The 202,500-nt window shown below is 45.8% G+C and overlaps 6 protein-coding genes across 11 annotated transcripts in view; 2 read left to right on the plus strand and 4 right to left on the minus strand.

The window, feature by feature from the left end:
- Nucleotides 1-17,629, minus strand: part of tmprss9 (transmembrane serine protease 9) — a 35,249-nt gene extending 17,620 nt beyond the window's left edge. Inside the window, exons 1-7 of one of the 2 annotated variants that reach the window (XM_055658354.1) lie at nucleotides 17,430-17,629; nucleotides 15,636-15,734; nucleotides 10,142-10,311; nucleotides 8,480-8,536; nucleotides 4,865-4,978; nucleotides 3,376-3,541; nucleotides 1,408-1,682 (exon numbers count right to left, since the gene is read on the minus strand). In XM_055658354.1, coding sequence (XP_055514329.1) covers nucleotides 1,408-1,682; nucleotides 3,376-3,541; nucleotides 4,865-4,978; nucleotides 8,480-8,536; nucleotides 10,142-10,283 — 754 coding nt within the window. In that variant the 5' untranslated portion in view covers nucleotides 10,284-10,311; nucleotides 15,636-15,734; nucleotides 17,430-17,629. The remainder of the gene's footprint in view (nucleotides 1-1,407; nucleotides 1,683-3,375; nucleotides 3,542-4,864; nucleotides 4,979-8,479; nucleotides 8,537-10,141; nucleotides 10,312-15,635; nucleotides 15,735-17,429) is intronic. The other variant, XM_055658355.1, reaches the window with a different exon arrangement.
- Nucleotides 17,630-30,445: 12,816 nt separating this feature from the next.
- sppl2 (signal peptide peptidase-like 2) lies at nucleotides 30,446-74,651 on the minus strand. Of its 2 annotated transcripts, XM_055658356.1 has the most exons (16): nucleotides 74,465-74,651; nucleotides 73,087-73,206; nucleotides 70,906-71,088; nucleotides 59,272-59,361; nucleotides 57,158-57,297; nucleotides 55,184-55,323; nucleotides 53,401-53,497; nucleotides 53,158-53,268; nucleotides 51,344-51,425; nucleotides 46,911-46,985; nucleotides 46,031-46,093; nucleotides 44,821-44,920; nucleotides 43,907-43,984; nucleotides 39,149-39,309; nucleotides 36,656-36,715; nucleotides 30,446-34,750 (listed from the first exon to the last, which is right to left on the minus strand). In XM_055658356.1, the coding sequence occupies exons 1-16, from the start codon at nucleotides 74,555-74,557 to the stop codon at nucleotides 34,577-34,579; spliced, it is 1,767 nt and encodes a 588-aa protein (XP_055514331.1). In that variant the 5' UTR covers nucleotides 74,558-74,651; the 3' UTR covers nucleotides 30,446-34,576. The 2 variants fall into 2 exon arrangements, with proteins under 2 accessions (XP_055514331.1, XP_055514332.1); XM_055658357.1 differs by lacking the exon at nucleotides 30,446-34,750 and having other exon boundaries at nucleotides 39,082-39,309; nucleotides 74,465-74,650.
- Nucleotides 74,652-75,441: 790 nt separating this feature from the next.
- lsm7 (LSM7 homolog, U6 small nuclear RNA and mRNA degradation associated) lies at nucleotides 75,442-81,346 on the plus strand. The gene is made up of 3 exons (XM_055658231.1): nucleotides 75,442-75,634; nucleotides 79,032-79,103; nucleotides 80,253-81,346. Exons 1-3 carry the CDS (start codon nucleotides 75,442-75,444, stop codon nucleotides 80,393-80,395), a joined length of 408 nt encoding a protein of 135 aa, XP_055514206.1. The 3' UTR covers nucleotides 80,396-81,346.
- A 4,622-nt stretch (nucleotides 81,347-85,968) lies between these two features.
- LOC129711016 (CDC42 small effector protein 2-like) lies at nucleotides 85,969-100,159 on the minus strand. 2 transcript variants are annotated; one of them, XM_055658364.1, is made up of 5 exons: nucleotides 100,021-100,159; nucleotides 93,370-93,645; nucleotides 92,166-92,270; nucleotides 89,312-89,455; nucleotides 85,969-86,540 (listed from the first exon to the last, which is right to left on the minus strand). In XM_055658364.1, exons 2-4 carry the CDS (start codon nucleotides 93,421-93,423, stop codon nucleotides 89,354-89,356), a joined length of 261 nt encoding a protein of 86 aa, XP_055514339.1. In that variant the 5' UTR covers nucleotides 93,424-93,645; nucleotides 100,021-100,159; the 3' UTR covers nucleotides 85,969-86,540; nucleotides 89,312-89,353. The 2 variants fall into 2 exon arrangements, with proteins under 2 accessions (XP_055514339.1, XP_055514338.1); XM_055658363.1 differs by having other exon boundaries at nucleotides 100,005-100,159.
- A 3,802-nt stretch (nucleotides 100,160-103,961) lies between these two features.
- On the plus strand, nucleotides 103,962-114,039 carry LOC129711014 (kelch-like protein 23). The gene is made up of 3 exons (XM_055658359.1): nucleotides 103,962-105,126; nucleotides 109,352-109,763; nucleotides 112,423-114,039. Exons 1-3 carry the CDS (start codon nucleotides 104,205-104,207, stop codon nucleotides 112,736-112,738), a joined length of 1,650 nt encoding a protein of 549 aa, XP_055514334.1. The 5' UTR covers nucleotides 103,962-104,204; the 3' UTR covers nucleotides 112,739-114,039.
- Nucleotides 114,040-114,399: 360 nt separating this feature from the next.
- Nucleotides 114,400-157,574, minus strand: cers4a (ceramide synthase 4a). 3 transcript variants are annotated; one of them, XM_055658362.1, is made up of 12 exons: nucleotides 157,402-157,574; nucleotides 134,062-134,235; nucleotides 132,022-132,139; nucleotides 129,863-129,981; nucleotides 127,969-128,026; nucleotides 124,697-124,747; nucleotides 123,689-123,781; nucleotides 122,085-122,213; nucleotides 119,900-120,006; nucleotides 117,534-117,690; nucleotides 114,711-116,473; nucleotides 114,400-114,565 (listed from the first exon to the last, which is right to left on the minus strand). In XM_055658362.1, the coding sequence occupies exons 2-11, from the start codon at nucleotides 134,232-134,234 to the stop codon at nucleotides 116,303-116,305; spliced, it is 1,176 nt and encodes a 391-aa protein (XP_055514337.1). In that variant the 5' UTR covers nucleotide 134,235; nucleotides 157,402-157,574; the 3' UTR covers nucleotides 114,400-114,565; nucleotides 114,711-116,302. The 3 variants fall into 3 exon arrangements, with proteins under 3 accessions (XP_055514337.1, XP_055514336.1, XP_055514335.1); XM_055658361.1 differs by lacking the exon at nucleotides 157,402-157,574 and adding an exon at nucleotides 147,280-147,571; XM_055658360.1 differs by having other exon boundaries at nucleotides 114,401-114,565; nucleotides 157,390-157,573.
- Nucleotides 157,575-202,500: the final 44,926 nt, after the last annotated feature.

The raw sequence follows: 202,500 nt of genomic DNA on the forward strand, positions 1-202,500 counted from the left end.
GTTGGGGGAGTCCAGAAACAGGGGCCACAGTTTAAGAGGGTATCTCAATGAGAGGGTATCTCATTGAAACATATAAGATTGTTAAGGGCTTGGACACACTAGAGGCAAGGAAACATGTTCCCGATGTTGGGGGAGTCCAGAACCAGGGGCCACACAGTTTAAGAATAAGGAGTAAGCCATTTAGAACGGAGACGAGGAAACACTTTTTCTCACAGAGAGTGGTGAGTCTGTGGAATTCTCTGCCTCAGAGGGCGGTGGAGGCGGGTTCTCTGGATGCTTTCAAGAGAGAGCTAGATAGGGCTCTTAAAAAATAGCGGAGTCAGGGGATATGGGGAGAAGGCAGGAACGGGGTACTGATTGTGGGTGATCAGCCATGATGACATTGAATGGCGGTGCTGGCTCGAAGGGCCGAATGGCCTACTCCTGCACCTATTGTCTATTGTCATTTAGAATTTACAGCGTGGAAACAGGCCCTTTCGGCCCACCGAGTCCGCACCGACCAGCGATCACCCAAGTACACTATCACTATCCCACACAATTTACAATTTTAGCCAAAGCCAATTAACCTACAAACCTGTACGTCTTTGGAGTGTCGGTGGAAATCTTGGCGCTCGGAGAAAACCCTCGCGGCCACAGGGAGAACGTACAAACTCCGTACTGACAGCGCCCAAAGTTGGGATCCGACCTCGAATGAGGTAGATGGTCACGCTTCAGATTTAGTGTTACTGAGTGTTTAAGAAGGAACTGCAGATGCTGGAAAATCGAAGGTAGACAAAATTGCTGGAGAAACTCAGTGGGTGAGGCAGCATCTATGGAGCGAAGGAAATAGGCGACGTTTCGGGCCGAAACCCGGAAGAAAATAGGCAACGTTTCGGGACGAAACCCGGAAGGAAATAGGCAACGTTTTGGGACGAAACCTGCAAGGAAATAGGCAACGTTTCGGGACGAAACCCGGAAGAATAGGCTAAATGCATTTCGTTGTCTCTGTACTGTACACTGACAATGACAATTAAAATTGAATCTGAATCTGAATCTGAATCTGAAGAAAATAGGCAACGTTTCGGGAGACGAAACCCGGAAGGAAATAGGCAACGTTTCGGGACGAAACCCTTCCGGGTTTCGGCCCGAAACGTTGCCTATTTCCTTGCAGGTTTCGTCCATAGATGCTGCTGCACCCGCTGAGTTTCTCCAGCATTTTGTCTACCTGCGATTTTCCAGCATCTGCAGTTCCTTCTTAAACACTTACATAATAAACTCTCTTGACTTGACTTGACTTGACCTAGTGACGACCATGCTGCGAGTATGAATCAAGGGCAAACTAGGCAGAGGTCGTGAATTAGGTCGTGAAAGTGGGACAGGCCCTTTAAACAGAAGGGACCACTTGTATAAAGCAAATTAATCTCACACCGTTGCTCTCACTCAGAGATCCCCATCCGGTGATGGCGCATATCTTCCCGACACGGAAGACGTGCGCAGAGGATGGCATACACAGGGGCTGGATATATCTGGAGAAAGCTACGGGGGAAGTCAACTCCAGCAGAGCCACGTCAAAGTCAAGCAAGGCCGGGTTGAACGAGGGGTGGACAATGATTCTCTTGACTTTCCTCCTCACTCCCGTGGCACGTCGGTCATCTCTGTAGATGGTTCCCACAAGCGCCTCCCAACTCTGTGGTGATGCAAACCTGCAGCAAAGTAAAATCGAAAAGGTTATTCAAGTCTTTGAGTGAACGGGCTCAGGACTGTCTTATGAAGAAAGACTGGATAGACTTGGTTTATACTCTCTAGAATTTAGGAGATTGAGAGAGGATCTTATAGAAACTTACAAAATTCTTAAGGGGTTGGACAGGCTAGATGTAGGAAGATTGTTCCCGATGTTGGGGAAGTCCAGGACAAGGGGTCACAGCTTAAGGATAAGGGGGAAATCCTTTAAAACCGAGATGAGAAGAACTTTTTTCACACAGAGAGTGGTGAATCTCTGGAACTCTCTGCCGCAGAGGGTAGTCGAGGCCAGTTCATTGGCGATATTTAAGAGGGAGTTAGATGTGGCCCTTGTGGCTAAGGGGATCAGAGGGTATGGAGAGAAGGCAGGTACGGGATACTGAGTTGGATGATCAGCCATGATCATATTGAATGGCGGTGCAGGCTCAAAGGGCCGAATGGCCTCTACTCCTGCACCTAATTTCTATGTTTCTATGTTTCTTAGCCCTCAACACAATATAGGTTGTTTAACGGTAAACAAATGTGCTGGAGAAACTCAGCGGGTGCATCAGCATCTATGGAGCGAAGGAAATAGGCGACGTTTCGGGCCGAAACCCTTCTTCAGACTGATGGGGGGGTGAAGGAAGGAAAAAGGGAGGGGGAGGAGCCCGAGGGCGGGGGGGATGGGAGGAGACAGCTCGAGGGTTAAGGAAGGGGAGGAGAGAGCGAGGGCTAGCAAAATTGGGAGAATTCAATGTTCATTCCATCCGGACGCAAGCAACCCAGGCGGAATATGATAGTCACTGTTGTCTTCCCAGTGGATTGTCACCTTGTCGTGGCGGAGAAGCTCGTGTGTGGACCTGAGATCCTGAGAGCGATGCCGTCTGGAGCGATGCTCCTGGTTGGGCCACCCATGGCGGTAAGGTCGAGGGGGAAGGTCTCTGACAAAGAGTGAACCAACCAAGACCTCAACGGTGGAAAAGGCGGAGGACGATGGCTGACCTTAGTGGAGGAACATGTCACAACGGCTGGGAAGGCGGATGGATGAAGGCTGCGGCAGAAAAGGGTCTCCGGTCGTCTTGGACTCCACGCCACTGGATCCTGACCCAGATCCGTCAAGGACCGTGTGGTGGCCGTCTGTGCACCAGTCTCCCCACGTTAAACAAAGTCACGCACAGGCGTCCTCCATGAGAGGACAGTCATACTCGTTTCGAGGGACCACCATGATGATGATGAGTCACTGATGTACAATTCCCAGAAGGGAATAGGAACAGAATTAGGCCATTCGGCCCATCGAGTCAACTCTACCATCCAATGATGGCTGATCTATCTTTCCCTCTCAATCCCATTCTCCTGCCTTCTCCCCGTAACCCCTGACACCCGCACTAATCAAGAATCTATCTATCTCTGCCTTAGAAATGCCCAATGACGTGGCCTCCACTGCCACTAAAGAAATTCTTCCTCATCCCCTTCCTAGAGGAAGGTCCTTTAATTCTGAGTCTGTGACCTGTGGACCTAGACTTTCCCCACTAGTGGTCACCTCTGCCTCATCGTACGAAACTCCAGCGAGTAGAGGCCCAGTGCCATCTGGGGATCATTCTGGTGACCCTCCACCGGACCCCTCTCCTGCTCCAGCGTATCCTTCCTCAGATATACGGTGCCCAAAATAGTTCTTACCTTGAGAAGCAATGAGCGGCTGATATCAGCCAGGTATCTGTCAAGACTGAAGCCCCACATTCGTGGCCAATGTCGATTACATGCAGGCTGACTTGCCAGGGCCACTCTCCTTCATTGGCTTCTGTGCCACCCACTATCCTGTTGGTTATCTGGGGAGTGCCACAGCCTGTGGTAGAGAACACACAAGATGCCCACAGTCAAACATCTGAGCTGCCCAGTGTCGTTTAGTCTAAAGATACAGTGCGGGAAGAGTCCCTTCGGCCCACCGAGCCCACCCCGACCGGCGATCCCCGCTCACTAACACTATCCTACACACACAAGGAACATTGAACAATTTTACCGAAGCCAATTGACCTACAAACCTTTTTCCTGTATCTTAAGGGGTTGGACAGGCTAGATGCAGGAAGATTGTTCCCGATGTCAGGACTTTCATATGAAGAAAGACTGGATAGACTCGGCTTGTACTCGCTAGAATTTAGAGGATTGAGGGGGGGATCTTATAGAAACGTACAGTATTCTTAAGGGGTTGGACAGGCTAGATGCAGGAAGATTGTTCCCGATGTTGGGGAAGTCCAGAACAAGGGGTCACAGTTTAAGGATAAGGGGGAAGTCTTTTAGGACCGAGATGAGGAAAACATTTTTCACACAGAGAGTGGCGAATCTGTGGAATTCTCTGCCACAGAAGGTAGTTCAGGCCAGTTCATTGACTATATTTAAGAGGGAGTTAGATGTGGCCCTTGTGGCTAAAGGGATCAGGGCGTATGGAGAGAAGGCAGGTACAGGATACTGAGTTGGATGATCAGCCATGATCATATTGAATGGCGGTGCAGGCTCGAAGGGCCGAATGGCCTACACCTGCACCTATTTTCTATGTTTCTATGTATCTAGCCTGTCCGATCCTTAAGAATGTTATGTGCTTTTATAAGGTCCCATCTCATCCTTATAAATTCCAATGAATATAAGCCCAGTCGATCCATTCTTTCATCATCTGTCAGTCCCGCCATCCCGGGAATTAACCTGGTGAACCTACGCTGCACCCCCTCAATAGCGAGAATGTCCTTCTTCAAACGAGGAGATCTAGACTGCATGCAATACTCCACAGTGACCAGGGAATATTTTGCTGAAGTGGGAGGTAGGCCAATTTGAGCATTAACATCTCTCCCTCGGCAAGGCCACCAGCGTGACCATTGACCAGTCTCACCCCCGGTCACTCCCTCTTCTCCCCTCTCCCCATCAGGCAAGAGGCACAGAAATCTACATCGGCCTCAGTGTTACTATGCAGTAAGATGCTCTCTTTACCACACATACCACCCACGGATTGGTCCCGGCGTTGATCTAATCACCTGGATTGTGGATGTAACTAATCTTACACTGAGTAGAAACAAGGAATTGCAGATGCTGGTTTATACAAAGAGAGATACAAAGTGCTGGAGTAACTCAGCGGGTCTCTGGAGTGCGAAGTCTCCCTGACGTCCAACATGAAACTTACTGCATCCCACCTCATCCGACGTGTCCAAGCAGTCATTGATCTTGTCACACTCCGGGTTGGTCTTTGTAAGACATTGGCCATTGCCGCAGATATAATCATCAGCTGAGCAGCTTGCTTTTATAATAAAGAGAAAGAAGTGCAAAATATTAACAACTTATGATAGTTTCAGTTTAGTTTATTGTCTCGTGTACCGAGGAACGAACGGCGAAAAGCTTTTGTTGCGTGCTAACCAGCCAGCGGAAAGACAACACGTGATTACAATCCAGCCATTTACAGTGTATAGATGGATACATGATAAGGGAATCATGTTTAGCGCAAGGTAAAGCCAGCAAGGTACACAAAATTGCTGGAGAAACTCAGCGGGTGCAGCAGCATCTATGGAGCAAAGGAAATAGGCGACGTTTCGGGCCGAAACCCTTCTTCAGACTTCTGACCAACACATCCACTTCACCACCAACTTCCATCCGGCACTCCAATACACCTGGACCATTTCCGACACTTCCCTACCATTCCTTGACCTCACCATCTCCATCGCAGGGGACAGACTCCTGACCGACACAGCATCTGCAGTTCCTTCTTGAACACAAAGTCTGATCAAGGATAGTCCAAGGGTCACCAAAGTAACTTACAGGTTTGTAAGTTAATTGACTTTGGTAAAACTGTAAATTGTCCCTAGTGTGTATAGGATATTGGGAGTGTGCGGGGATCGCTGGTCGGCACGGACTCGGTGGGCCGAAGGGCCTGTTTCCCACGCTGCATCTCTGAACTAAACCTTAAAACTAAAGGTGGGAGCAGGACAGAGCCTGGTGGACACGTATGTTGGTACAGGCATTAAAAGTATTTTTAGCCCAGCAGCAGAAGCTGGATGTGGAAATGAAAAGCAGTAACGAGAGAATAAAATAAGTACACACGACTGAATAAAATCAATGTATACCCGGCTACACACAGCAGTGGTTACTGACAGTGAACTCCGAGTGGCAAGGTTCCCTGAGGACATCTTGCTAACTTCATAGACATCTATACAAAACAATGCAGTGAATGTCTGTTTAAAAATCAGACAATAATAGTGTCTGTGAAGTGTCTTATGTTCAGCCAAATACATCAAAGACTATAGGACTGTGTGTTGCCACAACAATACCTGTCCAAGAGTGTGCTTGATTGATTCATTAACATGTCACCTCATACCGACATCGTGGGCATTAATACAGCCCATCAAGTCTACTCCGCCATTCAATCGTGGCTGATCTGTTTTTCCCTCCCAACCCTATCCTCTCTGTAACTTTCGACACCCTAACTAATGAAGAACCTGTCGCTCCACAATGATCTTAATTAATTAATTGATGATTAAATAAAAATGTGAATGCCCAATGACGGCACCCACAGCCGTCTGTGGCAATGAGTTCCACCCTGGCACAAAACCTTTGGCAAATTAAATCCCTGTAAATGGTTGAAGGATCAGATTTTTTTTTTTTTTAAATCGAAGACAGACACAAAATGCCGGAGTAACTCAACGGGACAGGCAGTGTCCCTGGAGGGAAGGAATGGGTGACGTTTCGGGTCGAGACCCTTCTTCAGGCTAGTCAGGGGAAAAGGGAAATGGAGAGAAACTGTCAGTGATGTAGAGAGATATGGAACAAATGAATGAAAGATTTGCAAAAAAAGTAATGATGATGAAGGAAACAGACTATTGTTTGCTGTTTGCTAGGTGAGAACGAGAAGCTGGTGCAACTTGGGTGGGGGAGGGATGGAGAGAGGGGGAATGCAGGGGTTACTTGAAGCTAGAGAAATCAAAAATCATAGCACTCCAAGTTACTCTCAGAGGCTATACGTACAATCTATGCCTCATAATATAGTGTTTACAAATTTTACCCCCCTTGATATCAAGCCATTTGTTTGAGGGGCATCTCCACCACTCCCTGCCCCCCATGTCCAGCAGCAGAAGGACCCTAGACTGTGGTCCTCCCCCACCGAGCCTTGGCGTTGGCTGCACCGAGCTTCAGTGCGTTCCTCAGCACGTACTCCTGCAGTCTGCAGCGGGCCAGTCGGCAACATTCCCCGACGGACAACTCGCTCCGCTGGGTGGTCAACAACGCTCGGGCCGACCAACGAGCGCCTTTCACCGAGTTGATGACCTTCCAGCAGCCAGCAATCGATGTCAGTCTCCGAATGTGTCCCTAGGAACTGTCTGTGAATCACAGAGTCCTCTGTGACGGAGCTGCCCGGGATGAACAGTGACGGGGACCCTTGCATCATGATGCAACTGGGCTTGTACACTCTGGAGTTTAGAAGGATGAGAGGGACCTCATTGAAACATATAAGATTATTAAGGGTTTGGACACGCTAGAGGCAGGAAACATGTTCCCGATGTTGGGGGAGTCCAGAACCAGGGGCCACAGTTTAAGAATAAGGGGTAAGCCATTTAGAACAGAGATGAGGAAACACTTTTTCACACAGGGGGTTGTGAGTGTGGAATTCTCTGCCTCAGAGGCCGATTCTCTGGATACTTTCAAGAGAGAGCTAGATAGGGCTCTTAAAGATAGCGGAGTCAGGGGATATGGGGAGAAGGCAGGAGCGGGGTACTGATTGGGGATGATCAGCCATGATCGCAGTGAATGGCGGTGTTGGCTCGAAGGGTCGAATGGCCTACTCCTGCACCTATTGTCTAGTGCCTATTCTCCAGAAATTGCATGTTGCGCCGATGGTGTGTTGCTGCGTGCGGTTTGCCTGCAGTGACTGCACCTGACGAGCGACAAAACCGTCTGTGACATCCGTGGAGATATATGAATGCAGATCCTTTCAGTCACGCTGAAAGCTGCCAGACTTTGAGCAAAAACTGCATTTTGTGCTGAGACCATCAAATGTGTAAATTTGTGATAAACACATAACATTGAAACCCGTATATTTCACAAATAGATTAAATTAATTTGCAAATCAGGTCCATTCGAGCACCTTGCTGAGTTTAATCATTACTGCCTGAAATACATGGAAAAATAATGAGCAATGGTTAAAATGTAACCTTAAAATTGCAAAATGCAAATGGTTAATAATTACCGCTTTGAATGCGGATATTTTTAACGGTTGGGGATTTTTGTTCCAATATTTACATAAACTTTCAGCGGGCATTGAGAGTTTAATGGCCAGGTTCAGCTAACTCGTTGGCATCAGCAGCTGAAATTCTAGACTCATTGACAGGGGACATTATGAGAAAGGGAGAACTTAAGCACTAATTCTCCAGTCGTCAAACATCTTGGGCAGCGGCAGAGTTGCTGCCTGACAGCACTTGCAGCGCCGGAGACCCGGGTTCCATCCCGACTACGGGCGCTGTCTGTACGGAGTTTGCACGTTCTGCGTGGGTTTTCTCCGAGATCTCTTCGGTTTCCTCCCACACTCTAAAGCCGTGCAGATGTGTAGGTTAATTGGCTTGGTATAAGTGTAAATTGTCCCTAGTGTGTGTAGGATGGTGTTAATGTGTGGGGATCGCTGGGCCGTGCAGACTCGGTGGGCCGAAGGGCCTGTTTCCGTGCTGAATATCAAAACTAAACTGAAATTATTGAAGTTATCCGTGACGGGGGGCAATGCAATTTAATTTACACAAAGAAAATAATTTGTACTTACAAACTTTCACGGCCAAATGTTGTAGGGAGGGAACTTCTTTCTGAGATCCACGTATTCCTGTATTAATGAGGAGAAAACGGATGGAGTGACTGCATTGTTAGTGGGACCACAGTTACTGACACTCCAGGTAAGCTGTCTGAAACATCACCAAGAATCACAGGACACAGGTTTACGGTGAGGGGGACAAGATTTAATAGGAGCTTAAGGGGCGGTAGGTGTATGGAATGAGCTGCCGGAGGAGGTAGTTGAGGCAGGGACTATCACACCATTTAAAAAAAAGTTTGGACAGGTACATGGATAGGACAGGTTTAGAGTCCTGTCTGAATCAGTCTGAAGAAGGGTATCGACCCGTAACTTCGCTCCAGAGATGCTGCCCGTCCCGCTGAGTTACTCCACTATTTTGTGTCTATTTTTTAGCATCTGCAGTTCTTTCCTCCAGGTTTAGAGGGGGATGGGGCAAACACAGCGAGTAGATGGGGGATGGACAAAAATGCTGGAGAAACTCAGCGGGTGAGGCAGCATCTATGGAGCGAAGGAATAGGTGACGTTTCACCCGCTGAGTTTCTCCAGCATTTTTGTCTGCCAACTACTGAATGATATCTTGATCCTTGGCCGATGGTATTAACAGTTGACGATAAAAGCGCTCTTGAGTCTGAACACCGATGATATCGTCACAGCCTTAAATTTATCGATGTTGTCTGGGTTTTTTTTGTAGAAATCTCCTCTATCTCCTCTTTTGTAGAAATCTCCTTCTTCAGACTGAGTAGATGGGGGATGTTGGTCGGCGTGGGCAAGTTGGGCCAAAGGGCCTGTTTCCACACTGTATCAGTCTATGACTTTAAGACTTAAAAAAACATTTGGACAGGTACATGGATGGGAATGGTTTAGAAACATAGGAAATAGGTGCAGGAGTAGGCCATTCGTCCCTTCGAGCCTGCACCGCCATTCAATGTGATCATGGCTGATCATCCAACTCAGTAACCTGTACCTGCCTTCTCTCCATACCCCCTGATCCCTTTAGCCACAAGGGCCACATCTAACTCCCTCTTAAATATAGACAATGAACTGTGGCCTCAACTACCTTCTGTGGCAGAGAATTCCACGGATTCACCACTCTCTGTGTGAAAAATGTTTTTCTCATCTCGGTCCTAAAACATTTCCCCCTTATCCTTAAACTGTGCCCCTTGTTCTGGACTTCCCCAACATCGGGAACAATCTTCCTGCATCTAGCCTGTCCAACCCCTTAAGAATTTTGTAAGTTTCTATAAGATTCCCCCCTCAATCTTCTAAATTCTAGCGAGTACAAGCCGAGTCTATCCAGTCTTTCTTCATATCAAAGTCCTGCCATCCCAGGAATCAGTCTGGTGAACCTTCTCTGTACTCCCTCTATGGCAAGAATGTCTTTCCATAGAGGAAGGATATGGGCCAAAAGCTGGCAGGTGGGTCTAGTGTAGATGGTCGGAGTGGGCATGTTGGGCCGAGAATGGGCAAGTGCTCTGTGACTCTATGAGTTAGCCGTGAGAGTGCATCTTCTGGATAAGGGGGAAACCAGGCAACATTGGGGATGGACTTGGAGCATTAAAGCAGTTGGAAGGGGAGAGACTAGTTGATGTGACACTGATGAACTGAGTTCATGGCCATCTTGGTTTTGGTCAGACTCACCGAAATAAACTCCAAGGACGATGGCGACCACAACAAGACAAAGCAACAGCACACCCAGGAGCACTTTGCAGTAACATGTATTCCTGAGATCTGTCTTGGGTCCAGTGGCAGTGGCTTTCTCCAACTCTTTGCCCAATTCCATGTTTGCACTGGTGGTAGCAGCAAAGCTTCTGGAAAAGAGAATGCCTTGTGTTAGTGGCAGCCCACAGTGGCAAATGGAGCATTTTGTGTCTACCTCTGATTGCTCTCCAGAGATGCTGCCTGTCCCGCTGAGTTACTCCAGCATTTTGTGTCTACCTTCGATTTAAACCAGCATCTGCAGTTCTTTCCTACACAAGTGGGTTGACACACCAGACACACCAGTCTTTACACTGACTGGTTAGCACGCAACAAAAGCTTTTCACTGTACCTCAGTCCACGTGACAATAAACTAAACTGAACAAAATAACGCAATGTGGTTATATATTTTTCAATTTTTTTTTTTTCAATTTGACAATGGGCGATGGCCAATGGGACCAGGAAGATCGAAAAGTTAAAAAACGCTGTTGAATAATTACTCAGGATGGTTTTAGCAGAAAGGGCAGCACGGTGGCGCAGCGGTAGAGTTGCTGCCTTAAAGCAAAATGCAGAGCCAGAGACCCGGGTTCGATCCCGACTACGGGTGCTGTCTGTACGGAGTTTGTACGTTCCCCCCGTGACCTGCGTGGGTTTTCTCCAAGAACTTCGGTTTCCTCCCACACTCCAAAGACGTACAGGTTTGTAGGTTAATTGACTTGGTATAAATGTAAAATTGTCCAAGTTGGCGATATGCAGAGTGCTGCCCTGCCGACTACAACATTCAGAAGGTTCAGAAGGCCACATTTAAGAAATTGTTGAGGCCACATTTAGAGAATTGTCTTCAGTTTTGGGCACCCATGTTATAGGTAAGATGATATCAAGCAGGAAGGGGTCCAGAGAATATTTACGAGGATGATGCCAGGAATTGTGATGGACTTGATTTTTACGCAAGAATTACTAAGGGGGGAAAGAAGAGAGGGCTTCTAAGAGTCAGTCAGCAACAGGGAGATCAGAGTAGCTGGTGTGTCGGAAGGAACTGCGGATGCTGGTTTACACTGAGGATAGACACAAAATGCTGGGGTAACTCAGCGGTCCAGGCAGCATCTCTGGAGGGAAGGAATGGGCGACGTTTCGGGTCTCGACCCTCCTTCAGACCCTGTGAGTAGATGTTGGGGGCAGGGCTGCAGACAAAAGAATGACTAAGAATGGAATCATCAAAGGTACAACACAGTGAAAAGATGCAATTCCCCAAACATCACAGGACAGGTGGTGAATATTGGAGGAGTGTTTCCTGCATTCTTTAGGAAAGTAATCTGCCTTTGTTTTCTTATGTTCCACATCAAATCCCACTGACAGTTAATGGCCTTTGGCGGCACAGCAGGTGATTCACCAGGCTGACTCTGGTGTGACAAGAATATTCAATGGAACTTTTAGAAGGTTTAGAAAGTTGAGAGATGAACTCACTGCAATGTACAAGATCCAGAGGGGATAGACACAAAGTGCTGGAGTAACTCAGCGGGCCGGGCAACCTGTTTCCATGCTGTATCTCTGAACTAAAGAGTAACTCATTGGGTCAGGCATCATCTCTGGTGAAAAGGGATAGGTGGTATTCTGGTTCTGGACACCTGCCCTCCTTCTTGTTCCTTCTTCTCGTCTGAAGAAGGATCCCGACCCAAAACGTCACCTGTCCTTTTCGCCCAGAGATGCTGCCTTCCCCACTGAGTTACTCCAGCACTTTGTGTCTCCCTTTGGTATAAACTAGCATCTGCAGTTCCTTATTTCTACACTAAGATCCCAGAGGAGGTTTGACGAGTAAATGCTGAAAGGGTGTTCGTTTTGGTGGGTAAATCGGAATAACGGGCTGCAGGGAACTGCAGGTGCTGGCCTAGACAAAAAAAGACACAAAGTGCTGGAGTAACTCAGCGGGTCAGGCAGCGTCTCTGGAGAACTCGAAATGTCGCCTGTCCCTGTTCACCAGAGATGCTGCCTAACCCGCTGAGTTACTCCAGAACTTTGTTCCTTTCTTTAGATAAGGGGCTAGACATGACATAGACAATAGAGAGCTAGAGGGGGCTCTTAAAAATAGTGGAGTCAGGGGATATGGAGAGAAGGCAGGAACGGGGTACTGATTGGGGATGATCAGCCATGATCACAATGAATGGCGGTGCTGGTTAGAAGGGCCAAATGGCCTACCCCTGCACCTAGTGTCTATTGTCTATTGTTTTGCAAACATTTGCAGATACTGTGCTCCCCGTACAAAAATCTGAAGGTAAGGTTTACCCACAGCAAACAGTTGCCTTGTTATCATTAAACCTACAGGCCTCTGATTTGTTACTAACCACAAAATCTCTTCTCATTATATCCTTCAGTGAACTGAGCGACAGCATTTTCTTTGGCAGCCGACACCACAATAGCCTTACAGTGCGGGATAATTTACCTGCTGTTTCTTCACTGTGCTGTGATTGTAAGGAATGCTGATTTAATTTGAGATGAGGTTGATTTCAAACTGCGGAGGGTGCGAGTGGGAGATGGGAGATGGGGCTGGGATAAGGATCACCGATCCACTCAAGCTTGTTTAAGAAGGGAAACTGCAGATGCTGGAAAAATGGAAGGTAGATAAAAATGCTGGAGAAACTCAGCGGGTGAGGCAGCGTCTATGGAGCGAAGGAATAGGTGACGTTTCGGGTCGAGACCCGGAAGGGTCTCGACCCGAAACGTCGCCTATTCCTTCGCTCCATAGATGTTGCTCACCCTTAAGTGTCTCGACCCGAAACGTCACCTATTCCTTCGCTCCATAGATGCTGCCTCACCCTTAAGTGTCTCGACCCGAAATGTCACCTATTCCTTCGCTCCATAGATGCTGCCTCACCCGCTGAGTTTCTCCAGCATTTTTACCTACTCAAGGCTTGTTCCTCTGTTCACGATCCCTACAGGTTAAATTAAACTGTTAGAAAGGTTCCCAAAGAGTTTGAGCAGGCTGGGTCTCTATTCCTTGGAGCACAGGAGGATGAGGGGTGATCTTGCAGAGGTGTACATGATCATGAGAGGCATCGATCGGGTAGATGCACAGAGTCTCTTGCCCAGAGTAGGGGAATCGAGGACCAGAGGACATAGGTCTAATGTGAAGGGGAAAAGATTTCATTGGATTCTGAGGGGTAACTTTTTCACACAGAGGGTGGTGGGGTGTACGGAACAAGCTGCCAGAGGAGGTAGTTGAGGCTGGGACTATCCCATCGTTTAAAAAACAGTTAGACAAGTACATGGATAGGACAGGTTTGGAGGGATATGGACCAAACGCAGGTAGGTGGGACTAGTTGGCCGGTGTGGGCAAGTTGGGCCAAAGGGCCTGTTTCCACACTGTATCACTCTATGACTCAAAATTCTCGCTTGTAAAGTTCGCAGTAACTATGTCGTTTGTCATCCCAGCCTGCACATAGACATAGAAAATAAGTGCAGGAGTAGGCCATTCGGCCCTTCGAGCCTGCACCGCCATTCAATACGATCATGGCTGATCATCCAACTCAGTATCCCATACCTGCCTTCTCTCCATACCCTCTGATCCCCTTGGCCACAAGGGCCACATCTAACTCCTTCTTAAATATAGCCAATGAACTGGCCTCGACTTCTGCGGCAGAGAGTTCCAGAGATTCACCACTCTCTGTGTGAAAAAAGGTTTCATCTCGGTTTTAAAGGATTTCCCCCTTATCCTTAAGCTGTGACCCCTTGTCCTGGACTTCCCCAACATCGGGAGCAATCTTCCTGCATCTAGCCTGTCCAACCCCTTAAGAATTTTGTAAGTTTCTATAAGATCCCCTCTCAATCTCCTAAATTCTAGAGAGTATAAACCAAGTCTATCCAGTCTTTCTTCATAAGACAGTCCTGACATCCCAGGAATCAGTCTGGTGAACCTTCTCTGCACTCCCTCTATGGCAATAATGTCCTTCCTCAGATTTGGAGACCAAAAACTGTACGCAATACTCCAGGTGTGGTCTCACCAAGACCCTGTACAACTGCAGTGGAACCTCCCTGCTCCTATACTCATGAACGGTTACAATAGCAGATCAGTTTAGTTTATTGTCACATGTACCGAGGTACAGTGAAAAGCTTTTGTTGCGTGTGTAACCAGCCAGCGGGAAAGACAACACACGATTCCAATCGAGCCGTTTGCAATGTACACATACACGATGAGGGGATCGGAAATAGGACAGAAATATAGAAAGGTTATATCAAGTGCCAAATGCCACCGACAATAACCTTTAGCGGTTCAGTTTCAATCACATCAGCATTGAAGTGGATTGTACAAAGAACTGCAGATGCTGGTCTAGACAAACAAGGCACAAAGTGCTGGAGTAACTCAGCGGTTCAGGAAGCATCTCAGGAGAATACGGGTAGGCGACGTTTCGAATCGGGACCCTTAAAGACTTGAAAATTTGGCTACCCTTGTTCTCCAGAGATGCTGCCTGACCTGCTGAGTTTCTCTCGCGCCTATCTTTGTGCCTATCTTTGACTAGTTTCTAAATAGTTTGGTTATCAGACTTTGTTGAGATATTAAATGGGAATGTAGGTGAAAATCTCGTTAAAATCCTGGCTATATTTGTCACTTAGACGCAACGCTCAATGTTGAAGTCATTGTGAAGTTGGTTTTATAAGTCGCTCCTGAACCCAACAATACGTTTGCATTCTCTGTCCCTCTCTCTCTCTCTCCCTCCCTCCCCCACGCACCCAAGCCGTTGTACCATCTTCAACGTCGTCTGGTTTCGTCTCATTGTCTGCAACTCGTTTTCACCTCGCCCACAGCCTTCATCACCGTAACTTTTTTTGCATTTTTTTTCATTAATTTGTTCTATAACTCTCTACATCGCCGTCTATATCTCTCGTTTCGGTGGGGGCAGGTTCTCTGGATGCCTTCAAGAGAGAGCTGGATAGGGCTCTTAAAGATAGTGGAGTCGGGGGATATGGGGAGAAGGCAGGAACGGGGAACTGATTGTGGATGATCAGCCATGAACCCATTGAATGGCGGTGCTGGCTCGAAGGGCCGAATAGCCTACTCCTGCACCTATTGTCTATTGTCTATTGTCTCCCTCTCCTCCTGATTCTCGGTCTGAGAAAGAAGTGTCTGGACCCGAAACGTCACCTATCCCTTCTCCCGGGAGATGCTGCCTGTCCCGCTGAGTTACTCCAGCTGTGTCTGTCTTTCAGTCGGTTTTACAGATAGGACGCACAGACTAGCAGCCACAGACTTTATAACTCGCTGTATAACTAACTCTGCTGCTAGATCCATTTCACTCACTCACGCCAACCCGGCAGAACAAGAAAAAGATCTCCCCATCTAGAGACCCAAACATGAATATCAGAGGCAGTAAGTTTAGCTTCGCGCTGAAAGGGAATACATTTGCTTCTACTCAGCGCTTAAAACGCCACGAAATGAACGACTGACCTGGATGTTCAGTGGATGCTCGCTCACTGAGGTCTCCACTCCACTGAGGACATAATATGTTCCCCGCTTCTAAAGTGACTTGCCAGGCGGTGATTAAATCTGAAGAAGCACAGAAAGGAAAACACGGTGACAGGAGTAGACAAACCGGCTCCCCTCCCGTCTGTCTCCGAGTCTTGGACTTCATTTTCCAACGTTAGACACATTACGCTTACAATTCCGTTTCGTTACCAGAGTAAGTCAACACAAACTGTCCTCACTGCATCACCCTCCATACCCCTCGTCCCCTCCTCCCTCCCCGCTCCCCTCCCCTCCCTTACTGAAGGAGGGTCTCGACCCAGAGATGCTGCCTGTCCCGCTGAGTTCATCCAGCATTTTGTGTCTATCTTCACCTCCCCTGTCACCCCTATACCGCTCCCCTCCCTGACCTCAACCCCCTCCCTCTCTTTCCCCCCCTACCTCCCCTCCACTATGCAGTACCTCATTTCATCACCCCCCCCCTCGCCCCCCCTCCCCCCTCATTCCTCTCTCTCAACTCCTCTCCTCTGCTATCCGTTATCTAGTCCCCATTCACCTCCCTCCTTCATCCTACCTCCCATAATCACAATAGACTATAGACAACAGGTGTAGGAGTAGGCCCGGCCCGCCATTCAATCATCCCCAATCGGTACCCCCGTTCATAGAAACAAGAAAGGTGCAGGAGTAGGCCATTCGGCCCTTCGAGCCTGCACCGCCATTCAATATGATCATGGCTGATCATCCAACTCAGTATCCTGTACCTGCCTTCTCTCCATACCCCCTGATCCCCTTAGCCACAAGGGCCACATCTAACTCCCTCTTAAATATAGCCAATGAACTGGCCTCAACTACCCTCTGTGGCAGAGAGTTCCAGAGATTCACCACTCTCTGTGTGAAAAAAACAGTTCCTGCCTTCTCCCCATATCCCCTGACTCCACTATCTTTAAGAGCCCCATCTAGCTCGCTCTTGAAAGTATCCAGAGAACCTGCCTCCACCGCCCATACCGAGGCAGAGAATCCCACAGACTCACAACTCTCTGTGTGTGAAAAAGTTCCTAGATCTTGATCAAAAAGTCCCCAGATGTCAAACCCATCGCAGCGCAGATGGAGGCAACTGGAAGACAGGCACAACATGCTGGAGTAACTCAGCGGGGGACAGGCAGCATCTCTGGAGAGAATGGAATGGGCGACGTTTCGGGTCGAGACCCTTCTTCAGAAGGCAGCAGGAATCCACCTTCATTCCAAGTCCTTTAGTCCTTTAGTTTCAGTTTGCGGGTGGATGGACACAAGTTAACATTTGACGAACTTACTTGAAGTACAATGATAAACAGTTATGGACATTCCAATTTTGCTTTTTTAGTATTGTTTAAGAAGGAACTGCAGATGCTGGAAAATCGAAGGTAGACAAAAATGCTGGAGAAACTCAGCGGGTGCAGCAGCATCTATGGAGCGAAGGAAATAGGCAACGTTTCGGGCCGAAACCCTTCGGGTTTCGACCCGAAACGTTACCTATTTCCTTTGGGTTTCGGCCCGAAACGTTGCCTATTTCCTTTGGGTTTCGGCCCGAAACGTTGCCTATTTCCTTCGCTCCATAGATGCTGCTGCACCCGCTGAGTTCTCCAGCATTTTTTTGTCTACCTTTTGCTTTTTAATAAGTTGGCCAGCATCCTCTTGGACAGATTAATGGACGGACACCAAACAGTAACAGTATCCTGTTAAATTAAACCACTCATTTAAAAAAAATAAAAAAAATAACAATGAAAATTCTTGCGTTCAAACCTGTTGGGTCAGTAGAGGCTGCAATAGCGTGAGGATGGACAGCATGAAATGTGGGTGGCGGATCTGTACTGTGTCATGCTTACAGCGGCTATATTGATCCACCCAGCGCCAACGGACTGTTGTTGCTCAAGCCGACTGTCCTTCACTCATTCACCTTCATGAATGAACTCAACAGCTTGTGAACAGCGAGCTTTGCAGCCCTGTCCAGCCTCTCCCCCCCCCCACCCCCCCTCTGTACCTAGACTTCTCCCTTAAAAGGCACCGGGAGATGGGTGGGGCTGAGTGATCGCTGACTGCCAGCCAGGTACCACGGAAACAGCTCATCTTTGTTCACATAGAAACATAGAAATTAGGTGCAGGAGTAGAGGCCATTCGGCCCTTCGAGCCTGCACCGCCATTCAATATGATCATGGCTGATCATCCAACTCAGTATCCCGTACCTGCCTTCTCTCCATACCCCCTGATCCCCTTAGCCACAAGGGCCACATCTAACTCCCTCTTAAATATAGCCAATGAACTGTGGCCTCAACTACCCTCTGTGGCAGAGAGTTCCAGAGATTCACCACTCTCTGCGTGAAAAAAGTTCTTCTCATCTCGGTTTTAAAGGATTTCCCCTTTATCCTTAAGCTGTGACCCCTTGTCCTGGACTTCCCTAACATTGGGAACAATCTTCCTACATGTTTCACACAGGCACATGAAAGATTCAACCCCCCCCCCCCCCCCCCCCCCCCCCCCCACCCACCCACCCTCCCCTGAGTCAGGTCAGTGCCCACATCCACAGCTTGAAAAAGTTAGGCACTACAAATTGCCGGAGTAATGAATATTCCAATCTTGCTCAATTTGGAAATTTGCTCAGCGGGTCAGGCAGCATCTCTGGAGAGAATCTCTGGGCGACGTTTCCCAGTCTGTAGAGAAGTGTCCCCGACCCAGAAACGCTGCCTCACCCGCTGAGTGAGTTTCTCCAGCATTTTTTGTCTGCCTTCGATTTTCCAGCATCCCCACGTTTCTTCTTAAGCACCCATCCATTCTCTCCGGAGATGCTGCCTGCCCCGCTGAGTTACTCCAGCACTTTGAGTCTTATCTTCGGTGTAAACCAGCACCTGCAGTTCCTTCCTTCCCATCCGCAGACTAGTTTAGGTTAGTTTATTGTCCTGCCTGCGCACGGATTTGGACAATAGACAATAGGTGCAGGAGTAGAGGCCGTTCGGCCCTTCGAGCCAGCACCACCATTCACTGTGATCATGGCTGATCATCCCCAATCAGTACCCCGTTCCTGCCTTCTCCCCATATCCCCTGACTCCGCTATCTTTAAGAGCCCTATCTAGCTCTCTCTTGAAAGTATCCAGTGAACCTGCCTCCACCGCCCTCTGAGGCAGAGAATTCCACAGACTCACCACTCTCTGTGAGAAAAAGTGTTTCCTCGTCTCCGTTCTAAATGGCTTACTCCTTATTCTTAAACTGTGCGTGGCCGCTGGTTCTGGACTCCCCCAACATCGGGATCATGTTTCCTGCATCTAGCGTGTCCAATCTTATAGCCCTTAACAATCTTATAAGTTTCAATGAGATCCCCTCTCATCCTTCTCTGGAGAACATGGATAGGTAAGTGCAGGAGATGTAACACCTGTCCCTACTACTCCTCCCTCACCTCCATCCAGGGGTCCCCAGCAGTCCTTCCAGGTGAGGCGGAGGTTCACACACACACCTTCACTAACCTCATCTACTGCAGTTGGCGTTCTCGATGTGGCCTCCTGTACATCGGCGAGACAAAGTGTAGATTCGCCGACCTTTTCACCAGACACTTGCGTGCGGTCCGCCAAGGCCTGGCTGCCGCATCTCCCTGTTGCTAACCATTTTAGCCACCCCCCCCCCCTTCCCATTCCCACACTGACCTTTGTGCCCGGGGCCAGCTCAATTGCTCCATTGCCAGGGTGAGGCCACACACAAACTGGAGAATCTGCACCTCATATTCCTCTCGGGCAGTTTGCACCCCAGCGGCATGAATGTTGAATTTTAGGCACCCACTAACAACCCTGCTCTCCCCTTTTCCCAGGACTGAAAGATTTGAGGTCGATTATGAAGTGAATTAATTGGGAATTAATATCATCCCATTATTAGTACTGCTGTTTGTACAACATGGCCAACACCATCAGTTTATTATACAATAATACAACACAATAACACAATACAAATTTATTATCATTTGAACCACAAAGGAAGTTCAAACGAAATTTGGTTTCTGCAGTCATATAACAAGAAAAGCACCAAGACACACAACTAACACAATTTACACAAATATCCATCACATCATCTGGGTTGCTTGCGTCCTGATGGCATGAACGTTGAATTCTCCCAGTTTTGCTAGCCCTTGCTGTCTCCTCCCCTCCTTAACCCTCGAGCTGTCGCCTCCCATCCCACCGCCCTCGGGCTCTTCCTCCTCCTCCCTTTTTTTCTTCGTTCTACCCTCCCACCCCCACCCCCCGTCAGTCTGAAGAAGGGTTTCGGCCCGAAACGTCACCTATTTCCTTCGCTCCATAGATGCTGCTGCACCCGCTGAGTTTCTCCAGCATTTTTGTGTTCCTTCGATCTTCCAGCATCTGCAGTTCCTTCTTGAATACTATTCCAGTGCCTGAAATTCTAGACACTTTGCACCAGTCATCAGCCCAGCACCATAGATCTCTGGTAGACAATAATGCTGGAGAAACTCAGCGGGTGCGGCAGCATCTATGGAGCGAAGGAAATAGGCAACGTTTCGGGCCGAAACCCGGAAGGGTTTCGGCCTGAAACGTTGCCTATTTCCAGAAGGGTTTCGGCCCGAAACGACGCCTATTTCCTTCGCTCCATAGATGCTGCTGCACCCGCTGAGTTTCTCCAGCAATTTTGTGTACCTTCGATCTCTCAGCATCTGCAGCTCCTTCTTGAACACAGTGAATCTCCTTCTCATTGTGATGGAAGGCAAAGTCTTGCCTCTCCCCTGTGTTCCATTCTTCTCCCGATGTTAAAGCCCCCGGCGGGCGATGGCAAGTCCCGCGTCCGTTAAAGCCGCGCCGGGCGATGCAAGGCCCCGCTCCGGGTCACCCTCAAGCCCGCAACTCGGGCGGGAGCAGTCGCCGTTGCAGGAGCTCCGAAAAGTTACTCTGAAGTTAGAGTTAGTAGACCATGTCCGATAAATTTGAGTGACCTATTCATTCTTGCCATTATGTCCCAATAGATTTTTAAGGGAACAATAATACGTATTAAACTTGATTTATAAACTGTAATATATTCAGTAATGAGAGCAATCATATTAAAGTGTAACTCAGTATTAACATGGACTGGGGCCAAGTATCTGTGCACCATGGTTTATTAAATCAAAAATTGCATTGGAACTCTGAAGCAGGGATATGTAGCAGTTTTGAAGGCAGTAAGTGTGGAGGAAAGTTCCAGGAGCAGGATTAGGCCATTCGGCCCATCAAGTCTACTCCACCATTCAATCACGGCTGATCTACCTTTCCCACCCAACTCCATTCTCCTGCCTTCTCCCCATAGCCCCCGACACCGGTACTAATCCAGAATATGTCAATCTGCACCTTAAAAATAACCATTGACTTAACCGTTTGTGGCAATGAATTCCACAGATTCACTTGAATCTGAACATAGGAAACAATGGGGGAACTAAAACCTTATCACTGGAACTGGAACAAAACACAGAGTGCTGGAGTAAGTCAGCGGGTCAGGCAGCATCTGTGGAGGGAATGCTCAGGACCCTTCTTCGGATTGGAACGAGGATATTCGTGGGTTGGGCTGAGACTGATTGTATAAGGTCCGTATCGGGGGCAGCTAAGTCAGAGAACATGGTTGATAATAAAACGTGAGAATGTATGATTGAGGGAAGAGATGATTCTGCTCATGGGGCACGTGGATAGGACAGGTTTAGAGGGATGTGGGCCAAATGCAGGCAGGTGGGACTAGTGTAGATGAGGCATGTTGGTTGGTGTGAATGATTGTCCCTGATTGAATGGCGGAGTGGACTTGTTGGGCCGAGAGGGGAGTGAGAGAGGTGGGAGGGGGAGAGAGAGGGGGGGTAAGAGGAAGCTGGGGAGAGAGATAGGGGGGAAAGAGAGGGGGGGAGATGAAGGAGGAGAGAGAGAGAGAGAGAGAGAGAGAGCGAGGAGAGAGAGGGGGGAGAGAATTCCAATCAAAGAAGTAGATCTAAAATCATGAGAGGAATAGATCGAGTAGATGCACAGAGTCTCTTGCCCAGAGTAGGGGAATCGAGGACCGGAGGACATAGCTTTAAGATGAAGGGGAAAAGATTTAATAGGAATCTGAGAGGTAACATTTTCCACACAAAGGGTGGTGGGTGTATGGAACAAGCTGCCAGAGGAGGTAGTTGAGGCTGGGACTATCCCATCGTTTAAGAAACAGTTAGACAGGTACATGGATAGGACAGGTTTGGAAGGATGTGGACCAAACGCGTGCAGGTGGGACTAGTGTAGCTGGGACATGTTGGCCGGTATGGGCAAGTTGGGCCGAAGGGCCTGTTTCCTCGCTGTATCACTCTATGACTATCTCAAATCATAGAAACATAGAAAATAGATGCAGGAGGCCATTCGGCCCTTCGAGCCTGCACCATTCGCCATTCAATATGATCATGGCTGATCATCCAACTCAGTATCCCATCCCTGCCTCCTCTCCATACCCCCTGATCTCTTTAGCCACAAGGGCCACATCTAACTCACTCTTAAATATAGCCAATGAACTGTGGCCTCAACTACCTTCTGTGGCAGAGAATTCCACAGATTCACCACTCTATGTGTGAAAAATGTTTTTCTCATCTCGGTCCCAAAAGACATCCCCCTTATCCTTAAACTGTGACCCCTTGTTCTGGACTTCCCCAACATTGGGAACAATCTTCCTGCATCTAGCCTGTCCAACCCCTTAAGAATTTTGTAAGTTTCTATAAGATCCGCCCCCCCCTCAATCCTCTAAAATCTAGCGAGTACAAGCCGAGTCTATCCAGTCTTTCTTCATATGAAAGTCCTGACATCCCAGGAATCAGTCTGGTGAACCTTCTCTGTACTCCCTCTATGGCAGGATGGAACTAGTGTACGAGGTGGGATCCCTGATTGGCGGGAACTCGGTAGGCCGAAGGACCTGTTTCCACGCTGTTTGATTGAGTCCAAATCTAAACTAAAACATTGACCAACAAATGAGGAGTGAGAATTGCCGACTTAATCCATTGTCTGGCCATTTCATCGCTTTCACTGTGAGCTTAATAGAATGATAGGGTGCTGGAATCAGATTCACTCAGGGCTTTCAAAAGAGAATCTGATCAGTACAGAGAAGCAAAGGGAAGTAGGCCACCCTAGGCCTTTAAGCCTGCTCTGCCAGTCAATGTGATCATGGCTGATCCTGCACCTAGATATCATATTCCTGCTCCTGCCCAAACTTATTGATGTCTTTGGAGAAATCTACCTACCTCTTCTTTAACTATATATTCAACAGTGAAGCAGACAAAACGTCACCCATTCCTTCTCTCCAGAAACGCTGCCTGACCCTCTGTGTTACTCCAGCATTTTACGTCAATATTAGGTACAAATCAGCATCTGCAGTTCCTTTCTGCCTCAATTACCTCCCCTGGCAGCTTGTTCCATACCCACCCACCCACTGTGTGAAAAAGTTACCCCTCAGAGTCCTGTTAAATCATTTCCCCTTCACCTTAAACCTATGTCCTCTGGTCCTCGATTCCCCTACTCTGGGCAAGAGACTCTGTGCATCTACCCGATCTATTCCTCTCGTGATTTTATACACCTCTATAAGATCACCCCTCATCCTCTTACAATCCAAGGAATAGAGTCACAGTTTACTCAACTTCTCTCTCCCTGTAGCTGAGACCCTGTCATCCTGGCAACATCCTCGTAAATCTGCTCTGTACCCTTCCCAGCTCAAGTGGTCTAAATCACCTCAACGCCCATCTAAGCCTTTGACCAGTTAAATTTAGTTGAAGTGAATCATGTTGATGCATTTGAAGGTAAACACATAGGGAGAACAGCAGGGGTAAAAATGTTGTCAGGCCATCAGGCCCAGACCATCGCACAAACCAACCTCCCTTCCATTGACTCCATTATACCTCATGCTGCCTCGGCAAGGCCAGCAGCATCATCAAGGACAAGTCGCTCCCCGGGCCACTCCCTCTTCTCCCCCTCTCCCATCGGGCAAAAGGTACAGAAGTGTGAAAACGCACACCTCCAGATTCAGGGACAGTTTCTTCCCAGCTGTTATCAGGCAACGGAACCATCCTACCACAACCAGAGAGCAGTGCTGAACTACTATCTACCTCTTTGGTGACCCTCGGACTATCCTTGATCGGACTTTGCTGGCTTTACCTTGCACTAAACGTTATTCCCTTATCATGTATCTGTACACTGTAAATGGCTCGATGGTAATCGTGTATTGTCTTTCCGCTGACTGGTTAGCGTGCAACAGAAGCTTTTCACTGTACCTCGGCACACGTGACAATAAACTGAACCAAAACTGTTTGGACTCTGTGAAGATAGATGGGAGGAAGCTCGCAAAATATAAATGGCAATGTTGACCTGTTGGAATATCTTTTAGTATGAAGAGTACTTTGTAATCTATTTCTGTTTGGTCACTCAATAACCTTCTTTGAGAAACAACCTCTCTCCCCTCTCCCCTCATTCGTCAGTATCCATCATTGATTAACATATTCTAGCTATTTTCACTGTAGAGGGCCAGTCCCACGAGCATGCGCCTGCAAGCGGCGAGCGCGACCAAACCGGAAGGGGGGGGGCCGCGCGGAGGTCGAGTGAGTGACGTGAAGTTTGAGCGAAGTCCACGGGAAGTTCGCGCGTGACGTACGGCGTCGCGACGCTGCGCACGCCCGGCGAGACGGTGCGTACGCCGTCGAGGCCGCTGCGCGCGGAATTTTTGAACGCGGTCAGTTTTTCGGAGACCCGTGCGATGTCGGGACCAGCTCCGCACAACTCCATACGGCTCCGGCGATCGAAGTGGGACCGGCCCCGCGAGGCCGTACGGCTCAAACGACCACGTTAGGTCGCGCTTGCCGCATGCAGGCGCACGCTGGTGGGACCGGCCCTTTACAGGCCACCTCCGGCACCCGTGATAGGTCGCCGAAATATAACGGCAACATGTTGAAAATTCAGCGGCGACCAGAAAGACGCTACGACTCTTTGGAGACCTCTCACGACCATAGGAGACCTCTCAAGACCGTGGTCTTGAGAGGTCTCCTATGGTCGTGAGAGAGGTCTCCAAAGAGTCGTAGCGTCTTTCTGGTCACCGCTGAATTTTCAACATGTTGAAAAATTCGGCCACCTATCACAAGTGCCGGCAGCCGCCTGTAAAGGTCGCGCAAGTGGGACAGGCCCTTAAGCCTCCGAAATTATTTGAGCTTTTACGACTGTTATGATAAGTTTGTGAGAAGATTGGATCTTTGTACAGCAAAGATAAACTTCCATCTACCGTGAATAGGTAACCAATTGTCGATGCAGATAATCAAAATAAAAACTGTACATTGTTCATGGTTTTGCAACATGCTCTTTGATTTAACTTGACCTATTAGGAAAGCAGAATTACAGCCAAGAATGTGCCTGAAACAGTTCGAACTCCCGAGCCCATACAATAGTTTATGCACTATGGTTTTATTTACTCAGAGTACCTGGTGATTTACGGGGGGTTTTTCTGGTGGTGCTTTGTCTAATGTTCCTCTAAATCTGCGGCAAATAAGGATTTCATTGTGGACAGAAATGCTGGAGAAACTCAGCGGGTGAGGCAGCATCAATGGAGCGAAGGAAATAGGCAACGTTTCGGGTCGAGACCCTTCTTCAGAATGTCATTGTGCTGGTTCATATCCAATGTACAGTGTCTGACATATAAACACTCCTGAATCTCTCCAGAATCACATTTACCACCTCTCACCCTTGAGATCTGCACTTCCAGCCCCGGCAGGCACATCCAGTTCTGATCTCACTTAAAGATAGACACAAAATGCTGGAGTAACATAGAAAATAGGTGCAGGAGTAGAGGCCATTTGGCCCTTCGAGCCTGCACAGCCATTCAATATGATCATGGCTGATCATCCAACTCAGTATCCTGTACCTGCCTTCTCTCCATACTCCCTGATCCCTTTAGCCACAAGGGCCACATCTAACTTCCTCTTAAATATAGCCAATGAACTGTGGCCTCAACTACCTTCTGTGGCAGAGAATTCCACAGATTCACCACTCTCTGTGTGAAAAATGTTTTCCTCATCTCGGTCCTAAAAGAGTTCCCCCTTATCTTTAAACTGTGATCCCCCTTGTTCTGGACTTCCCCAACATCGGGAACAATCTTCCTGCATCTAGCCTGTCCAACCCCTTAAGAATTTTGTAAGTTTCTATAAGATTCCCCCTCAATCTTCTAAATTCTAGCGAGTACAAGCCGAGTCTATCCAGACTTTCTTCATATTTCAGGCCGAAACGTTGCCTATTTCCTTCGCTCCATAGATGCTGCCGCACCCGCTGGAGTTACTCCAGCACTTTTGTCTACCTTCGATTTTCCAGCATCTGCAGTTCCTTCTTAAACTCTCAATCGGGAACATCACCCATTCCTTCTCTCCGGAAACGCCGCCTGTCCCGCTGAGTTACTCCAGCATTTTTGTGTCTATCTTTGGCTTGTAGCCTATCTTTTAGACTAAGGTTTTTTGACAACTGGCCTAAAGTGTCCAATGTAAAATGATATGCGATCATGCTCCTTAAGGATGTTTTAAAGAAACTATGTATAGAGGTTAGTGTTGTAGAAATTAGATACATGGTGGGAGTTAGCAAAGGTTTGATACATTGAAAAATGGAATTGAAGGTGAGAATACAGTTCCCACCAACTCATCATACGATTAGTTTCAAGAATACTATCAAAGAACACACTTCAGGTTCCTTGTTGATTGGAACAATGGGTATCTGTGTGCCATGCCATAGATTAATGTCCAGACAATAGCTGCATCAGAATGACTTGTTGATCTAGATGCTTTAGCCTTTTGCTGCACGTTGGATATATTTTTTTGCCCAAACAGGAAATTTCAGCGCCCTTGATTGGATTGGTGATTAACTGCTGTGCAGTCACTCATTAGAGGATAGGATGACAGAGGGCAGAGAAATGCGACTCTGTGCCAGGAAAAGCTACAAAAACGTCAATTGTACCCAAGTCTTTAAACAAAAGCAGAGGCAGGTTCTAAAACATGTGAACTATCACGGACGTTCTAGTGATTGATGTTTGTGGCAAATCTGGATCCAAAACAGGAAACTATGCAGATGTGTAAAGAAAACCCATGTAAGAATCTCAAGGTTGTCGATCATCAGGGTGAAGGTATTTGCTTGTAATAACTACCTCAAGAAACCGAGTCGGGCAAACGGTGGATTGAAGGAAATAATATTTTAAAACTTTTTAATTTAAGTTTGGAACCTATGAAGAGGTTCCCGCTAATATATTGCGGGATACAAATAAGGTTGAAGATGACACAAGGAAACAGTTCAAGATTTTGATCTAAAAGCTCGTCAATGTAGAAAGGACTGAAACTTGGAAAGAATAAGGGGTAAGCCATGTAGAATGGAGATGAGGAAACACTATATCTATAGTGTTCGACATGATATCTATAGTGTTCAAAATGACAGGAGGGGTAATGTCAGCCAGACCTCCAGTCAGCATTCAGGCAATGTCTAAAATAGTAACATGATCTTATTGAAACAGTTACAATTCTTAGGGGGTCAACAAAATAGATGAGAAGATAGTTTTCCCCCCAACTATTGCATCTGGAATCAGTCTCAAATTCACCGATTGGCCATTCAAAGTGGATGAAATATGCTCATGTTGTCGGTAGTTACTGGGTGTAAAGTCTCTCGATCAGTAATCGGCAACAACCCACGGGAAGATGAATAAAAGATGGGAGTGGGGGGGGGAGGAGATATTGCGATGAAACTGTGTGGGAACGAACGAACGGTAACTTATCAGATTTGATTCTACAAATGCATTGTGCTGCAAATTGTGTGTGGTTCTGTTGATGGACTTTGATAAGACGGGCCGAAGTGGCCTTGCTGGCTCTGTACACTTTTTCCATACAGAGATTTGTGAGTCTGTGGAATTCTCTGCCTCGTTGGACGGTGGAGGCCGGTTCTCTGGATACATTCAAGAGAGAGCTTTGATAGGGCTCTTAAAGATAGTGGAGTCAGGGGATATGGGGAGAAGGCAGGAACGGGGTACTGATTGTGGATGATCAGCCATGATGACATTGAATGGTGGTGTTGGCTCGAAGGGCCGAATGGCCTCCTCCTGCACCTATTGTCGATTGTCAACAAGTTTTCCTGATCACAGTCTGACAACCTTCATGGAGAAATGTTCGTGGCCATATGTAAAGACAGGGCGATCTAATATCTAATAATGGATATTAGCATGCTAGCTTTCCAGCAATCAAGCTGGAAATGGTGCAGAGAAGATATACAAGGCCGTTGCCAGGACTATATGGAGAGGTTGAGCAGGTAGGGTCTGTATTCCTTGGAGCGCAGGAGGATGAGGAGTGATTTTATAGAGGTGTACAAGGTCATGAGAGGAATAGATCCAGTAGATGCAGAATTTCTTGCACAGAGTAGGGGAATCGAGGTCCAGAGGAACATGGGTTTAAGATGAAGGGGGAAAGATTCAATAGGAATCTGAGGGGTATCATTTTCCACACAAAGGGCGGTGGGTGTATGGAACAAGCTGCCAGAGGAGGTAGATGAGGCATGTTCTAACATCACAATTAGGAGACATTTGGCCAGATAGATGGATAGGATAGGTTTAGAGGGATATGGGCCAAGCGCAGGTGGATGGGACTAGTTTAGAGGGGGCATGTTGGTCAGTATGGGCAAGTTGAGCCGAAGGGCCTAGTTTCCACGCTATGTGACTCTGGTACAGTAGGAAACTATTCAGCCCGTCATGTCCGTGTCAGTGAATTACAAATATCTAAAATTGACGATAGCTAAAATAAAACTATTCCTCCAGTTTGATGACCTCGAAAAGATCATCCACACATTTATCTCCTCCCGCCTAGATTACTGCAACTCTCTTTACACTGGCATCAGCCAATATTCCCTGTCCCGCCTGCAACTGGTCTAAAACGCCGCAGCGAGACTCCTGACGGGCACCCGAAAAAGGGACCACATCACCCCGATCCTGGCCTCACTCCACTGGCTCCCTGAGCGGTTCAGAATAAATTTCAAGATCCTTCTTTATGTTTACAAAGCTTGCCCCCACCTACATCAAAAGTCTGCTCATCCACCACACCACCTCCAGGTCCCTCAGATCGGCCGACTTAGGGTTACTGAACATCCCGCGGTCTAGGCATAAGCTCAGGGGCGACCGTGCCTTTGCGGTTGCAGCTCCTAGACTGTGGAACAGTATCCCCCTTCCCATCACAACTGCCCCCTCCATCGACTCCTTTAAGTCGAGACTTAAAACTCATCTCTACTCCCAAGCCTTTCTTGACGTCCTCTGAGCGAGGGCTACATGTATATAGTGATGTTTGTATTTAATCTATGAACCACTGTTGTATAACGTTAGTACCTCCACCAATGTAAAGCACTTTGGCCAATGAGAGTTGTTTTTTAAATGTGCTATAGAAATAAAAGTGACTTGACTTGACAAAGTTAGTTTACCTAACTCCAGTTTCCACCGCACATCCTGCAGTCTAGGGACACAACGTGTAAATGTTTGCGATGAGTCTCTTGAATTAATTTAAATATATACCTCATGTTGTTCTCCCATCTGCAAAGGGAAATGGGTTTTCCCTGTTTATCATGTCTAGAGCGGTGCAACGGTAGTCGCTGCCTCACAGCGACAGAGACCGAAGTTCCATCCTGACTGCGGCTGCTGTCTGTACGGAGTTTGCACGTTCTCCCCATGATCGTGTGGGTTTTCTCCAGGTGCTCCAGTTTCCTCCCACATTCCAAAGACATACAGGTTTGTAGGTTATTTGGCTTGGTACAATTGCAAAACGTGTGTGTGTGTGTGTCTGTGTGTGTGTCTGTGTGTCTGTGTGTGTGTGTCTGTGTGTCTGTCTGTGTGTGTGTGTGTGTGTGTGTGTGTGTGTGTCTGTGTGTGTGTGTCTGTCTGTGTGTGTGCGTGTGTGTGTGTATCTGTGTGTGTGTGTGTGTGTGTGTCTGTGTGTGTGTGTGTGTGTGTGTGTGTGTGTGTGTGTGTGTGTGTGTGTGTGTGTGTGTGTCTGTGTGCGTGTGTGTGTGTGTGTGTGTGTGTGTGTGTGTGTGTGTGTCTGTGTGTGTGTGTGTGTCTGTGTGCGTGTGTGTCTGTGTGTGTGTGTGTGTGTCTGTGTGTGTGTGCGTGTGTGTGCGTGTGTGTGCGCATGCGCGCCCGGTGGCTTGTATCTCTAAACTAAATTAAACAATTAAATCTTCAGTCACAAGTGTTCATTTCCTTCCACAGATGCCTGATCCTCCTGCAGCTATTCTTTTGCTGTTCTGGATCCCAGCATCTATGATCTCCTGTGCCACAAATCTTCCCCAGGCTTCCTTTAGTCCAAAGCAGACAGTACTCACCTTGTCAACCGCGATTCAAAGCTATTATTCTCCAGTCCTTATACCATCTCGGAAATATTCACCCACTGTACCCTCTCTCACGCTGTCCCGTTATTCCATAAGAAGACACAATGCAGGAGTAGACACAAAAAGCTGGAGTAACTCAGCCAGACAGGCAGAATCTCTGGAGAGAAGGAATGGGTGACGTTTCAGGTCGAGACCCTTCTTCAGTCTGAAAAAGGGTCTCGACCCAAAACGTCACCCATCCCTTCTCTCCAGAGATGCTGCCTGTCCTGTTGAGTTACTCCAGCTTTTTGTGTCTATCTTCGGTTTAGACCAGCATCTGCAGTTCCTTCCTACACATTTTAAAACCCCTTCTCAATCTCAGCTGCCCCATCCTTGCACAGCAGACATAGAGATGACACAAACCATCAGTGCGCAGTGGAATTAAAGAGAGTCCACTTTAAACTATAAAAACTTTATTTGGAAATCATAATCCACAACTCAACATGATTTTTGTTTTAAAGAATAATGGAAAACAGAATACATCTTATTGGAATCAGTACCATTGGTATGTTAAGCAGATTTATTGAGGGAGAAAATAAATAAAAGCCCTCGGTCCAATCAATCAGCCATTAACCTGTGATAAATGATTAACGCACTTCTACCCAACTCTTGTTTACTCATCAGGGAAGTTCAATGTGGGCTGTTTTTGGCCCTATTTGGTGTTTTTGTTGGAGGGACTGCTATGTTGAGAGATTTGACCTTCATATTGCACAATTTTCAAATAAAGAAATTAAAGCCACATTTTTTAATCTTCAATCCATTTTTTAAGATATTACTTCATATAAAGCACCACATATAGAGAAAAGAAAAAAGATAATACAGAATCTAAAAGGAATATTCCTTGTTTGCTGGCTGGTGGACGACACTGCCACCTTTCACAGTCCGCTGGGCAGAGGTGGCAGGTGTGATTAGTTGCATGTGTTTGTGATAACAGTTGTATTAAATAGATTGGAAAACATGATTCATCTTTTGTGCCCTGCACATGCTTTTCCTTCCTGATATTTTACCCAAAGAAACTGTTGATAACTGCAAGGATTTAGAAATGTCATTCCATCGGTTAAAAAGGTTTAAGAATGTTTCATGATATTCAGAAACCTCTTGGTAGTCTCAGAGATTATTGTGTGACAACGACAAACATATTCAAGTGCAAGTGGACAAGTGAAACATCAGAACTGCCACCAACCCTCAGATAATGAAATACATCCAAACTAATGAAACGTCACCCACTTTACTGCCACATAGACCAGGGTTCAACGGCCCGGAACAGTTTAAAGTTGGAATGAAAGTTGTTCCACTTACTGAAATGAGGCTCGTCAGTCTAACCTGTTGGCTGCAGAGGGATCGATCGATGCGTGGTTCCACGGGAGGTAGGACAGAGCATGTCGGACAAACGATTTGGAAAGCTGGTCTCTACCGACAGACTTTGGAACACGAGAGTAAAGCAGGCTTGCTGGACTGCAAAAGGCGAAGGAGAATGTAGATGCACGAGCTTCAGGTGTGAAGGAACTGCAGATGCTGGTTTACGCCGTAGACACAAAATGCTGGAGTAACTCAGCGGGACGGGCAGCATCTCTGGAGAGAAGGAATGGGCGACGTTTCGGGTCGAGACCCTCTCTCTGACGAGTCTGAAGATGGGTCTGGACCCGAAATGTCCCCCATTCCTTCTCTCCAGAGATGCTGCCTGTCCCGCTGAGTTACTCCAGCATTTTGTGTCCATCTTGCACGAGAATCGCTACAGTCTAGACTATGTCCAATAATGACCCTTTTCTATGAGAACTGAGTAAGCTATGCTTGTACTCACTGGACTTTCATAGAGAGGGGATCTCATTGACAAACCACTAATATGAGTTACTCCAGCACATTTTTTTATACTAATTTGGAAGGTTTGGAGGATACCTGTACAAATAAATCTAATGCCTCTCTCAAAGAGCTAGGGCCAAATTAATTTCATGTTACAAGATTTTGTTGTGACCCTAACTAACATTAGGAAGCAATGTGCCTTAAGTTCATAGTTATAGGAGCAGAATGAGGCCTTTCAGCCCATCGAGTCATGGCTGATCTATCTTTCCCTCTTCAACCCCATTCTCCTGCCTTCTCCCCCTAACCCTTGACACCCGTACATATCAAGCATGTAGGTTCATTTGAATCTGAAATCATCCAACAAAATTTGTGCCATTTTTAACAATAGTTGCAAACATAAAATGTGTAGGAAGGAACTGCAGGTGCTGGTTTACACCGAAGATAGACACAAAATGCTGGAGTAACTCAGCGGGACAGGCAGCATCTCTGGATAGAAGGAATGGGTGCCGTTTCAGGTCGAGACCTTTCTGCCGACTGAGAGTCAGGGGAGAGGGAGACACAGAGATAAGGAAGGGCAAGGTGTGAAAAAGAGACATCAAAGGGGATTTATCATATATCTTATGATAGACCATATATCAAAGGGGATGCTGTTCAAAGAAAATGTAGAAAAGATCATTGTTAGCGAGAAGAATCATACAGAGATATTATTTAATCAGGGGACAGTCAGACTGGTCGGAGAACTAGGAAGGAGGAGGGATGGCGAGAGAGAGAAAGCAAGGGTTACTTGGAGTTAGAGAAGTCAATATTCATACCACTGGGGTCCAAGCTGCCCAAACGAAACATAACATTTCTAGTTTGCATTTCTTGTTAAAAATACGACACACCAGATATGATACCCTTAAAATAAGCAGCAGGCAGGATATAGTGTTCGAAATTAGATCTATAGTGTTTGAAATTATATCTATAGTGTTTGAAATTATATCTATAGTGTTTGAAATTATATCGATAGTGTTCAAAATGACAGGAGGGGTAATGTCAGCCAGACCTCCAGTCAGTATTCAGGCAATGCCTAAAATAGTAACATGATCTTATTGAAACAGTTACAATTCTTAGGGGTCAACAAAATAGATGAGAAGATAGTTTTCCCCCCAACTATTGCATCTGGAATCAGTCTCAAATTAATCGATTGGCCATTCAAAGTGGATGAAATATGCTCATGTTGTCGGTAGTTACTGGGTGTAAAGTCTCTCGATCAGTAATCAGCAAGAACCCACGGGAAGATGAATAAAAGATGGGGGTGGGGGGGGGGAGATATTGCGATGAAACTGTGTGGAAACGAACGGTAATTTATCAGATTTGATTCTACAAATGCATTGTGCTGCAAATTGTGTGTGGTTCTGTTGATGCACTTTGATAAGACGGGCCGAAGTGGCCTTGCTGGTTCTGTACATTCCTACTGTGACTGTGTCATCATGCATAGCCCCAACGCTGATGTCTATTTAATTAAATTAAGCGATCATACCAGCCACTACTATGTTTAAGAAGGAACTGCAACTGCTGGAGAAACTCTGGAGAGAAAATCTAAGGAGCGAAGGAAATAGGCAACGTTTTGGGCCGAAACCCTCCGGGTTTCGACCCGAAACGTTGCCTATTTCCTTTTGGTTTCGGCCCGAAACGTTGCCTATTTCCTTTGGGTTTCGGCCCGAAACGTTGCCTATTTCCTTTGGGTTTCGGCCCGAAACGTTGCCTATTTCCTTCGCTCCATAGATGCTGCTGCACCCGCTGAGTTTCTCCAGCATTCTTGTCTACCCTCAGCCACTACTAAACTCCAGACTCACCATCTACCCAACAAATAGTTCAGTGATTACCACATGCACCTCTTTCTAAATGAGATGCCAGCTAGAAATTCTTAATTCAGGAGGAGACATTGTTACCTGCAGACTTCCCTACCATTATGTGGCTATCTTTAGTAAGCACCCTAATAAAGCTGGAGAGATTCCTCTACCTTGCATTCCTGTTAATGGTTCAGCGGTTCATTGTTTACGTCCAGAAGGACTAAATTTACATGAGGATTTGTTCAATGACTAGCAGGTCTGCACCAAAGATGCTGGAACGGGAGTTTATTCCTTATGCCCCTGTCCCACTTAGGAAACCTGAACGGAAACCTCTAGTGACTTTGCGTCCCACCCAAGATTTCCATGCGGTTCCCGGAGGTTTTTGTCAGTCTCCCTACCTGCTTCCACTACCTGCAACCTCCGGCAACCACCTGCAACCTCCGGGAACCGCACGGAAACCTTGGGTGGGGCGCAAAGTCTCCAGAGGTTTCCGTTCAGGTTTCCTAAGTGGGACAGGGGCATTAGGGGTCAGGAGATCATGGCAATGACAATATTTTTGTTTTCTGACCAGTCAATTTTTTTTAACAATGATCGTTTGGTTAGGTTCAGAATTGGGGAGGTAGGTCGAGGTGTTCTGTACTTGGTAGTGTCGGCTTTGAGAAAGCAAGCAGCTTGAGTAGGGCCACTGTTCAGCCGGCCGTGGGGTCCGTTTGGGGCAGTACAACTGCCCATGATCATTTGGGAGGAGAACGTAACAGTTAAAGGTCCACCCACCAGGCATTCTATCATTCGCTTCAGCTAACATCTGCAATACCGATCTACCTCGTTGTATATAAACCCACTATATTAAGCATGTTTTAAAAATTGCGTTGTAAGTACATTGTCGGCGCTATCATTGACCCGTCCTGTCTTTCAGCAGAAAGTTCTCACTGGGTTCAGCTTCGTTTTCATCAGTGGCTCCTCCAGCTGGAGTGTTCAGGGCTTTCTCTTCATGGTGGCTGGCAGTCGGAGACGAGTTGTCACAGGTCTGTGAACTGTTGTCAGTATCCAATAATCCCGGCTGCCCCTGCAACATACAAATCCAGACCAATATTGGTCAGGGTGGTAGAAGCCTAAATGGATGAGTCATATCCAGAAGATAAGACACAAAATGCTGGAGTAACTCAGCGGGTCTGGAGAAAGGGAATAGGTGACTTATCGGGCCGAGACCCTTCTTCGGACCCAGATTCGCCCAGCTGCAATAACAGTGACGTTCGTAAGTTCTAGGAGCAGAATTAGGCCATTCGGCCCATCAAGTCTACTCCGCCATCCAATCATGGTTGATTTATCTTTCCCTTTCAATATCATTCTCCTGCCTTCTCCCCCATAACACCTGACACCCGTACTAATCAAGAATCTGTCTATCTCTGCCTTAAAAATATCCGCTGACTAGGCCTCCACAGCCTTCTGTGGCTGAAGAGTTATCCACAGAGATAATACTGCATTCACACTACAATGAATCAAGCATCCACTGTAAATGGATTGTTTGTAATCATGTATTGTCTTTCTGCCGACTGGTTAGCACGCAACAAAAAGCTTTTCACTGTACACATGACATAGAAACATAGAAATTAGGTGCAGGAGTAGGCCATTTGGCCCTTCGAGCCTGCACCGCCATTCAATATGATCATGGCTGATCATCCAACTCAGTATCCCGTACCTGCCTTCTCTCCATACCCTCTGATCCCCTTGGCCACAAGGGCCACATCTAACTCCCTCTTAAAAAAAGCCAATGAACTGAGGCCTCAACTACCCTCTGCGGCAGAGAGTTCCAGAGATTCACCACTCTCTGTGTGAAAAAATTCTCCTCATCTCGGTTTTAAAGGATTTCCCCATTATCCTTAAGCTGTGACCCCTTGTCCTGGACTTCCCCAACATCGGGAACAATCTTCCTGCATCTAGCCTGTCCAACCAACCCCTTAAGAATTTTGTAAGTTTCTATAAGATCCCCTCTCAATCTCCTAAATTCTAGAGAGTATAAACCAAGTCTATCCAGTCTTTCTATAAACTATAAACTAAACTAAACATCCATTCATACGTGCAGGAAAGAACTGCAGATGCTGGTTTAAATCGAAGGTAGATACAAAATGCTGGAGCAACTCAGTGGGACAGGCAGCATCTCTGGAGAGAAGGAATGAATGGGTGACGTTTCGGGTCGAGACTCTGAAAAAGGGTCTCAACCCGAAACGTCACCCATTCCTTCTCTCCAGAGATGCTGCCTGTCCCCGTTCATATGTTATCTTTCCAGAACACAGTTAGAAATCCCTGGAGGAATTAAACATGATAAAGTAAGTGTTGGATGATTTGCTATTACAGATAACCTTGTTATAATAGACTATGGGGTGGGTGATGGTGTCCGTTAATGCCAATTGCCTGCTGTAACCGAGTAAGAGGGGTAAATGTATACAGTATTGGAAAAACAGCAATTAAACATCCACTGCACAAGACACAGAATGAACAGGAAAGCTAAACACAGATTGAGCCAGGATAGACACATAATACTTGAGTAACTTAGCGGGACAGGCAGCTGAGTTACTCCAGCATGTTGTGTCTATCTTCGGTGTAAGCCAGCATCTGCAGTTCCTTCCTACACAGACTGAGCCAAGATAGGCTGCAACCACCGAGTGGGCGCTCCATGAAACAGCAAACGTAGACCTTTGTTCCTGATACGAGCGGATGCCTCAATTGCAACAGATTTTGTCCGCTATAACCAAAATCCGTCATAAAGAAGCCCATAATACAAGGGTAGACTGTGCATTCATGCATAGCCGGCTTTTGCAGGGTAACAACAAGGTGAAGCAGCCCCAAATCTAACAAAAGGGACACCACATCAGCAGCTTCACGGGGTGCCGTCAACCAATGTTGATTTTAAACAATATATCTGGGGAAGGGTGTAAAGTTCCTGGGAATGTGAGATTTCAGGAGGACGTACCTGTTTCGGAGCAGTTGGAGGTGGTGAAGCAACATATGTAGCGACGTCTTGTGAACTGGTCTGAAATTTGGTTGAAGGGAAGAAAGGTTTTGATTACACACAAGACACAACAATGGGGCAACAGAGACTTATTATTTTGCTGAAATGTTTAAGAAAGAACTGCAGATGCTGGAAAAATCAAAGGTAGACAAAAATGCTGGAGAAACTCAGCGGGTATGGCAGCATCTATGGAGCGAAGGAATGGGTGACGTTTCGGGTCGAGACCCTTTCTTCAGACCAAAGAAGCTGCAATCTTCCAGCATCTGCAGTTTTTTCTTAAACATTTAGCCCAAGACTATCATGTATCACAAATTATAAATGGCCACTTGAATGAAATGGAGTTCAGTATTTATTTATATAAAGATAAACATGAATGTAATCATGGAGCCTTAAAACAATGAACAAGGGAGCAGAAATCTATGATTGGAGAGGGTAAACTGGATGAAATGCAGCAACAAATGAGACACCAGATTATCACGCAACTGAATCATCCTCCCACAACCTGAGAACAGTGCTGAATCTACCTATTTGAGGACCCTCGGACTATCCTTGACTTTGCCTTGCACTAAACATTATTCCCTTATCATGTATCTGTACACTGTAAATGGCTCAATTGTAATCACACACTGTCTTCCTGCTGACTGATCAGCACGAAACAAAAGCTTTTCACTGCACCTCGGTACATGCGACAATAAACTAAACTGAACTGAGTAACTCAGCAGGTCAGGCAGCATCTCTCTCTCTCTGTCTCTCTGGGAAAGCTAAATCACTTGAAAGTCAGCCCTAAAACATTGGACAAAGTAATCTGGAGAAACTCAGCGGGTGGGGCAGCATCTATGGAGCGAAGGAATAGGCAAAGTTTCGGGTCGAGACCTATTTCCTTCGCTCCATAGATGCTGCCCCACCCGCTGAGTTTCTCCAGCTTTTTTGTCCACCTTCGATTTTTCCAGCATCTGCAGTTCTTTCTTAAACACTGGACAAAGTCATCTAGTTAATTTCCCTCAATAGATGCTAGGCACAGTGAGAAATCAATTACCATGTTCAAAGGATCAACTCACTAATACATTGTTAAAGAAGGAACTGCAGATGCTGGAAAATCGAAGGTAGACAAAAATGCTGGAGAAACCCAGCGGGTGAGGCAGCATCTATGGAGCGAAGGTTTCGGGCCGAAACCCTTCTTCAGTGAGTCTGAACTCCAGCAATCTCCTGCTTGCATATTATGGAGGTACAGCCACGCCCTGCAGGGATATGTTTAAGAAAGAACTGCAGATGCTGGAAGGGTCTCGACCTGAAACGTCTCCTATTACTTTATTCCTTAGATGCTGCCTCGCCCACTGAGTTTCTCCAGCATTTTTGTCTACCCTGCAGGGATATATTGGGTTATGTTTATGACCAAAGTACTCATTTGGCTTACGGAAACAAAGGCTTAAAGGATTACCACGTGTGCGTTACGTATTAATGGGCATTCAATCAGCTAAAACCCATCAAACCACACTTCCCGGCAAAGATCCTATAGCGGAGCAAGATAGACCACTCCTGCTAAATACAATGGGCTGACGTGTAGTACGCAACGGAGCGGAACGTGGGCCTTTTTTTCATCCATTTCCGTAACCGGACCCGACCCGACTCGCAGTGTAATCAACGTTGCGGGGGAACAGTTTGTGTTAATAAATTAAAATTCTGAAAATGAGGAGACTATTTTTACCAAATAAATTTTATTTTTACGAGGATGTTTCCGTAACCGGCTTCCGTCTCCGCACCAGTATCCTACGGGATCTTTGGTGCGGAGACGGAAGCCGGTTACGGAAATGGGGCCGAAAATTACCCATGAATCTGCCCGTGACTGTACGAGTCTTGTTCTTGCTCGCTACAGGATCTTTGCTTCTCGGCACTTCCTCAGGTAGGAGCACAACGAGGGCTTTAGCCTGCAAGATCACCCGAGGATAAGAATCCTCTCGTCGCTGGTACCAGGCGAAACTGGGAGATCTGAATGATTGAGTATTAACAGTATCCTGGGGCTCTTTGAACCAGGTGGTTTGGTCTCACTAGGTTTTGTTTTCTAAGGTAATTACTGCTTTGCACCTTAATCAGCCGGGGTCCTGTTAATTATGGAAGAACTTGCTATCTTCTGGGAAATGCTCTTTTAAATGCAATTCTAGGATAAATAGAGACACTCATGTTATCTCTTACATGGCTTAATGACAATAGGAAACAAAGGTGACAAAGAACCCTCTGTTCTATCATATCTGTGCCTTGCATAAACACTCCTTATCTTTCCTCCTTGTGGGGATAAAACAAAGAATAAACAAAACACTCCGTTTCATTTTAAACTTTGCAGTGGGTCCAAGATATAATTGCAAGTTGATAGAACTGCAAATTTACTCAACTTTATTATTACATTTGGGGAGGGGGCAATATAATTCTTCTAGGCACTCATATCAAACTGGTATTCACCGCAAAACCATTTCCATTCCAGAACTTTGCCACCTCCTTGCGCCAACAGGCCACGCAGATGCTGGTGATCAGAGTGCATGGGACCAGGTAGAGGAGAGCTGGCTGGCCCGTCTGCATTAGTGCCAGAGCAACAAAAGTGATGAGAAGACCAACGCCATATGCTGAGGAACAAAACACAAGAAACAGGTGAATGAGCAGCAGTAAATACTTGCGTAAACCACGGCGCGGTGAGGAGGGCTCACGGCCAGCCGTGGCCATATGCCGAAGATACAAAATGCTGGAGTAACTCAGCGGGGCATGCAGCATCTCCGGAGAGAAGGAATGGGTGATGTTTTGGGTCGAGACCCATCTTGTGACTGAAGGGGAAAGGTCCGGAGATGAAATAACGGCGATTCCAGAACAAGGGGTCACAGTTTAAGGATAAGGGGGAAATCTTTTAGGACTGAGATAAGAAAAACATTTTGCACACAGAGAGTGGTGAGTCTCTGGAATTCTCTGCCACAGAAGGTAGTTGAGGCCACAGTTCATTGGCTATATTTAAGAGGGAGTTAGATGTGGCACTTGTGGCTAAAGGGATCAGGGGGTATGGAGAGAAGGCTGGTACAGGATACTGAGTTGGATGATCAGCCATGATCATATTGAATGGCGGTGCAGGCTCGAGGGGCTGAATGGCCTACTCCTGCACCTAATTTCTATGTTTCTATGAGCTGCGGCCTAGCGGGTCAGACTCGCCCACCGTGCAACTGGGAACCCGCCCGGTGAGGGAGGCCACAGCAGTCTCCACCCAAAACACAAACCACTCTTTTCTTCTTTTCTAATTGCTCTGTGTATTTCAGCATTTTCTACATTCCTGGCTTATTTTACCTCTGCAGATTAGTATGGTTGTTGAGGGGCAAGCTGCTCTTTAAATATTTATTTGCATTTCCTGTGTCTTTTCTCAGCCAAGATTCAAATATTTCTGTGCCAATGCATACTTTGTTTCCATTCATCTAACCATCCAAACATGCCAGAGTAGTTTGAGATCGAGGGAGGACGCTGGTTGCTAACACTAGACAAAAGGCCCCAGTAAGATGAAACATAGAAAACAGGTGTTTAAGAAGGAACTGCAGATGCTGGAAAATCGAAGGTTGACAAAAGGTGCTGGAGAAACTCAGCGGGTGCAGCAGCATCTAAGGAGTGAAGGAAATAGGCAACGTTTCGGGACGAAACGTTGCCTATTTCCTTCGCTCCTTAGATGCTGCTGCACCCGCTGAGTTTCTCCAGCACCTTTGTCTACCAAAGAAAACAGGTGCAGGAGTAGGCCATTCGGCCCTTCAATATGATCATGGCTGATCATCTAAAATCAATACCCCGTTCCTGCTTTTCCCCCCATATCCCTTGATTCCTTTGGCCCTAAGAGCTAAATCGAACTCTCTCTTGGAAAGTGAAAATTGAAGAAACATGGGTGGGGGTGTCTTACCTTCCATGCCCCAAACACGGCTGCAGGAGCCCCCCCCCCCCACCAGGAACAAAGGCTGAAGAGGGCCGTGCAAGGAGAGGGACAATGGTTTGCAGGACGACCGGAATGGTGGTGACAGCTGCAACGGAACTTTGTGTCCAGCTGATACTGGTGGGGCTGTAAAATGGCACCTCTTGCTTACAGATGGACTGTTCTGGCCATTATGTATTAACTGGAGCACTGTGCCTATGTGTGGTGATATTCTGGCTGAGCTGCATTTCACTGTACCTTGGTACATGTGATATTAAATAATCAATTAAACCATAAAACAAGAATATGAACTAATTTTTTTAAAAATGTCACCAGTGTACTGATCAACTCTCTTAGCTGAACACAATTAAACTCTAAAGATAGACACAAAATGCTGGAGTAACTCAGCGGGACAGGCAGCATCTTTGGAGAGAAGGAAGGGGTGACTTTTTGGATCGAGACTTTTCTTCAGGCTGACGTGTATAAAATCATGAGAGGAATAGATCGGGTAGATGCGCAGAATCTCTTGCCCAGAGTAGGGGAATCGAGGACCAGAGGACATAGGTTCAAGGTGAGGGGGAAAAGATTGAATAGGAATCTAAGGGGTAACTCATTCCACACAAAGGGTGGTGGATGAATGGAAAAAGCTGCCAGAGGAGGTAGTTGAGTCTGAGACTATCCCAACGTTTAAGAAACAGTTAGACAGATACATGGATAGGACAGGTTTGGAGGAATATGGTTCAAGCAGGTGGGACTAGTGTAGCTGGGACAGGTTGGCCACTGTGGGCTACTTGGGCCGAAGGGCCTGCTTCCACACTGTATCACTCTATGACTCTATGAATACACCAAATTCAAAAAGACAACAAAACATTTTCATTTCTCTACATTTGGTTAACAACCATCGTTAGTTTTATTAAGTACCTTCTTGAAAGTAATTACTAGGTTTCGACTTGAATACCTGACCTCTATTCTTGGTTTGATAAGATACAAGGGAGTCTTCTCATTCTATAACAACAGTCTCCACCCAACACACAAACTAATCTTTTCTTTTTCATCCCAATTGCTCTGTGTATTTCAGCATTTTCTACATTCCTGTTTTTTTTTTAACCTCTTGCAGATTAGTATAATTGTTGAGGGCAAACTACTCTTTAAAATATTTATTTTCCGTTTCTTATGTCTTTTTCAGCCAAGGTTTAAATATTTCTGTGCCAATACATACTTTGTCTCAATTCATTTAACCATCCAAACATGCTGGAGTAGTTTGAGATCGAGAAGCAGGTGATACTGAGGCTTTTGAAGAACATTAAGGTGGATGCGTCCCCAGGGCCTGATGAGATCTGTCCCAGGTTATTGAGGGAGGCAAGAGAGGAAATTGCATGGGCCTTGACAAGGATCTTTGTTTCTTCTCTAGCCAAAGGCGAGGTTGCGGAGGACTGGAGAGTGGCCAACGCCAAAGATCCTATAGCAAGATAGACCACTCCTGCTAAATGCAATGGGCTGACGTGTAGTACGCAACGGAACGGAACTTGGGCCTTTTTTTCATCCATTTCCGTAACCGGACCGGACCCGACCTGACCCGACCCGACTCGCAGTGTAATCAACGTTGCGGGGGAACAGTTTGTGTTAATAAATTATAATTCTGAAAATGAGGAGAAGATTTCTCCCAAATAAATTTTATTTTTACGAGGATGTTTCAGTAACCGGCTTCCATCTCCGCACTAGTATCTTTGCTCCACTACGGGATCTTTGGTACGGAGACGGAAGCCGGTTACGGAAATGGGGCCGAAAATTACCCATGAATCTGCCCATGACCGTACTGCATCTTTTTTGTTGAGTGGACTATCTTGCTCGCTATAGGATCTTTGGCCAACGCTGTTCCTTTATCTAAGAAAGGAGCGTGGAGAGAATCCAGGGAACCATAGGCCAGTGAACCTCAAGTCAGTGGTCGGGAAACTAGTGGTCGAGAAAGGGCTAATTACGGATTGTCAGCACGGTACACAGCAGGTCATGTCTCCATATTTGAGTTTTTGAGGTGGTGACATTGATGACTGTATGGTGGTGAATGTTGAACACGTGGATTTTAGTAAGGCTTTTGATAAGGTCCCTCATGGTAGGTTGATCCAGAAGATTAAGATGTACGGAATTCACAATGACTTGGTCATATGGATTCAGAACTGACATTCATAGAAACACAGAAAATAGGTGCAGGAGGAGGCTATTTGGCACTTCGAGCCAGCACCGCCATTCATTGTGATCATGGCTGATCATCCCCAATCAATAACCCGTGCCTGCCTTCTCCCCGTATCCCTCGATTCCACTAGCCCCTAGAGCTCTATCTAACTCTCTCTTAAATCCATCCAGTGATTTGGCCTCCACTGCCCTCTGTGGCAGGGAATTCCACAAATTCACAACTCTCTGGTTAAAAACTTTTTTTTTCACCTCAGTCTTAAATGGCCTTCCTTTTATTCTAAGACTGTGGCCCCTGGTTCTGGACTCATCCAACATTGGGAACATTTTTCCTGCATCCAGCTTGTCCAGTCCTTTTATAATTTTATATGTCTCTATAAGATCCCCCCTCATCCTTCTAAACTCCAGTGAATACAAGCCTAATCTTTTCAATCTTTCCTCATATGACAGTCCCACCATCACAGGAATCAATCTCGTGAACCTACGCTGCACTGCCTCAATCACAAGGATGTCCTTCCTCAAATTAGGAGACCAAAACTGTGCACAATACTCCAGATGTGGTCTCACCAGAGCCCTATACAACTGCAGAAGAACCTCTTTATTCCTATACTGAAATCCTCTTGTTATACACGGTGAGTGATGGAATCTTATGTTGGGGAACGGGTTGCGTTGGGGGACCGGGCCTCCCGTGGGGGCTATGGGTGAGTGAGTGGTGGATTATTGCGTTGGGGGACAGGGCGCAACCGGGTCCCACTTGGTCTAGTTATATATAAATATACATGCATACACATATGTATGAAAATATACGCATATTGTCACTGGTTCTCGATTCTAGATCTTGCTGTCTAACTGCACCAGAAGGATTGCAGCAGTTTAGGGCAATTGCATATCGCCATTGTTCCTGGGTAAGTAGAAATGAGGAATAAAGGCTGGCCTGACAGGCAATGTCCAGTCCCCAAAATTGAATATAATAAAGGCGGCAAGGTGCAGCAACGGTGAACTATCTGGTGGCAATAATGAATCTCCTTGAGCTCTCTCTCCATTTTTGTTTAAAGTTTTACCAATTGTTTCATCGTCACATGAAGACAAATAATGGCACCTACCGACTGTGCACGCTACGAAGTAGATTCTTGAGGCCTGCACCTGAATATCAAACCGGTGGCAGTATGCCACCAGCATTCCTGTAAAGAAGACACAACAGATAGTGTCACTTGCAGTTTTGGACAAGGAAAGAGGAGTCAACTTTAATTACAATAAAGAGCAAAAAGAATGTCAGTATAATGCACACCAGGCAAGTCTGACAGTTTTTGTAAAATTGCAACACACTCTCCATGCGAGAACAAAGTCTCAGTGAATCACCGAGTGACTGTGCCAAAGCGAGACGCCACCAAAGTCAGACGCCACATGATACGTGGGCACACAAGAATCCGCACATGCTGGAATCATGAGCAAAGGGCGGAACGATAGCGCAGCGGTAGAGTTGCTGCCTCACAGAGCCAGAGACCCGGGTTCGATCCTGACTATGGGGGCTGTCTGTACGGAGTTTGAACCTTCTCCCCGTGACCCGCATGGGTTTTCTCCAGTGCTCCGGTTTCTTCATACACTCTAAAGACATACAGGTTTGTAGGTTCATTGGCTTTGGTAAAAATTCTAAATTGTCCCTAGCGCGTAGGATAGGGTTAGTGTATGGGGGTTGCTGGTCGGCACGAACTCGGTGGGCTGAAGGGCCCATTTCCGCGCTGTATCTCTAAACTAAACTAAGTGTCGGAGGAACCCAGCGGGTCTGGCAGGGAATGGACAGGCGGTTGAAGGGGCTGGCGATATCCCAGGGTCAAAACGTCGTCTGTCCATTTCCTCCACAGATGCTACCTGACCCGCTAAATTCCACCAATATTTTGTTCCCTGCTCAGCGCTTGAGATCCGACAATCATTTAATCCGAAAAAAACCCTAAACAAACGGTTCTTTGTTTTAAAATCAAACAAATAAGATTCCAGAGTTCAGAAGAAAATGATTTACCTGGTATTAAGACATCACCAAAGCCAAGGAGGGAGAAGGGTCTGTCACACAACGCCAGAGGCGAGGAATTCAACCGAGGCACCTTCAATACCATTGGGAGCTAAGATTAAACAACAATCTCATCAACAATACAAATCATTGCATTCTACTACAGAAGGACATTATTTGCCACTTACTCAGTCTAAAACATTTAATCCTTGTCTGTAACTACCCTAATCAATGCAATTTCCTCCAGCATTGAAAACAAGCAACAAATCATTTGTGCAAATTTGTACCCAATATGGAGCAACAGATGAACTGCGGATGTTACGAAAATAGGTGGAGGGGGGCAGATCATGTAGAGAAAGCAGGGACTCTGCAGAAGGACGGACAGGTTGGAAGAGTGGATAGAGAAGTGGCAGATGGAATATAGTTTAGCAAAGTGTGGAGACATGCATTTTGATAGTAGGAATAAAGGTGTAGACTATTTTCTAAATGGGGAGAGAATCCAGAAATCGGAGGTGCAAAGGGTCTTGGTGCAGGATTCCCAAAAAGTTAATCTGCAGGTCGAATCGGTAGTAAAGAAAGCAAACTCAATGCTAGCATTTATTTCAAGAGGGCTTGTATATAAAAACAGGGATGTAATGCCGAGACTCTATAAGGTCACGCCGCATTTGGAATATTGTGAGCAGTTTTGGGCACCATATCTGAGGAAGGATGTGCTGGCTCAGGAGAGGGTCCAAAGAAGGTTTACAAGCTTGATCCCAGGAATGAGTAGGTTAACCTATGATGAGCGTTTGTCGGCACTGGTACTCGCTGGAGTTTAAAAGAATGAGGGGGAACTCATTGAAACACACAGAATAGTGAAAGGCTTGGATAGAGTGGATGTGGGAGAGTCGAGGACTAGAAGTCACAGCCTCAGAATTAAAGGACATTCTTTTAAGAAGGAGATGGAAACACCATACAGAGTTCAGAACAGGGAATATTTGAAGGTAGACAAAAATGCGGGAGAAACTCAGCAGGTGAGGCAGCATCTATGGAGGGAAGGAATAGGTGACATTTCTGGTCGGGACCCTTCTTCAGTCTCAACCCGAAACGTCACCTATTCCTTTGCTCCATAGATGCTGCCTCACCCGCTGACTTTCTCCAGCATTTTGGTGTATCTTCGATTTTTCCAGCATCTGTAGTTCTTTCTTAAACAGGAGGATATTTGGTCTCTTTTCCACTGTACCTTCTCATGAGTGGAGAAATCAGAAGGTCCAGCAGCCACTTCCACCATGATGCTCTCCCCACTCTGAAACACAGACACTTGCTCTTTAGAAAGACATCGTGACCTCAAAACTTAAACAACTCTTTCAAATGTTTGGAAACGGGTCAGAACAAATATTTTGGATGCAGCAGATTTGCCACCCTGTTCCCATAAACTGGGTACAATGGCCCGGAGATTATATTACCCGACTAGTCTCCGAGAGGTGTGAATATACAGGTGAGGAATTTAAGTTCTTGCAAGTATATCGTTAACCAAGAAACTAAAAGATGGTTGTACAAGATCAAATCAAACAAAATGCTCAGCTTGGCGGGTACAGCAGCATCTATGGAGCGAAGGAAATAGGCAACTTTTCGTGAAACGTTGCCTATTTCCTTCACTCCATAGATGCTGCTGCACCCGCTGAGTTACTCCAGCATTTTTCTCTACCTTCGATTTTCCAGCATCTGCAGTTCCTTCTGAAACAAAATGCTCAGCTTGCCAGGCATCATCTGTTGGGAGGCAGAGTTAGTGTTTCCTGCTGGTTGCCTTTCATCAGAAATTCCCCAGCGGAGGCCAAGTCAGTGGATATTTTTAAGGCAGAGGTAGGCAAATTCTTGATGAGAACGGGTGTCAAGGGATATGGGGAGAAGGCAGGAAAATGGGATTAGGAGGCAGAGATAGATCGACCATATTTGAATGGCGGAGCAGACTCGATGGGCCGAATGGCCTAATTCTATAACTTGTGAATACCGTGACATTAATATTGCCGAGCCATGGGCCTGCACAGAACTCTGAAGAAAACTAAACTAAAATAAACAGTGCCACACTAATTATGGATTACACAGAAAAGCTTTCAACTTACCCGAGTGAGAAACGGAGTTATGAAAACAAAGAAAATATCGTACACAAAGAGAACCACCAGCAGTAATGTGCAAGCCTGGAATAAATAAACAGTGCCATTAGAATCTATGAACAGATAATACAGGAACTAATAATAAACAATAGACACTGAGTCCAATATAAACACATTCCACAGGCATTAAACAATAGGTCAATTACATTCTATTTAGATAGAATTTAAAGCACATCTTAATAGACTTGACGGGCTTGATGGAATAAACATGATGGGCTGATTGACATTCTTAAACTGGAAGATTCAATCAGTCTTTAGCAATTATGTTCCATTGAGGGCGGCGCGGTGCCGCAGCGGCAATGCCGAAGACGCGGGTTCGATCCTGACTACGGGAGCTGACATACGGAGTTTGTACGTTCTCCCCGTGACCTGCGTGGGTTTTCACCAAGACCTTTGGTTTATTCCCACACTCCAAAGACGTACAGGTTTGTAGGTTAATTGGCTTGGTGTTAATGTAAAAATTGTCCCTAGTGTAGGTAGGGTAGTGTCAATGTGCAGGGGCCAATGTGCCGGGGCGGACTCGGTGGGCCAAAGGGCCGGTTACCGCGTTGTTTCTCCAAACTAAACCAAATTTGGTTCAGTAGAATACAATGGTATTCTGTTGGTTCACATGCTTGATCAATGGTGTTTTATCATTAATATCTTATTATTATTATTAATGTTTAGTGTTTTCTGAGTCATTCGTAACTGTCACTGTATGTCATGTTGTTACTTGTGGGAGGAGCACCAAGGCAAATTCCTTGTATGTCAATACTTGGCCAATAAACTTACTTACTTACTTACATTTAATATTTGTCCAAATATTAATATGTATCAAGAGACCGTCAGCAAATTCAAAGCAATGTGAGTTCATCAGGTGAAACAAGTGATTGAACTTTACATAAGATTGATTTAAAAACTAAGTTTCCCCTTTGTATATTGATTATTTTTAACGTTTTGAACTCCAGATTTCCCAACAAGGAACCACTTTCAGATCACCAATGCTCTGCTCTGGCCAGTACAATGCTGGTCAGATTGCCAGTTGTGCAGTGTAATCTCGGATGGCAAGTGTCGCCAGGTACAGTCAAGCATGGTGGGTTCAGCCTCTCCACAGCTAGAGTCCAGTACCACCGAGCAGGAGTCAAGATAAGGAACTCTGGCTGGTCTATGCTAGTCCAGGGACACTTAAACAAATAGAACATAGATACAAAATGCTGGAGTAACTCAGAGTAACATGAGAGCAGGAATGGGTGACAAAGAAGGGTCTTAACCTGAAACGTCACCCATTCTTTCTCTCCAGAGATGCTGCCTGTCCCACTGAGTTACTCCAGTAATTTGTATCCATCTTCGGTTTAAACCAGCATCTGCAGTTCCTTCCTACATAGAACAGTAAAGCAGAGGAACAGGCCCTTTGGCCCACAAAGTCTGTACTGATAACAATGCCTAATTAAACTAATCCTTTATCCTGTACCTTTACACTGTGGACGTCTTGATTGCAATCATGTATTTTAGAGTGATACAGTGTGGAAACAGGCCATTCGGGCCAACTCACCCACACCAGCCAACAATGTCCAAGGTGGGTGTGTGGAACTAGCTGCCAGAGAAAGTAGTTCGTTAAGGCTGGGACTATACCAACGTTTAAGAGACAGTTAGTTTTAAGAAGGAACTGCAGATGCTGGAAAATCGAAGGTAGATAAAAGTGCTGGAGAAACTCAGCGGGTGCAGCAGCATCTATGGAGCGAAGGAAATGGGCAACGTTGCCTATTTCCTTTGCATCGTAGATGCTGCTGCACCCGCTGAGTTTCTCCAGCAATTTTGTCTACCTTTAAGAAACAGTTAGACAGGTACATGGATAGGACAGGTTTGGAGGGATATGGACCAAACGCTGGCAGGTGGGACTAGTGAAGCTGGGACATGATGGCCGGTGTAGGCAAGTTGGGCCGAAGGGCCTGTTTCCACACTGTACCACTCTATGACTCTACAAGTGCAAACTGTAGAGCAGCAAGAGCAAGCCAGCCTGGTGCCCAGCATAACAAGCAGGTAACAGATTTGCACTGTGTCATCATCTCTGGACCTTCCTGCCCAACCAACGAAAATGACTGGAGAGGCATTACGTCAAAAACATAGATCAAAGCTACGGTTATGACTTTACAATGGCTGACCTCCACCCAGTGTAGTCCCAAGGTTGATACATGATCTGCCACTGTTGCCAGTAGAAGGCCAATAACAATGATCACTATAACAGGCTTCCCCTGAAACGCTTGGTTTTATCACCAGCATGTAGTCATTGTCTAATCCTTTTGTATGCATGACAACAATCCAGTACTCTAAACACATATACATAACCTTGTAAGAAGAAAAAAAAGGCATACCATACAAACTAGGCATCCCTGAAAGATGGAAGTTTAGTTTAGAGATACAGCCTGGAAATAGGCCCTTCGGCCCATCGAGTCCATGCCCACCAAAGATCACCTGAACAATAGTTCTATCCTACACTCTGGGAACAATCTACAGAAACCAATTAACCAACAAAACTAGACGCAAAATGCTGGAGTAACTCAGCGGGACAGTCAGCATCTCTGGATAGAAGGAATGGGCGATGTTTCGGGTCGAGGCCCTTCTTCAGACCGCTTCAGGTCTTGACCCGAAACGTCACCCATTCTTTCTATCCAGAGATGCTGCCTGTCCCGCTGAGTTACTCCAGCATTTTGTGTCTATCTTCAGTAAACTAGCATCTGCAGTTCCTTCCTGCACATTAAACCTACAAATCTGTACGTCTTTGGAATGTGGGACGTCAGAGCACTTGGGGGAAATTTCATGTGCTCACAGGGAGAACGTACAAACTCCGTAAGGGCAGCACCCGCAGTCTGGATGGAACCCAGGTCTGTGGTGCTGTAAGCAACAACTCTAGCGCTGCACCACCATCCCGCCCCAAAGTGTAAACGTCGTGCTTGTCAGGGCTGCATGAGCCTATAATCTGTAGTTGGCGCCACCTAGTAGTTTAAAGAGAAATTTCTGTAAACAGGTTGCTAATTAAACTCTCAATATCAGAGATCTGAGAAACTGACTACAGTTTAAATGTGCAAGTTGAAGAAAGATTTCTGAATTGTTTTAATAGTCATAGAGTGATACAGCCGGTAAACAGGCCCTTCGGCCCAACTTGCCCACAAGGGCCAGCATGTCCCAACTAGTCCCACCTGCCCGCGTTTGGTCCATATCGCTCCAAATCTATCCTATCCAGGTACTTGTCTAACTGTTTCGTTAACATTGGGATAGTCCCAGCCTCCACAACCTTCTAGGGCAGCTTGTTCCATACGCCCACCACCCTTTGTGTGGAAAAGGTTACACTCGGATTTCTATTAAATCTTTTCCCTTTCACCTTAAACCTAGCCCTCGATTCATCTACTCTGGGCAGCGACTGGGGAGGGCTCGGGGAGGCCCCGACCACGGGTGAACATTAGAGGAAGAAGATCGACTTTGGTGCCTTCCCTCACAGTGGGAAACTTTGATTCTGCTGTGTGGGGATGTTTTATGTTGAATTCTATCAACTCTATGTTGTGTTATTTATTTTTACTGTCTGGCTGTATGGTGATTGCATTTCACTGTGCCAACCGGCACATGTGACAAATAAATGTATCTTGTATAATCTACCCAATCTATTTCTCTCAAGATTTTATGTACCTCCATAAGATCAAGTAAGGGAAGAGAATAGCTGCTCTTACTCTTACCCATATCACAACCAATACATTTGCTGCAGTACTGATTAGCAAGTCTACCACTAATCCAGGGGCATCCGACTCATGGCAAAGAATGACAGACCACCTCTCTCTCTCTTGCTTCTCCTCATGTTAAATGGAAAAAGTTAAGTTTCCCTGCGCGTTGTAACTGTTCCAAGCGGAGATCAGCCTTGGTCACTTAACACAAGATGTAGTCCTCGTACACAAATAAATTAGGTTCATCACTTGAACCTGCCGTGGCTTGGAGTACAATGCATTACCAGCTTCGTTCACTCCTTCCATCCGGGGAGGTCGAAGCAGCTAACCACCTCAGTACTGAAACAGTTCTTAGTTCACAATCGACAACTTTAATAGTAGCATGGAAGTTGCAGTTGCTGGGAGAGGGGGTATAAAATCAATTGGAAAAAGGGTCTGTTGATGGGACACATGCATTAGATAATGGACAAAGGTTTTTGCAAGGTAAAATATACAAGGATTTTTTTTTTCCCCCCCCAACAGGAATCAACAAGTTCAACCAAGAATCAGTGCAATTTTGGGATGTTCTGTAAACATTGCTGCAAAGTCCAGTCAATGAATAATGTACATATCCGACAGAGGGAGTAATGGGATAGTAGACTAACATTACATCACAATTGGTTAATATTCATGGAACACAGGTCACAGTACCTTGAATGTTGGCAGTCTGATTGTTTTCAACATGTAAAGGCAAAATGCAATTCCTAGAGTGTCTTGTAAAATCCATGCCCACCTGTAAAATAAAGTCTGTTCAGTGCCTCAAAACTCAAGGGCTGGAGAGTGCAGGGCCTGTAGGGCCTGTACCACTTACGTGATTTTCCCGGCGGGGTGACTCCTGTACGGTTGTGAGTGGTCGCCCTAAAGAGTCGTACTTTTCTCTGGCCTCCGCTGGATTTTCAACAGGTTGAAAATTTTCAGCCACCTGCTGCGACTATGACGGGTGCCGCCGGCAAGTCACCGAAAACTTCACATAAGTGGGACAGGCCCTTGATTTATTGCATATCTCAACAACGTAACTAATGATATTATTCAGTACAATAACGCTGTACACTGAGTAACCAACGATATTATTCAGTGCAGTAATGTTGTACATCAGCTCAGACTAACCTTGGTCACTGAAGCATCGAAGATATGCATTTAAGAATATATCGTGAAATGTCTTCAATTAATTTTGAAGGTGGTAAGTTACTCTTTGAACAAAGTAAAACCAGGAAGTATAAACTAACACTCTGTGAGTCTCGACCTGAAACATCACCCATTCCTTCTCTCCAGAGATGCTGCCTGTTCCGCTGAGTTATTCCAGCTCTTTGTGTCTATCTTCTAGCATCTGCAGTTCCTTCTTAAACAATAGATGCATGTTTGTAATAGTCAATTGGTGCAGGAGTAGGCCATTTGGACCTTCGAGCCAGCACCGCCATTCACTGTGCTCATGGCTGATCATGCACAATCAGTACCCCGTTCCTGCCTTCTACCCATATCCCTTGATTTCGCTATCTTTAAGAGCTCTATCTAACTCTCTCCAGAGAATTGGCCTCCACTGCTTTCTATGGCAAAGAATTCCACAGATTCACAACCCTGTGAATCAGAGAATTCCAGATTCACAAAAAAAGTGTTTCCTCATCTCCGTTCTAAATGGCTTACCCCTTATTCTTAAACTGTGGCCCTTGGTTCTGGACTCCCCCATCATCGGGAACATGTTTCCTTCCCTCCAAACCCTTAATAATCTTATATGTTTCAATAAGATCCCCTCTCCTCCTTCTAAATTCCAGAGTATACAAGCCCAGCCGCTCCATTCTATCAACATGACAGTCCCGCCATCCTGGGAATTAACCTCGTGAATCGACACTGCACTCCCTCAATAGCAAGAATGTCCTTCCTCAAATAGAAACAGAAAAGATTGCAGGTGCTGGAATGTAGAGCAAAAAAATTGCTGGGAGGAACTCAGCAGCTCTGGCTACATCAGTTGGGTTATCAATGAGTTGGTTTATCAATTGTTTCAATCTATCAACTGGTTTAGGAATCATCAATGTTTTAGGTGAAGATCTTGCATGAGTGTGGGGAGGGGAGATACCTGGTAGTAAGAGGAGAGGGAGGATGAAACAGGGACATGTGGACTGGGTGATAGGTGGACTGAGGGAGGGTGAGGGATGATGGGCAGACAAAATCATAATTCATAGAACTTTAATGTCAGGGGCTACAGAGCACCAAAGAGAAAAAAATATATCCTTGAACATGCAGGAAATATTACGAGAAATCTGTAAACAAGCAAGTTCAGAGCTTAAGCAGTGAATTAAAATAACAATGGGTTGTTCAAGGTCACTGCAAACAGAAACGTTTTTTGGCAAAGTCACTTAATCTGCAAATCATTTTTCAAGTGTGGAGCAGTGAGAGAGAGAGAGAGAGAGTTCGGATAAATTGCAAGATAAAGAACAAGGTTTAAATTTTTTTTTTTTTTTAAAACGTACTTATCCTCATTTCTGAACACAGCCCACACACAACTCACGCAGGCACAGAACATGCCCAGGAGTAACATCCGCACTTGGGGTCGTTTGTGAGTACACGGCAGCTCTGGAATCCTGAATGGAAGCAGAGAGAAATAAATGCCAGAGTAACATCGGGAGGACAAGGGTGAATACTAAAAAGCAGCATTGTTTCAACACCAGCTTCACCCGTTTCAAAAAGGATCATATTTTAAAATTATATTATACCTGCATTCACAGAAAGGAATTTTCTGAACAAATGGGGCCAGGCAGCTGTAAAGTCCAATGGAGGAAGCAAGGCAGAAAATTCCTATAATTGCGTACACTGGTTTAGAGAAAGGGAAAACATAACGTGAGAAATGCCGCACAGAAATATCAAAGCAGTTTCTACAATTTTGCTCCCTGCACTTAAAAAAATGATGGCAGCTAATTACAACCTGAATATTTCCTCTGTATTTTATTTATTGCTCATTGTCCACCCATTTCTTCTGTTGCAAAAAAAACTTGTATTGTTCCAGAGACCAGTTATTCTCGTCACCTCACATATTTGGCTTTTGAAACTGGGCAATTAATTTTTATAGGATGGGTGTGAATGGATAGAGTGGATGTGGAGAGGACATTTCCACTAGTGGGAGAGTCTAGGACCAGAGGCCATCATCTTGGAATAAAAGGATGTACCTTTAGAAAGGAGATGAGAAGGAATTTCTTCAGTCAGAAGGTGGTGAATTCACTGTACACGTGACAATAAACTAAACTGAACTCAGTCTCCCTTCAGAGAAAGGTTCAGCTGCAGAACACTGAGAACCTGTGGAATTCATTGCCATTGACGTTTGTGGAGTTCAAGTCAATGGATATTTTTAAGGTGGAAATTGACAGATTCTTGATTAGTAAGGGTGTCAGGGGTTATGGGGAGAAGGCAGGAGAATGTGGTTGAGAGGGAAAGATAGATCACCTATGAATGGTGGAGTAGACTTGGTGGGCCGAATGGCCTAATCCTGCTCTTAGAAATGATGAACCGTGAAGGACTCTCACTTCAGCCCAATGTGGATCTTGCTCAAAAATGCACATAATAAGCTGTTTCAGTAGATCATTTTCCTTTTATTATTTATTCAATTGAGATCAGTCAACTCAAGACCGAGTAGGTCAGAGATAGGGAAATGATGAAGGAAGGGAACTGGAAATCTCTTTGTTACAGATGCGAAGCAAAGCTCCGTGTATTCGTCCACTCTCCCCAGCAGTCAATATAGGTTCTATGTTGAGATTGTTCTTGTCAGGACCTCAATGCATTTAACCCACAATAATAGGTTTAGGGCGGCACGGTGGCACAGCAGTAGATTTGCTGCCTCACAGCGCCAGAGACCTGGGTTCGATCTCGACCACGGGTGCTGTCTGAACGGAATTTGTACATTCTCCCCGTGACCTGCGTGGGTTTTCTCCGGGTGCTCCGTCCGGTTTTCCCCCACACTCCAAAGACGTACGGGTTTGTAGGTTAATTGGCTTCAGTACAATTGGTAAATTATCCCTAGTGTGTGTAGGATAGCGTTACTGCGTGAGGATCGCTGGTTGGGGCGGACTCGGACCCTGTTTCTGCTCTGTATCGCTTAACTACCACACCATCCTAGCCACACACTCATCTCCCCGCTACCTTCAGGTAGAAGGTACAGGAGCCTGAAGCCTGCGAAGAAATAGCCTCTTCCCCACAGCCATCAGGCTATTAAACTCAACTGAAACAAGTCTCTGAACACTAATAGACCATTATCTGTTTATTTGCACTTTATCTGCTTATTTATTGATGTTTGTATATATATTGATATAATGGTATATGGACACACTGATCTGTTCTGTATTCGTGCCGTCTATATTCTGTTGTGCTGAAGCAAAGCAAGAATTTCATTGTCCTATCTGGGACACATGCCAGTAAACTCTCTTGACTCTAACTAAACTAAAAATAATATTAAGGTGCAACGTCTAGCCTACTGTGTATTTGCAAATTCAGAAAGCAGCGACATACCTAGCTGATTGTAAAAGTAGTAAAGGAGTACCAGCATTGAGCAGCACATCACCACAAAAATACAGATCATAATTGGCGTCACATCAATAGTCTCATCATCTTGTTTGTCCACTCCATCGTGCTTGTGCTTCATGTATCGCCTTTAAAAAACAAAATGTTAATAATAGGCACGCTTTACGTAAAAGTTTCACATCATTGCAAAGTGGACCCTGAAGATTCAAACATGACACGAGTGTTTTCAAAAGGCAATATGCTGCCCGAAAGCAAATGAAGGCCAAGGAGCTAAGAAACTGTGAAAATTGGAAACCCACCCAAATAAATAGTGTCACAAATTATTTCATCCTTTTAATTCTGTGACAATGACAGTAACAGGTCAATTAAAGGGAGCAAGGTGGTGCATTGAGATTAAATATTACAATTTCCATCTGTGGGGCACAGATTCAAAATCAGATAATTCCGGGCTTTGTAGTTACCCCTCATTGACAAACACAATAACTTTTGCCTCCCAATCCAGTTGCTGAAGCAATGACCAAACACATTGAACCAGGGCATGGTGTTTAAGAAGGAACTGCAGATGCTGGAGAATCGAAGGTTACACAAAAAAGCTGGAGAAACTCAGCGGGTCTGAAGAAGGGTTTCGGCCCGAAACCTATTTTCGTCCATAGATGCTGCCCCCGGCAACTTTAAGCTAGTGAACACTTTAACCAACACATGTTAATAAGTGAAACCCAACAATTTCGTTATTGCCCTTAACTTTATGAACACTTTAACCAACACTTTATGAGTGAAATAACAGTTACCTCCAGTAACTAATGATGAACAGATACCTCCAGTATACCAGAACCAAACACAGTCAGTCAATGAGAAAAAATGTACAAATCCAGAATCAACAAATTTACCCCCAGAGTAATCCCCAGGTTGGGAACCCTTGCCTAAGAAGTAGGGTAAACATCACTGGTACTCCACAAGTTACATCTCAAGGATTAGATCCTACTTTTTGAAGCATAAAGAAGGTACTTCTAAACTGGACTACAACATCAGATATGCAAAAGAGAACAAGAGAAGAGAATTGCAGTTATGCAAATAATAATTCAAAATTATATGTAAATATAATGCAAACATCTGCCTGGCAGATAGGCACAATATGCTGGAGTAACTTGGGTCAGGCAGCATCTCTGGAGAAAAGAAATAGGTGATGTTTCAGGTCGAGACTCTTCATCAGAATGGAGCGGCTGGGCTTGTACACTCTGGAGTTTAGAAGGATGAGAGAGAATCTTATTGAAACATATATGATTATTAAGGTTTTTGGACACGCTAGAAGCAGGACACATATTCCCGAAATTGGGGGAGTCCAGAACCTGGGGTTATTAAGAATAAGGGGTAAGCCATGTAGAACGGAGATGAGGAAACACTTTTTCTCACAGAGTTGTGAGTCTGTGGAATTCTATGCCTCAGAGGATGGTAGAGGCCGGATCTCTGGATACTTTCGAGAGCTAGATAGGGCTCTTAAAGATAGCAGAGTCAGGGAATATGGAGAGAATGCAGGAACGGATTACTGATTGGGGATGATCAGCCATGATCACATTGAATGGCGGTGCTGCCTCGAAGGGCCGAATGGCCTACTCCTGCACCTATTATCTATTGTCTATTGACTGAGAGTCAGGGAGTGAGAGACAGCGTGTCATTGTCACAGATTTAAAGGGATGAAATAATATGTGACACTATTTATTTGAACGGGTTTCCAATTTTCTTAGCTCCTTAGCCTTCATTTATTTTCAGGCAGGATATTGCCTTTTGACAGAATGCTGCCTGACCCACTGAGTTACTCCAGCATGTTGTGTCTATTTTCGGTGTAAACCAGAATCTGCACATCTGTCTGGCAGAGTCAGACAAGCTGATTGGAGCACTATCCACATCTGTCAGTGCCTTGTCTCACTCCAATCTGATTGTCATTTCCTCAGCACCACCACTTACTTCTTCACATCTTTGCTTCCTGCCCAGTAGCCACCAATTGCTACTGTACCGACTGCCATTACAAAGATAACCACCATGTTATAGTCCAGGAACGGTTCATTTGGGGCGTACATCGCCACTTTGATTGCTTTCCCAAACGTCTGTTGGGGAAAGAAAGCAGGATTTAAGTTTTCAGGTCACTAGCTGACATCGTACATCGCTGGCTGTACAGGACAGGTTGTTGGAGCCCCTCCATAAAATTGACATGCTAAACTTTTAAATGGTCAACTTATGATTCTGCTCTGTCTCCTCACCTTCTAACAGCTAATGATAGCATCTGGGCTTTCATGTCTTTTGGGGCCACGTATTTTGGATATCGACGGACAAAGCTAGGTCCCATTTTTAACAATTCCCAAGTACATGATGCTAATTGTTTTGCTATTCTGATTTAATCTGTAACAATACAAGACAGATGAATGGCAACAATAAAACAATCATCAGGTCAACATTGAAGCACAGTATACTAACAAGTAAATGATACAATGCCCTCCATAATGTTTGGGACAAAGTCCCATCGTTTATTTATTTGCCTCTGTACTCCAATCTCTGTACTGTTTTTTTTCTATTACAAATCTCAAATTGCAGAGTACAGAGGCAAATAAATAAATGATGGGCCTTTGTCCCAAACATTATGGAGGGCAATGTACAAGTGCAGGACGGTATTGCAGTGCTTGGAGGGATGAGACTGACAGAATTGCAGTACGGGTGCAGCAGTGGCGAAATAGGCAACGTTTGGGCAATACCCTCTCGTAGTGTTTCGGCCCGAAACGTTGCCTTTTTCGCTTAATGCTTCACCCGCTACGTTCCAGCTTAAATACAGTAACCTGCTTCACAGAATTGCTCAAAGTGGGTAAAATGAGAGAATATCTAGATTGTCTCAGAAGATCACTTCAAATTAAATACAGCATCCTGCTTCAAAGCTCAATAATTGAGAGAACCTAGATTGCTCAGAAGATACTTCAAATTAAATTAGTAAACTAGACTGCAACAATCAATCAAATCTCTAGTGTTTGGCAGGGTCTGCTAGCTTTGAAGTAGTTCCTGACTATTACCAGCAGATACCAACAATCTCTTGATGGCCTTGCTCCAGAAACTAGAAAGGGTGTAGAGAAAATTTACAAGGATGGTACACAAAAAAGCTGGAGAAACTCAGCGGGTGCAGCAGCATCTATGGAGCGAAGGAAATAGGCAACGTTTCGGGCCGAAACCCTTCTTCAGACTGATGGGGGGTGGCGGGGAGAAGAAAGGAAAAAGGAGGAGGAGGAGAACGAGGGCTGAGGGAGAGATAGGAAGGGGAGGAGACAGCAAGGGCTAACAGAATTGGGAGAATTCAATGTTCATGCCACCAGGATGCAGACTCCCCAAGCGGAATATGAGCTGCTGTTCCTCCAATTTCCGGTGGTGCTCACTCTGGCCATGGAGGAGGCCCAAGACAGAGAGGACGGATACGGAATGGGAGGGGGAGTTGAAGTGCTGAGCCACCGGGAGGTCAGGACTTCCTTTGGGTGGGGGTAACAGGCCCTTCGGCCCAACCTACCTATGCCGACCTATCTATCTATGCTAAATGTGTAGGAACGAACTGCAGATGCTGGTTTACACCGAAGATAGACACAAAATACTGGACTAACTCAGCGGGACAGGCAGCATCTCTGGATGGAAGGAATGGGTGACGTTTTGGGTCGAGACCCTTCGTTAGACTGAGTCTGACCCTTCTGCAGACTGAATCTGAAGAATGGCCTTGACCCGAAACGTCACCCATTCCTTCCATCCAGAGATGCTGCCTGTCCCGCTGAGTTACTCCAGCATTTTGTGTCTACATCCATCCACACTAGTCCCACCCACCTGTGTGTGGCTCATATCCCTATAAACCACAGTTAAATTATAACTGCAGATGAACAGTAAGCCACGTTTGCCAATTAATTTCAGTCAGCTTTCAGGTTCCAAAGGTCCTGAGTTTTCTTCCACACACGTCTAACAGCCTATGAGTGAGAGCTGCAGTCACTGACCCACTCCGAACAGCAGTAAATACTTTCAAAACACCACACCCTCTAACATGGACACATGAGAAGCTTTACCTTTGATATATCAAGCATGTCATCGTAACTGAGGAGAGCAACTGGGATATCAATCTCCTCGTACTGACTCCCATTTCCACCCGGGGGCACCTGCAAAGTCGAAGAGACATTTCTACATAAATCAAAAATGATAGTTTACACTGACATATCTATGATCATATTGTTCCATTATGCATTTACTTAACAGTTTTAAGAAATGCAAGACGAGAAAGCAAGAGCCTTGGGCACTGTCAGCACAAACAGTACCGTGCCTTGTCATTTGTGCCAACGTTTCCTATAGATTCACCACGAGGAAACTGATAATTGGCAGAATAACAAACAACACATTTATCCCATTACCAGTGGATTTCCCATGGCACTGCTCATGAAGCTATTAAGAGAAATAGCCCGAGCAATCGCAAAAAAAAAAAAGAAGGCACAATCTGGGGGCTATATAAAAAGATGCAAAGCCATGGAAAACAAAGTCATACCACTGGAACATCAAAAAAAGGAACACAGTTGTACAGTACTGATATAGGCTCTCTGTGTCTGGTAACCATCTTACCCATCTAACTTAATCCCACGCCTGCATCAATTCCATATCCCTCTTCTCAACGCAAAACATCACCCATTGAGTCGAAAGTCGTAAGTTATGGGAGCAGAATTAGGCCATTCAGCTCATCAAGTCTACTCCGCCATTTAAACATGGAGGGCACTGTATGTTATCCCACTTTCTCACCCACCCCCTACACACTACATCTCTCCTTCCTAACCCCATTCTTCTGCCCTCGCCCCATAACCCAACACCCGTACTAATCAAACCAGACCCAGACCGTCACCCATTCCTTCGCTCCTGAGATGCTGCCTGTCCTGCTGAGTTACTCCAGCATTTTGTGTCTGTCCCTCTGTACGTTGTTCATTCAATTATGTGTCAAAATGTTTCTTAAAATGTAGTTACTGCTTGTGTTGTCACCACTTCCTCTGGCAATTCATTCCAGATACCAACTACTCCATGTGAAAAATTTACCCGAAAAACATCCTTTGAAACTTCTTCACACCTTTATCTTATATCCTCTAATTTTAGTCACTCGGCTGCCATTAGACGCACACACTAGTCATCTACCCCAGGTGGACGCAAAATGCTGGAGTAACTCAGCGGGACAGGCAGCATCTCTGGAGAGAAGGAATGGGCGACATTTCGGGTCGAGACCCTTCTTCAGACTGAATCTACCCCATCTACGCATCTTATAATTTTATATGCTTCGATCTTGTCAGCCCTCTTTGCTGTAGGGAAATCTAGAAAAGAAACAGATAAAACATTTATTTTCATCCAAAACTACTTTTTTGAATGAAGTCCCTGCCCCAGAAGGGCCATAAAGAGTGGACCTACAGGGTAGTTAAGAGCAAAGGACGAAGATGTTTCAGACTATTGAACGAGGGACAGTGGGAGGAAGTATTCCAAAACATGTTCCACATGCATTTAGAAGGCCACTGGGAATGGAGCAATTGCACAGTGAGGGTGGCAGTGGCACAGCGGTAGAGTTACTGTCTCACAGTGCCAGAGACCCGGGTTCAATCCTAAGTGTGTGCTCTCTGTACAGAGTTTGTACGTTCTTCCTGTGACCTGCGTGGGTTTCCCCGGATGCTCTGTTTGCCTCCCACACTCCAAAGATGTGCAGATTTGTAGGTAAATTGGCTTCGCTAAAAACTGGATAGCATGCAACAAAAGCTTCTCACTATACCTCGGTACACGTGGCAATAGACTAAACTAAACTTTATCTTTTTTTAAATTTTCGATCGATGTACAGAAACTTAATTATTTCTTCAACGTAAAGCATTTTGGTTTCAACGCGAGTTGATTTAAACGTGCTATATCAATAACATTTACTTACTTACTTACTAAACTAATTGTAAACGTGCCCCTAGTGCGTAGGACTGTACTCGTGTGTAGGGCGATCGCCAGTCGCCGCGGACTCAGTGGGCCGAAGGTCCTGTTACCGCGCTCTCTCTCGCTCTAAAGTCTAAAGGCGGGATGGCTTCAGAACGGAACAACTCGACTTGGCAAGGAACTAAAGAATACACTTGCCCAAGGGTATGGAGGACCACATAAAAAATGTCAGGGTTGGTGGCAAGTTTAACACAATGGTGAATAACCACTGGAGACAAGGAAGCACGTGTGCAAATTATTAGAAACAAGAACACAAGGTGAACCAAAGGCAGAAAAACAACCGTTATCACAAGAGGTTGTGTTTAAGAAAGAACTGCTGATGCTGGAAAAATCAAAGGTAGACAAAAATGCTGGAGAAACTCAGCGGGTGAGGCAGCATCTATGGAGCGATGGAATAGATGACGTTTCGGGTCGAGACCCTTCCGGGTCTCGACCCGAAACGTCACCTATTCCTTCGCTCCATAGATGCTACCGGGTCTCAACCCGAAACGTCACCTATTGCTTCGCTCCATAGATGCTCCCTCACCCGCTGAGTTTCTCCAGCATTTTTGTCTGCTGCTGTCACAAGAGGACCAGGAAAGAATCTGAAATTGCTCTGCAGCGGCACCTGGAGGCCAGAGTCTAGAATTGAAGCCACTGTGGAACCACTCCACCAGAATCTTTAACATGAAATGTCAACACCCTTTCAAACGTCACATGGTTTAGCTTGCTAAAGAGTATCAGCATACATAAAGCATTAATAAAGTCTAATCTAATCTAATCTAATCTAAAATACCTGGTGCAAAGTACATCATTTCCAGAGGGAACGTTGCACGTAACAGCTGGTAAATCGACTGCCTCACAGTGCCAGAGACCCAGGTTCCATCCTGAACTCGGGTGCTGTCGGTGTGGAGTTTGCACATTCTTCCCGTGAGTGCAAGAATTTCCTCCCATTTCATCCCACACCCCAAAGACATGCGAGTTTGGAGGTTAATTCTACTCTGTAAATTGTCCCTAGTGTGTAGGGAGTGGGTGAGAAAGTGGGATAACATACAGTGCCCTCCATAATGTTTGGGACTAACCATATATAACCATATAACAATTACAGCACGGAAACAGGCCATCTCGGCCCTTCTAGTCCGTGCCGAACACTTATTCTCCCCTAGTCCCATCTACCTGCACTCAGACCATCACCCTCCATTCCTTTCCCGTCCATATAACTATCCAATTTATTTTTAAATGATAAAATCGAACCTGCCTTCACCACCTCCACTGGAAGCTCATTCCACACAGCTACCACTCTCCGAGTAAAGAAGTTCGCCCCCATGTTACCTCTAAACTTCTGTCCCTTAATTCTCAAGTCATGTCCTCTTGTTGAATCTTCCCTACTCTCAGTGGGAAAAGCTTATCCACGTCAACTCTGTCTATCCCTCTCATCATTTTAAATCATGATAAAGTCCCCCCTTAGCCTTCTGCGTTCCAAAGAATAAAGACCTAACTTGTTCAACCTTTCTCTGTAACTTAGTTGCTGAAACCCAGGCAACATTCTAGTAAATATCCTCTGTACTCTCTCTATTTTGTTGACATCCTTCTAATAATTAGGCGCCCAAAATTGTACACCATACTCCAGAATTGGCCTCACCAATGCCTTGTACAATTTGTAACATTACATCCCAACTTCTATACTCAATGCTCTGATTTATAAAGGCCAGCACACCAAAAGCTTTCTTTACCACCCTGTCTACATGAGATTCCACCTTCAGGAAACTGTGCAGTTAATCCTAGATCCCTCCGTTCAACTGCATTCCTCAATTCACTACCATTTACCATGTACGTCCTATTTTGATTTGTCCTGCCAAAATGTAGCACCTCACACTTATCAGCATTAAACTCCATCTGCCATCTTTCAGCCCACTCTTCCAAATGGCCTAAATCTCTCTGTAGACTTTGAAAATCGACTTCATTATCCACAACACCACCTATCTTAGTATCATCTGCATACTTACTAATCCAACTTACCACACCATCATCCAGATCATTGACGTACATGACAAACAACAGTGGACCCAACACAGATCCCTGTGGCACCCCACTAGTCACTGGCCTCCAACCTGACAAACAGCCATCCACCATTACTCTCTGGCATCTCCCATTCAGCCACTGTTGAATCCATCTTGCTACTCCACCATTAATACCCAACAATTGAACCTTCTTAACCAATCTTCCATGAGGAACCTTGTCAAAGGCCTTACTGAAGTCCATATATACAACATCCACTGCTTTACCCTCATCAATTTACCGAGTAACCTCTTCAAAAAATTCAAGATTAGTCAAACATGACCTTCCAGGCACAAATCCATGTTGACTGTTCCTAATCAGACCATGTTTGTCCAGATCCATATATATATTATCTCTAAGCATCCTTTCCATTAATTTGCCCACCACTGACGTCAAACTAACAGGTCTATAATTGCTAGGTTTACTCTTAGAACCCTTTTTAAACAATGGAACAACATGCGCAGTACGCCAATCCTCCAGCACTATTCCCGTTTCTAATGACATTTGAAATATTTCTGTCATAGCCCCTGATATTTCTACACTAACAAGGACCCATCATTTATTTATTTGCCTCTGTTCTCCACAATTTGAGATTTGTAATAGAAAAAAAATCACATGTGGTTAAAGTGCACATTGTCAGATTTTATTAAAGGGTATTTTTATACATTTTGGTTTTACCATGTAGAAATGACACCTGTGTTTATACATAGTCCCCCCATTTCAGGGCACCATAATGTTTGGGACACATGGCTTCACGGGTATTTGTAATTGCTCAGGTGTGTTTAATTGCCTCCTTAATGCAGGAAGAAGAGAGCTCTCAGCACCTAGTCTTTCCATCACCTTTGGAAACTTTTATTGCTGTTCAACAACATGAGAACCAAAAGTCAAAGAAGCCATTATGAGACTGAGAAACAAGAATAAAACTGTTAGAGACAGCAGCCAAACCTTAGGCTTACCAAAATCAACTGTTTGGAACATCATTAAGAAGAAAGAAAGCACTGGTGAGCTTACTAATCACAAAGGAACTGGCAGGCCAAGGAAGACCTCCACAGCTGATGACAGAAGAATTCTCTATAATAAAGAAAAATCCCCAAAACACCTGTCCAACAGATCAGAAACACTCTTCAGGAGTCAGGTGTGGATTTGTCAATGACCACTGTCCACAGAGCACTTCATGAACAGAATTACAGAGGCTACACTGCAAGATGCAAACCACTGGTTAGCCACCAAAATAGGATGGCCAGGTTACAGTTTGCCAAGAAGTACTTAAAAGAACAACCACAGTTCTGGAAAAAGGTCTTGTGGACGGATGAGACAAAGATTAACTTATATCAGGGTGATGGCAAGAGCAAAGTATGGAGGAGAGAAGGAACTGCCCAAGTTCCAATGCATACCACCTCATCTGTGAAACACAGTGGTGGGGGTGATATGGCCTGGGCATGTCTGGCTGCTGAAGGTACTGGCTCACTTATCTTCATTGATGATACATCTGCTGATGGTAGTAGCAAAATGAATTCTGAAGTGTATAGACACATCATATCTGCTCAAGTTCAAACAAATGCCTCAAAACTCATTGGCCGGCGGTTCATTCTACAGCCAAACATTGATCCCAAACATACTGCGAAAGCAACAAAGGAGTCTTTCAAAGCTAAAAAATGGTCAATTCATGAGTGGCCAAGTCAATCACCCGATCTGAACCCAATTGAGCATGCCTTTTATACAGACAAGCCCACAAAACAAGCAAAAGCAATTCAAGCCTGGCAGAGCATCACCAGAAAAGACACCCAGCAACTGGTGATGTCCATGAATCGCAGACTTCAAGCAATCATTGCATGCAAAGGATATGCAACAAAATACAAAACATGACTACTTTCATTTACATGACATTGCTGTGACCCAAACATTATGATGCCCTGAAATGGGGGTGGGGGACTATGTATAAACACTGCTGTAATTTCTACATGGTGAAACCAAAATGTATAATAATAGCCTTTATTAAAATCCGACAATGTGCACTTTTAGCCACATGTGATTATTTTCTATTATAAATCTCAAATTGTGGAGTACAGAGGCAAATAAATAAATGATGAGTCTTTGTCCCAAACATTATGGAGGGCACTGTAGAACTGGTGTGAACTGGGTGGATCAAAGGGCCTGTTTCCAGGGTGTATCTTAAAAAAAACCCCTCTTAACACATTTGTCAATCATAGAAATTTCTCCAGCAATACCTGGATTCCAAAGCCTAAAAGTGTAAAGAAAGTTTAACATCCTGTGTACTTTAGAAATAAGTTACACATCCGTGGGTAGCAGCTGGGGTGTACATTGGCACAAAATGTCTGCAAGAAATACAGGGCACTTGCATTCAAATGAAATTAGCATGCATGTTAGTGCATGAATAACTGGTATTCAAAGCGGAATATAACTTCTTGCCCCACAATCATGATTCATTCACCCACGGTTTAAAATTATACAGTTTTTATTTTTAAATATTCACAGTGGCAATTTTGTTTTGGTCTAAATTATATCAAATATTGGGTAAACTCTAAATATCAATGTTATAATGGACCAGAGCTCATCCTCCCAATGGCACCTTGAGACAGGCGTAGTAAGCGCAGGTCATGCATGTTAGGAAGCACACCTCATAGACCCACTGAACCACAATAATATCCTCGATACATTCCACAGCTGAGTACTGTGCACTAGTGTAGTTTAAAACCAGTCACACTGAATTGCTCAACTCACAACTTAATGACACGACAGTGTCGAGGATACTCAAACCTAAAGCCTCTCTACCCTATCATACATAGGATAGGATACATATCATATGAGCGGCACGATGGCGCAGTGGTAGAGTTGCTGCCTTACTGCGCTGGAGGCAGGGGTTTTATCCTGACTATGGGTGCTGTCTATACGAAGTTTATACATTCTCTCCATGACCGTGTGGTCTCTCCATGACCGTGTGGGTTTTCTCCGAGATCTCCGGTTTCCTCCCACACTCCTAATGCCCCTGTCCCACTTAGGAAACCTGAACGGAAACCTCTGGCGACATTGCGCCCCACCCAAGGTTTCCGTGCGGTTCCCGGAGGTTTTTGTCAGTCTCCACTACTACCTGCAACCTCCAGCAACCACCTGCAACCTCCAGGAACTGCACGGAAATCTTGGGTGGGGCGCAAAGTCTCCAGAGGTTTCCGTTCAGGTTTCCTAAGTGGGACAGGGGCTTACGGCATACAAGTTGTAGGCTAATTGGCTTGGTACAAGTGTAAAATGTGCGGGGATCGCTGGTTGGCGCGGGATCAATGCCACAATGGTTGGGAATTATGCTGTGAAGAGGACACAATGAGGCTACAAAGGAACGTAGAGTGGTTAAATGAATAGGCAAAGATCTGCAAATCGTGTATAATGTGAGAAATCCGCAAATTGTCCATTTCGGCAGGAAAATTTAAAAAAGAAACAAAATATAACCTAAATGCAAGAGATTGCAGAGTTCAGGGATTGCAGGGAATTAAAATGACATAGTGCATGATTTTTAGAGACATTGCAAGCAACATAAAGCTACAGGGTAAACAAAAGTGCTGGAGAAACTCAGCAGGTGCAGCAGCATCCATGGAGTGAAGGAAATAGGCAACGTTTCAGCCCGAAACGTTGCCTATTTCCTTCGCTCCAAAGATGCTGCTGCACCCACTGAATTTCTCCAACACTTTTGTCTACCTTCGATTTTCCAGCATCTGCAGTTCCTTCTTAAACATAAAGCTTCAGGGTATTGAGTTTAACACCAGGACGATGTTGTTATTGGTGCACAAAACATGATTCCCTTCTCATATATCTGTACTGTAAATGGCTCGATTGTAATCATATATTGTCTTTCCGCTGAGTGGTTAGCACGCAGCAAACATTTTTCACTGTACCTCAGTACACGTGGCAATAAACTAAACTGAACTGAACTCTTTGCTAGTAGGGGCATTAAGAACAAGAGTAGGGAGGTTATGACTCAGATATTGGAGGAACAGCACCTCATATTTCGCTTGGATAGCTTACAATTCAGCAGTGTGAACATTGATTTCCTTTACGACCACGAGGTTATGAATCGGTTGTGTGAGAGGAAACGACATGTCCATAAAAAGTGGCATGGTCTAACGTTAGACCAGAGGACTGGAAATTCCACAAGAACCCGAAGTAAGAAATGAAAAAGTTAATGAGGAAGAATAGTTGAGGGAAAACTGGCAGATAATATCAAAACAAATAGCAAGTCTTCTGTAGAAAGGAAGAGGATAGCTTGGGTAAGTTTGGGACATTTGGAGAGTGAGGCTGGGGAATTAATAACAGGAAACAATGAAATGGCAGATCAGTTAAATTAACATTGCATTAGTCTTCATGACCCGAAACATCGCCCATTCCTTCTCTCAGTTGCATGTCCCGCTGAGTTGGTTTAGGTTAGAGATAGTGTGGAAACAGGCCCTTTGGCCCACCGAGTCCGCGCCGACTGCAATCCCCGCACACTAACACTATCCTACGCACACTAGGGACAATTTACAATTATTCCAAGCCAATTAACCTGCAAACCTGTATGTCTTTGGAGTGTGGGAGAAAACCAGAGATCCCTAAGAAAACTCACGCAGGTCACAGGGAGAACGTACAAACTCCGTACAGACAGCGCCCGTAGTCAGGATCGAATCCGGGTCTCTGGCGCTGTGAGGCAGTAACTCTACCACTGCGCCACAGTGCCGCCCCACTCCAGCATTTTGTGTCCCGCACCAGTCTTCGTGGTGGAGGGAACTCCTAATATCCCCAAACAATTCTGATCGGCTGGTTTTCAACAGTGTGGAAGAAGCAATACGGATCACTAACACGAGGACCAAGGTATTGAGAAAGACCAATCGGACTAATGGCAGACATGTTGCCTGGTCCTGATGGCCTGCAACAAAGAGTTTCAAGGAAGTGGCTGCTGAGATAATGGAGCCATTGATTAAGATTTTTTCAAAACTCATCACGTCCTGGGAAGGTAATAGCAGATTGAAAAACTGATTCCATTATTCAAGAAGGGAGAAAGATTTAAAAAACTTACAACAGATTTTGGTCTGTTAGCTTAATAGCTGTTGTTGGCAAAATACCAGAATCAATAAATCACTGGAGAAATAGTTATTTAGAAAAGCTTAATGTAATCAAACCAAATCAACATGATTTTGTGAAAGGTAAATCATGTTTAAGAAATCTGTGTACTCCCTTCACATTCCCACATTGACCTTTCTCTCCTGGGCCTCCTCCATCTCACTCCAGAGTGAGGCCAAATGCAAATTGGTGGAACAGCACCTCATATTTCGCTTGGGCAGCTTACAGTCCCGCAGTATGAATATTGTAGACACAAAATGTTGGAGCAACTCAGCGGGACAGGCAGCATCTCTGGAGAGAAGATATGGGTGACGTTTCAGGTCGAGACCCTTCTTCAGTCTGAAGAAGGGTCTCGACCCGAAACGTCACCCATTCCTTCTCTCCAGTGATGCTGCCTGTCCCGCTGAGTTACTCCAGCATTTTGTGTCTATGTTTGGTTTAAACCAGCATCCGTAGTTCCTAGTATGAACATTGATTTCTCTAATTTAAATTAACACTCGCATCCCCTGTCTCTCGCTCCGTCCCTCCCCCGTCCTAGTTGTTGTACTCGTTTGAATATCGTCCTAGTGAGTCTCATTGTCTGTAACTCGTTTTCACCTCACCCATGGCTAACAGTGGCCTGTTCCTTTATCATCGTTACTTTTTTGTATATATTTAATTCATTTGTTCTATATCTTTCTATATCACCATCGATATCTCTCATTTCCCTTTCCCCTGACTCTCAGTCTCAAGAAGAGTTTCGACCCGATACATCATCTATCTATTCCTTTTCTCCAGAGATGCTGTCTGACCCGCTGAGTTACTCCAGCTTTTTGTGTCTATCTTCGGTTTAAGAAATCTGTTACTGACTCTAGGATGTAACAAGCAGAGTTGAAAGAGAGGACCCTGCAGATATAGTGTTTTTTTCTCTTGTTTTCAGAAAATATTTGACAAGATGCTTCAAGTAAGGCACAGGATAGAGTTCAAGATATTAGGGAAAGTACTTTAACGTGAATTTATGGCTCATTAAGACAGAGAACATAAGAGTCAGCATAAATTAGTCTTTTCAGGCTGAAAGGATATCACTATTGGGAGCCAAGAATTAGTTCTTGACTAAATCATTTACAATTTATGTTACTGACCAAGAGGTTGGGACGATGTGCAAGGTATCCAGGCTTGCCAACTTCACGGAAAGAGGTAAAACGTTGTGATGAGTATATTAGGAGTCTGCAGCTGGATGCAGATAGGCTGGGTGAGTGGATCGGTGAGGGAAAGCATGAGGTAATGCACTTTGGCAAGAGGAATCGAAAGGGAGATCATTATCTAAATGGAGAAAGGCAGCAGAACGGGTGGAGTACACTTGGTGCTCACAGTCTGAAGAAGGGTCTCGACCCGAAACATCACCTATTCCTTCGCTCCATAGATGCCACTTCACCCGCTGAGTTTCTCCAGCATTTTTGTCTACCTTCGATATTTCCAGCATCTGCAGTTCTTTAATGATTAAATCCTTTGTACTTTTCTGTAACTTTCAGACATCATATTTCTTTAACTAGATCAACTGAATAAAATTATTCTAATTGGCAAGGAATTGAACACTGCCAATCATCTCATCCAATATATATATTTTTAAATCACATTTCTCAAACATAACAAACGCAAGATAGACATAAAGTGCTGGAGTAACTCAGCAGGTCAAGCAGCATCTCTGGAGACTGTCACACTCAACTTTGATGCTGAGACTCAATGTTGATTCTTTCAGGGGACCCACTGGGTTTAAACCCACATCAAAATGACTGTGCTGCATCATATATGAATGGTGCGGCCAAATCTTCTTCAATCAATGAATGAGGACAATGTGCAACTATAAACACAAGGCATAAACTGCGAAGCACACCAGCTCCGAATGTCCTGAGCAGTAAACAAACTACTGGGGGAACTCAGCAGGTCAGGCAGCATTGGTGGAAATGGACAGGTGACGTTGCAGGTTTGGACCCTTGTTGCTCCAAGTTCCATCAGAAATCTGAAGGACACCCACAGATGATGATTAAGCTTGGACCAACTAAATGTCATTAATTTGCAAAAGCTTTGGCAAGCTACATGAAAATGGCCACCTTGAAACCTGTTATATAGGAGACTCTCGAGGTAGCTAAAACTCTAATTCAATCCGAGTACATAACATAGGCCCTTCATCAGCCTTAGCACTCCATGCGAAATGAAACAGCACCAGACATATCCTTGCTAAAACAAAGGAAGAGTGAGGTGGAGGCAGACTGGGGGACAAGTGGACAGGGTTTCCGTTCATTATTGTTGAGAAACCTTTGCCGTTGACTTCTTACGCACTCAAGATTAACAGGTATCAAGGGTAACATGAAATTCATGACAGCCACTTTCAGCCAAACCAGAACAATTTTACTCTCTGGAGAAACTCAGCGGGTGTGGCAGCATCTATGGAGCTTGTGTTAGTGCAGATGTTGCTCCACAGATGCTACCGCACCCGCTGAGTTTCTCCAGCACTTTTGTCTACCTTTGATTTTCCAGCATCTGCAGTTCCTTCTTGATCAATTTTACTCTCTCACTTGTCTTACCAGGCTCTCTCTGCTGACGATGATCAGACCCTTGGCTCCGTTGATTTGTGCAAGTCGCACTTTATCATAGAATGTACAGTTCCCACGCATCACCATCGCAATTCTGTAGTTAAACCCTTGCAGCGGCACATCTGATGGTGTGCACAGCATGGAAGATGTCAAATCTTGGACCTGCAAGAGAGACTGAAGAAGAACTCCATTTTAGATGCAGGTTAAACAAATTGCAAGATGCTTTCAAGCAACACCTTTTGTCAACGTAAAATGCTCCCTACTTTGTCCATATAATACAATGTCCTTGCGCTGGTGTGAGTGCAGATGTTGCTCAGATTGGATGGCTTAACTTGTGGGGAGAGATTAGATAACTGGACTTATTTTACCTGGAGCGAAACGACTTGTTAGAGGTATATAAAATTGTAGGAGGCATTGATCGGGTACACAGTCAGAATCTTTTCTCTATAATACAGATATCAAGTGGGCATGGGTTTAAGATGAGATGAAGCAGATTTAAAAGGAATTTAAGGAGATTTTTTTTAATTACACTGTTTTTAACTACACTGTTGCTTGTTGCCAGAAGAGGTGGTGCAAGCGGATACAATCGTTACATTTAAGGAACAGTTAGACAGGAACTTGAATAGGCCAGCTAGATATAGACCAAAAGCGTTTAGATTAGATTAGAGTAGATAGGAACAAAGGTTGTCATGAACATGATAGGCTGAATAGCTCTGTGATGAGGGTTGTCCTGATGCAGGGTCTTGACCCAACTCATTGACATTTAGGGAGATATGGGCCAAAGCCGGGGCTAGCTTAGATGGTTGGGCTGAACGGCCTGTTTCCATGCTATATGATTAAGTAATTGGCGTACTTATCATAGTCATACAGCGTAGAAGCAGGCCCTTCAGCCCAACTTGCCCAGCTGACCAAAGTGCCCCATCTATTCTAGTCCCACCTGCCTGCATTTGGCCCATATCCCTCCAAACCTATCTTATCCATGTACTTGTCCAAATGTTTTTTTTTACTAAATGTCGTGATAGTACCTGCCTCAACTACCACCTCTGGCAGCTCGTTCCATACACCCACCACCCTGTGTGTGAAAAGGTTTTTTGAACTCGGGTGAAATTGACATAAAACTAACTGATCATTAAATGATTCAAATCTATTCATTCTTAAAAGTGAAAGATACCGAGAAGAAAGCTAGGCAGGAGCAGCATTCACCTCTTGATTCTTATTCCACCAACATTTTTTAAGCTTCTCGATCCAGACTGAGCATCTGTTAAACTGCCATGTTGAAACCATTCAGAGACATGCAGCGCAGAGAAAATGGTGGCTTATGACTGAAATTCTTTCAGTGAAAAATGTAACAAGAAACCAAAAAGAACTGGTGGCATTATGACAGGCATGTCTAGAACATTACACTTAGATGTGAGAGATTGCCAGCTAAAGCCGCACATTAAAACAAAATCTCCCTCTCTTTGAACATTACTGGATAATACACTTTGCAGCAGCCTTGGGTTTTTGTTTTAAGATCCAAGGTCATTTCTGAAATGTCATGCATTTACATAAACTAGAAGCCTGGAAATGTTATTAACTTATAGCCTTTTAAAGTATCTAACTTTTAACTCTGTCCACATTCAATCTCAGAGGTAAAATCTCTGACTGCACCACTTTTGTGAGCAATACAACAATGTAACGAGGAAGACTAGGGCTGCACGAACAGTGTAGGGAGGAACTACAGATGCTGGTTTACACCGAAGATGGACACAAAATGCTGGAGTAACTCAGCGGGGCAGGCAGCATCTCTGGAGAGAAGGAATGGGTGATGTTTCGGGTCAAGGCCCTTCTTCAGAATCAATGGGTGTCACTTTGAGTCGAGAAGAGGGATATGGAATTAATGCAGGCAAGTGGGATTAAGTTAGATGGGTAAAATGATTGTCATAAGACAGTGGGCCAAAGGGCCTGTATCAGTACTGTAGAACTATGTGACTGTGACCCTTTGTTTTGTTGCTCCAGTGGTATGACTTTATTTCCATAGCTTCCATATCCATGACAAATAGAACTGTCAGGACTCCCGTGTCAGGAGTACAAGATCCATTCATGGAACAAGCAGGCAGGGAAAGTTGTAGATGCACATGATGATCATCTTATCCAGAGTTCTATCGAATCCATCCATACTTCTATACTTACTGCTTTACTGAGATCATGAGGTAAATATGCCCAGGAGGGGTTGAACTGGATACAGTAATCTTTTGCACTTCCATGCTCTTTATCCGACAGCACGTTGACCATCCCATACTCAGCCAGGACCTGCGCATTGCAAAGCAAAATGCATCATATTGTCAGCTCCAAATGTAAAAAGTATAAATGACATCTGCTATGTTTAATTTAAATGCACAGCTGGAACACCAGCTGACAGACACAAGATAACTGTGCACCCTCTTCATTTTTCTCTGTATCATTTGAATATATTGACGGTTTATCTGAAAGGCCCAAAATAAATAGTAATCAGGGAATAAATAGCTGCATCACAGGCTGTGGCAATCAATAGCATTTGGTCAGAGAGAATATAACTACACATAGACACATCACTTGACTGCCATGAAAATTGCCTGGCAAGAAATAGTTAATGTAATGAGAGTTTAGGAGTAAACTCCATCTTGTAGGGCAAGAATTCCCAACCTGAGGTAAATTTACCCCCGGGGGTATGTTTCGCCTACCCAAGGGGGCAAATTTGTTGATTCTGGATTTGTACATATTATTTCCTCATTGACCGACTGTGTTCTGGTACACCAGTATCTGTTCATCATTAGTTGTTCATAAATAAGTGAAATAACATTGTGATGTGCTATTAAAGTTGCCAGGGGGTAAACGGGACGAAAAAGGTTGGGAACCCCTGCTGTAGGGGATGAGGGAGAGTAAGGTGGGGGGCGGGGGGTGAAGACATGGCCCTGGGAGTGGGAGACACACAACACGAGGGTGGGTCACAAGCCCCGGGGGGAAGACATGTGCCCTTCTTCTTCTTGCGTATGGCGTGCACACCCTAAAGTTGTACGGATATGGATGAGGGGGGCTACGGATGAGGGGAGGGGAGATACGGATGGGGGGGGGGGGGGGGGGTACGGATGAGGGGAGATACGGATGAGGGGTGGATACACAGATGAGGGGTGGATACACAGATGAGGGGAGGGGAGATACAGATGAGGGGGGATATGGATGAGAGGGAGATATACAGATGAGGAGGCAGATATAGATGAGGGGGGGAGGGGAGATACAGATGAGGTGGGATATGGATGAGAGGGGGATACAGATGAGGAGGGCGGATACAGATGAGGGGATGGGGATACGGACGAGGGGATGGGGATACGGATGAGGGGGGGGGAGGATACGGATGAGGGGAGTACTCAGGGGTCGTCCATGTCCCTTGTCCCCCGTGTCCGTGTCCGTGTCCGTGTCCCGTGTCCGTGCCCGTGTCCGTGTCCGTGTCCGTGGCCCGTGTCCCGTGCCCGTGTCCGTGTCCCGTGTCCGTGTCCCGTGTCCGTGTCCGTGCCCGTGTCCCGCCGCTGACCTGGGGAAGCTGCAGCGCGATCATCAGCAGCAGCGCCAGCGCCATCTTATTCCCGCTCGGCCCCGGCCTCGGCCGCCGCTCGTCCGCTCCCATGGACGCGGTGAGGTGACTGTCTGTTTGCCGCCGCCGCCGCCGGCCGTCGCTGCTGTTGCTGTCGCTGCTCGCCCACGGCGCGGGCGCGGGCACGGGCACGCACGCGGGAGCGGCGCCGCTGACGCGCTTCACGGGGACGCGCCGCGCCGCGCGGGGTTAAACGTCGGCGGGAGAGGGAAGGAGGGGGAGGGGTGACGGGGGCCGGCGGGCGAGGAGAGGGGCGGTGAGTGAGTGAGGGCGGGAAACACATCCCCCCCACCCCACCCGGGCAGCACCGGGCTCGGTTAGCCCTGCCCGCCCCGGCCTGGCCTTGCCTTGCCGCCGTGTGGAGAGTCGCGGCTCCCGGAGGGCCCGGGCCTGGTCCCCGCCATTACCCGCTCTCCCGGTGGTCGGAGGGTTCAAGCCGCCCCCCCCCCCATAGGGTCGCGGCTTCCGGGAGGGTCTGGTCACGGCTAGAACCAGGCCCCTGTCCGCTCACCCAGAGGCCCGAGGTCCCCCCCCCTCCCCCCCGCCGTCTCCCCCCCCCGCCGTCTCCCCCCCCCCCCCCGCCCTCCCCTCCCCCCCCCCCCCCCGTCTCCCCCCCCCCCCCCCCCCCCCCCGTTGCACCTCACCCCCGGCGCCGCGCTCTCCGCGGCCGCCCGTCTCCCCCCCCCCCCCCCCGTCTCTCCCCCCCCCCCCCCGCCGTCTCCCCCCCCCCCCCCCCGCCGTCCTCCCCCCCCCCCCCCCCGTCTCCCCCCCCCCCCCCGTCCCCCCCCCCCCCCCCCGTCCCGCCCCCCCCCCCCCGCCGTCTCCCCCCCCCCGCCCCGTCTGCCCCCCCCGTCTCCCCCACCCGCTCTCCACTGTGTCTCCCCCACCCCACCCTGTCTCCCCCGTCTCCCCTTGAGATGACCCCCCGCTTGAGGTTCACGGGTCGTCATGAAGCTCGGCATTGTTTCATATTTTTTTTTTGCGCCGCTGACAATAATTCTTCTGCCTCTTCAATTCAGGACAAGGAGAAGAAGAAGAAGGAGAGCATTCTCGACCTCTCCAAGTACATAGATAAGACAATCCGCGTGAAATTTCAAGGTGGACGAGAAGGTAACGTTGAACTTGTAGATATGTGACTATCACCTAAATATTAACCAAGTAATTATCATTTCAATCGTAAGATCATAAGAGATAGGAGTAGAATGAGGACATGCAGCTATTCAATCATTCTCTTAACCCCATTTTCCTGCCTTCTCCCCATAACCCCAGACACCTGTCCTAAACAAGAGTCTATCTCCGCCTTAAATATATCCACTGACTTTGCCTCCACAGCCTTCTGTGGCAAAGTATTCCGCAGATTCACCACCCTCTGACTAAAGAAATTCCTCCATCTCCTTCCTGAAAGAACATCCTTTAATTCTGAGGCTATGGCCTTTAGTCCTAGACTCTCCCACATCCACTCTATCCAAGCCATTCACTATTCTGTATGTTTCAAGGAAGTCCTACACCAGCACTCCCAAGTCCCTTTGCACATCGGATTTCTGAATTCTCTCCCCATTTAGAAAATACGCCTTTCTTCCTACTACCAAAATGCATGACTCCACACTTCGTTACTCTATATTCCATCTGACACTTCTTTGCCCACTTTCCCAACCTATCCCAAGTGTTTCTGCAGAGTCCCAGCTTCCTCAATCTGCACCACCTATTTTCATATCATCCGCAAGCTTAACCACAAAGCCTTCAATCACCTCATCCAAATCATTATTATACAACGTGAAGAGCAGCGGCCCCAGCACCGAGCCCTGTGGGACTCCGCTAGTCATTGGCAGCCAACCAGAAAAAGCCCCCTTTATTGCCACTCTTTGCCTTCTGCCATCCAGCCAACCTGATATCCATGCTAGTATCTGCCCTTTGATACCATGGATCCTCATCTTCCGTAGCAGCCTCCCATGTGGCACTTATCAAAGGCTTTCTGAAAATCTGGGTATACAACATCTACTGACTCTTCTTTGTCTGTCCTGACTAATTGGCCCATATACTTCCCACTATTCTGCTTTGCTCCCTTCTTGTACAGCTGGGTAATATTGGCAATTTTCCAATCATCTGGACCCACGCCTGACTCCAGTGATTCTTGAAATTAGATATTAGATAAGTTACTATTATCTAAATATTACACAAGTAACTGTTATCTGAGATGGGGTCCGAGCCTGAAATGTCACCCATCCTTCTTCTCCAGAGATGCTGGCTGACCCGCTGAGTTACTCCAGCACTTTGTGTCTGTCTTTATTATTTAAAGTACTTGGACGTTGACAAAATACCGTGACATAGGGTGAAATTTGTACCCCCTTCCCCGGTGGTTGGGGGAGGAAGAACGTTGTCTAGCATGAGGTAGACAGGCAGAGTGGGGTCGAGTTGAGCTTAGAAATAGGCCATGGATAGAGTGAAGAGTTTGCATCTTATTCCCGATGGTAGTAACATTGTTCAATTCAATTTGTATTGAAAACCGTTTCTGGTTGGGGTAATTGCACGATATATATATAACATTTGGCACTAATTAATTATAGTCAAACCTGTCATTCCTTGCCTTTCATTGCATCCTGTCATCCTTTTTCCCCATTATGTGACTAACCATCAGGTCCTGTCTTAAATCACCCCTTTCAGCTATAAATTCCAGTTACTCTGAATTTGGATGTAATGACCTGTTTTCCCCCCCCCCCCCCCCCCCCCCCCCCCCCCCCCCCCGAATTGCCTGCTTGATTTCTTGACGCCTTTAATTTTCCACCAGAAGTACTCTATGCTTATTTTGTTAAAGGTTTCAAAATGTAAAACATACTTGGGTTAGTAAGTGATCTGCCTTTTATGAAAAGTAAAAGGGAACCATTCTGCCACAAAAATGCCAGAAGGTGACCATTTCCAACTGACGGGTTTAGAGGGATATAGGCCAAACACTGGTAGAACTGGGGCAGCATGGGCAATTGGGGCCGAAGGGCCCGTTTCCATGCTGTATGACTGACTTTTTCTCCCACCATTAATATCTTGTTGTTACCACTGACCAGAAACCCAACTGTACCAGCCACATAAATACTATGGTTTCAAGAGCCGATAAAGGGATGAATACCCTGTGGCGGGTTACTTGCAACTTGATAACCCAAGGCCTTTTCACCATCGACATGGCTAAACGTTAGGAGTGTAAAGGGCCTGTCCCACTTGGGCGTCATTTATGCAACATCATTTACGGGTCACGACGCGTGCATTACGCGTGGTGACATATGCAGTCGTGCGCGGAGCCCCAGGATTTTGGGATGCACAAAATCTTCACTGCGCCACCTGCGTGACGCGCAAAGGACTCCCAAGTGGGACAGACCCTTAATGTCATGCCGTCTGTATGAATGCCGTGGCAACAATTCTCAAAAAACCCAACGCTATCTAGCACAAAGCAGCTCACTCGATTTCTAATCTCTTTCTTCCCTCCCCCCAAATCAACCATCCTAAAATTCAGTTCCCTCCATTACTGGCTCACAGTGTCTATACCAATGACAGAATGCACTGTAGTTCCTCAATCAGGCTATTCTGATAACATGGCCCAAACCTGCGACCTCTCTTGCTGGGAAGAACAGGGGCAGGAGGCGGATGGGTGCGCCTCAACCTCTTGCATTGGTTTAGTTTATTCATTGTCACGGGAATGAAGATACAGTGAAATGCTTCTTCTGCAAGCTATTCAGTATAATCATACTGTACTAGATCCTCATCTGGAATAGCGCACTGAGTCGCCACATCCCAGCAACGTCCAAGTCTCTGAAAAGTCTGATTTAGGCCCAAGGAGGAATGTCATTTCTTATATTCTCGCAGTAAAGCCTGGTGGTCTGGCAGCAGATGATCGATAAACTAGGGAGGGGTCGGTCTAGTCCAGTTCAATGCCGCCTCATCCTTCCAGCTGCCACAAACTGTACTCGATTTACTCGCTCACCCGGCTGCTGTAGGGCCTCCTGTGGCCGCCTCTGTCAACACGATGATCTGTGATCACCACAAATGCACCGTGCATCACCTCCAGCAGATGCCCCTCAACCTTGTCAGCTGAGGTTGCCATGTCCTGCTACCTGAGTTAAGCACTGGACTTTAGGGGTCTTCCCAAGGGCGTGGGAGGAAGGAGAGTTCACAAGCTGTTCACAGCTGGCAACTTTCCCCCACACCTGATGTACGCCATCTTGATATGAACATATGTTGTATCATGAGAGGAATAGGTCGGGTAAATGCACAGAGTCTCTTGCCGAGAGCAGGTGAATCGAGGACCAGGGGACATAGGTTTAACGCGAAGGAAAAGATTTAATAGGAATTTGAGGGGCACGTTTTTCACACAAATGTCATGGGTGTATGGAACAAGCAACCGGAGGAGGAAGTTGAGGCTAGGACTATCCCAACATTTAAATAGTTCAACAGATACATGGGGGGGGGGAGTCTGATCATAGAAAAATGATTTGATCGCCATAATTATTTTTCGCTTCCACAGCCAGTGGGATTTTGAAAGGCTTTGACCCACTCCTCAATCTTGTGTTGGATGGAACTATAGAGTATGTGAGAGGTAAGATAAAAATGAATGTTTTTTGTAATAAAATGAGCTGCATAGAACCCATGGCATAACATCACTTGAGGGTTCAGTATATTCAGCCGCTGCTTCCTTGTGAATATATAACTTTAGGTAGACCCCAAAGAAGAATCCCGAGGCTCTCTTAACTTAGTTTAGACAATAGGTGCAGCAGTAGGCCATTCGGCCCTTCGAGCCAGCACTGCCATTCAATGTGATCATGGCTGATCATCCCCATTCAGTATCCCATTCCTGCCTTCTCCCCATATCCCCTGACTCTGCTATCTTTAAGAGCCCTATCTAGCTCGCTCTTGAAAGTATCCAGAGAACTGGCCTCCACCGCCCTCTGAGGCAGAGAACTCCACAGACTCACAACTCTGTGGAAAAAGTGTTTCCTCATCTCTGTTCTAAATAGCTTATCCCTTAAACTGGTTCTGGAGTCCCCCAACATTGGGAACATGTTTCCTGCCTCTAGAGTGTCCAAACCCTTAATAATCTTGTATGTTTCAATAAGAATCCCTCTCATCCTTCTAAATTCCAGAGTGTACAAGCCCAGCCACTCCATTACCTCGGTGATATATGACTGTCCCGCCATCCCAGGAATTAACCTTGTAAACCTACGCTGCACTCCCTCAATAACAAGAATGTCCGATTTGCTCTCGGCTACCTTGCTTAATTGTACTGAAAGGTTATGTGATAACATGGACGGCACAATGGCGCAGCGGTAGAGTCACTGCCATACAGCACCAGAGTATGTTGCTGAATCAGTGTGCAGAGAATCCGGTTGGAGTTTTCACTGTCAATGAGGCGTGAGTATTTGGGAGCCCCAAGGATGTCTTGGTGCTGGAATCTAACGCTAATCCATTTGGTATTTCTCTTAGTAGAAAAAAGGCATATTGACACTAATTACTTTGTTCTAATATGCTGGGAGTGAGATAACATTGATGCTTAAGATGGCAGTATAGCAGATTTGGACAAACTAGTATAACTGTGCTGCTTCAACTAAACATTATAAATATTTTTATCTTTTTAAGTTGAGGGGTTTGCATTTCATCTTTAAATTTGCCCAGTGTGTTCTGTGCCATGTGTTGTGTTGTAGAGCTGGATGTTTGGAGCTAAAGTATAAATTGTGCTAATGACTTTCAGATCCAGATGACCAATACAAATTGACTGAAGACACGCGCCAACTTGGCTTGGTTGTGTGCAGGGGGACTTCAGTAGTTCTAATCTGCCCGCAAGATGGCATGGAGGCCATTCCAAACCCCTTCATTCAGCAGCAGGATGGTTAGCCTGGAAACGGCTCGTCACCAGATCTCAGGATTTCAATTTAGTTGGTTTTATCCATTAGCCAAAGCTGATGTGTCAGATGGGACTTCTATTATCACCAGCGCGGGGAGGTTTCTAACTGTGTGTGCTAAACCGGCTAAGTGGTGTGGGTGGCAAGCAAGAGATGTGGACAGATCAATCACAAACTCATTGCCAAGTTATGCATAATGGCATTGGTTCTATTACCTGTAAGCTGAGAAGTGGTGCTTTTTTTTATAGGGCAGTGGTCACAGCATCCAGAAATGAAGCACGGCCAGTGCAAATGGAGAAGTTTAATAAGCAAAAAAAACCGCAATCGTTTCTTGCTATTAACTGAAATAATAGCCAGAAACTCTTGGCTACTTAGCAAATTGGGCAGCTTTGGTAGAGGAAGCAATGTTTCAGATCGGAGACCTTTTTCCAAGGACATTGATCTGAATTGTGAACGCTTTCTCTGTCCTCTGATGCTGCTTGACCTTTAGAGCATGTCCAGCATTTTCCATGCTTATTTTCAGAATGCTGAGCCCCCTCTGGCACTGCAGTCATGTCAACTGCAGCTGGATAGACCCAGCAATAATCACCAGTGAAAGACACTTTTGTTAACAAAACCAGCTGATTTAGAAACCTGCAGTTTTATACTTTTCATTGACATTGTTTATGTAAAATGAACCAACATTTCTGGAGACGTCTTTTATTTTCTCAAAATACTTTTACTCAATTCCTTTTATAATAAAAAAGAAAGAGAAAACTCTAAATAGTTGTTCCAGATGTTTGTGAATAACATTTCAGTAACTTGTGTTGGAGTCTTGCATAGAAACTTTATTTAATGCAAGTCTTTTTTGAGATTTGATTTGTTCCCGTTTACATTTTCAAGCTGGGCCAGGATGGATTGCTAAAAATTGTCCAATGTGTACAATAAACTCTTGTTTTTCCAATATTCGTTGTTGATTCTGTGTTATTTTGCTGCATTGAAAATAATTTGTGCTGCTCCAGTTTAAAAAAAAAACCCCATCTCAGATCAGAAGACGAGATGATGTTTTCCCTTTTGAACTCGTGTTTGGAGGTTGTCACGAGTGGTTATGATCTGTAAAAGTGTCTGAAAATGCGACGTAAATAAAAACAGATCGATGACTTAACATTTGATCCAGTGCAGAAACATGCCCTTGGGACCACGCCGACCTGTGATCCCCGCATATTAACACAATCTCTCTCTCTCTCACACACACACACACACACAATTTTTACATTTACCAAGGCAATTTTACCTACAAACCAGTATGTCTGGAGTGTGGGAGGAAACCAAGATCTCTGAGAAAACCCACGCAGTCATTGGGAGAATGTACAAACTCTGTACAGACAGCACCCGTAGTCAGGGTCGAACCCGGGTCTCTGGCGCTGGAATGGGACTGTCCCAGTTAGGCGTTTTTGCAGGCGACTGTCGGACAGACACAGACACCACTTCCTTCACCAGCCCGTTATGCCGGCGGGGGACAAGGCAAGCGGGGGGAGCGCTGTCTGAGTAAAATTCACAAATTCACATGGTGCAAAGCCAATGTGATACAGACACACACCGCGATGAACAGGTGCTGTAATTAAGACTGTGAACGCAGTGTACGAGAAGGGTCACGTAAATCCTGTAATAGGGGGGAGAAGGAGTGGAGATAACTTTTAAGAAGCCAGAGATACACGGCTGTAAAGCTCAGCAGACATTAACATCGGTTATCCTTGGTTCTGAAAACCACTGCTTACGTGTTTTGTTTTGCCCAATGGGTTAAAAAATGAAATTCACCAGTTTTTGACTGAGATAAAATTGAATCTTTTGCTCAGACAGTGGAAACATTCAAAGCGTTGGGAGGAAAGGAATTGCAGATGCTGGAAATCTCAAATAAAAATGGCATGAATTCTCAAAACAGCCAGCAGGTCAGGCTGCATCCTGGGGGAGAGGGACTGAATTAAGGTTTCGGGTCATTGAGTGAATGGGAGTGCTTAGAGGGCGGGCATATAGAGCAAATACAGTGTCCTGGGTCTCCTCCATTGTCAGAGTGAGGCTAAACGCAAATTGGAGGAACAGCATCTCATATTTCGCTTGTAAAAATATCCACTGACAACCTCCACAGCCGTCTGTGGCAAAGAATTCCATGGATTCACTACCCTCTGACTAAAGAAATTCCTCCTCATCTCCTTCCTAAAAGAACGTCTATTAATTCTGAGGCTGTGACCTTTAGTCCTAGACTCTCCCACTAGTGGAAACATCCTCTCCACAACCAAAAATTACATTTTTACATATTACAGCCCAGTGGTATGAATACTAATTTTGCTAGTAACCCCGACATTCCCTCTCTCTTCAACGCTCCCCCACCCAAGTCGCATCAGCTCCTTGTTTTCACCCAACAAACAGCTAACAATGGTCTATTTCCTTTATCATCGTTACTTTTTTGCATATCTTTCATTCATTGTTCTGTAGCTCTACATCATCATCTATATCTCTCGTTTCCCTTTCCCCAGACTAGTCTGAAGAAAGTTCGCAACCCAAAACGTCGCCCATTCTCACCAGAGATGCTGCCTGTCCCGCTGAGTTACTCCAGCTTTTTGTGCCTATCTTTGGAAATAAGCCCTTTGGCCTTTGGCCGAACTTACCCATGCCAACCAAGATGCCCCAGCTACGCTAGTCCCACCTGCCCACATTTGGCCCATATCTCTAAACCTATCTAAGGTAGACACACAATTCTAGAGTAACTCAGCTGAATTCCACAGATTCACATCTCTCTGGATGAAAGCACCTCTGGAGAGAATGGAATGGGTGACGTTTTGGGTCGAGACCTTTTTTCTCTCTAAACCCATCTCATCCTTGTGCCTGCGCAAATATCTTTAAATCCTATGATAGTACCTGCCTCATCTACCTCATCTGGCAGCTCGTTCCAAATGCCAACCTCCATCTGTTCGTCCCTATGGTTCCTATTTAATCTTTTCCCCCCTCACCTTAAACCTATATCCTCTAGTTCATGATTGCTGTACTCTGGGTAAAAGATTCACCCTATATATTCCCCTCATGATTTTATACATTTCGAAAAATTGCACAATGCAGAGCCAGAAGGCAAAACCACCAGGTTAGGCTGGGCATATCCTCCACTCCCAGAGAGAAATTTAAAGGAAGCTGAACTAATACAGATGGATACATAGATACATAGGTACAGGAGTAGGCCATTCAGCTCTTCCGCCATTCACTGTGATCAATGCTGACCATCCCCAATCAGTACCCCATTCCTGCCTTCTCCCCATATCCCGATTCCACTAGCCCTAAGAGCTCCATCTAGCTCTCTTTTGAATGCATCCAGTGAATTGGCCTCCACTGCCTTCTGAGGCAGAGAATTCCACAGATTCACATCTCTCGTTTTTCCTCATCTCAGTTAGGCCTACCCCTTATTCTTAAACTGTGGCTCCTGGTTCTGGACTCCCCCAACATCGGTAACATTTTTCCTGCATCTAGCGTGTCCTATCCCTTAATAATTTTATGTTTCTATAAGATGCCCTCTCATCCTTCTAAATTCAAGCCCATTCATTCCATTTTTTCATTATATGACAATCCCGCCATCCTGGGAACTAACCTGGTGAACCTACGCTGATGAAATGACTGATGCACACTGAGAGACTAAGCTACCTTTAGTTATAGAATTCAATATGAAATCCAGAAAGCTGCAATGTGCTGGGCCGAAGATGAGGTGTTGTTCCTCAAGCTTGTGTTTGGTCTCATTGTGACAGGGCAGGGGATACCAGACCAATAGGTTGGAGTAGGAATAGGATGTGGTCTTAAAGTGGTGGGAAACGGGAAGCTTGGTAGCCTCTGCAGAATGAATGCAGGTGCTCTACAAAGCGATCAACCAATCGATTTTAGATCTAGCATTTAATCTAATCTATTTTCGCATTTATTTTCAAGTGGGCATGTATACAAAAAAAAACAGGAATGTAATGCTGAGGCTCTATAAGGCGCTGGTCAGGCCGCATTTGGAATATTGTAAGCAATTTTGGGCACCATATCTGAGGAAGGATGTGCTGGCTCTGGAGAGGGTCCAGAGGAGGTTTACGAGAATGATCCCAGGAATGAGTAGGTTAACCTATGATGAGCGTTTGTCGGCACTGGGCCTGTACTCGCTGGAGTTTAGAAGAATGAGGAAGGACCTAATTGAAACGTACAGAATAGTGAATGGCTTCGATAGAGTGGATGTGGAGAGGATGTTTCCACTAGTGGGAAAGTCTAGGACTAAAGGTCACAGCCTCAGAATTAATAGATGTTCTTTTAGGAAGGAGATGAGGAGGAATTTCTTTAGTCAGAGGGTGATGAATCCGTTGAATTCTTTTCCACAGAATGCTGTGGAGGCTGTCAGTGGATATTTTTAAGGCAGAGATAGATAGATTCTTGATTAGTACGGGTGTTAGAGGTTTTGGAGAGAAGGCTGGAGTTTGGAGGGGGTGATAGATCAGTCATGATTGAATGGCTGGGCAGACTTGATGGGCCTAATGACCTAATTCTACTCATCACTTATGACTTTGTGATTCTCCAATACAGAGACCACATTCTTCATCCAACTTCCAATCTGATCTATTGTCCTTGTCATCCTGTTGAGAATTTCTGGCATTTTCAGTGTTTGTGTTAAACATTCAGAATGTTTGTTACCAAAATCTTTCAAGGTCTTTTACTGCAACAAAGACATTTTGACTCAACAAAATCGCTTCCGTGTGATCATGGTTATCACTGGAGCTACTGTATGAGTTTAGTTTATTTTAGTTCAGAGATACAGTGCGGAAACAGGCCCTTCGGCCCACCGAACAGTGATCCCTGCACATTAACACCACCCTACACAGGAGGGACAATTTACACTTATACCCAAGCCAATTAGCCTACAAACTTGAACGTCTTTCGATGAATGAAGCTGGGAAAACCTACCAGTGCAGAAATATTCCGGAGGAAATAATCCCCCAGCAAGGAATGAGCCTGGGGCACTGGATTACAGTAAGGGGTGTATCTGTGGAACTGCACCTGGAGAAATGTGCCCGATGGAAGTGTCAGACCGTGGGTAGAATACTCCAATCAGGGTCGGCACCTTGGGGATTTGTGCGGTTAGTCCGAGCATCGTACTCTTGTCAGTCCAGTCAACCTCGCCATCCAGAGATTTATTCCACAGAACCAGCTCTGGGAAGTTTATTTTGTCAAAGAGTCCCCAAGAGTATCGAGGACCAGAGGACGTAGGTTCAAGGTGAAGGGGAAAAGATTTAATAGGCATCTGAGGGGTAACGTTTTCAGGGTGGTGGCTGTATGGAATAAGCTGCCAGAGGAGGTAGTTGAGGCTGGGACTATCCCAACGTTAAAGAAAAAGTTAGACAGGTGCATGGATAGGACAGGTTTGGAGGGATATGGACCAAGCCCACGAAGGTGGGTCTAGTGTAGTTGGGACATGTTGGCTGGTGTGGGCAAGTTGGGCTGAAGGGCCTGTTTCCACGCTGTATCACTCTCTGACTCTACGAGTCAGCACTTTCATATGTGGAGTTAAGGAATCCTCAACGAGGGAATTCATTATTTTATTAGAAAGCAATATTTACATAAAACAGGCAACAATGTAAACACATGGCTCCCCATTATCAAGTCACTGGATCTCCAATGACCCAATCAATTTGTAATTCTATACAGGTATCCACATCTAAAATGCTGCAAAACGATTTGACATGAATTCCGTACGATAAACCCACAGAACACTGTACTTAAATATCATTCCATATATAATTGTGCTGTCATTTGCTAAGCTTTATTTCTCAACTAAGTATTTGTACCCATGGCTCCAATAATTATTACAAGTCAACTCAAAAAGACTGGTCAACGGATCTTTTAGCAAACTCCTAATTTGACTGAATCAGCCAATATTGGAGAATGTATCATCTACTTCAGAAAACGCAAGTGCAGCTTTAAGCTTACTCATGTGCTTCAAGTATATTATGAGCAACATGTTTAAAAGTGGCTTTAAAAGCCACTTTTAACACAATGTTTTTGTTTCTTCAGTAACCAACTCAAAACGTCTTGACAGAGGAGACACGGGGAATCAAGGAGTCGCAGGCGCAGGTTTTAAAGAAGACAGGAACCTGAAAAGGAGATGAGATGTACTTTAAGATGCAAGTCAAATACAGACAGCTCATGTACCAGTCAGACACAGAAACCCAACATAAATTATCTGCATAGGCACAAAATGCTGGAGGAACTCAGCGGGTGAGGCAGCATCTATGGAAAAAAGTTTTGGGTCTTTCCATAGATTCCTTCTCTCCATAGATGCTGCCTCACCCGCTGAGTTTCTCCAGCATTTTGTGTCTACCTTCGATTTTACCAGCATTTGCAGTTCTTTCTTAAACATAAATTACCTGCATAATTGTAGTCCACTGATATCTACATTATTTCATTCAAATTCTTATTGAAGCATTCTCTGCTCACCAAACAGGCCATGGCAGAGTCTGTCAAAAACAAACTTCCTTCAGTCACAAGTCCCAAATCTGAGGAAGGACACTATTGCCTAGGAGTGCAGAGAACTCTTCACCAGGATTCCTGGGATGTCAGGGTCTTATGAAGAAAGACTGGATGGACTTGGTTTAACCTCTCTAGAATTTAGGAGATTGAGAGGGGATCTTTAGAAACTTACAAAAAAGGGGCAGGACAGGCTAGATGCAGGAAGATTGTTCCCGATGTTGGGGACCATTCTTGCCAAGGGGTCTCAGCTTAAGGATAAGGGGGAAATCCTTTAAAATCGAGATGAGAAGAACTTTTTTTCACACAGAGAGTGGTGAATCTCTGGAACTCTCTGCCACAGAGGGTAGTCGAGGCCACAGTTCATTGGCTATATTTAAGAGGGAGTTAGATGTGGCCCTTGTGGCTAAGGGGATCAGGGGGTATGGAGAGAAGGCAGGTACTGGATACTGAGTTGGATGATCAGCCATGATCATATTGAATGGCGGTGCAGGCTCGAAGGGCCGAATGGCCTCTACTCCTGCACCTAATTTCTATGTTTCTATGTTTCTAAGTGTTTGTGGTGCCAATTTTGGCGTCACTTTGACTTGGACCCTGATAACTCTTCACATGGATTTATGGCAGGGGAGAGGCACATAGCAAATGAAACCATCAATGGGATCAACGAGAGTCGTTGTCTCAAAAAGGGGCAGCTGGCATCATCAGAAACCCTCACCATTCTTGCCATGCTCTCATTTCACTCTTGACATCGGGAAGAAGGTTTAGGAGCCCAAAAACTGTAACATCCAGCTTCAGGAGAAGCTTCCTCCCAACAACTAACTGTCAGGCTATTAACACTTTGCACAGAGATCAGAAAAAAACAGAGAAGTTTAAAATGAGGGCAATGGTAGACTTGTGGTCAATGAACACAGGGATATAGAATCAACAGGGTCGGGTCGAGACCCTTCTTCAGACTGATGTCCGGGGAGTAGGATTATACATAGATAAGGAAGTGTAAGGTGTGAAAACAGGGCAAAGGGAGTGGAGATCGAGGTAAATGTAGAATAGATCATTGTTAGCTGGGAGGTAGACAAAAATGCTGGAGAAACTCAGCGAGTGCGGGCAGCATCTATGGAGCGAAGGAAATAGGCAACGTTTCGGGCCCGAAACGTTGCCTATTTCCTTCGCTCCATAGGTGCTGCTGCACCCGCTGAGTTTCTCCAACATTTTTGTCTACCATCGATTTTCCAGCATCTGCAGTTCCTTCTTGAACACAATAAACTCACTTGAACTTGGGAAATGATATTTATGGGCAGCAGAGGGTGCTCTAAAAGAAAGACTAATGATATACACTAGCCTGAGATGAGATGATACGAACAATAGAACTTTATCCCAGGAGGGATATTGATCAGCCAACAGCCATCAATCACAAAATACATGAAGCACGAAATTAAAGTGACAAGTGGAAGGGATTGGAGATGTGCAAAGGTTGAGGAGGGGAGTCAGTCTACCCCATGACCAAGGGGGAGTTGTTGATGTTTGAGAGCCACAGGGAAGAAGGATCTCCTGTTTTAGTTTAGTTTAGAGATGCAGCATGGAACCGTCTTCAGCCCACCGAGTCGGCCCCGACCACGGATTTCCTGTTGAGACTAGTTCTACGTTATCCCATTTCCACATATTTGAAAATTGAAACTAATTTAAATGACACAAAATAATTGCCCTTTATCTCAAATGAGCACTCGGTTTACCATGACACTGGTTCAACACAAGCCATGGGAAATGTCCACTGACTCAACACAGGAGTGGAAAGTCCAAGGCAGGAGTATGGTGGCGCAGCAGTAGAGCTACGACCTCACAACGCCAGAGACTAGGGTTCGATCCTGATTACGGGTGCTGTCCGTACGGAGTTTGTACGGAGTTCTCCCTCGTGACCTGCGTGGGCTTTCTCCGAGATCTTCGGTTTCCTCCCACACTCCAAAGATGTACAGATTTGTAGGCTAATTGGCTTGGTGTAAATGTTAAATTGTCCCTTGTGTGTGTGTGTGTGTGTGTGTGTGTGTGTGTGTGTGTGTGTGTGTGTGTGTGTGTGGTGTGTGTGTGTGTGTGTGTGTGTGTGTGTGTGTGTGTGTGTGTGTGTGTGTGTGTGTGTGTGTGTGTGTGTGGCGTTAATGTGCAGGGATAGCAGGTCGGTGCGGACTCGGTGGGCCGAAGGGCCCATTTCCGCGCTGTATCTCTAAACTAAAAACTCTTAAGTCTTAGAGTCTAAGTGCGGTGGTGAGCAAAGATCTGACCCATTGCGATTTCAAAATGTATTCATAGGCTGGACTGAATTCTGTAACACAGGATCTTGAAAGCAACGCCAATGACTAAAAGCTTTTCTTAAACCTACAATCAATATCACAGTAATGGTGATACTTACAAATGGATTAACTGGAGCAATGTAACTCCATTGCTGATGACGCTATGCTGCTGTTGTATCGATGAGATGCATTGTCCGAATACTAATTGGCACAGAGTCACTGTAGCCGCCCTTAGACTGCATCTGGTCGTGTACATCATTTACCTGCAACAGAACAAAATGAAATGGCTTGTTAATTGGATAAAAGTGCAATATTTTAATGCTGCACTGTCAAAACGTTCTTATTTTCTAACGAAGAATGTTGCTTGCTTTCAATTTATAGTTTGTTCAATATCCAAACATGTTATGAAAAATCAGTCAGGATATCAGCATACTTGCCAACCACTTCCTCGGGAGTGGCATCCAAGAATCACCACTTCTGCAGCACTCCAGCCAAGATTTGACCCCTCGTTTTTTAACTTAATATGCTTAGCACAAAGTTCACTTAGTACAAAGTGAATTAGCAGAAAACTTTAAGTGTGGAATAGGTCAGGAGGACACATTATTGGCAACAATGCTGAACACAAGATTCAACTGTCAGCTCCTTCTGCCAGTTTACCCACTAAACAAAAATCAGATTCATTTCTGGTTTCTGGAGGGAGAGACAGATTGCATTTTGCAACGATCTTTGGCAAAGATTCTCCTAGAGCATCACCCCCTACATCGAGAGAGTTAGTCGTCAAGTGCAGAGAATATTTTGACCGTACAAAATGTCGTGCCAGTTTCAATCCAAGGCCATTGAGTTAACTTGGGCAGTAAAAGGTAATTCTCAATATATTCAAGCTGAGCGCGACAAGAATGAGTTCCTCCAGGTCATTATGCAGACGTTGTCGTAAAAATGTGCTGACGCAGAGTGGAGGTTTGATCTCGCCAAGTTCACTTCACACCTCATGCTGTTAAGGAGCATATACTCCCTGTGGTTTCTGCTGAGTGCTTTGGTTTGTTCCTGCATCCCAAAGACCCAATTGGAGGGCTTGTGTTAGGAGGGATTTGATAAACCGAGTCTGTTTTCTCTGGCGCAAAGGAGGCTGAGGTGTGACATGACTGAGGTACATTAAATTATGAAAGACATATACATGCTGAATAGCCAGCAGAGACACAAGAGACTGCCGATGCTGGAATCTTGAGCAAAACGCTAAGTGCCGGAGAAACTCAGCGGATCAGGCAGCGTCGGTGGAGGGAATGGACAGACGACGTCTTGGGTCAGGCTCCGCCATCAAACTGAGCACAGGAGTGGAGAGAAAGTTGTAAAAGGGCAGGTTGTGGAGATACTGACAAAGGCTCATGGTGAAAAGGAGACAAGAGGGAGGCACATAAGAAAACAGGAGGAATTAAATGTAAAGCAGGAGGGGGGGGGGATATGGGTGAAGAACGCCTGGAAAAGAGGGGGGGGGGGAGAAAAAAGGCATTGTGGGACTCTGGGCTGGGAGATGAGTGGGTGAAAGGTGGATGTAGGCGGGGGGCAGGTTGTGGGAGATCGCTGACAAAGGCTCATGGTGAAAAGGAGACAAGAGGGAGGCACATAAGAAACAGGAGGAATTAAATGTAAAGCAGGAGGGGGGGGGGATATGGGTGGAAGAGGACGGGGGGAGTAAGGAAAAGAGGGGGGGGGGAGAAAAAGGCATTGTGGGACTCTGGGCTGGGAGATGAGTGGGAGAAAGAAACTGGGTGAACGGGGGAAGGGGGAAATTGTGGGGAAAAGTAATCGCACAAGGTTGGGGGATATTACTTGAAATTGTATAACTCAATGTCCATAACGTTGGGTTGTTGGCTGCCCAAGCGGAACATGTGGCGCTGATCTTCTAGTCTGCGTGTAACCTTGTTCTGGCAATGGAGGCGGTCAGCGCCAGCGTCCTCTCTCCCTTCTGACAGCCATCTTGGACACAAAATCTAAAATCTCTGCCTATTCCACTGACACTTCCACACACAAAAATCATCCCAACTCCTTCCTCAGGAGCCACAAGTGGTCCTGTGCCACTGTGGGGGGGAAGGGGGTAACAATGTCCAGGTCCCCATCCCCAGTTCTCCCAAAGTCAGGCCTATTGAGGCCTCCGCTATTGCCTCTACGGAGGCCCGATGTTCCTGGCCGTTCTGGCCGGGTGCTGTTGCCCCGGCGTCGGGAGAGTCCTCTCAGTGGCTGGGCCACCTAACTGGAGACCGCGGCTTCCGAAGCCGACAAGGCCGCGCTGGTTTGGAGCTCCCAGGCTCCCGATGTTGAAGTCGGCGCCGCCCAGATGGCTGTCGGAAGGGAGAGTCCACTCCGCGCGGTTTTGGCTGCCGCTGCTCTCTCTTCATATTGTGTTTTTTGAGGTGTCTTTGAAATTCTCGGCGGTCACAGCTTTTACCGGATATGTTTTTTTACCAGTAAGTGTCGATCCAGCGCGGCGACCCAGGCAAAATTTATTATTATCGCCCTTAGCTCCGCGACCTAGCCTAGCTCCCCACTAGTGCTGTGCCATCCACACGAAGCAAGCCTTTCACTATGCTGGGCAGAGGTCCCCCACTCCTATGTGACTGATCAACTGATCTCCGTAACATCCACGCCCACAAACATGGCAGGCCACCAGGCCACGGGTTTTCACTCTGCTACCCTCTGGGAGGCGATTACAGGTCTCTGAGAAAAAGCGATAAAAATACCGACTCTAACAGGTAGGGGGGACCAATAATTCGAAATATTTCTTACCCCCTTTTTAATACCATTTATTATTTTCTTTACTGAAAAGTCTATTTTGTGTTGTACAGTTGTTGTGCAATGACAATAAACATATTTCATTTCACATGCTCACATGCTCACTGTAATGAACTGCTAGAAAGCATAGAACATTACAATTGAAAAATAACTTGTAAGCTTTCAGAATAGGTGAGAGACACTTACAGAGTGAATTTGTTCGCCGAACATATCTCCAGCCCCCATGTGAGATGTGTGAACAAAGTTTGTTGGCTCTCCGATCATGGTCCTATCTATCCGTCGCCTCCTTTTCTGCGAAAGTAGTACAGATATTAACGGTGTGACTCTACAGAACTTTAACGCAGGGGTACGCTAGCAGTGAGGAGACAACACAGCTGGAATGATACATGATATCTACAACGGAAAGCAAGCATGAGAAATACACCCTCCAACCTCATCTACTGTATCCGTTATACATCGGCGAGACCGAACAAAGACTGGGCGATCGATTCGCTGAACACCTTTTCTCAGTCCGCCTGATCTCCCGGTTGCGAAACACTTTATTTCCCCTTCCCATTCCCACACTGACCTTTCTGATCTAGGCCTCCTCCATTGTCAGAGTGAAGCTAAACGCAAATGGGAGCAACAGCATCTCATATTTCTCTTGGGCAGCTTACAGCCTAGTGGTATGAATATTGATTTCTCCAACTTCAAGTAACCCTTGCATTCCCTCTCCCACCCAACTCGTACCAGCTTCAAAGTCATCTTGTTGAGTCTCATTGTCTGTACCTGTTCGTTCCCACCTGGGCCACAGCTAACAATTGCCCTCTTTCCTTTATCATCGTTTGTTTTTTGCATATCTTTCATTCATTTGTTCTATATCTCCCCACATCACCGTCTATTTCTCTTGTTTCCCTTTCCCCTGACCCTCAGTCTGAATCTGAAGAAGGGTCTCGACCCGAAACGTCGCCTATTCCTTTTCGCCAGAGATGCTGCCTGACCCGCTGGGTTACTCCAGATTTTTATGTTTGTCTTCGGTTTAAACCAGCATCTGCATTTCCTTCCTACGCAGGAAAAATACATCCTTTATAAAGGTTTTCTCCCATCTAAATATGATTACGTAGCAGCTTAGTCTGAGCGGAAAGGCAATCCAAACCAGTAAATAGGCATCGCAATACTCATGCGTGATAGATGTTAGATATGGTTATTTCTCTCAGCTTGTGCAATCTAAATGTGCCAAACAAGGGCATCCAGGAATACAAAGAGCAGATGGTACTTCTGTTCAAATCACTGTGCCTTCTCTGTTGAATGTTTATAACAAACTACTCTACGCCATTAATAATGTTCTGTACATTATAAAATCAATAAGCAGCTAAACCGTGGGAATCGTGATTGTAAACAGCACACTCACCGGCTGTGGTTGTTCTGCAATGCAGCAGTTGAAACATAACCAGAATTCGCTCATTCTTACAAGCTACTCCGCAATATTTGGCAAATCCAGAATCACTTGGCGATAAGAGAAGTCCCAAAGAAACCAAGTGGTGTGAATGTTACACGGCACTACGAATGTGAATTTGTGGGCCAGAGTCCAACAGTCAGGCAAGCTTATTATTGGTCTTCCGACTTCAAAGTTTCTCCTTCCAACGCTGCAGCAGGTGAGTGTTTCCCCGGTCCTGTTTTATCCAATCTGTAGAAACAAAAGAAATATTTGTTTTTCGTGAAACAAATCTCTTTTTTGGATTTTCTAATTGCCTCTGTGCCCTGCGCGGTTAGACACCAATGAAATGCGGGCTGGCCATCTACACAATGACTTTAAATAGAAAATATTGTTCCCATAGTGACTGAAGGAGCTCATCTGGCAAGGATTCACTGCAAATAATATTGTATGTTCTCAGTTTCAATTCCAAGTCAAGTGCTATATTCGGAGGCACTAACAGTCGATGCAGTTAATGAATTAAAAACATGGCTTCATGATCCTGATCTAAATGAATAGTTTCTGTGATGAATGTTTCGAAAACCACCGCTGTGCAATACCAAGTCAAAGTCTGCAATCTAGTATGTGTAGCAAGGAACTCCAGATGCTTGTTTAAACCGAAGATAGACACGAAGAGCTGTGATAACAGCGGGTCAGATAGCATCTCTGGAGAAAAGGAATGGGTGACATTTCGGGTCGAGACCCTTCTTCAATCTGAGGAAGGCAAGCCCGAAAAATACGTAATTTATAAAGGTTTTCCTCCATCCAAATCTGAAGAAGGGTCTCCACCCGAAACGTCACCTATTCATTTTCTCCAGAGATGCAGTCTGACCCGCTGAGCTACTCCAGCTTTTTGTGTCTATCTGCAACCTAGTATCCTACTTTACAAAGAGTCAGCCGAGTAAACAGTTCCGTGCAAGAGGCACGCTTCAGGGAAAGCAGACACTGGCAAGGACAATCCATCTGGATCCAACAATGCCATTTTGTGCACCATAAATCAAAACCTTAGTAACAACCAATCATAGTGTGTCAATGGAAAATCTGCAAAAGGGAATGCGAAAAGCCACAGACGCCCAAAGCCATAGGTGAATTATGTGTCCTTCAGCCAACAGATTCACAGGACAGGAGGAAGAAAATCTCCATCAGAAAAGTTGCAAACTATTAAAAAAAAGAAAGCATCATTTTCAATTGCTTCAAATGTCTAATTGGCACCACTGTAGGAAAAGCACACGATTTGCTAGCTTTATAATATACAGCTTGCTCTCAAGTCACAGCCAAGCAATAAACTCACCTCAAATCACTGCACAATCAATGTTTTCAAATGGATGGGGCACCTCTGACTGCTGGACAGGACACTAGCGTTGTTAGGCACCAAGATTTGTCTATGGATTTCCCCCTCCCAGTATTTTGGTCGGTTGCCCTATGACTCAGAGACTTACAGCATTTGTCAACGTCTTTATACTGTAGTCATTACCCAGTTAGTCAGACATTGTGGTAATCTTCTGGAGCACTGAAATAAATATCTTCAGTAAAATACTTCAACACAAGAGCCGACTCTCCCACAATCTTTTGCTAACTCATTGCACAGAAGAATCTCAATCCAGTTGAATCCATAATCTTGTTTAAGAAGGAACTGCAGATGCTGGAGAATCGAAGGTTACACAAAAAAGCTGGAGAAACTCAGCGGGTGCAGCAGCATCTATGGAGCGAAGGAAATAGGCAACAAGGAAGAAGGGTTTCGGCCCGAAACGTTGCCTATTTCCTTCGCTCCATAGATGCTGCTGCACCCGCTGAGTTTCTCCAGCTTTTTTGTGTAACCTGAATCCATAATCTGTTGACTGGGAAATTAGAGCACGGAATATTCAGGTCATCTCGGCCCTACAAAAGATTTCAGTTTCTGTGCCGAACAAATTTTTTTCACCAACTTATGGAATAGTAGATGCTTCTGCACTCAACTTTCAATAACCCTACCATAAATTGACTTCTCAGGTCCATATGCCTAAATGCAATTTATTTAAATAAATGATACCACAGAAAGCTGGACTGCCTCCACAGCATCTGTGGAAAGAAGAACTGGAAGCTCATTCCAAAATAGACCAAACTGCAGTAACTCTCGATTGAAGAAGGAGATTAAAGAAGGGTCTCCCCCCCATCATATTTCCCTGCCTAAACTTCTGTCCCTTATTTTGAAGTTTTATGTCCCTCTTAGTGTTATGAATCTTCCCTATTCGTCAAAGGGATAAGCCGTGTCCAAGAATCACATCAACTCGGTCTATCCCTCTCATCATTTTAAAGACCTCTATCAAGTCCCCCCTAACCTCATGGGGTCCAGCATTTTGTGTCTCTCTTTGGTTCAAACCAACATCTGCAGTTCCTTCCTACACATTTCCTTACAAGGGTTTACTCTGAGGGAACAAACTCCTGTTTTGATTAAGACAATTTCCCAGAGTGACAGCACCCATCTTTGCTGGAATAATGCCGCAGAGAAAAGTCATCCTGTTTTAATTGTGATAAAACCCCATGAGGTCAGGTATTTGTTACTTGGGGTTACTGCCCCGTAAACAATGAATTCCTTTACAATGGGTGCCCTCCTGCTGACACAATCACCCTCCTTAACGCAGAAAAACAACTGGTTAGTGATGTGATGCTTGGACCACGGCACCTTGTCCTTTCCTGACGTAAACCAAAACCCACTGAGTCAGGGCTTTCTGCAAAGTTCTGGTTCTGAGCTAATTGAGCAAGTGTGGTGCATTATAATGAAAGGACTGAGTGAAGGCAACAATTTGAACCCCTGTGGATAACAGAAATGTGCATTTTTTCCCCAAACCACAGGTAGGATTCTGCCTCCCCTTTAGCGCTAGTAAGATAAAGAATGTACATTAAAGGAACTTTAATTGTGAGATTAAGGTAACAGGTTACAGCAAATCCAACGGTGAAATAGCATGTAGCAAATTGAAGGTTGTTTGATCAGTTTCTGATTGAAATTGCAGGTTAATATTTTTGCAGGGTCTCCTAGGATCTGTAACTTTCCATCTTACTGTCTACATTCATAGAAAAACGACTTGCACTTGTATTATGGCAGGAATGTTCTGTAATTTTTGAAGCAATCTTTATTTAATAAATTGCGCATGCAACTAGCAGCTTTAATGACTAATTTGGCTAAGACAGTGAGTCATTGAACCATCAGTGCAGAGAAATGGTGAATTACATCGGTGGTGATGTCAAAGAAGTTGATCTCATCTGAGTTAGCACCAGGGACCTTATATAATTTCCCTGTACATGACACCAAGCAGTTGAAGTTTAGAAGGATGAGAGGGAATCTCATTGAAACATATAAGATTGTTAAGGGCTTGGACATGATAGAGGCAGGAAACATGTTCCCGATGTTGGGAGAGTCCAGAACCAGGGGCCGCAGTTTAAGAATAAGGAGTAGGCCATTTAGAACGGAGACGAGGAAACACTTTTTCTCACAGAGAGTGGTGAGTCTGTGGAATTATCTGCCTCAGAGGGTGGTGGAGGCAGGTTCTCTGGATGCTTTCAAGAGAGACCTAGGTAGGGCTCTTAAAAATAGCAGAGTCAGGGGATATGGGGAGAAGGCAGGAGGGGGGTACTGATTGGGGATGATCAGCCATGATCACATTGAATGGTGGTGCTGGCTCGAAGGGCCAAATGGCCTACTCCTGCACCTATTGTCTATTGTCTATAAAAAAAGGGGGGGGGGGGGGAGAATAATTTGGGCAAAGCTCAGCTTTAAAGATACTTCAGTATCTCATACCAACTCAAAATTCTTCAACTAAATTCACAGATATTGGATCAATCATGGGTATGGAGAGAAGGCAGGGATGGGATACTGAGTTGGATGATAAGCCATGATCATATCGAATGGCGGTGCAGGCTCGAAGGGCCGAAGGGCCGAATGGCCTACTCCTGCACCTATTTTTCTATGTCCTATGTCTATCATGAAATTGCCCAGGAAATGTATATCCTGATCGAACATCGTTCACACAGAAAGAATACGATGCAATACCTGGTAATTAAGGAAGAAAACATTGTATTGTCAAAACTATGCACAGATTAGGGATCATTTCTAGAAACATTCATAAAAGACTGAAACTAATACAAGTTTGTCACAGTATGAACATCAATTTTAAGCTGGCCGCAGCTGCATCAAGGATTTAAAACATCTTGTTTCAATGCTGGGTTTTTGCTCGCAAACTGCAATTGCCTTCTATATACCTCGTCCAATTTACAAGCAGTAATGCCCCATGATTGCCAACAGCACAAGCCCAGGGAAAGACATGCAATCAGGGGAGGGGGAGGCCAGGCATGCAGCCAGGGAAGGGAGATGCAACACTGTCATTCCTCTACACAAAATATTGACAACCCAAATTCCCAGGAGTCAATATCACCAACAATTTCTCCTGGACCACCCATTTTGAGGCAATGACCAAGAAAGTACACAAACACCTCTACTTCCTTAGAAGGCTTAGGAAGTTCGGCACATCCTCTACAACTCTCAGTAACTTCTACAGATGCAACATAGAAAGCATTTTATTGGGATGCATCACAGCTCCATCCAAGACCGCAAGAAATTGCAACAAATTGTGGACGCAGCCCAGACCATCACACAAACCAACCTCCCTACCACTGACTCCATTTATACCTCATGCTGCTTCGGCAAGGCCAGCAGCATAATCGAGAACAAGTCGCACACTGTCCACTCCCTCTTCTCCCCAGGCAAAAGGTATGGTAGTGTGAAAACGCACACTTCCAGATACAGGACAGTTTCTACCCGGCTGTTATCAGGCAAATGAATCATCCTACCACAACCAGAGAACAGTGCTGAACTACTATCTACTTCTTTGGTGACCCTCGGACTATCCTTGATCGGACTTTGCTGGCTTTACCTTGCACTAAAAACGTTATTCCCTTATCATGTATCTATACACTGTAAATGGATTGATTGCAATCATGTATTGACTTTCTGCTAACTGGCTAGCATGGAACAAAAGCTTTTTACTGCACCTTTTCGGTATTAAACTGAAACTGTGTAGGAACTGCAGATGCTAGTTTACACCGAAGAGAGACACAAAATGCTGGTGCATCTCGGCAGGACAGGCAGCATCTCTGGAGAAAAGTAATGGGTGACATTCAGTCTGAAGGAGGGTCCCGACCTGACTTCATAATAAATCTCACCCCCTCCATAATACACACTGGTCAACCTGAGGAGCACCTGTAGCAACAGACCGGTTCCGCCAAGAAGCAGGACAGAACACCACAGGAGATCCTTCTTCCCTGTGGCTATCAAACTGTACAACTCCTCTCCTTTCTGCCGTGGGTTAGACCGATGCCCCTGTCCCACTTAGGCAAATTTTTTAGGCGACTACAGGCTAGTAGGCTGTCGCCACATGCTCGCCGGGGTGTTGCCTGTATGGTCGTGAGTAGTCTCGTCAGTCGAGCAAAGAATCGTAGCGTTTTTCTGGATTTTGAAATGCTTAAAACTTTTCGGCGACAGTCGGCTTGACGCCAATGAACGTAGCTTGACTTCTCCAGACGTACGTGGTGTCGTAGGTTGTCGCCATAATGACGTAGGTGCTGTCGTAGGTTGTCGCCGGTGCTGACTTCGGTGAATTCCATTGGCGACTACCAACGTCAACCAGCGACATGTACCTTGTGGGTAGCTTGCGGGTAGCTGGACTTCGACTAGGTGGTAGGTTGTTGTAGACATTGTCGTAGGGGGGGAGACAGTCGCCGAAAAAAATCGCCTAAATGGTACAGGCCCTTCCCTGTGAGACCTCCTCCTCCCACCCATCACCTCCCCCCCCCCCCCCCCCCCCCCCCCCCCCCCCCCCCCCCCCCCCAAACCCCCCCCCCCCCCCCCCAATGTTTGCACAACTCTATTCTTGGACTTATCCACTCGTTACTTTGATTTTCATGTTTCATGCATTTTGTTGTGTTTTATAGACATAGAAAATAGGTGCAGGAGTAGAGGCCATTCGGCCCTTTGAGCCTGCACCGCCATTCAATATGATCATGGCAGATCATCCAACTCAGTATCCTGTACTTGCCTTCTCTCCATACCCCCTGATCCCTTTAGCCACAAGGGCCACATCTAACTCCCTCTTAAATATAGCCAATGAACTGTGGCCTCAACTGTGGCAGAGAATTCCACAGATTTACCACTCTGTGTGAAAAATTATTTCCTCATCTCTGTCCTAAAAGATTTCCCCTTTATCCTTAAACTGTGTGACCCCTTGTCCTGGACTTCCCCAACATCGGGAACAATCTTCCTGCATCTAGCCTGTCCAACCCCTTGAGAATGTTGTAAGTTTCTATAAGATCCCCCCTCAATCTTCTACATTCTAGCGAGTACAAGCATCTGTATCTGTCAAGAACGGGGTGTGGGCCCGAAACGTCGCCCACTCCTTCTCTCCCAGAGATGCCGCCCGTCCCAGCTGGGGGTTACTCCAGCATTAACGTTGCCCAGCAGCAGCACCAGCCCCGACCCCCACCCTCTCTCCCTCCCAGCACAATAACGGGCAATGAACGTCCACATGAAGCGAGATACCCACACACACAAAGCAGCACCTCCGCCCGAGGATGGATCGCCGGCGACTGGGAGAGCCGAGCCGAGCAAGGCCGAGTCTAGCCGAGTAGGGCCGAGCCGATGGTCGCCCGCAGCAACCGCCCCGCCTGGTACCTGAGGCCGCAGCTCCTCCCCGGGTCCTAACGCCCGTCCGCTGCTTGCCCCCCACGGTCCTAACGCCCGCCCGCCCTCCTCACATCAAGCCTCTGTGAGACACCAACCCGCGTCACGGCACCTGCCGCAAGCTGCCAGGGTTGCGCCATAAGAAAACGTTACAGGTCACTCACTGCGTGCCCCTTGCCTTGGCAAAAACCTCCAGCTCAAAGATCCTATAGCAGAGCAGAGCTATAGGATCTTTGCTCCAGCTTACAATAAAACTAGAGACTGAAGAAGGGTCTCGAACCGAAATAGGGTCACCTATTTGGAAATAATTCAAAACTCCAGCACTTTGTGTCTTTTTTTTTCTGTACAAAACAAAAAACAAAGGAAACTGTGTCAGTCAGGGAATTCCACAAATTCACCCAGAGAGTTGTGAATTTGTGGAATTCCCTGCCACAGAGGGCAGGGGAGGCCAAATCACTGGATGGATATTTAGAGAGAGTTAGATGCAGCTTCTAGGGGCCAGTGGAATCAAGGGATATGGGGCGAAGGCAGGCCTGGGTTATTGATTTGGGACGATCAGCCAGGATCACAATGAACGGAGGTGCTGGCTAGAAGGGCCGAATGGCCTCCAGCACCTATTTTCCATGTTCTATATGAAATTGAACTTATGCAAACTCCTCCACATATCTCCTTGTGAAGTCGGTAACAACTGTGGCATATTCCTTTTCTCCAGAGGTGTTGCCTGGCCAGCAATTTGTGATTATTTTCAGCAATACACTAATACAGTACTGAAACTCCACAGTAATAAATCGTGCTGAATTCACCACACTTCACTTTCAGCAACAAAAGAACTACATTCTGCTTTCTGTGCTTTCCCTTTGCTCTATTTATTGGACTTGAGTTTGACCTGATATTTATGTGTAGTATTATCTGATCGGATTGAGTGACATGCAAATCAAAGCTGTTTATCCTCAGTACACGTGACAATAAACTAGACGTAAATGAACTGGTGATATAGAAACAAAGAACTGCAGATGCTGGTTTATGCCAGATAGACACAACGTGCTGGACTCAGTGCGTCAGGCCGTATCTCTGGAGAAAAAGGATTGGTGAGGTTGGATCCCGTCCCAAAACACCACCTATCCCTTTTCCTCCAGAGATGCTGCCTGGCTCACTGAATTACTCCAGCACTTTGTGTCTGCGAGAAACTGCCGATGCTGATTTACCAAAAAAAAACACAAAGTGCTGGAATAATTCAAACTCCAACACTTTGTATCTTTTTTTTTGTACAAAACAAAGTGAACTGAACGTATTCAAACTCCTCCACACATTTCCTTATGAAGTTGGTAACAACTGTGGCATATTGGTTCAGGTCCATTGCTGAGTCCTTGAATATTGCCCAGACTACCGACTCAAAGCAATACCAAAGTCGTTCTTCTCCTCAGTCCTCACCACTGAGGCTGCATTCTATTCCACCATTTCATAAGATCATCTTTCCTCTCACCTCTAGATACTATTTCAGGGTCTTGGCTCAAAATAAAATACATATTTTGTCTCCACAGATGCTGCTCGGCCTGTTGAGTTCCTCTGGCATTCTGCATTTCTTACCAGAATCCAGCATCTGCAGTCTCTTGTGTCGTTGTACCTCTTTCAGTTTACTTTAGTTTATTTTACTATCATCATGTGTATCTAGGTGCAGTGAATAGATTTTGTTTGCATGCTATCCAGTCAAAGAAAAAACTATCCATGATGACAATCAAGCCATCCACAGTGCGCAGATAAAAATAATAGATACAATATTTAGTGCAAGATAAAGTCTGATTAAAGATAGCACAAAGGCATCCAATAAGGTAGATGGCAGGTCAGGACCGCCCTGCTTCTTGCCAAATCATCATATACTTTGAGTCACAAGCACTCATGAAAAGTTAAGATGTCGAGCAATAGGCCATCTGGCCACTGAAACATGCCCCACCATTCAATATAATCATGGCTGATCTATCCGGGCCTTAACCCCTCCTCTGTGCCAGATGCCCTCAATTTTTTGATCTTTCAAAAATATATCTAAGTTCTTTAGTCTCTATACATCTATTAGTCTCAACCATGAGTATACAACAAATGCCCAAACTCAAACAAAACCCCAAAAATATTAATAAATACATTTGTTAATATCTTTCATTATGGAGAGGATTAGTTAATTGAATTGAATTATTGGCCAAGTATTCATATACAAGGAATTTGCCTTGGTGCTCCGCTCACAAGTGACAACAACGTACAGTGACAGTTAGGAATGACACATAAAACATTAAACACTAATAATAAAACATTATTGAATCAACATATGAATTAAATAAAATACCAGGGCAAAAGGAGGCTACAGGTTTTTGGTAAAACTGTTTTTATGTCTGGCTGTGGCAGCTTTGTCAACTGAATGGAAAAAATCTAATGTTGCAAAATTTAAAAAAAATCTGCTCAGTTACTTTGTCAACCACAAAGAGAGTTCACAAAGGCCACACATTGTGAATGATGAGCTGCAGTCTGTGGAAGGAAGATCACCTGCCCAAAAGCGATGCTGGAACAAATGGCTTGGTGTTCAATGGTTGTGTGTAGTTCTGGTCGTCACATTAGAAGGTAGAGGCTTTGAAGGGCATGCATACAAGATTCACCAGGATGGTGCCTGTGTTAGAAAGTATCAGCTATAAGGAAAGTGTACGAAGGAACTGCAGATGCTGGTTTACACTGAAGAGAGACATAAAATGCTGGAGTAACTCAGCGGGACAAGCAGCATGTCTGGGTAGAAGGAATAGGTGATGTTTCAGGTCGAAACCCTTCTTCAGACTGAAAGTCAGGGGAGAGGGAGACATAAGGGAGACATTAGACATAAGGTGTCAAAACGAGACATCAAAAGAGATGATAATCAAGGAAAATGTATAGATCATTGTTAGCTAGGAAAGGTGATTACATTTTATCTCTGTTTGCTTTGTTGTCATTCTCTCATGAAGGACTGTTGGACTATTGGACTGTTTGCTTTGGAGCATCGGAGGCTGAGGAGAAACGTGATCTAAGTATAGAAAATGGTGGCATAGACAGGGTGGATAATCAGTCTTTTTCCCAGATTAGAAAGGTCAAATATTAGAGGGCGTTACTTTAAGGTAAGAGGGGGAAAGTTTAAAGGAGATTTACGTGGTTGCCAGGGAATAGTGGGTGTCTGGAACATGCTGCCAGGGGAAAAGGTGGAAGCAGATATGATAGGAACTTTTAATAAACATTTACACAGATACATAAAGGGGCAGGACGTTGAGGAATTCAGATCACTTTTAGGCAGAAATCTGCTTTAAATTGGCATGATGGCTGGCACAGGCATTGTAGATGAAAGGACCTGTGCTTGCTCTGTACCATTCCATCTTCTATATATCACACCTTTTGAATTCCCTCAGTTCTCTGGATTTTACTCCCGCTTCACTTCTCTCTGACTCTGTCTTTAAGTTTTATCCCTGGCCATTTTATACCTATCATTGTGAAATTCCCTTTCTACTCCAGAATAAACTGCCCTCAGCGGAGACCTCAGTTATATCCCCATGTCGAGTCGAGGGAGGAGGTATAGCGACAGGTGTTGCATCTCCTTTGCATCGGTTTAGTTGTATGATCAGCCATGATCATATTGAATGGCGGTGCAGGCTCGAAGGGCCGAATGGCCTACTCCTGCACCTATTTTCTATGTTTCTAGTTTCATTCAGATAGATTTCTAAACTCTGATTTAGTTGGCAATATTCTATTTACTTGTGTTTGAAGCTGGGGGGAAGGGGTCTAGCTTTCCCTTAGATTGTGCTAGGTTACCTTACAGATGAGATGCCTCTCTGGTCAAACTTGGGTCAAACGAAGTTATTGGTCTATTAAAATAGGCTTGGATGCCAGACCTATTTTTTGCTTTGATCCGCTGTTCTTCCAGCAGTTTATTTTCTGCTCTGGATACCAGATATGTTTGGCTCTGGCCTGTGGGTGTAGTGTTTGTTCCCCTGGCAGAGGGTTTTAATATAGATCTTTGATATAGAGCAGGGTTGGCCTGGGAGGGGAGGGGAGGGGGGAGATGGCGGCGGAGGCCCGGGACGAGATGGCGGTGCCGGCCCCCGACGCCGTGCTGGAGGTGGGCCAGCGGCTATTCCATGTCAACAGGGCCGCGCTGTCGCGGGCCAGCGACTACTTTCGCGCCTTGTTCTTCGGCGGCACCAGGGATCGGTCGGGGCCTGGGCGCCGCGTCGTGCTGCGAGGCCTGGACGCCGAGGTGTTCGAGCGGCTGCTGGCCTTCGCCCAGGGCGGCCACGTCCTGATCGAGCGGCACAACGCGGCGGCGCTGCTGGAGGCCGCCGACTTCTTGCTGTTGGAGCGGCTCAAGCGTCTGTGCGGCGCCTTCCTGCAGCGCCAGCTCCGCGCCGGCAACTGCCTAGGCTTCTGGGCCTACTCGAGGCGCTTCGCCTGCCCGGGCCTGGAGGCCGCCGCCCGCCGGGTGGCCCACACTCACCTGGCCGCCGTGATGGCCGAGCGGGAGGAGCTGGAGCAGCTCCCCGAGGAGGCTCTGGCCGAGCTGCTGGCCAGCGACGAGCTGTACGTGGGCGCCGAGGACGAGGTGGTCGAGGCCTTGGTGGAGTGGGCGAGCCACGGGCGCGGCCGGGATGCGGCCTTGCCGTCGCTGCTCGGCCTGGTCAGGGCCCCCTTCCTCAGCCTCGCCTTCCTCGACCTCCTCATACAACGGACCAAGGGCGGGGGCAGCGGCGAGGACGACACTTGCGGCCGCCTGCTGAAGATGCTCAGCCGGGCCCTACCCCGCCAATGGACGGCGGCCCAGGGCCTCCCCCAGAGAGGCCGCAGCTACCAGACCCTCTACGTCCTCGGGGGAAGACACGAGCTGGAGCAGCAAGAACTCTTCCAATTCCACCCTAAAACCAACTCATGGCAAGCCTGCTCCCCTCTCCGCCGCAGAAACCTCACCCAGTACGCCGTGGCAGCAGTAGGTAACGCAAAAATATGAAATACTGTATACACATCTCAAATATACTGTATATTCATCTCAAGCCCTTTCTACAGTCAACTATTCACTCCCATGCGTTGGAATTATATTTAAGGTCACAAGTGGTAGGAGCAGAATTAGGCCATTCGGCCCATCACTTCTACTCGGCCATTCAATCTTGGCTGATCTATCTCCTTCCTAAGCCCACTCTCTTGCCTTCTCCCCATAACCCCTGACTGTGGCAAATAATTCCACAGATTCACCACCCTCTCATGACTGAAGTCATTTCCCCATAACCCCTGACACCCATACTAATCAAGAATCTTATCACTGCATTAAAAATGTCCATTGACTTGGCCTGCACAGTGTCTGACTAAAGAAATTCCTCTTAATCTCCTTACTCAAAGAACGTCCTTTCATTCCGAGGTAATTACCTAAATTCTCCCACCAGTGGAAACATCCTCTCCACATTCACTCCATCCAAGCCTTTCGCTATTCTGTACATTTTTTTAAAACTCCAGCGACTACAGGCCCAGTGCTGTCAAACACTCATCATATGTTAACTCAGTTTTATTCCCATTCTGGTTAAATGTAACAGTTTTTGAAACAACCAAGTGCCTTACCAGAGCATTTTTGAGGGCAGTTAAAGAGTCAACCATGCCATTTTGGGTCTGGAGTTGTATATGTGCCAGATACAGAAGGATATCAAGTTTATTTCCTTGAGGACATTAATGAACCAGGGCATGATGATTACAATGTTTAAGAAAGAACTGCAGATGCTGGAAAAATCGAAGGTAGACAAAAATGCTGGAGAAATTCAGCGGGTGAGGCAGCATCTATGGAGTGAATGAATAGGTGACGTTCCGGGTCAAGACCCTTCTTTGGACTGAACTAGACCCTTCTTCGAATTGCAATAATCAGTTATTTTATGCCCACCGTTGCTGAGACTAGATGTTTCTACCATGTCACTTAACTCCAGTTTTGATTTATCAAGTGCATTCAAATCTTCCTGATGGGATTTAAATTTATGTTTCCAGATTGTCATTCCTCTGAAGAAGGGTCTCGACACAAAACGTCACCCATTCCTTCTACCCAGACATGATCCAGCATTTTGTGTCTATCTTCGGTGTAATCAAGCATCTGCAGTTCTTTCCTACACATTTTGTCTGTTATTCCACAGCTCTGTGCCACTAGATCTGGATGGTCCTAGCACTATCCAAATTCTATCCACCAGAGGTCTTGCTATCTGACAGGGATTTTGTAAGAGTTTCCATTACCTCATTGATGATTGAATATAAATAATTGGGGGAGGGTCAATTGGTAGAATTGGATTTGTCCTAATTTGGTATCCAGTTTTCCACTTTGTTGGGTAGACCATAACTGCAGCATAGTATAGCTTGGACAGAGGGTCATAGAGTCATACAGCACGGAAACAGGCCCTTTGGTAATATTCATGCTTGAGCTGATAAGTAAATAATATTCATGCTACCAACTTTTCAGGAATGACCAACTACAACCAGAGAGTTTAGTTTAGTTTAGAGATACAGCACGAAACAGGTCCTTTGGCCCACCGAGTCTGCGCCGACCAGCGATCCCGCACATTAACACTATCCTACACACACAAGGGATAATTTACGCTTGTATTAAGTCAATTAACCTACAAACCTGTACGTCTTTGGAGTGTGGGAGGGAACCGAAGATCTCTGAGAAAATCCACGTGATCACGGGGAGAATGTAAAACTCCGTACAAACAGCACCCATCGTCGGGATCGAACCCGGGTCTGGCGCTGCAATCGCTATAAGGCAACAATGATGCTGCACATTCTTGCCATCAACAGTTGCCGTTGACATCTCCCCACCACCAACATCCTGGAGGTCACCATTAACTGGAAACTTTTTATCAAAGACTATATTTAATAGGACAAATGACGCACCTCTTGATACCTCTTTCCAATATCCACAAGGCACGTCAGGAGCATGATGGAATACTCTTTACTTGACTGAAGCTCCAATAATATTCAAACTTAACATCATCCATAACAAAGCTGCTAACTTGATTGGCATCCCATTATTCATCTCAAAACAGTCACGCTTTTCACTGCTGTACACTGCATCATTATGGCAGTGTATGCCAATTACCAGATGTATTGCCCTAACTTCACTTACTCAAAAACATTCACATCCACCGTCAGACACTGTGAGTATCAATACATCACCATCTGAACGTTCCTTTCTAAGTGACACATAACTCTGCCTCGGAAATATTTGATTCCTTCCTAATTAGTGGGTCAAAACCTTACTTAATAGCACAGTTGAAGTAATTTCATCACAGATACATGAGCAGTTCAAGGTAATAAATCACTGTTAACTGCTTGGGGACATTTTGGGATGGATAATAAATTATGTCATTGAGTGTTATCGCACTTCCTTATAGTATACTTGACTTACATGCTAAATTTCAGATTTCCAGATTGTTTCGTGGCTGAGTTGTGCACAGGACACACAGACATTACATGTTTTAACATATCTTGAGACTTTCTGCATTTAATTTTTTTTTAAGTATCCTAACTCCTTTGCTTTTCCTTCGTTAATTGTCAGCAATTTAGTCAATTGGACATTTGTTTCCACGCTGTACAACTCTCTGACGGTAACTTAACAGATAAATGGTTAACTTATCAGATAAGGTAAGATATCTTATGATACAAATCTGGACAGATCTGAAGACAAATATGTCTTTTAATGAGTCTGAAGAAGCGTCCTGACCCGAAACACCCCATCCTTTTTCTCCAGAGATGTAGCCTGACCTGCTGAGTTACTCCAGCACTTTTTGCCTATAGTGCTTACCTTTATTTGATAAGGATTTTTGTGATGTTAGGATTGTGGCTGAACATGAGACTTTTAATTAAAATGAAGCAGATGCATTTGGTATGGAAAATCTCACAACATATCGTTAAACACAGGTAGGGGAAACCTCCTGCCTATTACCATTTGTCATTCTACCTCGCACAATGAAACAGTATGTTTCTATGTTCAATGGCACTAGATAAAGGGCAACGACTGAGGGACTACAGTACAATACCAAATCTGACCAGGCCATTGAAATCCAGAATCTAAAGCTTGGAGAGTGAAGCAACACAAGCGATAAAACAACGTGGCTTTGTCCTCCCTCATTACAATGCAACTGTGTATGGCAATATTGGCACATTGCATGGTCCTGGTAGAGACAAAAATCCAATTTATATTGGGGCCACAGTTCATTGTCCTTTACAGCATTACCATAGTGATAAATGGGATATATATCCGGCAGCCTAAAACTGGCCATCCATGGACTATTGTGGCCCATCAGCAGCAAAGTAAAACCTCACTACGCACCATAACATGGCCTTGGTTATCCTCCACTCTGTCATCACCATCAAGCCAGGTTTCATCTTGCAGTGAAAGGTAACTGCAGATGCTGGTTTATACCAAAGGCAGACACAAAGTCCTGGAGTAGCTCAGCAGGACAGGCAGCGTCTTTGGAGAAAATGGATAAGCGACATTTCGTATCAAGTCTGAAGAAGGGTCCTGACCCGAAAAGTCTCCTATCCATTTTCTCCAGAGATGTTGCCTGACCTCTGAGGTATTCCAGCATCTTGTGTCTATATCTCAGGTTTCACCTTGGTTCATTGAGAATTCAGGCAGGGAGCAACATCTAACAAACCTAAAACTGTCTTGTGTATTAATGTAAAAGAGCCTGTGCTACTATTTGACGTGCAGCAGTGGAATGGAATGCTGTCTCCAGTATTCTGCTTCACATTTAGGCTTTGTCAATTTTGCATTCTTTGCACACTTTTGTTTTAAAGCCGACATAATCCTGATTTTATTTGCAGTTTAACAGATAAATAAAATGTATTGGAAAATGTAAACTTTGTCCCTTGTGGGTGAAGGATAGTGTTAATGTGTGGGCTTCGCTAGTCGGCGCAGACCCAGTGGGCCGAAGGGTCTGTTTCCGTGCTGTATCTCTAAACTAAACTAAATTCTGAAGAAAGGTTTCGGCCCGAAACGTTGCCCATCTCCTTCGCTCCATAGATGCTGCTGCACCCGCTGAGTTTCTCCGGCATTTTTGTGTACCTTTAAACTAAAACATTGATTGGCGGTTTCTGTGAGATTGATTGCCTTGAATGCATAGACTTTTAATTTTAAGTTTCCCTTCGTGTGATTAAGTTGTTCCCTGAATGTCTCTGCACCAGGGAATTCCATCTTTGTCACGGGCGGATACTTCCGAGACGAGGTGGTGTGGTACTGCGTGGACTGGGTGCTGATTTACAACTGCTGGGAGAACAGCTGGTCGGAAGGACCTTCCATGAAGCAATCCCGCAACTGGCACTGTGCCGTCGGCGCCGGCCAGTACCTCTACGTGCTGGGAGGAAGCACCGACGAGGCGGTGATAGGTGATGTGGAGCGTCTGCCCGTGAGCCACACGGAGTGGGTGGGCATGAGCGGCATGGTTCAGCCTGTGGAGAGGGCAGCGGCGGCCAGCGACGGGGCCAGCATCTACGTGCTGTGCGGACTGGATGAGAACGGAGATGTCTACAGTGGGGTTCAGCGGCTACATGTGGACACAGATGTCTGGGACGTCATCTCCTTTTCGCCACATCCCCGGTACATTCTCAACAGGTTTTGAGGGACATTGGCGGGTGGGATTAGTGTAGATGGGGCATACTGGTCCATGTGGACTACTTGGGCCGAACGGCCTGTTTCCATGTTGCATGACTATATCCCTGGTGGAATTCATTGCCACAGAGGACTATGGAGGCCAAGTCAATGGATATTTTTTAAAGCAGAGATAGATAGATTCTTGATTAGTACGGGTTTATGGGGATATGGCAGGAGAATGGGGTTAAGAGGAAGAGATAGCTGGAAAGGTTACAGAGAAGACTTACAAGGATGTTGCCAGGACTAGGGGGTCTGAGCTGTAGGGAGAGGTTGGGACTCTATTCCTTGGAGTGCAGGAGGATGAGGGGTGATCTTATAGAGGTGTATAAAATCATGAGAGGAATAGATCAGTCTCTAGCACAGAGTAAGTGAATCGAGGACCAGATGGCATAAGTTTAAGGTGAAGGGGAAAAGATTTAATAGGAATCAAAGGGGTAACTTTTTCACACAAAGGGTGGTGGGGTTATGGAACAAGCTGCCAGAGGAGATAGCTGAGGCTGGGACTATCCCAAGATTTAAGAAACAGTTAGACAGGTAAATGGATAGGACCGGTTTGGAGAGATAGGGGCCAAACGCGGGAAGGTGGGACTAGAGTAGCTGGAACATGTTGGCCGGTGTGGGCAAGTTGGGCCGAAGGGTCAGTTTCCACGCTGTCTCACTCTATGACTATGAGATTGCTGTCCACCCTTCCTGAAGTCCAAGTTGAGCCATACCCCTCATGTTCTCTGTCTTTAGTGGTTCTGATTCACTCTCCTCCTCGTCTCCACTTCCATTTCATTCTTTGCCTCTCCAAGCTCATTGGCACCTTCACGAGAAAAAACTTTCTTCTCCCTTTCATTTTTCCACAAACGTAGGCTCAACAATGCTTGCCTATCAATAGCTCTTCAGATGTTTTTTTTTTAAATTTATGCTTCCCTTCTTCATAGTCCTCCAATCCATCACTTTTCACATTGTCTCTCTTCAACCTGTGCATGTTTTACCCAGTCCTCTTTAATGACGTGATTAGGCCTCACCAGAGGTCCTCGCTTCAGCTAATTTGACTCGACAGAGTGCGGAGGTTCGTCCTTCACCTCCACCTGTGTGTCAGCTCCTTTGGCTCTCAGCACAACAAAGGCTGTCTCCAGAATCTCTCTTGCTTCTTACCACTCTTCCCTCTCCCCTCCCATCTCCCGCCCGCTCTTTACATTGGGAAATGCCGATCTGACATGGGCATCCCAGTTTTTCAGTTCCCCATCACTCACTGGAACATACAGCCTTTGTGATTTTGAGCAACCTCTACTCTGATTCTCCTCACAACCTCCAAGAGAAAGGAGGTTGTCTGGGTCACGGAAAATTCCTGGTCATAAGTCATAGGAGTAGAATTAGGCCATTCGGCCCATCAAGTCTACTCCACCATTCAATCATGCCTGACCTATCTCTCCTTCCTAACCGCATTCTCCTGCCTTCTCCCCATAACCCCTGACACCCGTACTAATCTAGACCCGTACTGGTCATGTCGCCTGCTGGTGAAACATCTATGAGCCACTCGTATTCACGTGCTCTCCCTCGATATTTTAGTCCGAACACACTGGTGGTTGTAATTCCTAGCAACAGTGAATTCCCTCACCATCACATGAATTGTGTGACCATCACATGTCCTTGTCTGACTCCTCCATCCACTTGGTGATATCATCTGTCTAGAGACATCTGCCATAATTTCACAGATTACTTACTATTATTCCCAGCCTGTTCTGCTCCATCTGAGATAAGGCAGGTGAAGCTGATTGACTCTGCTGAAATGGCTTAGCAGTTTGTGTCTTATCACATTGCCTTGTCCCGTATTGCCCCCTCCCCCTCCTCTCTCCGTCCCACCATAAATTGTTGTGTCATTGTCCCCATCCCCTCCCTCCCCGTGCACCCGTTTGCTCAGATTGCTACATCAGGTTGCTACAGCTGTAACATTTCCCGCGTGACTCATCAATTCTGTTGTCCAGCCCCCAGCTGCCGACTGACCTCCGGAGCGCCCCCAGGCTTATGACAAACAGCACAGTCATTCCATGCAGGTTGACCTAAAGTCGACCCTATCCCATACCCTATTGCAAAGAGAGATACAAAGCAAAGATTATAGAGCAGATAATCTTTGATACAAAGTGCTGGAGCAACTCAGCGGGCCAAGCAGCATCTATGGAGAACATGAATAGGCGACGTTTCGGATCGGGATCCTTCTTCAGAATGATGCTGCCTGACCCACTGATTTACTCCAGCACTTTGTGGCATAAACCACATCCACATTCTTTGTTTCTACATATTAAAGGTCAAACCAAAAGGGCTGCAACTGCGTATAAGGAGGCTGAGTCTTAAGGACGCCATCTCGAGTAACATTGGACAGACACATAATGCTGGAGTAACCCAGCTGGGACAGGCAGCATCTCTGGAGAGAAGGATTGGGATCGAGAGAAAGGGTCTCGACCTGAGACATCACCCATTCCTTCTCTCCAAAGATGCTGCCTGTCCCAGCAGCTGAGTTACTCCAGCATTTTGTGTCTATCTGAAGTGTAAACCAGCCTCTGCTGTTCCTTCCGACACCACTAACACTCACTGGCTTTTTTCTTTTATCCGTTTTAAGGTACGATCTTTGCGCCACTCTGCTGAACGGTGCATTATATGTAGTGGGAGGTCAGACATTCCGCCTGGACATAGACACGGACGAGTGGACCCCGGTGGACGAGGAGTGCTTGAATCAGAAGTTCTTCAATGGTTGCGCTACTGTTAACGGGAGGACGTTTCTTCTTGGCGAGAGGAAGGGGAATACGACGATCCCTATTATGATTCTTTTCGATCCCTACACGGACACCTGTCAGACGGTGGACACAGCAGTGCCCTGCGCCCTCCCTGTGCGGGGCTGCGTGTCCATCCGAAAGTTCAACACCACGCGAGTATGAGGAAGACACGCGGGCATCATTTAATGCAAGCAGCGCTCAGTATCCTCTAGTATCTTTGACGCTCAGTTAGTTCCCTCACAACACAGTCAGTCGGTCGACACTGGGCTCTCACCTTGCAGCCGGGATTACGATGGGTGGTGCCGGTGCAACAGAATCATGGCTAACACTTTTTTCAATTTTCTATCGAAAGGCACGCGAGACCGACCCAGAAAATCCAGGTAGAAGTTATTAAATATTAGCTCCTATTAGACTGTTCTGTCCACAGGTTCTTCAGTAAGCTACCCGTTGTCCTTGTTCATCCTTGTCTATCTCAACACCCTCTTGGTTGCAATATTCCAGCACCCAGACTCTTGATTGCCGCGTTTCGTAAATTCTAGTTCATCTGAATCTCCGTACTTGTTGCCCCTTGATTGGTAACTTACTGGCCAGCTCCCGCCCGAAAGTAAAATCACCCTGTGTCCACATTCGTCCCTAATATCACAACAACGCCCAACTCCTTAAACCATCGCCATCCTTTGTATCTTTGACTTCTATGCTCTTGCTTCTATCCAAAACCACCTCTTCACTACAATTGGCACTGTGACTTTTACCAGTTAGCCTTCTCCTCGGGAAATACTGTTGAACTACAATCAAAAGGTAGTGGGTATATGGAACAAGCTGCCGGAAGATAAGGTATTTATAATACCATTTGAAAGACATTTGGACAGGTACATGGATAAGAAAGGTTTTGAGGGATATGGGCCAAACACGTGCAGATGGGGCATCTTGATCGGTTGGGGCAAGTTGGGCCAAAGGGTCTGTTTCTGTGCCATGTCACTCTACCTTTAAGATCCTCATTAAAAAATAGATCTATTTTTCTGTCATGAAAGAAGCTTTTGTGTGTCTGGCAAATGAAAGATACTGATCAATATTCAGTATGCTGTGGAAATAATTTGATTCCAGTGGCAATAATATCAGATCAGTATGAATGCGTTTTAATGTGGCTCAGTTTATTCTTGCACATATCTTCATCTGCTTACCCATCCTTATGGGTCAAGGATGATTCCGAGATAGCTGAGGGTGGAACAGTTGACTCCATATAGCTCGATCAAGTGGTGGGTCATAATGTCCCAAGGGATATAATTAGGCCATTCGGCCCATCAAGTCTACTCCGCTATTGCATCATGGCTGATCTGTCCCTCCCAACCCCATTCTCCTGCCTCCTGGAGTAGCAAGGGAAGCAATATATTGACTGGGTTGCAATTTTTTTGGATAGAATGATAAGCACAGCCACTTTCCCCAATGTTGGGGCAAAGTAAATAATAGTATATACATGGGAGGAAGTTACATCTTGCAGTTTATAGTTTACAGGTCCTTGTTCTTTAACTTGGTTGCCTCAATTGTTCTCATTGTAATAGTAACTACACTTTTAGGAATTTCACAGGCATGAAAGATGAACAAAATGTCAGTGCTGGTTCTTCTTGAGCTTTAATCCCAGGATAACATTTTCCAAAGATTAGCTTCAATCAGAACATAATACACTGGAAATAATCAGCATGTACATTACAGACTCGCAACCCAGTCAATTAAGGCAATAGCTATTGTACATACTCAGCTGGCAATTTCTACATTGAAATTCAATGAATGTCAGTCACAATGCAAAAATAATTAAAAATAGATTTATTCAGAACTTACATTATTTCAAAACAAAAACCCAAATTAAACTTCACACGGAGCAGAATCAGGCATTCAGTATGTGATCGGTTTGGACACTTAATCAAGGATGTGCATTTACAGAGTTTAAGAGGGAACTGCAGATGCTGGAGAATCGAAGGTTACACAAAAAAGCTGGAGAAACTCAGCGGGTGCAGCAGCATCTATGGAGCGAAGGAAATAGGCAACGTTTCGGGCTTTCGGCCCGAAACGTTGCCTATTTCCTTCGCTCCATAGATGCTGCTGCACCCGCTGAGTTTCTCCAGCTTTTTTGTGTAACCTGTGCATTTACAGAGACGTGTACACTTGGATGGTGCAACTAAGACTATCATCTGTACAACAAAGTCACTCAGTCTTAGTATGTCTAAAAGGTGCATTAGCAACTTAAAACGCAAAGTGAGAAAGTCAATGGGATGACTTCATCTGTTTTTGTGAGGTCCCATACCCTGCAATGTTTACGGTTACAAAAGCAAATTGAAACACTCCTGCAAAAAATAGTTTTCTACCCTTCAGAATTCAGACTACTCAAGAATTATAAAATTGGTCATATAGTTAACATGTCTTGAATGCTTTACAGTGCAAATCCTTTAGGCCAATTGGCTTTCAGCATAACTCGCTTACACACAGATGTGGTCAAAATTTTAAGTATTTTTCCATCTAAAACTCTCAGATTAGACCAAATCTTTATCATAGGAGGTAAATCCAAGGTTAATCTCATTTACTCGGAGGTCTTGTGCGTTTGGATTTTTTCACCAACAGGAATTGTTGCTGCCCCTATTCAATTCTGAGTAATCTAACATCACTTCAGTCTTAAACTAAAAAAAAAAAAAGCGCTGAAAATCTATATTCCAACAATAACCATTTGTTGAGTTAAATCTTGTTAAAAATATAAACTTGGCTCCAAATGGTCCTACCCAGTGTGAACTGGAGAGTGGAGTGCTCCCTGGTGGTAAAGAAATGTTATAGAATGCATACAAACCTTGAAAGAACAGGGTAGAGGTGGATCTACAAAAATAGATGAAGTACATCCCTTTTTCATTCAAATGTTGCAATAAAAGGCTCACTGCAACAAGAACATAAATTGCAGTACTTGGACCATCTTATACATAAGCTGCTTCAAAGCAACTTGTTGAAACATACAGTAAATGCATAAAATCCAAAATTGGACTCAAATCCATTTTGATATTGTGCCCACAATACTCAACAGAATTTGCAATTCATTGTAGACCAAACAACCACACAAAAGCACACAATACTGCCTCCAAATAAAAACATAAAATGTAATATTAATATTACAAAGATTAAGCACTAACTCAGAAATCACAGTTTGCATTGGGATCTGGATTGCTGTCATACTCTTCCACAATACTCCTTGCAACAGCCTCTGGACTTATGGGTCATGTCACTTTGGGCATCGAGGAACCAATTAAGAACAACGATGGGCGCCAACTTGTATTCACCAAGTCCTAGGGAACTGATGGCAAAACATGCAAGCAGAGAAAACTAGACAGCTCCACAGGTAGATCCAAATGCATTTTGTTTAACGTCAGGTTGCATTTCAATATCAAAGACGATTACCCAAATCCAGTCCAGAATTCTTCAATAACATGAAGGCGATATGTAAATCAATAATAATGCATTAAACAATCCACCCATATCCACATCAAAACACTTGAAATTGAAGATGTGAGATTTGACCAAGAACCATAGTCCTTTGGTGTTTAATTATTGTTTCTATAGTTGAGAGAAAGTGTAGTTTCCTTAATGGGTGAGTGTCAGAACAGGTGGTCGATGGTATAATTGGTGAAAGAACGGATTTTTTTTCAGTAATACTTAGCGCTAAATCCGTCCTTAGATGTATATATCCCCCAGCTACCTAGCTTTGGGCAACCTGTTCCTTTCATTCGATTTGCTTTTCATCCCATTTGTTATTTTATTTAGTACACCATTGTGATTGGGAGATGACATAGATTTTGATTCCATCCTTCCATCCTCTTCAGTCCCATCACTTTCATCAACATCACTCCGTTCATCCTTCTCAACCTTCATCAAACCAAGAAAGAGGATTAATATTTCCAACATTGCAGTCACGTAGGCTATTTAGACTCCCAAGTTATCTTCTCTGCCCTCTGAGCATCTACATCACTGAAAACTGGAAGCTTTCTAGTCTCAGGCCTGGAGAAAAATGGAACTGTTAAAAGTAGAACAGAGAACGACCTTCACTTAACTCTCCTTGTTGAGCACCTATCTAATGGCCATCTCTACCATTTCCTCGCTGGGAAATCCAACATGGAAAATGTACTAAACCAACTGGCTCTTGGAGCTCACATAGGCAAGATCTCCAGTCAGAGAGTACAAGTTCCTTTTCGGAGAACTAGTCAATATTTATTTTTAATTAAATCTCATTATTTGGCTCCCCCGCAATGAAACGGGTGTCAGGAATTCCAAATGAACAATGGTTCAGGTTTCTATTCATTGGTTCATTTCATTTTATTATGCTATAAAAAGAGCCTCATTCAGATACAAGATTAGGAGGATCAGAATTTGATAAGTGGACATCAATTCATAAACAAATGGTGGCAAATGCAAGTCGTTTATTGATAGCCATTTGTGAATCTCGCTCAGGGTTATAAATGGAAGATAGCGCACCAAGGGCATAATCTGAAATTGAGATGATTTACAAAGTGATGGAGGTCTGTCTATAGGAGAGAGAGAAGATAACCAAACAGTCACCATGCAACAACAAAAACAACTCAAAATCATTTATGTTTCCTAAATTTAGAATGAGTTAGCATTTGAGGCATCGGGTTCACAACAGATTCTGGCTCCAATTGCCACCATGATCATTCTCATCGAGGCTTTGCATTAATCAACTATAATATAGCAAAGATCCCATGACATTCAACAAGGAGTGGCAGTTTACTGGGTTCTCCCAGAGCATAGGATTGGATTCCTTTGCCAAACATGGCTGGCCTTCATGCTCAGGCTCCTGGGGAGAGTTCAAGAATCTATTAGGAAACAGGTCATAAAGTACCCACTCTGGTTATGTAAATGTCATGTCCACCTCATAAATATGTCTACCTCATGAGGTGTAAGTTCTTACCTTTCCAGCAAACACAAATTTTACTGCCATTCTTAGGATAAGATAGGCCCAAAATATGTGCAGAACTTGCAGAACCACCAAGAGAAGGTTGAACAAGTAATAACCCAAGAAAGGCTGGAAAACCTCCATGGAGTAGTACAATGTGGTGTACATGACCCTGCAAATGAAAAATAAAATTAATGGTAACAAGCAAAATAATATTTTCCCCATTCATCATCAAAATATCACAGTTTCCCCATTCTTAAACCTAGTATTGAAAATCGTCCATTGGTATATAGCTTGCCTCATCTCAATGCCCGTAGGCTTCTAGATGACAGAACAAGGGAATGGTGTGGCACGTGAAGGTTATTTCAAAGAGCATGTTTATTGAATCTGCAGCGCAATCCAGTGGCTAAATCCAGGACAGATTTGGCTAGTGTTCCAATTCTTCTAAAATCTTACTCCCAAAGTCTGGTGTTGGAAAGACTTCAGGTTAAGGACAAAATTAACCAAAAATAATACGATCACTAGACATAGGAGCAGAATTAGGCCATTGGCCCATTGGATCCCATCGATTTTCCCTATATCCATTCTCCTGCCTTCTCCCCGTAACCTTTGACAACCTTACCAATCAAAAGCCTATCAATCTCCATTTTAAATACACGCAATGACTTGGCCCCCATAGCCATGTGTGGCAATGAATTCCACAGATTCACCACTATGTCAAAATAAATTCCTCATCTCCATGCTAAGGGTACATCTTTTATTCTGAGGTTGTGCTTGTGCCTTCTGGTCCAAGATTCTCCCACAACTGCAAACATCCTCTCCACATACATCAGCAATTATCTTTATTCCCACCTCATAATAGCAATACATTAATTATAAACAGTCACTTAGGTTTATTGACCATTTGCTCATCTGACATCAGTATAGTTGGTGCATATGCAAGACACAAGGAGGGAAAAGTCCCAGAGATCCAATGTTCTTAATTTGCAGGGGACAACAGAAAAATATAAACAATAAGGTTCACACCTTGCTCCGACCAACACAAGGCAGCCACCAAGCTTATCCAGTCTGGATAATTACCAGTAACATGGTGTAGGAAGAAGCTGCAGATGCTGCTTTACACCGAAGATAAACACAAAGTGCTGGAGTAAGGAATTGGTGACGTTTCGGGTAGAGACCCTTCTTCAGTCTGAAGAAGGGTCTCACCCATTCCTTCTCTCCAGACTTGCTGCCTGTCCCACCGAGTTACTATAGCATTTTGTGTCTATCTTCTCAACATGGTCCTCTCAATTAAACTAGTGTCAGTAGCTGTTGTACCATAAAGGCCCATAAGGTGGTATTGCAGAGTTTATAGTCCAGGTTGCTCAGCAGCACCATCCGTGGCATCCGTTTCTGCAGTCCCAACTAATGCTTATTACAAATTGAATATGAGACAGCAGTGAACAGGATTTATTTCTGATTGTTTCGTTTCTGCGAATGAGCCTCTATATTGTAGTGCACCCTTTACATTTAACATGTTTTTTTAATCAGTAGTTTGTTCTACACACAGTCATCTTTTCCAACAACTGAGAGAGAAAAGTAGATTTGCCCCAGAAAGGCAAGGTTGATTTTCCACAGTTATGATCATCCAGTCTTGTGTTTCTCGAGTCATTTATCCTAGTCCCAAGTTAACTTGGAGGTTTATATAATTGTATCCTGGGGACTTATTGCATCCCTCCCAAGGTCACCCCCCCCCCACCCATTGCATCTTCAAAACCCTTTCAGATACAACTTCAAACTGAATGACAAAGCACCAATGGAAAACATATGGAAATGCGTTTCCATGATCAGAAAAAAAATCCCTATGCAGGGGATCCAAAATCTCTCACTTTGGGAATTGCAAAGGGGTTCAGGATTTGGGGTATGCAGGGTAAGCTGGTGTGAGTGGCAGTTTAATGAGGCTTAGTTAAGATGAGCCCCAGATTCAGAAATTCAAAAGGTATTTGATTATATACTTAGGGCCAGAGTAACAAAGTATAGAAACAGGCCCCTTGGCCCAAGTCAATTATGCTGACCAAGATGTCTATCCGAGCAAGTTCCATATACTTGCGTTTGGTACAAATCTCTTTAAACATCTCTTTAAATCCACGCACCTTTCTAAAAGTCTTAAACATTGCAATTGCACCCACCTCTACAACTTAAATGCAAAGTAATTACATGTCTGAACTATGGAGAAAGTGATGGAAGTACAAACATATTCATTCAGTAGTGGCACAGGCATGATGGCCAAAAGCCTCTAATTTCACCTATCCATCCAGTGATTATAAACTCCGAACCCTAATGGACAGTCTCCAATTAGCCCAGTCTGGAAAAGCACTTTTAAACAAAATAGCAATACTCACCATACTGGAAAGATGACAAGTCGTGTTATAATAAATACCAACGCAAAGACCACAAACAGCCCGTCACAGGTCCTTCGCCATCCTGCATAGTTGAACATTTTTGCGCACTGCCAATTTAATAGAGAGGTGATTAATGAAGTAAAATCCATTCTGGAAAAAAACATCCAAATGTGGTTCATTTCAGAAACCTCCCAGAGTACAGGACTGCTAAATATACATTCCAATTAAAGCTTGAAGATCAAAGCCATTGGTCCCAGTTCCCAAGGCAATTACTGTATCACCACACACCATCACTAGCCAAGCCCACCTTCCGATCCCAGAATCAAGACTATTCCATTTTCACCTCCATCACTGCTGGCTTCATTTAAAAAAAAACCCCATCTTAGTTCATATATTGAAGCCCTTATGTATTAGATAACCTTCAGATAAAACTATCCCAAAGCTTTCCTAATCATAAATGAAGATAATTCAAAACATTGCTGTCCATGTCTCAAGCTGTACCATTCCATTCACTTTTTGAACTACATTTGTCCCAGATATAGTTACAGCAACTGTGAATCCTCATTGTGTTCAAATTCCTCCCTCCTCCTCAACCTCCAGAGGTTTCTGCACGGTTCCAATTGTGCCCCGATGCAGAACCTTGTGATCCGCCACACTCATCGATGTGGCCACGTGTTCAGTTGCTTGGTGCTCAAGCTCTAGATGTTCCCCACACCTCTCAGACCACCTTGGTGTACTCTCCCTCAAACCAAGCCATCAGATTCAAATATGCCTCATTCTCAAACTTTGCCTAACGTTGAGAAGTTTTAACAAAGTAATGTCATTTAATGTTGTTTCAAGTCCATCGTGTGGTTGCTTTGTGATTAGGTGATGTGACCTACATCAACCTTTTGATTAGAGCTCAAGACCAAATTCATAATGGGCATCACATCATAGGCTTTTGAAACTTCTCAAGCATGGCATAAATTATAGTGGAGTAGGTTTGTCAGTGGCTTCTTCAATATTATAGAATGGGATTGCATCAGGGTGGAGGATATTAGGGGGGGGCAGTGCAAAGTGAAATGGGAAGGCGAGGAGCAAGGAGTAGTACTCCTCACAAAAAGAGGCCGTGCTATCGCCAAATATCTGTTAGAATTGTAAAGCTGTTAATTCCCCAAGGGTTATCAAGCTCTCTGGTAATATAATCATATGTAGTTTTGAATAAAGATAGACTGGATATTATCGGAAATTAGCATCTTGTCAATTTTCCTCCCCCCCCCCCTTCTTAAAAATCTGAAAAATTTTCAGTTATCATAAAAACAATATCTCCAAGGACACCCCCATTTTCCACTTTCATCCCATTTCTTAATAAATGATTAACATCACTACACAAATACAACTCATTCATCTACAGCTCAACCTCTCAAGTTCAAGAATTTGTGTATGAACCATTGATACTCATCACGTCTGTTCTTCCTCCTTCCACCCACCCACAACGTTTTAACCACTGCAGTCAGCTGACCCTAGTTCCAACCGGTGATCACAGCTAATGCCTTTACTATCCAGTGATGTTTGTTGGGACACTGGATGGCACTCCATTGCCATGCACGATACCCTTGTGCCCATCAGTCATTGTTGATCCCTGCAATTGTCTGACCTTAATCAATAACCTTAATATGGCCCATTCTTAGTCACGTGTGTGACACAAAAAAAAATGAAAGATTGTGGAACACATCTCTTCTAATTCTGAAAGCATTGCAGGTACATTGTTTTGGACTGTATACACGATTCATATTTTTTTTCGGTTTATCAAGTGACATTTTTTACATGTTTTGCTGACAATGTTTGTTCAGTGCCAGAGGTCAAGTAGGACTGGTCACGTGTGTGACATCACACGGAAGCATTTTACAAACTCTGTGAATTTTTAAAAAGCCAGAATGTTCATATCTGTAGCAGGCATTCATTATAGTTCTGTAGGTAGGAACATAAGCAATGAATAAGATTAATCTCTCTCACAAGAATTTTTTTTTTTTTTTTTAACGTATTACTTTATGTGGTGACGTCCGGTCACGTGTGTGACACTTTGGTTCGCTTTCCAAAGAACGGGCCCATATACAGATTGAGTGAACATCCAATGTGGGTAAATAGACAACCTTTGTGGCTGCAGGACTATTTCTGCAGCAGCAGCTCTGCATTAACAACTCACCTCCATTATATAATCGGATGCGTCATGGACCAACATGATAATGGTTCCCACCCGGATGTAATTGGCACTGTAGGAAAAGCCAATGAGAAAGATGGTGGCAACGTGGTGGATCATCTGCTCCTTAAAGTCCTGTAACAGAGGGAAGGGGGGGGGGGGGGGGGGGGGGGGAGGGGGAATGAACAAATCAACTAGAACTTCATGCCGTTTAGATGGAATTGTAATCAGGTTGAAAGAAGCCATTATCTCCATAGATTGGCTCAGATTCCATACATACAAGATTCAAAAAAGAAAATGCTCTACATACTTTGTACGGCTAACATCTCTAGACTGGGTGTTAAAGAAGGAACTGCAGATGCTGGAAAATCGAAGGTACACAAAAAAGCTGGAGAAACTCAGCGGGTGCAGCAGCATCTATGGAGCGAAGGAAATAGGTAACGTTTCGGCCCGAAACGTTGCCCATTTCCTTCGATCCATAGATGCTGCTGCACCCGCTGAGTTTCTCCAGCTTTTTTGTGTACCATCTATAGACAGGGGATGTTTCTTCAATAGGAAATTACAACTTTACAAAACGTGCAACTTTATTTCAATGAAATCCTTGTGGAATGGTTTAAATGCGGATAGAAACCAAAAGGAGAGAACTCCTGTACTGTCGACTGCAGAAGGGTTCAAAATATTTAACCTGCATTTGTGGAGCTCCTAGTCATGGATATTTCAGCATAAAACGTTACACTGGAATGTATGAGGAGATGCAGATGCCACAAAGAATAGTTCAAAGGTGAATCTGAGTCATTGCATTGTGTTGCTACTACATTTCTCTTAGAAACAGACACAGTTTCCTTCATCCTTCCACTCTTTCTGCATTGTTTGGATTTTAAAATCCAATCGTTGTGGATTTTAATCTATCCTATCTCAACTACATTTCCAACCTTGTTTGGGCTTGGACTGCCATGCCAGGTTGCTACATGCACTGAACTAATTTCTTAATTGTATGATGCTGAAACATTCATGTGAACATCACACCCTTCTCTTGAGATTCCATGGTTCTCAAGAGGTCTTGATTTATGGAACTCATCAGGTTAAAGTGAGGTTAAATATTCACTTCCAAAATGTGAAAGATTGACATTATGTTTCCAAACCATAGTGATCTTCACCGCAGAAACAATGGAGAGGAGTTTGGTTCAGTCTACCAAAAAAAACCCCCAAGAAAGATCAGATAATGACACATATATCTGTGGATTCAGAGCCAATCTTTCAGTGTCAGAAATCATATCAGATCTGCAACCAGCTTCATTAATCCACTACTCACACAAGAGGAAACGTGCCGCGCGCAAGGCTCGAGCGATTTCAACTTCTACCGCAGCACCCACCCAACTGTGTCCCATATGCGGGCGAGTCTCCTGGGGCTGTATCGGTCTCACCAGTCACCTCCGGATCCACAAACAAAAACACTGAAGTCATGGTCTTCTTCGACTACAAAGGACGAACATCAACACTCACACAAACACTTCATATTTACATCTCAGAACTTAACCACTGGCTAGCCCCAATGCAAGAACTTATCGGACTTTAAGATTGAATATCTGATGGATTAACTGGTCGCGTACCTTCCTCTTTACATCCAACGAGACTCTTAAGAGCAGAGACCAGTAGAAAGCCATTTCTATCATATAGTACCAATACTGGGAGGGCATCATCACCTGAAACAAAACAGTCATTGTCCAGAGAGTGCAAAATGGGACTAAACTTTGAAACTACAGATTAATAGCAAGAAACAGCTGCCATGATATTTTACATAGCATGTTAAAACACAATACATGGCAAACACTACAAACAATCACAGGGAGAATGGAATTAGCCCATTCTACAACTGGACAGCCAACAGGACCTACAAACATCAAGCTGTTTCTGCATACTGATGTACTGCATTTTATCAACACAAGCTTTTGACCACAGATTGAAACAAGTTGAAAGAACCATTCCAACTCGGCTCCAATTCTAAAACTATTCTAAGGTTTTCCATCCATCATTGCTTTTTACATGAATAACTGTAGTTGAGATTTCGCAAACCAGTTTTCAGTTTGAGTTTAGTTTATTGTCACGTGCACCGAGGTACAGTGAAAAGCTTTCATTGCATGCTAACCTGACAGCAGAAAGGCAATGCATGATTACAATTGAGCCATCCACAGTGTACAGATACAGGATAAAGGGAATGATGTTTAGTGCAAGATAAAGGTATAGTTTCGACCTCACCTGCTCTGGCCATCCCATATTATAAAATATATTTCAAATGCCATGCCCATGCAAAGCAAGAATCTCAGAGGTCTAGTCCAGTAATGGTAATCACTACAATCCTTTTTAGAAATCGGCAAAGAACCCCAGTTCCTTCATTTTTTGTTGTTGATGCCCTTTATGTTTTGTGGTAGAGCATATGCCCCCTGGCTCCAATGTGACATTCAGCCAGAGGGACAAAGTGACAAAGATGGTCAGCAGTGAAATCCAAATGTGGCGACCTTCAGCTTGGTGTTGATTTCACATCATTGCATCAAGGCAAGATATAATCTCTAGAATTAATTAATTAATTAATTAATTAATTTGAGGCTGTGAGTACATACTTGCCGAGGATATCCTTTCCAACACTCCTGTTGATTCCAGAACCAGGGTTTCTGAAAAAACAAGTGGCAATGACTGGCAACTAATTTGATTAGGTGGATGAAACGAGTATTAATAAGTGAACATTGTAAATTCATTAGAATTATTCCTTGTATTATGGGTATAAATTGGTACATTAATTGGTAAATAAAAACTGGTAAAGGGGCGGCATGTTGGCGCAGTGATAGAGCTACTGCCTTACAGCGCCGGAGACCCGCGTTTGATCCCGACTACAGGTGCTGTCTGTACGGAGTCTGAACTTTCTCCCCGTGACCTGCGTGGGTTTTCTCAGAGATCTGTGGTTTCGTCCCACACTCCAAAGACGTACTGGGTTGGCTTGGTATAAATGTAAAAAATTGTCCCTAGTGTTAGTGTGCGGGGAATCGTTGGTCGGTGTGGACTCGGTGGGCCGAAGGGCCGGGGTCACTGCTCTCTCCAATTTAAACTAAAGTAATTGGCTAAACTTCATTTCTTTCATGTAACTAACGCGGACATGCTGGGTTTAACCAACTAATGCAGACTTTTCTTGATTTACCCTCGAGCATCTTTACTATGATGTAGCATGCCCTCTACTATGCTCCCAGCAATTGGATAAATCCTGGAACCTTCAATGTTGTATAATGCTGTTACTTACAGGTTAGCATTGTAAAGATTTGCCCAGAATGCTAGAGAAACACTATCCACACAAGTTCTGCCCCCTTCCTTCCATTTTTGGTTATTTCCTTCAGATTGCACAATGGCAGAGACACATTCTGCCACGTTTTTGAGCAGTTTCTGCCAAACAGCAGTTTGGGAGGATGATGCAAAATAGATCTCAGTTCTGATGGGAACTCCAGCTGGGAGATCTACAACTGAAGCTACCCTTTAGCCCTGCAATATGTTATGAGAAACCATTCATTATTTCCACTTGACCTACCTTTTCTCCCTTTTTGGAAAAAGAAATGCACTAGCTATTTAATTAGGCAAGATCTCTGGGCGGCGCGGCTCTGGCCAGCAGCGGCCTCTGCAGTCTGTCCGCGTTTTTATTATTTTCTGCCTGTGTTTTAATGTAGTTTTGTTATTTTTTGTTGGGGTGTGTGTGTGTGGTAGGTGGGGGGGGGGGTGGGAGGGGGGGGGGGGGGAACTTTTTAAATCTCTCCCTGCACTGGAGACCCGACCTTTTCTCGTCGGGTTTCCATTGTCGTTGAGGCCGTAACGAGGAGCGGCCTCCAACAGGAGGAAGCCGGGGACTCTGGTGCTACTCACCGTCGCCGTCGCGGGGCTGGTCGAGTCCGGAGCGGGTTGCTGCTGCTGCTGCTGCTGCTGCGGAGGCTGCTGCTGCGGGGGCTGCTGCTGGGTCGGGGGCTGCTGCTGCGGGTCTACGGACAGCGACGCCGGGAGCCCGCGGCTCCTCTGGAGAGAGACCGCTTTTCGGGGCTCCTGCAACGGCGAATTCTCCCGCCCGAGTTGCGGGGTCGAAGAGCTCCTGGAGCGGGGCCTAACACCATTGCCCCGCGCGGCTGGAACGGCTGCGGGACTTTACGAGCGCACACCGGGGGCTCTAACACCAAGACCCGGTGTGCGGCCTCGCACCACCCGGCGTGGCTTCAATGGCCGCGGGACAATCGCCATCGCCAGCCGGGGGCTTTGACTTTGACATCGGGGGGGGGGGGGAGAGTGCAGTGGGAGAGATAAGTTTTTTTTGGCCTTCCATCACAGCTATGTGATGGATGTTTATGTAAAATTGTAATTATGTTGTGTCTGGGTCTATTTGTGTGTAATGTATGGCTGCAGAAACGGCATTTCGTTTGGACCTCTAGGGGTCCAAATGATAATTAAATTGAATCTTGACTCTTGACCTAGTTGGACATTTTCCACACAGTAGCATTATAATAGACCAAGTCTAGCATTCTGTACGATACCCCAGTGTGGTGGGATGTCGTAGCTTGCTTGATGCAGGAGTGAGAAAGGCTGCATTTTACCAAGTCCTATAAAGCAGAGAGATGTGGCCTTCATCAATAATCTGCAGAACTGGCGACCTCAGCTAGAGTTGTGTTCAAGAAAGAACTGCAGATGCTGGAAAAATCTAAGGTAGACAAAAATGCTGGAGAAACTCAGCGGGTGAGGCAGCATCTAGGGAGCGAAGGAATAGGTGACATTTCGGGTCGACACCGAAGGGTCGCGACCTGAAACGTCACCTATTCCTTCGCTCCCTAGATGCTGCCTCACCCGCTGAGTTTCTTTCAGCTATGGTTGTAGTAGGATGTAGAGGGGGGGGGGGGAGAAGAGATGAAGAGAGAAAGCAAGGGCTATCTGAAGTTAGAGAAGTCAATGTTCATACCGCTGGGGTGTGAACTATCCATGCAAAATGTGAGGTGCTGTTGCTCCAATTTGCGCTGGTCCTCACTCTGACAGTGGAGGAGGCCCAGGACAGAAAGGCCATATTGGGAATGGGAGGGGGTTATAAAGTGCTGAGCCAACAAGAGGTTAAATTGGGAATGGGAGGGGGAGTTGAAGTGCTGAGCCACCGGGAGACCCACTATTGAAAGCAGAGGTTCTACATGGCAGAGAGTGCAATCATACCCAGCAAGTAGCTTCAGAATGCAGGACACTGCTAGTGGCAGTGCTGTTTGGAAAGGAATGTATATTGGCAATAAAATCTGACTAAACCCATTGTTTAAATTAAGTCTTTGACCATGAAAGATTGCTATATCTGCTGCCAAACAACTAGCAAAGCACTAATTGAAATGCTTCATGAAGTCACACAAAAAAGCTGGAGAAACTCAGCGGGTGCAGCAGCATCTATGGAGCGAAGGAAATAGGCGACGTTTCGGGCCGAAACCCTTCTTCAGTCCGAAACGTTGCCCATTCCTTCGCTCCATAGATGCTGCTGCACCCGCTGAGTTTCTCCCGCTTTTTTGTGTACCTTCCATTTTCCAGCATCTGCAGTTCCTTCTTAAATGCTTCATGAAGTCTTTGACTTCAAGAACTATGGTTTGCCATTTTCTTTGCCAATATCCAGCCGTTTGATTTTTTATTAAACTAGGTGTGGCCATATTCAACAAGCAACATTTTTCAATGTAGAAAATAGACACTAAAATGCAATTATCTATCCATAGCAATTCCACAAGAAAGTGAGGGGGTGGGGGAGACAGTTTCTGGAACTGGGTTTGCATGCCAGATATTTAAAAAGCTGGACCACTTTCCAACAGGTACACAGCTAATGATGCAGCCAAAATAAATAATTGATACTTACATCAAGCAGCACACGAAGCCCATAGATAAAAGCAAGCAGGTAAAATGCAAATCTCCAACTGCAACAGAGAAGAGATGTAGGTGATCCCATCTTGTTCACTAGGTGCTAAAGTCAGTCAAAGTAATTTAACAATTCATTAAAGGTCAATTTATTTTTCAAATGAAAGCATAGAGGTCATTTTTGATAGCCTTGTGAAAGGAAATTTCAAAAGTGTCCTTCAGGGAAGATGTCAAATGAAAAATTATGAGTGACAGACCATATTTTTGGTGCAAGCAGCAACATAAGTATTGGATTGTAATCATGGCAAGATTCTGGTGGGGACTTGTGAAGCTCATAATTGGCAAAGCTATTAGGAATTACCATTCTTTTTGTTTAAACAATAAGTAGTCGGAATGTTTTGGTAATTGCTATTGACGAGACCAGTTTGTGTAAAAAGTGGTGAAGTGCTGTGAATATGACCAAGCTTTGCAGACATTCAGTACAGTGGGATAGATTTTGCATGGCACCAGAAAAAAGCTGGAACAGGAAACAAAAAATCTCTCTCTCCTCTCTCCGCCCCCACTAATATTCAGGCTTTGCATTAAAAAAAAAACCCCAGAAGATTGTAAGAGATCATAGAGAGAAGATTTGTTGTGCTGATAGCATATCAAACCTCAAGCAGATTAGATTGGAGTCAGAGCCATCAGTGCAAAGTCGAAAGCTGATATAAAATAAACTGAACAAAGTAATTGACCTTTCAAGTAATTGGCTCGTCACAGCGAGGATTTAGGGAGCAATTCTCATTTCCTTGAAGAGCCCAAATAAACAATCCTATCGGTGAAGCTGACATTCGGAGGCTGGCTGCCACAGTAATTAAATGAGTATTAAAACTTCTACCCTCGGGGGAATGTCAAACTGGGCACCAGCTCTTACTTGGGTAAAGGTTACAGGCACAGCTGGTGTCCACTGGATTCCCAATTTTGAGCCGTTTACATAGGGCAAGCTCACAAGGAAATAAATGGGATGTCTTACCAGTCTGTGACAGCCACGTTTTACAGCCTTAGCTGGAATACATTAATCCAATACATTAGTTTGGCCGGCACAGTGGCGCAGCAGTAGAGCTGCTGCTTTACACTGCCAGAGACCCAGGTTCGGTCATGACTACGGGTGCTGTCTGCACAGAGTTTGTACATTTTCCCCGTGACTGCAGGGGTTTTCTCCGGGTGGTCCAGTTTCCTCCCACATCCCAAAGACATGCAGGTTTGTTGGTTTATTAGCTTCTGTAAATTGTCCCCTAGATAGAGCTAGTGTGCGGGGCGATTCTCTCGTTTCCCTTTCTCCCAACTCTCAGTCTGAAGAAGGGTCTCGACCTGAAACGTCACCTATTCCTTTTCTCCAGAGACGCTGCCTGACCTGCTGAGTTACTCCAGCTTTTGTGTCAATCCTTAGCCCAACTGGTCCATGCCAACCAAGACGCTCAGTGCAAGGATTCTTCAGCCGCAAAAGCACCAAGGAAAACAATAAAGGAGCAATTCAATGTTTGGAAATAGATGGTAGAACGGAACCAGCGGTTATTCTACCTCCCTCCAAACTTAGAGGGCAGAAATTTCAGTGAAAAATACGTTTAACATCGACCAATTGATTTAGCTTGAAGAATGGATCCTGTACTTTCCTGCCTGAACACAGATGACCTTGCACCAGATGCCAACTTTTAGTTTTCAAGACTTATTTTATCATGTGTAAAACAGCCAGGCAGAGGAAAGGCCAAGTCAGAAATGTTAGCATTTGAACAACCCATCTTATCAATTTTTGGGAACTAGCAGGTTGACACCAAAGAGAGTCTATCTATGCCTTCTTTGATATTGGACTCATGCTATTGCCATTCTTGATATTGTTGCTTCAGTGTCTTTTGTACCTGGCATCGCAGAATCTCTGCGTGATGCTGGGTCTGTCCTGATTCCTTCGGTTCCGAAACCATACCTTCACCTCTTGAATTGAAATGCCACACTGTTTGGCAAGAGCAAGAAGATCATGCTGTAACACAAAGGAGCAGAAAACATGAAACCCCCACCCATTATACCTTTGCAACGTAACTGATACTAACAAATGGTTCAGTAGTAAACTTGTTCCAAATAGGACTTTAGTCAGAGGGCAGGGCGGGGCAGGGCAGGGCAGGACACACACACAATAATTACATTCTTAAAAAGTTTACAGAACACACTAAGTTCTCATTTTTTTAATATTTCAGACTAAAACAAGATTGAATTTAAAAGGTGTATAGCGATAGGGGATGAAGTATGGGTTATATGAGATCAAATGAGTTTCTCCCCCATGGTCAATGAAATGCATTAAGCATGCTGGAGGCCATTGCCAAACTGATAGAAAAGACAGAGTTATTAATTGTCCCTTAATCTTCTCAGTCCGGGGACACTGCAACTTGTCTGTCAAATCCACTGGCCAATGGACTATATAGGAATGTAGAAGCAAGTAACTGCAGATGCTGGTTTACCAGAAAAGGTAAAGTGCTGGAGTAACTCAGCGGGTTGGACAACATCTCTGGAGAACCTGGATAGGCCGGGTTCTGGGGACTCCTTGGGAAGGTCACGACTCAAAATGTCACCCATTGAGTTTCTCTAGAGATGCTGCCTGACTCACTGAGTTACTCAAGCACGTTTTGCGTTTATTGGACTGTAAAGGAAGTCTTGTTGACGGCTCAGAACAAACCTACCCGGGTTTGCGGTCAACAAGATGGATAAATGTTTGTCCTGTCATCACATTTTTAATATCCTTTGACAAGTGGGGAAACTTCAGTAATTAAACTAGTTACTCTTTTGTAAATCTGCTTTTGTACCCATGGAACGCCAACACAACACGAACTTAACGCCAGGCCCGAGCCCAGATAGAAGGAGTGCAGTACGGCATCTGGCTGTTCTTCAATAAAAGCGGAATTCAAAGCATTCACTCATGAAAAGTCAAAGTCATTCAGTTACTGCAAGGGACAGCATGGCAGAGAGCCAGTCGCGAACACCACCCCTCTGTGTAATCCTCGATCTCACGTGGAATTTTGTTCCAAAGGAGTCAGGTTTCCAGTCAAGAATACAGCTGAATAATTTATAAAACAGACCTAGGTTTTGAAAATATCACCATCGGAAATTGTGGCTCATGTTTAATGGTATAAACCACCGATGGGCTACACCAAACAGAAACCCGACTGCAGCTTGCCGTATTTGGTAAGTGGATTTGACAAATTGAGTTGGAATGGCCCAATGAGATGGAAAACATTGTCGGTTTGGAAGATGTTGTCATCGCTATTCTCCCCATTTATGCAGCCACGATCTTTTCAAAAATAGATGAAATCCACCAATGTTATATTGTGGAATTAATTAGCGTTCTGTAGGTCTGGCTAATCAATTTTATGCAAGCAAGGATGCCTGACTTTGTAATAGGATTGCCAGTAATCTACCTTCAGAACAAGGAAGAGATTATTATGCATATATAGATTTACCCAGTTGTATCCCCAATTCTATGGGCCAGAACTTCCAAAAGATCGACTGGGCAATGCACTATATTCTAATTGGAAGTTGTCAATTCCCCCGTGCCATTTGTCTAAGACTCACTGGTCGGGAGGGGAATGGGGAGTGCAGGAGATAAGTTTTTGCCTTCCATCACAGCGAGGAGGAGATGCGCTGTGATGGATGTTTGTGTAAATTGGGTTGTGTCTTGGTTCTTTCTTGTGTGTATGACTGCAGAAACAACATTTCGTTTGAACCTCAATGAGGATCAAATGACAAATAAATTGTAATGTATTGTCACCAGGACTCAATAAGTGGAATTTCTGGCCCTCGAGTCAGCAGAATACCCTGCCCACCGTGATTCACGCATCATTGACAGAGTTAGCACACCTGATCTGACGGTCTGAGGTACATTCACTAATCAGGTTACAAATCTCAGATTACTAGAGATGCCAGTTTGCTGATAAATGCTCTTTCAATATGAACCATTTTGGCAGAGCCTCCAAACTTCTGTTGCATTGAAGGGCCCATCCCAAGTTGGAATGATATTAAACTAGCCCACCTCTTTGGGACAAGTACTCTTTGTTGTATAAACCTTTTCCAGGGCAGGCTTTGGGGGTACTTTTCTTCTTATTTTCTCCTTTACGCCCATGTGCTTGCTCAGAGGTACAGCAATCCACCTAGATTAGCAGAATACATAAGACTCATCACCATAGTAACTGCAATTAACAGTTTTTCAGATACTTTGCATTTAGCTACGACTCAGAGTTTAAAATTTGACCATCTTTATTGCAAGGCACATGCTATCCAGAGTATTCTCTTCAGTTAAGTTCTGACTGTATTACAAGCTCCAATGCAAATAGTCAGCACAATAGTTGGGACTTGAGAATCTTAAACAATACAATACACCCTCAATTTTCTTCACTGAGTTTGTGCATTAAAGGGTTAAGGTCCTGTCCCACTTCCCCGAGTTACTCACAAACTCTCCTGAGATGGTGAGTAATAGGTGCTGTCGGCACAGAGTTTGTACGTTCACCCAGTGACCGCTTAGTTTTTCTCTGGGTGCTCCAGTTTCCTCCCACACTCCAAAGATGCGCAGGTTTGTTGGTTAATTAGCTTTTGTACAAATTGTAAATTGTCCCTGGTGTGTGGGATAGTGCTGGTGTACGGGGCGATTGCTGGTTCAGCGCGGACTCGGTGGGCCGAAAGGTCTTTTTCCATGCTGTATCTCTAAAGTCTAAAGGAGCATTTCATATCCTCAGGATAATGATAAAGAACAAGATCCAACTTCAATCTGTCCATCTCCATTTTGTCAAAACTAGTAAATAGCCAACCTGCACATTCATGTTGATTTCAAACCATTTATGTTCTCAATGTTCAACCCTGCTTTGGGGAAATGAACAAGATCAGACAGCCTTTACACCCTGGCCCACTTCACTGGCCATCAATGCTAATATGATACAGCTTGAATAACCCAAGCTCTTGATCCCAGCCTGATAAAGACAGGCTAAAATTAATCACATGTATGAATGTTTGGGCTTCAAAAGCATACATTTCTTTACTAGGATCTAAAGTTTTTTTAGTACAAATTGATCTGTTCACTCTTTCTCCACAGAATCTTTGGAGCCTCACACTTTGTTTGCCCCTCTTCCTGCAGTAATAGGTTGTTGAAAATCAAGAGGTTATCATTTGCACTCTATTTCCTTTTCCATTCTCTTAAGCTTCTACGACACCTCGACACCGGTCATAGACTTAACAAGCACCAACTCTTCATTTGTTGTCCTACAGTTCAAAGCAACTCAAATCCCTTAGTATGACTTACACTTTTTAAAACATTTTTAATTGTAATAATAATAATAATAATTTTATTTATAGAGCACTTTAAAAACAAACATAGCTGCAACAAAGTGCTGTACATCACTAATCATTGACAAAAAAGTTAATACACACCAAAAATAACAATCAAAAGAAATAGTAGGAAAAGACATGTAAAATAAAGAAACATCAAAAACACCACAAACAGAAGCAAAGCCTCAGGCATGGCAAAAGCAAAAGGCAAAAGCTTTTGGGCTAAACCAAGGGTTCCCAGCCTTTTTCGTCCCATTTACCCCTGGCAACTTTAATAGCACATAACAATGTTAATTTACTTATTCATGAACTAATGTTGAACAGATACCGGTATACCAGAACCAAACACAGTCAGTCAATGAGAAAAAAATGTACAAATCCAGAATCTACAATTTTACCCTCTGGGTTGGCGAAATTTAAATTTACCTCAAGTTGGGAACCCTTGGGCTAAAGTATAATTCTATAAAATGTCAATATTTATAGCCACTTTATTAAAGATGTCGACCTCTATATTAGCCTATACAACTCATTTTTCTCATCAATCATGCTTATGCATTTATAATAAATACAAATAAACATTTTCAAAGTGAGGGATTAGTTTGACCTCAACTGTATATTAGCAATTATAACCATACAGATTCAGATTCAGATTCAATTTTAATTGTCATTGTCAGTGTACAGTACAGAGACAACGAAATGCATACAAAAACACAAAGAGCGAGAATAGAACATCAGTGAGCTGGTTCCAATCTACCTTTCATAGAGGAATCGGAGAATGACAAACACAACTGCGTACGGAATGGCAATGACAAGGTCACGAGGTTGAGGATACAGGGCATGTTCAGAGCTTTCCAGATCATCCCATGTGATTCCTGGTGGGAGCCAGTACTCATGGTGCCACAGCCACTTGTGCAAGACAGAAGCCATCCTAGAGATAAGAAAAGTCAAGCAGACGTTAGTACCGACTCATTTTATAATTGGTGAGAGACACAAAATGCTAGAGTAACTCAGCAGGACAGGTAGCATCTCTGGAAAGGAGGAAAGAGTGATGCTTCGGGTCGAGACCCTTCTTCAGACGACCGAGAAACGTCACCCATTCCTTCTCTTCAGAATGCAGCCTGTCCTTTTTTATTTTGCACTCGTTATGATCACCCGTTATGTTAAACCAGATACTTGTATGCCACTTGAAGAACTTATTTTGTCATTGAGAATGCAGCCTGTCCTGCTGAAATACTCCAGCTTTTTTGTGTCTACCTCCAGTGTAAACTAGCATCTGCAGTTCCTTCCTACACAATTTGACAATAGGTTCTGGTAAAGCAAAAAAAACAAAAAAAAAACAATGCTAGATATACTCAGTAGGTCAAGCAGCATTTAAGAAGAAAGAGGTAATGTTTTAGCTTGATTATCTTTGTTGTTGACTAAAAAAAATTTTGCGTTGAAATTAGAATATATCACAGAAGGGAACACATTCAATCTCAAAGGTAGACACAAAATGGTGGAGTAAGCCAGTGGGTGAGGCAGCATATCTGGAGAGAAGGAATGTGCGATATTTTGGCTCCAGACCCTTCAAGGTCTCAACTCGAAACGTCACCCATTCCTTCTCTCCAGACATGCTGCCTCACCTGCTGATTTACTCCACCATTTTGTGTCTACCATCGATTTAACATAGGAACATAGAAAATAGGTGCAGGAGTAGGCCATTCGGCCCTTCGAGCCTGCACCGCCATTCAATATGATCATGGCTGATCATCCAGCATCTGCAGCACCTGATTTAAACCAGCATCTGCAGTTCTTTCTTAGTCATTCAATCTCAAGGCATTGAGAGAATAGTTCCCAACACAGGTCAATATAGTCTGTGTGAGAATATTCAGTATTAGTGTTTTGTTTTTGTTTTTAAAGACTTTCATTAAAACAACAAAATGGACTTTAATCCCATTGTTCCACACCAATGTGTCAGTACAAGTTGTAGGTGTACACAATAACATTTTACACAACACGATTTTCCTTTTAACAGATCAGTCTTTGAATTTAAAGAATCAGACATTTCTACAGATGACCCACTTGGAAAAAACCCAAGTTAGGTGACCAGGCCAGACAGTTAAACTATGCAAGGGTCTGATCGCCAGGTAAAAGACAATGCAGGAATAGGTCATTTTCCACTGTCATCTCCATTCCCCATGATTACAGTCATAATCACAAATCTATCCATCTCCGTTTTGAAATGAACTTTTTGACTGAGTCGCCAAGGTAAAGATTCCAAACAGTCACCATCCTGAGCGAAGCAACTTCTCACTTCAAGTGTCAACACGTCCCAGTTTAATACACCTGAATAAAAGAGAATATCATCCCTGCAAGCAAGCTGCCAAGCCCTGGAATTAAGTTTCAGTGATATCCCTTCTAGTCTTTGTCTACTCACTCCCTCCTTATACAGAAGGCTGTCATATCTCAGGCATTCCCAGAGATGGCGGGACTGTCATATGTTGAAAGTATGGAGTGACTGGGCTTGTATACACTGGAATTTAGAAGGATGAGAGGGGTATCTTATTGAAACATATAAGATTAAGGGATTGGACACGCTAGAGGCAGGAAACATGTTCCCGATGTTGGGGGAGTCCAGAACCAGGGGCCACTGTTTAAGAATAAGGGGTTGGCCATTTAGAACAGAGAGGAGAAAATACATTTTCCACCCAGAGTGTTGTGAATTTGTGGAATTCTCTGCCTCAGAAGGCAGTGGAGGCCAATTATCTGGATGCTTTCAAGAGAGAGTTAGATAGAGCTCTAAAAGATAGCACAGTCAAGGGATATGGGGAGAAGAGAGGAACAGGGTACTGATTGTGGATGATCAGCCATGATCACAGTGTATAGCGGTGCTGGCTCGAAGGGCTGAATGGCCTACTCCTGCAACTTTTGTCTATTGTCTTGAACCATCCCTCTGTACATTTGTGCTTCTGCAAAAATAGTCCACAAATACTGTGTAGTCTCAAGGGCCTGTACAGTTGCAATAAAACTTACTCCTGTGTGATCATCGCATTTGTCTTCCACATCTCTCTGTAACTGTACTGTATTTTTGTACAAGTGTCCCTCATTCTCTTTGAACATTACACATTCTTTCATTCAAAAGAAATTCAGATGTTTCTGCTTTGTGTATTTACCAGCACGTGCCTGGATTAGGGGGGCCATTAGCGACAGGGAAAGGTGGGGGAGGCCTGAAATAAGGTTACATGATCAAGAGGGACATAGATAGGGAACTTGGTCAGAATCCTTCCAAAAAAAATATACCAGAGACATACCTTTAAGGTGAGAGGGGCAAAGTTAAGAGAAATGGGGCACGTTATTATTAATTTATTATTTTATAGTACCTGGAATACGTTGCATGGGTGATAGCTGAAGCAGATATGTTAGTGGCATTTAAGAGACTTTTGGATGGACATATGGATATGCAGGGAATGGAGGGATATGTTTTATGTGCTGGAAGACAAGTGATATTCCTGACTTAGTGTTTGGCACGGACATTGTGTGCTATTCAATGTTCGAAGTGTAAAGCGAATTACTTCATTTTCCTTCATTTTATATATTTTTTCATATTATATAATAATCTCCTTGAATCCCCTTTACATCTTCCACTGTACTCAATCCCATCTAGTTTTGTGTTGGTCACAGAACTATTAACCCAAACATTTCCCAATTTACACCAGATAGTACCCAAGAGAGGGAAAAGAGAGGGACTTTTAGGCTTTCATCTCGTGCACAACAAGGCCAAGTTGAATAATCAGATGATGAGATGTGCCAGGGTTAGATTAGGCTCCAAGATATTAGACAAATTGAATTCAAAGCCCTGTTGAGGAGTAAGCACGAGAAAATCAATGTTCAAACTTCAAATGGTACTGGAAACGTGAAACCACAATTCACTAAGGACATGCAGAGGTCAAAAGCAAAATAGTACCGGATAAGCTTACGTGCTAATCTACTTCTCACTAGCCCAAATTCAATTAAGACATTTATACAATTACTCCTGCCCGAAAATACAATAATACTCACCAATATTCACTTACAATAATTACATGCCACTTCCACCAAGCTTCTAGCTGAACCAGTTTGTTCATGTCAAATTTCCGCATCTGGTAATATTTTGACACTAGATGGAGAGCTTTGCTTTCAACATTGGATTGCTCAAACACTCCAATGCTGGTTACACTGGAAGTGGTTGCCTTTAAGTATCTTTTAGGGGTTGCTTTTGGTGTCCAATGGCACAACATGGGCGGCACGTTGGCGCAGTGGCAGAGTTGCTGCCTTACAGCGCCAGAGACCCGCGCTCGATCCAGACTACAGATTCTGTCTGTACGGAGTTTGCACGTTCTCCCCGTGACCGCGTGGGTTTCCTCCGAGGTCTTTGGTTTCCTCCCACACTCCAAAGACGTACGGGTTTGTAGGTTAATTGGCTTGGGTTTGTATACTTGGTTCAAGTGTAAATTGTCCCTGGTACACAAAAATGCTGGAGAAACTCAGTGGGTGCAGCAGCATCTATGGAGCGAAGGAAATAGGCAACGTTTCGGGCCGAAACCTTCTTCAGATTCTAGTTGTCCCTAGTGTGTGTGTGTGTAGGATAGTGTTAATGTGCGGGGACCACTGGTCGGTGCAGATTTGGTAGGCTGAAGGGCCTGTTTCCACGTTGTATTTCGAAACTAAACACGTGGACTCCCGATTGTGGCATCAAGCCACGCACACAAAAAATCGTATCATCTCAAATAAAACCATTGATGTGACTGCACAACAAGGGCCCATAAATTCTGTGCCACTTTTATTAGAGCAATCAGTGCCTTACTTTTTCCGATTTAAATAGTTCAGCAAAATTTGCTTAAATGCAAAGAATATTGATAGCTGTTTCCAGATTTGCCAGTAAATTTGGAAACTTAGGCGAAAAAAAGTTACAATTTCTACATCTGCCACTAAATTGTTATTATGTATACTCAGATTCATCTTGTTTCATCTTCTTTCCCTCGACCCCCTCCCCCTCACTAAAAGAGTAACTTTGTTCTCATGTATTAATCGGTACACGCTGCAATTGTTCTCTCTCAGCTGCTGAGTTTGTCGAGCACTTTGTGTTTCTTTCAGATTTTAAGCTCGAGAGGGTTCACGGTTGTTGCAAATATGGGCAAGTGGGACTACCTCTGGAATGCAGCTTGGTTGGTATGGATGAATTGGGCCGAAGGGCCTGTTTCCATTCTTTCTGACAATAACGGGTTTAAAACAAGAGCTACAAATTACGATTGTTTCCTTATTTGCCACCATAAGATACACTGTGTTCAGCTGCTTAGTCAGTTTGAAGCCATCAGTTGCTAGACACTGCTATTATTGAACTGCAACACATACCTGAAAAGGAACAGAAGAAACAACATTGGAAGAACCCAGAGCTTGAAGCAGCATTTGTGGAGGCCAAACCTGACATTTCCGTTAGGACACTGCATCAGAACCGACACAGATTCCTGCATCTGCAGCCTCTTGTCACCACAAAAAGGGATATTCTTGCCACAGATTGTTAAGTCTTCACTATCTGTTACGAATGCTGCATTTATGCTATTGACCACCTGGTATATTTTGTTTTGTTTCTCGTGATTTGCTCTGGCCCATTTGTATTTTATTTTTTTAATTTGTTCCCCCCGGTCAGCAATATCCCAAAACATTCCCAAAGTAGGACTCTTGTCACTTTGGAATTTTAATGGCGACTTCCCACAATAATACCAGGTCATTATTCACCTTATTTGGGGAGAGTATCCTCCCTGCTGCTTTGGGAGCAAGTGTCCAGTCAAAGCTTGGCTCCCATCTGATGCTCCGCCATTTTGCCTTGGTCCAGCGCTGGGCTGCAACGACAATGCCGATTGGCTGTGGGCAGTTGCCTGGGGTTGCCATGGCGGCGCTAGGCCCAGGGCTCTCTGGCGCGCCCCCCATTCCACTTGACCTCCCTGCAAGGGTCCCTTTACAATCAACTTTCGCCAGATGCCCTCTCATGCCTCTGTAGTCACATTTACTCATCGGGAATACGGACATATCCAGTTTAGTTTAATCTTAAATAGGAATTAACATTCAAAAGATGCATGTTTCACCATAAAACATAGAAAATAGGTGCAGGAGTAGGCCATTCGGCCCTTCGAGCCAGCACCGCCCGCCACCATACAATATGATCATGGCTGATCATCCAACTCAGTATCCCGTACCTGCCTTCTCTCCATACCCCCTGATCCCTTTAGCCACAAGGGCCACATCTAACTCCCTCCTAAATATAGCAAAACAACATCAAATATGATATATTTTGCCTGGATACTGCCTCAAAGGGACAAACCACTTACAAGATAGACACAAAATGCTGGAGTAACTCAGCGGGACAGGCAGCATCCCTGGAGAGAAGGAATGGGTGCAGTTTCGGGTCGAGACCGTTCTTCAGACTGATGTCAGAGGAGAGGGCTATCCAATTTAGTTTAGTTTAGAGATACAGTGCAGAAACAGGCCCGTTGGCCCACTGACCCGCGATCCACACACATTAACACTATCCCACACAAACTGGGAACAATTTGCACGTTATACCAAGCCAATTAATGCACAAACCTGTACATATTTGGAGTGTAGGAGGAAACCAAAGATTGGAGAAAACCCATATGGTCACGGGGTGAACGTGCAAACTCCGTGCAGACAGCACCCGTAGTCAGGATCGAACCCAGGTCTCCGGCGCTGCAAGACAGTAACTCTACCGCTGCGCCACCGTGCTGCCGATTTAATCTTCTCCCTCTCAAATTGAAATGAAATGAAATGAAAAAATGAAATGATTCAATTTATTGTCATTGTCAGTGTACAGTACAGAGACAACGAAATGCATTTTTAGCATCTCCCTTGAAAGGGAGACACAGGGCGTCGCGGTGTGCCCGCGCCTGCCGCCGTAAAATGAAATGATTCAATTTATTGTCATTGTCAGTGTACAGTACAGAGACAACGAAATGTATTTTTAGCATCTCCCTTGAAAGGGAGACACAGGGCGTCGCGGTGTGCCCGCGCCTGCCGCCGTAATTACATTCCATTACAGGCAAAGGTGGATGAGGTGTCTTGCCCAAGGACACAACGACAGTATGCACTCCAAGCGGGATTTGAACCGGCTACCTTCCGGTTGCCAGCCGAACTCTTAGCCCATTGTGCTATCTGTCGCCCCTGGGAATTTACAGGGAAAATTGCAATTGTCTTACGAGGAAAAGATTAAATAGGAATCCGACAGGTAACCTTTTCACACAAAGGGTGGTGGGTGTATGGAACAAGTTGCCAGAGGAGGCAGTTGAGGCAGGGGCTATCCCAATATTTAAGAAACAATTTGACAGGTATATAGATAAAACAAGTTTGGAGGGATATGAACCAAATGCAGGCAGGTGGGACTCATTTCATCAAAATAATATTAAAAGACTCGTAGCATAAGCTTTTACCTCAATGTTACCACCTTCAGATCAAAATACATTGGAAAAATGAAATGCCAGAGCCCAGATTTCTTTAACATTTTAAATCATAAAGGAATGGGAATTTAGTTAATTGAATGAACAGCAATAAGTATAACAAAGCATCATTTACTCCTTACACAAGGCTAACAGAATATCAAGTCATTTAACAAGAAGAAACACAGAAATGAATGGCTCTTGGGCAAAATTGAGGATGAAAATTTGTACCTGGACCCTCTAGATACACTTGGATCGGAAGAGATTGTTAGATTATCTTTGTGCCAAATGGCCTCTTGTATTGCTGGAAAATATTCACATTTGGCAAGATCAGAGCCAGATATTCTAAAGCACCAATAATTCAGCATCCTCGAAAGCACAAAATAAATCACTCAGTACTTCACAGTTTTCAGCAGTACAGAAAATGTTGGCTGGAAAAGATTCACGCCGTTAGCAGAATTTGGGATTTTTTCTGCATCTGGAGATGGGGGAGGGTTGAGTGGGAGACCTTCAGTAACATTTTCAAACATACTTCAACCCAACAGCTTTGTTGCATGCTGTCAGCTCCCTCACAGAGAAAATACTAATCTGGTAACTGCTCCTGTTTAGATAAGAGGCTGTGAATGCTGGCATCTTCAACATTGGAAGAATTCAACAGGTCTGGTCCTGATGCAGAGTCCCGACTCGAAATGTCAGCTTTGCCTATACTCATGCTGTTTGACTTGCTGAATTATTTAAGCATTCTCCATCTAGTTTTTTTTCCAGGAGCTGCAATAGCTTCAAGGCATGGCCACTATCATGCACAGTAACTGCTGGGTGCCTTGGATGAGAGAGTTCAGACTCATCAAAGATAACTGATGTACCACTGTGCCAAGATAACATTTCCCTTGTACCTCCCGCAGCAACACCCAAAGCATGAGAAAAAAAAAACAGTAAATGGTGAAGATTCAGTCACACTCCCGGAAGATGGCAGTGACTGTTATTTGACGAGGCAAGTGGAATTTGCGAGAAAACTTGTTACAAAAACAGTTCAGAAATACTGCGCGGAAACAGGCCCTTCGGCTCACCAGGTCCGTGCCGACCAGCAATCCCTGCACACACAAGGGGCAATTTTTACATTTACCAAGCCAATTAACCTACAAACCTAGACGTCTTTGGAGTGTGGGAGGAAACTGAAGATCTGGGAGAAAACCAACGCAGGTTGCGGGGAGAACGTACAAACTCCGTACAGACAGCACCCGCAGTCGGGATCGAACCCAGGTCTCTGGTGCTGCATTCGCTGTAAGGCAGCAACTGTACTGCTGCGTCAGTTTATTGCCATGTGTAATGAGGTACAGTGAAAATCTCTTGTTGGTTTTCCCCGATGTTGATAACGACCCCCAGTTGTTCTAGAAATGTTGTCAACCCATCTGCTGCACATTTAAGGTCAGTCTGTCAGCTTTAGTAAGGGCTCTGGCTCTGGCGTTTTACAGGGGGGGGGGCATTCATTCACTCAGCTGTTCCTCAGCCTACACACAGACGTCAGCAGCGGGCTGGCAGCCCGATATGGGGCAGGGGACGCGGGACACCCACGGCCTCCTTGGCGACAGTCAAGGTAGGCCCGAGGCAAAATCCAGCAGGGTTCCAACCGAGGCCTTCCCACCCTCTGCACAGAAAACCGCACGGTGATGGCTGAATGCCGAGGATCGTAAACCAAGCCAAGGCTCTCCTTAACCCGAAGGATTTGCCAACCCGCAATTTACTTACAAAATTCTTAAGGGGTTGGACAGGCTAGATGCAGGAAGATTGTTCCCGATGTTAGGGAAGTCCAGGACAAGGGGTCACAGCTTAAGGATAAGGGGGAAATCCTTTAAAACCGAGATGAGAAGAACTTTTTTTTCACACAGAGAGTGGTGAATCTCTGGAACTCTCTGCCACAGAGGATAGTCGAGGCCAGTTCATTGGCTATATTTAAGAGGGAGTTAGATGTGGCCCTTGTGGCTAAAGGGATCAGGGGGTATGGAGAGAAGGCAGGTACGGGATACTGAGTTGGATGATCAGCCATGATCATATTGAATGGCGGTGCAGGCTCGAAGGGCCGAATGGCCTACTCCTGCACCTAATTTCTATGTTTCTATGGCTCCCAAATACATTAGTTGCCTGGCGATTAAAGAATCATATTCATCTACCCTGATGAAGGTAAATCGAGAAAAAAATCCCGCAGACATCTAACAAAAAGTTGTATGTTAAAGTCAATGATGAGGTAAAAAAAAAAAAAACAACAAAAAACCCTTCAGCTAGGATGACAAAGCCTCCAGCAAGACATGCCAACCCAAGCTGTTCGGATGAAAATAAGAGGGCAAATTCTGGCATAGTGGCACTAATTCAAGCTCACACAATCGGTGAAAATCCCCTCCAGCATTTAATCTCATTTGACAAATCTCCACATTTTTATTAAAAGAGAGTTATAATACGTGGAATCGGTAGGAGTGAACCAGTTGAGTGCCATGTACTTGAACTTTCAGAAAGCATTCAGTGAAATGCCACAGATCATTAGACAAAGTACAATGAATTGTGTGGGAGGTGGGTACTGTACCACCTTGAATTGAGGATTTGCCAACAGGAAACAACACGAATAAATAGGCAGACACAAAGTGCAGGGATAACTCAGTAGGTCAGGCAGCATCTCTGGAGAAAAAGAATACGGGATGTATCGGGTCGGAACCCTCCTTCAGAATGTCTGAAGACGGGCTCCGTCCCGTCATCCACAGTATTTGTCTCTGGAGATGCTGCATGACCTACTACCTTACTCCAACATTTTGTGTCCATCTTTGGTATAAACCACCATCTGTAGTTCCTTCCCACTCAATATTAGTTGACTCACTCACTCATTAGTTGAGCTAACTCAATGGGAGTTAGATGTGGCCCTTGTGGCTGAAGGGATCACAGGGTATGGAGAGAAGGCAGGTACGGGATACTGAGTTGGATGATCAGCCATGATCATATTGAATGGCAGTGCTGGCTCGAAGGGCCGAATGGCCTACTCCTGCACCTATTTTCTATATTTCTAATATGAATAAATGCAGTAGAAGTATAGGTCTGAAGAAGGGTCTCGACCCAAAACGTCACTCCTTTCTTCTCTCCAGAGATGCTGCCTGACCCGCTGAGTTACTGCAGCTTTGTGGCCATGAATAAATATTGTTTGTTTTTGGAGAACAATGAGGTGCAAAGGAGCAGTTCCTAATCCATAAGCCCAAAACGTTGCCCATTTCCTTCGCTCCATAGATGCTGCTGCACCCGCTGAGTTTCTCCAGCATTTTTGTCTACCTTCAGTCTAAAAACCTGTTGACAAACACTCCCCTGGGTTATAATGCAGTACTGATCAGTGATCACCAACCTCTCAGAGGCAAGCACTCCTTACACCCGACCAAGGGAAGTCTAATCGGTGGGATTGACACAACAATAGAATAAAGGGGAGATTGTTTAGGACTGAGGTGAGAAAAAACTTTTTCACCCAGAGAGGTGTGAATTTATGGAATTCCCTGCCACAGAGGGCAGTGGAGGCCAAGTCACTGGGTGGATTTAAGAGAGAGTTAGATAGAGCTCCAGGGGCTAGTCTGGTCAAGGGATATGGGGAGAAGGCAGGCACGGGTTACTGATAGGGGACGATCAGCCATGATCACAATGAATGGCGGTGCTGGCTCGAAGGGCTGAATGGCCTCCTCCTGCATCTATGTTTCTATAACAAGCCGATTTCACAACACTGCAGTTGTCATGGTGCCATTGATGCCGACATATTTTTAAAATTCGTACAACAAAGTTGCTAAGCTGTCAGGTATGCTGCAGAAGCTAATTAAGCCGAGCTTCAAAATGAAAAACATTGTTAATCGTATCCCAACAACTTAAACACAACATCGACTTCTGCCAAGAAGCGATGAATGGGGAGGTCTGCCCACTGTACTCGTGACTATTCTTAGTTTCACCTAAATCTTTGGTTTCACCTGCTCCTCCACAAAAAAATCCCCTTCCCCCCCCTTTAGCCGTTGCTGGGGATTTGAACCGGGAGCATCGCTGCCTGCTTGAACAGCGGACAAAAGAACATTTAGCAGGTGGGAAACGCATGCAGAAACCAAGGTCTGATACCTGCTCTCAAACATTGAATGCCGCCACAGCAAGCTGCCGCCAATGAGTTTTACCCGGCGGACCAAATGACTTGGTCACACCAAATACTGAAGCAGAGAGTTCTCAGTTTTCATCCCTTTATTGTCCTCAGTAGCCTTTGTCCCATGTTTAATAGTTTCTCCGCCCACCCAAAGTAAAATCCGCTCTCTTTGAAGATCGTACTCAAACTGGTTGTAAGAAAATAATTTCACTGCGCCTGTGACAATAAAAGCTCCATTGAACACACTTTTCGTTAAAATAAAAAGACTCAGCAGGTCAGGCAGCATCTCAAGACGGCATGGATGGTGTTTTGGGTCAGGACGGGGGGGGGGGGGGAGAAAGAGATAGAGAAAAGAAAAAGCTGGCAAGGAAGCAGGGCAGGACAAAGCCTGGTGAGTTATACCAAAGGTGGCCACAAAATGATGAAGCAACTCAGCAGGACAGGCGGCATCTCGGGAGAGAAGGAATGGGTGACATTTTGGGTCCCGACCCTTCTTCAGACTCCCATCACCAAAACATCACCCATTCCTTCTCTCCAGAGATGCTGCCTGTCCCGGTGAGTTACTCCAGCATTTTGTGTCTATCGTCAGTGTAAACCAGCACCTGCAGTTCCTTCCTGCTACACCTGGTGAGTTTTAGGTGGATAAACAGGCAAAGGGGAACGTTTCACAGGCAGATGTTTAGTTTATTGTCATATGCACCAAGGTACAGCAAAGAGCTTTTTTTGGTTGAGTGCTATGCAGTCAGCAGAAAAACTAAACACGATTACAATCAAGCTGTCCCCAGTTTAGGGTTGCCAACTTTCTCACTCACAAGTAAGGGACGGAAGGTAAAAATAAGGGACAAATTCCCGACGGCAATTCATTGACCGGATCAACCGTGGCTGGGTGAACGATGAGTTGGCCCGGGTGCTGGACTGCACACAAAGCCCAGCCGGCGGGCCAGCTGAGGAGTTTTGGCCCAGGCCGTGCGCAATGTCCAGCACCCCATCCAACTCATGAACCGGTGATCGGCCATGAGGAGGAGGGGGTGGTGGTGGTGGTGGTGTCAGCAGTAAGCGAAGGTCCGATGGTCGGACAGCTGCCTGGGCTGCCGACCTACAGGGCCACGGGCGAGGCGCTTGCTGCTGCTGCACTCCACGGGCTGCACTATGTCGGGACGGGTGAGGCGAGGCCGGACGCGGCGCTCCGACCCGAGTAGTAGCGGTCAAATAAGGGACAATGGGGTCTCGTTCAAGACAAACCAATTTAGCCCAATCTATGGGCTGTCCCGACTAATATGGGACAGTTGCCAACCCTATCCCAGTGCACAGATACAGGATAAAGTAAATAATATTTAGTGCAGGATAAAGTCCAGTGAAGTCTGATTAAAGAGGGTCGGTAAAGATGTTTGCTGATGTGCAACGTAACACGTATGCCACAGATATCATTGACACCAGAAAGACCACGAATGACCAGAAAACTTCAATGAACCAGCTAAATAAATACCAAGAGTAAGGACACTCCATTGAAAACGACTCGCCACCTTATTCACCAAAAGGTTCTTCAGCTTTGAGTCCGCAACGTCCCACTCCAGTGCGCAGGCTGTTTAGGAGCTATCCAGATAGTATAAGGCAGGTGGTGTCCAGGTGCCATCTGTTGTGTGGTTTCTCAGACTCTGTGACTAGTGCGACTGTGGAGAAGTACAGACAACAGCCCGCCTACTGACTCGCGGCGGAGAGGCACGCACAGTGCGGACGATCTCCGCAGAGGCACAGACGTGGCGCTGGCTGTGGCAAAGCGATGGCAGAACGTCGTCCGACACACGAGCGAACGATTCACCAGGTGAATGCAATACTTGAATGAAACTCATCATCCATGGTGAAGGGTAGCAGGCGTATGGGATGAGCTGCCAGAGGAGGCAGAAACTACAACAACATTTAAAAGACACCTGGACAGGTACATGGATAGGACAGGTTTAGAGGGATAAGGGGCCAAATGTGGGCAGGTGGGACTGGTGTAGATGGAGCATCTTGGTGGGCGTGTGGAAGCAGGGATGGTTTTCGTGCTGTCTGGCCCATGACTGCTTGATTGCTACGCATTCCTCCATTTTGAACCAATTCACCGCGACTCTTAGTGTATCACGGAGAACAAACACCAAAGTGCAAAAAAAAACAAACAAACCAGCAATAATAATAATAATAAATAAATACTTTATTGATCCCCTCAGGGAAATTCAGATGTCCAGAAGCCCCCAACCAACAAATCCACACATTCAAAATGAACACAGACAGAAAATACAATGTGGACACTACCTGAGAGCAATAAATACTTAAAAAGACCAATAATTAACAATTAAAAATTAAAAAATGCAAAAATAGTTCTTACCTTATCCCTACTGATTACTGCCTAGGGAATTACAAGCAGCAGATTACAAGATCACCCACACCTTCAACGTGCATATAGGGATTGGCCACCCCCTACTGCTGAATCCTCTGCCTTAGTGCACAGTTGGGGCACCTTCATCACAAGGACTGAAGCAGTTTAAAGTGGCAGCTACCACCACTTGTTCACATCCAATGAGGAAGGGAAATTAATGCTGGGCGTGTCATCAAACACGGATGTTCCACCAAATTAAAAAAAACAACTTGTTCTTCTTGTGCAACAGAAGTCTACCCAATATTCCAGCCTCGTACCACGGTTGCTATCAAGACAAGGCTAAATCTTATCAGTTGAAATATTTTAACCAAACAACGCGATCAAGATCTGAAAAGATTTATGACCTGAAATAGACCAATTATTCACATCACAGGTTTGCGGGTTGTTACACTGCTTTCTGTGATCTTGCGGCTTATGGGCAGCGCCTTAATTGCATGTTCAAAAGGCAACGTAGTAAAAGGCAAACTCCCAAACAAACAATAAACATACTGAAGGTGGACAAACATGCTGGAGAAACTCAGCGGGTGAGGCAGCATCTATGGAGCGAAGGAAATAGGAGACAATAGACGCAGTAGGTCATTCGGCCCTTCGAGCCAGCACCGCCATTCAATGTGATCATGGCCGATCATCCCCAATCAGTACCCCGTATCCCCTGACTCCGCTATTTTTAAGAGCCCTATCCAGCTCTCTCTTGAAAGCATCCAGTGAGCCAGCCTCCACCACCCTCTGAGGCAGAGAATTCCACACACTCTCAACTCTGTGACATTTCGGGTCGAGACCCTTCTTCACACTAAACATACTGAATGGCATTTCAAATATCAGGTGTAGTTCTGCTATCCTAACCCACCATTTATATGCCATCTCAGATTGGCTTACTCAATATTCAGCTCAGGAATTCTTTTCCCAACCTGGTTGCTGCATGTAATTAACTAAAATACGATGAACCTTTCCATCCACTTGTCTCTTTTTCCCCCGACCAGAGTCTTTACACTTCACCCAATTGCTGCTTCAGGGTCCACTTACTCCATTCCCCCCCCCCCTTCAGTCTGAAGAAGGGTCTCGACCCAAAACGTCACCTATTCCTTCGCTCCTTAGATGCTGCCTCACCCACTGAATTTCTCCACCATTCAGGAACAGCAGAATGTGGCAACATCAGAATCCAACTTCAGCGGGAGGTCGGAGGTGGCATGGAGCAGAAAGGCTTATGAAACCCAATACCTCTGTGTACAGTGAAAGCCAAGTTACTCGAAAAGTATTTGCATATTAAGAGCTCCTGTTTTTTCCTCTCTACGTGGATTGTGAGATTGGATCTGCATTACCCGTTTGAAACCCAACTCCACACAAGCCACTCAAGACTGCAATGCTAGCACCAAAGGCAAGCCCCCGAGATAATATCTGTAGTTTATGCAGAACGGCCGACTATTAAAGTGTCAGCGATACAATCAAGCTGCCAATTCAAGCACCCAGCTACAATTGGTCGCACCCAGTAACTAACCTGGGGGGAAATAAAAAAACATCAAATTGGTGACTGGGGCCATTGAAGAAACAGAATACCTGGAGACAACAACAACAGGATAGAGCTGTTGCTGCCCAGAAGTGCTGGAGATTGTCTTCCGTGATGAGGGAGTGCTCTTCCTCTTTGATGACCCTCGGACTTCCTTGATCGGACTTTACTGGCTTTACCTTGCACTAAATGTCATTCCCTTATCATGTATCTGCTGCACACTGCAAATGCATTGACTGTAATCCTGTTGACTGATAGCACGCAACAAAAGCTTTGAGGGGGAGGGAGGAAGTATCTTCAAAGGACTGCTTTGGTTCAAGAAGATGCCTCAGCCCCAGCTTCATGGGGCAATTAGGTAGAGGCAATAATAACACAAATAAAAGTAATACAAGCTAGGATGGGATCTTTAACTGCAAACCACAAAGACAAAACCACTCAATGCTTTCATCTACAAGGTTTCCTCATGTGCTTACCCCTTCCTGACCCCTGCCATTTGCAGGCAAACCTTCAAGGCCACAAATTCCCCAATTGATGAGGATTCATCATCAGTGTCCTTGCCTTCACCTAGTGTGGCCACAAGTATTAAAAATCCCATTAAACACAGGAAAATATACAAGGGTAAAGGGTTCAGGAATTCCTGGATGCTGAAATGGCTTGGGTGGATTCAATTGGAAATGTCATTGTACCAATGGTGAAGGGGGGGAGAGATGTAAGAAAGATTATGACCACAGGTAAAATTAGCGTTCTCTAATTTGGGATAAAATCTCATTTCCATCGGTGTCGAGTTTTCTACTTGAGTTCTAACACTCTGGGATTGTTCCCAAAATGTCTCTGTCCTCCAAGTCATTTCTCAAAACCTTTCATTGACCGAGCTCTTTGGTCAGCTGTCCCATACATCATCCTGTGGCTTCATGTCACCACTAGGGTTGCCAACTATCCCGCATTAGCCGGGACATCCCGTATATTGGGCTAAATGGGTTTATCCCATACGGGACCGCCCCTGTCCCGTATTTGACCGCCACTACTCGGGTCGAGGGGACTGTCAGGTCGGAGCGCCGCGTCCGGCCCCGCCTCACCCGTCCCGACGTAGTGCAGCCCATGGAGTGCAGCAGCAGCAGCGCCTCGCCCGTGGCCCCGTCGGTCGGCAACCAGCAACTCATTAGGGCGTTCACCTACGACAACCCACGCCTACCCGCGACTGGCGATGACAAGCAACGACCCCGTCGGCAACAACTCAAGACAATTCAGTCACCGGTACCTGTCGTCGGTAGTTGCCAATGGAATTCACCAAAGTCAACACCCCACGACAGCGCCTACGTCAGGAGAAGTCAAGCTGCGCTCGTTGGCGTCAAGCCACTGTTGCCGAACAGTGTTGAACATTGCAAAATCCAGCGGCGTCCAGAAAAACGCTACGATTCTTTGAGCGACTGAGGAGAGAATTCACCACCATACAGGCGACACCCCGGCAACAGCCTAGTCGCCTGTAGTCGCCTAAAAGAAATAAAAAATAAAAAATTGCCTAAGTGGGACAGACCCACAAGGCAGCAGCTCTGCGGGATTCTCCACTTAACCACTACTAATTATCAGACCCTCCATCAGTCTGATGAAGGGTTTCGGCCCAAAACGTTGCCTATTTCCCCTCGCTCCATAGATGCTGCAGCACCCGCTGAGTTACTCCAGCATTTTTGTCTACCTTAGATTTTCTAGCATCTGCAGTTCCTTCTTAAACACTAATTATCAAGTATCTACTCTGGGCCACGGTCTGCTGAATTATCCGGAGCGGCAGGTGGAATTTATATCATGGAGCAAGCGGCAAGACTGTTGATGAGGAACAGTCACTGATGCAGCAGCTGGATCTTTGTTACAATGATCACGGGACATCTATCAGTAACAACTCAATTGGAGATAAGGGCACAATCACCAGTACAAGAGGAGTCGAAAGTTTCACTGAATGCAGCAGCTGTGTGTATCCTCCTTTGCAAAGAAACTTTAGGCCTGGCAAAAATATTGAAACACAAAGTTCAAATGACACCTTGAAAGACCGATGTTTAATCCCAAGATTAGTCCCATTTCGACATCTACAGTCAGGTGGGCGTTCGATGAACTGATGATCAAATGTGTTCAGCCTGGTGAATTTGCATGGTGTTGGCCAAGGGTTAAGTATAGAACATGGCACACCAAACAGATTGAGAGCAGTGTGTGTGTGTGTGTGTGTGGGTGTGCTGGATGCATTGGAGATTAATGGGGAATGTAGGAGTACAAAGGAAAACAACCAGAGACTGAAGGCGTTTTCAGATGCAAAGCCATTAAAGCATTTGTTATTGGTGGTTCGGTGGCTCCGAATCCGAACAGGAAATGGTTGCTCTACTATTTGCATATTTCCACATATTTTGCATATTAAAACAATTTAATGTTATATTCCATTTAATGTTCAGTCCAGTTTATTGTCACGTGTACCGAGGTGCGGTGTAAAGCTTTTGTTGCGTGCTAACCAGTCAGCAGAAAGACAATACATGATTACAATGGGTATAATGCCTCAAATGTTTCCAATATGGCACAGCGGTAGAGTTGCTGCCTTACAGCGCCAGAGGCCCTGGTTCGATCCCGACCACGGGTGCCGTCTGTACGGAGTTTGTACGTTCTCCCTATATCCGCCTGGGTTTTCTCCGAGATCCCCGGATTCTTACCACACACCAAAGACATACAGGTTTGTAGGTTAATTGGCTTGGTATAGGCGTAATTTGTCCCTAGTGCGTGTAGGATAGTGTTAATGTGCGGGGGATTGTCGGTCGGCACGGACTCGGTGGGCCGAAGGGCCTATTTCCGCGCTGTATCTCTAAAATAAACTAAAGTTAATTAAAGATTTTTCCTTCGCTCCATAGATGCTGCTGCACCCGCTGAGTTTCTCCAGCAATTTTGTGTACCTGAGAGTTAATTAAAGGTTCAGGGATCTGACTGAAATATCATAGAAACATAGAAAATAAGTGCAGGAGTAGGCCATTCGGCCCTTCGAGCCTGCACCGCCATTCAATATGATCATGGCTGATCATCCAACTCAGTATCCTGTACCTGCCTTCTCTCCAAACCCCCTGATCCCTTTAGCCACAAGGGCCACATCTAACTCCCTCTTAAATATAGCCAATGAACTGTGGCCTCAACTGCCTTCCGTGGCAGAGAATTCCACAGATTCACCACTCTTATTATTTATCAGCTTATTATTTTTTTAAATCCAGGTGAAATTTGTCACCAGCACAATTATACTCTAACATTCAAGAATGACAAAGTCATGGGGAAATCCCGGTGGTGTGTTGATCCACAAGTCGAGCAGAACACCATTCCACAAAGTTGTCCCACACACAAAACTCTTGGTGCCTTCTTCGTTAACCACTTTTCTAATCTCTTAATTGTTGTCATTATCTTTTCAACCCCCCAACTTTGGTATTGCATTCCACTATCAACACAGCCACTCAACAGCTAAGAACATTTCAATTGCTCGCTTGTCCTGGATCCCGTGACGTTAGTCTCCTGCCTCTCCTCAATATTGCACAGTTAAATCTTTTTCCATTGAGAGTAGGGAAGATTCAAACAAGAGGACATGATTTGAGAATTAAGGGACAAAAGTTTAGGGGTAACATGAGGGGGAACTTCTTTACTCAGAGAGTGGTAGCTGTGTGGAATGAGCTTCCAGTGGAAGTGGTGGAGGCAGGTTCGATTTTATCATTTAAAAATAAATTGGATAGGTATATGGACGGGAAAGGAATGGAGGGTTATGGTCTGAGTGCAGGTAGATGGGACTAGGGGAGAATAAGTGTTCGGCACGGACTAGAAGGGCCGAGATGGCCTGTTTCCGTGCTGTAATTGTTATATGGTTAAATCGGTAGAAATAGTCCATTCCCACGTGTCCTGTCCCAAAAGCTTCACTATTTAACTGGTTCCAAATAACAATCCACTTAACATTCAGCCTTATTTTATTTTTCCCCACTACAAGTAGCATGATATTAGACACAAAAAGGTGGCGGTCTCGACCTGATCCAGAGATGCTGCCTGTCCCGTTGAGTTACTCCAGCTTTTTGTGTCTATCTTCAGTTTAAGTTCCTTCCTACACACTTTGAAGCATTAAAATATTTATGCCTTGTACTGCATTTCTACAGTTTTGGTTTGGTTTTTATGTATTCTACAGCCCTTGCGCTCAACTCCCTCTCTCCCTCCCCCTCGCCCTCTTATCTCAAGATACAGCAGTTATCTGCCCTTTGGTACATCCGGCCTATTTTAATTGCAAGGTCCTGCTTTCGTACAAGAATTATTTTTTCAAATCTTCAAAACTCAGCATAACATGTACTGAAAGACGCACTGAATCCATGTCAGGAACGTGGCTTCACCCTCAACATTCACTCATTTCTCTTGCTTCAAAGTCAACTGAAAATGGTTGAATGAATGGCTGAAATTTTAAACAACCTACAACGCCACAGTTATTGCTAATCAAACTCTCAATTTCCCCCCCCCCCAAAAAAAAACGGTCTCATATTCTTACATTTAAAACTTAATAATTTGCATTAAGTTTTACAACTTATTTCGCTTCATTCAAAATGTTTTAACGATGGCAATTTTTACTTCCTGAACTTCTGTCTCAGAATTGATCTAATCTAATGAATTACTTAGCCACCTGTAATGAGACGGATAATCCCAGATCTTTTTGAAGAGAGCAAATGCACACCAAGCTGTTCAGTTTTGTTCAAATACAGCAACTAATCGATGACTGCTACGGTGGAAGATCAAGACACTACAGCCACGTGTACACCATTATTTAACACATCTACCGGAATTCTCAATCACAACTAGATTAAACAATGCTCGCCCCTTGTAGAAACAAATGCTGCCTGAAGGGCCTGTCCCACTTACGCGATTTTTTTCAGCGACTTGCCGGCACCCGTCATAGTCTCAAGCAGGTCTCCGAAAGTTTTCAACATGTTGAAAATCCAGCGGCGACCAGAAAAAGGTACGACTCTTTCGGCGGCTACTCACGACCAAACAGGTGTCACCCCCGTGACATGTCGCCTGTATGGTCGTGAGTAGTCGCCCAAAGAGTCGTACCTTTTTCTGGTCGCCGCTGGATTTTCAACACGTTGAAAATGTTCGGAGACCTGCTGAGACTATGACGGGTGCCAGCAGTCACTGGGAAAAAGAAAAATTGCATAAGTGGGACAGGGCCTTTACAAAATCAAAAGTGCTGGAGTAACTTAACAGGTCTGGCAGCATCATAACCATATAACCATATAACAATTACAGCACGGAAACAGGCCATCTCGACCCTTCTAATCCGTGCCGAACACGTATTCTCCCCTAGTCCCATACACCTGCATTCAGACCATAACCCTCCATACCTTTCCCGTCCATATAACTATCCAATTTATTTTTAAATGATAAAAACGAACCTGCCTCCACCACCTTCACTGTGATGGATGGATACCAACGATACGTGATGCTCGTGATACGTTATAGATTCTTGATTAGTGCGGGTGTCAGGGGTTATGGGGAGAAGGCAGGAGAATGGGGGTTAGGAGGGAGAGATTGATCAGCCAAGACTGAATGGCAGAGTAGACTTGATGGGCTGAATGGGGCTAATTCGGGCTAGTCGACAACATTCCCCGACGGGCATCTTGCCTCTTCCCTGTATCCTTTCATCTTTACCCCAACACCATCATCCCGATGACATCTTGCCCACGACACCTGGCCCTTCACACCTTTGGCACCTGCTAGCCGCTCCAGGGCGGATGATCTTAGTCAACTCCCCTCGATCAACACTAAACGCTCAATGTCTCCAACGTTAAACAAAGGCACCATCAATATTTTACACGTGCTGGAGTGCAGGACATGAATTATTCATCCACTCATTAGCAACCATTCACCCTTGACACCATTGACAAAACAATTCCTGGACTCAAAGTTAGTTTCTTCATTTGTAGACAAAAATGCTGGAGAAACTCAGCGGGTGCAGCAGCATCTATGGAGCGAAGGAAATAGGCGGCGTTTCGGGCCGAAACCCTTCTTCAGACTTTCATGGTTTATTTGAAGCACTAACACCTCTGTACTCAACTTCTGTCTCAGACAAACCAAAATCCTTAATCTTCCAACTGAAGGGCAAAAGCCCTCCCTATCATGCAACTACAAACAGAGGAGATAGTGGTACTAAAGGTAGCCTCACACAGCACAATAGACAATAGGTCCATTCGGCCCTTCGAGCCAGCACTGCCATTTAATGTGATCATGGCTGATCATCCCCAATCAGTACCTCGTTCCTGCCTTCTCCCCATATCCCCTTTTATCTAGCTCTCTCTTGAAAGCAACTGAAGGGAACCAGCCTCCACCGCCCTATGAGGCAGAGAATTACAGACTCAAACTCTAGGAGAAAGTTGACTTGACTAAAGGTAGCACGGACACTTTAATAATAGACACTAGGTCCATTCGGCCCCCCGAGCCAGCATGATTGCCATTTTGTATTTTAACATTGTGTTTTTTTTTTTTATGGCTTTTCATCCCCATCAGTACCCCGTTCTTGTTGCCTTCTCCCCATATCCCCTTGTTATCTAGCTCTCTAAATTGAATGTGCGATCCAGCTATTCACTGGGAAACGTCATTTTGCCTCCAACAACTGTTGCTGAGCAAGAATTCCACAGACTCACCACTCTGATTGATGTGACTGAAAACGTGTTTCCTCGTCTCCGTTCTAAATGGCTTACCCCTTATTCTTAAACTGTGGCCCCTGTGAGCACCTCGCACAAGCATTTAACAATCCATGATATCTGCCTGAAAGCTGACTACACCTCTTTCAATGTCCCCAATTCCAGCACATGCCAAAGTTTAAACGGTTGTATCATCCAAGTGCTTCTAGAATAACATTGGAAATTTAAATCCGATATCGTACACAGTTCATCCAAGCTTCACTAGGCTTGCCGTTGCTTGCCCAGGTAGAGACGAGTGGTTCCAACAAACAACTTCAAGTTTACGGGCCAATCACCAAATGCCCCTACAGAATTTAACCAAGATTTACCATGAGAGGAATAGATCGGGTAGACACACAGTCCTTTGCCCAGAGTAGGTGAATCGAGGACCAGAGGATATAGGTTTCAAGTCAAATGACTTTTATTTCTATAGAACATTTAAAAAACAACTCTCGTTGACCAAAGTGCTTTACATTGGTGGAGGTACTAATGTTATACAACAGTGGTTCATAGATTAAGTACATACATAAATACATACATATAGCCCTCCCTCAGAGGACGTCAAGAAAGGCTTGCGAGTAAAGATGAGTTTTAAGGTGAAGTGGAAAAGATTTAATAGGAATCCGAGGGGTAACTTTTTCCACACAAAGGGTGGTGGGGGTTGTTGAGGCTGGGACTAGCCCAACGTTTAAGAAATGTACCTGGATAGGACAGGTCTGGAGGGATGAGGACCACAGATGGGCAGGTGGGACTAGTGTAGCTGGGACATGTTGACCATATCAAAAGATAGTTCAGCACATACAGCAATACAAACCTCTCTGAAGCAAAAAAAAAAAAAAAGACAGAAAAAGGGTCTCGACCCGAAACGTCACCCTTTTCTTGTCTCCAGAGATGCTGCCTGTCCCGCTGAGTTACTCCAGCATTCCGAGTCTTATCTTCTGTTTAAACCTGCATCTGCAGTTCCTTCCTACACATGATATTGGAGGCATTGAAGCCATAAGAAGTGGGACTGATAATTAGGAAAACAAGTATCTGGGCAGGTATGTTTAAGAAACAACTGCAGATGCTGGAGAAATCGAAGGTAGACAAAAATGCTGGAGAAACTCAGCGGGACAGGCAGCATCTATGGAGCGAAGGAATGGGTGACGTTTCGGGTCGAGACCCTTCTTCAGACTGAACAGGTAGATCAGCTCTTTAATAAGTTACTAGGCAGGAAACCAGTGCTTTCAAAGACAAGAAAAGATTTGATTATTTTTTCTAAAGAGAGGGTTAAGCCCCAAAAATATTAGCCCAGTAGGAAGCAAGTGGTAGGAAATGCAGCTGCTGATATCTTGGGAGCTGCAAAACACAACGTGCTGCTGGATCTCTACGGGTCAGGCAGCATCTGTAGAGGAAACCAGTACTGAAGAAGGGTCTCGACCCAGATCATCGGCTGTCCAGTCCCTCCACAGATGCTACCCGACCGACTGAGTTTGTTTTCAGCGAGAAAGATGCCGTTTGCAGCCAGCTTCAGTCTCAGTAACAATGACAAAGTTCCACAGCAACCCGCACAAAACTAAAGTTACAATGCAACTTACAAAAGTTACACGGCAATACTTCCCCACTTCTGACCCCCCTCCCCTCTCTCTGTGTGTCTGTGTCCCCCTCCCCTATCTGTCCCCCTCTCCTACCACACTTCTCTCACTTCTGCTCCTTCAGCCATCACTGAAGAACCCACATTCACGTTTCATACCCACGCCCTTCTAACTCCAATTCCCCCCACACTATACCCCCACACCCACCCCTACACTCTACACCCTCACCTCCACCTACATGTACATATGCGGTGAGACCAACCTGTTCGCCGACCTGTTGTTGCAGAGTCGACGCTTGAAGCTGATGATTTATATCTGCAAACGGGTAACGAGCCGGAATGAAAAGCGAACGAGTTTGAAAATGACTCGGCATGCGAAGGAGGGGGTTGGGGTGGGACACACAGGTTAAACAACAAAATGAAGCTCCCTTGCCTCGCTACGGACCTGGTGTGAGCTGAAACTGCCACCTAGTGAAAAGCCCACGCCTCTCACAGGTTCCAATTCACCGAGTGAGTCTACACACGGGAGGTGGAGATCGCCAATTGACAATTAGTATTAGACAGGACACACCTGAACCTTGTCCGACACGGACACACAGACCCACACAGATACGCACACGCACACAGACAGACAGACACACACACAGACACACTCACACAGACAGACACACACACACAGACACAGACACACACACAGACACACACACACACACACACAGAGACACAGACACACACAGACACAGACACACAACACACAACACAGACACACACACACACACTCTCTCTTCTGAGTCGTGAATGGCCAGTTCTGAACGCCATAAATGCAAAAAGTGCCACTTCAGGCAGATGTTTAAGAAGGAACTGCAGATGCTGGAAAATCGAAGGCAGACAAAAGTCCTGGAGAAACTCAGCGGGTGCAGCAGCATCTATGGAGCGAAGGAAATAGGTGACGTTTCGGGTCGAGACCCTTCTTCAGACTTCAGGTAGATAATGTGTTCCTGTATTTTCACGTTTGTGCTCACCAGTGCTCCAATTCACCGTCTCTGGCAATGATTACAGTGTCTTAGCGTGATACAGTGTGGAAACAGGCCCTTCGGCCCAACTTGCCCAAACATGTCACAAGTTTACACGTTTTTGGAGTAGAATTAGGTGATTCAGCCCATCGAGTCAACTCCGCCATTCAATCATGGCTGATCTCTGCCTCCCAATCCCATTTTCTCCCCATAACAATAGACAATAGGTGCAGGAGTAGACCATTCGGCCCTTCGAGCCAGCACCTCCATTCAATGTGATCATGGTTGATCATCCCCAATCAGTACCCTGTTCCTGCCTTCTCCCCATATCCCCTGACTCCACTATCTTTAAAAGCCCTATCTATCTCTCTCTTGAAGGGTTGGACAGGCTAGATGCAGGAAGATTGTTCCCGATGTTGGGGAAGTCCAGGACAAGGGGTCACAGCTTAAGGATAAGGGGGAAATCCTTTAAAACCGAGATGAGAAAAACTTTTTTCACACAGAGAGTGGTGAATCTCTGGAACTCTCTGCCACAGAGGGTAGTTGAGGCCAGTTCATTGGCTATATTTAAGAGGGAGTTAGATGTGGCCCTTGTGGCTAAGGGGATCAGAGGGTATGGAGAGAAGGCAGGTACGGGATACTGAGTTGGATGATCAGCCATGATCATATTGAATGGCAGTGCAGGCTCGAAGGGCCGAATGGCCTACAACTGCACCTAATTTCTATGTTTCTATGTTTGAAAGCATCCAGAGAACCTGCCTCCACCGCCCTCTGAGGCAGAGAATTCCACAGACTCACCACTCTCTGTGAGAAAAAGTGTTTCCTCGTCTCCATTCTAAATGGCTTACTCGTTATTCTTAAACTGGCCCCTGGTTCTGGACTCCCCCAACATCGAGAACATGTTTCCTACCTCTAGCGTGTCCAAACCCTTAACAATCTTATATGTTTCAACCTATTGACATCCGCTCTACTCAAGAATTTGTCTATCTCTGCCTTAAAAATATCCACTGACTTGGCCTCCACAGCCGTCTGTGGCAATGAGTTCCACAGATTAATTACCTTCTGACGAAAGAAGTTTCTCCTTTCTAAAAGAGCGGCCTTTAATTCCGAGGCTATGACCTCTGGTCCTAGACTATCCCACCAGTGGAAACATCCTTTCCACATCCATTCCATCTAAGCCTTTCATTATTCTGTAAGTTTCAATGAGATCCCCCCCCCCCTCATTCTTCTAAACTCCCAGCTACACTTGCCCACCTGACAGCGTTTGGTCCATATCCCTCCAAACCTGTCCTGTCCATGTTTAAGAAAGAACTGCAGATGCTGGAAAAATCGAAGGGAGACAAAAAAAATGCTGGAGAAACTCAGCAGGTGAGGCAGCATCCATGGAGAGAAGGAATGGGTGACGTTTCGGGTCGAGATCCTTCTTCAGACTGAAGAAGGATCTCGACCCAAAACATCACCCAGGCAACGTTTCCCATTTCCTTCGCTCCATAGATGCTGCCTCACCTGCTGAGTTTCACCAGCATTTTTGAGTACCTTCGATTTTACAGCATCTGCAGTTCCTTCTTGAACTAAGCAGATGCTGTACAAATGCAAACTGCAGCCCCATCAGTCTGAAGAAGGGTTTCGGCCCGAAACGTTGCCTATTTCCTTCGCTCCATAGATGCTGCTGCACCCGCTGAGTTTCTCCAGCATTTTTGTGTACCTGCAGCTTTTGTTGGCAGTTCTTGTACAAGCCACCAGATGGCAGCCTCCACACCTGCGAAGACACAACATGCTGGAATAATTCAGTGGGTCAGGCAGGACATTGGCAGGTGACATTTTTCAGACGGATTGAAGTAGGGAAGTGAAAACTGGAAGAGAGGTCGAGGCCGGACTGCAGATGCTGGAACTGCAGATGCTGGTTTAAACTGAAGATAGACGCAAAATGCTGGAATAGTGGGACATAGAAACATAGAAAATAGGTGCAGGAGTAGGCCATTCGGCCCTTCGAGCCTGCACCGCCATTCAATATGATCATGGCTGATCATCCAACTCAGTATCCCGTACCTGCCTTCTCTCCATACCCCCTGATCCCTTTAGCCACAAGGGCCACATCTAACTCCCTCTTAAATATAGCCAATGAACTGTGGCCTCAACTACCTTCTGTGGCAGAGAATTCCACAGATTCACCACTCTCTGTGTGTGAAAAATGTTTTTCTCACCTCGGTCCTAAAAGATTCCCCCCTTAACCTTAAACTGTGACCCCTTGTCCTGGACTTCGCCAACATCGGGAACAATCTTCCTGCATCTAGCTTGTCCAACCCCTTAAGACATAGAAACATAGAAAATAGGTGCAGGAGGAGGCCATTCGGCCCTTCGAGCCAGCACAGCCATTCATTGTGATCATGGCCGATTTTCTCAGAGAGTCAGGTGACGTGTGGAAAGAGGCACAGGTTAACGTTTCAGGTCAAAGACCCTTCACCAGAAATGGGAACAAAAGGCAATGGATTATTTTATAAGTTAAATAAATTATTTTTAAGTTGCAGTGAGAGTGAAGGAGGGATGGATTGGATGAAGGAAATGTCTCCAGTAGGTTGTGTTGACCATCTATCAACTGTTGATAGAACTGATTGAGGCCAAACGTAAATTGGAGGAACAGCATCTCATATTTCGCTTGATCAACTTAACTTTTCCTGTTTTCAACTTTTCAAGTAACCCCTGCATTCCCTCCCTCTCTCTCTCTATCCCTCCCCCTGCCCAATTTGCAAGTCGAATCAGTAGGAAGGAAAATTCAATGCTAGCATTTATATCAAGAGGACTGGAATGGAAAAAGAGAGGATGCAATGCTGAGGTTCTGTAAGGCACTGGCCAGGCAGCATTTGTAGAACTGTGAGCAATTTTGGGCCCCATATCTGAGGAAGGATGTGCTGACTCTGGAGAGGGTCCAGAGGTGGTTTACAAGAATGATCCCAGGAATGAGTGGCTTAGCACATGATGAGTGCTTGACGGCACTGGGCCTGTACTCGCTGGAGTTTCGATGCTTGAGGGGGGGACCTCATTGAAACTTACAGAATAGTGAAAGGCCTAGATAGAGTGGATGTGAGAGGATGTTTCCACTGGTGGGAGAGTCTAGGATCAGAGGTCACAGCCTCAGAATTTTTTAATTTTTTTTAAATTTTATTTTATTTTTTTAATTTGATTTTTATTAGAAGTACGGTAAGTTACAATACTACACAACACATATGTCTTAATACATTTTTTGTACCGCTTCGTTTTTTGAGCTTTAAGAAAAAGATAGAAGTAGAGAGAGTAAAGAAAGTGGGCAAGAGTCGTGAAGGTGCAGGAGAGTGTTGAGAACAGAAAGCCCCTTAGAAAAGGAGTTAGAGAAGGAAGTAAAGAAAGAAATTAGACCCTAGAAAAGAAAGAAAAAGAAAGGAGAAACAATCGCTCTATTATAACATTAAACTCCGCAGAAAGGGGACTACCAACCAAGTCTGTCTTTGTTGTTTTGCCCCCCGTTGCCAGATCCTGGTACCTTTTATTTATTTATTTATTTATTTATTTATTTATTTATTTATTTAATTACTATTGCACCTTATGCTTGTAATAGTTCCAAAAACGTAGACCACGTCTTTTGGAATTGGTCTGCTTTGCCTGCTAAGAGGAATCTCATCTCTTCCAGATGTAATGTTTCAAACATATTTGATATCCACATTTTTATTGTTGGTGTGGGCGCATTTTTCCAGAATTTAAGTATGAGCTTTTTTCCCCATTATTAGCCCGTAATTGAGTAAATTCTTCTGAAACACGTTTAATTCACGGTTACCTTCCGATATTCCAAAAAATAATCCATTCTGGTTTTGGTACCAGTTTTATTTTAATTAATTTTGTAAAGATGTCGAATATTTAATTCCAGAATTTTTGTATTTTTGTACAAAAATACAAAAGAATGCGCTAACAGCCTCAGAATTAAAGGGCGCTCTTTTAGAAAGGAGGTGAGGAGGAACTTCTTTAGTCAGAGGGTAGTGAATCTGTGGAACTCATTGCCACAGAGTCTGTGGAGGCCAAGTTAGTGGATATTTTTAAGGCAGAGATAGACAAATACTTGATTAGAACGGGTGTCAAGGGTTATGGGGAGAAGGCAGGAAAATGGGATTAGGAGGCAGAGATCAGCCGTGATTGGTGGAGTAGACGTGATGGGCCGAATGGCCTAATTCTTCTCCTATAATTTGTAACTTGTGAACAATTCACGTCACGGTGGCGCAGCGGTACAGTTGCTGCCGACAGCGCCAGAGACCCGGGTTCTATCCTGCTCACGGGCGCTGTCTGTATGGAGTTTGCACGTTCTACCCGTGACCGCGTGGGTTTTCTCCAGGTGCTCCAGTTTCTACCCACACTCACAGATGTGCAGGTTTGTAGGTTGTGTTCGAGGGAACTGCAGATGCTGGTTTAAACTGAAGATAGACACAAAAACCTGGTTTAACTCAGCGGGACAGGCAGCATCTCTGGAGAGAAGGAATGGGTGACGTTTCAGGTCGAGACCTGAATTAGTATTGGTAGAGAGGAGGGGGTCAGTTAGTATCGTGTTAGAGAGAGAGGGGAGAGAGATGGGGAGAGAGGGGAGAGGGAGGGAGGGAAGGATTTTGAGAAGGATTTCAAATCCAGAACACGGGCAGGTGGGACTAGTGTAGATGGTGCATGTTCGCCAGCATGGGCAAGTTGGGTAGAAGGGCCTGTTTCCGCGCTGTACAACTCCACTACTAGCTGGGTGACCCTTCTTCAGACTGAAGGGTCACCCATTCCTTCTCTCCAGAGATGCTGCCTGTCCCGCTGAGTTACTTCAGTATTTTGTGTCTATCTCAGGTTTGTAGGTTAATAGCTTCTGTAACTTGTGCCCAGAGTATGGGATAGAACTGGTGTATGGGTGATCATTGGTCGGCAGGGACACGATGGGCCAAAGGGCCTGTTTCCACGCTTTGTCTCTAAACTAGACCAATCGCTGGATGCAACCCGGAACTGTATTTCATCCACATTACACCCCCTGCTCTGTGTGGTTTGACCAGGAGGGGGCAGCAATCCCTCACTGGGCTCACATACGGCACTAAATCCGCTGGTTACCATAGAAACATAGAAACTAGGTGCAGGAGTAGAGGCCATTCGGCCCTTCGAGCCAGCACCATTCGCCATTCAATATGATCATGGCTGATCATCCAACTCAGTATCCCATCCCAGCCTTCTCTCCATACCCCCTGATCCCTTTAGCCACAAGGGCCACATCTAACTCCCTCTTAAATATAGCCAATGAACTGTGGCCTCAACTACTTTCTGTGGCAGAGAATTCCGCAGATCTCCAAGGAGAAAACCCACACGGTCACAGGGAGAACGTGCAAACTCCGCACAGACAGCACCCGTAGCCAGGATCGAACCTGGATCCCTGGTGTTGAGAGGAAGCAACTCTACCGCTGTGCCACCCCCACTGCTGTGCCACATACACTGACCTGGTGTTGCTGTAAATCACACAGACCCAATCTAGTATTGTGTTTAATCACATATTATAACCTAGTAAGTTCATACGTCATAGGATCTGAAGTAGGCCATTCGGCCCATTTAGTCTACTACACCATTCATACTGGCAGATCTATCTTACCCTGCATTTAATCATGTGCCCTAACGCAGTGTCTTGTGAATCACACACCCGTCCCGGTGACCAAATCGAGTTTGTAGGAAGGAACTGCAGATGCTGGTTTAGACCGACAATAGACACAAAATGCTGGAGTAACTCAGCGGGACAGGCAGCATCTCTGGAGGGAAAGAATGGGTGACGTTTCGATTCTAGGACCCTTCTTCAGACTGAGAGTCAGGCGAGAGAGAGATGAGAGATATAGTCAAGACAAGTCACTTTTATTTCTATAGCACATTTAAAAAACAACTCTCGTTGACCAAAGTGCTTTACATTGGTGGAGGTACTAATGTTATACAACAGTGGTTCATAGATTAAGTACATACATAAATACATACATATAGCCCTCCCTCAGAGGACATCAAGAAAGGCTTGAGAGTAAAGATGAGTTTTAAGTCTCGACTTAAAAGAGTCGATGGAGGGGGCAGTTCTGATGGGAAGGGGGATGCTGTTCCACAGTCTAGGAGCTGCAACCGCAAAGGCACGGTCACCCCTTTGAATGAACAAATGAATGAAAAATGTTAGCTGTTTGCTAGGTGAGAATAAGAAGCTGGTGCAACTTGGGTGGGGGAGGTACGGAGAGAGAGTGGGAATGCAGGGGTTACTTGAAGTTATAGACATCAATATTCATACCACTGCCCAAGCGAAATACAGTACATAGTGTGTGATTTAACAAGAAAAGGTTACATGCAGCATTGGGTCAGTGTGTGTTTTTAACCAACGTCTGTCATTAAATTCTGCACGGAGATAGTGCGTGATTAGGATTGTTGAGGTGTTCCTGGAGCATTGTGTGTAGCTCTGCTCACCCCACCTATCCCGACCGCCATGGGGGGCACAGCAAAGGTTCATCAGATCGACTCCTGAAATGGTGGATTGGTCATGTAACGAGAGCTGAGGCAGACCGGGTCTAAACTCTCCTGGGTTTAGAGGAATGAGAGATGACCTCATTGAAACACTGGGTGTAATTGAGCTGTTGCAGGGATAATGTTTCCCCATGGCTGAAATGGCCACAACCCAGGGAAAACAAGTGGTTGGCCACTCGGGATAGAGTCGCAAAGGAATTCCTTCAGCCACAGGAGAGGGATTCTTGGAATTATGTACTCAAGGCGGATGTGGGGGTTTTGTCACTGAGGTTTACAGTTTGTGGAGGTTTATAGAATCAAGGAAGATGAGGTTGCTGGAGTAACATGGCCTGAATAGATCAGTCATCATCGTATTGAATGGAGAGGTCCTATTTCTTGTGTTCGTACACTATAGTACAGAGGCAGGGAACAATAGACAATAGGTGCACAATAGTGTTCGTAGGATAGTACAGAGGCACTCGGTGCCCTTCGAGCCAGCACCGCCATTCAATGTGATCATGGCTGATCATCCCCAATCAGTACCCCCGTTCCTGCCTTCTCCCCATATCCCCTCTACTCATCTCCGCTATCTTTAAGAGCCCTATCTAGCTCTCTCTTGAAAGTATCCAGAGAACCGGCCTCCACCGCCCTCTGAGGCAGAGGAATTCCACAGACTCACCACTCCCTGTGTGAAAGAGAGTTCCTCGTCTCCGTTTCTAAATGGATTGCCCCTTATTCTTAAACGGTGGCCCCTGGTTCTGGTCTCCCCCAACATCGGGAACATGTTTCAATAGACGGTACACAAAATTGCTGGAGAAACTCAGCGGGTGCAGCAGCATCTATGGAGCGAAGGAAATTTCCTTCGCTCCATGGATGCTGCTGCACCCCGCTGAGTTTCTCCAGCAATTTTGTGTACCTTCGATTTTCCAGCATCTGCAGTTCCTTCTTGAACATGTTTCAATAGACAATAGGTGCAGGTGTAGGCCATTTGGCCCTTCGAGCCAGCACCACCATTCAATGTGATCATGGCTGATCATCCCCAATCAGTACCCTGTCCTATCTCTGCCTCTTCCTGTCTCTATCATGTCCAAACCCTTAATAATCTTATATGTTTCAATAAGAATCCCTCTCATCCTTCTAAACTCCAGAGTGTACAAGCCCAGCCGCTCCATTCTCGCATGAAACAAAACGCAGGGAAAAGGTTAAACTGTGTGAAATGCAGCGCAAGGAACAGGGTTAATAATGAAACCGAGCAAAGGTTCAAAATGCACAGGATCAGGTTATGTAATAAAACACAGCGTGGGTTTAGGGTATGTCATTACACACTGCACAGACAGGGTATGTATGTAGATGGTAAATGTGATTTAATACAATGTAGCTGCCTGGCCCGCTGAGTTACACCAGTCTATCTTTGGTTTAAACCTGCATCTGCAGTTCCTTCCCACACATACCAGTAACCAAGAGCCTGGAATGACCATGAGTGCGTGATGTTCAAAAAGGAACTGCAGATGCTGGAAAATCGAAGGTAAACAGAAAATGCTGGAGAAACTCAGCGGGTGCGGCAGCATCTATGGAGCGAAGGAATAGGTGACGTTTCGGGTCGGGACCCTTAAGGGTGAGGCAGCATCTATGGATGCTGCCTCACCCACTGAGTTTCTCCAGCATTTATGTCTACCACAAGCAAATAATATGGACAGGACAGGCTGTGTCGATTATTAAAATAATCTGATTCTGTACAACTGCATTTCAGAACCACTTTGCTACAAAATGTTGCTGTAATCACACACAGCACAGGGTTAGGGTATGCACACACACACACACACACACACACACACACACACACACACACACACACACACACACACACACACACACACACACACACACACACACACACACACACACAGCACACACACAGCACGAGCCAGGGTATGTAATAAGACAGTGTAGGTGAAGGTACACAGTTCCACACTGCACAGACGGGGTATGTAACGCTAGAATTTAGAAGATTGAGAGGGGATCTTACAGAAACTTACAAAATTCTTAAGGGGTTGGACAGGCTAGATGCAGGAAGATTGTTCCCGATGTTGGGGAAGTCCAGAACAAGGGGGTCACAGTTTAAGGATAAGGGGAAATCTTTTAGGACCGAGATGAGAAAACTTTTTTCACACATAGAGTGGTGAATCTGTGGAATTCTCTGCCACAGAAAGTAGTTGAGGCCACAGTTCATTGGCTATATTTAAGAGGGAGTTAGATGTGGCCCTTGTGGCTAAAGGGATCAGGGCGTATGGAGAGAGGGCAGGTACAGGATACTGAGTTGGATGATCAGTCATGATCGTTTTGAATGACGGTGCAGGCTCGAAGGGCGGAATGGCCTCTACTCCTGCACCTATTTTCTATGTTTCTATGTAACACACACACACACACACACACACACACACACACACACACACACACACACACACACACACACACACACACACTCACACTCACACACACACACACACACACCATGGGATCAGGGTATGTAATTACACACAGCAAAGTGTGAGGGTGGTGATTAAACGAGCAAAAGGTCTGAGCGTGTAATTAGGGTGTGTAATCAAACAGCAGAATGCCAAATGAGTGCAAGTAGGCGCAGAATGGGTGACCAATTGATCACAGGCGGTGCAAGGCCATCACGCGCGGAATAAACGCAGCACATTGTCGGCACGTGAAGAAGGCAGCATGGCCTCAGCGTGCAAATAAACAGTGTGTGTTGAGTGTGTGTGAGACCAGGGAGTGCAGCCCAGGGTTAGGGCAAGTACAAACAAACACAACACTGGGGGTCAGTATGTGTCACTAAACACAGCACAGGGTCAGCCAGTGATTAAGCAGCATGGTTTCAGAGAGCAAATTACACACGGCATGTGGCCGTGTCGGAATGTGACGGAATGGTGGAAGAACAAAAACGCTGGGAGCCTCTGATACTCCACCTGAGCTGATCAAAGTTTACTGGCTGGTTTTCATTTGTGGGGAGAATCAGCGCGCAGCCCACACCCGTCTTTCATTCACATCTACGCCGACAGGCACATATTTCAGCAGCAGTCGTTAGGCCATTAGGAACAGCAACGTTTTGTAGCAAAGGGGTTCTGAAATTCAGTTGTACAGAATTGAATCATTTTATAATCGACACAGCCTGCCCTGTACATATCGTGCACTCATGGAACTCGTTAGGTCAATCCAGGCTCGTGGTTACTGGTTCTTGGCTTCCAGGTCCTCCAAAAATATTCCAAATGGAATTTAAACTGGAGGTGGTGGAGGGTGGACTTAAGCAAAAAAAGGTTCTTGGGGGGTGGGAGATCTACCTTAACTTTAGTTGCATCTGGTTGAGTATGGTAGGGTGATGACTATTCTATGCTTTAAGGGGCTGTCCCACTATGACGACCTAATTGGCAAGTTTAGGAGACTTTGTAAAAATGTCATGTTGAAGACCTCCTTCAACTGTGTTGAAGACTATCTACAACCACCTTTCATCACCTTCGACTACCCTCGAATAACATGCCGATCTACTACGACCTACCTCGACTAAACCTACGAGTAAAAAAGTATCGATTTTCGTTATCCGTGGCGACAATTTTTTAGTCGCGGGCATTTTTGAACATGTTGAACAATAAGCCGCGACCTAGCTGAGACCTCGAGCATGAAGGAGAGTTACAAAGACCTCCTGGGACCTTGTGTCGACCATGTTGCGAGTATGAGGGCAAACTCGTGGATTAGGTCGCCGCAGTGGGACAGCCCCTTTAATTGTGCGGGGGATGAATGAATTTGCTGAACACATCTGTCCTGGTATGTGTAGGAAGGAACTGCAGATGCTGGTTTAAACCAAAGAGTGACTGGAGTAACTCAGTGGGACAGGCAGCCAGTTCTCCAGCCAGCCTGACTGTCTCCGACTACATTTTATCTCTGTTTGCTTTGTTGTTAGAAACATAGAAACATAGAAATTAGGCCATTCGGCCCTTCGAGCCTGCACCGCCATTCAATATGATCATGGCTGATCATCCAACTCAGTATCCCGTACCTGCCTTCTCTCCATACCCTCTGATCCCCTTAGCCACAAGGGCCACATCTAACTCCCTCTTAAATATAGTCAATGAACTGGCCTCGACTACCCTCTGTGGCAGAGAGTTCCAGAGATTCACCACTCTCTGTGTGAAAAAAGTTCTTCTCATCTCGGTTTTAAAGGATTTCCCCCTTATCCTTAAGCTGTGACCCCTTGTCCTGGACTTCCCCAACATCGGGAGCAATCTTCCTGCATCTAGCCTGTCCAACCCCTTAAGAATTTTGTAAGTTTCTATAAGATCCCCTCTCAATCTCCTAAATTCTAGAGAGTATAAACCAAGTCTATCCAGTCTTTCTTCATAAGACAGTCCTGACATCCCAGGAATCAGTCTGGTGAACCGTCTCTGCACTCCCTCTATGGCCTTCTCCCAGCTAACAATGATCTGTTCTACATTGTCTATGATCTCCATTCCCTTTGTCCTGTTTTCACACCTCACACTTCCTTATCTGGGCATCATCCTCTCCCCTGACGTCAGTCTGAAGAAGAGTCTCGACCCGAAAAATGTCTCCCATTCCTTCCCTCCAGAGAGGCTACCTGTCCCGCTGGGTTACTCCAACCTTGTCTATCTTGGTTACTGGGCTTGAATGTTACAACTCACCCAGCCACGTGTTGAATGTGAGGACCACCCTTTCTGTCAACGAGACCCAGATCCCTGCTTCTTCTCTCTGTGTGTGGAATTTCCTTTCTAACATACTATCTGAACCAACCCCTAAGTTGGTAACTGAGCTGTAGCTGCTAGTTGCCGGCCTCCCTGCCAAGGGAAATAGGTGCTTCCTGCTCGCTCTGTCTAGACTCTCATGATGTTGTGTGTTGCAATTATAGATCCCCTCAGTCTCACTTTCTTCCAAAGAAAACAACCCGCAAGCTGTAATTCTTCAGCCCTGGCAACATCCTCTTAAATCTCTGTCCCCTCTCGAATGTTACCACTCTCTTCTATGTTTCTATGTTTCCTATACTGCATGACCAGAAGTTGTACCCAGCACTCCAGCTGTGCCCAGACCAGTGTTTTTTACGCAGTTCAAACAGGACCTCCCCTGCGCTCGGGAACTTTGGTTCAGCCACTAAAAGCAAGTGCCCTCCTTTTTATTCACCAGTAGAAACATAGAAACGTAGAAAATAGGTGCAGGAGTAGAGGCCATTCGGCCCTTCGAGCCTGCACCGCCATTCAATATGATCATGGCTGATCATCCAACTCAGTATCCTGTACCAGCCTTCTCTCCATACCCCCTGATCCCTTTAGCCACAAGGGCCACATTGAACTCCCTCTTATGAACTGTGGCCTCTTCTACATTATGTGACAGAGAATTCCAGAGATTCACCACTCTCTGTGTGAAAAATGTTTTTCACATCTCAGTCCTAAAAGATTTCCCCTTTATCTTTAAACTGTGACCCCTTGTTCTGGACTTCCCCAACATCGGGAACAATCTTCCTGCATCTAGCCTGTCCAATCCCTTAAGAATTTTGTACATTTCTATAAGACTCCCCCCTCAATCTTCTAAATTCTAGTGAGTACCTTCTGCCACTTCCAGAACTGGCTGAGAAATGCACTCCAAGATCCCTCTGCTCCCTCGAAGATAGACACCAAAAAGCTGGAGTAACTCAGCGGGTCAGACAGCATCTCTGGAGCAAAGGAATAGGTGACAGTTCGGGTCAAGACCATTCGAGTCTGAAGAAGGGTCTCAACCCGAAACGTCATCTATTCCTTTTCTCCAGAAATGCTGTCTGACCAGTGAATTACTCCAGCATTTTGTGACAATCATGATTAAAATCGAGACATCCACAGTGTACAGTTAAGGGGACAAAGGGAATAACATTTAGTGCAAGATAAAGTCTGGCTCGAAGGGCCGAATGGCCTACTCCTGCACCTATTGTCTATTGTCTGATTGGAGATAGCTCAAAGGCCTCCAATCAGGTAGATTTCAGGTCAGGACTGCTCTCTAGTTGCTGAGAGGATGGTTCAGTTGCCTGAAAACAGCATTAGTTTAGAGATACAGCGCGGGAACAGGCCCTTCAGCCCACTGGGTCCATGCTGACCAACGATCCCCGCACAGTAACACTACCCTACACACATTAGGGACAATTATACCAAGTGCACAAACCCAAGCCAATTAACCTATAAACCTGCACGTCTTTGGAGTGTGGAAGGAAACCGAAGATCTCGGAGAAACCCCATGCAGATCACGGGGAAAATGTACAGACAGCACCCGTAGTCGGAATCGAACCTGGGTCCCCGGCTCTGCATTTGCCTTAAGGCAGCAACCGTGACCGCTGAGTACCCAGAGATTTCGGAGCCTCCGTGTTTCTGGAGCCATTGTGAATAGTAGCTACTATCCACCTCATTGGTGACCCTGGGACTATCCTTGATCGGACTTTGCTGGCTTTACCTTGCACTGAAGGTTATTCCCTTATCATGTATCTATACACTGTGAATGGATCGATTGTAATCTTGTGTTGTCTTTCCGCTGGCTGGTTAGCACGCAACAGAAGCTTTTCACTGTACCTCGGTACACGTGACAATAAACTGAAGACAGACACAAAATGCTGGAGTAACTCAGCGGGACGGGCAGCATCTCTGGAGAGAAGGAATGAGGGACGTTTCGGGTCGAGACCCTTCTTCAGACTGAGAGGGAAAGAGGGAAAGGAGAGATATAGGCGGTGATGTCGAGAGATATAGAACATAAAATGAATGAAAGATTCGCAAAGATTGAAAGGGAGGGGAGGAGGAGGAGGAGGAGGGGGGTGAGAAGCAAGGGGGAGGGCGAAAGCTGTCTCCAAAGCTGGGCAAGGGGCAGATCTTGGTCTGCAGCAGCAAGAGGCGAATGGACCAACACTACACATTCCTCAGTCTGTACATAGACACAGATGGCTGGAGTAACTCAGCGGGGCAGGCAGCATCGCCGGGACCCTTCTCTCCAGAGATGCTGCCTGTCCCGCTGAGTTGCTCCCTCCAGCATTTTGTGTCCATCTTCGGTTTAAACCAACATCCGCAAATCTTTCCTGTACATTCCATTGCAAAGTCCCCTCAAGTAATGCCTACTTTCCCCTGACTCTCAGTCTGAAGAAGGGTCTCGACCCCGAAACGTCACCCATTCCTTCTCTCCAGAGATGCTGCCTGTCCCGCTGAGTTACTCCAGCATTTTGTGTCTATCTTTGCTTTAAACCAGCATCTGCTGTTCCTTTCCTGCACGTCCTGACAATGAACTGAACTGAACCAAAGTACTGTAGCCGCTCAGTAGGACTGGACTTATTTGGTCTGGTCCACACCAATGCGACGGGGGTTCCTGGGTGGCCTGGATGCACAAAGAAGAACAGGAAGAGACTTCAGATAGCGATCACTGTCCTTGCAGCGCTGGCCGCAGACAACTGGCTCTTGCTGCCGTCAGCGCGGTGACCTGTGAGCAGACGGGAGCGCTGGGCAGCCACAGGACCAATGGCTCTTGCTCTGTCCCACAGAACTGTCACCTGTCACTGTGTGGCCTGCACTACAGTTGATTGGCCGCCATGGGGAATACAGGATGGAAACACAAGCCCCTGGGCCACATGCCAAGTTAGGATTTAAATACTAGTTCCACCAACTATGTTGTTTAGTTGGGCTGACGTCCAAACTTACAAAAAAATAAACCCATCACAAAGCCCTTTTTAGAGTCAAAGGGAATTTGGGCTAGCAATGTTCTCTCTGTAACATGACCTGCTAGCTGCTCATTATTTCTCTTGTTGTTTCAAGATGAGATACGTAATGTCTCCATGTTGCAAAGGTTCCACCCGTCATATGCACGTGTGTTTCTACACGGCTCAGTGGCCATCGATTTCTTTGCAACTCTCTATGGACTTGGGCATGTTCTTGTGTTTGTATGTGTCTGTGAGTGTCTTGTGCATTTGACCATGTTTCTGTATGTGTGCGCGTATGTGTGTGCGCGTATGTGTGTGCGCGTATGTGTGTGCGCGCACGTGTGTGTGTGTGTGTGCGTGTGTATGCGTGTGTGCGTATGTGCGTGCGCGTGTGTGCGTGCATGTGTGTGCGTGCATGTGTGTGCGCGTGTGTGTGTGTGTGCGGGCATGTGCGCGCGCGTGTGTGTGTGCGCGTGTATGTTTAGTTTTTAGTTTAGCTTAGAGATACAACGCTGAAACAGGCCCTTAGGCCCACCAAGTTCACACCGACCAGCGATCCCCGCACATCAACACAAGCCGAGACACACTCTAGGGGACAATTTACACGTATACCAAGTATACAAACCCGAGCTAATTAACCTACAAACCTGTACGTCTTTGGAGTGTGGGAGGAAAATGAAGATCTTGGAGGAGACGGGGAAAACGTTCAAACTCCATACAGACAGCGCCCATAGTCAGTATCGTGGCGCTGTATGGCAGCAAATCTACCGCTGCGTCACTGTGTGTGTGTGTGTGTGTGTGTGTGTGTGTACCTCAGTAACTCTCTGCATGTATGTACCTGCTGTGTGCATGTATGTACCTGCTGTGTGCATGTATGTACCTGCTGTGTGCATGTATGTAGCTGTTCTGTGCATGCATGCTTGTAATAACTCCCTTTACGTATGCATCGGTGCACATGGTTCTGTCTATTTATGTGTGTTTGCGCGTGCATGCATGTTTGTACGTGCGTGTTTGTAGCTGCTTGTGATTTTACGTGTAAGCTTGCGTTCATATGCATGCCTCAATGTCTGTGTGTGTGTGTGTCTGTATCTGTGTGTGTGTGGGTGAGTCTGTATTAGAACATAGAACTTTAAGCAATGTGTGGATCATCGGACAATGTGGGTGGAATGGTATTAGACACAGTTCTGACATAGACATTCAGATTCAATTTTAATTGTCATTGTCAGTGTACAGTACAGAGACAACGAAATGCATTGAAATGTGTAAGTGAACATGTGTACATGTGTATGTGTACATGTGTAAGTGACACATGTACATATGTGAGTGAACACACGTACATGTGTAAGTGAACACGCGTGCATCTACAGAGCAAACGCATGTGCTCAGTAACAGTGACACAAGTCTCGCGACACTGCAGATTGGCCAGACCACAGGCAAGACAATCAGCTGCTTCTCAGACCAGTTACATATTATACACTTTCTGCACAGATGGAAACACTGAATATTTTGTCCGTTGCTTTGAATACTTGGCTACAAAGGCAGCGAATTAAAGAAATGTGGGAGGAAGCAGTGACTTAGCTTTAATAAGAGCAGGATTGAGTTCTGGATTAAATGCACGGGCTGCTGCGAATGCCAGTCGCTGACCACAGATAGATAGCTGGAGGACTTGATGGGAACCAGGATGAACACAGCAGCCTCCAACCCGATTGGCAATGTAGGATAATTAATCAGACCAGAGTGTTATTGTGTGTGTGTAGGAAAGAACTGCAGATGCTGGTTTAAATCGAAGGTAGACACAAATGCTGGAGTAACTCAGCGGGACAGGCAGCATCTCTGGAGAGAAAGAATGTTATTGTTAATATCCCGTTACATCACCTATCCCCCTTTCTCCAGGGATGCTGCCTGACCCACTGAGTTCTTAGGCCCCTCTCAGTCATGGATGACCATGGGTGTCTCCAGGGTGCTATTCCCTATATGGAGGACACCTGTGCGTGAGTTTGTTTAACAGATTCAATTTCAGATTCAGATTCAGATTCAATTCTAATTGTCATTGTCAGTGTACAGTACAGAGACAACGAAATGCGAAATAACGTGGGGAGACTGTTGCACAGACAGCCACCCCACGGTCCTTGACAGATCTGGGTCAGGATCCAGTGGCGTGGAGTCCAAGACGACCGGAGACCCTTTTCTGCCGCAGCCTTCATCCGCCTTCCCAGCCGTTGTGACATGTTCCTCCACTAAGATCAGCCATCGTCCTCTGCCTGTTCCACCGTGTAGGTCTTGGTTGGATTGCTCTTTGTCAGAGACTTCCCCCTTGACCGTACCACCATGGGTGGCCCTACCAGGAGCATCGCTCCAGACGGCATCGCTCTCAGGATCTCAGGACCACACGAGCTTCTCCACCACGACAAGGTGACAATCCATGGAGAAGGTTGGAGTAATCCACTCCAGCAATTTGTGTCTATAACCATATATAACCATATAACCAATTACAGCACGGAAACAGGCCATCTCGGCCCTACAAGTCCATGCCGAACAAATTTTTTTTCCCCCTTAGTCCCACCTGCCTGCACTCATACCATAACCCTCCATTCCCTTCTCATCCATATGCCTATCCAATTTATTTTTAAATGATACCAATGAACCTGCCTCCACCACTTCCACTGGTCTATCTTTGGTATAAACCAGCATCTGCAGTTCCTGCTTATTACATTGTGCGATTCTGCTTTCATGCAGACACGGTAGAGGGCATGATTGTAACCATGTATAATCTTGCTTTAGACCAGTTAGCACACAATAAAAAGCTTTTCCTTGTACACCAGTACATGTGGCCATAATAAACTCAACTCAACTAGGCTGGGCTAGGCTGGACTAGAAGGCCAGAGAGCAAATGTTGTAGCCATCGTCATTCTGTGTAACTTCAAGATGCCTTTCATTCTCCACCCTTGTCTCCCAACTGTATTGTTATTCTCCCCCTACTCTTTTTCCTTCCTCTGTTCCCCGTCTCTCTGTCCCCGGCCTCTATCTCTCTGGAGAGACAAAGAACTGCAGATGGCTGGTTTACACCAAAGATCCTCTAGCGGAGCAAGATAGACCACTCCTGCTAAATGCAATGGGCTGACGTGTAATACGGAACGGAGCGGAACGTGGGCCTTTTTCTCATCCATTTCAGTAACCCGACCCGACCCGACCCGACTCGCAGTGTAATCAACGTTGCGGGGGGAACAGTTTGTGTTAATAAATCATAATTCTGAAAATGGGGAGAAGATTTTTTTACCAAAGAACTTATATTTTTACGAGGATGTTTCCGTCTCCGCTCTAGTATCTTTGCTCCGCTTCGGGATCTTTGGTGCGGAGACGGAAGTCGGTTACGGAAATGGGGCCGGAAATTACCCCGTGAATCTGCCCATGACCGCACTGCGTCTTTATCATCGAGTGGACCATCTTGCTCGCTGTAGGGTCTTTGGTTTACACCAGAGACAGACACAAAGTGCTGGCGGAACAATCCAAGTTTGTCCAGCCTCCCCTCGCTGCCAACGTTGTCTACGCGTGCCTGATCTGTCGCATCCACTCATCAACTCTCGTCACTCCCCCTCCCCCCCGCACCTGCAACATGCAAGAGTGTAAATCTGGCGACACAAAGTCAACGTCATCTTTATTCGTCACATGCACCCGAAGGGGCAGTGAAATGAATTTGCCAGCAGCGATACACTTAAAAAAAGAACACACAATACACAATAGGATTTAACACAAACATCCACCACAGCATTCTTCACTGTGGTGGGAGGCAACATAGCTCAGTCAGTCCTCCTCCTTTGTTCACCCGTGGTCGGGGCCATGAACCCTCCGTAGTCGCAGCTACGGACGGCCCGATGTACAGGCCCTCACGTCGAGATGATCAAACCTCCCCGGCTGATCAAAAGGGAGGTGTGCATGTGGCCAGGTGTGTTTTTGGAAATAAACGGAGGCAAGGCCCGCTGTTTTCTTCGTAAAATGTCATTCCTAAATGTATCTTGTGTTAGTTTGACTGGTTATTCTGTTACGGGGGAATCCTAGACTGACCCAATTCACTTTGAAAAGCCTGTGGGCAGATTTTCCAGCAAGATTTATTGCATTCAGTCCTCTTGCAAACCTCTAACATCTTTGTTTTACTAATTGCAATTCTACCTTCACCCATCTGAGCTCTAAGCACAGTAATCCCCTCTCCAAAGGGCCTGTCCCACTTAGGCGACTCTTCAGGCGACTGCCAGGGACTAGTTTGAATGGAATTCACCTACGACACCTGGCGACAACCTACGACAACAAAAATTGTCGCCAGTTCACCGAAATTTTTTTCAACATGTTGAAAATTTTGCGGCAGTCGCCAAAACAAATTGCCTAAGTGGGTGGGACAGGCCCATAAACATCCCCCCCCCCCCCCCCCCCCCCCCCCCCCATCATCCTCCTTTTAAGATAATTCTTATATCCACCTCTCTGACAAAGCTTTTGGTCTCTGCACCACTATCTCCGTATCTGCTCTTGTGTGCTGCCTTGTGTGTGTGTGTGTTACCACATTGTTATCATTCTTGTTGATAAGGTGCATGAGGTCAGAAGTGAGAGAACCAGGATTAGGCCATTCGGCCCATCCAGTCTGCTCCGCCATTCAATCATGGCTGATCTACCTCTCCCCCTGACCCCACCTCCCCCCCCCCCCCCCCCCCCCCCCCCCCCCCTTCTCTCCATAACCCCTGACACCCGTATGAATCAAGAAATTAAGATACACAACAAAAGCTGGAGAAACTCAGCGGGTGCAGCAGCATCTATGGAGCAAAGGAAATGGGCAACGTTTCGGGCCGAAACCCTTCTTCAGACCGAGAAGATTCAAATCAAGAATCTATCTACCTCTGCCTTAAAAATGCCCATTGACTTGGCCTCCACCGCCATCTGTGGCAACATGGTGACATGACTGTCTTTGGCCTCCATTAGCCTAAAATAACAAATCCATTCTCAGTGTGTTACAACAGATTAGATAGTGGCTTCTTGGACTTGCAGCCCCAAGTGACTCCCTATCACACTGGTGTGTGCTTTCATTCACTAAGCCATGTGGGCTAACCACAGATGTTCAATGCATTCAGCAATACTTTGATTCACAAAATGTGTTTTCCTTAATTCCTTGTTTCCATGATACCAGGAGCTAATGCCTCTCCAGCTGAGAAGGCAATCCTTGTTCACCGGCCGGCATGAGCCTCTCAGCTTGCTTTATCAAAGTCGCTCAGCCATTTCTAGATCAGAAGGCTTGGCAGGGCCGTTGTTGAAGCCGTGCCTCTGGCCAACATCTCTGGCACCAGGATGTAATCTCCACTGAGGCAGTCAGACAATTAGGAATCAAGAGACATGGGGGAAATCAGGCTGGAGAGAAAGATCGAGATAAGAGTCACAATTTTACTGCACGGTGGAACAGGAATGGAACAGAGATTATGCGGCTTTACTGCTCCTATTTGTTTTTGCTCTTGGCCCCGCAATGACCCAGTGGCAACACTGTTTGAAAATTGGTTTAGTTTCGAAATGCAGCGTGGACTCAGGCCCACAGAGTCCGCACCGACCAACAATCGCCCAGGTACCAGTTCCGCCCTGCACACACTGGGGACATTTCTTTCACAGAGGACGATTGTCCGACAAACCTGCACGTCTGGGGGAAAACCAGGGCGCCCGGAGAAAACCCACGCAGGTCACGGGGAGAACGTGCAAACACCGTACAGACAGCACCCGTAGTCAGGATCAAACCCGAATCTCTGGTGCTGTGCCCTCTCTGCCCCCCCCCCCTCCCTCTCCCCCCCCCCTCCCATCTCTGCCCCCCCCCCCCTCCCTCTCCCTCTCTCTGCCCCCCATCTCCCTCTCTGCCCCCCCATCTCTCTCCCCCCCCTCTCCCTCTCTGCCCCCCCCCATCTCCCTCTCTCTCTGCCCCCCCCTCCCCCCCTCTCCCCCCCCTCTCTGCCCCCCCCTCCCTCTCTCTCCCCCCCCCTCTCTCCCCCCCTCCCCCCCCCCCCCCCTCTCCCTCCCTCTCTACCCCCCCCCCCCATCTCCCCCCCTCTCTACCCCCCCCTCCCTCTCCCCCCTCTCCCTCTCTACCCCCTCTCCCTCTCTACACCATCCCCCCCCCTCTCTACCCCCCCTCTCCCTCTCTCTCTACCTCCCCCCTCCCCTCCTTCTGCCCCCTCTCCCTCTCTGCTCTCCCCCCCCCCCTCTCCCTCTCCCCCCCCTCTCTCTCTGCCCCCCCCTCTCTGCCCCCCTCCCCTCTCTCTACCCCCCCTCTCCCTCTCTGCCCCCCCCTCTCCCTCTCTCTGCCCCCCCCTCCCTCTCTACTCTCTCTGCCCCCCTCTCCCTCTCTGTCTCTCTACCCCCCCCTCCCTCTCTACCCCCCCCCCCCCCCCTCCCCCTCCTCCCCCCTCTCTCTCTGTCCCCCCCCCTCTCCCTCTCTCCCCCCCCCCTCTCTGCCCCCCTCCCCCTCCCTCTCTCTGTCCCCCCTTCATCTCTACCCCCCTCCCTCTCCCTTCCCCCCCCCCTCTCCCTCCTCTACCCCCCCCCCTCTCTCCTCCCCCCCTCTCCCCCCCCTCTCTGCCCCCCCTCCCCTCCCTCTCTACCCCCCCCCTCCCTCTCTGTCCCCTCCCTCTCTGTCCCCTCTCCCTCACTCTCGCCTCCCTCTCTACCTCCTCCCTCTCTCCCTCTCTCCCCCCTCCCTCTCTGTCCCCTCTCCTCCCTAATTCTCCCCCGCTCTTCCCCCTCCCTCTCTCCCCCCTCCCTCTCTGCTGCCCCCCCTCCCTCTCTGTCCCCCCCCCTCTCCCCCCCTCTCTACTCCCCCCCTCTACCCCCCCTCCCTCTCTCTCTACCCCTCCCTCCCTCCCACCCCCTCCACCCACTGCCCCCCCTCCCTCCCTCTCTCTGCTCCCCCCCCCCCTCTCTGTCCCCCCCCCCCCTCTCCTCTCTACCCCCCCTCCCCCACTCTCTCCCCCCCTCTCCCTCTCTACTACCCCCCCCTCTCCTCTCTACTTCCCCTCCTACTCTCTCCCCCCATCTCCAGCCAGCCACGCCTGTGCAGTTGGGGGCTATGCCGTGGGGAAAGAGTAGCTAATGAATAATATTAATATAATATCAGGAGGGGGTTAGTGTATGTGTGATGTGGCAGCCTCCCCCCCCCCCCCCCCCCCCCCACCCCACCGCAACTGCGTGTTGAGGGGACGGGACCCAACGTGTCCCACTTGGTCTAGTAAGATTTTAAAATTTGAGCGGGGACAAAGTTAGGACGATACTGACACACAAAGTGGTCTTTTGTGCAGGTACAAAATGGTGCGTGAAAAGTGAAATTGGAGAATTGGAATATCGTTTTCTGATAATTCATTACAAGGCTAAATACGATAATGCACGGCTTGATTTATATAAACGATGTGGAGTGGATGTTTCCACTAGTGGGAGAGTCTAGGACCAGAGGTCAAAGCCTCTGAATTAAAGGACGTACCTTTAGGTGAGGAGTTTCATTTGTCAGAGGGTGGTGAATCTGTGGAATTATTTGCCGCAGACAGCTGTGGAGGCCACGTCAGTGGGTATTTTTTAAGACAGAGATAGATAGATTCTTGATTAGTACGGGTGTCAGGGGTTATAGGGAGAAGGCAGATGGAGTTTAATGCTGATAAGTGTGAGGTGCTACATCTTGGCAGGACAAATCAAAATAGGACGTACATGGTAAATGGTAGGTAATTGAAGAATGCAGGTGAACGGAGGGATCTGGGAATAACTGTGCACAGTTCCCTGAAAGTGGAATCTCATGTAGATAGGGTGGTAAAGAAAGCTTTTGGTGTGCTAGCCTTTATAAATCAGAGCATTGAGTATGGAAGTTGGGAGTATGGAGTATGGTGTACAATTTTGGTCGCCTAATTATAGGAAGGATGTCAACAAAATAGAGAGAGTACAGAGGAGATTTACTAGAATGTTGCCTGGGTTTCAGCAACTAAGTTACAGAGAAAGGTTGAACAAGTTAGGGCTTTATTCTTTGGAGCGCAGAAGGTTAAGTGGGGACTTGATAGAGGTCTTTAAAATGATGAGAGGGATAGACAGAGTTGACGTGGATAAGCTTTTCCCACTGAGAGTAGGGAAGATTCAAACAAGGGGACATGACGAGAATTAAGGGACAGAAGTTTAGGGGTAACATGAGGGGGAACTTCTTTACTCAGAGAGTGGTGGCTGTGTGGAATGAGCTTCCAGTGAAGGTGGTGGAGGCAGGTTAGTTTTTATCATTTAAAAATAAATTGGATAGTTATATGGACGGGAAAGGAATGGAGGGTTATGGTCTGAGCGCAGGTGTATGGGACTAGGGGAGAATACGTGTTCGGCACGGACTAGAAGGGTCGAGATGGCCTGTTTCCGTGCTGTAATTGTTATATGGTTAATGGGGTCAGGAGGGAGAGATAGATCAGCCCTGATTGAGAGGTAGACTTGATGGGCCGAATAGCCTAAAGAGGTGGGAACTAATTGTGATAGGAGCAGAATTAGGCTATTCGGCCCATCAAGTCTATTCTGCCATTCAATCATGGCTGATCCATCTCCTTCCTGACCCAATTCTCCGACCAGTCTCCTGAACCTCATTGAAACGTACAGAATAGTGAAAGGCTTGGATAGAGTGGATGTGGAGAGGATGTTTCCACTAGTGGGTGAGTCTAGGACTAGAGGTCACAGCCTCAGAATTAATGGACGTTCTTTTTGGAAGGAGATGAGGAGAAATTTCTTCAGTCAGAAGGTGGTGAATCTGTGGAATTCTTTGCCACAGACGGCTGTGGAGGCCAAGTCAGTAGATAGTACGGGTGTCAGAGGTTATGGGGAGAAGGCAGGAGAATGGGGTTAGGAGGGAGGGATAGATCAGCCAAAGACATTAGACAATAGGTGCAGGAGTAGGCCATTCGGCCCTTCGAGCCAGCACCGCCATTCAATGTGATCATGGCTGATCATCCCCAATCAGTACCCCCGTTCCTGCCTTCTCCCCATATCCCCTGACTCCACTATCTTTAAGAGCCCTATCTAGCTCTCTCTCTTGAAAGCATCCAGAGAACCTGCCTCCACCGCCCTCTGAGGCAGAGAATTCCACAGACTCACCACTCTCTGTGAGGAAAAGTGTTTCCTCGTCTCTGTTCTAAATGGCTTACTCCTTATTCTTAAACTGTGTGGCCCCTGGTTCTGGACTCCTCCAACATCGGGAACATGTTTCCTGCCTCTAGCGTGTCCAAACCCTTAACAATCTTACATGTTTCAATGAGATTCCCTCTCATCCTTCTAAACTCCAGAGTGTACAAGCCCAGTTGCTCCATTCTCTCAGCATATGACAGTCCCGCCACCCCGGGAATTAACCTTGTAAACCTACGCTGCACTCCCTCAATAGCAAGAATGTCCTTCCTCAAATTAGGGGGGAAAGATTGAATGGACTTGATGGGCCAAATGGCCCAATTCTACTCCTATCACTTATGACCTTATGACCTCAGTGGCCCACAGCGGGAGGACCATCCATAGACCACGGTTGAGCCTTGGCGTTGGCTGCAGGGAGAGATTCAGAGCCTTATAATACACAGCTCATGCATGATGGAGGAGGAGGAGAAGGATGGCTTATTGTGGTCCTATTGAGAGTCATTGGCAATCCTCTAATGACCAAACAAGGAAAATAAGCAACTGCTGGAAACCCTAAATCAGAGCGGAGCAAAAAGTGACGTTATCCAAGCAGAGTGAAGACCATCTCGCAATGTCCCGCTGGGCAGTTTCAATGTAACACAGTAGGAGGCCCCAGGAATACAGACTCCGGCCTCCCAAGAAGGACTGTGTGAGAGAGAGAGACGGAGAGAGAGACGGAGAGAGACCAGTTGCTGTCAAAGAAGAATCAATTCTTTGTGTAGATATTGGCAACAAAACCATGTAATATTGCTAGAAAACCGCAGTTTCATGTTTCCGCTTTGAGCTAAAGGGCCACGACTCTTTGGTGAGTTTGACAATGGCTGTGGTGTTTCTCATGTGTAAGAAGGAACTGCAGATGCTGGTTTAAATCGAAGGTAGACACAAAATGCTGGAGTGACTCAGCGGGTGAGGCAGCATCTCTGGAGAGAAGGAATGGGCGACGTTTCGGGTCGAGACCCTTCTTAGAAACATAGAAGCATAGAAAATAGGTGCAGGAGGCCCTTTGAGCCTGCACCGCCATTCAATATGATCATGGCTGATCTTCAGTCTGAAGAAGGGTCTCGACCCGAAACGTCGCCGATTCCTTCTCTCCAGAGACGCTGCCTCATCCTCACCCGCTGAGTCACTCAAGCATTTTGTGTCTAACTTTTGTGCTGTTTCTTAGTTTAGTTTAGGGATACATTGTGGAAACGGGCCATTCGGCCCACCGAGTCCGTGCCGACCAGCGATCCCTGCACACTGTCTCCATCCCCTTTACACTGTCCTACACACACTAGGACAGTTTACAACTATACCAAGCCAATTAGCCTGCAGGCCTGTATGTCTTTGGAGTGTGGGGGGAAACTGCAGCAAGTCACACTGGTTTGATATCCTTAGACTCCGCTATCTTTAAGTCCATTGACTCCATTTACACCTCACGCTGCCTGGGCAAGGCCAGCAACATAATCAAGGACCAGTCTCACCCCGGCCACCCCCTCTTCTCCCCTCTCCCATCGGGCAAAAGGTACAGAAGTGTGAAAACGCACACCTCCAGATTCAGGGACAGTTTCTTCCCAGCTGTTATCGGGCAACTGAATCATCCTACCACAACCAGAGAGCAGTGGCTGAACTACTATCTACCTCTTTGGTGACGTTTGGACTATCCTTGATCGGACTTTACTGGCTTTACCTTGCACTAAACGTTATTCCTTTATCATGTATCTGTACACTGTAAATGGCTCGATTGTAATCATGTATTGTCTTTCCGCTGACTGGATAGCACGCAACCGATGCTTTTCGCTGTACCTCGGTACATGTGACAATAAACTAAGCTAAACTTAACTAAACTAAACTCAACTGTTCTAAAGTGCCTTGAATCTTCCACATTCCAACTCAGAGATGCCATGAAGTTAATCCAATGAGTCAACTTTAAAAGTAAACATTTGAACTTTCTGAATTTGCAAATATTTGAATTTCAAGTGGAATTTAAAGTTGAGGTCTTCAGAACCAATCATCAGCCACCTGAACAAACAAGACGTTGCAACATGATGTCTTTTAGATTTTAGACTCTAGACCAGGGGTCAGCAATCTGTGGCCCCAGGGCCGAATGCGGCCCATAACCCGGAATCATCCGGCCCGCCAAACGCCGAGCTCTGGCCGTACCGCATCCTGCGCAAAGCCGCCAGCACGGCCGTGCACCTTCTGTGAACACGTGATTTGATGCCCGCCATCAATCCGGGGCGGGATCCATGTGTACACGTGATAGATGTGGCCCGCCATCCGCTCACAGACATGCGCCCTGGCCCCGGTGACCACCCCTGCTATAAACTTTGGAGATACAGCACGGAAATGGGCCCTTTGGCTCACCGTGTCCACGCCGACCAGCGGTCCCTGTTTACTCGCTCTGACCTAAACCTTCCCTCAAACTGCGGAGCATCTTGGACAATAGTGTTCACCCCCTCCAAGACAACTTTGAGCAACAGACTGGTTCCACCAAGATGCAGCACAGAACACCACAGGAGATCCTTTTTCCCCTGTGGCTATCAAACTGCACAACTCGTATTGTATACATTGCACAGTACAATACCCACAGGGGGTGGGAAGGAACTGCAGATGAGGGTTTATTTATTTATTTATTAATTAATTTATTTTTTTTGTTTTTCAAAAAAAAAAAAAAAAAAAAAAGCAGATGAGGGTTTAAACCGAAGATCGACACAGAATGCTGAGGTAACTCAGCGGGACAGGCAGCGTCTCTGGAGAGAAGGAATGGGTGACGTTTCGGGTCAAGAGTCTTGCGGACCCATTCCTTCTCTCCAGAGACGCTGCCTGTCCCGCTGAGTTCCTCCAGCATTCTGTGTCTATCTCCAGTGTTGGTGGTGATGGCATCCTTAAGACTCAGCCCCCTTATACGCAGTCACACCCCCATCACAGGCAAGGTTGACTTTTAATAGGTAGAAACAAAGAACTGCAGATGTGGTTTGTACCAAAGAAAGACACAAAGTGCTGGAGTAACTCAGAGGGACAGGCAGCATCTCGGGAGAGTAGGAATGGGTGAAGTATTTTCAATAGACAATAGGTGCAGGAGTAGGCCATTCGGCCCATCGAGCCAGCACCACCATTCAATGTGATCATGGCTGATCATCCCCAATCAGTACCCCGTTCCTGCCTTCTCCCCATATCCCCTGACTCCGCAATCTTTAGGAGCCCTATCTAGCTCTCCCTTGAAAGTATACAAAGAACCTGCCTCCACTGCCCTCTGAGGCAGAGAATTCCACAGACTCACCACTCTCAGTGAGGAAAAAGTGTTTCCTCGTCTCCGTTCTAAATGGCTTACCCCTTATTCTTAAACAGTGGCCCCTGGTTCTGGACTCCCCCAACATCGGGAACATGTTTCCTGCCTCTAGCGTGTCCAAACCCTTAATAAACTTATATGTTTCAATAAGATCACCTCTCATCCTTCTAAACTCCAGAGTGTACAAGCCCAGCCGCTCCATTATCTCAGCATATGACAGTCCCGCCATCCCGGGAATTAGCCTTGTAAACCTACGCTGCACTCCCTCAATAGCAAGAATGTCCTTCCTCAAATTAGGGGACCAAAACTGCACACAATACTCCAGGTGTGGTCTCACTAGGCCCCTATACAACTGCAGAACGACCTCTTTGCTCCTATACTCAACATGCCATTCGCTTTCTTCACTGCCTGCTGTACCTTCATGCTTACTTTCAATTTCAATTTCAAGGCATGAGGGATTGATAAAATCTCTATGAGCTTTGTTCAGAAAGGCTCGAGCATCAATGAGCCGATGGGATTAATATTAGAGCATGTTTTCAATGAAAATAATCGGGACTGTGAATAAAAAACATGTGGTCTCATTGTTCATGTTAGTTACAAGAGTTTACTGCGTATGAACTGGGAGTTTAGCAATGAGTGCCCTACAAGGCCTGTCAAGTCTCTGTGTTTCAAATGATTCTGCTTTGTGCTGGCACTAAAACTGGAAAGGCTACAGAGAAGATTTACGAGGATGTTGCCAGGACTAGAGGGTCTGAGCTGCAGGGAGAGGTTGAGCAGGCTTGGGGTCTCTATGCCTTGGTCCTTCTTGTACAGGACCTCAGCGTTCCTGGACCAGTCCAGTTTACTGTCCAAGTAAACTCCAAGGTACTTGTAGACAAAAGTGCTGGAGAAACTCAGCGGGTGCAGCAGCATCTATAGAGCAAAGGAAGTAGGCAACGTTTCGGGCCAAAACCCTTCTTACAGACTGGAGTAGAAGCATTTTGGCCCATAACGTTGCCTATTTCCTTCGCTCTATAGATGCTGCTGCACCCGCTGAGTTTCTCCAGCACTTTTTGTCTACCTTCGATTTTCCAGCATCTGCAGTTCCTTCTTAAACTCCAAGGTACTTGTACTCCTTGGTAAACTGCAAATCCACACCCTTGATGGAGACAGGGGGCAGGGGTGCTCATCTCCTCCTAAAGTCCACCACTAACTAACTCCTGAGTCTTGTCGGTGTTGAGCCTAGCTTAGTTAGACAGGTCTAGCTTACCGATGGCTTTCCGAAGCTTGCACATTGTACCAAATCCTCCCCATTTTGGAGAAGGCAAATACCAAATTCTAAATGGACTACGTGTTAGGATGTGAGTGCTGATCCCCACTGGTTTTTGTACCACTCTCCTTCAACAACAGGAAGTATCAGGAATGTTGGACATTTGACATGATTACCGCCGTCCAATTTAAGCTGGGAGCCAACACACTAAAAATTACAGCCAAGTCCCCAGTCACAAATTGTCTTCAATATTGGGTGTTGGAGTGGTTGCTCACAATGAGAATGCTGAGCTGAGCTTTTCAATGCCGTTCTCTGCCCTCACCGTGCCACCTGGACCATCGTGACTGTACGTGTAGGAAGGAACTGCAGATGCTGCATTAAACCGGAGATAGACACAAAAATGCTGGAGTAACTCAGCGGGAACTGGCAGCATCCCTGGAGAGAAGGAACGGGTGACGATTCGGGTCGAGGCCCAAACCGCCACCCACAGGGAACAGCACAACAGATATAATCCACATGGTCATAAAGTACTTTGGGGAATTCCAAAAATGGATGTATCATGTCAATAATGGGGCTACACAAAAGGAAGCCGCTCTCTTGGTTATCATCAGACATGTGTTTGTCTCATGTCCAGTGAATGATTATGGGGTCAAGACCCTAAACGTCACCTATTCCTTCCCTCCAGAGACTCCGCCTGTCCCGCTCCAGTTACTCCAGCACTTTGTGTCTATCTCCGGTTTAAACCAGCGTCTGCAGTTCCTTTCCACACGACAAGTGTGCAGAGTTTTAAATAACAAAGTTGGACTATTTCTCAATAGCAATTTTTAACTAGCCTTTTGGCAGAACAAGTGGGATATATTAATGAGATCCCATCATAATTGTCAGGCATTTGGCCAATTTTTCACACCACTGTTTAATCTCCATCCATTCTGCTTCTCGTGATTAATTCATTCCTTTTGTAAACCTTTCCTTCTGCTCATTTTTCTTTTTTTTATGTGTGTGTGTGTGTGTATAAGTTAAACAAGGTCATATTTTCTGTTCCGAACACGTCTTCCTCTGCGATGTGCACATCTGTTTCATTTCTGATCCGTCCCTGCTTTTTGTCCTCTTTCTGTTCACCATGATATGAATTTTTAACACCTGACGTCCGTTCTATTAAAATGCAGATCATAACTTAGTCCTTAACTCGCAGAATCTGGGGTTTCATCCTAAAATACATCCACATGTTCCGTTGCACTTCATACAAGTTGAGCCCATTAAAACTTCATCATGATGTGAAGACTTCAAAATGAAAATAAAAAAATGTTCAACTTGCAGAATTTTTTAAAGCTGCAGATACCATCGCAATGTTCAGTTTAGTATAGAGGTACAACGTGGAATTAGACCCTTCGGGCACAGCGAGTCCGTCCTGAACAGCGATCCCCGCACATTAACGCTATCCTACACACATTTACGGGTCTGTCCCACATTTTGCGATTTTTTTCAGCGACTCTGAACATCAGTGACTGACGCTCTAAAACCCGTTGAGTTGTACGACACTCCGCACCACCACCACGTTGAGCTACGACACTCCGCGCCACCGTCACGTCGAGCTACGACACCCCGCGCCACCCGTCACGTCGAGCTACGACACTCCGTGCCACGTCGAGCTACGACACTCCGCACCACCCGCCTTCACAAAACAAGATGATTCCACCGAAGAATAATAATCACATTGGAAATGAACTTTACAATAACTCGAAGGACCAATAACTTTTTAATGGATAAGTGGGCGCGCTATCCACCCGCATCACCGGGCTCACCCACAGGACAGCGTACGTCAGCGTACGTGTGACAGGGCACACCAAGTGGGACAGGCCCTTGACATTTGCACCAAGCCAATTGACTACAAACCCACACGTTTTTGGAGTGTAGGTTAATTGGTTTGATAAAAATGTAAAATTGTCCAAGTTGGCGATATGCAGAGTACTGCCCTGCCGACTACAACATTCAGAAGGTTCAGTAAGTTGATCAGTACGGGTGTCAAGGGTCACGGGGAGCAGGCAGGGGAATTGGGTTATGAAGGTGAGATAGATCAGCCATGAATTGAATGGCGGAGTAGACTTGATGGGCCGAATGGCCTAATTCTGCACCATGACCTTATGACTAAACTAAACTGAACTACGCTAAAGTAAGGAGCATGTACTGTACCGAGCGCTTGCTTGGTTCGAGGGTCATGAAACCAGCTTGGTTTTATAGAAACTTATAAAATTCTTAAAGGGTTGGACAGGCTAGATGCAGGAAGATTGTTCCCGACGTTGGGGAAGTCCAGGACAAGGGGTCACAGTTTAAGGATAAGGGGGAAATCTTTTAGGACTGAGATGAGAGACATTTATTTTCACACAGAGAGTGGTGAATCTGTGGAATTCTCGGGCACAGAAAGTAGTTGAGGCAAATTCATTGGCTATATTTAAGAGGGAGTTAGATGTGGCCCTTGTGGCTAAAGGGATCAGGGGGTATGGAGAGAAGGGAGGGTATGGGATGCTGAGTTGGATGATCAGCCATGATCGTATTGAATGGCGGTGCAGGCTTGAAGGGCCGAATGGCCTACTCCTGCACCTATTGTCTATGTTTCTATGTTTCATTGGCTATATTTAAGAGGGAGTTAGATGTGGCCCTTGTGGCTAAAGGGATCAGGGGGTATGGAGAGAAGGGAGGGATGGGATACTGAGTTGGATGATCAGCCATGATCACATTGAATGGCGGTGCAGGCTCGAAGGGCCGAATGGCCTACCCCTGCACCTATTTTCTACGTTTCTATGAGGATTGCAGTTTGTCGCTCTGCGGGATGAGCTGCCAGTGGCCAGGTGTGCGTGCGTGCGTGCAATGTGATCCGTGGAGCTCAGACGTAATAATATGTGCGCATTCTCGCGGAAACGCTTCCCTTCTCTCTATCGGCATGCTGGCCCTGGAAAGCGGGAGAAGGCGAGTAGTTACAGCACTGCCCAGGAATGCTTGTCCACTTTCCAGTACCAGCCTTAGCTCTCCAGAACACTAAAAAAACTTGAAATTAATGGCATGTTCCGCTGAGCAGACAGCTCTCTCCCCAAGGAGTTTGGGCTGTCTGGTAAAACACTTTCACCAGACTGTGGGCTTTATGGATCGTCGGAGCTGTTTATTTAAAGAATTAGGTGGAAGGTTTTTGGGGCTCGGCAGCCAAGGCTGCCCTGTTTGCCCGATGTAACTGGTCGAGGCGGATGCCAGAAATGTTCCACGTTAGTTGTACAAGACACAATGGGCTTGCGGAGGCTGCCAAATGTCTCCCTTGGCTCCCAGCTACATTTTGCCAACTCCGACTGACTCTGTTAAAGACTGCGCCCGATGATGCTTGAAAATGTTCAAACCCGACGAAAGAGAAAGCTCGGAGAAAAGTGACAGCAGAGGAGGCCTTTCGGCCCATTGAGTCGGTGCTGTTAAAAGATGATTTTTTATTTTTAAATTTCAAAAATATACTTTATTCGAGAAATAAATGCATCCAATACATGGAGAAACTCAGCAGGTGAGGCAGCATCTATGGAGAGAAGGAATTGGCGACGTTCCAGGTCGAGATGGGGGATAGGATAAGGGTAGGGGCCAAAGGGTCTCGACCCGAAACGCCGCCAATTCCTTCTCTCCATAGATGCTGCCTCACCCGCTCAGTTTCTCCAGCAGTTTGACAATAGACAATAGACAATAGGTGCAGGAGTAGGCCATTCGGCCCTTCGAACCAGCACCGCCATTCAATGTGATCATGGCTGATCATCCCCAATCAGTACCCCGTTCCTGCCTTCTCCCCATATCCCCTGACTCCGCTATCTTTAAGAGCCCTATCTAGCTCTCTCTTGAAATCATCCAGAGAACCGGCCTCCACCGCCCTCTGAGGCAGAGAATTCCACAGACTCACCACTCTCTGTGAGAAAAAGTTTGTGTCTACCTTCGATTTTACCAGCATCTGCAGTTCTTTCTTAAATATATCCAATACATGCTCCTTACAAGACTCCAGCCAACATTTTCGGAGGCCATACATACATTCCATATTGTTTTCACAAATTTATCCCCCACCCTTAACTTAATCTCACCTTCCAGCCTTGGGCTCAGAGCCAGTACGTTGTAAGTGCGGTGTGAGTGGCTGCCTTCACGACCCTGCTGTGGTTGAATGGTTTCCAATCACATGTACCAAGGTACCATGTCGTAGAGTCGTGGTACAGTGAGGAATCAGGCCACTCGGCCCAACTTGCCCAACATACCTCACCTATACTAGCCCCACCTGCCTGCGTTTGGCCCGTGTCCCTCTAAACCTGTCCTATCCCCCCTATACATACATGTGTAGGAAGGAACCGCAGATTTACCGCGACGAGAGACGCAAAAAGCTGGAGTACCTCAGTGGGACGGGCAGCATCTCTGGAGAGAAGATATGGGTGACGTTTTAGGGTCGAGACCCTTCTTCAGACGCTGACTCGAAAAGTCACCCATTCCTTTTCTCCAGAGATGCTGCCTATGCCGGTGGTGCGGAATTAGGCCATTCGGCCCATCCAGTCTACTCTGCCATTCAATCATGGCTGATCTATCTTCCCCTCTCAACCCTATTGTTCTCAACTCCTGCCCTCTCCCCGTAACATGTGCCAGCCGCGCTAATCAAGAACCTGTCGATATCTACACTTTAAAAATGCACAAAAACTCCGCCTTCCCTGCCACAAATGGCGAGGAATTCCACAGAATCACTGCCCCCCCCCCCCGCCCTTTCTACCATCCAGCCAATTCTAGCCCTCGCCTTGCCCAGGAGGCCAAGTCAGTGGACATTATTAAGGCAGAGATTCTTAAGATAGATTCTTGATTAGTATGGGTGGGTGTGTCAGGGGTTGTGGGGAGAAGGCAGGAGAATGGGGTTAGCAGGGAGAGAGAGATCAGCCATGATTGAGTGGTGGACTTGATGGGCCGAATGGCCTAATTCTTTTGCGGTGGGAACTAATTGTGATAGGAACAGAATTAGGCCATTCGGCAAAATTAGGCTATTTGGCCCATCAAGTCTATCCTGCCATTCAATCATGAGAATGGGGTTAGCAGGGAGAGACAGATCAGCCATGACTGAATGGAGGAGTAGACTTTGATGGGACGAATGGCCTAATTGCGCTGTTATGACCTTATTAATCGCCTGTTGGAAGACGCGTGGATGGGAATGAACGAGGAATGCCCAGCCCGTCTATTATACCCGCCTTGCTCCAATAACCTGCCTACGTTTATGACTTGGTGGGGGGGGTCACATATTTAACATAGTTTGAATAGCAGAGCCAGCGTTCCCTGGGGGGCCGAATCCTCACAGGAGTGACTTTGGGGTAAAGAGCTCGAGGGGGGCTGGTGGGGCTGAGTGAAAGTGATAAAAGATGAAATATAGATTGTGGCCTCGGGCGGAGAAAATGAGACTGGAGCAATAATCTCAAAAGCTCAATAATCTCAACATTTTCAATAATCTCAAAAGAAAAATGTCATTCATGCTTTCACCAGCCAGGGGATAAAATGTTAACGAGAGTCAGATGGTCTCCAAACATTCAGATGAGTCAGGCGATCAGTATTGTATTGGCCTCACGTTGGCTGTGCTGCATAGCTGATGTTCGGGGTAAGGGCCAGCAGCTGTGGGTACTGCAGAGCTGCCAGTGTGGGATGGGGGGGGGGGGGGGGGGGGGGGGGGGAGAGCTAACGAGAAAACCTCGGAATAATAAACAATTAAAACGGGGAATCTTGGAAGTCCTTGCTCCCCGAAATGTACACGGTCGCCTACCAGGGTAAAAAAAAACCCAGCAAATAATCATCTGTTCTTACTCAGACTTAAAATTAGACAGTTGAAACAAGTTTATTCATGGATAACCCCGTGAGATGGACAGTCATCTCGTTTTCGAGGGGGTCCATTTAAATCAGTGTGGCACCATCACCCCATTCCTCATTTCAAACGGTGTTCCTTTTTAATGTTTTTGTACGTCATTCCCCCCCTCTCCCCCGTCTCCTCCCTCTTCCCCCACCCCCACCCCCCCTCCCCCCCCCCCCCCCCCCCCCCCCCCCCCCCCCCCCCCCCCTCCCCCCCCCCCCCCCCCCCCCCCCCCCCCCCCCCCCCCCCCCCCCCCCCCCCCCCCCCCCCCCCCCCCCCCCCCTCCCCCTCCCCCCCCCGCCAAACTTGTGGACAACCACCATTTGTTATCAAAGTTGTATCTGGACGCAGCCTGGCTACTTTCCAGAATGTGGTGCGAAGCGTCTCTTTGGAACCAGGGTTTAAATTATGTTTTTTGTCCCGATCCTTGGAACTTTATGTCCTGGTTTTAACCATTTTTTTAAAACCAAAAAGTTAGACAAAAGTGCTGGAGAAACTCAGCGGGTGCGGCAGCATCTATGGAGCGAAGGAAATAGGCGACGTTTCATAGAAACATAGAAAATAGGTGCTGGAGTAGGCCATTCGGCCCTTCGAGCCTGCACCGCCATTCAATATGATCATGGTTGATCATCCAACTCAGTATCCTGTACCTGCCTTCTCTCCATACCCCCTGATCCCTTTAGCCACAAGGGCCACATCTAACTCCCTCTTAAATATAGCCGATGAACTGTGGCCTCAACTACCTTCTGTGGCAGAGAATTCCACAGATTCACCACTCTCTGTGTGAAAATTTTTTTTCTCATCTCGGTCCTAAAAGATTTCTCCCTTATCCTTAAACTGTGACCCCATGTTCTGGACTTCCCCAACATCGGGAACAATCTTCCTGCATCTAGCCTGTCCAACCCCTTAAGAATTTTGTAAGTTTCTATAAGATCCCCCCTCAATCTTCTAAATTCTAGCGAGTACAAGCCGAGTCTATCCAGTCTTTCATCATATGAAAGTCGTTGCCTATTTCCTTCGCTCCACAGATGCTGCCGCACCCGCTGAGTTTCTCCAGCACTTCTGTCTACCTTCGATTTTCCAGCGTCTGCAGTTCCTTCTTAAACACCTAACTCCTGCAAGTTTTGTTTGAAAGTGATTCATGAAGCGGGGGCTTAACCCCATTGGCTCAGCGTCCACTTGAAGCTGTTTAGTTTAGAGGTACAGCGCAGAAACTGACCCCTTCGTCCAGACCGAGTCCGCGCTGACCAACGACCACAATTAACCTACGAGCATGTACGTCTTTGGAGCGTGGGTGGGGACCAGAGCACCCGGAGAAAACCCACGCGGGTCACAGGGAGAAGGTACAAACTCCGTACAGACACTGACAGCAGCCGCAGACAGGATGGTACCCGGGTCTCTGGCGCAGTGAGGCAGCGAATCTACCCCTGCCCCAGTTTAAGAATAAGGGGTCGGCCATTTAGAACGGAGACGAGGAGAAACTTTTTCACGCAGTGAGTGTGGAATTCTCTGCCTTTGTACAGGGGGCCTAGTGAGACCACACCTGGAGTATTGTGTGCAGTTTTGGTCCCCTAATTTGAGGAAGGACATTATTGCTATTGAGGGAGTGCAGCGTAGATTTACAAGGTTAATTCCCGGGATGGCGGGACTGTCATATGCTGAGATAATGGAGCGGCTGGGCTTGTACACTCTGGAGCTTAGAAGGATGAGAGGGTATCTTATTAAAACATATAAGATTGTTAAGGGTTTGGACAGACAAGAGGCAGGAAACATGTTCCCGATGTTGGGGGAGTCCAGAACCAAGGGCCACTGTTTAAAAATAACGGGTAAACCATTTAGAAAGGAGATGAGGAAACACTCTTTTACACAGAGAGTTGTGAGTCTGTGAAATTCTCTGCCTCAGAGGGCGGTGGAGGCCGGCTCTCTGGATACTTTAAAGAGAGAGCTAGATAGGGCTCTTAAAGATAGCGGAGTCAGGGGATATGGGGAGAGAAGGCAGGAACGGAGTACTGAGTGGGGACGATCAGCTATGATCGCATTGATTGGCGGTGCTGGCTCGAAGAGCCAAATGGCCTACTCCTGCACCAATTGTCTATTGTCTATTTATGTTAAACATCTCTGGGCATTTCAACATAACACCTACAAAACACGCTGACTTTAAGCCACATAAAGAACTGTCGGGGTAGCTGATGAAAAAGTTGATCAAGGGGATGCTTTGAAGAATAGTTTGAATGGAAACTGAGAGGCTTGGGCTGCGAAAACCAAGTCGATTGTGCAGTAAATCAGCAGTCAGGCAAATCAAATCAAGAGTGCAGAATGGTGAAATATCATTTTTCAATATTCTAGATCTGATTTTATTCCTCCCCCCACCCCTGGAATCCTTCCCTCGTACTCTCACAGTTCCTGGTTAAATAATCTGCTCCAATCCGTGTCATAGGAAACCCTGAAACACATGCTCTTCACCGCAGTCTTTTCAACTCTTCAAAAAAAAAATGTCTTTGCGTCTGTAAGTTGCCCCCTTTTCTTAAAAAAAAACGTGGACCCTTGAAATAGCCCGCTGGAAGTTTATCGGAAGAAGTCTCAGCGCGCTTGCATCCACGTGTCGTCCGTCGCTCTTAGCAGGTATTAACGAGTGAGATTACTCTGGTTGTGCCTTCCATTACATCAAAGCAGCGAGGACATTTGAACAGAGTGTCGGGGTGAGCACTCCATATAACCATATAGCCATATAACAATTACAGCACGGAAACAGGCCATCTCGGCCCTACAAGTCCGTGCCGAACAAATTTTTTTTTTCCCCTTAGTCCCACCTGCCTGCACTCATATCATAACCCTCCATTCCCTTCTCATCCATATGCCTATCCAATTTATTTTTAAATGATACCAATGAACCTGCCTCCACCACTTCCACTGGAAGCTCATTCCACACCGCTACCACTCTCTGCGTAAAGAAGTTCCCCCTCATATTACCCCTAAACTTCTGTCCCACTCCTGCGTTAATTTACCACAGTGTAATTTCAAGGGCAAGAACGGTAAATCGACATCATGTGCCTTTGTACCCGCTCCAATTTTGTACAAGGCAGGATGCCTGTAATTGTACACACTACTCTAAACATGGTCTACAAGTGAGTTACAGAGAGTTCGAGTCTTTAGTGGCTCTGGGTCCCCACAGCTTGTTCTCTGGAATGTTTTTCCAGCCTGTGTTGGTGGTGAGCTGGGTGAGCGAAGCTCTTATTAGGTTTCCTGCTACGTGATTACTGAGGCAGTCTCTTCTCACCCACAATAAGCTACCTGCTGTGACATGAAAGAAGTTTGGAAAGACTGCAGTCTGGTACAGTCATTTATTCCATTCTCCTTCACATTGGTCCCATTCAGTTTGGCCGAGACCTGAAAAAGCTAAAATTCGGCTTCATCAGACCTTCCAAATCTTTCTTCACCAGCACTAAGACTATTTATTTTAAAAGCTCTCAGCCACAATATTCCTTTTTTTTTTTTTTGAGGAGTCACATCATAGAAACATTGAAACATAGAAACTAGGTGCAGGAGTAGGCCATTCGGCCCTTCTAGCCAGCACTGCCATGCAATACGATCATGGCTGATCATCCAGAATCAGTACCCCGTTCCTGCTTTCTCCCCACATCCCTTGATTCCGTTAGCCCATAGAGCTAAATCTAACTCTCACTCGAAAACATCCATTGAATTGGCTTCCACTGCCTTAAGAATAAGGAGTAAGCCATTTAGAACGGAGACGAGGAAACACTTTTTCTTGCTATTGAGGGAAGGACATTCTTGCTATTGAGGGAGTGCAGCGTAGGTTTACAAGGTTAATTCCCGGGATGGCGGGACTGTCATATGCTGAGAGAATGGAGCAGCTGGGCTTGTACACTCTGGAGTTTACAAGGATGGGAGGGGGATCTCATTGAAACATATAAGATTGTTAGGGGCACACTAGAGGCCGGAAACATGTTCCCGATGTTGGGGGAGTCCAGAACCAGGGGCCACACAGTTTAAGAATAAGGGGTAAGCCATTTAGAACGGAGGCGAGGAAAAACTTTTTCTCACAGAGAATGGTGAGTCTGTGGAATTTTCTGCCTCAGAGGGCGGTGGAAGCCGGTTCTCTGGATGCTTTCAAGAGAGAGCGAGATAGGGCTCTTAAAAATAGCGGAGTCGGGGGATATGGGGAGACTGATTGGGGATGATCAGCCATGATCACATTGAATGGCGGTGCTGGCTCGAAGGGCCGAATGGCCTACTCCTGCACCTATTGTCTATTGTCTATGTGACATGGCCCAGGCTTGCATCCGACCACACATCACCCGCTGCTCTAGCTGAGGTTTGGAGCAAGCAGCTAACAACTAGGATGCATCACACCATGGTCAGTCAGTGGGAGGTCCAGGGGGATTTTCGGCGCCCATGGTCGGGTAGCGGCCAGCCCGGAAGGGGACTGAAGACGGCGCAGTAATCACTTGAGGGTGGGCTGGGACGGGGCGGAGCGGTGGCCTGAGTACGGGGTGACCCGCGGACTGTTTTAACCATCGCCCGGGGGGGGGGGGTATCGCCCCAGGGGGGCTGGCCAGTTCACTTAGTATATTTGTTTGTCTTGTATAATGGTGGTGGGTTCTGTTTTGTTTCATTGCATTGTAAATATTATTTTAATACATGAATAAATATTTTTGATTAAAATAAAAAGACGGAGCCTTTTCTGAATGTTGCGACACTCAATGTTGCGACACTCAACATTCTGCTGGCCTGATGGTTAAGGCGACTGAGTGGGTAGGAAGGAACTGCAGATGCTGGTTTAAACCGAAGAGAAACACAAAATGCTACATGGGCCAGGCATCTCTGGAGAGAAGGAATGGGTGACATTTCGGGTCGAGGCCCTTCTTGCGATGGATCGGGTCGAGAGACCCTATATCACACTCAATCCGAAGAAGGATTTCGGCCCGAAACGTCACCCATTTATTTTTCTCCAAGATGCTGTCTGATCCCGTGTTTAAGAAGGTACTGCAGATGCGGGAAAATCGAAGGTAGACAAAAGTGCTGGAGAAACTCAGCGGGTGCAGCAGCATCTATGGAGCAAAGGAATTAGGCAACGTTTCAAAGACAAAGTCAAAGTAGCCTTTATTGTCATCCAGACCTAACCCTAACCCTAACCCTGAACGAAATCTTCTTGCCTTGCAGTCCGACATATAGTAAAAATGACAAAAAGCACACAATAACATCCACCACGGTGAGTTCACCAGGCACCTCCTCACTGTGATCAGATTCAGATTCAGCCGAAACCAAGGAAATAGGCAACGTTTCGGGCCGAAACCCTCGGGGTTTCGGCCCGAAACGTTACCTATTTCCTTTGCTCCATAGATGCTGCTGCACCCGCTGAGTTTCTCCAGCACTTTTGCCTACCTGCCGTCTGAATCCCGCTGAGTTACTCCAGCGTTTCAAGTCTACTGAGAAGCTGACTGACACTTGTCCACTTCTGATATCCATCTCATTGATGTGTTATGAAATAACATCACGCTGAAAAGTTATTAAATTCCAGGCTGCCAAGGTTTTCAAACCAGGAAGTTAAAATTGAGAGATCAAGTTTGTGAGCATCGGATTCACGGCAACCCGATCTGTGATTTTTGGGAAGGCTGGCTATTAAAAAAATAATATTGTCAGCACACAGTTTATGTAACTCACCTTAAACAATCAAAGCGGTCGTGCCATCTTATTCGAAAGCTATTGATTTATTCGCCAAGTTCGAAAGATTGAACGCACACGTCTAGATTATTCATCTTTTCTCCAGATGATCCCGAGGGCACAGATGTGGGCAGATGTTTCGGATTGTGTTGTGCGGTGTGCGGTGTGCGGTGCCCGTCTTCACGAGAGGAGCTTCGTGGTGAGTGGTCCTGTGATTCACTTCAACCCCCCCCCCCCCACAAGGCAAAAATTATAAAAAGCACGTCTATGCACTGCCTCTGGGCCACAACAAGGCAGAGGACTAAACTAATGGCCCAACACTTATCCGTTTCATTTCCTGCCGTAATATCAGGGACTAGATTGTCCAGTGGGCATTCAGTAAGTCGAGAGTCAAGAGAGGCACAAGAGTTTGGTTTGGTTTAGGGATACAGCGAGGAAACAGGCCCTTCGGCCCACCGAGTCCGCGCTGACCAGCGATCCCTGTACACTTAAGGGCCTGTCCCACAAGCATGCGACTGCATACGGCGAGCGCGACCAAACCCGGAAGCGGGGGGCCGCGCGGAGGTCGAGTGATCCCGTACGAGTTGACGTGAAGTTCGAGCGAAGTCCGCGGGAAGTTTGCGCTAGGTGTACGCCGTCAAGGCGCTGCGTATGCCGTCGAGGCGCTGCGTACGGCCTCAACGCGGCTCCGGGCCGGCAGGCCGTTGCCGTGCGGAATTTTTGAACACGGTCAGTTTTTCGGAGCCCCCCGCGCGATGTCGGGACCAGCTCCGCACAACTGCATACGGCTCCGGCGATCGGAGTGGGACCGGCCCCGCGAGGCCGTACGGCTCAAGTGACCACGTTAGGTTGCGCTTGCCGCATGGAGTCACATGCTCATGGGACAGGCCCGTTACACTGTCCTACACACACTAGGACAGTTTACAATTATACCAAGCCAATTCGCCTACAGACCTGTATGTCAGACCTGTATGTCTTTGGAGTGTGGAGTGTGGGAGGAAACTCCCTCCCAAGTCACACTGACTGGTTTGATTAGCGACCAAGTGCAAGGTGGCCCTGGCATTGGACATAGGTCTCCAATGAGGTCGATTGCAGGTCAGGACCGCTCTCTGGTTGCTGAGAGGATGATGCTTCAGTTGCCCGATAACAGCATTAGTTTAGTTTAGAGATACAGTGCGGAAACAGGCCCTTCGGCCCACCGAGTCCGCGCCAACCAGCGATCCCTGCACATTAACATTCTCCCACACACACTAGGGACATTTTTAAAAAACATTTTCCAAGTCAATTTAGCTACAAACCTGTACGTCCTTGGAGTGTGGAGGAGACCAAAGATCTCGGAGGAAACCCACGCAGGTCACGGGGAGAACGTACAAACTCCGTACAGACAGTTGCAAGCATTGTAAGGCGGCAACTCTACTTTTTATTGAGTGTTTTATGGCAGAGTGTGTTATTGTCACGTGTCCCAGATAGAACAATGACATTCTTTCTTGCAGCAGCACAACAGAATATGGTCATAAGGAATAGGAGTAGAATTAGGCCATTCGTGCTATCTAGTCTACTCCGTATCCAATCATGGCTGATCTATCTCTCACTCCCAACCCCATTCTCCTGCCTTCTCCCCATAACCATTGACACCCGTACTATTCAAGAATCTATGTACAGTATCTCTGCCTTAAAAATACCCACTGACTTGGCTACGACAACCTTCTGTGGCAAAGAACACATAGTACACTGTAAACAATATATAACAGGAGAGAGAAAAAAAGTTCAGTGTGTGTATATGTACACATGGTCACAAATACACATATATATTGATCATATATATATATATATACACACACACACACACACGTACACACACACAAAACACAATAATGCAATAACAACAATAATAGTCTATTGTAGTTCAAGTTCAAGTGCAAGTGAGTTTATTGTCATGTGTCCCTGTATAGGACAATGAAATTCTTGCTTTGCTTCAGCACACAGAACATAGTAGGCATTTACTACAAAACAGATCAGTGTGTCCATAGTGTTCAAGAAGGAACTGCAGATGCTGGAAGATCGAAGGTACACAAAATTGCTGGAGAAACTCAGCGGGTGCAGCAGCATCTATGGAGCAAAGGAAATAGGCGACGTTTCGGGCCGAAGCCCTTCTTCAGACTGATCCTTAGATCGAGCAACTAAGGACCACTTTTAAGAAGTCAGACAACGTTTAATAAAGTTTAGCGGGCATTTAACCTACCGGTCGGTTTTCCTTGGTCCTGAAAACTCCAATGAGCCGATTAAAATGCCCGGTCAGCGAAGGAGATTGCCTACAGCTGCCCTCAACTGCCTGTAACTACTTAGCGACCCCACTCCACTGCACTACAAGTCAAAAAGACCCACGTCGACCGATTTTTACGCGGAAAATTTTCAACATGCTGAAAATGTTTCTGTGCCCTAGCTGAGGCCGCAAGTATTCGGGAACTTCCCTCGAGCATGAAGGAGAGTTTCAGCGACCTCATAGGACCACGTGTCGACCATGCTGCGAGTTTTTTTTTTTTTTTTTTTTTTTTTTTTTTTTATTTTTATTAGAAGTACGGTAAATTACAATCTTACACAACACATATATCTTAATACATTTTTTGTACCGCTTCATTTTTTTTGAGCTTTAAGAAAAAGGAAGAAGTAAGGAAAGTAAAGAAAGTGCAAGAGAGTCGTGCAGTGCAAGAGTGTTGGGAAAAGAAAGCCCCTTAGGAAAGAAGTTAGAGAAGGAAGTAAAGTGAGAAAATAGACCCTAGAAAAGAAAGAGAGAGAAAATAGAAACAATCGCTCTATTATAACATTAAACTCCGCAGAAAGGGGACTACCAACCAAGTCTGTTTTTGTTATTTTACCTCCCGTTACCAGGTCCTGATACCACTTATTTATATATTTGTTTTTTTTTTTTAATTACTATTGCACCTCATACTTGTAATAGGTCCAGAAACATAGACCACGTCTTTTGGAATTGGTCTGCTTTACCTGCTAGGAGGAATCTCATCTCTTCCAGATGTAATGTTTCAAACATATTTGATATCCACATTTTTATTGTTGGTGTCGGCGCATTTTTCCAGAATTTAAGTATAAGCTTTTTTCCCATTATTAGCCCGTAATTAAATAAATTCCTCTGAAACACGTTTAATTCAGGGTTATCTTCCGATATTCCGAAGATAATCCATTCTGGTTTTGGTACCAGTTTTATTTTGATCAATTTTGAAAAAATATCAAATATTTCATACCAGAATTTTTGGATTTTTGTACAAAAAACAAAAGAGTGCGCTATGGTAGCTTCTTGACACAGGCATTTATCACAGATTGCTGCGAGTTTGAGTCGAGGGCAAACTCGTCTAAACTCACAGATTAGGTCGCCGCAGTGGGACAGCCCCTTCCGATTTAGGGCTAACGGAATCGAGGGATATGGGGAGAAAGCAGGAACGGGGCAAATGAATTTGGATGATCAGCCATCATCATATTGAATGGCGGTGCTGGCTCGAAGGGCCGAATGGCCAACTCCTGCACCTATTGTCTAAGTTTCTATGTTTAAAGCGGAGATGGATACAAAATGCTGGAGTAACTCAGCGGGACAGGCAGCACATCTGGAGAGAAGGAATGGGTGACGTTTCGGGTCGAGACCCTCCTTCAGACTGAGTTACTCCAGCATTTGGTGTCTGTCCCCAGACAAGGCAGACTGATTAGTGTTGTCTGCAATGTGATGTCAGCCCTTCCTAAACAGATGGACTTTGTTTACTGGTTTATATTAACAAAGGAAAACTGGCGAGAAGGAAGGATCTGAAGTGGTGGACATGCTCCTCTCTGTGAGTTTGTGGCCTCATCCACCTACCTACCTGAGGAGGTGAAGCACAGTAGCGCCCACAGATTATCCTCTCTCTCAGCATCTTAACAGTGCTGTGCAGGATGGAACTGCAGATGCTGGTTTAAACCGAAGATAGACACAAAATGCTGGAGTAACTCAGCGGGTGAGGCAGCATCTATGGAGCGAAGGAATGGGTGACGTTTTGGGTCGAGACCCCTTCTTCAGATGCCTTACCTGTCATCCAAGAAACCCTCATTGTGACAAAAGTGCTGGAGAAACACAGCGGGTGAGGCAGCATCTATGGATCTCTACAACTAAACTAAATGCAAAACAAATCTGGCAGTGCAAACTGGAAGTTCATAGGTAAATCTCCACCAGTTTACACAGGAGTTAGGTGTTTAAGAAGGAACTGCAGATGCTGGAAAATCGAAGGTAGACAAAAATGCTGGAGAAACTCAGCGGGTGCAGCAGCATCTAAGGAGCGAAGGAACAGAGAAGGTTCACCAGACTGATTCCTGGGATGTCAGGACTTTCATATGAAGAAAGACCGGATAGACTCGGCTTGTACTCGCTAGAATTTAGAAGATTGAGGAGGGATCTTATAGAAACTTACAAAATTCTTAAGGGGTTGGACAGGCTAGATGCAGGAAGATCGCCTATTTCCTTCGCTCCATAGATGCTGCCTCACCCGCTGAGTTTCTCCAGCATTTTTGTCTACCATCGATTGTTCCAACATCTGCAGTTCCTTCTTCAACAACTCAGTGTGTCAAGATATTTTATAAAGGGGGGTAAATGCAATGCGTTTGATCACCCCCCCCCCCCCCCCCCCCCCCCCCCCCCCCCCCATCTCAGAGCGCGCAGAATGTGCCCCTCGATTCTCAGCAGTGTAAACACAGAGAGGATCTTTTTCAAAGCATTTCCTCTGGCTGGGTATTATTTCATGTACTCTGCAGGTTCCTTGCAACAAAGCACAAGTTAAATTCTAACCAGATGATGGGACTGGTTTGCTGCAGTCAGACTCTGCGCGCCCTCCAGTAGTGTGGGC

This window comes from Leucoraja erinacea, chromosome 29, assembly GCF_028641065.1.
Source record: "Leucoraja erinacea ecotype New England chromosome 29, Leri_hhj_1, whole genome shotgun sequence".
Taxonomy (NCBI): Eukaryota; Metazoa; Chordata; class Chondrichthyes; order Rajiformes; family Rajidae; genus Leucoraja; species Leucoraja erinaceus.

Excerpts from the sequence above, each read along its gene's own strand:
- cers4a (XM_055658362.1), bottom strand. The coding sequence starts at position 134,234 with ATGGCTTCTGTCTTGCACAAGTGGCTGTGGCACCATGAGTACTGGCTC. Across the intron at positions 122,214-123,688 it reads CGTTGGATGTAAAGAGGAAG|GACTTTAAGGAGCAGATGAT; the intron begins GTACGCGACCAG and ends CCTCTGTTACAG. Across the intron at positions 116,474-117,533 it reads AATTTGTGTTTGCTGGAAAG|GTTGAGAAGGATGAACGGAG; the intron begins GTAAGAACTTAC and ends GGTTTGATGAAG.
- LOC129711014 (XM_055658359.1), top strand. The coding sequence starts at position 104,205 with ATGGCGGCGGAGGCCCGGGACGAGATGGCGGTGCCGGCCCCCGACGCC. Across the intron at positions 105,127-109,351 it reads GTACGCCGTGGCAGCAGTAG|GGAATTCCATCTTTGTCACG; the intron begins GTAACGCAAAAA and ends TCTCTGCACCAG. Across the intron at positions 109,764-112,422 it reads TCCTTTTCGCCACATCCCCG|GTACGATCTTTGCGCCACTC; the intron begins GTACATTCTCAA and ends ATCCGTTTTAAG.
- sppl2 (XM_055658356.1), bottom strand. The coding sequence starts at position 74,557 with ATGGGAGCGGACGAGCGGCGGCCGAGGCCGGGGCCGAGCGGGAATAAG. Across the intron at positions 73,207-74,464 it reads TCGCGCTGCAGCTTCCCCAG|GTCCTGGCTGAGTATGGGAT; the intron begins GTCAGCGGCGGG and ends TGCAATGCGCAG. Across the intron at positions 51,426-53,157 it reads GTGTTCAGAAATGAGGATAA|GTGGGCATGGATTTTACAAG; the intron begins GTACGTTTTAAA and ends TTTATTTTACAG.
- LOC129711016 (XM_055658364.1), bottom strand. The coding sequence starts at position 93,423 with ATGAGCGAATTCTGGTTATGTTTCAACTGCTGCATTGCAGAACAACCA. Across the intron at positions 92,271-93,369 it reads TTGCAGAACAACCACAGCCG|AAAAGGAGGCGACGGATAGA; the intron begins GTGAGTGTGCTG and ends CTACTTTCGCAG. Across the intron at positions 89,456-92,165 it reads TCGGCGAACAAATTCACTCT|GTAAATGATGTACACGACCA; the intron begins GTAAGTGTCTCT and ends GTTCTGTTGCAG.
- lsm7 (XM_055658231.1), top strand. The coding sequence starts at position 75,442 with ATGACCCCCCGCTTGAGGTTCACGGGTCGTCATGAAGCTCGGCATTGT. Across the intron at positions 75,635-79,031 it reads ATTTCAAGGTGGACGAGAAG|CCAGTGGGATTTTGAAAGGC; the intron begins GTAACGTTGAAC and ends TCGCTTCCACAG. Across the intron at positions 79,104-80,252 it reads AACTATAGAGTATGTGAGAG|ATCCAGATGACCAATACAAA; the intron begins GTAAGATAAAAA and ends AATGACTTTCAG.